General features: G+C 39.1%; 1 protein-coding gene across 1 annotated transcript; it reads left to right on the forward strand.

Annotated features, from left to right (window-relative positions):
* Positions 1 to 42,252: 42,252 nt before the first annotated feature.
* Positions 42,253 to 230,619, forward strand: EDIL3 (EGF like repeats and discoidin domains 3; the record flags this gene model as incomplete). The annotated part of the gene is made up of 10 exons (XM_057426408.1): positions 42,253 to 42,381; positions 67,802 to 67,831; positions 91,649 to 91,777; positions 116,006 to 116,119; positions 143,181 to 143,362; positions 169,463 to 169,618; positions 170,677 to 170,821; positions 176,908 to 177,092; positions 218,272 to 218,427; positions 229,578 to 230,619. Coding segments are annotated over 10 exons (1,376 nt in total), but the record flags the coding sequence as incomplete, so codon positions are not given.
* Between the last annotated feature and the right edge of the window lie 23,064 nt (positions 230,620 to 253,683).

The following is a 253,683-nucleotide window of genomic DNA, read 5'->3' on the forward strand; positions in this document are numbered from 1 at the left end:
AGCATAGGAAAAAAAGAGTATTTTGGACCTAAAGAGTCTGTGGTCTAGTAATACCTATGAAACCTATGAACATACATCCATAGGTAATTTTATTGATGTGCATGCAGTTTACATGTGAATTTTGCTATTTCCAGTGCCAGGGCCTTTGAAACACTGGGGTAAGGTATTCTAGGCTTTCTATTGTGGAATTATAGGGTCCTTACAGCCTCTTTACAAACAGCAGAAGGAAATTGTTTACCTTAGAAGGGGTACAACAGCAGTGAATTTGGATGTGGGTCTTGCACTTTGCTGTAAATTTTCAGGGGTTTTTTTGTTTGTTTTTTGTTTTTTCTTTCCTCCAGCTGTTTGAGTACAGCATGGATTTAAGGAAAGGTTCAGGAAAATTAGGTGAACACAGACCCTCTATCTTCTGCACTTGCATTTGCTTGAGTATGCTTGCATTTTTTTTCCACTTTTTTTCTGGCCAGCTTTTTGTTTGCTTTCTGGCTTTCTTGTGTGGGCTTTATTAATAATGAACTGTGATGCAAAACCCCACTCACATCACAGATTGAAGTACTAAAGTGATTGATGTAAGGTTAATTGGCATATAAGCTTGTATCTGTAGGCGCTAATGTTGGTTAACTACAGGGTAGGTGGTAGAAGATGAATTTTCCTTTATTTACACCTGCAAGGTCCATTGTTTCTTTCTTTAGCCCTGCAGATTAAACTGCTAAGAAATGGTGATGTTGCTTAATTCTCTCACCTGGCCTATTATGTAGTAATTCCTCAGTGAAAACTGGGATTAAAAAGCAAAACAACAATTAACTTGGAAACTTCAGCTCAGGAATTTTACCTGCTGAAATTCAGCACGCTTAATCTGCTAGCTGTTCAGCTAAACATGTAGCCCATATCTGTCTCACTGTGTAGAATTGTCTTCCTGCTAACATGAATTAGTACTTAATGAGGTAACTAATTTTTAAAATTTAAATCATGTGACTGCTATTGTTCTCCTCCAGAGATGGTTCCAAGGCTTGAAGTCAGCAGAAGTCTTTTGATTCAGCTCTGAAAAGACTGGCAGGCTGGGAAAATCTGCTTCTGGTCATGGTAATAAGAATGAAGAGTGGATATTAAGAATCCTGTATACCCCTTGACTGGTGCTTCATGGGGTTCATTGGCTTCAACATATCCCCTTCCATTTAAATAAGCACATAATTTCAAATGTAATTTTGTAAATATTAAATAATAATTATTATCTTCCCCCCACCTTTTTAGCCAAGAACTCACAGAGTACACTTTTCTGTATCCCCACTGTAAATCACACTTCGCGTGTCAGAAAGGGTTCTTAAAATAGTTGTTTAAATAGTTTAGTGAAAACTTTTCTAATGTCTTTTGATTATAAACTGTTACTGACATTTAGCATACTTATAGGGTAGGCTGGCTGATAATGTGATTGATGGATAATTCGGCTGCATATTTTGGCATGGGGATGGGACAGGACATGAAATAAATTATATCTGTAGCCAGTTACTTTCAGAGAACTGGAAAGATAACCATCTATGAGTTGTGTAATATTCTATTCAGTGAATTGGTGCACAGTTGAAAATTATTTGCATGAAATTGCATACATCTTTTTTTTGGAGAGCAGACAAAACCCAATCCCTATAGATCAGTGAGATGTAGGTGTGTCTGGCCAACCGTACCAAAAAAAGAGGTGTTATTTGTTCCTTGGAAGGAAGAAAACCAAGAAGAGGTGTGGATTTGAGGTCTAGATATTTATACGGGCAGGGGAAGTTGTGCAAGACATGGAATCAATTCTGTTCATGTTCCCCTTTCCTTTTCACTTAGGACCCTTCCTGGAGGAGTTAGCTTGAGCCTGTATTGTGATAAAAATTGGTCTAATTTCTTTCTTCTTTCTTTCATAACTCCAAAAGAAGAGCTATACCTGGAAGGAATATATAGCTACAAGGGTTATTGGCAGTTTAGCCCTGGGGGAAAAAACGTGTGGAAGGAAGAGCTAAACTATATAGGAATAGAGGGCACACCTTTCTATAGTGTACTCTGTGAAAAAAAAAAAAAAAAAAAGAAATAAAACTGTCTTTTCCCCCACATGTATTTGATGCAAGAAAATAATGAGAGAATCCTTCTTAGGAGCAGTTCTACCTTGGAAACTGATAGACAAATTTGGCAATAAGAAAAAGACATTTCAAAGAGCAGGAGCGGGGAGACCTGTGTTCAAGCAAATAGAATGGAATAGTACAGAACAGAACAGGATCACAGAAACATAGAATCAGATAGGTTTTAAAAGACCCTGAAGATCATCAGGTCCAGCCATTAATTATTCTTAAGATAGAGCAGGCTAGACTAGACTAGACTAGACCAGACTGAACTAGAACGGAATACACCAGAATAATGCTTAAGTTGTAAGGGATCTATAACAATCATCTCATCCAGCTGTTGCTGCCTTATCAGTAACCTTTATCCCTCTTCCTCCTGTTCTCTGTTCTCACTTTCATATAACTCGGGTGATACTGCTTAGTTAATGCATGATAATAATGCTTCTTTGTCTTGGGTGTAAATACAGTTAAGAACATTAAAAATTTTCTGCAGTAAAGAGAAGCATGGCCACACTGGGGATAAATTCCTTCCTGGGTCTTGAGACGAGTAATATTTGCCATCAGAATGAGAACTAGAAAAACTGCTGTTTGGAAGTCTGAGAATAATTTTAACTATCCTTCTGTTAACTTTAAATTTTCCTTCTGATACAGAATGCCATTACTTTCTTTCAGTGGCTGCGGTGGGAATAGAGTTTTGAAATTCACTTTATTATTTAGAACAGCTTTGAGCCATAAACAAAGATTGTTTTCGTTCTGAACTGCTAAAGTTAATAGGAAATGCCTTCATACAATTACCAGATTAATAATCGAGGATTTTAAGACTACTCAAGACTAGGAATGTAGGCCTTTCAAGTTCTCAAATGTAATCAGTTTAATTAATTAGATGATGCCACCTTGAAGAATGTTAAAATTCATTGAGCATTGGACTGTTCCTGCTCTCTGCTTCAGCTTGCTTCCCTTAAGAAATGTGTTCTCAGATCAGTGCTTCATTCCCAGTAAGCTATGCAATAATACTGAATTTTAGATTACTTTAATGATTTCTAAATATTAGTCAAATGTTAAAGCTTTCAGAAATTGCTAAGTTTGGAAACTGAGGAGACTTTTAATTTGTTCTGTCTCTGGAAGACAGCTTTGTGTTTCCTGTTATTTAGTTTCCTAAATAAGTCTCTTATTCAAGCCTAAAAAGACACTGTCAGAGAAGCTGAAACAGACATAACTCAATGTCCACACACAGAATATAAAATACAAGTTGTGTATAGAGCTTACAGTTATAAGCTGGTATTTTTTTCCTTATTCTCTTTCAACTATGTGAGCATGTGTACTTGCTATTCAGGTAAAGTGGAACTTTTTTATCAATTCAGGGGTTATACCCATCAAATTTACGAAAAGTTTTTCCTGGATAGAAGATGATCAAAAGATTAAGCAGGGTTTAAAGGTTTACCAACAAATACAGGTATGTGCTAAGACGTCAGAATGGATCAGGTTCATTTGTGTTGTGGGCACACATCTTGTTCCTCTGCTGATCATATTGGATGAGGTGGACTCAGACAATCAAATAGATGGAAGTACTTGTTAATCCAGTGTTTTGGTAAACAGTGGCACTTCGGCATGTTTCATTGACACAGATTTTGCTCTGTTTCAAAAAGCAATATGGATAGACTCATTGAAGAAAATCACACAAGGGATTTTCTTCCCGGGTGAAGTCACCTACTCTCACTTGAGAAATCTAATTGTAGATTGCTGGAAACTCTATGAGTATAGCAGTACATGACTGCTGTTCACTGGTTTTGTAAACCCCTTCTGTGAACTGTTAATTCTGATGAGCATTTTGATTTGCCCCAATATGACTGTTATTATACTTTGTTTCCTGCTACCAGAGCAGTAGTGCTCCATCAAGAAGCACTTCTCAGACTGACCTTTGGACCACTGGCTATGCAACTCTGGTTGCCAGCCTGGGAAGATACAAGTTCAGAGCCCAAACCTGTATGAAAGTTGTTTGGCTTTCCCCCTCACCCTCGTTATTTATCTCAGAGAAGAGTTGTGTTTCAAAGTCTGTTTGCCTTGTAATCACAGCAGGGTTGAGCATTATTTATTGCATTCTGTTCAAAACTGGCTCCTGAAATGAATGACTAATTTCCTTGCCGGCTCATCAGTGTTCATCCTTTTAGTATCTTTTCAAGCTTCCTGAATGTGTCTGAAAACATTTCCATGACGACTCTCTGAAATGAGATGATACCATTGTCTTTGCAGAAGTAGGAGACTGAGGTAGGACACTCTGGCTGTCTCATAGTGTTATGGCGTCTGTTTCAGGATTTAAAAAAAATCAGCTCACAGGTCATACATTTATTGCAGTTCTCATCAGTTTTGCTTACAACATCTGGAGCTCACAAAATGAGCAGCACAGGTAGCAACCAGTTACGAGCAGCCTGGGTGAAACAGGAGGTACCCCCGTGGTTTCATTCCACTGTTGTAACCATGAGACCATTTCTGCTTCTCCTGTAATCACCTATGTCAACAATTATGTACCTTACAGTGCTTCCAGTAAATGCTAAACCAGTGGTATCTGCAGTGTCTTTCACTGCACATTCCTGATGTGACCTTTGTGAATAACTTTTGCTGATTAAAACAGAGTTCTTCCTTCAAAACAACAACAAAAAAAAGTTGGTGCTTGTTTGCTGGAATAATACACTATGTGGTTTTGGAGAGGTTTTTGCTTTGCTAAGGAAACCACAACAACCACATTTCAAAGCAAAATTTTGTTTCAGGATACAAATTGAAGATACTTATGCTGTCTTGAAAACTTTCCCATTTTTTTCTGTTGGGAGTCCAAAGTATTCATGAAATTCAATTGTAATTCGCAATGTTCAGCTCAAACTGTTTTTTTATGAGTAACTAATCTATTAGTATAACTGAGCTCACTCAACTATAACACAAACCAGGTCCAGCCTGTGTGCCTTCACTGTGGCTAAACAAACATATTTTTCACTCACTTCGTTTGCATATGTCGTGGTTTAAACCCAGTCAGGCAACTCGTTCCCTCACTCCCCCCCTTCTTTTCCTCCTCCTACTCCCGGAGGGACGGAGAGGAGAATCGAAAAGAATGCAACTCCCACGGGTTGAGATAAGAACAGTTTAGTAACTAAGGTATAACACAAATCACTACTGCTACCACCAGTAATAATAATGATAAATAACAAGGGAATAGAATACATCACCTCAACACCAGCCAACCGATAACTCACCCCCCCCAGCCCGAACAAGCTCTGACCCATACCTCCTCCCACCCTGCAGTCCAAGCCCTTCCGGCTAACTCCCAGTTACATCCTGGGCATGACGTGCTGTGGTATGGAATACCTCTTTGGCTAGCTTGGGTCAGGTGTCCTGTCTCTGCTTCCTCCCGTCTTCCCCTCCTCCCTGGCAGCGCATGAGGCTCACAAAGTCCTTGGCCAAACCAAAACATCACTGCTATCAGCTCTGTTCCCAAGCCAAAAGTCAAAACACTGCACTGTACTAGCTACCAAGGAGAAAAATGACTGCTACTGCTGAACCCAGGACATTATCCACCCCTTATTCCATACCATTCACGTCATGCTCAGATCCCACATTTTCAATATACCATCACTCTTATCTAAGTGCACTCTTATCTTAGTGCATGGACCAGTCCCTATAAGGCTGCGGAGTCCATCTGGTCCATGATGTCAGGTTCCATCTCTTGTAACAGTCTTCCAGAGCAGGAGAGACTGTGTGCAGTGGTCACACTCGTGAATAACCTGGGCAATAGCTTCCATTGCTAAGTCCACCCCTCAATCATGAGTCCATCTCTGTGTTGCATCTCTGCTCTGATGGCCTGAAGTGCCATGGGCCCACCAGGCTCAAAATAATTCACTGTCCCCTTCAGCAGTTTCTGCAGCTTGTTGCTGGGGACTCCATACAGCTGCCTTCCATCTCCGACGCTTCCAAAGCACTGGAGGGGCCCAGTGGACTAGATACTTGCCCATACTGTCCCACACACCCTGCCACTCATGACTGTTCAGCCTTGGGGAAAATCTCCTGGTCCTACTATATCCTCATCTAACCCCAGACAAGACCCAAACCCGACTCTGCTTAAATTTCGGGATCAGACAAAATGGTTGTGGGTAGCACACAGTGTGTACGTGTGCCAACATGCTGATCCCCATCACAATCAGCAGGCAGGTCCCAAGGATACCCAAAGGCCATTCAGAGCCTTCAGAACTCTCAGTTGATGCTGCTGTACTTGTCACTGGGGCTGGTGTAGCTGCTGTGCTTGCCGGCTCTCCCACCGCCAGCTTCTCTTTTCCTGAGTCCAGCTCTTCCTCCTCTGCCTTGCTGGGAAATGCTGCGTGGTCTCCTGCATCCTCCTGGGGCTCGGCGGGCGGCTGCCGGGGGATGCTCTCGGCCGTCTCAGGGCTGGGCTCGGCCGCGGGGCTCGGCTCCTCCGCGGGGCTCGGCTCCTCCGCGTGGCTCGGCTCCTCCGCAGCCTTCTCCCGCTGCTCGGCAGCCGCCTCCTTCCCCTCCTCGACCGCCCCGACCTCCTCCACCGGCAGCCGTCCCCTCGCAGCCTCCGGCCCCGCTCCCGCCGCCGTTCGATCCCCGGGGCCGCTCTCCCGGGCCGCTTCAGCAGCCGCCGGCTCCCGGGGCCGCTCCCCCTCGGCTCCCCGCGGCCTCATGAAGACGGAGGCGAGGACGAGGGCCAGGACGGTGAAGAGCAGCCGGACGGCCAGGTATAAGTCCACGGCCACGTCCGTCCCGCCCTGCTGCTGGAGCCCGCCCGTATTACAAGCCATTGCCATAACGTACAGTGAGACAAGAACCTTAGCCCAAGCCCCACACTTTTAAACACCAACACAGCAAATACCGGCTCTAAGTAATGTACTGCATTCTGAAACTGTGAGATCAAGAGGAACAACTCTGAGAGCCAATAAATCAGCATTGTGACGAGTGACTATTAATCCGGTCAGATCTGTTGTTATCTCAGCCGCTCAAGCCCCACGTTGGGCGGCAAAAGAACTGTCATGGTTTAAACCCAGTCAGACAGCTTGTTCACTCACTCCCCCCCTCGCCGCCTTTCCCTCCCCCTACTCCTGGAGGGATGGAGAATCAAAAGAATGCAACTCCCACAGGTTGAGATAAGAACAGTTTAGTAACTAAGGTATAACAGAAATCACTACTGCTACCACCATTAATAATAATGGTAATGATAATAATAATAATGGTAAAGGAAATAAGGGAAGAGAATACAACACCTCACCACCAGCCAACCGATAGCTCGCCTCCCCAGCCTGACCAAGCTCTGACCCATACCTCCTCCAACCCCGCAGTCCCAGCCCTTCCGGGTAACTCCCAGTTACATCCTGGGCATGACGTGCTGTGGTATGGAATACCTCTTTGGTCAGTTTGGGTCAGGTGTCCTGTCTCTGCTTCCTCCTGGCTTCCCCTCCTCCCTGGCAGAGCATGAGGCTCACAAAGTCCTTGGCCAAACCAAAACATCGTTACCAGCCCTGTTCCTGAGCTGAAAGTCAAAACACAGCATTGCACCAGCTACCAAGAAGGAGAAAAATGACTGCTACTGCTGAACCCAGGACAGCATATATGACTGAAGTATTTCCCATCCTCTATACCATTATAGTAAAAAAGCTGGAAGTCATCAGTCCAGCTGAAATGAGGTTTTACAGTTGTGGATGAGAGATTAAGCTAGCCAAAGATAGCATGATTGCTGGAAGTATATAAACTCTTATCTAACACTTCACCTATATTAGAATCATTGAATCACAGACTGGTTTGGGTGGGAAGGGACCTTAAAGCTCATCCAGTTCCAACACCCTGCCATGGACAGGGACATCTTCTGCTAGACCATGTTGCTCCTGAAAGTATTAGAAGTATTTCTTGAATTGCCACTGCTACCATGATCCAAAAAATCTGTTTTAGAGTCTCTGCAAGAAAAAACTTGAGCATAGATTTTCCTTGTGAAAGTGCAAAATGTAGGGGAAACTGTCACTTCCTTTGTGGAGATAGGAAACAGGAAAACCCAATAAATGTCTTGAAACTTGAGCTGAGATTTCCAATATAGATTTTGTGAGAATCTCTTAAGGTGAAGGAAAAGTGTTCCTTCACAAATGTACTTTCTGAAAACCCAGCAGGCAAGGGCAAAAGCAAGTAATCTGAGGAAAAAGCTATGAAAGCATTTTCTCTCCCTCCAAGGATTTTACTAGTGGCTGTTTCTCTGAATTAGATGTTTAAGGATTCAGTCAGGGGAATGGAGAGATCTTACACTGCACTCAGTATTCTTCTTTTACCCTGCACTGCTGAGGCCAGTTTTTCCCTCGTCATTTTTTTGTCTTTGGTGAGGGAATGTGACCAGGCAGGAGCCTAATGAGCAACATGAGTGACCATGGTTATTAATTCTTTTAAAATCAGGTTGCCTTGCAAACACCGTCTTCATTTGACACTTTAATTTTTCTTCCTGAGCCTTTTTTTCTGTGTAAACAGCAGTTCTGCCCATCCTCCCCCAGGAGGAGTCATAGCAAGAAGGATGGAAGCAGTCTTGGAGATAGCAGGAGGAATGGATTTGAACACTTAGACTTAACAAAACAGGTTTGGGTGGTTCAGTGTTTGATGTCTACTGTGTGGACAACTGTGTAGAAGTTTCAGAATTCATTAGGATATAGACATGGTATACAAGTGGGAAGGGGGACAAGACAGCATTGCAAAGGGCTGCTGACTTTGAAGTGAAGTCTGTTTCATGTCTTCAGAGTTAACAACTGCAAGGTTCAACAACCACTGATATAAGAAACTCTCAGAGAAATTTTTACTTAGGACATTATTTTCCTCTACCCTTAATGATTTTTTCATGATACAGAACTAAGGATATGGCTTTAATGCAGAGATTGCGTACAGTGTCGTGATTCACATAATAACATTTAAAAAAACAAGTGTTTCAAAATAAGTTTTTATTCTTGAAGAGCAAGCAGTGATTAAGCTATCAAGCAAGCAAGATTGTTAGAAGAAAAATGCTTATGACAAGCAGGGAGTTCTCCATGGGCAGTTACAGTTGTGAGCATGCTGATTTGATCACCACATGACAAATACCAAGTTTCTGGAAGTGGTTATCTTCAAGGCTTAAGTGTTTTGGAAGGCAGTCAAGTTACTGCATATGCTGAAAATGTGTGCTGAGTATTCAGAAGTTATTTAGTCAAAGTTAAGTGACAAATAATAAGACCCTTTTTATGGTTTGAAACTTCTAATTTTCCTCAACACTGTCTTGCTTTCAGTTGCTAACATGGGAGGAAAATCTAATTCATGGTCATATGACCCACATTAAATGTGTGTTACCAGGAACAGTTAAAAACCACAGGGATCAGCTGAGCCCAATGTTTTCTAAGCCTTGGTAAATTATAACTTGTGTTTCTAATTTATGTATCCTGAATCTATGTGCTGAAGACATAGGATTTTAGTAGCATTTAGTATTGTTCTTCTGTCTTTCCTTAGTCTGATGGAAAACTTTTCTTGGTTTAATGTGAACAGCTGCTAGCAAATAGTGATGCTTTTGAAACTTTTAACTAGACAGTTCTTAAAATGGAAACTGGATCTGGAAAAAGGATCAGCACAGATAGCAAAAATATAATCTAGTGAAGTGTACAGTCAAATTTTTGCTTTAAACAGACTACAGTTTCTTAAAAAACTGGAAGCAACCATTCATAATGTTTGTACAGATTTCTGTCACGGTAAAATTATAGAATACTAGAATGTTTTAGGTTAGAAGGTGTCCTGCCCATGGTGGGGGGTTGGAACTGGAGGAACTTTGAGGTCCTTTCCAACCCAAACCATTCTATGATTTTATGATTCTAAAATTTATCCCAAAGGGAATGCGGAGTGCTCCCTGGATGGCTGTTTTTTCTCCTGAAGACAGAAATACTGTAAAATTGGCTTACCATCATTTCGTAATTAGTTTTTGAAAGATGTCCTTAACTGTACTAGAACAAGATGATGAGGAGAAAATCGGTGACGGAAAGGTGAATCTGGTATTAATGTAATTCAGAAAAAATGACAGTGTCAGAGAAACTGGGTTTGGGACATTGCTTTTAAAATTACTTTTCTGTGCAACTATGCCTGCGTTCATGATAGTTTTGCTCCTTTTTTCCCGTCCACTGTCTGTGGTCTCTATGTGCTGTTTGACTGCCTTTGGATGTTGCATGTGTGTTTAACTGAGAGCATATTTATATTTGAATTAATATCACAATCCTGAGCCTCTGGGTATATATTTATCCATCTTTAAAAAATGTCTTTAACTGTTGTGATAGCATGTAGAACTTTGGATTAGTTCTTCATTTTGTATAACTATATTTAATGTCATCTTGAAAGAAGCATGGAAGTTTTCAGATTAACCTCAGTAAATGTGATTCCCCCTTCTCCACTGAATTCGAGAACAATGATTCTCAGCAATCATTTTCAGAGTTTCTTTGACCTTCTTAAATCTGTGCTTTAATGACAGTATCAAAGCCACAATGAGACACTTCTAATTGAAAAACCTTCTTCTCTCATTTTTTTTTAAACTGGTGACTACTCGTACAAGAATAGCAAAAATTAACAAGTTACATCTGTGGATTCTTCTGCATTTATCGTGCAAAGTTCTGATGTCCTGGCTGAGGCAAATTTCTTCATTCTTTTAAGGATTAACACTGTCACACAGGTGTAGCTGTGTGGATTCTGCAGTGCATTTGTAATCAAAATGTCTTCTTTTGAGGAAAGGCTCTGAGCTTTTTCATGCCATGCCTCACTATTGTGGTATGCTGAGATACCTTGTTAATATCATGTTGATATGTCAATATATCTCCTTTCTGTTTGGCTAATTGTTTGTTTGTTTGTTTTAAAAGAAGACACTTTAAAGTGAATTAACAGTAATTGTCTATTAGTACAGTAATTTTTTCAAAAGGTATTTTCTCCAAGATACTTGCATGCTTCATGCATATTACAGACAGTCTGTGGAAGACTTTAAAAAAAATAACCCAAGAAGCTATATTTACAGCCAACTTTTCAAAATAAGTACTGCACCAAAACACCAAAGACACAGTATTTATATTTGTGAGTAAGCTACTTTCATAATTAAAGACACTGGTTCTTGAAACTCACTATAGGGAAATTGTTTTGTGAAGAAGGGGAGGATGCAAACCTCAAAGCAAGCTAGCAAAAATTAGAATAAACAGTCCAATTGAACTGTCTAGTGAACAATCCTAAAATCCAGCCTGTAAGTCTGAAGGCTCATCAAAACCTCATTAATTTTAATGAGATTTATAATATGCATTTGAGGAGACAGATTGTAGGGTTGAGGCTCAAATTAATACTGAGTTGTTGTATGACAACTTACTAATAACATTAATCTTCCTTTGGCCTATTCTGACAGTTATTCTGTGAAGAAGACAGGACTTCTTTTTTTGTGAAGAAGACAGTTTGTTTTCATTGGAAGAATTTTTGGCTTGCACCTGACTGTCCATGAAAATGCATTGGATTAACTACTTGGGGCTCATGGAAGTGTTGTTTTTATCTGTCCTCTGTGTGTGTGGTGGCGTGGACATTGGGGTTTCCATCCTGCAGGGCACGAATGTGTTCTGCGCTGCCTTTCTGTCCTTTCTTTCCTTCTCTGCTTATTGACTATGTCTGCATAAATAGCATGCATGTTGAGAAATACATTTTGTTTTTCTCCTTTGGGAAAGCAGTTTTTTTTGCTGCTGAAGAAACAGGTCGTGTGAAGTGATTTTCCTCCTGCTGTTTGGCGTGCTGTTAAATGTTGGCTCAGTCAGCTGGACTTCTCTGCACTGTGCTTCTATGTTTTGTTAAAAGCTAGATGTATGTTTTCAAATAAGAATCAGCATTTATAATTGGGTAGAAGCCTGTGCATTAATTGTGTAATGTAAGTTGTGAAACATGGTGATTGAATGAAGGGTTCTACTTTGATTTTCTGTAAAGTTGGTTCTATTTTTTTTTGCAGAAGGTCAAATTTTGTTTTATAGGAAGTCAGTTTGCCTGATGTGTTTTAATATTGGATGTCTTTGAAAGGCGCTGCATCAGCCATAGTCTTCCAAGAAAAGTAAATGAAAAGGGGTCACTGCAAGTGAAGAGAAAGGGAGGAGGAAGAAAACACATTTCCAAATTATATTCGGCATATTCCTAAATATATGCAAGGAACAGAATTTAATTGACATTATTGCCTCTGGCAGCATTTTCTGGATAATTGATAAGCCCAGAAAGAAAAAATTTGCAAAACCAAAATCAATGCCAAGATGCCCATTGTAACTTCAACATGAAAGCAAATATGGGCCCTTTAAGGACCATCAAAATAACACTTTAGAAGTCAGCATGTGATCAGTTTAGTAATTCTCCCAGTTTTTCCTTTGAGTTTTTATTTTGCCACTTCCAAAGTCTCTGCTTCAAAATGAGAAGTGCTAAACCTGAGTGACTCATCAGTGTGGCTGCTTGGATGAAGTAAGAGATTTGCCCGAGTTGCTGTCTGCAAGCTATAGTTTGTATGTCAGAAAGAACAGCCAATAGTGCAAGCATTACAAGAAGGATGATTACTGTCAATTACTTGATTTTAGTTCAGTTGTGCCGAATTTTTTTCTTTTTTTTTTTTTCTTTTTTTTTTTTTTTAATTGCCAACCCAGGTTTTCCTGGTCATTTATTGTAACTTTAATTATTTAGATATTTTGAGCCGAAGAGAGAAAGCAGGGGTTTCTGCATATACACTGCTTTCTTCTTTCCTCCTTAATGTAGCTTCAGAAACATATTTGCACTCTGCATGTTTCATGTGCCGTCTTAAATTTTAAAAATTGTTATGCAGAAAAATTAATTGCTGGCTTGTTATAGAGTAATTATTAAGAAGCAGGCACCCAGGAAGGTCTCCCTGTTGTGAGTGTTTACTGCTTGCTTGTTACTGTGACTTATTTTGTATACCATTCCCTGAAGCTGTTACTTAATGGGGATGGATGAGCGGTTAGATAAATTATATTGTTTGGGAAGTTGATTGTTTGCTTCACTTCTTGGGCCTTAGCAAGTAGAAGTAAATTTATTTTCCTTTTTATTTATTTATTTTTTTGTCTATTAAAAAAATTGATACCTTTAAGTCTGGGTTGATTTTTTTTCCCCTTTTGCACCTGACTACTGTGATACTGCTGCTTCTTTGTATGTTTAGTTAGTACCAGAATAGTACAGTCCATACATAATCCATTGTACATCACCAGTGTTCTTGGTAAAAACAGAAATTATAATAGAATGATATTCTCCACCTTAAAGTTTTTGAAAAATCATAAATTCTTTCACATCATGATTTAAGTCATTAGGTGCTCTTCGCATTTTGAAAAGTGGAGATCTTTCAATGTACCTTTGGTTTTCTTTAGTTTCTTCATTCTATTTGTGATCATTTTTGTTCTCCAAATCACATAGAAGCTATAAATTTAATTTTATAAAGCAGACTTGGGAGGCTCACTTCATTTCTTGCTTGTACTGAGGTAATTAAAACAATAAAACCTATAAAATTTGGGACACACATGTGGGAGAGCAGTTGATAGCCACAGCATGCTTTCAGTGTCTTGCCTGGTAGAGAACTGAATCATACTGTATTTCAGTTTTGTCAAAGTGGTGTTTGGAAGTTGTCATGTTTCTTTCTTTGATGATTACATTTTCATAGGGTGCAGCTTGAGTATGATATTTTTCATCCAACAGTACCATGTTCCAGTTGGTCTGTAAAAGAAGAGCTATCTTAGAATGTTTGTCTTAAAGGGACAGTTAAGACAGGCTCATGCAAAAACTGGTGTTAGGTTTATATTAACCATGAAAAATATTTCAGTGGTAATATCATGTGTATAACAAAATACAATACAAATGTATGATGATATCCTTGCTTAGAGGTATATACTGGGAAGATGGACTGGGAAGAAAAGAGTACGATATTTCTACTCCAGAATGTCTTTGAGGTAGAACTGTAGTGGGCTAACGTTAAAAGATCTGTCAAATTAGCATTAATGTCCCATATACTGCAGGTATTATGAATTGGCCATTCACAAGCAGTGAGTAACACAGGTTAAATTGTTTCTTTATGCATCCTTGCTTATCTCTTTAAAAAAAAACACAAACAAAAAGCCCCCTCTCAAAACAACAACAACAAAAACCCAACCCCAAAACCAGCTAAGCAAACAAAAAAACTCCAAAGCCAAACCCTATACCCAGTAGGAGCTAATGTGCAAAATTAAGTAAGCAGTTCTACTCCTGTATCCATAAATCACAGTTGGGTGTATTATGTAGAATTTCAAGGACTAGGAGCTCATATGAAGTAGTTTGTATAGCTTAAACATGTAGTTGAAGCTGTACTTTAATCTCACACATCAGGCTTTCACAGCAGTCCTAGAGAGTTACGAATTTTATCATTATTATGATTCATCATACTAATCATACATCATCATAAATTACGGTGATTGTTCATTATTTCAGCTGTAGTTTACATGTTTTTTTGGACTTCACTGGAGATTGAATCACTTACAGAATGTCAGTTGTCACCCCTTACTGTATTAATGGTAAATTACATTTCAGAGCCATTACAGTGATTTGTTTGTACACTGGCTACTCCTTGCAGCATTGGAGTCTTGAGAAAACTTGAAAGTTCCTGTAGCCTAAATCAAAGCCAGATGTTTGCATCCTCGAGGACTGTATTTGAATAGCTTAGACACAAGGCCAACACTTCTACATTCTCAGAAGCCATATAACTATTTAGATACTATTAAAGTACTTAATGTATGTTTTGCAGTTACGCTGTTTCTGATAAAATTTAGAGATTTTAGTAATTCAAAGGGTGTCAGTGAAAATTAGCCCAGCAATTTATTTGTATTTGTAACACTATTAAATAACCCCGTTTTTAATTGCTATAACAGTATGTACCTTTAATTATCAAGTGTGGCATTTATTCAATTAATTTCTCAGCAAGGTGATCCTTTAACTAAAATTTCTTTCCGTCTTCTTTTTTTGATATCATAACTCTGATTTAGTAACATCAATCCAAATTTAGAGTGAGATATTTTGTTTTCCCTCAAACTGAAACGTAGTAATGATAATTTAATGTTTAGCTTAATGGAGGGATACTGTTTTCCAAGTAATTTTCATGTAGGACTCTGCATGGTGGTACACTGAGAAATACCAAATTAAAAAAAGGGAAAGTACGTCACCCGAATGAATGTTATATTTAGCTTTATGTTATGTACTAAATGTCATTCATAGCCATGTGAATACAAGGTCTCAAAACAAGCTCCCATTCCCTACCGGCTTCTGTGTGATAAACTTCTAGTTTGATTTTTTACTTTATTTTCAGTAATCCTCATTGACCTTTTAAAGGAACAGAGATAGCAACATGATCAGATTGTAAAAAGCAAACACTTTGAGATCTATCCCTAATTGTGGGCCAGATAATCCTTTCTGATTTTTGCCATGGACAGGGGGATAATAAGAGCAAAACTATTAACTGGCTGAAAATCTTCTGGCACTCAGTCTGGCTTATCTGATGTTATCTTTTAATGCCTTCTGAATTTGTTCTCCATTTTAATTTCTGTGCACTGGAATTAAAATTTGAGCTAGGACTAGGGATGAAAGAGATGTGTTACTAGTAAAAATTATGGTGTTGGCTCATGACATGAGAAATCTATGGGGATTATCCAAATAGCATTTTTCATAGTTTAATATCCTAGCTGGCAAGTATTCTTGGAGGGAATGAAAAGAATGACTGAGTGCAAGTAAAGCAAGGTGGCAGCATGACTGAGCTGGAACAGGAGGAATAGTCAATGAGGTAGGGACTGGCCGTACAGAACGACTTTTTCCAAAAAGTAGTGAGAACTTCATAATTAAGATAGTTTGAAAAGGAGTTGTCCTTGAATTTATTCTCAGTTGAAAAAAAACCCTATTTCTAACTTAGAATCACAGAAGCACAGAATGGTTTGGAAAGGACCTTAAAGCTTGTCTAGTCCAACCTCATCCAGTTCCAACCACCTGCAACACGCAGGGACACCTTCCACTAGACCAGGTTGCTCCAAGCCCCATCCAGCCTGGCTTTGAACACTTCCAGCACATGTTTACATGCTGTTCAATGATGAACATGATGAACAGTAACTGTGCAATAAGATGTTATTTCCTAACAAATCTGTGTAGCATAGCTTAAGATAACTGACTCCCTCTTTTGTAGGTATTGGGACAGAGTTTAAACAAAATTCTGAGATAATTTTACTCTGCCCTGCTATTTCACATTGTATGTAAAATTTGACAATTTTGGAGTAGTGCTTTAGGTATTAGGAAATGCTCATCTACTGAAGAGGCTGCGTTTCTATCAGGCTGTGGCTTGTAGGTACTCAGCTAAGGAATCACTAACATGTCAACGGTGTATTCCCCAAACTTTTTTTTTTTTTTTTTTTTAGTTTTTAAATACCTTTGGCTATGAAGTGGAAAGTAACAATAGGTTCATAAGTCTGCCATGAATAGTCAGCACTTCTTGAATACAGTAGTAATGGTAATATTTTCTTGCCATTTAACATCCCATGATATTTATCGCTATTGAAAGTCTCACAAGAGTATCATTAGTAATAAACAAGCTTCAAGAGAGTTTCACAAACTCTAGTCGTATTTTTAGTCTCACAAATGAATAATAAAAATATAAGCACTGGGTTCTTAGTGCATTTCATACTTGGAAACTAAAATTATTATGACTTCTCTGAGTTTTTTAATATGCTAATCATGAAATTCCAGGAAAGCCCTGAAGGAGAAAATGTTATTTCACACCTACTACCTCCTGCCTTGACAATGAGAAGTGACAGCATCTCTTTCACTGTAATGTGTTCCTGTCATTGCTGGTGGCGTGGCAGCATGCTGAGCACGACCCATGCGCTGGACTTTCTGAAGGCCAAGCAGACACAGAAATGGTTACTGTATGCAGACTGCTTTGCTGACATTTTTCACAGGACAGTTTGTGCATAATTTTTAACCTGTTTATATGAAATACATGCTTAGGTCACTTTGCATGGCATTAGAGCTTTGAAAGTTAAAGATGGTCTGGAATGCTTTCACAAAAGAGTTTTGTGGGAAAATACCAGAAATTCAAAGCATAAGTTCTTTTTTGGAAATGCAAATGTTGCAAAAAGTTTGGCCAGAAAGCAGGGTCTGTACTTGTTTGATTCAGGCCTGAATCTTGCATAAGGTTAAACTGCATGTTTAACTATATAATTCTAGATCCACTTTGAGGTATTGAAGGTGGAGTGTGAGAGGTGTTGATTTTCAGGGAACATCCTGGTGACAGAATGCCTAACTGCTATGTGGTTTCCATTCAGGCTCATGGGAGTTGAGACTAAAGGAGAAGAGCAGGACACAGGGAGAAGGATGACAAAGCATGTTTGTTCTGAGTAGCTTTGTTCGGGAGCAGAGTGAGATGCTTTAAAATTAGAGGTACTGTAAATCTCTAATACTGCTTACCAATTTGTTATCTCAGTATTATGTTTGGGTTTCTAAAGTGGAGTTCAGAATACAATCCAGTTTGTTTTATTTAAAAAGGAATAAATAAAGCAGGAAACGGGGAAGTAAGAAAAGTAGTATGTACTTGGGTACACGTGTGTACATTCCTGTGTCAAACAGTTGAGGGAGATAATGGCATTAATTGATGGTCTGAATGCCAAAATGATAACTAGTACATTTCTGAAGAATTATGAATTTCAGAACTAAAATTAGTCATTAAGAATTAATAGTGAAAAGTGGTTTAATTTGGAAGTACATAAAATGGAAGCCCTATGTTCCATTTAATTTGGTGTTCAATACCTAAAGTACAAAGCCTGCAAGGTGCTCTGCATAGGGAGGCTACTGTGTCTTTGAAGAATCCCTCTGATGTCCATGGAACAGGTTATACTTGAAGTGAGATAAATCTGAAATTAATAAGATTATTGTAAGGTTTCCCATTCAGAAAATCTAGATGCTAACATGTAAGAATCACTTCGATAGGGCAAACTAACCAGTTTCTGAAGGTGCTGTGCAGACTTAGGGTGATTTGCAGTCTGTGTAGAACTGGTAGCATCTGCGGTTATCACAAGGAAAAGCATCGGTTGCTTGCCTGGTATAGTCAGTCAATCTCCAGGCAGTCTAAATGGTTTTCTTTTCTGTGGCTAGCTGCTAAGGCATTGCCATGGTTTAAGCCCAGTCAGCCACAGAGCTCGCTCACTCATTCCTCCCCTTCCTACCCCCTGCTCCCGCAGGGATGGGGAGGAGAATCAAAAGAATGTAACTCCCACAGGATGAGATAAGAGCAGTCCAGTAACTAAGGTATAACACAAACCACTGCTGCTACCACCAATAATAGTAATGATAAGGGAAAGAACAAGGAAAGAGAATACAATAGCACACCACCCGCCGACCGATACCCAGCCCGACCGAGCAGTGATCTGGCCCTTCCGGGTAACTGCCCTTCAGTTTATACAGTGGGCATGATGTGCTGTGGTACGGAATACCTCTTTGGATAGTTTGGGTCAGGTGTCCTGTCTCTGCTTCCTCCCAGCTTCCCCTCCTCCCTGGCAGAGCATGAGACTCAGAAAGTCCTTGGTCAGAGTAAACACTACTGAGCAACAACTAAAAATGTCAGTGTTATCAGTGGGTGTTCCTAGGCTGAAAGTCAAAACCACAGCACTGCACCAGCTTCTAAGGAGAAAAGTGACTGCTACTGCTGAACCCAGGACAGGCATTCTAAACGCATTGAATTGTTCTTTCTCACAGGATGAACTCCAGGTCTTACCTAGAGCAGGATCTGAAGTAGCATACTTTGAATAACCGTCTGTAATAATATGTGTGTTAGGTTATTGTTTGGTTTGTCGTTTTCTTTTTTTGTTGTTGTTATGGGTTTGTTTTTTTTTTCTGGGGGGGGAGGGGTTGTTTTTCGTTTGGTTTGGTTGTTTTTTTCCCCTTTTAAATTATTTTCTGTAAATTCTTATCAGCTGGTAAAATCTCTCTTTTCTAGTTGGATTGTAGCAGGGCAATAGCCTGTAATATCAAAGTCCACTGGCATTCAGGACGAACATGGTAGACTGACTTTTAGCTCTTCATTCTAACAAGCATTGTATTTCCTCCTTACTCCCCTTAGGAAAACATAAAAGTTAAAACTTTGTACTTGCTAGTTACTGCTACAGAACCATACTCAAGTTCAGCCACTGCCAGCTTAACTTAAAAGATTCAGACTTTTCCCAGAAGGAAATGAGGACACACATAAGAGGTGTTTTTACAATGTCCTGTGATCTTTTTCGGTTCTGGCTAATGAAATCTTTTGGTCCTGCTTTGTCGCAAGAGATGGCCTGCTCAGATTCTCTGCTGTAGTCTGTCATTAAAAGGTAAGTGTTTGGTAGTTTTATTTCTATATTGCATTTATCTGAAAACTGGACCTGTGTGGTAAAAGTGATGGGCAGGCAAAAAACCCCAAAACAAAAAGCAAGCTAATAGAAAATATCCAGGTACTTGTCACATTTGCTTAGAGAGGAAAAATCACAGGTAAATCCCATTAAAATCTATATGTTTCATCATATATAGCTTGGATAACATGGGAAAAGTGCTTAACACACTGCTAGGAGATGAATGTAGAATCAATCAATCACTTCTTCCTTCACCACGATAGTAGCAAGAAAAATTGCAGATAGAATCACAGGCTCGTCAAATAATTTGGGTTGGCATGGACATTTAGAGGTCCCTTCCTTTAGCAATAAGATAGAGACATAGAGGTGGGATCCCACTCCTTATAACTAGACCTTCCCTTTAGGCCTGTTGATAACCTCTGTTTGCATCTTTAGCTGTAGAGGACAGAAGAGCCAAGCCTTCTCCTACAAGAACGGGGTATGATATAATAGGCATCACAGAAACATGGTGGGATGGCTCCTATGACTGGAGTGTTGGAATGGAAGGTTACAGGCTCTTTAGAAAAGACAGGCCTGGCAGGTGGGGAGGGAGAGTTGCTATTTATGTTAGGGGTAGGCTGGAGAGTATGGAACTCTGTCTGGGGACAGGTGAGCAGTTAACAGAGAGTTTGTGGGTCAGGGTTAAATGGAGAGCAGTGATGGGGGACATTATTGTGGGGATCTGTTACAGACCGCCTGATCAAGAGGACTCTGTGGATGAAGCACTCTACAGACATAGAAGCAGCCTCACACTCAAAGGCCCTTGTCCTCATGGGAGACTTCAACCACCCTGATACCTGTTGGAGGGACAGTGCGGCCCAGCACAAACAATCCAGGAGGTTCCTTAATTGTGTGGAAGACAACTTCCTTCTGCAAGTAATAGAGGAGCCAACAAGGAGAGGTGCCGTGCTTGACCTCATGCTCACCAACAGGGAAGGGCTTGTTGGAAACTTAATGAACCAAGGCAGTCTTGGTTGTAGCAATCATGAGATGGTCAAGTTCGAGATCCTCAGGACAGTGAGAAGAGCGTGCAGCAAGCTCACTGCCCTGGACTTCAAGACAGCAGACTTTGGCCTCTTCAGGAACCTGCTTAGTGAGGTTCCATGGGATATAGCCCTAGAGGGCAGAGGGGCTACAAGCTCAGGAATATTGCATCCCAACTAGAAGGAAGTGCAGCAGGAGGGCCAGGAGACCTCCATGGGTGGTTAAGGAGCTGCTGAGGAAAATTTGAAGGAAAAAAGAGGCTTATAAAAGGTCGAAGTAAGGACAGGTGGCCTGGGAAGAGTAGAGAGATGTTATCTGGGAAGCTATGGACCAGGTTAGGAGAGCTAAGGCCCAGTTAGAATTAAACTTGGCTGGGGATGTTAAGGATAACAGGAAGGGATTCTATAGGTATGTAGCAAATAAAAGACAGACTAGGGACAACATAGGTCCCCTCCAGAAGCTATCAGGAGAACTGACAAGGTGCTTTGTGACAGCCAGCATGGCTTCACTAAGGGGAAATCCTGCCTGACCTATTTGGTGGCCTTCTGTGATGGGGCTACAGAACTGATGGACAGGGGTAGAGCAGTTGATATCATCTACCTGAACTTGTGCAAAGTGTTCAGCACTGTCCCACATAACATCCTTGTCTCTAAATTGGAGAGACATCAATTTGATGGATGGACCACTCGGTGGATAAAGAACTGGCTGGATGGCCACAAGCAAACAGTTGTGGTCAATGGCTCAATGTCCAGCTGGGGACCAGTAACGAGTGGTGTCCCTCAGGGATCAGTGTTGGGACCAGTCTTGTTCAACATCTTTGTTGGTGACATGGACAGTGGGATTGAGTGCGCCCTCAGCAAGTTTGCTGATGACACCAAGCTGTGTGGGCTGGTTTATACACTGGAGGGAAGGGATGGGATCCAGAGTGACCTGGACCTGCTGGAGAGATGGGCTGATGCCAGCTCCATGACGTTCAACAAAGTGAAGTGCAGTGTCCTACACCTGGGTCGGGGTAATCCCAGGCATATTTACAGGTTGGGCGGAGAAGTGATTCAGAGCAGCCCTGTGGAGAATGACTTGGGGGTGTTGGTTGATGAGAAAATGAACATGAGCTGGCTTCAGTGTGCACTCACAGCCCAGAAAGCCAACCATATCCTGGGCTGCATCAAAAGGAGTGTGACGAGCAGGTCAAAGGAGGTGATCCTGCCCCTCTACACTGCTCTCTTGAGATCTCACTTGGAGTACTGTGTGCAGTTCTGGTATCCTCAACATAAAAAGGACATGGAACTGTTGGAACAAGTCCAGAGAAGGGCCACAAGGATGAGCAGGGGACTGAAGCACCTCCCATACGAAGACAGGCTGAGAAAGTTTGGGCTGTTCATCCTGAAGAAGAGAAGGCTGTGTGGAGACCTCATAGCAGCCTTCCAGTATCTGAAACGGGCCTACAAGAATGCTTGGGAGAGACTCTTCTCTAGGGACTGTAGTGATAGGACAAGGGGTAATGGGTTCAAACTTAAACAGGGGTAGTTTAGATTGAATATAAGGAAGAAGTTCTTCACTGTGAGGGTGGGGAGGCACTGGAATAGGTTGCCCAGGGAAGTTGTGAATGCTTTATCTCTCGCAGTGTTAAGGCCATGTTGAACAGATCCTTGGGTAGCATGGTTTAGTTTGAGGTGTCCCTGCCTATGGCAGGGGGGTTGGAACTAAATGATCTTAAGTTCCTTTGCAACCCTAACTATTCTATGATTCTATGATTCTATAAGAAGTTCTCTGTTTCCTCTGTTCTTCTGATGAAATAGTCTGATTGTTCAGATGCTGTTATCAGAGGAAAGGGTGGGTTTGACATCTGCAAAATCTACATCACATCATCATAAAACAATTCCAAGCAGCCTCTACTCCTTGATTCTCACTGTAGCCTTGTAAGCCGTGCTTGGTACAGTGTGGAGGATGGTGGGATTTAAAGACCTGGTATCAGAGTCACCTATGGGGAGAGAGTTATGGGCCTTGTAATTTTTTCTTGTTCTCATTTTGTTGGTTTTTTTTTTGCTTTAAGTTGGCCATAGGCAAAGATATGTCTGTTGGTTCGAGACACCAGTTGTAATGATTTGTGTTTTGTTCTGTTTAGATAAATTTGTATTGCAGCAAGAGCAAGATGTCTTACAAAAAGCTAATCAATAAACCTTGTACTTTATCTATTAGATAATATCTTTTTTCTTTAGGACTGGGTATCTGATGTATTTATGAGAAAGTAGATGATTATGGATGTAGTGATAATTTTCCTATTAAAAATAGAAGCAGTATGGTACCCCAGGAAATAAAAGTTCATATAACTTGTATTTCACGCTATATCTGTTTATAGATAAACATTTTCAGCAATTGCTTATGGCTATGATTTTCAACCAGTGATTTTGAAGATTAACACAGAGTTTTTAAGATTAACAGCACTGATAAATGCTGTGCTTTCTGTGTTTGTACTTTCTGTTGTCTATTTTATGATCATGGTTTTTACTCTAATTTACATGCTTATATGTTTTATCTGAAAAGACCTGTTGACTTCATTGCACTTCTGTCACTGAAACCTACCAAGTTTACTTCACTCTTACTTTTATTTATTTACTGTGCGTTTCAAGAAAGTAAGTGCCTGGCTTTGATCTATAGTTATTCAAGATGCTTTCTATTGTGATGCCTTCTAGACGGCTTTCAATAGTTAAGCTTTTTGGACAATGCTATTAGACTTTCTGGGCAGCTGCTGCAAGGAAAATACTCATTGTCTTCCTTTCAGTCACCTACCAGGGTGAATGTATAAGGACACACCAGGTTGCAAAATGCTGAAATTGTTGTTTAAAGTGGCTTGTCTTGAACTATATGCAATATCTTGTTACTTTGAATGCAGCTTTCATAGCCTAAATCACTTTATTTCTGAATAGCAGGAGACTTCAGCAAATACCTTTGTCCAGAGTAATAAATGTCTGACCGCTTTTAGGCTTTTTTGTATAACAGAAATGCAAATGGAGGATGAATATTTTTTTTTTGATTTCTCTAAATTGTGTTACATATATCTTGTATATTTTTAAGCAAGACTAGCAGGAGCTGTTTGCAGCAATTTTTGGCTTATTAACCCAGCAGTCAGGAATACTACTGAGACAGGACTGATATGCCACTACAGGGCTCAGAAGTTTCTAGACACTTCTTAAAATAACAGTTTTAATCTATTTAGCAAGAAAATTGTAGCAGATAAAAAACAAGTTGAAAATCATGAAAGACCATACATAAATTGAAAAGCAAACACTACCGAGTGAATGGAGTTCAAATAAAAATAAATTGGGCTAAATAAGGAAAAACTAATCAGAAACATAACAGGAATAAAGATGTGATTTAAACATTGCTGGATTAATAAATGAGACAGGAGATTAGAGGAAAGGATAGAAGCAGTACTATGAAGAAATAAAATCCTAAGAAATTGCCTTAGAAATGGTTTTGGTCATACAATATAATAAAGCAATGGAGAAAATGATTCAGACACTGCTTCTGTTGACAATATCAAATGGGAGTAATACCATGAAATTAATGGAGTTACCTTGGATTAGCGCAAGAGTGATGCAAACAGCATTTGGATTTAAACGAATTCTGCTGATCTTGTTAGAAGTTGTTGTATAACTGCTCCTGACATAGCGTTCTTGATCACCAGGGTTCTGATCCAGCTTTTTGGAAGAGTTCTGCTTTCAACTTCCTTGGGAGATTTATTAGGCCTTAAACCTGCAGGAGCGCCAAGTGTTATGCAAATAATGCTTTTATCATTCAGGTTGTTCAGCCCTGCTGTGTATTATGTACTCCTCCTTGCCTGTAATCAAGCAGTATAATCAGGAGGAGAGCTACCAGTGCCCTGACTGCAAGGCGTCTGCAAAAACAGCAGCTCTGCCTTCATCTCTAGTGGGGAGAAAACCTAATTTGAAGCAGAGAGAATGTCCCAGCCCCATAGTGGTATCTACTTGTGAATGTAACTGCCTCGTGGCAGGTGGTGAACTGGGTCAGCTTAGTAAAATTCCTATATTTTCAGAAAGTTCATTTTAGGTCAAGATCAAAAAAAGGAAATAGAAGCAGTTAACCTGTTGCAATTCTGGTCCTTGGCATGGCTCCCTAGGTAATGCGGAGGCATGCACAGGGCTAGTAACTGACATCCCTTCCCAGACTTAAATTATTGTCACTTGAGATCAGTAGGAGTCAAGAGCTGTTAAAAAAACAAAACTAAAGAAACCCTCCACCCCCCAAAAAATCCAAACCAAACAAACAAAAATCTGAGCCTGTTCTAGGTGGGAAAAAAAAAAAATAAAGGGGAGAATTAAATTAAAAAGAAAAAAAATTAAAAAATTATCACACAACTACAACAGGCACAAAATAATGGGTGGTTCCTTTAATGAGGCCCACAAGTAGAGGAGAAAAAGGAAGGAATTCCCTAATGAGCCTCCACGTTGAAGTTAATAGCTTCATTTGAGATGAAATACACTGGATCTCAGACTCCGCTCCTATATTCTATTTATCCATCTTTTTTTATGATAGTCCCTTTGTTTGTCAGATGGGACATTAACAATCTATTGTCTACCCACAGTAACTCTTGTATCTTCTGCAGGTGAATTATGAGGCTTCTCTAATCACCTGCTTGTGCTATAACTACTGTTCTTTTTTGTTGGCATAAATTACTGGATTCCAACACCAAACAGTAGAAAATAACATTTGTAAATCAGAGCATGGGACTGCTGCAAAACAAGGTGCATTAAGTCCCCCGGAGTTCTACACCTGTGTACAAAAATGCATCCAGACCACCAAAGTGTACACTTCTCCAATTAAAGCCTTATGCAAAGCTTTATCTGCTGTTTTTCTGTAGGTGTCCTGGCAGAAGAATTTATGTTGAATTGGAAGAGAGTATTTTTAGGTATATTCCATATAATAGAGATGACAGATAAGAAACAGCAGCTGCTCTCATTATAAGGCAAGCTTTACTTCTCAGAAGTATTCCACAAAACATTTTTTGTGTCAGCAACTGTTGATTTGTTGAAACTGGAAGGCTTTGTAGGCGTGTAATAATTCAATTTTGACTAGGAAGTGTTTTGTTATCAGTATCAGAAACTCAGCTGTGTTTCACACCAAGTGTGCGTATTTTTTTTAATAATTTTAATTTTCAGATTAATCTTTTTAAAAAAAAGAATCAGTAGGATCAACCACTTCAATGTCCAACCGCAGAAATTGCCATAAATAATTACTACAGTAAAATCTAATACAGTTGTGAATTGTATATTTGAAAATGTTAAAGCCCCTCAAGCTCTTTCAAATAAAGCTATTTCTGTATGCTGAATGTTTAAAAATCCTTCAGAGATTATAAAAAAACCCCAGAAATAGCATCTATACCCTTAGAATTTAAACAAGTTCTTTCAGTCTGAATTATACTTTTTTACTGTATTACTGGTGCTGTGACAATCCAATAGCTTGAGCAGCTTTCCACAGTTGTATCCTCATGCTTCTTTTTTAAATGCAATACATTTAACCTACTTTTATCTCAGACTTAATTGAGAAGTAAAATCATCATTCTTTCATCTTTTGAACTTGAAGGGCTCTGGGGTTTTGCAGACCCATGTGAATTTTCCGTGATTTTTTTTTCTGTAAGAAACTGTACTCGAAATCCTTTGAGAGAAAAAATATTCATGTCCATGAGTGTTTTCCATTCTGTATTCTTTATTTGTTTTTGTAGATGGTAATGATCTGGAATTTTATTTTGTACACTTCACATATGACATCCTTTTATGTACTTTATATGCATATGTATATGTGTATGTATGCATAATACACATATTGGTGTAGTGCTAGCACCATACAGAACCATATAAAGACCTCATTCTTACTGTAAGAAAATAGTCTTTTATGGCATCCCATGTTTACAAATGGTAGGCGTGTGCAAAGTGGAAATAGATCAGAAGCCACTGATATACATTGACAGCAGTTTATGACTTTAATTGTACCTATTAAACTTTAATCACTTTCCTCCCTTTGTTCCTCTATGCTTGCTGAAAAAAAGCATTAATTTTTTTTTTAAGGATTATTCATTATAAATACATTCATAATATCCAGTATTTTCAGCTCCTTTTCAGTGTTTTTTTTTCTTCCTTTTGTATTTGCTCTCTGCCTAGTCCTGTGCTTTTACTATTATATGCTATACATGCAGATACAGAATGCTGCTAAGAGCCAAAGAACAGCAGTTGCATTTCAAACAGTACATCTTGGACATCCTATACATAATTAAGCATGTTAACATTATGTTGATGCAGTTAATAAAGGAAAGCTGCAGATCAACAACAACAGCAACAACAAAATAATAGCAGGCCAGTTAGGCAAGCCCTACTTTTTATTTTTAACTAGTAGTTAAGCCAGAGTGGGAGACCAGCTTTATTTTTAGGCCCATGTAAGACATGCTGTTGAACCTGGGATATATCTGGGATGTTGAAGGGAAGGTCAATGATTCGGCCTTGAGAGTAAAAGCAATTATAGAGCATTTCAGCTCTCCAGATCAGGTATTTTGTTTGCTTTGCAATGCCAGACAAGAAACTGTTTTTTTATAGGAACATTTATCTATGTTCTGAAGCTGAAACAGATCAGTTATTTAGCTTAATAGTACCATTATTAAAATAACAGTTTAGGTCCTTCTTACAACGTAGTGTGCTAAAAGCATTGCATATCTCAACCACTGCATTTGTATCATTCATCTATACTGTTCTCTGCGAAACTTTTTTTTCATTACCCTTTTTCACTTACTATTCCCAGGTCTTCATTTTAAAATCTTACTCCATACCAATCCACAAACAGCAAGCGCATTCAAACTGCTACCCATCTTTGCTTATGTTTGGTTTACAAATTAAACTAGAAAATAAAAATAAATTAAAAAGCACTGCCGGGAATACAGTTTGTTAGTGCAGTGTGGGCCATACTGAGACAAGGTTTTGACATACAAAACCTGTTTTCTTACTTGGTGTTCCTGTAAACCATCATATAATAAAGTGGCTTTTAGACTGAGAGTCCTTGCAGCATGACTTTGAGTGCTTGGATGACCACAGTGAAAGAAAAGCTGCAGAAAGCTGCAGAGCAGTGAGACTAAGGGGTTGGTTGACGTCAGGGCTACTCTGTACAAGTGAGTAGAGCGTGCATGTGTGTGAAGCAACTGGGGCCATCAGATGATTTCACTAGAATCTAATTTACCATCTTGGCTAAGCCCTTGGTTTAGATGTCTTTGTGTTGCAAGCTGCTGCATGGAACAAGGGCTCTCAGAGGTTCACACTCAGTTCTTGCCTGATACCTTTAGTTAAAATGTGCCTGGTAGGTATGTTGTTTCATCTAATTTTATATAGTATTTGGAGAGAATCTAGGGCTAGAAGAAACCTCTTTCACAGTATGCTGTACAATCTGTATGGGAGACTTTACATGTGCAGAAGTTTCAGATTTTGTTCTGTTTCTGAACAAGTTTAAAGAAATAAGGTAAAAATGGCATCTGTTCACCTTTCCAGAGACTCTTAGCAAAAATTACCTGAAGTGTTTACATCATTCATCCACAGAACTTTCATGTTACTGCCAGCTGCATCATCCAAAATAAAGTCACTTCCTTATTGTAGCTGATAGCTGTAATACCCTTATTATTTCATATCTTGCACAGGAGAGATGCATACCTTCATCTAATTATTATTCTGATCAGTAATTATTATTCTGACCAGTAACATCACCCTCCTGTAAAGTCAGAAAGGAAATGATGAAAACCAGCAATGCTGGTGTATCTCCTCAGATGACGTCTTTTTTGATGGTGATGGAATTTTTGTGGCGATAAATACCTGTGTGGCCAAAAAATGCATGAAATGAATGCAGTAAGGTGAGGTAGTTATAAGAGTAGAAACTTACAGAATGTTCTGCTTTATTCTCTTTAGCTGCAGGGTTTGATATAATAGAGGAGCTCATTGCAGAGTTTGTTGATGTAGGAAGGAATATTTTGTGCTGTCATGTCACTTAAAATGGTCACCAGTGTGCCAGTGGGCTTTGGAAGTGAATCCCTTGATTGCCACCGCAGCCTGCACTCACTTTGCTTCTGCCTGTAGAGGGGTTTTGATGTGCATGAGCTGAAGTTGTTCCTAAGGCTGTTGGACTAGATTGTAGTGAAGTGGAGACAAGTTACTTAGGGGTCTGAACCAATGACTGGTCATCTGAGCACCTTTACGTCATAGAGAGGGAAGAGATCAGAGTTGAAACAGAATCCACAGACCTTGTGTCCTGGGTTCCCGTAGAGACATGAGAGATGCATGCTTTGAAGTACTGATCTGTTCATCTGTTGAGCCAGGCTATTTTCTAATTTAGACATAGCCTATGCTGGCTGCTTCACACAGAGTGCTTCAAATATGCTTTACATTTTGGAATATTATTTGAAAGCAGAAAATATTCCTTCATTTTCAGTATGATGGAGGTGAATGTATTTTTTTATATATGTGTATATTTTTGTGTATATGTGGACACATTTAAGGTTTTTTATGGAATGCGCTTGATACTTGCATGATTTTTCAAATTTTGAAAAGTGAGCTATAAATTTTGTATGTTCCTTATTTTAGATACATAACTTGGGACATTAAGTGCTGCCCATTTCTTCACTAGTGTTGATGCCTCTTGTAAAAAAATGTGACCAAATAATGTATTTCATAGAATCATAGAAACATAGGTTGGATCTGAAGGGACATTAAAGCTCATCCAATTTCAACTCCTTGCTACAGGAAGGGACACTTTCCACTTGGCCAAGTTGCTCAAAGCCCTATCCGACCTGGCTTCCAATATTCAAGAAGTGGGTATCCAAAAATAGAAGTAACTAGTGATTGATGAATACTTTTCAGTGTAAGTAATGAGGAAAAAAGAGTAATAAATATGTTTAGAATTCATACTGTTTCATACTTCATTTTGGTGAAGATAGGAGGATATCATGAAATATGAATAGAGTTTTAGAAGCTACTAATGATGCCTTTTTAATTGCTCAGCTTTCAAATTTGGATTTACTTAGAATGGGAAAAGATCAATTCAACACTGCTGAGATTAATAATTGCCTAGCAACCAGTAAGTGAATATATCCAATACAGGACATACAAAGGGAGAACAAAACTCTTTCATTTCCATAGTTATAAAGTAGGTATGAATATATAAGTATAGAACTAAATATATATGTGTGTTTATCTGTACACATAGACACATATTCTGGTGCTTCCAAATTGCTAATCTGAAAATCTGCGGAACATAGAGAAATGGGAAGGTTAAACTGAGATGTAAAGGGTGATGAAAATTGATAATATTTAATCAAAAGTGATAATTCCATTTCATTTTTTTTTTAACCATCTTGCTCCACTTCAATGAAGTGAAAGGAGAAACTGGAAAGATAACTGTCAAGACCAGTAAGATTATATGTACCTGAATGCTTTCAGTCCATAAGGAGGAGAAGGAAGATGTTACCTGTCTAGATAAGGTCAAAAAGACTTACTTGACTGTTTATTTTAAAGACTACCCTTTGAACTCTGCTCCTGATTTGATATGTGATTATGATTTTCTCTCCATGGAGAGCAGGGGACTGGCAAGAGACAAGCTGCTGTGTTCTGAGTTGTTTCCTAATCAGGACTGTGAGGCATTTCCAGAGCCTTGGGAACCATGAATATTTTGAAGAAAGATCTAGGAGGAGCTAATTATCAAAAACTCAATGTAGGTTGAGTGAAATGAGAAATATGCATCCATGTATGGACCATCTGATGGTCAGGGATATATACAAGTGGAGACTACTAGCAGTTAGTGGAGAAGCCTGCAGGAGCCCAGGTGACTTTTTGAGAGAAATGAGTGAAGTTTTGTCAGGGGATATACAAAACAGTATTTTCTAGCAAGAAATATGAATGTTTTACTTACTGAGAAATTTCTAGTGAATATACCACTGAAAATCTCCTGATCACCTTTGAAAACAAAGGACAAGTCACTGGAAATGATAATGTATTCCTGTCATGACTTGATATCTCTCTGAAAGTTTTAATTGAACAAAACAATCGAGAGACAAGTTTAGCCCAAGTGCCTTGTACAGAAAGGCTCAATTTAAGCCCTTATTATTTCCCTTTTCATAAACCTCTCTCACCCTGTGCATCTGAACAGGTGCAGAAATACAAGTTGATTCACATGTGTTAGCAAGTGGCAAATAATTGTATAAACACAGCTGACGTGAATGACAGCTACAGTCAAATGAGTATGTGCAAGGAATACATAGGTATTTTTTACCAGCTTTGTTGAGCATGCAGAGGGAAAAGATGCTGTGGAAGCTTGTTTTGGCGTGGATTAGGATATCTTCATTAAAGGGGTCTATCGGCTGTCTTTCTTCCAATGATGCAGGAAGCATCCCTGCTGTTAGCTGAGGTTGGGTGCTAGGGCTGGTGCACCTGTACTTTCAGCTGATCAATTTGAGACAGCACATCATCTTTTCCTTTGATGAAACAATGTCTTAAACTGATGGCAGCTTTCCCCAGATCCTTGGGGCAGTGTGTGCATGGAGAATTTTTGACAGGTTGTAAAAATATTCAAAAGTGCATTGCATAAACCATATTCCTCCTTTAATCACTTTTGATCCATTTTTTTACTAATAAAGATTTGAAATGACAGGAATAGTTAATGTTTTTCTCCTGCAGAGCCAGTTGGTATAGAAATGAACTGTCTGCGACTGGTGAAAGAGGGAAGAGTTTACTTTTTAAGCTGTTTCCTGTTCCTGCGTGTATTTCATATTGTGAAACATCAGGTGCTTAAAAAGTCTGTAACACAGGAGGCTGAAGTACAGTGACCTACTGCTCTTTCATGTTCAAATGAATAAAGTAGCTCATACTGTAGACCTTTAGAAAGGGAAGAGATTATAATCTTTTTAAGGCAGAAGGGGATTTATTATGGTAGAAATTAATCTCTCCAGACATTACTTTAGGGCTCTATTCTAACCCGGAAAGTAGTGACACACTTTTATAGCACTGTGCTATTAGACTAAATCCAAAGCTTAAGTCACTACTTCATCTTCACCCAGGATTAATGTTTAGTCCAGTCCCAGAGTGGTATCAGTTCTTTGCTCAGAATAATCTGATTTTCTTTTCGTAATACCATCTCAGGTCTTCAGAAATCAGCTGCTTCATCTCCTCAGATTGCAAGACTGGAAAGAGTTAAATCTAAAGAAATGCTTACACCTAGTTTACATGAGTATGTTGCAGTTGTCCTCTACAAGCACAAGCCACAGCTTGTTTAAGAGCATGCAGTCTCTTGATCCCAGAGGCTTTCAGTCAAAGAAGCAGCTACCTCTATTTTCATGAGATCTCTGATAAAATCATGAGTTTATTATTGTGAGATTTGTGTTCTCCTCTAAATTTTCCCATCCAATTCATATGCAGATATTTAGAGTTGATGGTATCAGTTTATCCATTTTCTAAAACCATTTAAACAGCCTCCCATAAATGTTCTAATTAAAAAGTTAGCTGAGCCTTCTACCTGCATAGTAGGCAAATCAGGCTGGAAAACAACAGAAGGATGTAGATGAATTATTGGTGCCTAGAAACTTAAGTTTCCCTTTCAGATAAGAAGGGATACAAGTTAATTATTCAACTGTCTTTTTACCTTAGGAAAAATAAATTGGCTGCCTCAACATTAAATCTGAAAAACAGCTTATAGTTTTCTTGGAAGAAGTGCAGAGCTCATTTGTTCTCATGTTCCCATTTTGCATCTCTGCACAGGTTTGTCTTCAATATGATTTATGGTTCTGGTTCTCAGTAGTGGTTCAGCTGTGGAGAAATGGTTTTGAACTTTGACACTTTACAGATGATTCTGTAAATCAGAAAACTATTAAAACTCATTTTCTGAAAACTGATTTTAATGTGGAACTGCTACTGGCAGCAAGTACTTTCTCAGTCCTCCTCAGAAGTGTAGTTGCTCTTCTGGGCTTTCAGAACTGAAGTTTATTATTACTGTCCCCATACCAAATTTTTTTGACTGGCTATTTTCAGGGCTGCCTATTCTTTGGTACCAGTTGGGGATTTCTTCTTTGCAACAATTTGTATTCTTATGAAAGGAAATAGCTATTAATTTTATTTCTTTAGAAAGAGCTTTTAAAGTAAGCCATATGTAGCAATAAAGGAAATTGAATAAAAACATAGCTGCTTCTTTAGGCAGAAATAATGGTCTATCACTTCATGTCAATGGTGAAACCAAGTGCTTGAGCTACAAAACACCCACTATGTAGCATACCAGTATAGAGTGTGGCTAGCACCCTGAACTCAAACTTTTGCACCTGTTTACTTGCAGATTTTGTCATGACTTTTGTTTCAGCGGCTCTCAGCGTCTCCTTGGACTCCTGCAGTATCAGTATGTTTACCTCAGTATGAGCTTCTCTAAATTTAACTGCATCAATATGTAATGCATACTAAATGCATTCATATTTATATTTAATGTACATATGTAAAAGAATAAAAAGGGTTGACTTTTTCCATGCACACCTTCTGTTTCATGGAGTATGCTCTATTCTTAAATTACAGAAGAAAATGTGCCCAAACACCTGAATCATCTTTCTTCTACCACTTCTTTCATTCTAGTTCCAAAATCTTGTGACGTGTTTCTGCCTGTCATCATTTCATTGTCTCAACAGATGTTTCTTACAGTAAAACTTCTGCCAGAAATCACAACTGTTACCATTCTAGGTGTTATGAGATAGTTGAGGGAAATTGTGTTCATGTCAGGCTAATGATTTTGTATGTGGGAACTGAAATACTTCTCACATGCCTAATTCAGAGTACCATCCGAAAGCTTTTGGCAGGTATTCCTATTCCAGAAGCTATAATGTTAGAGAGTAAAAATGTTGACGTAAGTAATTCTTTTTTTTTTTCCACTGACGAAAATTAGTGAGCTGCAATTTGATTTGCATATTGTAATGGTTGCTGGCTGGTTTATGTGATTTTACAACAAAGGGTACTTGTAGTAATATTAATGTGTGCACATGGTTGTGGATAGCACTTTCCTGTTTGCAGAGTGCTGTCATATCACAAAAATTGTTTTCATAAACTGTGGATTTCTGTTCTTGACAAGGATTGATGGGCTAACTCTTACCATCATGGTGTGCTGCATTATTTATACACAGCAGTTGAGTTCCTTTTTTCAGGTTGTCCTTTGCTGTCAAGTGAAGTGCTGTCAAGTGCTGTCAAGTACTGCACTCTTCAGTCAAGAAACACGTAACATTTTGTGGGGTTTAAGATCAAAAAGTATGCTATATAGAAGTATAAAGTATGACAAAGAATGGTTTTACAGTTTTTGCCCTCCTTTCCACCATTACCTGCTTGTAGAAAGAAAGAGTAGTTGTACATTCAGTAGTTTGTTGAAAAGGAATGTGGCATAGGAGTGCTTATGTGAAGATACATCATGGAGCATGGTGGATGTACAGAACAGTTCATCTCCAAGTGCTTCTAATAAAAGAGACCCAGGTTCACTGATTGACTTATTCACTATGGACAAAAGCTGCCGTAGTCTTAAAAAAGTGCCTGATTGTTACTAGACTGGTTACTAGACTCACCATTTTTTTTGATTTTTCCTATGTATTTTTTTCAGAGTTTGAAAAAATATGTGGGGTTGCTAATTAAATTTTGAGTATGCAAGTTGTTTTCAATGATGAACAGTGCACTCAAATGGTTATTTGACTTAATAATGCTCTGAAGAAAATAAAGACGTGAGGAGAAATAAAAAAATCCCCCAAATGTAGTATTCTCTAATCACAGAATCATAGAATAGTTAGGGTTGGAAAGGACCTTAAGATCAGCTAGTTCCAAACCCCTTGCCATGGGCAGGTACATCTCACAATAAACCGTATCACCCAAGGCGTCGTCCAACCTGGTCTTGAACACTGCCAGGTATGGAGCATTCACAACTTCCCTGGGCAGCCTATTCCAGTGCCTCACCACCCTTACAGTAAAGAACTTCTTCCTTATATCCCATCTAAACTTCAGCTGTTTAAGTTTTAACCCATTACCTCTTGTCCTGCCACTACAGTCCCTAGAGAAGAGTCCCTCCCCAGCATCCCTATAGGCCCCTTGCAGATACTGGAAGGCTGCTATGAGGTCTCCACACACATTTCTCTTCTCCAGGCTGAACAGCCCCAACTTTCTCAGCCTATCTTCACATGGGAGGTGCTCCAGTCCCCTGATCATCCTTGTGGCCCTTCTCTGGACTTCTTCCAACAGTTCCATGTCCTTTTTGAGGACACCAGAACTGCACACAATAATCCCGGTGAGGTCTCAAGAGAGCAGAGTAGAGGGGCAGGATCACCTCCTTTGACCTGCTGGTCACATTCGTTTTGATGCAGCCCAGGATATGGTTGGCTTTGTGGGCTGTGAGTGCACACTGAAGCTGGCCCATGTTCATTTTCTCATCAATGAACACCCCCAAGTCCTTCTCCGCAGGGCTGCGCTGAATCTCTGCCCAACCTGTAGCTGTGCCTGGGGGTGCAGGTATAAGTCTTTTGTCTGCTCCTCAATACAGTATGGATTGAGATAGTGTGGATTACATTTCTACCTTAACTCTTCCATGTATGATTTCATGAAAAAAGGAGGAAATACATATATATTTTATATGTATACATGTGAAATAATATATATATTATATAGGAAAAGCCTCACACTCGCAGGCCCTTGTTCTCACGGGTGACTTCAACCACACTGACATCTGTTGGGAGGATGGTACGGCCTGGCACAAGCAATCCAGGAGGTTCCTCTATTGTGTAGAAGACAACTTCCTTCTGCAAGTAATAGAGGAGCCAACAAGGAGAGGTGCCATGCTTTACCTCATGCCCACCAACAGGGAAGGGCTCGTTGGAAATGTGACTCTCCAGTGCAGCCTTGGATGCAGCGATCATGAGATGCTCGAATTTGAGATCCTCAGGACAGTGAGAAGAGCATGTAGCAAGCTCACTGCCCTGGACTTCAAAAGAGCAGACTTTGGCCTCTTCAGGAACCTGCTTCGGAAGGTTCCATGGGGTACAGACCTACAGGGCAGAGGGGCCCAAGACTCTTGGTTGATATTCAAGGATCACCTGCTACAAGCTCAGGAGTGTTGCATCCCAACCAGAACGAAGTGCAGCAGGAGGGCCAGCAGACCTCCTTGGATGGATAAGGAGCTCCTGAGGAAAATTCAAATGGAAAAAGAGGCTTATAAAAGGTGGAAGCAAGGACAGGTGGTCTGGGAAGAGTACAGGGATGTTGTCTGGGAAGCTAGGGACCAGGTTAGGAAAGCTAAGGCCCAGTCAGAAATAACCTTAGCTAGAGGTATTAAAGATAACAGGAAGGGATTCTACAAGTACATAGCAAAAAACAGACTAGGGAGAATGTAGGCCCCCTCAGGAAGCTCTCGAGAGAACTGGCTACGCAGGATTTGGAAAAGGCTGAGGTTCTGAATGATTTCTTTGCCTTGGTCTTCACTGGCAAAGGCTCTGACCAAACCACCCATGTCTTGGAAGGAAGATGCAGGGACTGTGAGAACGAAGACCTTGGGTCCACTGTAGGAGAGGAACTCGTTCGAGACCATCTTAAAAATCTGAATGTGCACAAGTCCATGGATCCTGATGAGATCCATTCGCGGGTCCTGAAGGAGCTGGTGAATGAAGTTGCTAAGCCACTGGCCATCATATTTGAGAAATCATGGCAGTCAGGTGAAGTTCCCGATGACTGGAAAAAGGGAAATATAACCCCCATTTTCAAGAAGGGGAAAATGGATGACCCGGGGAATTACAGACCAGTCAGTCTCACCTCTGTGCCTGGCAAAAGCTTGGAGCAGATTCTCCTGGAAGGCATGCAAAGGCACATGAAAATCAACAAGGTGCTTTGTGACAGCCAGCATGGCTTCACTAAGGGGAAATCCTGCCTGACCAATTTGGTGGCCTTCTATGATGGGGCTACTGATGAACAGGGGTAGAGCAGTTGATGTCATCTACCTGGACTTGTGCAAAGCGTTCAACACTGTCCCACATAACATCCTTGTCTCTAAACTGGGGAGACATCAATTTGATGGATGGACCACTCGGTGGATAAAGAACTGGCTGGATGGCCGCACGCAAAGAGTTGTGGTCAATGGCTCGATGTCCGGCTGGAGACCAGTAACGAGTGGTGTCCCTCAGGGATCGGTGTTGGGACCGGTCTTGTTCAACATCTTTGTCGCTGACATGGACAGTGGGATTGAGTGTGCCCTCAGCAAGTTTGCCAATGACACCAAGCTGTGTGGTTCGGTTGATACACTGGAGGGAAGGAATGCCATCCAGAGGGACCTTGACACGCTTGTGAGGTGGGCTGGGCTGATGCCAACCTTATGAAGTTTAACCATGACAAGTGCAAGGTCCTACACCTGGGTCGGAGCAGTCCCAGGCACATCTACAGGTTGGGCAGAGAAGAGATTCAGAGCAGCCCTGCGGAGAAGGACTTGGGGGTGTTGGTTGGTGAGAAAATGAACATGAGCCAGCAGTGTGTGCTCTCAGCCCAGAAAGCCAACCGTATCCTGGGCTGCATCAAAAGGAGTGTGACGAGCAGGTCAAAGGAGGTGATCCTGCCCCTCTACTCTGCTCTCTTGAGACCTCACCGGGATTATTGTGTGCAGTTCTGGTGTCCTCAACATAAAAAGGACATGGAACTGTTGGAAGAAGTCCAGAGAAGGGCCACAAGGATGATCAGGGAACTGGAGCACCTCCCATATGAAGACAGGCTGAGGAAGTTGGAGCTATTCAGCCTGGAGAATGAGAAGGCTGCATGGAGACCTCATAGCAGCCTTCCAGTATCTGAAGGGGGCCTTTAAGGATGCTGGAGAGGGACTCTTCATTAGAGACTGTAGTGATAGGACAAGGGGTAACAGGTTAAAACTTAAACAGGGGAAGTTTAGATTGGATATAAGAGGGTGGGGAGGAAATGTGTTCTTTCAGTGTTGTTGGACGGGTGGGTGATATGATTTAGCATAAGGTGTCCCTGCCCACAGCAGGGTGGTTGGAACTAGCTGATCTTAAGGTCCTTTCCAACCCTAACTATTCTATGATTCTATGATTCTATATATATATAACATAACTTCAAAATCTGAGGTAAATGGAAAGGGGTCATGAGTTCTGCCAGCTGGGGGGAGCAGCATGTGAGTGTACCCTTCGCTGATTCTGTTTCACAGATCCTTTCACCAAACCTCAGTAGCTTGATGGAATGAGATTTTGCTGTCTTGGATTTTCCTGAGAATGAGTAAAGGCAGCAGTATTCGTAGTACCTATTTTATATCCAGTCTTGAGGCATACTTTAATGTTTGGGTAGCCACACAATGAAAAGTGTGGGGTTAATCAAACATAGTAAAGAAGACCACAAATTACTGTTTGTATTTGACATTTTCATTCCTACTGGACCCCTTTCAGAACAATTTAATAAAATTATTATTTTAATTGGCCTTCATTGGTACTTTTTAAATAATGGAGATCCTCTTAGAATGTTTGTTTAATTTATAGAAACTTGTCAAATTGCACAGTTTGTTGCACAAACACAGCCTATCATAAACTACGATGTTGAAAGTCTGCAACAGAGAGGACCATTCTGTAAGAGTTACTGTAAAGGCTTCAGTTCTTTCTCTGGGTTTGTTTTACTGTTCCTTTCACCATGACTCTGAGGTTAAATTCTAAAACTACTGTTGTGTTTAAAAGTTATGTCTTAAGCAGCACAGTATTTTAATGATAACAAATCCCTTAATCAGTTGTGTTAAGACAAAATGCACACATATAAGTTTTTCTTATTAGGAACAGAGCCTTCAAAGTAAAATTCTGTTCATCAGACTCACTAGAATGTGTAACAAATTAGACTTCAGTATTTCAACGTGAATGGCTTATTGAGAGGAGCAAAATATAAATTGAGGGAAATACTGTTGATTCAAAGGTGATTTTTTTTTTTTTGATATGCACAATACCACAGACACTAAGTCATAAGTAAGGGTACTAACATTTTAAGTGAGTTTTACTAGTTTAAGTATGCAAATTTGCACAGCCTGATGTCTAGTCGTAAGCAGAATTATTGCTCGCTTGTGTCTGTGCAGTTGCCTATTTCTCTGACTGCATCATACTTGCCATCATACTAGAGTATTATTTTAACCATTGTTCAAGTTCAAAGTATAGATTTTCCCTCTTTAACCCTCTTTATCATTACATGAATGAAACGGGCTAGGATGTTTTGGGATTTTTTTCTCTGTTGTTGTTTAATGTGTTGTTTTGTGTTTTTTTTTTTTTTGTTTGATTTGGTTTTGTTCGAGCTTTTTGTGGTTTTTTGTTTATTTGTTTTGTATTTGTTTTGGTGTTTGTCCTGGGTTCAGCAGTAGCAGTCATTTTTCTCCTCCTTGGTAGCTGATGCAGTGCTGTGTTTTGACTTTCGGCTCGGGAACAGAGCTGATAACAATGATGTTTTGGTTTGGCCAAGGACTTTGTGAGCCTCATGCTCTGCCAGGGAGGAGGGGAAGCCGGGAGGAAGCAGAGACAGGACACCTGACCCAAACTGACCAAAGAGGTATTCCATACCACAGCACGTCATGCCCAGGATGTGACTGGGAGTTAGCCGGAAGGGCTGGGACTGCGGGGTTGGAGGAGGTGTCAGTCAGAGCTTGGTCAGGCTGGGGAGGCGAGTTATCGGTTGGCTGGTGGTGAGGTGTTGTATTCTCTTCCCTTGTTATTTCCTTTATCATTGTTATTATTGGTGGTAGCAGCAGTGATCTGTGTTATACCTTAGTTACTAAACTGATCTTATCTCAACCTGTGGGAGTTGCATTCTTTTGATTCTCCTCTCCGTCCCTCCAGGAGTAGGGGGAGGGAAAGAAGACGGGGGGGAGTGAGTGAACGAGTTGCCTGACTGGGTTTAAACGATGACAGGGTTTTGCTTGTTTGTTTGTTTTTTTGTTGTGTCCCATTTTCCTCAGAGGTATGCTGTAGTAATTTTATTTCTGAGATGTAATTTTATTTCTGAGATGCCATATAATGACAATTAAAAGTATAAACCAGTGACTGGCAGTAGAATTTGAACCAAAGGGGTGGGTCAAGAGAGCACTTAGTGCAGCTGTTTGCTGAACATGGAAATAAATTACTGCTAGAGGACAGCATCTGCTTTATTAGTGCCAAACTGTAGGTCAGGTCACTTTAATTCAGACTGAAAAAGCCAACATGAGTTTTCAGACAAATGAAAATCACACAGTTAGTTATAGCAGGAGATTTCAGTTTCTATAAACATAATAGAAAACTGGGGATGGTTCCGCTTGTCAGTCAATGGAAAACTTACAAATAAAACCAGTATTTTGCCTTTTTGTTTTGCTTTTTCTTTCTTCTGTTCTGTAATTGAAATCAGAAGAACACTGAATCAGGAAACTGGTAGCAAAAATGTCCCTTTTCATTTTAAAAATACCCATATGGATTTGTGCAAGAAGTGTTCCTACTGCAGACGCTGTGTAATTTATAAAATTAATGTAAAGTATGGGAATGCGGTTGTTAGAGCATTCAGTTAATAGTAGTTGTTCTTTTACAACCAAATGCCTAAGACCCATGAAGTAAGAAATCAAGCATCCTTTGCTACCCCAAAAAGGCAGCAAGCACTGAAAATAAAAAGTCTTTACTTATTTAGATTCATTTAGAAAGACAGATAATGTCGAGTAATTAGATAGGTAGTACCTTGTGTCATTTACTCTTTTCAAATAGCTCAACTTCTCTGTCAGGTGGACAATCTTCAAGACCAAACTGTTTAAACCAAGCATGTGACAATTCTTTGTGTTGTGAAAGCAGCTTAAATCTGAAGAGTAAAATTAAATAAAAATATCCGTTAAATTTCTTAAGTGATTGTTAGATTAGAATTATCACAGCAGCCAGCAATCTGAAGTCTAGCCACCAGAAAAGCATTTAAAACAATTTGAGGTCCATTACTAACACTGTAGTCAAAAATGTATTATAATGTCTGACATAAACAAGTGGATTTCTGTAACTCTTTACACTTACATGGCAAAAGGCTGGCAACTTTTCAATTTAAAAATGATACACACACACAAAAGGTACTTATTTTTTAATATTTACCTACCTGCACGTTTTGCAGATGCAAAAATTGTGCAAAACAAAACGGTACTATGCAAACTAATTTTAGCGTTAAAACCAGTACTGCACAGATCCATCTTATAAAGTAAAGCCTGAGATAAATAAAAATATAGACAAATACATATTTTATTAGCTGAGAGAAAAATATTAAATTGAAGCTGACCAAAGCCTAGGGCATTCTTTAGGATTGCTTCCAGTTTTTCTGCTGGTGACACCATACAATCCTGTATTTCTTTGTGTCTATAGAACTGTCATATGGAGGGGTTCTTTAAAAGCATTAAAACTGAGGAATTGCAAGAGTTGAACAGACACTCTGTTCTCTTTTATATCTCCTCCTGAAGGCTGTTTTGAATAATCCTAGATAGGAAGTCACAATACTGTGTTGTACATGCTGGTAATGTTGGAGGCATGTTCAAGTTCTGACCATACCAAGCAGCCCTGTGGAGCATCTTTCAGAGCTTGCATGTTTCTCCTGTTGATCACCTTGATGCTAATTAACTGAGTAGGGTGAAATCACCGAAGCGCAATTGAAAAATGAGCAAAATCTGCTTGTTCAGGCAGGCTGATCTTACCCACTGTGCCAGTGCTTGCCCTCTATTGTGAGTTTTGAAGCATAGCTAGTTCATAGCATAGTTTTGAAGTGAAGCATGACTCTATTTCTAACTGATTTGTTCTGATTCAGCAATCAAGATGAGTTATGGGAGACTTTCATATACTTCCTTGGAACAGGAAGGAGACTGTCAAGGAGCACTGGAGGGACTGTGGCTACTCAAGTCCTTCAGTCTCCATCCCTGCCATGGAGTTGGTGGGTCACAAGTCATAGTGAAAGCTTCCCTCAGGCACTGTGTGAACATAAAGCAGCTCCAGTTAAACGGTTCCAGATCAAATATTGTTGACTGGGTAAAATAAAATTGCTCAAGAGACTGTAGTGGCTTTACTTTGTACTGTCAAACTTCATCCTGGGATCACACATAATTGGTCTTTGTGTGAATGACATAAAGCCAACACAGAAGCACACTGCTGGCCTGAATGCCATGCTCTATGTTCAGCAGAAATACAGCTGCATGCCAGTGGCTGGTTTGGATCAGATCTATGCCACTTGGTGATTTAAGAGTGTCTTAAGTCTGGAGCACATGGTGATGTAACAACAGCCACAGTTCTCTGCTTACAAACTAGGTGATAAGTCCATAGCCTGAACTGAAACCACCGTTCAATTTTTCAGATCATGGGGAAATACCTTTCAGTGTATATCCTGAATGATTTCAAATGAGAGAAAGCAAAAAATTATTTTTTGTTAGGTTTTACAAGTAAATAGCTGTCAGTGCATCTGAAAGTTTCATATTTTGTGGAGCAAAAGGCTAGTGGAAGATGATTAATTACACAGAGGTTTGCTGTTAAATAAATACAAAATGAAATTAGCCAAAAGGTATCCAAAAGACATAGAGCTAGTCATTCCTTTCTGTTCTTGGTTATCAGCCATTTGCCATACTTGTAGCTTGTGCATAACTTTTTGAGAGTTTCGTAAAGGAATCTCTCTTTCACTCCATAGGAGATGCATGTGACTCCAACCCATGCAAAAATGGTGGCATCTGTCTGTCAGGGCTGAATGATGACTTCTACTCGTGCGAGTGTCCTGAAGGCTTCTCAGACCCCAATTGCTCTAACGTTGTGGAGGTTGGTAAGTGCAAACTTCAAATGCTGAAATAATTGTCTGAGTATCCTGATAGTCTGTGGCAGGCCAACCAGTGACTGTGTCTACAACATTTCGTGTAGTGCTGTGGTCATTGCATTGTTCATTGTTGGTTTCTTAACCTTCTCTCTGCATCATAGATAACTGTGTCATAATTAACAGTTAAACCAGTATCTGGCAAGTGTATTTGCAGAACATAATCACGCAGAAAAGTTAGTGCTGTACTTCACAAAAAGTAAAGATCATAGTTGTGCTTAAAATTACCAACGTTTCTCAAAGATCAATGTAATTGGATATTTCTATATATCTTTCTGCTGATCAATGACCATTTAAACCTTGGTTTCTCATAGTTGTATGCTGAGGTCCAGACTAAAGAGTACTTAAACAAGTGAAATTACAGAAACACTATAGGAGAAACCAGAGTAACACGTAGTAATCACGTGTTTGAATTTTAAAGCAAATATCCAGCTGGAGGTTGCAATTATTCATTATATGAGTACATATAGTGCAAGTCAAATGTAGTGAAGTTTTGTGATGTGCATTTGGCTCAGAGTAAACGTAAATATGAGTGGTAGTTTCAAAAGGTCAGGTCAGGTCAAACCTTCATCTTAAGAAAACTTAAGGGTAAAATCAAAGTGCAGGGGAAAAGCTGATAGAGAGTTCATTGTGTCACAGGCCATCCCACTGTTTTCAATGAAGCAGAAGACCTGCAAGTTGACCAAGCTCTCACATTATCCCAAAGAAGGTATAAAAGTATGTATGGTAGAGCAAAACACTAAGTAGACACTACTGCTGAAATAGGTACATTTTCTATCTCTTACTTGGGAGTTGCAGCAGTTAGATTAGGAATGTAAAAGACACAGAAAAGCACTGACTTAGAGAAGAGATGGCTGTGTCTTTTATTCTGTTCAATCAGGAAAATACACAAAAATTGAAGGTTCTGTGACAGTATCTCTTATCTGAAGGCTCTGTCTGCATTACTTCTGCTGACAGCCAAAGTACTTGAAAGCACTATGACCCTCTGGGTATTTCATATCATACATCCATGTCTGTGATTCATCAGCCTGGGTTACGCTGACAACCTTCAGTCTGTGACAGCTGAGTAGTGCTCACACATGTTGCTTCTGCCAGCTGTACTGCAGGACACCAACTTCAGGCAGAGGGGCAATGCCAGCGGCGTTGCTGCTGCAGATGTCTCATTGAAACTGTCACAGCGTAAATCTGCATGCTATTTGGTTTGTTGATAAATAAGTAAAGGCTACACTGGCATAACCTGAAAGCGCTGTTCTGGGGGCTAAGTATGTTTCTTTGTCATGAGATAAGGTGAGCAGAACTAGTTCAGGAAGTTAAGGTTGGTTTGTTTTCCATTTTCCTTTTCTGAATATGATGCTGCCACTGTTCTGGGAGTGAATGCTATGTCTCTGCAATGCAATTTTAAGGGACTTTGGATTAAATTTTATTTCCCTGATGATAACTTTTCTGCAGACAAATGAACTATTTCCTGTGACAGAATGCCCCACAACGTGACAGACACCAACTGTCTTTGTGCTGTCATTGTTTCCTGGCTGTAAAATGTCAGCGTCTGGTTATTAATTAACATCTGAGTTGTCCAAGAAACTGCTTGTTCCTTTGGTGCAGCCACTCAAGAAGCTGGAAGACACTGCCTCAAGATCCTGTTTTCCATCCCTTTCTCTACCGTTTTTATGCATGGTTGAAGGGTCTGAATGATCTTACATCTATATGCAGCCCCTAAATGAAATAAACTTTATATACATTTCACATTCATTAGTACCTCTGAAATAGTCCAGGTGCCTATGAGACTTGCTGACATTGCTGCTAAGTTGTTTAGCATGAATATTATACAATTAATTGCAATTATAATTGAATATTATGTTATTATTTAATTCTGCATTATGTTAGCTTTGTTATTCAGTGTCCGTGTCCTGGACTCCTTCGTTCTACATCTGTTGCCACTTTTTTAAAAGACCTTTATTTTTAATTGTGTTTTAAAAAACATGTAAACCATACATACCTTATTTTTAAAATTGCAGTAGATTGTTAGTACCCTGAGGAGAGTTCCTTGTGTTGGATAATTTTTGTATGTATGCCATTATCTTTCTGTCGTGATTTAAGTATAGTCAGTAACTCAGACCCACGCAGCCGCTCGCTGACTCCCCCACTTCCTCCCCCCCCCCCCCAACTCCTGGAGAGACGGGGAGGAGAATTGAAAGAATATAACTCCCATGGGTTGAGGTAAGAACAGTCCAGTAACTAAGGTATAACACAAACCCACTACTGCTACCACCAATAATAATAATGGTAAGGGAAAGAACAAGGGGAGAGAATGCAATATGACCCATCAATACCCAGCCCGACTGAGCAGTGAGCTAGCCTTTCTGGGTAGCTCCCAGTTTACATCCTGGGCATGACGTGCTGTGGTATGGAATACCTCTTTGGCTAGTTTGGGTCAGGTGTCCTGTCTCTGCTTCCTCCCGGCTTCCCCTCCTCCCTGGCAGAGCATGAGACTCGGAAAGTCCTTGGTCAGACTAAACATTCGAGCAGTAACTGAAAACATTGATGTTGTCAGCGCTGTTCCCAGGCTGAAAGTCAAAAGCACAGCACTGCACCAGCTATTAAGAAGGAGAGAAATGACTGCTGCTGCTGAACCCAGGACACTTTACCAAATATAAAATCAGAGATCTGTATGTTCTTTTCTGATTCTTACAAAATGAAGAATTGCAGAACTTGTTAAACTTTTAATATATACCAGTCATTAAGGATTATTAGTAAGGTTCATGAGTTAATAACTCTTCTCTTTTGCTAAAAATGGGGTGATAGCTTTACAGACTCCTTTCTTATTCCTTTAGTTTCTTGGCTAATGTTGAGTAGTTTGAAGTTTTTGAAGAGACCAGACAACCTAATTTCTCATGAAATTCAGACTTAAGAAATAAATGTTCTCAAAGTTATGCTTCTGTCTGTGTTCCGGTTTTATAGAATATTGCGTGCTCCTGGATTTTTATGCAGAAGGATGTGACTCAACAGTATGGAAACAGCTTACTAAAATAAAAATGCCAGAAGGAAGCTGATTCTTTAGCTGAAAAGGCAAATTGTTCTTTTATGAGATGATGATTCTGGCATCCTAGGAAATTCAGATTAGAATACTTTGGACTTCTTAAGCAAAAACAATCAGTTTGAAAACCTGGTGGTGTTCCAGTTAATGAAAGTTCTAAATGCAGTGCAGTTCCAGAGTAAAAGAAAGAAAATAAAAAAGTGAATATTGAAACCCAGAGACAGATGGACATTACTGTTTTTTCTTTCCCCTCTAAGTTATTTTCCAGATGTTTTTTTCAAAACATTATATTAAGAAGAACAAAATCTATTATTATTTGGAATTGCGTTTTTCTCCCTTTGTATGTTTCACTTGTATTTAAAATAATTAATTTGGGTGGGGTTTTTTGATACTGTAAAGAGTTTCAGTTCATAAACCCTTTTTCTTCAGTAATAAATATACTTATGCTCAAAAGTAGAAATGTACCCAAATGTTTCTCTGGATGAATTTAATCATCCAGAGAATCATTTAATCATTAACTGGGAAAAGTTGCTATTCATAGCTGAGAAATTTTTCTCTCTGTAATTCTTTGTGATCTGATGCATTTGTATGTTTATTGCCTTTTTATTTAAAATCTCTGTTAAGGTATTTGCTTAAGGGTGCAAGATCTGATTTTTGCTGTTCAGCACTCCATTCCAGATGCAAAAGTCTCTGAAATGTTTAAACAGTGTGGAATAATGTATCTGCTCCACTCTCTTACCATTTTCTCTGTGCAGTTCCAGAATACTAAATAAACTTGTTAAGATTTTAAACTGAAGCAAATATACTTTGTTCTTGAGCATGTTAGAGGCTGAGAACTGTTGGTGGAAGTGGACACAACTCTTAATCCAGAAGAAATGTGCTGGTATACACCACATGAGATGTTGATGTTACTTTTCTCAGCACTGACAGAATATAATTTTACCTGGGTAAGGGGAATAACTATATGGTTTAGCTCTTAATTGTTTTGGTTTATTGTTGATTTAGGTTATTTTTGTTTATTTATTGGTGCTTTTTTCAATATAGATGCAATTACAGGCGCTTCCTAATAAGTTTATGGTTGAAAGTTTTTCCTATTAGGCCACTAAATAAATGCAGGTTTTATTGCAAGGAGTAAAGAAAACAGGGGAATTATCCTAGGTAATCCAATAAAATGGGAATCAGAATTTCAAATACCAAAGTTCATTGTTGAACTTCCATGAAAATTAGCAGTGAAAATAAGGTAAAGAAAAATATCCTATCAGTTCTCAGAGAAATACTTCCATAGGGATGCTGGAGATGCACTGTTCATTAGGGACTGTAGTGATAGGACAAGGGGTAATGGGTTAAAACTTAAACAGGGGAAGTTTAGATTGGATATAAGAAGGAAATTGTTTCCTGTTAGGTGGTGAGGCACTGGAATGTGTTGCCCAGGGAGATTGTGAATGCTCCATCCCTGGCAGCGTTCAAGACCAGGTTGGACGAGGCCTTGGGTGATATGATTTCGCATAAGGTGTCCCTGCCCATGGCAGGGGGGTTGGAACTAGCTGATCTTAAGGTCCTTTCCAACCCTAACTAGTCTATGATTCTATGATTTGATAGCCCTTGGGTGTAAGTTAATGCGATATTGGGGTAATCTGGATAATGAATGAACTGAAATGTTGCTGCTATATCCCAACTCCAGTTGGCTCACAAACAGCCATCTGAAGGGTGTCTCACCATCCTCACCTCATGTCAGGGCAAGGTCAGCTTTTTGTTTGTATCTCTTGCTATTTAGCTGGACATGCCTGAGCTGTACAAGCTCAGGTCAGCTGTTAATAACCAGGCTGAAGGACACTGACTGGTTCCTCTCCTCTTCCTTCATTTACCTGGTGAATTATCTGGGATCATTGTTCTGGGGGGTAGAAAGACCCTACTTGAACCCATAGCTGTTGGATCTTGGCACAACATGGGGAGAATTACAGCCATTCCAGTGTAGCACTAGGTGTTCCTCAGGAGCAGTTTCACACTTCAGCTATTTACTGGCAAGACAAGTTGGCATAATTTTTCTTTTTGATTTGGCCCCAGAATGGATTATAAGAATTCAAGTGAAATGCTGCCTATATGAAGCTAGGAGTTTTTCATGTTGTATTATAGGTATACAGGTTTCTCAATTTAGTGATGATATAAAATGATTAATAATAATTAAGTAATATTTATAATATAATATTAATGATCAAAATGATTAAGGCTTGAGATTCTTTGCTGAATTACAGTTGCAGAATTAATATTTCAGATGTATTACTGGAGCTGAACACCTGCCTGAGAATTGCCATTGTACCATGAGTTAGGACAGTCAATTTATTATTTCCTATATTAAAAAAGAAGATACTAAAATTAATATTTTCAGCTGGTCCTCTCTGGTTATAATACCAGAATAATAATTTGAGGTACAAACTCTCCTGTCATTTATACAATCTTCATTTTGAATTACGCACTGGACTGATTCCACTGTAAACCAGGCAGTTCTGAAGTCTAGAAAAGCATGTACAAAGGGTTTTACTTGGACATGATCTTGACTTTGTCTCTGAAACTAGAAAGGGCGAAGCAGAGTTCAAGCTACATGATTTGGAGAAGCCACACTTCAGCTTCCTAAGTATTTATGATGCTGTTCAGCTTCTGCATCTCTTCATGCATAATTGGTGCAAATATGCATGGTTGCACTCTCCTGCTCTGTGCTTTTGACAAATACCTAATTCAAATATGCATGGATGAATGTAAGGTTTTATTGTTTTTATCAAATATATGGGTACAAGACATGCATATATAATTTTCTTTGTTTATCTCTACATATGTATAAAACTCTAATATCCTATGCTTAACTCCCTTCCTTCTTCCTAACAGACTGATGGAGTGCTCAGAATAGTCTGGAATTTTGCCCCAGAAGCATTTTCTACATAGAGAAGGGGGCACAAATGCTCCGACTTCTGGTCTGCATGGAGATGCTTCACATACTGCATTTAATGGAATCATGGAATCATAGACTCATTGAGTGGTTTGGGTGAAAGGGGCCTTAAAGCTCATCTAATTCCAATCCCCCCACCATGGGCAAGGACAGCTTCCAAAGGATCAGGTTGCTCCAAGCCCCATCCAGCCTGGCCTTGAACATTTAATTTGTGTACATTTCTTTCCTTCCCTCATCATGATGTGGACCCATCAGTGCATCCACAAAAATATACAGTATAACACACAGCAGAGAGATGTGTAACTGTCATCTGGGTAATGCATTTCTTACTCCTTTTTACCCAACAAAAAGAAGTACAAGTTGCAGCTATTTATGCTGTGTAACATCCCTCGCTCAGGAAGATAGTATCAAGAACAATGTCTGTGTTCCAGAAGGGAAGTCCAAGGTACTAGATCTTAGGCAGAGGTTCTTCCCTGTGAGGGTGGTGAGGCCCTGGCACAGGGTGCCCAGAGAAGCTGTGGCTGCCTCATCCCTAGCAGTTCTGAAGGCCAGGTTGGATGGGGCTTTGAGCAGCTTGGTCTAGTGGAAGGTGTCCCTGGCCATGGTAGTGGGGTTGGAACTGGATGAGCTTTAAGGTCCTTTCCAACTGAAAAATTACATGATTCTTTGATTCAAAGAAGGAGTTTACCCTCAACACAAGGTTACTGAACTATGGCTATTGAGCAGAAGAGGGATTGTTAAATGCTTGGAAGTATGCTGGAGTGTTTCATCCCAACTAGAAGGAAGTGCAGCAGGAGGGCCAGGAGGCCTCCATGGGTGGATAAGGAGCTGTTGAGGAAAATTTGAAGGAAAAAAGAGGCTTATAAAGGTTCAAAGCAAGGACAGGTGGCCTGGGAAGAATAGAGATGTTGTCTGGGAAGCTATGGACCAGGTTAGGAGAGCTAAGGCCCAGTTAGAATTAAACTTGGCTGGGGATGTTCAGGATAACAGGAAGGGTTTCCATAGGTATGTAGCAAATAAAAGACAGACTAGGGACAACATAGGCCCCCTCCAGAAGCTATCAGGAGAGCTGACAAGGTGCTTTGTGACAGCCAGCATGGCTTCACTAAGGGGAAATCCTGCTTGACCTATTTGGTGGCCTTCTATGATGGGGCTGCGGAGCTGATGGACAGGGGTAGAGCAGTTGACGTCATCTACCTGGACTTGTGCAAAGCGTTCAACACTGTCCCGCATAACATCCTTGTCTCTAAATTGGAGAGACATCAATTTGATGGATGGACCACTCGGTGGATAAAGAACTGGCTGGATGGCCACAAGCAAACAGTTGTGGTCAATGGCTCAATGTCCAGCTGGGGACCAGTAACGAGTGGTGTCCCTCAGGGATCGGTGTTGGGACCAGTCTTGTTTAACATCTTTGTCGGTGACATGGACAGTGAGATTGAGTGCGCCCTCAGCAAGTTTGCCAATGACACCTAGCTGTGTAGTTGGGTTGATACACTGGAGGGAAGGAATGCCATCCAGAGGGACCTTGACATGCTTGTGAGGTAGGCTGATGCCAACCTTATGAAGTTTAACCATGCCAAGTGCAAGGTCCTACACCTGGGTCGGAGCAATCCCAGGCACAGCTACAGGTTGGGCAGAGAAGAGATTCAGAGCAGCCCTGCGGAGAAGGACTTGGGGGTGTTGGTTGATGAGAAAATAAACATGAGCAAGAAGTGTGTGCTCGCAGCCCAGAAAGCCAACCGTATCCTGGGCTCCATCAAAAGGAGTGTGACGAGCAGGTCGATGGAGGTGATCCTGCCCCTCTACTCTGCTCTTGTGAGACCTCACTTGGAGTACTGTGTGCAGTTCTGGTGTCCTCAACATAAAAAGGACATGGAACTGTTGGAACAAGTCCAGAGAAGGGCCACGAGGATGATCAGGGGACTGGAGTATCTCCCGTATGAAGATAGGCTGTGAAAGTTGGGGCTGTTCAGCTTGGAGAAGAGAAGGCTGTGTGGAGACCTCATAGCAGCCTTCCAGTATCTGAAGGGGGCCTCTAAGGATGCTGGGGAGGGACTCTTCTCTAGGGACTGTAGTGATAGGACAAGGGGTAACAGGTTAAAACTTAAACAGGGGAAGTTTAGATTAGATGTAATGAAGAAGTCCTTTACTGTAAGCATGGTGAGGCACTGGAAATAGGTTGCCCGAAGAAGTGGTAAATGCCCATCCTTGGCAGTGTTCAAGGCCAGGTTGGACAGAGTTACAGCGCTTTGGGCGACATGGTCTAGTGTAAGGTGTTGCTGCTGTTGTGTTGGCAGGGGGGTTGGAACTAAATGATTGTAAGGTCCTTTCCAGCCTTAACTATTCTAAGATTCTGTGATTCTATGAAATACTTGTATTTCTTGCTGTAACTCATAAGGATTGAAGTTGTAAGCAAAATTAGACTATGTTAGCTACTGAACTGGTGTTGTGGCCTCTGACAGCTTGACACATTGTCCCATTTCTTGAGAAATGACAGAAGAGGGACACTTGGTGATTGCACTGGGGAGGCCAAAAAAGGGTCTGCAAAGTTACTGAGTTGCAACATCCAAATACCGTTTGCCATTGAGTGTTTTGCTAGTGAGTGTCACCAGGTTTTTTTACCAAGATGTGGTGAAAGTATCGAGTTTTGACAGTATGTCAGATGGACAAAGAGAAATGTTGATCCCAGAAATGACGTGGCATGAGATGCAATGAAAGGTTAGTGACAAGAAGTTGTGCACCTAAGGAAAAGGTAATACATCATTAAAAATATACCAGAACAGGAGAACTGAGATCTTTTATGTTCAGTTCTTCTCTAACATTATCATAATATATGCATTCATTAAAAAGTGCTTATTTTTTTTATTTTATTCACTTGTTGCAGTGCTTAGAGGTTTTGGAAGGGTGAAATGTTCAGTTCCAAGATGTTTATGCACAAACCAACAAGTTGCGTTTAATTAAGGTGAAAATGAGATTCTCAATGAGAACAAATACTTATATGTGTACAAATATCAGTGTTTTGGGGATCAGTGGAGCAGATACTTGTCTAATTATTAATGTTATTTAAAAAGCATCATAAAACCCAAACCATATCACCTTCAGATATTGAAAACCACTTTTTATGTTTAGTTCACATAAAACCTGTGTTTTTGTGGTAGATGAGTCCTTCTACTACTTTCTGCTGTTGAGATAGTATGAACTAATAACATTCCTACTGTGGCAAAGACAGGTATCATCATTAGTATGGATTATTAACTACATAGATACGCCTGAGCAAAGGTCCTGAGAAGTTGTTACAGCCCTGTTTTTCTCAACGTGTGAGATGGAGGACAGTAAGGCTCGGAAGTAATATGAAGACAGAGACATGCCAACGTGTGTAAGTACAAATGTACTGTAGCTGAGTGAGAGAGAGGTATGTCTTGGTTAGAAATTCTTATTACTTTCATCTCTCTCTTAGTCAGGTCAACTTTTTAATCGTGAGTTACATTATTCATTATGAACAGTCTAATGAGGCTGGAGTTTGGTCTTCTATGATTAATTTTTGCAGATAGGAAAACTGCATTGTCAGTGTCATTCGATTTATTCAAAAATATTACTGAATAGGCTATAATTTATAAGGGGAACTGTAATGGTCATAAAAAGAAAATGTTTAATTTCAGCTTCTGCTTTTGCTGGCATGAAATAAGAAACATCTGCAGAAGTCATAAACTCAGCTGAGCAATACATTAGCCTAAGTCAGCAACAAACTTTGTCCTCACTAGCGGTGTCATTGGGATCAGTCTCAGTTATATTGAAACAACAGACCCTGATCAGTGCAGAATAAACAAAGCAATTATATATCAATTTAAATGCAAGTTGTGTATACTTCCAAATATCAGTATGTTCATCACTTACTCTGTCAGGGTAGAAGAAGAGACCTGAGCAATCCAAAATGAAGTAGATTAATTATGTTTCAAGCATTGCAGCTGAATATATGAATTTCTGAAGACCATGGAATAAAGTTTCATAAATAAGGAATATGAATATTAAACAAGCAGGATATGAGTCCTGATACCATTTAGAATTGGGATGTGTTAAGCATTTCTTTCATGGATCTTACAGTTTAATACAGAAAGAATTAAATTACACAGTTCTTGTCTGGCTTTGCTGAAATCAAACTGATGGTAATACTTTTAGAGAAATATCTGACCCGTGTTTAGAAAAATAAGTATTAAAACTGCAATAATCTGCTTAATCAGAATTTAATTAAATGGTAATTTTTTTTTATAATTCATTTTGCCACTGAATCTAATTTCATACTTTGTAATAAACATCATTGTATCCGTGTTTCTCAGGAGCCATGTGCATTCAAAAATGGTCCATTGTAGCTGTTCTTCTTTGTAGCTGTTGTTCTTTGATTTGTCATCCCTAAATCACAGCCCTATTTGTTGGCTACCATTTGCCTTCCTTTGCAAAGTTTTCTTGTCTTCTTCAGCTCTATAGGGCTGATCGTCCTGTGAAACGTGATGTTACCAAATGCCTTTGGTCCTCCTAAGGAGAAAGCTACCTTTTCTATGCTGAAATCTTTTAGCTTGGTGGAACAGGTACTCCTGGAATCTGCTGGTTTAGTGGGAAAGGAGATAGGACTTGAAGGCATGACTTTAAAAGTTTAGTTTCTTTGTACCTTTATTTTATAGTCTTCACTACTGTATTTGCATAGGAAGGAGACAATTTAGGTTTATAAACACATCATTTTTTTCCTAGAGCATGGAACTCAAACAAAGTGGCCTGTCTGGTGAGAATTAGAGCAGCAAAGAAAGTGTCATTAGTAGAAAACAAGAGTGACACATAATGACAACAGCCTACCTGGTGAGAACAATGAAGGGAGCTTGATTAAATCAAGTAGTCATAGCAGTCTAGCAAAGCAGCTGAGAAGCACAAGAGAAGGGAAAGAAACTTATTCCACAGTTCAAGTGAGACTTCAGGAAAACTGAGTTTTGCTGATTCCTAAATAGCATGTGTGATCTGTAGAACTATATCATCTGTAGGGCTACACATTTACACTATTTGGCAGTTCAGACGGTATTGGAGAACTTGGAGAAGGGTCCTCAGACCCTTTGTCAGGGTCAGATTGGAGTCAGAGAAGCTGAGAATACAGGTGCCGTGCTTCAAGGAATGTAGGAAAATGTGCTAAGCTTACGGGATCGTACAAGAAAATCACAATACGTGATTTGTGTAACTGCACTTATAAAAGAGTGCATTTAGCAGCTGATTTGAGCATTTTCCAAAGAACTGAAGAGCATTCACAGTACTTTTAATTTTGGTGGTTTTTTTTGGTTCTGAGGATTTTTCAGTGTTTGGACCAGAACAGACCATTAAGAAATACAGTGTGACCTCCTATATATCAGGGTGTGTCATCACACCCAAATATTGCTGCATGAAGTCCAAAGAGTCAGGCTAAAGCTTTGCATTTTTCAGGAAGCTTTCAAATGTAATAGGCACAGAAAGAAGAGTGGGGTTTAGATTATGGAATTTGATGAGGTGACAGAAACCCGGCTGATGTAGTTGGCAATCTCTTCGCCAGCAGTAGCTGGAAAATGCCATTGTTTTGATTATGCATATTTCAGGTAATTTTTTTTTCTCACTGTTTACTTGACTGACATTGTGGTACAATATATCGTTAAATCTTTAGCATCAGATTTATTCTCAGTATGTAAATAGTCAGGTGCTCCCCGTGTTTCCATCACCCGAGTAACTGAATTTTCTAAGTCTTATTTCTGATTATTTCCAGTGTTTCTTGTTCTGGTAACATTTCTTTGGTATTTTTGACTCTTTGCTGAAATGTAGGCACAAGGACTGTATACTTTAATCCTAATCTGTTTAAGCAGTGTTATAAGCAATGTTATAAGAAGAATCAAACTAAGATTTTTTTTTAAGTTTTTTTTTATTTCTTTATATCCAGGAGTTTCATTTACTGTAATATTTACTCCTAAAAAATATTGGGTGAAATTATAGAAAATGGACTGTATGACACACAGCAAAATAATTATTTGATCTGTGGGTAAATACAGATTGATGGTGAGAAAGGATGGAGCAAGGAAATATATTAGTCAGGCATGCAATCATGCAGCAGAATCATTGTCATATATGCAACTGCAGTATAGCAAGGTGTACAAGGCATAGCATCAGCAGTGGTCCTGACTTGACAGAGGAGGAGAGTGAGGGTGTGTACATTTAAACAAGGTGTAAGATCGTGTAATTCAGTGTGATGAGCACACAGAATGAAGCTGAATATAGAAATAGTGTTTCTCAAAAATATTCCAGTAATAATGTTGATGAGTGAAAGGGTGAGAAGTATGAAACCCCATAGTGTTTTGAAATACACCAGAACTGATCAGCATTTTGGTGTCAGGGATGAAATGAGGGTTCTGCTTTTTATCCTGGACAACTACAGTAGTTATTTAAAAACAAATACTAGTACTGCCTGTTCTCTAACATAGTGTGCCTTGAACAAAACTGGATGAGAAACAGTTAAGTTCTTCTGAATTATTCTTCAAAACATTTTTGGGAAGTGTGCCCTGAACATGGACTCTGTGAGTCCAGATGTATCCTTGGTTAGCATACCACCAAGTACAACTGGCGTTATGGCAATAGCATTCTTACTGAACAGATAATGGAAAAAGCAACCTATGGTAATTATACGAGTTGGTGGCAACCTATAAAGGTAATTTTATTGAAAAGCAGTAGATAACAGTCTCATACTTGAAAGAGGTGATGCAGACCACAGGACATGTATGGGGTATTCTTTTGAAAGGCTCATGAGAAACTTGTTCATTATCATGTTTTGGAGAGCTGGGAAAAGCTTGATACATGAACAAACTAAACAGTGCCACTAGTATCATAGGTTGGAAACAAAGCCCCAAGCCGCAATGGTAATCCAAATGGTTTGGGATATTCATGGATTATCATGTTTGAAGATGTACACAACACATAGAAAAAAAATGAAACAAGTTTATATCAAGTAAAAGAAAGTAATTAATCTGCAAGATTTCCGTCAGCAGTGTTTTTGAAAAGGAGTTTGGGCTTTAAAGTGAAAAACCCCAATATCCCTATTGCAGTGCAGAAAAAACTGTATGGAAAACAGTGTTCAGTTTACTGTTCAGTTGTTACAGATAACATGGATTTACCATTAGCATGTTTCCTCTTTAATGTTATTAGGAAACAAACAAAGTCTGCAATTCCTTAGTTTTTACCAAGTTGCTCTATCCACCAAAGTGATTGTCACTTTTTAAGTTGCCTGATAAATCAGGTATTAGACTACCTGAAGGAAAAGAAGGCTCCTTAAATTATCTTGAAGAGCACAGAATCTTGTACCAGTATGAAAAATAAAGTCTCTCTCCTGTTACCCCATTGAGCACCTTGATCCACCACAACCACACACATGGGCAACTACTGACCTTCCCCGGGCTTGTGAGGCCACATGGAGTTAAGGTTGAAGATTTTTGCACTATAATGTATTTTGGAAAACAGAACCTCAGGAAGCTCCTCACTCACTGAGGTGTATATTTGTCATGGCAAAATGGTAGCAAAATTTACATGATCACTTTCTACTGGGAAAGCTTGACCTAATTACAGAGGAATTAATTATCCTGAAGGTGTAAACTTAGATTTTGTTCTGGCTAGACTGAACTCCAGTGATTTCAGTGAAATTTCTATCTGCATTGTACAGGTCTGAATTGTCCATTATTGGTGTGTGGAGTCATTTAAAAAATTCTCAAAATACAAGCTAGTACAGTAATAAGAGGCACAGCCAGTGGAAGGTAATGCAGATGTGTATTTGATTGCTTTATTCCACATTTGTAAAATGGATCTCATGTAAAGACCTTTTCGTGGTGCAAAGAATCAATAATATGATACATAAGTGAAGGAAATTCAAATGTTGACTGTACTAGAGATAGCAGCTGGGTGTTTTGATCTATCAGCCTGCAGTAGGAAGGCATGTATGTATGTATATACATATGTGTGTATTTTTTTACATATATAGTGTGTCATTTTATACTTTTAATGCAGAGTCACAGCTAAAATTCACTAGGTTAAAACACAGAATATTTATGAAGCTAAATAATTTGCTCAACATATGAATATTTCATGAACACTATTTTTTTATCTATTTCTTGAATATATCTTGTATTTAGTCATAATAATCTTTGATGTAGAAACTTCTCATAGAATGCAGTACGTAGTAATTAACACAGACTTTAAAATACATGGTTTAATTTCAGATTTAATATACTAAGAAATTTCCTTAAGAGGTTTGTTTTCTGATCAGTGAAGTCATAAAATTCCTAGTGAAAAAAAGGGAGTTGGAGGGGAAAAAAATGAGTTTTGTTTGACAAAATATTGTGGAATTGATTTTGGTCTTTCATGTTATTTCAAGTTTTTTCAATTGAAGTTATTTCGAGTTTACTTTGTTATTTGTTAATTAGGTACTGGTATTAGATAATATTTTGCATCGACATTAATGATGCTGTATGAAGTTGAGCAATTCCCAGTGTATCAAAGCTGCATCTGTTAGCATTATAGGCATTCAGATTGACCATCTTTAAAATGTGATCTTTTTGTTTTTATATGAATATTAACTGGAAAATGCCATGAGGGCCTGTCGTGGTTTAAACCCAGTCAGGTAATTCGTTCGCTCACTTCCCCCCCTTTTCTTGCCCTCCCCCTGCTCTCGGAGGGACGGAGAGGAGAATCGAAAAGAATGCAACTCCCACAGGTTGAGATAAGAACAGTTTAGTAACTAAGGTATAACACAAATCACTACTGCTACCACCAGTGATAATAATGATAAAGGAAATAACAAGGGAAGAGAGTACAACACCTCAGCACCAGCCAACCGATAACTCACCCCCCAAGCCCAACCAAGCACCGACTGATACCTCCTCCAACCCTGCAGACTCCCAGCCCTTCCGGCTAACTCCCAGTTACATCCTGGGCATGACGTGCTGTGGTATGGAATACCTCTTTGGTCAGTTTGGGTCAGGTGTCCTGTCTCTGCTTCCTCCTGGTTTCCCCTCCTCCCTGGCAGAGCATGAGGCTCACAAAGTCCTTGGCCAAACCAAAACATCACTATCAGCTCTGTTCCCAGGCCGAAAGTCAAAACACAGCACTGCATCAGCTACCAAGAAGGGGAAAAATGACTGCTACTGCTGAACCCAGGACATTATCCACCCCTTATTCCATACCATTCACGTCATGCTCAGATCCCACATTTTCAATATACCATCACTCTTATCTCTTATCTAAGTGCATGGACCAGTAGCTATAAAGCTGCTGTGTCCATCTGGTCCATGATGTCAGGTTCCATCTCTTGTAACAGTCTTCCAGAGCAGGAGAGACTGTGTGCAGTGTTCACACTCATGAATAACCTGGGCAATAGTGTCCATTGTTAAGTCCACCCCTCGATCATGAGTCCATCTCTGTGTTGCATCTCTGCTCTGATGGCCTGAAGTGCCATGGGCCCACCAGGCTCAAAATAATTCACTGTCCCCTTCAGCAGTTTCTGCAGCTTGTTGCTGGGGACTCCATACAGCTGCCTTCCATCTCCGACGCTTCCAAAGCACTGGAGGGGCCCAGTGGACTAGATACTTGCCCATACTGTCCCACACACCCTGCCACTCATGACTGTTCAGCCTTGGGGAAAATCTCCTGGTCCTACTATATCCTCATCTAACCCCAGACAAGACCCAAACCCGACTCTGCTTAAATTTCGGGATCAGACAAAATGGTTGTGGGTAGCACACAGTGTGTACGTGTGCCAACATGCTGATCCCCATCACAATCAGCAGGCAGGTCCCAAGGATACCCAAAGGCCATTCAGAGCCTTCAGAACTCTCAGTTGATGCTGCTGTACTTGTCACTGGGGCTGGTGTAGCTGCTGTGCTTGCCGGCTCTCCCACCACCGGCTTCTCTTTTCCTGAGTCCAGCTCTTCCTCCTCTGCCTTGCTGGGAAATGCTGCGTGGTCTCCTGCATCCTCCTGGGGCTCGGCGGGCGGCTGCCGGGGAATGCTCTCGGCCGTCGCGGGGCTGGGCTCGGCCGCGGGGCTCGGCTCCTCCGCGGGGCTCGGCTCCTCCGCGGGGCTCGGCTCCTCCGCCGCCTTCTCCCTCTGCTCCTCTGAGTTACGTATGTGTCTGCCAGTCATTTTCCTAGATCCCCAGAAGTATACATTTAGGGCATTTGAATGTATTTACCCTGAATAGTAGAGATGAAGACTATGGAAGCTGTAGGGATTTTTATCATCACTGTCATTGTAATTAGTCCTTTAATTGTAATGTATTTTAGTAATGGTAGTATGACAGTCAACATGTCATAAAATGCATGTTGGATAGCTATTTAAAGAGATTGCAAGGTGGGAAATACTTAGAGGAAAAAATTGAGTAACTGTAGAAATACATTTCTTTCTCTACCATTTCAAAGCCCTTCTGTTAATAGTTCTTTAAATGCATTGTGATTCACGGAATCACAGCAGGGTTGAGATGTAAAGGGACTTCTGGAAGTCCTGTGCTCCAGCCCCACCTTGTCAAGCAAGGCCACCTAGAGCTGGTTGCCCAGGACCATGTCAAGATGGCTTTTAGGTAGCTCCAGGGAGGGAAACTCCACAACATCTCTGGTCCTGTAAGACAAATATAAAAAACTTAATGTTGTCCAGTGTCTGTAATCCAGAATGGTAAACGCTTTGACAGCCCAAACATAAGTGCCACATCAGCAGATAAGAGTTAAGATTACAGATCTTGTACTCACTAGTTCAGAGCACCATACAACAGTCTGTGCACTCTGCATTTTTGTATCCCTTTTTTTACGAAGAACACAAGGCATTACTGAATCCGAAAGCAAGGATCAAAGTATTGACTTACGTTATTCTGACCTGAACCAAGTAGAAAGCATTTGCAACATCTTAAATGCCGAGGAGAACAGATTATATGTATAATAATACTCATTCTTGTGATGGCCCCTGGTGTGCGATGGAGATGCAAGTGTGCAGAAGTGCTTTAGAGTCCATCAAACATGAAGTGGAGGGGGATAATGCAAGGAGAGGTTTTGCCATCTGTTTCCAGCACAAAAGAGGGGATATCAAAAGGAATGAAGGACAGATTTTCAACACAGTTCGCCAGAGCCCAGCAGCTCTTACTTCTCACAGCAGGAGGTGCTGGTTGGGATTGCTTTTGAAATGCAGCCGCTGGAGAGGGTGCTAAGCATCCTCTGTAAGAAAATGCAGAACTCTTGAGTCAGATGGAGAGCGCACAGAAAATGAGTAAATCTGCCCTTAGGAGCATATGGGAAAGTAGAGCTGAGGTGGGTTTCAGAAAATTTATGTACTTGGTATGTAAAAAAAAAAAATCTTCAAAAACCCTTCACAGCTCAAAATCAATAGGCCTAACTCCTGCACTAATGAAAACTGGGAAGTGTGGAGGAGCACCAGAATGCTGACTGATGGCTGCTGTGAAGATGCTTCTTACGGGGTGAATTTTGAGAGGCTGATAAACTTATGACTTCTAGTGGCTTTATTGATGAAGATAAAAGAAAAATCAATGTACATTATCTTCACTTGCTCATGAGAAAAAGCCTTGACTACTTAAGTTTTAATTTTCTGAAAAATTAAGAGCAGTGTATCAATGAAAAATTAAGGGAAAACTATAGAATTTCTGAGAATAAAGAAATTTCTCACCAGGTGTGTTGTTTTACCTCATATTACAGAGTTCTCTGTGTGCCTTGTTTTGCTGCATGTAGCAAAGTGACGTGTTAGTGTCAGACAGAAAACTGTCTTGTTTTACACCTACATTTAAGCATGTTTCTCTTTTGGCATTTCTGTTCTTCGAAATACAGTTGTCAGCAGAGAACTTTGTGTGTTCAGTCTAGGTCACAGTAATTTGCTCACACTGTGCCAGGTTTAAAGTAAAGCTTCCTTGTCACTTGTATTTTAGGGCAGAACAGATGTGTTCAGTTTGAAATGATCGAGGTTCAATATGGCCCCTGCAGATACCATTAGATAAATTCATTTTTTCCAGAGCAGTGTTTGACTGAAGCTGGAGATTATTGACATTTTTTCACAATTGATGTCATACGTATTTTTCAACATACATTTTTCAATATTGAACAATAATGGATTCAGATATATTTAGATTTTTTTTCCAGTTATACTGAAGTTAAATATAAAGCCAATATTAGTTACAAAGGTAATAGGATCTTCTTTTACTTCTACCTAGTCAAAGAAGTTAAAAGTGAATACTGGTAAGTCAGCCATTGCTTAAGCCTGTATTCCAGTCTGCAGAATTTACCTGGACAATGAAAATACCTTTTTATTAATTTAGAAATACATGCTTTGCCTTTCTTGCACCAGGACTCATGTCTTTTTTTTTTTTTCTATACTTGGATTCATGCCATGTAGCTTTATAGTGGGGTATTTCCTGTTCTGAAGTTACTAAAAAATTGTTAAAAATGCATACCACAGTAAAGCAATGTGTCTCCCTGCATGGGACTCCTCTTAATGCCACAGCCTTCATCTTAGCTGCCATCTGGTCCTTTGAATTCTCCTCTTGGCATATTGTACAATTTGTAGCTCAAATTTTCCATGATGAAGGTTGTGTTGCATGAAAATTCTCTTAGTAAAGCAGTGTGCTGGCCCTCAGTCATGCTGAAAAGAGTAGTGTAAACTTGGATTTAAAAAAAAAAGAAAAAGAAATTCTTCTGCAGGGATCAAACAAGGTGTTTGAACTGAGAAGTGAATGCCCCTTGCCCTATGCATATTTTTCTTAAAATGTTGCAGAGTATTTTCTAAGAAACAGTGACTATTGAATACTTTTCATTTTGTCTTCATGCAATCTAAAGACTTTTCATCTGATGATAAAAAAGTTGCCTGTTTATTGGTTTATAGAGCTTCATTCCCCAGAAGGGTTAGCAGAACAACCTTTGCAACTGGCATAGTAGAATATTTACCAAAACCCACAAATTTGGGTATTTGGGAAACCTGCAGGATACATGTTTATATTTGAAATTTTAGGGTTTGAAAGTTGTTAGGTTTTCCTGTGTGTTCATTCAACTTCCTACTATGTATTTCAGAAAGGCAAGCAGGTCAGTCTGGGTGTAATTTGGTGGCAGCAGAGTAGGTGAGACCCCACAGGTTAGTCTGGGGTAAGAAAATGCACAATGGCATTGCAGAAAATTAATTAATTGAAGTTAGTATCTGCTGTTACTGGACTATTTAGAGCTGCGGTTTATTTGTCTTAATTATTGTTTTCTGTTCTGTTTTCAGCAGGTTTTGTTGTCTTTTGAATCTTTCCTCATGTTGGATATTGGATATTGCTAAGAAGCATTTTAGTAATTTTAGCTTCTTATTTCTGGCAGAAAAGCTGGTGAAGCTCAGAACCTGTTCAGCCTTATCTCAGTCCCACTTTGTTTCAGCCTGAATTTTTGTACCTTAGAGAAAGCCTTCCTATCTCCACCCTTGCACAGAGAGCAAGTGCCAGGATTTTCCCAGCTTTGAGCAAACTGTTCTTCAAAAGCAGGTCAAACTGCCCACTCAGTCAGCCTCCAGCATCTGCAAGTTGAGATGAAACACATTTTCAGCCCATAATACAAAGGAATGGTATACCTGGCATGGCACCCAGGTACCTTTGATTTGTCCTGGATTGAGTACTGGCTACACATCTGCAGTGGGAGACCTAATCCAGCCTCCTGTCCAGCTTCAAAACCAGCACTACGATATTAGTCACTTAGCTGTTTGAGGGCACTTGGTTTGGTACAAAAAAGCTCTAGGATATTTTCTGATTACATTCTCTGCTCTTTTGGAACATACACATCTTTTCAAAACTGCATATGGCAGCATGTGTGCGTGTGCAAGTAAAACTGTGTGATGTTTCAAGTCATGACAGACTACTCCTGGTTTCAGACTTACAGCTTAAAGTACTCTGTGCCTTTGGAAGCACTTGAAACCTTGGCAAGAACAGCAGCAGACTAAAAACTGAATAATTGTTTTAAAACTAAATCTTTTTACACTGTTTTTTCTTAAGAAGAACATCCTGCCAAATGCTAGGCTCGATGGGCACTCCACTGACTGCCTTGTTCTAGAGAGTTGTAAATGTGAAGGCAGTAACCACAAAAGTAATTATCTAATCTTGTCTTTTGCAAAATGTGTAATTTTACCTAAATAAGTCTTTTATTTCATATTTAAACACGTTGTCATTCAGCACCAGTTCTGATACTTAGGGAGAAAAAAAAGGAAGACTAGTGAGAATGAATTAAATTAATTAGCTACATTTATTGGCATTTCTAACACTGTCATTTTAAGACACTAGCATTCTGGACTTTGATAATACATGAAATTTTGCTCTGATACCAATTTTTGATTAGATTTTTTTTTCTTAAAATAAAATAATGAAAGGAAGAAAAAGTAAGTTTTTCATAGTCTTTACGTGTTTAAGTGGATATAAACCTATGAGGAGTGGCGCAGGCTATTTCTAGGGTTTCTTAATTAATGGCTTTGGTTTCTATTTAACATCTGTCATCCAAGCAGAGTTTTTTATCAGTTCATAGTGAGTTATCTCTGACATGCACTAGTGAGTTGCCTGGTGTCTTTCTTCTTTTTTTGTTTTTCATGTTTTTTTAATTTATTTTTCCTGTACTGGCTGCAAACACAACTTTAGCTGAGGCTAGAAGGAGGCTCTGCTATTCTCAGGGGCCTGTAAATGGTGAGGGATGTGCTGGTATCCCAGTACTACAGTTAAAATTAAACACACTAACAGAACAACCTGACCTAACTGTAGAACTGCAAGATAAAAATCTCTAACTGACCCTGATAGACGTATCTTTGACCAACTGGCATAAAAAGTGCGTTTTCCAGATTCAGCAGATTCATGAAAACAACCTGTTTTTTTTAGGGTTTGTTCCTTCTTTTTATAGCTAGGGACAATAATAGTTTATACCAGTTGTTGCAGCCGGTTGAGTTGGTTAATTGTTAGAAGTTGGTGACAAACTGTTAATCAGCTGAGCTGTGGCTTGGAGGTGTCTTTTAGCACATTTAACCTGACACAATGGGATAGGGCAAAGCTGAATGCAAGGAGGGGGGCTTTGGTGGAAACAAGGCTTGATTCAGCCTGCTGCTTAGTGGTGGGTTACCTCATCAGACATGGCAATACTGCGTAAAGGGCCATGCTGAGAACCAGAGATAGAGCCAGTTTATTGAGAAATAAACTGAATTCTGTAGAATGGGTAGCAGGTGAGAAGACAAACGTTCTAAAGATGTATTTTCAATTAAAGTTCTATAGCATTAAAATCACATTCTTAATGACTGATGCTGAGTTTTTGGGAAGTCAGTCTTTGTATCATGCAGGTCCTCTGAGATTTCATGCTGAGCAGAATATAATTTATTTTTGACCTTACATTCAGAAAAATGTTATCTGCTCTTGTATCCTACTGTTTGCAAGTGGTTCATTCGGATGATTTTGTAGAGCTCTTACATAGCTTTTTCATTAGAGATAACGCCATATATTCAAGTTTATTCCATATAAAAGAGTCTTACATTTTATTTGAATATTAAAGAAAATGTCTTTCACATTAATATGAAAGTAACACATGCTTTAATATAAACACAAACCTAATGTTCCACTGAATCTGCCTCCCTCAAGTTACCTATGCTTCAAAGGTCAGATTTTTCCCAGACCTTTTAAGGCTTCTACCATTGTAACAGAAATGATCAGAGGTCAGGCATAGGTATTCATATGCTATCCAAGCATTGCCTTACATTCTTTCTCTTAAGCTGATATATGTTGGACAATATGTATCCTGGAATATGGTTCCCAAAACTACCCATGTCTTGGTTTTTTTTTTCACCACTAATGTCACACAGCATTATTCACCCCCAGGGAAAACATGATTAAGTTTTCTCAAGTGAACATCAGATATACTCTAAGAAGATAAAAACTAATGTTTGGGCTGCCATATGTCTTATATTTTGTCAATTATACATTAAAAGGGGTAGAAAAACATTTTGAAAATGGTTTAAAGCTGCAGAGTAGATTACAGTTTAAGGTCATGCAGTACTGTTAATCACATCATGATTCAGGGATGTTCATGACTGTTTGGGAGGCTTTTTTGTCAAATACCTGGCTCCTCTGTGCAAGTCTCACCACTCTGGAATCAGAATGAGAAAGTCAGGCTGATGCTAAACCACCACTCAGTGTAGTGAGTCACCAGCTTGTGCTAGCTCAGTTGGGAAAGGCAGTTTCAGTTTGTACCCTCTTGACCCCTCTGAAATAAATAAAGAGTGAATTACAGATAATTGCTATGGAGATGAGTCACTGTATAAATAGCTTTTTTAAATAACTTCAAGTTTAAATCACTGCTGATGGAGAAAAATTGTGTAAGAAATTTTTGGTGTGCATTTGCTTAATAAGTGGAAAGCAGAGTGCTGACACTGCATTTGAGCCACTATGATAAAGCAAAAATAGTTTATACTTTGTGTATTCAGTTGCTTAGGGAAGGCTTTATTTTTAAACATGGTTTATCAAGCTACGGTGGATGAAAGCAGACCTGGTACATATAGCAAGAGATTAAGTTAACTTCATTTAAAAAAAAATGCATAAAGTACAAACAAATTTATAATTTCATTTTCAAATATATTTTTAATATGAATATTTAATTTCTGCCCAGGGTTAAGAAATAGATTATTGACAAGTAGAACTAGGTCTTTTGCATTTTACAAAAGCATTACTCACTAACTCAGACAAAAAATTAATGCAGTCTATTTCTGAAAGAGCCTAAATCAACAATTGAATAGTCAAAATTAATTAGATAAACATAAAACTAACATTATTGACATAGCTGTCTTGCAACTTGAATGATTTGTTTCAGCGGAGCTTCAGCTGTCCTCTTTTATTTAGATGTGTCCCTAAGTGCAGAGTGGTCCCACTGGAACAATCATCACCAGAGTGATGACACAACCCAGTTGTAAATTGCTGATGCTAGTATTCACTCCAATAATTAAGATTATTATTCAAATTGCAGTCAAAAAAAAAACCCAACCCCGTTCCTTGAATGAATATTCTTTGTATATTTGGACAATTTTGATAAACCAATCTCAATGTACAGTCAGTAGTACTTTAATTATCTGTTGCTCAAGCAGCAAGCAGCATTTGAGCTTGGCAGTTAATAGAGATTTGGGGCATTTGTAAAATTTAATGACTTCTAACTAACTTTCATGTTCTGTTCCGTTGGCATAGTTCTCTCTGTTACTGGTACTTTGAGAAACTACAGCATGCCTGATTTACTTCTGATACTGTTCTTAAGATTTAAATAGTTTCTTTTTTGTGGAATTAGCTGTCATGTTATTGAACTAATGATGGATCTGATTAGTCAAATTTAAAAACAATAGGATGGCTTTTTCCCTTCTTTCCTTCATTGCCTTGAAATTCTCTACTGTTTCAAACACATTTTACTTAAATCTGGTAATTGTACAGTAAAAGAACATGTTATTGTAAACTAAAAGCTTGATGTGATCTCTGTGTATATTCACCTCAAAATTGATCAATCTAGGTTCATAATACACATCTAGACACTAAATGAAGAGTTACAAAAGAGAAGATTTAGCCTGTTAAGTACCTTGTTTAGGCCATTTTAGATAATTCATTTAATAATGTAGCCTTCTTAAGTGTTTATCTGAACACAAAGTTATATAAATAAAAATTACCCATTTGCCTCAGGAAACTTTAGTTAGACGCAAGATGCTTGACTGATACTTCAAATAGTAATTCATTATTTTCTATTGATTGGATCTGACAGCCCCCAAAACACCACCATACTACTCTGCAATTAGGAATAACTGATGTGTCTATGTTAACTGTCACATACAGTTGCATATAGAATATTGTACTGAATTAATCAATGTCTGTACATGGTCTTAAATGCAGTTTGTGTCTGACAAACTTTCACTAAAAAGAGGAAGACCATCCTTTTGCGTCCCTAATTTCTCCCAGCATAATACATGGAGTGATAGTTAAGGCAAAGAAGTCAACTCACCAAGCACTGATCTTTGAGAAAATATTTGAAATCTGTATCCATGCCAAGCACAGACTCTGAAGCCATCGCTGCTTAACAGCCATGGCAAACGTGAAGTTACCGTGTTTGCTGTGGCTGTTAGGACTGTTGTTTGTATGGAACTGATTCTACAAGAAATCAAACAGCAGCTTCAATTTCAGCTGGTGGAAAAGACTCCTGAAAAGAGAAAAAGTAAAAGTATGGATACATGTATTTAATATTTTAAGAGAGTCTCTACATCACATTTGTGGAGAGTCCTCTACGACTTCTAAGTGCTTTCACAGTATCCAGGTGAGAAACACTTCATAGCTGCGTTTTCTGTCATTGAAAACTTCGCAAGACTGTGAGAAGACCATTTTTATGATGCATGTGTATATAAAACGTACTGACTGGAAGGAGAAAAAGAACTAAATCACTAATGTACCTTTAAAATACAGTTTTACTGTGCATACATCTGTTTCTTTCTTTTGAATGTACAAATAATAGTGTACAGTGAGAGGTGCTTTCTGATGTTAGCTAAAGGTGATTTAATGGTTATCCGTCACCAAAAGAGAAAGGTTATAGGATAAAGATTTTTATTGCTTTCCTCAGACAATAAATATCTGGAATAGAAAGTCCAGTGGGCAACTGCCCCCACCCTAATCCTACCCAAAACCAAACCCCCAAACTGCATTTTCTCCTTTACTACTTAATTTCAGGATCATTCATTCATTACTGCCAGCACCAAGTTGTGAAGAAACTGAAGGAAACAGAAGGGGTGGAGGATGGAGAGAGGGGAAAAAAGAAAAGAAAATATGCACTGTGACTCTCGTTAATTGCTAATCAGCAGCTGGCTTAGTTGTGTCATCAGACAGCAGCTTTCATTAGTTAACCAAATAGCTGGGTCCAGCATTTGATTTTTTAGGAGGCTTTACCTTTAGAGCAGCTCCTGTGTAGTACTGCAACAATTCTGGCTATGAATTTGACTGCAGGGAAGTTGTCTGAAACTCCTCTGTTGGCCGTTGTTATTGTCTTATTGGCCCTATCCTACTAGTTAAATTAGAGGGGGAGGTTAAGAGTGTAATGTTACAAATGCAAGTGTAATGAAATGTAAGTGAAAATCCTAACTCATTTTGTCTTCGTTCTCCACTAAGGTGAAGCATATCTTACTCAAGTTCATCAAATGATAATGAAGTTTTTCATGATGTCTTATTGCTTGTGTAGTAAGAGAATGTAAATAACAATGACTGTATACATTTCTTCATCTGTATTTTTCTCTCTCTCCTTTATCTTCCCTTCCCTTTTCCTATCCCTACCTTCACCCTGTCCCCACCACCTTTTTGCACAGCCTCCATTGAAGAGGAACCAACTTCAGCAGGTATAAATACTTTATGATTGCATATGCATCATGGTAACTGTTTCTTGAGAACTACCCTTTTTAAAGCTCATTTTAACCAGGTTTATTTTGTGTATAACACACACTAAATATCTATTTCAGTGATGGGTTCTTTTCTCTTCTGTCTGCTTCTCTTCCTATTGTCTTTTCTTCCTTCAATTTGGAGTCAGTAGCAATTATAGTAGTATCCACCAGTAGTTAAAAATCTTCTTTGCCACATTTTCCATCCTTTTTGCTTCTTGCTTCATTAAGCTGGCACACCAGGGTTCACACAACAAACTAGGACAGAACCAAAAAGAAGCTCGGAATGTGTTTGTGCTAGTTCTTTACCTGTCTTTATGCTAGTGAAGCTCAACCATCTGCATGACCCACAGAACTAGTGTCCATAAAGGCTGTGCAGCCTCAGAACAGCAGTGAAGGAAAAGAAGGGCAGCAGGTGCAGAAGCATCCTCCTCAAAGAAAACATTCTGCAAATTATGGCATGGATATCTGCTCAGTGACCTTCTATTTCCATTGACAAGACTGCCAAGTAGTGAGAATGGTTAGCAACACAGTCATAAAAATTAGTTTAGGAGCTTCCCAGGAGACATAAACATGTAGTGTTTATTCTATTGCAAAGATTAACTATTTCTAATTAATTGGCAATCCATTATCTTAGGAGTATTTAAGAAAAAGAAGACAATGTACTAAAGAAGAATGGCACTAAACGGCTTAACATATTTGAAATGGCATTGAGTTGTATAAACTCAGTGAGCTAAAACAGTAGATAAATAGGGAGTAACTTTATAATGGCTTGTTAAAAGAAGTAAAGGCCTCCAGAGGACAAGAGAAGAAAAAGCAGGGAAAGTGAACAAAGAAAGGAAGATAGCAAGGAAGGACTGAACACTGTTTATAGCACCAACCTACAGCTTGCAAGCAATATAAATTTTTAGGGTACAGTGGAGAATAATAAATTAAAGGATGGAGAACGAAGCCAAATGTAAGGGAGAGAGAATGGCTAAGACTGTCACTGAACAGAGAAAGAAGCAAAAGGGAGCTTTTAACACAAAGACTGTAGTAGAATAGGCAGAAAGCATGACTGAGATGAGAAAAAACACTGTGAAACAGTGAAAGGAAGAGTTTGGGAAAGAACTGTAGAATACTAACACACCTTTTGAGGAATATATATTTAATTATTAATCATTAGCCTTCAACTATCCGTTTCTTGAGAGATCTGTCAGTCTTTAAATTTTCATGGAAAATAGCTTAAAAGAAGCCTATTGCAGCTGTTCAACAGAAATGTCAGTTGCAAAAGGAATTTTTTTTTACATAGGAAAGTAAAAAGGCACCCCTTTTTCCTTTTATGGAATTGGTCTAAGTATACAAATTATGTAGAGATTAGAGGCATATATGAATACATTGCCGTAATGTTCAAGACAATCTTGCTGTGGTTGTACATTGTAAAACCATCATTCCTGTCGCAACCAGTGAAGTATCTCATGAAGATGTGGCCTTCCTCTTTGCATTTTGAATGTCATTGCCATTTTTGTGAAAGCTTATAACTGTGAGCTGACCAAGCTAACCAGATACATCAGCTGAAAATTTATAAAAGGAGGGAAGTGGAATTTATAAACTAACCACATGGGCTTCCCTACAGATTTCTGTTACCAGCTGAAATTTCAGCAGTTTTACAAAAGCCTACAGCTTCTATATTCAGTTCCTCAGAAGCCGTTGCCTTTTGGAGTGCCAGATGACATTGTTTGTTTGCTCTTCTATTCATTTAAATGTATTGGGTTTAGTCACTTCTGACTGCTTTGTTTGACTCTGCTCTAGTGTCACTACTTTACTTCTCAGCATAATTCTTGTGTTCAGCAAAGTTCAACCAGTAGTTTATGATGAATGTCTTTTGAGCTTTGCTTCATCACAGAATATTCCTAAATGTTCACCCTTTCCTTGAATTCACCTACTATCAATGACATATTTTAACAGCAGTATTTTTTAAAATACTTTCCCCCAATACATGAACAGATATATTTCAAACTCAAGTAATTTACTTATTTGTGGTTGTTTGAATGAGCTGCACCTCATTTCATTACTTTTTCTGACATGGATTTTAGTGTTTCAGGGTTTGTTGATGTTATAAAAATTTAGCCTTGGCCATGATCTGATTTAATCATTTTATTACAATTGATTAATATCAAGAGGCAATAAGCAAGCAGCGCCATAAATAAGCTCCGCCAACACCGGGGTTTTGGAGTACAGTCTCTTATACTTCTCGGTCCAGGGTTTCAGTTCCTGGTTCTGAGTTTCAGCCAATCCTGTTGTCGTCTTTGCCAGAAACTTGATGTGGCTCCTTTTCATTTGTTTCTGTCCCGTTGCTGGGGTCTTCTCTCCAGGTAAAGAAACATAGTGAAACTTCTCGGTAATACATTAACAGAAAGATGTTTATCACAAGCTTAACCACAATCTTAGACCCGTATATTTAACAGGATGTGTCTCCTTCGTTACCTACCCCCCTTAAAGCATTCAAGCAGCTAAACAAAGCTAAAAGCGTTCCTTGTTGTTTTAATAGTCTAAATGATTAAAGAGGGGACTAGCTTATTCCCATGTTTCTTCTTCTTTCCCATCATTACATTGACAGCAACATTTATTATAATCAAGGTCATTTTTATACATTCCACACATGGTGCACCGGTCACAGATGCATTGGTAACAACGATTTCTAAGTTCTTGACACGAATCATTCTCATATTCTTTACATTGGTATCTGAAATTGTGCCACAATTATTTATGCAGTGTAACTTTCTGTGTGGAAGCTCTTAATGGAACAACTGGTGATATTTTCATCTTAGGTATTCCATGAAAGGATGCTGTTTGCATTAGGAATATACATTTGGGAGTTCAACTGATACAGCAATGCAGATAGATAGATATTGCCACACAGACAAAGCAGCAGCTAGAAGTACAAAAACATACAGCACCAGAATATTTTTGTTCTTTGATTTGTACAGATGAACAAATGCCTTTGACATAAATGGTACATGGTAGATTTAGAATACGAGACCAAACAAGTATTTGTAAATATTTGTGAGGATAAATCTCAAATGCTCAGAAATTATGGTACAAGGAAACATGACTAAATACCCACAAAAGCAAGTGAATTAATGTAACTGTAATACTTTCTGTTATTTAATCTGTTTTTGGGACGTTGATACTTCACGTGATTAGATTCTTTGGGAATTAGTTTTGAAACAATTATTTTCTTGGGAACAGTTTTGATTAATCTAAAGCTTTTTGCAGGAATTAATTTGACGAAACATCTTCAGGCACATAACTTTTTTTTTTTTTTCTTTTTTTTTCTTTTTTTTTTTCCTATTAAAATGGAACTTTCCACCTTTGGGAAAACAATTCTAGCCTCTGCCTTAAGCAGCAAACTTTGGATCTTCTGCGGGGTATTAATAGCGCATAACCTAGCTCTACAGTTGCATGAAATGTGACTGTGATCAAAATGATCTGCATGGAAGTACAGACACCATTTCTTAGAAATTCCATAAAATGAAACAGTAATTCTCTGCACATAGCTTATTTTATGTCTTCCTCAGCAAAGCAGTGAAGTACCTAGTTAGTATTTGAATAGTCTGAGCATAATACATCTGTTTTTTTCAGTACATCTATTGTCTTCATGAGCATGTGTTTAAGCACATTTGTTAGATTGGAGCTTAAATTAGCTGCAGTGAAAGTGCAGCCCAGAAGCACAATATAAATATTAACAGTAAAGTGCCGTACCTTGCTCCTGGAGGAGTCGAAATCAAAACCAGATTGTTGCATTAAGAGTGCAAAAAAAAAGTTTTGGATTTAGTGATGAAGGGCATGCATGTAAAAATGAAGTTATTTTTATAGTCTTTGTTATAAAGATACTAATGCTCTAGCCCTTCCAGAGGAAAATCTTTTAATAAAGTGCAGTTGTTCTTTACCCAACATTAATTTATATTTTAAAATTTAACAGTGATACCGTCTTTTCAGATGCTTTATAATTTATACTTCCTATTGATTTTGCCGTAAGATGTGACCAGATGTTGTTTTGAGAGTTGCAGGTTAGTGCATTCTTATGGGATTGTTTCAATGCAACTGTTCTCTCAGCTTGTACTGATATTCACAAAGCTGTGGGTTCTGCTTAAAACAGATACTTCTTCCTCAGAGTGGAAGGACAGTCACACCATTTGAGAGATGCAGAGGTGCTGAGAAATAGATAGAAACTGCATCCAAAGTCCCGTGCAGTTAAATAGAGCCTTTCACAGTAATTTCAGTGGGATGTGCCTTGTATAGGCAGAAAGCAAGTTCTATCAGCTACCAGATTTTGCTCTTTTCCAAAAAAAGCAGCAGACTTCCTCCAGTTTGTGACATTTATCTTAGTGGAGGATAAATAACCTCCTTATTCTAGTGCTTATCTGGTAGTGTTGGGGAGGAGGTGTGCACACGCTTTCAGATGCGAGGCCCAAAAGACAAATCTTAGCATACAAAATCATTAGAAGTACATCATGATTGTCTTCTAAACACTTTGAGATAAGAAACTGCATTTAGTGTAACAGTTGTGGAGTGGGAATGAGAAGATTAATTGGAGGGCAATGTAGTAATTTTCCAAATAATACGTATCAAACAATATAAGGTAGAATCATAGAATAATACTTAGGGTTGGAAAGGACTTTAAGATCATCTAGTTCCAACCCCCTTGCCATGGGCAGGGACACCTCACACTTAAACATGTCACCCAAGGCTCTGTCCGACCTGGCCTTGAGCACTGCCAGGGATGGAGCATTCACAACTTCCCTAGGAAACCCATTCCAGTGCCTCACCACCCTCACAGTAAAGAATTTCTTCCTTATATTCAATCTAAACTTCCTCCATTTAAGTTTTAACCCATTACCCCTTGTCCTGTCACTATGGTCCCTAACAAAGAGTCCCTCTCCAGCATCCCTATAGCCCCATTCAGATACTGGAAAGCTGCTATGAGGTCTCCACACACATTTCTCCAGGCTGAACAGTCCCAACTTTCTCAGCCTATCTTCATAGGGGAGGTGCTCCAGTCCCCTGCTCATCCTTGTGGCCCTTCTCTGGACTTGTTCCTCCAGTTCCATGTCCTTTTTATGTTGAGGACTCCAGAACTGCACACAATACTCCAGGTGAAGTCTCACAGGAGCAGAGTAGAAGGGCAGGATCACCTCGTTCGACCTGCTGGTCACGCTTGTTTTGATGCAGCCCAGGATATGGTTGGCTTTCTGGGCTGCAAGCATGCATTGAAGCTGGCTCATGTTCATTTTCTCATCACCCAACACCCCCAAGTCCTTCTCTGCAGGGCTGCTCTGAATCTCTTCTCTGCCCAACCTGTAGATGTGCCTGGGATTGCTCCGACCCAGGTGTAGGACCTTGCACTTTGCTTTGTTGAATGTCATATCAGCCCACCTCACAAGCGTGTCAAGGTCCCTCTGGATGGCATTCCTTCCCTCCAGTGTATCAACTGAACCACACAGCTTGGTGTCATCAGCAAACTTGCTGAGGGCGCACTCAATCCCACTGTCCATGTCAGCAACAAAGGTGTTAAACAAGACCGTTCCCAACATCGATCCCTGAGGGACACCACTCGTTACTGGTCTCCAGCCGGACATTGAGCCATTGGCCACAACTCTTTGTGTACAACCATCCAACCAGTTCTTTATCCACCGAGTGGTCCACCTATCAAATTGATGTCTTTTCAATTTAGAGACAAGGATGTCATGCAGGACAGTGTCAGATGCTTTGCACAAGTCCAGGTAGGTGACGTCAACTGCTCTACCCCTGTCCATCAGTTCCATAGCCCCATCATAGAAGGCCACCAAATAGGTCAGGCAGTATTTCCCCTTAGTGAAGCCATTCTGGCTGTCACCAAGCACCTTGTTGTTTTTCATGTGCCTTAGCATGCCTTCCAGGAGAATCTGCTCCAAGCTTTTGCCAGGCACAGAGGTGAGACTGACTGGTCTGTAATTCCCCGGGTCATCCATTTTCCCCTTCTTGACAATGGGGGTTATATTTCCCTTTTTCCAATCATCGGGAACTTCACCTGACTGCCATGATTTTTCAAATATGATGGCCAGTGGCTTAGCAACTTAATTTGCCAGCTTCTTCAGAACCCGCATATGTATTTCATCAGGTCCCATTGACCTGTGTGCGTTCAGGTTCTTAAGATGGTCTCAAACCAGATCCTCTCCTACAGTGGACCCAAGGTCTTCGTTCTCACAGTCCCTGCGTCTTCCTTCCAAGACTTGGGTGGTTTGGTCAGAGCCTTTGCCAGGCTCTTTGAAGGCCGAGGCAAAGAAGTCATTCAGAACCTCAGCCTTCTCCAAATCCTGTGTAGCCAGTTCTTCTGATATCTTCCAGAGAGGGCCCATATTGTCCCTCGTCTGTCTTTTATTTGCAATGTACCTATAGGATCCCTTCCTGTTATCTTTAACATCCCTAGCCAATAGGTAGAATAATAGGTAGAATAAACTGCAGCTGATACATTAATTTTATGAAGGTCATAAACGCAATTTGAATTTTTTATGAACATTATAAACTTCTAATTGACCTGTGATCAGGATCAAAACTAGAATTTCTTTTTCTATTCAACTGGTAAAACAATACTATTTCCCATGCTCTGCTCTTTGAGATAAAGTCTAGCTTCTCTACCAGTGCCTTCTGTGAGTAACCTCAGAAGTAAAGTTACTAAAATTTTGCTCTTACCATTATAACCACTAGGTTGAGGATGAATTATCGTGAAATAGTAAATGCACTTTGAATATTTCTCTATAGAAATGATATTACATGGGGGTTCCTTCATTTTCAGAACCCTTTAGTGGAATGAATTGTAATTATAACTCATTAATCATATTTCATACAGGACAAGGCATGCTTATTTTTTGCATGCTTTTTATCTGGAGTTAAACCAAGGAGTTTTTCAAATGGTCCTTAAAGTTTCGATAAGGAAGCTACTTCTGCATAAGCATTGATCTAGATCTCTTTTTCCATTCCAGTTAAATACATATGATTTTATGCTGTCATAGACATCTAAACACTCACTTTTGAGCCATTTCTGCCTATCCATTTATTTTGAGTTTCCGATCAGTCAAGTGGTTTTACCAGAAGCTCAAGCAACCTGTTAAAGCAAGCTAGGAAAATCTCTGGACAACTGTCTTGAAGACTTGTTTCCATGTTTCTTACCCCATCTACACATGTGGTGTGAGTCTTCTGAAGCCGATTATGGAACTAGGAGGAAGTTGCTTAGTTGCAAATTGGTTTAAAGTTTGATCTGTCAACTTCTTGTTGGATGTCCTGCTTTTTGAATCTTAGGATCTTCAGAAATGTTTCCCCATGATTTTATGTACTCCATCTGCTTTCCTCAAGAAGTCTGGAACAATTTCTAAAGATATCAGAGAATAATTCTTCTGAGACATGATGAGACAGAGTACAGCATAATGTGTCACTTTGTTCATTACCTTTACACTGTGAGTTTGACAGAAATAATAAATACCTGCCCTTTGATATCATCGTTAACTGAAGCCATTTCTTGCCTTTGTCACTGGTGGGGTTTTTTTAAGCCTAGTATTTTAGGTAACTGGCATTTGTGTCTTCGTATTCCATCTGTATAAAATACAGACTTTCAGGAAAATAAAAGCTCTTTTACAGTTTGAATTTAATATTGTTTTAATGAAATTTAGTTGTTGAAGAGACTCAATATACAGGAATTTCTTCTTCAAAGACATTAGTGAAAAGTAATCCGTACAACAACCTTGTGGCACAGTCTGTACATGTACAGGCAGCTGCATTGTCTTACTGAGATTAATATTTACATAGGAATTATCCTTATATACTAACTGTATTATGTTTGCCTTAAGAATACTTAACTGATTGTAGATATGAAATTGGATTTCTCAAAGTGTATCTCTTCCTGAAAATAATGCCCTATTGGCCTTCTACAGATTGAAAAAAGTGAAATTGTAACTGCTTTGATGAGTATCAGAAAGGAAAAAAAAAAATCTACCTAGTTTATTGAAATTAAACTTTCCAAAGCATTCATGAGATATTTAATCTGCTTACTCTGTCAACCTCAGAACCTGAAAGCTGCATTGAGTCCAGTCTCAAAGTCTTCAATTTGTTGCCTGCTGTACAGCAGCATCCAAAGTGGTGCAGTTTTGTGACAGGATGCTCTCAGCTATCTTTTGGGGCACAATAATTTTGCTGTGGTACACAAAGCTATTCTGTTTCACATATTTCTAAGAGGAAAAGTGTCTTTCCATATTATTCTAAGGGAAAGGATTTGCCATTGCCCCAGGGTTTATAACAGTGATTGACTGTCTTGCTTAACTTGGTTTATGCATCTGTAACAATTCCTTTTCATTTTCTTCTTGAAATGTATATTCTGTTTTTCAATTCCTGAAGCTAACTTGTTAATTGCTTTCCCATATATTCCAAGCAAAGTATAGACAATATCAGAACATTATATAAAGGTTATATTGAACTATTCTGGTGGAAATTAGGATTATGCAATAAAAATACATGTATATGCTGTTTGGCACTGAAGGCTATCGCAGTAGGCTGTCATATTTAAAAGCAGAACTCTTGCTTGGGTCAAAGATTAAAGGAAGTGGAAATTAATTAGTATCTTCAGTCTATCCTTTAGTGAATGTTTGTCCATATATCATAAAAATAACTAATTTTGGCAAAATCACTCACTTCAGGATTAGACAAAAAGGGTGCTAGGAGGTTGAGACTAGCCTGCAGTGCTGGAAACTGAGAAACTCATACGTGTGCATTTTTCCATAGTCTGCATTGTTTTAGAGAGTGATTTTTGCCCTCAGTATGCAAAATTCACCCCAGACTACAGATACAAGGGCCTACAGTGATGCCGGAGAGGGACTCTTCATCAGGGACTGTAGTGGTAAGACAAGGGGCAATGGGTTCAAACTTAAACAGGGGAGATTTAGGTCAGATATAAGGAAGAAATTCTTTACTATGAGGGCGGTGAAGCACTAGAATGGGTTGCCCAGGGAGTTGTGAATGCTCCATCCCTGGCGGTGTTCAAGGCCAGGTTGAATGGGGCTTGAAGCAACCTGGTCTAGTGGAAGGTGTCCCTGCCTGTTTTGCGGGACTTGGAACTAGATGACCTCGAAGTCCTTTCCAACCCAAACCATTCTCTGACTCTGTACTGTCCCCTAAGCTAGCTGTTGCTTTACATCACACACATTTTCTTTTGGCTGCTTATCACCTCTCACTTGAACTTTGAGACAGAAGTTTTCCAGCCAGGCATCTGCCTCAGGCTGAACTGAGCTCAAACTCTTTCACTGTTTCTTAGAAAGAGGTTAAGAAAAAAAGGTGTGTTGCTCCCCCTTTTGATTCTCAAAGCTGTGCTACTGAGAAACCTTTCTGCTCCAGTACTTTGGAGCTGGGACATGCAATTTCACAGTGTAGTTTCAGAGGTTGCTGTTATTACTGCCATGGAAAAGTCCACAGAGTCACCCAAGGAAGTAGGCTTAGTTCACGCTCAATTAGCAGAGGCAACTCCTAACTTAACAGAGTTGAGAAGTCTACTACAGGGAAACCAGCAGTGCATACCACTGAATAGCAACCATAGCAACTATAAATGCAACTACCAGCGCATTTCTGTAGCAAGAAGATCAGGGAGCAGAACAGATGTTGCTCTGGAAGGGAAACACAACACCTTTGTCTCAGGCTGCAGCATTATGAGCACGATATTGGTACCAGGTGTGTATCTAGGGTAGCTTTACTTGAGTGCTTTTCTGTCTGAGAAGGCCAAGAGGCTTTGCAGGTGGCTAGACCTTTCTTGAACAGATACAAAAAGAAGAACTAGGAGTTAAGACAGGGTTATGTGAGTAAAACAGTCAATTATTATTATTATAGAATCACAGAATGATTTGGATTGGAAGGAAACTTAAAACTCATACAGTTCCAATCCCGTGCCATGGGCAGAAACATCTTCCACTAGACCGGGTTGCTCCAAGCTCCTTCCAGCCTGGGCTTGAACACTGCCAGGGCCTCACTGCCCTCACAAGGAAGAACTTCTGCTTAAGATCTCATCTCAGTCTCCTCTCTTCCAGTTACATTGCTTCATCCTCTGAAGATGGAGCAAGAACAAACAAGATGAAGAAGAACAAGCTTCTTGTTCTTGTTGCTCCAAGGATCTTGGTCAACTCTTGCTCTTTGAGATCTCCGTGTTTCCAAGAAGTAGTGCAGAGGCATAGGAGAAAGTATGGCAAAAGGATAAGCGTGGTAGAGAACAGATGACAAAATTCTCTTCTATTAGAGCAGACAGAATTTTGTCTGAGGAGTGATGAAACTGAGTTGAAAGATTGCTGAGGGAGAAGGTAGTTGACAGGCAAAGAAATGAGATTAATGAATTGCACATTGGCACAGAATAGGTGGGTCTACACATGCATACAGAGGGAAAGGCTGCAGTGAGAATCACCTGCGTTGGGTTGGCTGCTGTTGGAAGAGTTGTTTCCTTCACGCAGGCCATTTGTTTCTGATTCCTTCTTCCAGCCTACTCATGTTTTCCTTTCTGCTTGTGCTAGCAACTGTACAGATACGTGCTGGTCTGCATCAGGTGGCTGTTACAGCTGGAAGTAGCCTCTTCCCTGATGCAGTTTCCCTGATAGTTTGTGTTCATTTGGTTCTGCTTCATGAGTGGCAAGTGTGCTGTCAGTGGGATGGGGAAGTTCGTGGAAACAGGTAGCGAAAGCTAAAGCCGTCACGTTTGGCGAGACACTGTAATTAAACTGAATTATAGCAGTCAAAGATTCTCATACAGGTATTACATGTGTGGAAAGGGGTGAAATTCACCAAATACTAATGAAAGCAAAACAAGCAGGTGTAGTGGTTAGCTGAGGATTTGGAAGCAGCTTAACAAGCCTGAAGAAAAGGATTCTGTTCAAAAAGGGGGTTATCACAAAGAGGGTTATTTTGTTCTCATTTTGGTTTTAAACTGTCTTATAAACATCTTTAAAGCATTGGATTGACTGTAAAAGCATAAAAGTACAGAGGAAGAAATTTTACTCATTTTCTGTTCAGTGCAGATTTAAGTGGGTTTTAGTTACACCTTCATTTGGGATGCTAAAAAAGTATTTAAAAATGACCTATTTGCAGAGTGGCTAGTGCATGATGGCAAAGTTAAGGACTATAAAGTAAGTGTGCTCTTAAACATGCTGAGTAGATTTACATGGACAGTGAATCAGACCCTTCCATGATAGACATTCTAACCCAAATAATATTTGTTAGGGCAGGGTTTTCGGGGAGTGGTACACATTATGATGCCATTTCTTGCATAGATGTGAATTTGACATTCTCACTGGTGGCAGTTGTGCATTTGGCACTACGTTTTGACAAGACTGTCTGGACAATAGTTTTCTTGGACAGCAGTCTTTTTTGACAGTATGGGCAGATGTAATCTCATTCTGCTTGCCACATCAGAATCCAACCTAGGTTGATCTTTGCAGTCAAATAAAAGAAACACAAACCTGTAGAAGACAAGTCATCCCAGAAAATTAGATGTTTAAAGCAAAGACAGCAGTTATTCTCTACTTAATACAAAAACAGTGCACATGGTTAATGTCACTTAGGAAGAAACTCTGAGTTTATGTAAATTGCTATTTCTGTTTATGCAGGAAGGACCCAGAAGTGGATCTCAAAATTTTGTAGCCCAGTATCGTGCTGTGTATGCATATGAGTATGCATATGTTTATGATTTTTCCCTGAGGTTTTTAGGAGCTTGACTTTAATAAAGCTGATGATTTGTTATGTTTATAATTTGTTTATATATGTTTATAATCTTCATACTCATCCTTTCAGGATACACATTTAGCACATTAAATGTTTTGGGCTTCAAAGATCTTGAGCCTACAAAAAGCTACGTCCATGTATTAACTGTACTGATGCAAGTTTCTGAGATTAGGCTGCATGTAATTATATTTATAAATATATAAATAAGAGTGGCTTAATGAGGTTTCCTGAAATATAATGATCTTTGAGGTGGAAGTTGTACACTTTTGGTGCTGACTACCTCAACACAACATTTGTAGATTCTGAGCAAAATTAAGCAATGTGAATCTTGAAAGTACCCTGTCCCATTGATATGATTGTAGTGCTACAGTGCCATGTTGGAAGAAGGGTGCCATAAAAGTCTTACTTTGAGAATATAGTAAAAGGAATAGATAAATAAACAATAGAGAAATTAATCAGGTTGCGAAGGAATGGAAAGGTGTAAGTATTGCAAGCTCATACCGTGCGGTGTCCAGTCCTAGGGTTGTTGAGAGCAACGAGCAAGAGACGGAAGATAAGCAAAAAAGAATATTTTAAGATTAAAACCAAGAAAAAATTTCCTGTATGTTATTGTTATTGCTCCCCATGTTGCAGTGTTTAACAGCAGGATAAATGGGGAATATCCCTTTCTAATAACTTTGTTGGAATGACTGTATAGCATAATCTCTTAATTTCACAAATTGGTTGACATGCTAAACAGCCAAGGAAAACCTTTAATGATAGATTCAATCATATGCCTTGTACAATTGTTTTTCTAGTAACTTTTCTTATGACTTCATATCTCTTGTTCTTAAATAAACATATTTCTTTTATCCATAGCTCTTGTTTCAAAAAGCAAGGAAATGAACAAAAATCTACTCTGATTACCATCTTGCAGAACAAAAAAAGGTGTTAATTTTTACAACCAGAATTCTTGTTCTACCTTTTCAGTAATTCATGTTCTATTATGTCAGGCATTTAAAGAATGTGCATATGTGCCTAAGCTTAAACAGGTTGGATAGCTGCTAAAGCAAGTAAGGAGAAATTGCCAAGGAAGGCTCTGTGGCACGTGGTGAAGCAACACAGAGCATGGCTGAACTGAGACAATATGATAATTCTGTTAAATTCAGGTTCCTGTGTGACCCATTTTATAATCAGGGGAAGATGTGATGCTGAGGATTGTTTTCTTATATAGGTACACAGATTGCAGGGAGACTATAACAAGGAAAGGTTTGTATATACAGGTCGCATATTTTATTGAACTGGCTGATCAATGATTTCATCAATGATTTTCATCAACTGACAGGCAGTCAGACAAGTGAGTGCTTAATGTCTGAAACAGCAGTATTTTATCCATCAACATCATCAATGTGCATACCATTACACTGCAGTGGATTTGAGTGCATCAAAGCTCAGGAAGTGTTAAAACTGACATGTAATGGAATTATCTGCTAATGGAATTAAGTGTCCTGGAGGACCAAGAGCAGGGTTTAAAATAGAGCTAAGGTAGGTTGTTTTCATCCATCTGGTTTTTCTTACTATCAGTCTGTCTCATCAGCTTCTGATCTGATGCCCAGTTCCATCCAAATGAGTTTCTTCCGGCATCACACTGTTTACTATTCTTCTTCCTAGTAACAAATAGAAAAGCCTGCTATCCCAAACTGTCTTGTCTCTGGCTTCAGTCAGTACTATTTGCCAGTAACAGATCAGTTAGCTGGACTTTCTGAGTAGATGTATCATTGAGGTGTTGAGAAGATCTTTCAGTCTACCCTAGCTTGAATGGGGAAAAAATGTTGAGAAGGAAGATTTGACATTTATATTTTAATAAACAGCCACAGATAGCCTGCCATTAATGTTGACCAAAACTAAGCAGCCCTCCTTAAAATGTATCATTGAAGTAACATTACTGATAAAATCACAGTGTAGTTCTTATCATAAAGGGAACATAAATTGTTTTAGGGGCATAGAAATATCAAGCAAAGTCTTTACTGAGTTTACTCAGCAATGTGAGGATTTCTGCATGTATGCAGCAACTTCTAAGACTCTTTCTTGAAATAGCAACACTTAATTCACATCAGCTCATTCATCGTTGCTCTTACAGATTGACTTTCCGTAAGCTGATGGCCATTTGCAAGAAGCAAGACCTACCTTTTTCTTTTGTTTTAGAAATCTAGTAGATTCTTTTTTGTTGTATATTGTTTTGAACCCTAACATCAGTTTAACTGATTTAACCATCAATTAAAATGCATTTTAATTTTTTCTCACGTAAGTCTTTTAGCTAAATGTTATTTTACCTCAGAGCATGAATATCAACTATTAAGCTTAAAGAATGACATGTAGTGTGCATCTATTTTCTGCTGTGTTGCATAATCTTAATTTTACAATTATAGTATTTCAAAATATTCTTCTGGAAACAGCTTTTTTTTTCCCCCTTTTTTTTTTTTTCCACTTATATAAAACTGTTGACTTCAGTACTACTCCTTATGGGTAAATATCATGTGACTTCAAAATTCTGGCAAAAAACATTTACATAAAATCCACAGTACTGTACAGTAATAAACTGCAAAATGAAAACTATCATTGTGGCTGGAAATCAGTAAAATTGTGGAAGCTCTCACAGTCCAGTCCAGAAGTGCATAATTATTACTTATTCAAGATACAACTTCCACTGGCTGTCATGGGGAGCTGTGGTTGTAAGATAACTGTTCTGTTAAAAATAACATGCTCCTTTGAATGTCTAATTGTCTATTAAAAAAAAAAAGTGAAAATAGATTGTACTTTTATATACCTCAGAAGTTATTTGAAAATACTTGGAATTCCAGAAGTTTTATTGAAATGGCTAGCTACAATGAACAAGCCATAACTCAAGAAAAAAAGATGTCTGTATAAGGGTTTATATATTCAATTGGCCTGCAGTACCATATTTGAACATTTACTTGCAAAGCACAAATTAACACTTGGCAGCAATTTTACAAGTCTTTGTTACAGTTATTCATGAATTTCGTTACCTGGAAGCTTTCCATAGTATTTTGTCATGTTAAAACTGCAGAGCAGTACTTATTTATTAATATATACTAATGGAAAGAATGACACTATTTCAATAACAGATTCTTAATCTTTCCATAGTGACCTGGAATTTCTCAATTTTCTTTTTTAATCCAGTGCCCTAGACAAGAAAACTGTTCTATTATTTTTTTTCTGCAGAACAGAAATACTGGGCATTTTTTGAAACAAAATGCAGTCTGTGGTCCTGTCGGTTTAGTGTTCTGCTTTAGCCTCCCTTAAGTAGAGACAGGGACAGAAGGTATCATGTAGCATATTTGTCATTAAGTCTTGTTTCTGTCTAAATTTCTGGTAGCAAAATACAAGCAGTATGTTATAATTTCATAATAAATTCAAATAATTTGCTTCAAAGTGTTTAAGTCATGTAACTAGCGATAGACTAAGTGAAATTTCACATTACATTAGTGAAGTAGTGGGCTTGTTTTCATAGCGTATGCTATTGGTCTTATTCCCTGTCATTCAGAAACTAACTGCAACATCCACATTTTTCAGCCAGACAACCTTCTTTGTGCCTGACTCCATTCTGTCAACAGATGACTAATATTACAGATTCCCTTTCAGGAATCATATCAAGCTACCGATTAGACAAGTTTGGAAAAAGAATATTGACATGCACACAGGTCATCTATCCAGACATGAGGGGGAGTTAATTATGTCTAATTCACACCCTCAAGTTTAGATAGATATGGCCATCATTATGCCTGTGCACAGATCTGTGGATCTCGCAAACCAGAGGAAAGCTGGATGTGTCTGATGACCTACCCGTAACACAGCTTTATGGTAGACAATAGAAAAAAAGTATGTAGCTCCAGAGGAAGTCTGCCAAGACATTCCCCAAAGGGGTATAGTTGTGGCATCAGCAGTACTGCATCTTATGCCCCAGCCCTTCAGGCTGTGCTGAAGTCAGAATTTACCTGTGCAATGAACTGTACTTAACACCTGCATTGTGTATAATAGTACAAAAAGGAGTTCTAAGTTAAAGCATTATTTATTAGAAAAGACTGATCTCCAGTATTGCTGTGTAGGACTTACTTAATTACCATTACCCACCAAAATATGTCAGTATTTTCATCCATGTACAACTAACTCCATGTTAATCACATCAATCAAGGGCAATTAATTTGTATTTGTGCTATAGATGTAGCTGGTGCAAAGGCAGCAGATATCCAGTGACTACTATGTATCTTAAAGAGCGTATAACTGCAAAACAGGTTGTGATTTTAAATTTGTGTGGTTTGTAGTTTGTGTTTTTCTGAGTTGTCAAGAGAACAGTATGAGGCAGGAATTGGGTATGAGGAAGAAACAGAATGATGATCTAGGTACAAAAGGAGTAAGAGTTGGAGATAGTGACAGGATCTAGAACTCAAAAGGATTTAGGATAGGGTACATGAAATCTGAAGAGTTTGATGACATCTGGAAAAGTACAGTGAGGAAAGGTTATATTTCCTCTGTTCTGCATTAAAAAGGGAAATAAATGACTGGAGTGTTAAGTCTTGGTTATTTCCCTTAATTTCTACTTTGTACAACTTTATAGCTTTTTGGTCAATAGGTATACTTCACATTTAGTTATTCTCTTTCATCACTTTTTAATAATATTTTGTGTCCTAAGGATACCCACCCTCTGAGATTCTCTTCTGCTGTTTCCATGTCATTAATGCAATACTAAGTAGTTAGGACCTGACTCATACAAATATGAGTAGCACAAGTTTAGGCTGTTGCATTTTTTTTGTTTCCCACTGGAATGCTCAGCAAGAAGACTAACTGGATTTTAATCTATTTGCTGTTATAATTAAAGTTCACATAATCTTTTCAGGTTTTTTTTTTTCCATTTTCCAGTTATTAGTTGAACACAGTGAAAAAGGATGAGAGGTTCTGAACACTGGCAGTGAAACATGAAAGCTGTCATCTTTACATACGATGACAGGAGCTGCGATAATAAAAATAGAAATTCCAGTTGGCAGTGATATTCGACATTAGGCACCAAATTATGTATAGTTTCCTTATTGATGGGTATATTCTACTTAAGCAACAGACCAATGCAGTTAAAACAGAAATGGATTTGTTTCAGCTCTGTAGAGAATGGATTTGGATAGTTTATTTTAATACGGACTCTGTAAACATCAGTTTTGTCGGAACTGCACTTTTGAACTGAATCTTTTGAACATCCCAGTCTATAATAATTCCCTTAATATTTTAACATACAAAATTCTCCAAGCCCTTGTAGTTATTCAGCAAAATTTTTACAAAATGCAAAATTCTCTGTGTTCACAGATCTTTTTCTGTTTGATGTGAACTGGAATCAACTGAAAAAAAAGAGATTTGGAAATATTTCTGACATAAGTTGGAAAATTAACCTAGATTTTACAATGATACAGAGTAGATCACAAAAAAAAGGGGTATAGCAAGCAAGTCTCCACACTTGGGTCAGCAAGAATGAGGGAAGTCAATAACAGAAACATTGTCGTATAGGAGAAAAAGAATTATGCCAATGCCTGAGATAAAATTAGAGGAAGAGAAGTAAAAGGCCCTGAACCTGGATTTTCTGTAGTAAAAGCAGGTGTTTGAAAGGTTGTGCAGAGATGCAGAACAGGTCTTACATTAATTTGATATGGTAGGTTTATGAGATAACCAGTGGGCTATATTCAGATATATCCTGTGGGCTTGATTCAGAATCATATGTGTAAGTGGCAAAGGATATGAAGAGCTGCGTAACAGCATTGAAAATGAAGAAAGAAAATACTCAAGCTTGGAAGCTGAGGAGTATGAGGAGCAATAATGAGAGAGAGCTTGGGGGAAATGTCCTGTAGTACATTGAACAGTTTCTCCAGCTTTTGGAGCATTTTGAGATCTCACCCTGTGAGGGTCATCACTACATTGCCTATTACATTGGCCATGCCTCAAATTTGAGTATAATCTGTCATTCACAGTTAAGGGGAAGCTTAAGACTGTGTATTAAGGAAAGGCACTCTATAGTCATCAAGTTTAAATAACACCTACTCAGAAAATACCTTAGTTCCTTAGTTAGAAAGAGGTTGGGAGATGGCTGGAGAAACAGTTTACATTTCTTTTCTGTAAAAGAAATCCATGGAATAGAATTAGATGGAAATGTACAGAAATAACCTTAAGCATTTTGCAGTCAAGGGGTGAATCTATCTTTTGCTGCATCCAGCTGGAGACACCTTGATCATTATCATCAGCATGCTCCATTTGCTGCATTAAAAACAAGGTAAATATTTAATCACTGAAATTAAGTCTGGATCAGTGCCATTAGTTTATAATGAAATAAAGTTAGATAGAGTCTAATACAGTACTAATTTACTTATGAGCCAGGCTGAACAGATTTATTAATTTTTTTAAAGCTGATATTTTGAGAATGTTAATGAGAAGGAGGTGTAACTAATTATTTTTACTACTTTTGCTCATTAACTGGAATAATATATAACAATTGGTTACTATTATCAATATTCCACATAAACTATGAATTATGTTCTTCAGTGCCTATTCTTCATTTAAACTATTCAAATAAATACAAAGGTGGAGGTATAATAAGTATTTGTTGTTACAAAATTCATTTGTATCCTAACAGCAAAATGTTATCAACAGTGGCAAATTAAAAAGGGAATTTATATGAAATTTATTGGTCTGTGGGTGCTGTTGTGGTTTGGTTTGTGGTTTTTTTTTCTCTCTTCTACAAATATTCAAGTATGCTGGGCAAGTAAGAATTTCTTCTTGCGCTTTGGAAGACTTGAAGGATGAGGTAGTTCAAAATACATTGTTTGACTTCTGTGGGTATTGGTTAAACTAAATGACTCCTTTATTTATTTTGAGCCTTATCATGATGCGCCATTATAATGGGGTTTGAACCCTAAAATGTTAAAAAATTATTCCCTGGGAGGGTGCTGAGGCCCTGGCACAGGTTGCCCAGAGAAGCTGTGGCTGCCTCATCCCTGGCAGGGTTCAAGGCCAGATTGGATGGGGCTTGGAGCAACCTGGTCTAGTGGAAGGTGGCGCTGCCCGTGGCAGGGGTTGGAACTGAGTGAACTTTAAGGTCCCTTCCAACCCAAACCAGTCTGGAATTTTAGGATTCTTTTATGCAGATTTTGAATACAGAGTGACATTTAATGGAGGGTGGAAAATATGAGTAAGAAAGAGCAAAAGCAGAACTACATTGCATTCATTCTTTACTGAAAATGCTTCATACTTAAGTACAGAATGAACATATTGACTAGCCGACACCATTTTCATTGTTACAGCCCCTTGTGGCAAAAGGTCGATAGCACATATGCTGTAATAGCTATCTTCAGATGTCCTCAAACAGTGCAATGAAAAACAGGCAGCTGAGAAGTAGCTGTAGTTTCAAGTATTGAACAAATATGCTTTGTCCAAATTTCATTTGGACCCAACTACATCAAAAGTGTTCTTGGAAAATGGTAGTTTTCTTCTAAATACAGGTGAAATCTACAAAATACTTGAGTTCAACCTTAACCACAAAGGTGGTGCATAGCTCAAAGTAGGTGTACTAGTGAGATCTGACTCCCTACGCTGCATTGCTGTAATGGGTATGTCATACTTGTGTGCTTGAACCTATAGTTAGGCCAAGATATGAGTATGCATTTTGGTATGATTTAATGATACCCATAACTCAGCAAATGCAGGATCGTTTCTGTCAGGTTGTTAAAATGGTTTCTGAAGTATCCCACACAGACACACAGATAGGGACATTCAAAACCAGCCTCTCTGACAGGTGAGCCCTACACAATCATATTAAATTAATAGCTAAAGTAGTAAATGTGAGGAACATCAGAGACCCTCAGAAGCTTTTGTCATATTCCTGCCCTTTTTGTACAATAAACCAGCTTTCTGTCAGAACCTGTAGGGGCATTCCTGCTGGATTTGAATGCTCGTTTGTGTGTCTCTATGGAAGACAGTCTCTTTCAAATAGAATTATATTTTACTTTAGATTTTTGTATGTCAAACTTTGAAAACTATAAGCTCACCTCCTTCATCATAGGAAGCTTATACATTCTGCTAGCTCCAGCAGCAAGGAGATTAATTCATCTCTTCCTGTAAAGTTGAAAGAAGTCATATGTGCCACTGTCTTCTTCTACACATATTCATTTCAAAATATAAAAGCTCTTGCTAAATGAGCTCTGTCACACCTTATTTTGAAGACCTTGCTTTGACAAAGGACATGTCAAAAGTATTATGTATTATCGAAACATGGGTGGAGGGAGGACTTCAAACTCCTGATGTCGAAACTGTGTGAGGGATCTCTGATGAAGTTTCCAACATACCAGAGAGGAAAAACGCCGTATGCGACTGACATTCATGTAGAGCCAAGAGGTACTTAAGAAAAGCTAGTGATGTGAAGGCAAGCACCTAGCGATTATTTTACTTTTACAATTAAATATAAAATAATTTTATACTTTTTATTAGTTTGCTGTTAACTCCAGTCTTTATTTTGATGGGATTTGGAGCTTACTGTGTCATCAGAGTATTATTATCTGTTTAGTCCTACTTCAGTAATACTCCACAAAATAAATGAAGCAGTCAACTTTGTAGCTAACAGTATCTTCATCTTGATGTATTTCAAGGTCAATATCTAATTCAGAATTTTTCATTAAAATTACATTATTTCTGCATGAAGAGAAGATGGATAGAGAGATAGATACCATCAAAAGTGCTAACATTCATATTGCACTGTCTCTGATTTTATGTTTAGCAAATGTGATTATTTGGCGTGTGTCACTCCAGTGGAGTACATTTTTCTTTTTTTCCTCGCTTAACATTTTTCATATTCCTCATTTAATCTTGTCTTATTATGAAATTATGGGCTTTGATTTTTGGTCATCTTCTTTCAGCAGAGAAGCAAGCATACTTTTGAGTCTGAGGAATCAGACTTTGAGGAAGATGTGACTGTTGTAGAGTTCGTGTTTAACTACATCATTTTTAACTGCCTCATATTTTTTAATGTCTTTCCCAACAAAGCATCTGCAGATTTTATATTTGGAAAAAAAAAAAAACCCACGCTCTTTGGTGGAGGCTTGAGAAATAGGTTGGGGGTTTTGGGGTGGGTTTTTTGTTTTTTTTTTTTGTGGGGGTGGGTTTGTTTTTTTTGTGTGTTTGTTGTTTTTTGTTTGTTTGGTTGGTTTGGTTTGGTTTTTTTTTATTTTGATGCATCCTGAACACTTAGAGGGGACAGTAATTAGTGCCGTACCTCACATGTACAGATACAAACACATGCAGAAATTACATTCTTATTGATGAAATAATGCTTTCTTTGCTTTCCAGGCTTTTCTTGCTATAGGCAAACTAATGTTTCTTGGAAATATTTAATTACAACTTCAGTATTTCACTATACAAGATTTTATTTTTACGAAGTTTAACTTGACTTCACTTATCAAAAAAGTAAACAAATAACAGGGTTCTGCCTTGAGCCCCTTTGCAACTCTACTGAGGATGCTTTTTTTTGATCTGTCCATCTATGAAGTCTCCAAGATCTCTAGTAAAAGCACTTAAACAAATTAAAACCTGCTGTGCTTTAAGTTAATCTTCAATATGTTTTTCAAAACCAGCATAGGATTACAATTGAATAATAGATTGACATGTTTTGGACTATACTGATTATATTGGCTAATATGACTGTAACTGCACAAAGAAGAACTCAAAAGAGCAGCAAAAGGAATAGATCTATTACTGGGAATGCACAATTAATCTTGTTGATGTTATTTTATATGAGCATGGATAAAAATGCCTGGAAAGTGTGCCATTGAATTCTACTGCTCATTAATATTGATCAAGTGTTGCTGTTCTCTTTGTGTTGGAAGCCATTTAAAGATTACCTACAAAAGTATTACAGTGCTATTGATTTAGAAAACCAAATCCCTGAAAAAACATTGTTTTTTGAAAACTGGTTGACAAGTTTGGATTTTTATTTTTTTGGTAAAGAAGGATGGTTTTGAACTTGCTGCTATAGATCCGAGTAATCGAGAATATTAATCAGATTGTCAGGAGATTAATTATCCAGCATTCAATGCAATGTTATTTAAATATGCCTATGGAAGTTAGTTGGGGCTTTTCATTGTCTGGCAAGAGCGCCAAATTTTATATACTATTTTTTTATTCTTAAATGTTATGACAGCAGGATTAGGGCCCAAATCCTTCAAGACACTGTATAGTTTGAATTAGGGATCAGATAGACTCAGTAAAAAAAGGAAAAAAAAGGAACCACATGCTTGATGGTTCATGCAGTTTAAATATCCTGAAGATGTGCGAACTCAGAGTATGGTCCTCTGGAGAACTAGGAGAAACAAGGCATGATAATACAGGCTTTTTAAAGTTTCAATCATTCATTCTTTTAGAATGCAGATTAGTCTAACTGATGTCCTTTTTTAGGAAATTAATGCTAACTAATGAAAATTAGATGGTTGTTGTTAGTAGCTTCAGCGCATTTATTTAGGATGTTTCATTGCTTCATTCAATCTTCCTGATTTTTTAATTTTTCACTAATTGCATTTAGAATAAGCTGCTGTATATTCACGTCTTTTATTTATTGCATCCATTGAGACATATCCTACATTTAATAATGTACAGAAGCATAACTTTTGTGGGATTATGTCCTGAAATAGACTGACATAAGTTTTAATAGAAATGTGCACATGGGTAGTTTCTCAAATTGCTATAACCACCGGGGCAATTATAACTAGGGAATGTGTTCTGACATCCTTGTCATTCTGTTAATTTTTATCTTTTTCGAATTAATATTTTCTTAGAGAGTGCAGCTTTCACTAATATGATGTTCTGAATGCTGTTGCTCTGAGCATCTGTCAAAGCTTGGGTTTGTAGTTGAAAACAAACTAGTAGGCAGAGCCTCAGAAACATTAACCTTATAGCTATTTTAAGTTGAAATCATTCAATTCCCAGTGCTGATTTTCTATAAATTATGCTGTGGAAAGAAGTTATTTTCTGTTCGGTTTTTTTGTTTGTTTGTGGTGTTCGGGCGTTGTTGTGTTTTTTTTTTTAATTCAGTTTTAAATGAGTGAATAATTATCACATTGCACTTCAATAAGCGAATAATACTTTTCTGTGTACATGGCAGAAGTTGCAAATAACATACTTTATGCTGAATTCATGAATCTTTTCACACACAAACTTGCACATGAGGCTTACCAGTCAGTGATCATCTGTTCTTTAAAGTGAGACTGAAAAAGAAAAATCATAAAAATATACATGCCACTAAATGAATAAACTTTAGATCTCAATTCAAAAACTGCTGTTACTTAAAGGTATGTATGGTCATTTCAAACCTATCAAATTAGATCTTCCTGCTGAAATTTTTGGTATCCTAGCACACAGTTAGTTAAAAAAAAAAATTTAAAAAAATGTAAGAAGACCTTTTTTGAAGTCAGCTTGAAGTGAGTATGTTAAAAGGCACTCGATGGAAATGGAATAGTTAGTTTAGTAGCTGCTAACTGCTGGCCCAGATAAAAAAGCTTTTGTTCATAATGTCACCCAAACACATAGCAAAGATCTCCTCAGACTACTAACTTGACATGTAGTGATTATTGAGGCATATTGTAGATGTCACACTGTACATGATAGGCACATTTTATTAATACATTATTTCCTCAGTGGTATAGAAGTTAGAATGCTTGTTATTTTTAATAGGAGAGCAAGATTTAGCTTCTCTATCTCCTGTCTTCTCTTGTATTAAAAAATAATATTATGATTAATGAGTAGTGACATGCTTCATATTTTTTCTTGTTCACAAAAAATCCTTGCTTGCAAGCTGTCCAAAATAAGTGAATGGTGTTTCTTAGCAGGTTGATAGAATATGGGATTTTACATCAGGGATTTTATTTCTTTAATGAAAGTATGCAAATTATGGAAATTATTATGGTTGTTATTATATGTATATACTTCTCTTTTTTTCAGGACCCTGCCTTCCTAATCCATGTCATAATGGTGGGATCTGTGAAGTTAGTGAAGCGTACCGAGGTGACACATTCAAAGGATATGTCTGTAAATGTCCACAGGGATTTAATGGGATTCACTGCCAGCACAGTAAGTTCCACACAGTAACTTTCATTGTATTTATAAATAGCAGCCTTTTTATTGCTTGCAGTGTTGAGGGTTGGTATTGGATCTGTTTTTTAAAAGAATATTAGTCTTTGGCCTTTGTATTACGTGTGGTGTTTTATATTATGAGTGAGATAATACTTACTTAAATTTCCCCTGCTTAAGCTTTAACCTGTTACTCCTTGTCCTATCACCACAGTCCCTAATGAAGAGTCCCTCCTCAGCATCCTTAGAGGCCCCCTTCAGATACTGGAAGGCTGCTATGAGGTCTTCACGCAGCCTTCTCTTCTCCAGGCTGAACAGCCCCAACATTCTCAGCCTATCTTCATATGGGAGGTACTCCAGCCCCTGATCATTCTTGCGGCCCTCCCCTGGAATTGTTCCAACAGTTCCATGTCCTTTTTATATTGAGGACACCAGAACTTCACACAATACTCCAAGTGAGGTCTCACAAGAGCATAGTAGAGGGGCAGGATCACCTCCTTTGACCTGCTGGTCACGCTCCTTTTGATGCAGCCCAGGATACAGTTGGCTTTCTGGGCTGCGAGCACACACTGCTGGCTCATGTTCATTTTCTCATCAACCAACACCCCCAAGTCCTTCTCTGCAGGGCTGCTCTGAATCTCTTCTCTGCCCAGCCTGTATCTGTGCCTGGGACTGCTCTGACCCAGGTGTAGGACCTTACACTTGGCATGGTTAAACTTCATGAGGTTGGCATCAGCCCACCTCACAAGCACGTCAAGGTCCCTCTGGACGGCATCCCTTCCCTCCAGCATACCAACCGAACCACACAGCTTGGTGTCATCGGCAAACTTGCTGAGGGCGCACTCAATCCCACTGTCCATGTCACCAACAACGATGTTGAACAAGACCAGTCCCAACACTGATCCCTGAGGGACGCTGCTCGTTACTGGTCTCCAGCCGGACATTGAGCCATTGACCACAACTCTTCGTGTGCGGCCATTCACCAAGTGGTCCACCTATCAAATTGATGTCTCTCCAATTTAGAGACAAGGATGTTGTGAGGGACAGTGTCACATGCTTTGCACAAGTACAGGTAGGTGACGTCAAATGCTCTACCCTTGTCACCAAGCACCTTGTTGTTCTTCATGTGCCTTAGCATGCCTTCCAGGAGAATCTGCTCCAAGATTTTGCCTGACTGGTCTGTAATTCCCCGGGTCATCCATTTTCCCCTTCTTGAAAATGGGGGTTGTATTTTCCTTTTTCCAGCCATGAGAAACTTCACCTGACTGCCATGATTTTTCAAATATGATGGACAGTGGCGTAGCAACTTCATTTGCCAGCTCCTTCAGGATCCGTGGATGATCTGCTTTATCTATTTGCACTTAAATAGAAGCTGGTTTGGTTTTTGGTTTGGTTGGTTTGGTGTTTTTTTATGTGCAACTCATTTAGGAAAAGTGCTTGCCTAAAGAGAAACTCGTGGCAAATTTTGTGTTTTGTGCAATAAAGCACACAGTATGTTTCTTAAAATCTCATGTTATTGTTGCATTTGGAAGCCAACTGTTACTGAGTTAGAAGGTTAAAGACTCAGTCATGGATCCAGTTCCATTTGCACATAAAACGTAAATCCACTCATTCAAATCAGAGTGGGTAAGCACTGAATCCAATCTGCCTTAATTATGTGCTCCGTTTATATGCTTGTCTATAATTTGAAGTGTCAGGAGCCAACGCAGTCCTGCTCAAATAACTACTTATATTCGTTATGTCCTTTATATACTGATTGGAAAGTGTCTTGAAACACCTTAAAATATGGATGTTCAGTTTCATTAACTGTTACCATACTCTTTCACTCAATTGCATAGATAACCTAGGCAGCTCCACTAACTTACTCTAGTTAAATTATGTCTACCCCTTCCACTAGGCACATGGAAAAGTTGCATATTTTCCACTCTTTTGGCTTCTCTTCCATCTAGCCCTGATTCTGGGGATGGCCATCCAGTGGAGCTGACTGCCAGCAACAGTCATACTGACTTCCTTTTGTTTTAATGGTCATATTTCATTCGAACACTCAGTAAAGAGAGGGGACTGAGTTCATGGTGCAATCCTGAAGGCAGAGGGTAGTTGTTGCCAGCCTTTAAGTAGTTCAAAAGTCTCAAGACTAAGAGAGTAGGCAAGATTATGATCCTGCTAATCAGCACAGTGTATTTATATCAAATTCAGAAGAAAGTAGAGCTTTCACACGGGTGATTCAGATTCACTGTGGGGAGACTAGAACCCAAAAAGACAGCTAAAGTGATTTAAGAAAAGTTTATGTGAACAGTTACTTTTCTGGGGGAGAATGAAATTCTGTTCTTTTCAGATAATCTGATTTAAGATGTGATAATAAATCATATACGATGAGTGTTCAGAAGATCTCTAAGAATGTCAGCTATGAGAAGCAGCAGATGAGGTCTCTGCATTCAGGAAGAAGTATGGGACTTCCAGCGGTGAACTTAATAAAACTCTTTTATATGATAGCACAAAGTTCCTTTGATACAAATTCCTCTGTTGCATAAAGTTTAGCAATTCAATTCTGAGCTCACTATAAACTGAGTAAAAAGTCTGTCAAAGTAGTTCCCTCATAAAAAAGGTAAATTAAAATTACCTCATTTCAAGACACATATCTTTATCTAAACTGCTTAGATTTCCAAAAATCTTATTATACTTCTTTTGTACAGGGTTTTTTATCTTGAGGTTCTTTTCATGTCTGATATTCTGTTCCTGAATCAATTAAGCAAGGTGATTGATTTTGCAGTCAGGGTACATTCCCAAAGCTGGTATTCTGTCATATGCATCAGCAGACATCCTGTCAGTATTTCTAATACTCCTTGACCTTTTACCCATATAAGTAATTAAAATTATAAATGAGATCATTAGTGATTTCACTGATTGTGTATTTATTGCAAAACTGATCTTAATTTTCAAATCTATAAAGATTGTGATTTCCCAGTGGCAAAAAAGGAAATTAAATTTCCCATTTCAGTGTTATCGAACCAGATGTCTGGAAAAGAAAGTCTACCACACGTAGAAACCTGGGCAGATTTTTGTGGTGATACCCAAGATCAGTATGTTCTTTAAATGCTCCTCTGTCACAAAAAAGCATCCACATACCTGCTTGATACGGATATAAGGACAGTGACTTTTAACTGTGGATCTGCAACTGGAAAGGCCAGTGGCCATGCATTTCTGACCAGTTGACATGATGCATGGTACACAGCTTCAGCTCTACCAACAAATTCAAATCCTAGTGACTTTTCTAGCTACTGGGAAGAAGTACTTGTGAGGAAAGTGTAGACCATCCTGTGGCACGGATTTTGTGTGTTAAAATGAGGGAGTGCTCTTGCTAAACCATTCCTCGCTGTAGTTTGGTGGTAGAGCATTCCAGAAACCATTCCCCACAGGTGGTTCTCATGCAGCTATGTTGTTTTGGAGGCCAGAACCAATTTTATCTCACACAGATGCAGTTTGTTCCAAGCCAGCAATCCCCATAGCTGAGTGGGCAAATTTAGTGTAGTGGGGTACATACAGTTGCACCATAGCAAATGTTAATCCCATGCTGATAGTCAGAATCTTTCCTTAGTTTCTCTTTAGGGGACCAATATCTATTTGAGGAGCTCTAAATCTAACCCAGGTTATTACTTTTTATTTTGATGGGGGTTAGTTTTCCTTTAAATTAGCTGTCTAATTTAATAGTTTTAGCAAATTATACTAGCAATAAGTTCTGTAGTAGTAATGAAGTAGTAATGAGCTACATAGTACAACAGCAAATCACACATGCAAGTAAGTACTAAGTGAGGCTGAAAAATAGTGACAGCAATTTTGGGACTATTGGAAGTAGGGGATTGTTTTCCCTAAAATCCAAACAAATATCTTAGTTAAAGCAGTAGGTGTCTGAGCTAAGACGACATGAAGCCCAGAGAGGAAACACGTTAAATGTCAAGTAATAGGCCAACACTGGATACTCCTCAGAAGGGGTCGTCGCCTTCGCCATGAAAACACCAAGCATAACTTGCCCCCCACTTGAAGATTTTATTTCATTCGTAATAGCCAGAGATGGGCTTAGAATCCCAGGTAGGATGCGTAATATCCTCTCTGATTTTGTTTCACTCTTGTTAACATTTGCTTATACAGTCTTGTTTATTCTTTTCATTCATAGACATTTCCAGTAGCATTTTTTTTTTCTTGGATTACTGACTGTAACAGTTTCCTGATGAAGTTTCATAGTCTCATTATGCTTTATATTGAAAAAAATCATTTTTCAATTTCAAACCTGCTGTCTTCCAGCATCTTTAACTATTTCTTTCTTTGTGTATTCTGTGTCCAGAAGAAGAGCAGCTTTTGAGTGCCTTCAGTATGCCACTTATTATTTTGCATACATTTGTCATGCTCTGTCTTATTTTTCCTGTGCAAACAGTTTTAAAATTGTTTCCTTTGCAGTTTTGCATGAGAGTCTTTCCAGGACTTCTAGACAGTTTCTCAGTGGCCTTCTCAAAATCTTTGTTGTTCTGTGATAACAGCTTACTGCGACAGTGACCTATATGGAAGACAAAGCTGCACCATTTCTTTGGTAGAAGATCCTTACCAGTGCTTTCTATATACTTTATGCAGCATTTTGTTTGAAGGTTCTTTTTGATTTTTCCTGTTTTAACCAGAACTGGATGTTGAGCTAAGACTTTTATTAAGCTGTCTTCTTTTCTTCCAAAAGATGTCATAGTGGAAGCAAATAGATCTGTCCAACTGCTTTAAGGTTTTATGGGGATATTGAACAGAGGAGTGGACTTCTTGTGACCTGTACACTGACTGAACTATACAGTGGATGGTACTTTTAAGAAGGCATGTGTTTCTGTAGTATCAAAGTCACTCAAGTTGTCAATAGACATACATTATAAACATCTTTTGTAGGAGAGTAAATTCTGTTCCTCTAATTACTGTCTTTCTTACGGATTAGTATTATTTTACTGTGGGAAGAAATTGCTATTCCAAAAATGCATGGATTGCTGTTTGATTGTGAAAGAAATTAGATTTGTTGATGTTCTGCATTGAAAAGATAACATATGGAGATGTGTTGCTCAACATGCAAATTCCTTTTTATATTTGAATGAGTAATGAATACTGAGTGAAAAAGTTATCTCTTCTAGTTCAATAATAGTTATCCCATTGCAATGACATCACACATTCTCTCTTTTATAATGTAAATATTGTAATGTGTGTTTTCAGTGGGTTTCCTCAGAGTGAGACGGTTTATATTTCGGAATACATTACACAAAGCTACTAGCAAACAGTCTTGCAAATTTTACATTTATGAATGAAAACACTTTTACAAAAAAAACAAACACAAATACTGCCTTTCAGAGGTTCAACAAGTAGACTGGTTTTTTGAAAGCAACATGTAAATGGTCTTACATGGCTTTGTGAAAGGAGAATGTGGATGAATATATGGATTATACTGTTAAAGTAATTTTGGAACAGATAAATATTGCAAGAAAATGATGAGTAGATTCAGGACTTACAGGAGTTTCTTCTGTAACAGACAGGGAAATAAACACTATGATTCATCTATGTCATACTTAGATAAGTTAAAACAGATAAACAGGATATTTCAAGTATATACATGATATCACAGTAATCATTCAAACTTTAGTTTACATCAGTAGAAAGTTTTCTTGGATAAGAACAGAAGCAGTAAATTAAGCATCTCTTGATTTGTTACACTCATTCTTTGTCACTTAATACTGCATTATTCCATGCAGAATCTACTGTATAAATATTTTTTATTTTCTTCAAGATCATGTGTTCAAACAAACAAAAACTGCTATCTAGAACCTCAATGTCATTTTATTCTTTTGTTTTTTCCTTTTGCAGGTTTCATACTTACCTTTCATACTTACAGAAAAGTATGTGTTCATTTCAGTTCTGTAATGAAAAGCGGTACAGGATTGTTTTCTTCACTGGAAATTTTGTGACATTAAGTGCTATTCTTCCCTTCCGTTTCAGAACTTGAGAAAATAAGCATTTCTTACTGCTTTGTGTTCTCTATTTCATTTTCCAAATTCAATATTCTCATTTTGGCAGCTTTCCGGAAGTGTGATGACTGTGCATTTTCTTTTTGTTCAGTCTTAGCTTACTCTGTGGGAATGGTCTCAATGCTATTGTAGCAATGATTTAGCAGAAAAAGGCTCTGCAAAGGAAAAGAGACTTTAAATTGAGTAACAGTAATGGAAAAAACTAAACTCACCTTGCTTGATAGTGTGGTCTTTTAAATAGTGTTACTGGTTCTGACTGTTTTCTGTTATCATAAAATTTTACCTTCACGTTTGTCAGTTGGACAAGCAGTGAACTTTATGAATAAGCCTGCTTTTCGTCTCTTTATATAACTTCATTTTTCCAATTGTCAGAGAATGCTTTTTATTGAGAGCAATATCGTTAGCTTTATGTAGTCATAAGCCTTTTCCTTAAATCTTTGAACAAGAGTTTCTTTGACATAGTCTTGTGATGCTAAGTGGCTTAATATTGAGGTGTTTCCAAATTATTACTTACACAATGTAACTTCAAGAAAGTGCATCAAGCAGAAACTCTTTAAGACAGTGTGTAACCAGATTATTGCATCAGTATGGAATTATTATTGTTGAATGTGTTGATACTTGCAGCTCTGGCCTGATAGATGATGTAGACTGTAGAATCATAGAATCATAGAATGGTTTGGGTTGGAAGGGACCTTAACGCTCATCCAGTTCCAACCCTCCTGACATGGGCAGGGACACCTTCCACTAGACCAGGTTGGTCCAAGCCCTTCCAACCTGGCCTTGAACACTGCGAGGGATGGGGCAGCCACAGCTTCTCTGGGCAACCTGTGCCATCTTCATTGTAAAATATTTCTAATTAATATCTAATCTAAATCTACCCTTTTTCAGTTTAAAACTATTGCCCTTTGTCCTGTCACTACAGGCCCTTGTAAAAACTCTCTCTCCATAGGTCTTACAAGCCCCCTTTTTACATTGAAAGGCTGCTCTAAGGTCTGCCAATAGCCTTCTCTTTTCCAGGCTTTTTTCCATGGGAGAAGCGTTCCAGCCCTCTGACTGCTATCATAGCTGTGCTGTGGAGGAGAATCCACTTTAACATGTTCATGTACTCCAGGTGGGGTCTCGCGAAAGTGGAGGGAGAGAATCTCCTTCCTTGACCTGCTGGCTATGTTTCTTTTTATGCAGCAAAGGATATGTCTGGCTTTGTGGTCTGTCATCACACATTCTGGCTCTTGTCCAATTTTTCATCCACTATTAATTCCCAGTTCTTCTCTGCAGGGCTTTTCTCAATCCATTTATGCACCAATCTGTATTGTTATTGGAGATTGCCCAAACCCAGGTGCATTACTTTGCACTTGGCCTTGGTGAATGTCATGCAATTCACATTGGCCCACTCTTCAGCCTTTCAAGATCCCTCTGGATGGTGTCTCTTCCCTCAAGCATGTCAACTACACCGCTCAGCTTGGCTTCATAGAATCCTAAATCATTTAGTTTCATGTTGTGGCGGCCCAAATGCAGGACCTGGCACTTTGCCTTGTTGAACCTCATACCACTGGCCACAGCCCATCCATGCAGCCTGTCCTGCTTCTTCTGCAGAGCCTTTCTGCCCTCAATAGATTAACACTCCTGCTTAATTTGGTCTCATCTGAAAACTGAGGATGCCCTCGATCTCCACATCCAGATCATTAATAAAGATATTAAACAAAACTGGACCTAATACTGAGCCCTGGAGAAACTACTTGTGTACCGACACCAACTGGGTTTAACTCTGTTCCCCACCACTGTTTGGGCCTGGCCATCCAGCCAATTTTTTACACAGTGGAAGGTATACCATGCAAGAGCCATGAGTAGCCAGTTTCTCCAGGAGAAACTGCAAACTTGCTGAAGGTGCACTCAGTCTCACACAAGAGAACAGTCAATGAACCACTGTAGAATTATGGTCAGCTAGAGGGAGAACACAGGAAAACTGGAGCTGAACTAAGCATCTGTTCTTTGTTCCTTCTCCCCGCTTTTTGTGCTCATTTGGGTAGGCTCAGCAATTGTGAAGGTTTAGGATCAGCACAGCCACACCACAGTTTTAAAGAAATTATTGCTTTTAGTCTTTGATGCATTCACAGATTCATTACAGATACACCAGCACATTTCTGTGAGGAAGATAATGAAGATAAATGAAGTCTTTATATGAAATCTCATTATTTAATGAGACAAAACTTATCATTACAATTTGTCACACAGTGGCAAATTCTGATCTGTCAGGAGGCACCTGTTAGAAAAAAAAATGGGCTTCTTAATTTATTTTTTTTTAATTTTTATTGTTCTGCTGCCATAGAAACCACTGTGCTCGACCATCTGTGTGTAGGTGTGTCAAGGATGCAGAATTAAAATACTGTGTTTGGTTTAGGAACCCGTGCTGGCACATGACTGTGCAGTTCCGTATTATTACAGAGAATATTAGTATTTCCATTGTTCATTGAACAAGTTGAATATTGCATGACTGACTTCAATCTTTGGAACATGAACATTTCACATGGCAATTTTTCTAAAAATTAAAAAAAAATTAGTAATCAGGTGGGGTTTTTTATATTGCAGAGCCAGTGAACAATCTGAAGAAGTCAAAGAACATTTTAAAGGGAAGATCCAAAGCCATATTCAATAGTGTAGCAACTCTTTTGAAATTATTAGTATTTATTCATGTGTATACACTTACAAGATCAGTGGATTTATTTGTAAGTAAGCAATATGCTGAGAGAGAGAAGGAAGACATAGCATCAGACTCATCACTTACACGTGCAAACCTTAAGAAGGCAGTATTTGGATTGAAGCTCAACATAATGAGATAATAGTCTAATAGTGTGTATACCAGTCTGCATTACAAATGTATTCCCTTTGTATTCATAAAATATCTCAAGCAAAACTCACAGTGCTGTCACATTTGCATATGAATATGCAGGATATTCTTCTCACTTGCATTTATTCTGATGTGTTAAATAACATACCATTATTTATGTTGGGCATCTGGATGAGTGTTTTAGTTTGAAGCAGAATAGCATTTTTTTAAAAAATCTCTTGATCATCACTACTTACTGTTCTTTGCTTCATGCGACAGCAGTCTCAGAGAACAAGAACCGGATCCCTTTGAGATAAAAAATAATCTAAAATATATTTATCTGGTAGTTAAAATTCCCTGTGTACACACTGGGCATTCCATCTACCCACCAGCCTAGAACAGAGAAAACATCCCTGAGTGTTGTCCCTCAGGGACTGGTGTTGGGACCAGTCTTGTTCAACATCTTTGTCAGTGACATGGACAGTGGTATTGAGTGCGCCCTCAGCAAGTCTGCAGATGACACCAAGCTGTGTGGTTCAGTTGTGTCGTGGTTTAAACCCAGTCAGGTAACTCTTTCACTCACTCCCCGCCTTCTTTCCCTATCCCTACTCCTGGAGGGACGAAGAAGAGACTCAAAAGAATGCAACTCCCACAAGTTGAGATGAGAACTAAGGTATAACACAAATCGCTACTGCTACCACCAATAATAGCAATGATAAAGGAAATAACAAGGGAAGAGAATACAACACCTCAGCACCAGCCGACCGGTAACTTGCCACCTCAGCCCGACCAAGCACTGACTGATACCTCCTCCAACCCTGCAGTCCCCCAGCCCTTCCGGCTAACTCCCAGTTACATCCTGGGCATGACGTACTGTGGTATGGAATACCTCTTTGGTCAGTTTGGGTCAAGTGTCCTGTCTCTGCTTCCTCCCAGCTTTCCCTCCTCGCTGGCAGAGCATGAGACTCACAAAGTCCTTGGCCAAACCAAAACATCATTGTTATCAGCTCTGTTCCCAGGCTGAAAGTCAAAACACAGCACTGCACCAGCTACCAAGAAGGGGAAAAATGACTGCTACTGCTGAACCCAGGACAGGTTGATACACTGGAGGGAAGGAATGCCATCCAGAGGGACCTGGACATGCTTATGAGGTGGGCTGATGCCAACCTTATGAAGTTTAACCATGGCAAGTATAAGGCCCTACACCAGGCACAGCTACAGGTTGGGCAGAGAAGACATTCAGAGCAGCCCTGTGGAGGACTTGGGGGTGTTGGTTGATGAGAAAATGAACATGAGCCAGCTTCAGTGTGTGCTCGCAGCCCAGAAATCCAGCTGTATCCTGGGCTGCATCAAAGGGAGCGTGACCAGAGGTTGAAGGAGGTGATCCTGCCCGTCTACTATAACCTGGTTTGTCCTATGTTTTTCTCCAAGTACACTGAAAACAATGAATAGATCTTGGTTATCTTCTTTTTCTTGACTTACTAATGTCTGACATAGGAGGCACGTGGTTTTCTAAAGTCTTATGATCTGTCCTGAATTCTGTTTAATCCTCTAGTATGATTACCTGATATTGCCAAAGTGTCCATCTTTCCTGAGAATATATCCCCATCAGACTTCAGTCTGAATGATCTTTCAGACCCAGCTGGTGTGAAAGTGTACAAACTAAACCACAAGAAAGGATTTTTAGTGGGATCAAGTCACCTCATGTAGCGAGGACTAGGTCCTGAGAAGTAGAGAGGCAGGAGCATCCAGAGGGATATATTTCCAGCAGATGAGATATAATTCTGAAAGTGATAAACCCCCTTCAATAACTACTGTTAATAAAGGCATACATACTCTTAAGGCTTTCTAGAGGAGCTTACTAGTTCTTACTGCGGTACTTTTTTTGCCCAGGTGCACATAGTTTCAGTAGTTGTTTATCATCTCAGAAGGACTTCTGCTGGGATCTGTGCTTGGCCATGAATAAGCAAAAATGATAGCATTCAGAAATTGCTCCTTTACAACAAAGCATTAGCAGTGAATTGTTCCGCGGTCCGGATCTGTACACATTACCCCATAAAAGAGAATTTAAATAGCTATTCACCTGCAAATAATAGACAGGGTTTGTAATATTGTCAGATTTCATTTTATCCTCTACGCAAGTCAGCAAAGCATCTGGTTCTGAAAATGTATTCTATGTGATCTTTTTGTGTATCTAGCAGAGCTGTTTATGCATGTAGTCCTTACTCTCATGTAGTTCATAGAGCTTATTTAGAATCAATATTCTCTTCCATACCAGTACTTTTCATTTCTAGAAAGAAATCAGTATGCTCTTTTCTTATCCTTTCCATTTTCTTTGTCAGCCATACTTAATATTTAAGGAACCTTCAGAATAATATTGCAGGAAATATACCCCAAATTTAGGAAAAAAGTGAAAGGTGAAAAGAACCTTTGCCTGAATGTAAAATTCAGAGTTTACAGTATTTATTTCTGACTTCATTATTTCAGAACTCTAACAGAAACTCCTGCCATTTCTCAGCAAATATAGAGATCTTTCACAGGCATTGTGCCACCCAGGGCCCTGAGTTATGATACAGATAATATGTATAGACTAGAAGGCAATTCCTAAACTTCTAAACATAGGTGTGGAAAATGGATAAACCTATTTGGATCATCAAGCAAAGGTGACATTGCATGGGCCAGCTGCCATAAATAGAAGTTCCCATTCTGAGGTGTTTTTAGCGCAGGGCATATACATCTGAGTCATGAAGAGCAACCAAAGTATATGCATCTGAGATAACAGAGCTGTCAGTGAGATGGAGACAGAAGTCACTGCAAGAAGTATTTCCCCTCCTATGCTAGACAGTTGTTGGTGATGTGGGGAAATTACTTCATACACATTTTGCATCTTTTACAGGGAAGGAGGTGTGATTTTCCTTTTATTCTTTGCAGAGGAGACCAGGAGATTACCATAGTCCAAATGATAAAATGATTCATAAATGGTTAGCAAATGAGTATTTGCCACAGATAATACATACTATATAAGTGGCATATATGCCATATGCATATGTTACAGAATGGTTTAGGTTGGAATGATCTGAAGGTGCTTTCTAACCCTAACTATTCTATGATTCTGTGATTTTTGAAGGTCCCTTCCAACACCAACCATCCTGTGATTCTTTGCCTCCCAAATGCTGAGTAGAGGGAAGGATCAACCCCTCTACCTGATGGCAATGCTCTGACTAATGCAGCCCAGGAGACTGTTGGTCTTCTTTGCCATGAGGGTGTATGGCTGTCTCACAGACCCCCAGGCCTTTGTCTGCCAAGCTGCTTTCCTGCTGGGCAGCCTTCTCCAGTGTACGGGTGCCTGCTAGTGTTCCTCCCCAGAGGGAAGACTTTGCACTTCACCTGGTTGAACTTCATGAGGTTTATGCTCATCCCATTTCTCCAGCCTGTTGAGGTCCCTCTGGGTGGCAGCACAACCCTCTGTCGTCAGCCACTCCTCCTAGTTTTCTGTCAGCAGCAAATTTGCTGAGGGTGTTCTCTGTCTTGATCCTGTCTAGGTCATTAATGAACACATTGGATAGTGTTGACCCGTGTATTGATGCCTGGGATATCACAGTATCACAGCATCACAGTATGCTAGAGATAGGAAGGGACCTCCAAAGATCATCTAGTCCAATCCCCCTGCCGGAGCAGGAACACTTAGATAACGTTACACAGGAATGTGTCCAGGCGGGTTTTGAATGTCTCCAGGGAAGGAGACTCCACAACCTCCCTGGGCAGCCTGTTCCAGTGTTCCGTCACCCTCACTGAGAAGAAGTTTCTTCTCAAGTTTAAGTGGAACCTCTTGTGTTCCAGTTTGTACCCATTACCCCTTGTCCTATCATTGTTTGCCACTGAGTAGAGCCTGGCTCCATCCTCATGACACTCCCCCTTTATATATTTATAGACACTAATAAGGTCACCCCTCAGTCTCCTCTTCTCCAAACTATAGAGACCCAGCTCCCTGAGTCTTTCCTCATAAGGGAGATGCTCCACTCCCTTAATCATCTTCGTTGCCCTGCGCTGGACTCTCTCCAGCAGCTCCCTGTCCTTCTTGAACTGAGGGGCCCAGAACTGGATACAATATTCAAGATGGGGTCTCACCAGGGCAGAGTAGCGGGGAAGGAGGACCTCTCTCGACCTACTAACCACCCCCTTCTAATACACCCCAGGATGCCATTGGCCTTCTTAGCCACAAGGGCACAGTGTTGGCTCATGGTCATCCTGTCATCCACTAGGACCCCCAGGTCCCTCTCCCCTACACTGCTAACAGGTCGTTTCCCAACCTATACTGGAACCTGGGGTTGTTCCTGCCCAGATGCAGGACTCTACACTTTCCCTTGTTATATTTCATCAAGTTATTCCCTGCCCAACTCTCCAGCCTGTCCAGGTCTCGCTGGATGGCAGCACAGCCTTCTGGCGTGTCAGCCACTCCTCCCAGCTTAGTGTCATCAGCAAACTTGCTGATAGTACACTCAATTCCCTCATCTAAATCGTTGATGAATATATTAAATAATACCGGTCCCAGTACTGACCCTTGAGGCACTCCACTAGTTACAGGCCTCCAACTAGACTCAGCCCCATAGACTACAACTCTCTGGCTTCTCTCCTTCAGCCAGTTCGCAGTCCACCTCACTACCTGATCATCCAGTCCACACTCCCTCAATTTAGCCATGAGGATGCTGTGGGAGACTGTGTCAAATGCTTTGCTGAAGTCAAGGTAGACCACATCCACCGCTCTGCCATCATCCATCCACCGTGTTATTTCCTCATAAAAGGCTAAGAGATTGGTCAAGCATGATTTCCCCTTGGTGAAGCCATGTTGACTGCCCCTCATAACCCTCTTATCCTTGATACGCCTTCAGATGGCACCAAGGATAAGGTGTTCCATCACTTTCCCAGGGATGGAGGTGAGGCTGACCGGTCTATAGTTACCCGGGTCCTCCTTCTTGCCCTTTTTGAAGACTGGAGTGACATTTGCTTTCCTCCAGTCCTCCGGCACCTCTCCCGTTTCCCAAGACTTGGTAAAGATGATGGAGAGTGGTCTAGCAATGACTTCCGCCAGTTCCCTCAGCACCCGCGGGTGCATCCCATCTGGACCCATGGATTTATGGATGTCCAGATTGCTCAACTGGTCTCTAACCCATTCCTCATCAACTAAGGCAAACCGCTCTGTTGACCTGACTTCATCTAAGGTCTCAGGGGTACAGGGCTCTTCAGGACTGCCTGCAGCAGAGTAGACAGAGAGAAAGAAGGCATTCAGTAACTCTGCCATGTCTGTATCTTCTGTCACCAGGGCACCCATCCCGTTCATCAGTGGCCCTACATTGCCTCTGGTGTTAGTTTTGTCTGTCATGTATTTGAAAAAGCTCTTTTTGCTGTCCTTGACCCTTCTCGCCAGGTTTAATTCTAAGGATGCCTTAGTCCTTCTAGCTGCCTTCCTACATCCTCTAGCAGCAGCCTTATATTCCTCCCAAGTGGCCAGCCCCTCCTTCCATGACCTGTAAACTCTCCTCTTCCACTTGAGCATACCCAGCAATTCCCTATTTAGCCACGCGGGTCTCTTGACCCTCTTCCTTGACTTCCTACGTGTCGGGATGCTCTGATCTTGAGCACAGAAAAATGCCACCAGTGATATGCCTCCCACTAGACTTCATACCACTGATCACCATCTTCTGGGTCCAACTCTTCAGGCTGTTTCAATTCACCTCACTGCCCACCTATCTTAAGTGATTTATAAATGTTTTCTTAATCTGTTAAATGTCTCTGTAAGTTAAATGTAAGAAATTGTGGTACTTCACAGCCACAAGAGTGGAGAAAAGGTTAGAGAACTCTGCCAGAAGATCTAACCCATTCTCCTCTTTCCAGTGCTAGATTATTTCTGTGATTTAATCTAAAAAGAAGATTCACAACCAGTAAAATATATTTATGAGCAACTAGAAGTATGTATCTGAGAGGTATTAGCAAAGAGTAAAATTTACCTTTATGCAGCACAATTATGTGGACTTACGCACCATAAGTGCACTGAAGTCCCATGGACCACTGTTTATGAGGGCTTAAATGAGATGTATATAGATTGGCCATAAAAGAATACACTTCATGCCGTATATCAAATACAGACGTGAACAAATATAACCGTCTGGTTTTAGTCATTTTAGAACATCCATTGTCATATCCTCCATGACTTGTCCGTCTAATAACATTTTTCAAAACACAATGCCATAAGTGTACTCATGTGAAAATGATATATCGCTATGCTCATGCTGTTCTGAAATGCATAAACAACTGTATTTTGAAAGAATACAATTATTTTGGCATACCTGAAGGGAAATACACTAATTTACTGATCTGGGTTCAGACTTGCTTTGAAAATAAATGGACTCCTTGCCATGAGCCCACCTCAGTATTTTAACAAATAATCCAGTTAGCAGTTACACTCTAATGCCGAATAATTTAAGTTTACTCATGTAGTTGAGATTTTTGGAGCATTGTTGGTAATAAAAAATGATTCATGTTGATTCACTTTTTAATTAGATTTTTTTCTCAACTACAGTTAAAATGATTGGTCAAATGCTTCTTTTATAAATAGCCAATTATTTTATTAAGGTTCATTGGAAATTCGAGGAATTGTTGCCCTGAAGACAGGGCAAAGTTACAGTGTAAACTTAAATTGTAAGTGTACTCAATGGGACAGAGGTTTTCATCCCCAGTGTTCATCAAAAGTATTTAAAAATGGAAAATCTGTTTCAATTTGTATAAAAAACTTTAAAGTACCAACTCTTTTAAAACTAGTAAGAAGGGTCCTGAGAATGTCATTCCAAAATTCTATTAAATTTAAATTACCTCAGATGAACAAGCATTATACATGCATTTAAACAGGTAAAAAGAAGATCGGAAAATACTGACATAGTCCAGTATTAGAAGTATGACTCCACAGAGAAAATGATACTTTTTAGTGACTACAACTAAAAGATACAAATTTTTCAAGAAAGAAAGTGGGCATCTATGCAGACTCCAATTTCATTGTACTATCAGAGCAATAGCCTGTTTTCTCATTTATTTTATGGGAGCTATTAAAGCAGAAATAGGGATATAAAGGTAAGCTCAAAAAAGTATGAAAATAAAGATGCAAATATTGCTGTGAATGTAACAAGATGTGTTATTACTATGGCAAAGATTCCTGTAGAGCCCTAACTTATCTAGAATTCGCTCAAAGTGCTTTGAAGTAAACAGGCACCTTTATACTCTGTCTAGAAGCTCCCACTAGATTTTTGTGACATGAGTTCTGTGATGTCACCATTCTTTTTTGTAGTTTCCAGTAGATTCAAAAGAAAACATTGAAAGAAACTTTTCGTGTGTAAAAATACAGAAATAATTCATATGTGCTGTGCATTTTCTGTTTTCAGGAAACTAACTTTGAAAAAAGCAATCAAATAACTGAATTTTAAGAGATGTCTCCCCTGTGCTCAAATTCCATTGAATATATCCAGTTGAGATTTAATAATCATAGAATCATAGAATTGTTAGGGTTGGAAAGGACCTTAAGATCATCTAGTTCCAACGCCCCTGCCATGGGCAGGGACACCTTAGGCTAAATCATATCACCCAAGGCCTCGTCCAGCCTGGCCTTGAACACTGCCAGGGTTGGAGCATTCACAACCTCCCTGGGCAACCTATTCCAGAGCCTCACCATCCTAACAGGAAAGAATTTCCTTCTTATATCCAACCTAAACTTCCCCTATTTAAGTTTTAACCCATTACCCCTTGTCCTATCACTACAGTCCCTAATGAAGAGTCCCTCCCCAGCATCCCTATAGGCCCCCTTCAAATACTGGAAGGCTGTTATGAGGTCTCCACTCAGCCTTCTCCAGGCTGAACAGCCCCAACTTTCTCAGCCTATCTTCATACGGGAGGTGCTCCAGTACCCTGATCATCCTTGTGGCCCTTCTCTGGACTTGTTCCAACAGTTCCATGTCCTTTCTATGTTGAGGACACCAGAACTGCACACAATACTCCAAGTGAGGTCTCACGAGAGCAGAGTAGAGGGGCAGGATCACCTCCTTCGACCTGCTGGTCATGCTCCTTTTGATGCAGCCCAGGATACGGTTGGCTTTCTGGGCTGGAAGCTCACACTGAAGCCTGCTCATGTTCATTTTCTCATCAACCAACACCCCCAAGTCCTTCTCCTCAGGGCTACTCTGAATCTCTTCTCTGCCCAACCTGTAGCTGTGCCTGGGATTGCCCCAACCCAGGTGTAGGACCTTGCACTTGGCATGGTTAAACCTCATGAGGTTGGCATCAGCCCACCTCACAAGTGTGTCAAGGTCCCTCTGAATGGCATTCCTTCCCTCCAGGGTATCAACCCAACTACACAGCTTGGTGTCATCAGCAAACTTGCTGGGGGCACACTCAATCCCACTGTCCATGTCAGCAACAAAGATGTTAAACAAGACCGGTCCCAACACCAATCCCTGAGGGACACCACTCGTTACTGGTCTCCAGCCGGACATTGAGCCATTGACTACAAGTCTTTGTGTTCGGCCATCCAGCCATTTCTTTATCCACAGAGTTGTCCATCCATCAAATTGATGTCTCCCCAGTTTAGAGACAAGGATGTCGTGTGGGACAGTGTCGAATGCTTTGCACAAGCCCAGATAGATGACATCAACTGCTCTACCCCTGTCCATCAGCTCCGCAGCCCCATCATAGAAGGCCACCAAATTGGTCAGGCAGGATTTCCCCTTAGTGAAGCCATGCTGGCTGTCACCAAGCACCTTGTTGTTTTTCATGTGCCTTAGCATGCCTTCCAGGAGAATCTGCTCCAAGATTTTGCCAGGCACAGAGGTGAGACTGACTTGTCTGTAATTCCCCAGGTGATATATAATATGCAACAAATTTACTTCATGGGAATATGCTTCAGTTCTTTTAAGATGTTTCACACCACGGTCTTGCCACTAATGTATTAGTGCTTGTATTAGTGCTTGTATTTTTATAGTCCTGGTTAAACAAAGGGACAGTTACAGCTGATGTTACAGCTTATTTTTTGTTCACATTAACTACAGCCAAAATCTGATTCAGAAACAGGTATGAAACTTTCTTAAACCTACAATTAACCTATAGCTACTTATCTCTTTTGTATTTTTTAAACCAAAATTGAAGGTGACCTACCTGTGCTTGCAAACATTTGGGTGATGCTTATTAATTTTGTTTAAATACAATTTAATTTATTAATATATTTATTTTAGCTTTTTAGAAAAAAAGTTACTTTGTCTTCATCTAGGAGACATTTACAATTTAGATTTGTTTTACTAAAACACAGAAATATGAGAAAGAACAGTTTAATGACTCTTTGTTTTCCACCCAATATTTTACCAGTCTCCTACTCTTAAAGGAGAGGTGTGCTTCTAAATTTGAATTGCTGTAATCCTTCAAATTTTATCATTTAAGTGAGTAGGTCAGTGTTTCAATAGCCATATTAAATTCAATTGAGTCTGCTGAGTCAGATTCTTTACCAAATAAAGCTGGTATAATTTTATTCTTTTCAGTGGAGCCTTACGATTTAATGTCTCATTAAAAAAATATCGTACTTGAGCAAATTGGTACAAATCTATAATAACAAAAAAGAGTACCTAATCTGATTTTCATGGTATTTGTTAGGAAAGTAATAAAAGTATGTATATCTGAAAGCTTATGTTTAAACAATAACAAGATATTGCAAACTTTTGCAAGCAAAATCGTACACTCTGTGGTATTACTCATACAGTACTTATTCATGTAATTTAATCTTTCAGGATCAATACAGAATAAAGGGAAAAAATATGGAGAATGCAGTTAAAAAACTATAAAAACTATCAAACAACTTCAAGAAAATCCTAGACTTAAGGTCCAGCTAAAACATAAATATTCCATACTACATGTTTCTTTATCATACCGATTTCCAAATATAAAGGTGTTAGAACATGGTTTTAGTTATCAGCAACTTTTATTCTGAAGAAGAACTGGGTAGGAAAGTTCCTAAGTTTTCTAGTTTTCTTAAAAAATAAAAATAAAGTTGGGGGGCGGAGGGGTGTCATGTTTATAGAATTGGGAATTGTTCTTTATCCAGTGTATAGCTTTGGGTCTTAATGGAAGCCACTATGATGCTTAGGTTATAACCAATTGATCTTCAGCTCCTGTCTGTTTTCTATATACTGAATTGGCTTTCTTAGGGAGAGAAAAAAAAAACACATTAGCAATATTAGTAAGGCATAACAGGTTTCTGTCTAAATCAGTGTTCCTAATAAAGGCCAAGCAGTCTTCCATAATGAACTCTTGAACCTATAGGCCAGCTATTCTATCAAGACAGAAGACTGGTTAAAAACATGACTTAGAGTTGAGATGAGATGAGCATGCCAAGTGTAATCAGAAAGCCAAAATGTGTATCAAATCAAAGGATAAGGAAAGAATGTGCTTGTCAGCAGGAGAGAACTTCAGGAAGCCTGTAATGCAAAAGATAGTTCTGGATCAGAAACAAGGGTTCAGGTGGCAGGAACCAGGAATTTGAGCTATGTAATGAACAAGTAAGCAGGGAACAGGAACAAGATAATGGTGTGCATTTGCAGCCAAAACACAAGCTGCATTGGCAAAAACAACTGATTGAGCTTACGAGTTCCTTCATCACAGAAAGTCAGGTTTACAAGTAGTAGCTGGCTGAAGAACTCAAATTACTGGAATTTTTAATTTTTTTTATTATAACAGTTAAATAATTTATATAGCCATTTAATCTGGGGTGATTTTTCAGGAAAACAGATGTGACTCTATTTAGGTAAAGTCCAAAATGAGGATTATGTGTATTTGATTATATTGTATTTGCAAGGACAGTACTAGTTTTCATTCGTGTTTGTTAAATACTTGAAGGATTTAAATATATATATAAATAATTCAACAAAAAAGGAAAAAGCCCTCATGATGGATTCTCCAACTCGCTATGTAATACAGCAAAGTTCTGTTTTACTTGCCCAGTTTCTGACACCATACTTCTGTTCCATGGTGCACAATGACTGTGCTTCAAACAGAAGTGTGCTTAATAGCTTTATAGTTCTGTTTTGATTTTAGGAGGCAGGAAATGTAAATTTAATCATCTTCAGTATAAAAAGAAACCTTCACATAGCCTTTCTTTATTAATCAACTGTCTTAGACTTTCAAGCTATTAGTATTCAAGGACAATCTATTTTTAGAAAATGGTCAGTGTTTCCTTGTTCCTGAACCACTATTCATTTGATAATCCATCTTCAGTAGAGAAATACTGGGGGATTGGGCACGGACAGTAGTGGGTTTTCAGGGCTTAGGGGTTTTTATATGGATTTGGGGGTTTTTTAGCCAATCTGGAAACTGTGTAGAAAGTGTCTGGCACTTCAAACTCTTCAGAAGTCCATTTCACTTAGTATCTAAGTCTTACTAGGTTCCTCTGTGAGTAACTCTGAATTCTCTGTTAGTATCCAGGTATCTGCATTTTAGCCACTACAATGCATAATACTGTTAATGTGAATTACACTTCAAAATCTGACCTGGCACAAAACATAAGTTTACCTGAAAAATCATGAGTAACCTACAGTGATTGTATTAGTTTATTTATTTTAAAAGCATGTCCTTGCCACATAAGTAGGTTGATTGCATAGTCAGTGAAGAATTTTTATCTGGCAACATACAGAGAGGTTTTCTTTAGGAGTCTTTATTGTCTTTAGGAGCAGCTACTCCAGAAAATGTAATTTTAAAATTCTATTTGAAGTTATTTCTAATCATGATGATACAACAAAGTTTAAAAGGAAATATATGTGTTTGAGAAGAAAGAAACACACCAGCTGGTGTAAAGTTTAGTATCGTAATTGGAATGTCTCGGAATTTGTATAAAATCTGACCACAATTTGCAGGAACTACTTTTAATTAAGTCTTCTACATCTGCACGTTTAACCAAATGAAATAATGAATAATAAATTAAATAATTCTGTAGAACTTATGCTTTTTTCTTTAACACATTTCAGTTCATTATCTTTCCAACTAAACATCTGTTCTAGTATCAAATAGGATGCCACAATAAGCTAGTATTTCTTCATTCATCAAATATGACATGTTTGAACTGCTGGGACTAAAGGTTCTCAAATTACTGGAAAAAAAATCACTGTGGGATCCAAGTTACAAAGATAATAATAAAGAACTTACATCTTTCCTGCATTGATCATAGATAATTGCTCTATACATAGGATTGCTTTAAAGGTGTCTGGTACTTAAGGTTCAGTCTGTTTTCGACATCGTCGCATAGACAACATGTAATATTCTGGAAAGCTGTGCATTTTTTCCTACATATTTTGATAGGAACAACAAATTAGAAAAAATTAAATATGTTGAGAAAATAGCTTTACATAGAAAAGCTTTTAGGAGGATAAATTACTACCTTTATTTCACCAAGTAAGAGATAGTTCATATATTCACTTAATGCTTTTTAGATCACAGTGACCTTGATATTTTTTCCGCACAAACGTGTTAGCCTGTATTAAAATAATGAATAACCTGGTTAAAACGTAAGTTTAATGGGCTTTGCTTAAAAAGGCAAATAGAGAGCTGAAGAATCTTGTTAAATTTTGTAAATACATATAAAGAATTTAATTTAGAATTGAGCAGGCCTGTTCTTTGGTCGCTTCCCTTAGCAGGTTTTATTTCTTGTACACTAAGCTATTACTTCTCTTCTTTCTCTTTAATAGGCAGAAATTCAGCTAAACCTGTGAATATTTATTTGTCCAGTATGTGGTATTATTATAGGCAACAAATAGTACAACATGAAGGATTAAAAAGAAGCTCAGAGATCAGTAACTATAACTAATTTCAGTATAAAAATCTATTTTTTTTTCTGCTTCAGAGAACTGAAACTAGCTTCCACATTTAGCTGAAGATCTGTCGTTGCGTTTCTGTTCACAGCAGTGGGAAGATTTTCACAATCATTGGAGGCTTGAGGGTAAAAGGCACTTCCGGAGGCCATCTGGTCCAATCCCCTCCTGCTCAAGCAGGGCCACCTAGAGCTGGTTGCCCAGGACAGTATTCAAAATGGTGTTTGAGTATCTCCAAGGATGGAGACTCAGCAGACATCCTGGGCACATTGTCCCGTCAAGTAGTCGAGCACATTGCTGAGTTTCCTCCTAGCCCTCCTCTTTAGGTTAAACAGTGCCAGCTCTCTCAGGCTTTCTTCATAGGCAAGGTGCTCCAGTCTCTATCTAAGTGGCCTCTTAATGAACTGTCTCCAGGATGTCCTGGTCTCTCTCATACTGGAGACCCTAGAAACGGATTCAACACTCTTGGTGTAGCCTTGCAAGTGCTGAGCAGACGGGACGGATGAAAATCCCTCGACCTTATGGCAAGGCTCTGCCTAATGCAGCCCAGGAGGCTGTTGGTCTTCTTTGCCATGAGGATGCTTGCTCTCCCATGGTCAACTTGCTGTCCTCCAGGACCCCCAAGCCCTTGTCTGCCAAGCTGCTTTCCTGCTGGGCAGCCTTCTCTAGTGTACGGGTGCCTGCTAGTGTTCCTTCCCAGAGGGAGGACTTAACACCTTGTTAAACTTTGTGAGGTTTATGCTCATCCCATTTCTCCAGCCTGTTGAGGTCCCTCTGGGTGGCAGCACAACCGTCTGTCATGTCAGCCACTCCTCCTTGTTTTCTGTCAGCAGCAAACTTGCTGAGGATGCATACTGCTCCACTGTCCAGACCATTAATGAAGAATGTTGAACAGGGTCAGAGCAGTATTGGCTCCAGTGGTACAGTGATAGTGGCATCCCACTAGACTTCAGACCACATACTATCTTCTGGGACCAGCCATTCAACCAGTTTTCAGCCTACCTCATATACATTGCGCATATAGTTTAAAAGCTACACAGCTCTTCAGTTCTGCAGAGACGACTTGGAGGTGCAAACTTCCCTGGAGACATCACAAAATCAATCAGATCTAGGCAAGTCGTGTATTAAAACAGTGATTTTTTGTACATAGATTCCTAGTAAATGTGAAAATCCAAATTAAAAGTACAAAGGTTACATACTCAGCTACCAGAAATAAAGCATCTCTGTTGGCAGTTGAATTGTGCTTCTGCACCAGCCTTATTGCATCAGGTTTAGATATTTATGAAGCATTTCCTTTACATTGTATATGACAGCACAAAACAGGTTGGTATTTTGGGGACAGAAGCAGATTCAGCAGAAAAGTGAGGAGTATTATTTCAATTCATAGGACATTTTGCCTACTAGTGGATGCAATTAGTTCATCTCTGTCTTCTCATTTGAACTTACTTCTGTGCTAGGCACATGTGCTTTATCAGGAACTGTATCCAGAATGAATATGCACTTAAGCAAAACTGAGTGAAGACAAATTGTAGTACAAGCTAAAGACTACTTTTCCGTTTGCTGTTTACAGTGCCTAATGCAACAGGACTTCAGTTCTTAATGAAGCTAGTGTGGGCCACTGTTTTTTTGAATATTTAACTGTGTGCATTCATGCAGCCCTTTGAGAATGATGCATACAATCCATATTGTTTCTGCTCCATACAGAGTAAATATAAATGCAGAAATAGAGAATTTTAATTAGGAGATATTGTTATCCTTCACTTGCCTATTTAAGATGACTGAAAAATACTATATTGCATTTGAGAAAAATAATCTGATATTAAAGGTTGCCATGCTGAAAAACGCTGGGGAGTATTATTCTCCCAGCATTTGAAATAAGAGTACCTGAAAAGGGGAATGCAAATGAAATTAACCACCTTTTCTATCTTCTGAATTTAATAAAATCTGCAGTCTTCAGAATCAAGCTATTAGTTTCAGTTTGCCTGATAGCTCATGCATAGAAAGGAAGTTTTTTGGACAGTTAAACAATCTTGTCAGTTAGATGTTTCATGAATTAAGATGAACTGAGAGACCTTCTTAGCTGGCATCTGTTGATAAAGAAGTAGCCACATTTGTTGAAGTTGCAAGGATCACTGATGAGTACTTTGTAAGAACTAGTTGAATTTGTTTCTTTAAGGCCAAATAGTGACTTGTGGCCCTGATGTTTTCTAGGCATTACTGTGAAAATCCCTGAGCAAAACTTTAAATGCTGTTGCATGATAGGACATAGTAAAAGTTTAGCAGGCATATGAAACTATCTGCATTTATGAGATTGCTGTTTTTCCCTAAAGAACGCTCTGTCTAATCACATGGTTTACAGAGCAAGTTTGTTTCTAATGTCAGTTGCATAATACATTGTAGTTTAGTGCTTTAAAAACATGTGATTATTGCTTTTACAATTTCTCTTTGCTAATTCTGGCAGTATCTTGTGTGGTTTTTGCAGACATAAATGAATGTGAGGCCAAACCTTGCAAGAATGGTGGAATTTGTACAGATCTCGTTGCCAACTATTCCTGTGAATGTCCAGGCGAATTTATGGGAAGAAACTGCCAACAGAGTAAGTACTGCATGTTTTTATATATTTCTTTTTTTTTTAATAAAAATAAATACTTGTTTTCCAGAAACAACTATAGCATACTATGGAGATACTTGTCTAGTCTACAAATATGTAATGCTCAAAATAGCCATTTTATTCTTTTCAAGGTGGAGGAAATTTATAAGACCAAATCTGTCATGCAAAACATCTGCATGAAAAATTTGCAAAATGCAAAATTATTATCTAAGAGTCAAACAAGAAAGAGTAAATAGTGTAAAGTAGAAAAATACAATAAACAATTTGAGGTAAGGGTTCATCTGCCTAAGCATCCCTCCTTGAAGAGTAATTATTCACAGATATCAACAAGTGGAAGAGCAGGGCAAAAATAGATGTTACTTTCTCAATCAACTTTCAGGGGCTATACTTCTAGCCTCTGAAAGCAGGACCACTGGTTTGGAGAATTTGTTAGTGGAGTTCATCCAGGGTCTGCCCTGGGAACAGTCTCCCATGATTTTACCAAATGCATTATAAAGACCTAATTTCTAAAGTTGTTGCTAATAAAGGAGTTCTTCATTTATGAAAGACTAGGAAATCTTGAAGACCAAAATAGCAAAAGTAGAATAAACTGCTATGGTATGAAATGCAGTGTGCGTTAACAGTTAATAACAGATGCTGGAGGCTGATATATTTGCAGTGCTGCAGAGAAGAAAGCCTGTGTGTTTTAGCCAAAGGATGCTGAAGAATAATGGTCTTGTGGAAAAAGCTAAAATAAAAATATAAAAATAAAATAATATACAATATCTATAAATTATGTAATATAATTATATATTTATGTAATATAAAGTGAATGTCTATTTAATATAATAAAATACTAAAATATAATGCTAAAATATAGTAAGAAAAATTATAAAAAACTAATGAAAGTCCTAAGCTATGTTACAGTATGTGATATGGTGCCTTAAGGAGAAAACAGAAAGTATTTGTGTATTAACATTTGCACTATTAGATACTGCATTCACAATAGTGTGCAATAGTACCTGAAATACTGGAGTCACCCACATTCAAGAATGGGAATTTCTGGTTCTAAGAAGATCTGCTATGTGTAGGAGAAAAAAAATGTAAAGAATGTTGCAAGTTGAATACTAAATAAATGAAACCATGGCAAAGCTGAAGAGTATGATTCTTTTTTTTGTGTTCACATTGTGAGTGCATGGGGCAGAATGCAGAAGAAAACAATATGGACCAATGACTACAAATGACAGAATGGGATTTTTTTGAAGTAGCCTCAGTAAATTACTAGATTTGATATGCAACAAGCAAAAGATTTGAGCATCCAACATAATGTGTATATAAGTATAGAGAGAAGTAAAAGTTTAATATTTGCTTTGAGAAATTTTACAGGCTATATGGCAGCCTGAAATAAGTTGTAAAACATGAACATCTATTATTCTGTAAAAGTTGCTGGTGAATTACTTGGTGTATTTCCTTATAATGTGCAATTGGACTGCCATTCGAAATTCTACCAGGAATCTCATCCATTTCCTCAGAGTTCATCCCTTCTGTTTTTTTGGCTACATCATGAACACTGCTCATATTATAGATCACATAAAACCAATTTCCCCTTTAGCTAGAAATGGGATAGTCAAAGCTATTACTTGAACTAATCATTGCATATTCTGGTTCAGAAATGGAATATTACGTCATATTTCTTTCTATTTTATAGACATATATGTATAATTGTGTATAAAAATAATCTTTGTGTGTGAAGTTGCATATATTATGTATTATATTGGATTTTATGTGTATATATATTTTATTTATATAAAAATTTATGCATATATAAATAAATATATATGTGTACATATATTTTTCATACCTATATATGTAAAAGATAAAATAGATATTTCCAGTATATTGAAATAGTGAAAGAACTCTACTTGTGTCAGTAAAGCATTACTGAATTGCAAACTATGATATCTACAGTCTGTGTTTCTGGGTCAGACTTTATACATTTACACTGGTAAGCCAATCATGTAGACACATGATCTTTCTGGAGGCGCTTCTGTAGATTAATACTGACAGCTGTGACCCAGGGCTCCATCAACTAGAGAAGAACAGTAAGTTATTTGAAAGGATAATTCTGTTGAGTGTTAAAGAATTTTTATAAATATGATCAGGCTCTGTAACACAATCAAATTGTTTTGGTGTAGAGATCAAGGACAGTGAGTTTAAAACTTTAAAAAATGATTTAGCTTTGCAGTAACTATTCATTAGCTGCAAAGTGTGTACAGTCTGAGAGCGCTGGGCTTGTTCAGCCTGGAGAAGGGAAGGGAAGGGAAGGCTCAAGGGAGACCTTAGAGCAGCTACCCCTTAGAGAAGGGCCTGTAGGGACAGAACAAGGGGGAATGGCTTTAACCTGACAGAGGGGAGACTGAGATGAGCTCTTAGGCAGAAGTTCTTCCCTGTGAGGGTGGTGAGGCCCTGGCAGAGGTTGCCCAGAGAAGCTGTGGCTGCCCCATCCCTGGCAGTGCTCAAGGCCAGGTTGGACGGGGCTTGGAGCAACCTGGTCTAGTGGAAGGTGTCCTTGCATGTGGCAGGGATTGGAACCAGATGAGCTTTACAGTCCCTTCCAACCCAAACCAGTCTGTGATTCTGTAGTGTGGTAAATGAGGGAGACATGGCAACATGGCACTGGAGTGTGGTGGTAAAAAGCTTCTATTCTGTACTTCCTCTGGATAGCAATGTGAATATAGACACCTATGGTTTGAAGACTTAGGAGAAAAGTAATATATTACTTAAATCAATAATTACAGAATGCTGCACGAGGTGGATATTTGAATACTTTTTTTCTACTGTTTTTTATACTCATGTTATTCAGGCATATGAATTCAAGCATATGAAGATTTATTGTTAAATAATAAATAATTAAGGGTGGCAATAATGTGTGTCTGATTACTGCCTGCAAGCATTGAACTACCCCTGTTAAGGAAAGTCAATAAATTCTTCTAGTACTATGGCACAGTTCACAAACTTTTAGCATTCGTTTACTTTTGAGCTAACTTTAACACAGTGAGCATTAAAATAATAAATTTTCTTTTTATACACCATGGTAATTCTGCACTATACCAGTTTCTATAGCTGGGCTTGTAAGTATCTTCTTTTTTTCGTGAGAGTTTTAGTTATTTCATCATACCTAATTATGTAATTACAAGTAGTAATTACATATTCTAATTACACCATTAGTTTTACATATATTTACAGTAATCATATAATTACTATTATGCTAATTATGTAAATTAGTGATTGCTATCTCAGAATTACCTCACAAAACTGAAAGATTGCTAATCCACATCACAGAATATATGAAATAGTCTAGATCAAGAATAAAAAAAAAGGCAAAAATACACCATACAGTCTGTTCTTCTGCCAATTAAGCTTTTCCAGGATGTATTTTCTAACATTATATCTAATTTGGTATATCCCAAATACCTGTACTTTGTAATAATGACTTTTTGTGTTACTTACGAGATTGAAGTAGTTTACGTCAGCCTTTTTTTTCCTAATGCACCATCTAAGTTTTTTCTCTCTTTTTAATTCCACCGCAGTTAATCTCCTAAGTAATTCCCTTAAATTTTATCTCATGTGCAGTACTTTCTGGGTGTGATTTGTATTACACCCACGTCCTGCAAGACTTGTGGGACACCCACCCAAAATCCTCCTGACTAGTCCCAAGACCCTCTGCTAATAACTAGTGCAGCTGAAGTGAGGGGGAAAGGCTCGTCTAGAACTGAGTACTAAAATAGCACTAAAATGCTTAATGGGCTTGGAACTGTATTTGTACCACCTTGACAATCTTCTGAATCTCCTTCTGGCATGGATGAGGTATGGAAATGCTTTTAAGGTCTCAGCCATGAGAAAATTATCAGAAGACACTGAGATGATTTCCTTAGCCAGCCAATGTGCTTCACATCCTAATAATGCTTCTGCTTCTTTGGGCTTTCCTTGTGTTTTGTTTACATTCCCTTCTCATTTTGAAGCATTGGCCTGACCTCTTAGTTTTCTTCTGGAAATGCTTTAATTAAATCTTCTTTTTTTCATATTAGCTACTGCTATTTCTAGCTGTTCAGGCATAAATGATATGTAAATCAGCTGCTTCTCACTTCTGGAAAGCACAGGTTGAGCAAAGTCAGAGTGATGTGGAGCCCAAGCGCTCAGTTGTTACAGAATAAGCTCATGAATCTGTTCAGAGATACTTCACTGAGCATCTGGTATTTACAAAGTTTGTCTGCAGATGTTTAGTAAACACATAATGGAAAGAGAGCACCTTTCCCCATCCTCTGAAAGCAAAACCTAAGTTGTATTATTTCCATATTACTTTCCAGTTTTCTTAAGGCCCCAGCATTTCCTTGATGCAGCTGCAGCACCTTCTGTTCTTGCACTCTCTTAGCCTATTTCTTGTTTCTGTGCTGAATTCAAGCTATCAGTTATGATTACCTCCATTACAGCTTTCCTTAGTGTCGGAGTCTCTATAAATAAGTACTGCTTCCCACACAGATTCTCCTGGGGTTGAAGGTTTTACTTTCTGGATCACAAAATTCTCCTCCAGGCACCAGGGAGCCACTTACATAGTGTCAGACTGTTTGCATTATTCAGTACAAATCTGTATTGTTAAAATCTCCCATGAGCAACTTGGATTGTGAATTGCAGTAATTTCTGAATAGTTCCACAGGTAATTTTTGATTGCTATTTGTTTGGTTTTATCTTTATCTAGAAGATGGTGCTATGCAGTGGTCACGTTATAATTTCACCAGTGTGCATTTCCGAGCTGTATTTTGCTGATTGCCAAGAGTTGCTGCCATTAAAGCATATGGCAGATTTTCTTATGCTCTTTCTTTAAAGCTACAGATCAGATTAATCACTGTAAATATTTTTACATATGCTATGGTCCCTTCGCCTCCTTTTCTGTATATTCAGCAAGCCCATATGTAGGAGGACTGATTTCAGAGCAAATGCACCAATGCAATTTGTCTAGCATGTCAGAAATCCTGATAAGCAGTGCACTTTCACAGTATTTTCATTTGTTTCCTGTGGTTGATACTTTAGTTCTGTAATGTGTTTGTACCGCACTTGGTCGCCTTCTGCATTCCTCTCTGTGGAACTCAAAGTGGCAATTTTTTATTTAAATGAAAACACCTCTTCTTTCAGTGTCATTTTTGCTTAAAAATTACCTAGCGATCTGACAGATCTAGGCTTAAAAGAGACTTTCAAGACTTCTGCTTACATGCAGCCTTATACTCCCAGGCTAGATGGCGTCATTCCAAAGCATCCTGATGCACTGTGATTTTAGAGATTTCTTTCAAAATTGTTCCCAAGAATACACGACACCTGCAAGTTTAATGATTTGTAGCACAGGAGAAATAACTAGTCTCACAGTTTGTTTTTTTTTTTGAGACTGTACTGCTTTTTTTGGTGTCTTCTGTATTTCCCTTTAAAGTGTGTTTTCAAGGCAGTGCCCTTAATCATTGCGACTTTTAACAGCCTCCTGGGACTTCAAGAGGCTGACAAAAAAGCTGGAGAGGGACTTTTGACAAGGGCATTTAGTAGCAGGACAAGGGGGAATGGCTTTAAACTGGCAGAGGGGAGACTGAGATGAGCTCTTAGGCAGAAGTTCTTCCCTGTGAGGGTGCTGAGGCCCTGGCACAGGTTGCCCAGAGAAGCTGTGGCTGCCCCATCCCTGGCAGTGCTCAAGGCCAGGTTGGATGGGGCTTGGAGTGGAAGGTGTCGCTGCCCATGGCAGGGTTTGGAAGTGGATGAACTTTAAGGTTCCTTCCAACCCAAACCATTTTGTGATTTTATGACTTTCTGGCTTCAGATGCTTGTCCTTTGAACTCTTCTGTTTGATGGTCATTGTCTTCAGTCTTGGGTATCTATCTTTCTCAAATCCAACTCTTGCCAGCCCTGGCTTAGGAGGATTCAGGGCTCAGAAAGCCTCCATTCTTAGGTTCAGAAAAACGCTATCCAAAAGAAACATCACAGGATGAGGTCATAAAAACTGCCCAGGAAAAACAAACAAACAAAACAAAAAAAAAAAAACCACAATTTATGAAACAGTTAAAAGCTATGGGGAAGCTTTACTTCTAACTAAAATTTGTCTTCTGTGAAGTCTGCGTTTTAAAAATATGAATAGGAATCAGAACTTAACCATTTTCTTAAGTTAATAAACATGGTAACAGTCTTTCTTGTGAATTCAGTGCCCTGTAAAAATGAACCTCTTAAACACTGGACTGTTGTTAAATGGTAAACATGATCCTGTTAGAATCATACCTCATTTCCAGATTACCTGCTGGGGAACTTAGGTTTGAAAGCATGAGATTTTTTTATGCACCTCTAGTTAGCAGCAAGTCGTGGCTTAAATCTTGTAGTGCGCCACTGTTAAACACTTTACTTGACAGGAATCAATATGGACTTAAGTTCCTAGAGTACTGATTACTGTTAAGATCTCATTGAGTGAGATTTAGGAGAACTTTCTTTACAGCTTAAAATATCAGTTTGACTAATTCCGTGAATAATCAATATGAAGTGTGGTTGCAAGCATATTCTTGATTGTTTTGAAAGTCTGGCAGGTTTATGACCTAAAATACTGGTGTTATATAAAATGTAGCAAAATTTTGCGAAAACTGGCCAAACATGCAAAATTTTCTTCTGCATTCTTGAAATTGCTCCATAATTCACAGTGTCAATAATTGATATTTTCCAACCTTTCATATTTAGTCAGTTGATTCATGTTTTCAGCTTTCGTTAGGGAAAAAAATGAACTACAGAATTACTTGTAATTTCTAGAAATACAGACTACTGTAGGTAAGGGTACTATAGCCGTGTGCAAAAGTGGAAGATACACATTAACTGGTACAAAAATAATTTATTTCTTTATGTTAGATTTTCTGTTCCATTTTCATTCATGTTGCCAGTATGTACTGGGAAGTCTGTTACGGCACATGCTAAACCTGAGGGATTTCTAGATGTCCTGTAAATTATAAACATCACCTGAATCAAGACAGGTTGCTTGTTGCTCTCTTTCCAATTTATTAAATAAGTAAGCTCTTATAGGCCTTGAAGCCTTCAAATTCCAGAAATTTCCCAGCAGATTTTCTATTTTTGTCAGTGAATTGGGACCTTACCCCTGTTTTTCACTTCATCACACTGTAGAGTAACAATTCCTTGAAAACACATAAACCAGCCCAGTTGCTGCTTGGAGGAACCCTGCTTCGGCTTTTCTTTACCTGTCTTGCTGCTTTTGTGGCTGCTCATTCTTGCTGCCATTTTACCCATGTACCTCATTGTCTCAGCAAAATCTGACCCAGGAAATGAAAAAGGTAATTAATGAACCATATCAGTTCTTTGATCTGGTGAACTTTACAGCTGCACAAATACTGGGCTGGTACAGAGGAATGGCAGGGGATAAAGCCTGGCCATGAAATCAAGACCTAACACCAGTTCAGAATGTTGATCAAGAGAGGAGAAACTGTTTTTTTTAATTCATGTTTAAGGCAGCCAAGATAAGAACTTATTTTAATTTTTATACACCTCTTGGTTTGTTTTGCTTTTTCAAAGATCATAAAATTTAAGAGCTAGAATCCTCAAATCATTTGCCAAGGATACATTGAATAAATATTCAGTAAATATATATAGTCCTGTTTGTCATTATTTAGATAACAAGTTCAGGACTTGCATGGGAAAAAAAAAATGAGATTTCATAGGTATGTGTGTGTATGTATATTGTATATATATATGCGTGTATATATATATGCACATATATATATACGCACACACACAAATATTACCCTTAGAGAAATAATTTCAGTTCCTAATCTACTTAGGGTAGATTGATATCACAAATCATTCATATGATGTCCTTTCTGATTTAGGGAATAGTGTGTGGTTAAATCTCAATCAAAAGGAAGAATGGAAAAAAATACTTTGGCTAAAAACAATATATCAATTTAATGTAAAGTTAACGGTAACACTTGATTTATGACCTCCATGGATTACAGAAATATCTTGAAACAAAAGCATACTACAAACTTATTTTGAAAATGCAACAGGGAATACTTTTACATGTTAAATACAACTTTAATCCATGTAATTTAATTCAGTCTTGATAATTTGTTCTTTTTTGAATATACTGTAAAAATAAAACCAGAAATTATTAAAGATGTTCTATGAATTCTGAAAGACAGGCTAAATGTATCAATAGCGAGAGTGGTGCATTATATGCATTTTTAACATTACTTCAGCTAACCATGGATGGAACACAATTTCTACTTTTGCACTGGGCAAATCCATCTTGAATCTCTTGCTAAAAGCATTGAGGTTTGCTGAGGCTACACTGTTCTGAGAATATTGTCCGGCTAACATTTCTGTGTAGTGTGTTGTTTTAATAGCACAAAGAGGGAGAAAATGTTATAGAAATAACAGAACACATAGTTAACACTGAAATGTTTTCCAGGCATTTCAATGACCTAGTGAGAAATATTAATCAAACTAACATTTCTCATATTGCGTCTTTAAAGAACAAAAGCACACTCTGGCCCTTCTGCTGCAGACCTTCTTTTTCCAGATATACCATGTAAGATGCAAAAGTGTGCAAAATTAGGCTAAACAGAGCAGAATTGTAGTTCCTCCTTTCAATACAGTAGGAAAATGAGACATCTCTCAGTGTTTGATGTTAAAATGAAGTCATGAGCCCTGTGCCTTTGGGTACATTTTAATCTTGCTGCAGTTGTACTGTACAGCAATGTCTCCCTTTGAAAATTAATTTCTCAGTATCTTACTTTGATTAGGCAGTAGAGGATAGAATCTATACTCAGACACCTGACAGAAATTCATTGTAAAATAGTCAGGTAAGTCCTTAGGACCCAACAGGCATATTTTACACATTTAATCACCTTCTTACTAAAAGTCAAGTCATACTGTGCTATAGCGGCTTTTGCGTTGTGTCAATACTTAGAGCATGAACTCAACCTATATTCATAGAATCATAGAATGGTTAGGGTTGTAAAGGACCTTAAGACCATCTAGTTCCAACCCCCCTGCTGTAGGCAGGGACACCTCACAGTAGACCACACCACCCAAAGCCCTGTCCAGCCTGGCCTTGAACACCACCAGGGATGGAGCATTTACCACTTATTTGGGCAACTTATGCCAGTGCCTCACCACCCTCACAGTAAAGAACTTCTTCCTTAAACCTAAACTAGCCCTAACCCGTGTACGTTTAAACTCATTACCCCTTCTCCTATCACTACAGTCCCTGATGAAGAGTCCCTCTCTCCAATATCCTTGTAGGTCCCCTTCAGATACTGGAAGGCTGTTATGAGGTCTCCATGCAGCCTTCTCTTCTCCAGGCTGAACAGCACCAACTTCCTCAGCCTGTCTTCATACAGGAGGTGCTTCAGTCCCTTGATCATCCTCATGGCCCTCCTCTGGACTTGTTCCAACAGTTCCATGTCCTTTCTATGTTGAGGACACCAGAACTGCACAGAGTACTCCAAGTGAGGTCTCACGAGAGCAGAGTAGAGGGGCAGGATCACCTCCTTTGACCTGCTGGTCACTCTTCTTTTGATGCAGCCCAGGGTATGGTTGGCTTTCTGGGCTGCGAGCGCACACTGAAGCCAGCTCATGTTCATTTTCTCATCAGCCAACACCCCCAAGTCCTTCTCTGTAGTGCTGCTCAGAATCTCTTCTCTGCTCAACCTGAAGCTGTGCCTGGGATTGGCCTTACCCAGGTGTAGGACCTTGTACTTTGCTTTGTAGAACTTCATGGGGTTTGCATGGTCCCACCTCTCAAATGTGTCCAGGTCCCTCTGGATAGCATCCCTTCCCTCCAGCGCATCAACATACCACATAGCTAGGTGTCATCAGCAAACTTGTTCAATCCCATTTGATTTGATCCATGTGTCCAACAAAGATGTTGAACAGGATTGGTCCCAACACCAACCCCTGAATGACTCCACGCGTCTCCAGCTGGACCTTGAGCCATTGGCTGCAGCTCTCTGTGTGAGGGAGCGATATGACATTCAGAAAAAGTAGAGGACAAAAAGTACTTATAAATGTGATCTACTGTTCCTGTGTTGGAAGAACTTTTTTGTGCATTTGTATGTATGGCGAAGCCTACAATCCGTGTTTCAGCATTTTTAAGCCTTAGAAGAAAAATTACAGCATACTGTTGCTCTGAAAGTAGCCTCTACAGTTCCTAAGTTCCTGGTCTGGTCAATAATGCCCATTGTTATTTTACAACCTTGCAAAAATGGAAAATAATTCGCAGGTAAATAATTGGTACTGTAAAGTAATTAAAAGCCAGTAAAAGCAAGCTGAAAACAAATCACCAGTTATTGAGACCAGAAAAAACCCTAAAAGTAGGGAAAAACACCTTCAATAAAATGATCATAAATCTAATGATTATAAATCTATGAAAAGGACAATTTACAGCTCCAGTAGGCTCAATAAAGTTCCCAATAGCCAAGTCACAGGGCCATATTTATGTTTCACATACTAGTTCAATTGGCAAATGCTTTATTTCAGGTCTTAGTATGTTTAAGATACAGAATTTATTTCAAAATAGATTAAACATGGAGGGTGTCTTGCCATCTGAGTCAGACTGGTCTAGTCTGCTGCTACCCTTTGGTGAATACGGAAATGAGCAATGAGAGGAAAATCATCTTTAGAGCCTCACAAACTCCTCATAATGAAACTTCCTTGAGGTCTGCAGTAGTTAACAAACCAGGAAAGCAGAATTACAGTGAAGTGTGGGATAAACCTTACAGAAGTTGGAGATTTGAAAGTTGATTCATATTTTGAAGATTCATTTGGACTTGGAATTCGAGCCAAGCTGTGAAAATCCAATAAACTAAAGAGAGGATAGAACAAAACGTGATAACATGAGCCCTAAATGAACTTAAATCTCCAGGATCAGCACAGCTCTCACCTGCAGTTTTCAGAAGGAGAAGGAAATAGCGTATGTTTAGTGATTAACTTCCCACTGGGGCAAGATCCACAGCTCCTGCTGCTTTGGGCAGACGGAGAGTCCAGCAAATTCATGTCCCAGGCAATGGTGCAATAATGATGTGTAAGACAGGTAGGGGGGCAGTGAGTGATGCTAGTAGGTTACATCTATTTTAGTCCCTGAACAACACCATGCTCATTTGTTGCTTTCCATTAAGTGATCTTACAAGAAATTCTGAATATCTCAAGCATCTGATTGTTGTGCTAGGAGAAGCAGCATGTTGTTCGTCATAGCCTAACCTGCTTTCTAGCCTCTTCAGAGTTCAGCATGGGACTGTCATTCACTGCCTGTCGGCCAGAGGCAAATGACATGCCTGTATGGATGCCAGGAAAGGCTGATGGAATTACTCTTAATTCAAGCCCTTTTTCTTTGTATCATAGTTTGCATTGGAAGGGACTTTAAAGCTCACCCAGTTCCAATCCCCTTCCATGGGCAGGGACACCTTCCACTAGACCAAGTTGCTCAAAGTCCTCTCCAATCAGTGACTGTTTTCTGGTATTAATGCTAAATTTAATTTGGCCAGCTCTTGGTTTGGTGCAGTTACTTAGAAATGTAATTTGCAGAAACATATTATACTAAACTTCCACCCTTTAAAACTGATGGGCAGATTAATATCCAGCAATATCCAGATTACTGATCCAGCAAAACCAATTTCTAGAGCTCACCCATAAATACGATTTTCCTCTGCTGCCAAATCTGTAACATTGATGGTAGCACTGCATGCTTTCAGTTAAGATCTGTTTCAGTGTGTAGTTTTTAATATTGTATCTATTGTTATTCTAATAATAGCAAATTCCATTTATGCTCCTGTTGCTGAAACCTAATTTAATGATTACTGTGTTCCTATTTTTATGCAATTCAGTTTTACATATCCATGTTTTGAAATTTCATCCTGGGCACAGCATGAAAAGTAACCATGTTGTAATTCATTAAATCAAAGTTAGACAAAAGCAAATATTAATAAGAGGAATATTCTCTGGTATTCTTACAAGTCTGAAAGCAAATTTTAATCCTAGCATCCACTGTGTGCAAATAAGATTCTTTCTTTTTCGTCAGTGTTTCTAAAACATGTCTTTTCTCATCTGGATAGCAGTAACACAACTGTACAGGAAGCTGAATATGGATTTTTCTGTGATTACTGAAACCTCTTCCTCTTCTTTTTCTTACTTCCTGGTCATTCCACCTTTTTATTTCATAATGCCTTTAACTTTTCCAACAGATGTGAATTTGAGTGAGTGACACCTTAACAGACTTTAGAAGTGGGGTTTGATTCAGTTTGGAAAGCCTAATTGTTAGTCATCATCTGGCCTAGTGTCATTTGTGTTACCTTTGCCATGCTGCAAAGAGCAATAAGGTGACCCCAAGGAGTTCACCAAGATTGGTTACTGGCTAGGGAGTTGGATAAGTTAGCCAACATGAAAAGCTGAGGAAAACTGTAAATTTTGTGAACAGCAAAAAATGCATCAGGCCACAGTGGCCATGTGTAAGGGATGTAATGCAGAAGAGTGTTTTCTCTTGGGAAAGAAGAGATACCACCCTGCTGCTCTGTGACCAACAAAAGGGCCTGAGTTAAAACAGATTTCTGGTCTCTGATGTAATTGGCATTTTTCATGCAATTTTCATGCAAGTCTGCAAGTAACTGCAATTAAGTTAGCAGATCAGCATCTCACATTGCAAAATTATGGTCTGTGTTAGTCCAAAAGGATTTGAAGTCAAATTTTACATAGGGAGGCTTAGACAAGATAAGCATTAAGAAGTTTCCAGGGTTGTGTGAGCTTTCTGTACCGGTACTGAGGACATGGGACAAAGAGATAATTGGGGATTTTAATAGATGTGTAAATTTTTATAACATAATGTTAAAGTTTTTTTCAGAAGTCATTATGGATAAATAAAATCATAGTTTAGTTCTGTTGGTACTTTATTGAATCAAAAGAATCAAAGAAAGACCTTCACTGTGGTAATTGCACTGTAATTCTGACATGTGCAACTTTATTTGGAATTTCTTAATACATCAGCATAGTGGGGTCTCCTGGCTCTTACTCGGCTATCAGAGCCTAATGCATCAAGATGAATTTGTAAACACAGTTGTGCTTATTCATTATTCCTGACAGATAACTCCCCATTTGCCTTTTGTTCTAACATTTTGTGAATAGTTCTCTTTACATAGTTGAAAGTGACAGTTACTACATCAATCTATTTTTTTCCAATATCTAGGAATTTGGTAAATAAGGTGAGAAGATTTTATCCACAATAAATTCAAATGTTTATGTGTCATTTATCAAAGGAAAAATGCTAAAAGATTTGCATTTTGGTCAGCTGATGGTGTTCTCTAATACCTTCCATATCTTATATAAAGCGCTGGAATGAAAAAGTCACAGCTAATAGCATCATTGACCATGTTTATGGAGGAGGAATTTCAGGAAAGGGGATATTGTTTCTCAGTGTGCCATTTTAGAAATACAACCCTCTTCTTGGTAATCCACTAAAAAACTTTTTTTCTTTATAATATTAAATTGCCAGATAATTAGGTTTCCTACAGAATACTGAGTAAAGAGCCTATAAATGGTATTAAAGGAGATGAGTTCTAAACCCTAGGTTTTTAAAGTCTAGTTTGTTCTTAATTGAACAGCTATACTTAATATGTATGCAGTGTGTTTTCCCGGGGAGTTGTTTTTAAATAGACTACATGAATAATGTCATGGATTCTTAGCTAAATTTCACTGTCATTTCATTGGTTATTTCTTAAGAACATAAAACCCCATCAATTTAGTTCAGAGAGTTCAGCTGTCAGGTTGGCTAAGCATCATGTCTCTGTGGCAATGACAAACATCATTTAAGAAGAGAATGTAGGCTTGGGCAGTTCCTATCATTTGTTCTGCTCATATCTCCTCCAAGTCTACGTGTGCATGCACATTTTTTTTTCTTCATGCATGCATTTGTGTACATTGGTGTTCATCTGTCACCTTTTTGATCATTCTTTCAGTTTTCTATGTCCTTCTGGAGCTGCTAATAGAGCGGTATTTGATCAAGAGAGCTTAGTAGCTTCAAAATGGACAGTTTCCCCATTCATACTTTCCTCCAGGTCACTGATAAGTAAAACTTACTCCAGCAATGATCCTTGGGGGATACCACTGCTGACATTTCATCCTGAAAAGCCTCGTCCTGTTTGTTAATTAGACTTCTCTGTATAGCATGTTACATATATAGTTTATATATAGAGAGAGTTATATTAGCTTGTCTGTAGCAGGGCCTTTTACCTACTGCCTGGCAAGAGCCTTTCACATGGACCCTTATTAAATGCTTTCTGAAAAATCCAAGTTGCAGTTTTGACTATATTTCCTTTATCCCTACGTGTATTGTCACCATTAAAGAACCCAGCAAGATGAAGCAGGACTGCCATTTTCAGAAGTCATGTTGGTGTCTTCCCAGCAGGTTATCTTTATCCAGGTACTTGGTGATCTTAATTATAGACTTAGCAGCTTACAAGATGTTGAAGTAGACTCCTCTTCCTGTAGTTCCCACAGTGCACCCTACAGCTGCTTTTTATAGATGGGAGAAGAGCACTGATCTGTAATCCCTAAATATAGCTTTTTCATCTAGATACAGTTCTTAAAAATACTACGTCATGAAATCACATTACCACTGGAAAAAAGAAGTCATTATTAGGTGCTGAAAGAACTCTAAAATCCTTTTGCTTCCATTTTTTAAATACTCAGACTATCTAAGAGTTGCCTAACTTTATTTTCAGTTTGTGTTCTCATCATGGAGCTTGTAGAGCATGTAAAGGCCAAAGTGAGTTTTACAACCATACTATAAAAGTATGAAGGACAGGATTTGGTAATGGAAGTACAAGATAGTCACTTAGCAGTAATGGCTCTGTTGGGAAGTAGAACATAACAGCCAATTTCTTTATATTTGATTACTTCTGCTTACACACATGAACTGCGTTGACCACTGTGATAACAGAATAATGTACTGCCATTGGCTGAAATGCTACATCAGCATATAAAAAGCATTTAATCTCTTCCGACATATCAGCAAATATGTAGCAGTTCTTCCCATTACTGTCTGAAAAGCTGTCTTCTGTTTCACGTCATTTTCATGTCACTTCCTAGAGACTTGAAGCTTCACAAAACATCGTTTGAAAAGTTTGCTTCTCTGAAAATGTCCGCGTGCTCATTAGCCGCTACTGATGCAAATCGGTAAAGATGTTGCTTTTGGCATACCGTATTTTATGTGAAGGCATGAAACAAGATTAATCGTATGCTTCACCTCAGTGCTGTAGTACCGCACTGTCTGCTAACATACTCAGAATCATGCTTCAGAAATCAGAGCAGTAATAATTAAAATGCTAACAGGTCAAGAAAATCCATTTTGTTTTGGTTTAAATCTGTGAGGAAAACATGGAGATAAATGCCTTCTGATTTCAGGACTGAATGGCTCTATAAGCTTACCAGGGCTGGGTAAGAATGTTCTATTCCCTTGTGTAGTTAATTAGGAGTCAGCTTGAAGTTATAAAACCTGTGACTCTTATCTTTTATGTATACAAAATAATCACTGGCATTATGTGTTCTGCAAGTCTACTGAAGTGCAAAATAAAATAGGGGTTTGTAAATTCTACTTTGTTGTTTTATTTTGGGTTGCAATGGACTCGAAAGAGGAACACATGATCTATTACCTTGTCTCAGTGGAAGGGCTGATTAAATTCCTTCAGTGGGAATGAAAACATTGATTTGGTCTTGCCAGGAGGATTAGTCTTCAGCACAACAATTAAGAGGAGTTGCTACAACTGAGTTACTCAGTATCACTCAGATCAGAACATTGGACCTATACCATCTCTTTTAGTCAATGATGATATTAATATTGGAAATCTGCAGAGTTATAAAATGCAAAAAGTCAGTGTTCCATACACAGATCTTGCACACATTAGAATTCGTTCAAGTGAAGATCTGCCTCTGTGTGACAGCAACTGTAGAGGACTTAGGCTTTGCTTGTATTTAGAAGTGATGTTTTAAGAGATGATGTTAAGAAGCAAGAGCTGCCAGTCGGGCAAAAAAAAAAAATGTAAGAAACTCAAAAGCATATAAGATAGCAGTAAAAATGTGCCTGAGAAAAAAAAAAAAAAGAGTAGGCCGATACAGTCAAAAATTTAGTTTTTAAGCAATTTCAATAAATACGTCTTATAACGATAAATACTGCCATTTCTAGGAACAGCTGCTGAAAAGGACAAAAAAAAAAGAACAACACACCAAACGACAAGGACAGAAAGACTGTCTTCAGGCAGCAAAATGAGATTTGCCATGTGAAGAACACATCGTTTCCTCCTGTCAAATGATCATTCTCATCATCAGGCTGGCTTGCAGGCATGCTAATTACATTCATGTTGTAAGCCCACTGATTTTCATTGTAGACATGCTAGGAAAATGCAGTTTGTCTAGTGCAAATAATAGTAATGATAATAGTGCAACTATTATCTCGTCTTTCCAGTTTTGTTTCCAAGAGAAGGTTTGGGTTTGTTGTTTGTTATTTCTTTTTAAAGTTGTTTATTGGAACAGGCAGATACTGAGAAAAAACAATATCGTTAAGCAATTATGTACATATGACATAAGTGGGCATCAAATTAACCATAATTAGTTAGCACTGTAAAAACAAAAAAATAAAAGTAGCGTCAGCATGTGTTTCCTGTAACTAGTGCAAAAGATCAGGCAGAGCTTCAGTAGTCAGTAGTCCAGAATCCAGGTATTACATCTCTCTTGGCAGGATTTGACAAAACTTATAAAGGGAGGGCTTAGGCTTTGCTTGCATTTAAAAGTGGTATTTTAAAAGGTGACATAAGAAGCAATACTTGCCAGTGGAGGAAGAAAGCCTATCATGAGCTCAAGAGCCAGTGAGATGGCAGTAAGAATGTGCTTGACAAAAAAAAAAAAAAAAAAAATGAGGCCATGTGCTCAAAAAATAGGTGTATAGAAATACATCTACTGTGTCTGTGTCAATTGCCAGTGCTGTTGGACTACTGAAGCCAAACAAAGGGACAACTAATCGCATAATGAGCCAGGATATGTCGTTGCCAGTACATTTGTATGAAATGTTCTTCTTACGAAGCCTCCCAAGAAGAAAAAAAATGATAATGAACAATTTGTTGTAACAATAGTAGTATTTAATGTAGCTCTGTATAAGGCTGGATAAAGTGAAGTACTTCAGGGATAAATCCTCAAACATTGTAAATGGCTAACACTCCAAAGTCAACAGAACAATGTCAGATTATTCCTAATCAGAAAGGGCTTGTCTGTGCTGGTTTGATGCTGGGATTTACCAGTTTGTGAGCATTGATCTGAGAAGAACCTGGGGTTGGGACCACTTGGAACAAGAGCAAGGCTGGAATCAGAGCAAAGAACCACAGAAAGGTTGAGCTTCTCAGGGTACTTTGGAGGTCATCTAGTCCAGCCTCCCTGCTGAAGCCTTTTGCCCAGGACTACTATATCCAGTCAGGTTTTAGCGTCTTCATAGATGGACCTCCACAAACTCACTAGAACACCTGTTTTGACCCCTGGGATTCATCACCACTGACCTTAGGTGTCATACAGACAGAATGAGGAATTGGTTAGTATTTGTATAGCAAATAGCCTTCTGAGGTTTTCTGTGGGTATATCACTTCAGAATTCCAATTCCGAAGTCACATTCAACCTTTTTCTGATCATTTTTTTCAACAGAAAAAAATCAAAGTCTGGAAAGTTGTTCATTAGCTGTTATGCTCTTTTCTTCCTTGGCATCTGTTTTTAAAAGAGTTTTTTTCCATAAAACCCAAGAATGCTAGCTATCTAGTAAATCTAGCTTTGCAGGAAAGTATGCCGTCATGTATTTTTAAAGTAATGTCTTTTCAGTGTTTTTAAAACTCATCAGATTAACTAAATTTAGTCCTTAAACCTTCTCAGTAAATTGAAGGTAGTGACCTAGACTTGTTCCTTGGTCAGTAGGTGCAGAAAAGATGATTATATTTGTGTTAAACACTTTCTTAACAGATAATGGAATAATGGAAATTGTGGTTTGGAGTTGCCTGTTTCTTCCCACAGATGACACAAGGAGCCTAAGCAGCTAGTGCAGGGTAGATGGGTAGCTTTTTGATAGCTGAAGCTTGGTCATATGGATTGCATCCCTATGCTTACTTTGTTTGGTTAGCTACTTATTAATATAAACACTTTGGAGTAATGTCCTTTTTTTCTGATGAAAAGAGATACTGATAAGGAAAAATATGGAGGTACATATAAAAAATATATGTACAGATTATGTACACATAAAAAATGTACGTTTAGATTATGTACAGATTGATGTTTAAGATGCACCATGGAGTCACAAATATGTAATTTTACTACGCTGCTATTATAATGAAAGACTTCTTTTACTGCACACAGAGAAAAATAACTTTCTGAATCTTCATTATGATTTTTTTTCCACCCTAATTGAAGTCCATGACCTTTAAATTCATTCGATGTTTTTAATAGGGCTTTGAGCCCTGATGTTTAAGCTGCTTTACATGAATATAACGTTATACCTGCATCACATAGCTTCCAGAACAAGATCTAAATGCCAATATCTGAATTTCCAGTTATTAAAAAGTTAGATTTATTATGAAACAAGATGGAAACAGCTCAAAGACCATAAGAACTGCTGTTTCTGTGTAGTCAGATTTAGATAACATCTGCATGAATCCTCTTCACCTGGCAAACGATCATTCTCACTGTCAGGCTGGCTTGCAGGCATGCTAATTACGCTGATGTTCTAATCCACTAATTTCCATTTTAAATCGACTAGGAAAATGCAGTTTGTCTTTCTGTGTAACTATGTCTTGTCTTTCCAGTTTTACTTTCAAGAAAAAGTTTAGGTTTGTTTTGTTGTTGTTGGGTTTTTGTTTTTTTTTTTTAAAGTTGATTTTTGGGACTGATTTTGAGAAGCAGTCACTAAGCATATAGGTACATGTGTCATGAGCTGCCTTCAAATTAGGGTTGCAAAAATTTGTAAATAAGTGAAATTTGCTATTTAATTCATTACCTCTGAAATTAGCAAGACTGTGAATGTATATATGCTTTATATACCTCTTACTCCAGTTGAGAAGCAGAATATGAACTTTCTCAGTACTGCACTGGTATGGCTATTCTTGAGCTTGGATTTTCTTTTCCTGTGAGTGCTGACAGCTCCTGGAAATTGTAATATTACCATTTTAAGATATACTCATCCACTCTGTGTTAAAATTGATAGTTTTTCTAGTACTATTGCTCCATGACATAAAAAAAAAAAAACCAAGTCATTTGGAATTAATTCAGGGAAAAGAGAGGGTACACTACAGTATAATGCATTTGCCACATAGATAAAGTTTTTGTGTTGCATAATCCATAAACAAAACAAAACAAAAAACAATCAACCAACCAGACAAACAAAAAAACAAACCTGCATGTCAGTAAAGGCAGATGAATATAAATATAAAACCAAGGAACTCTGAAAGTTGTAGGTATCCTGAGTTCAGGCTGAACTCCCTTAGAACACTGTTTCATTAGCAAATTTCCTAACACAGCTAGAAAGCTGCTGAGTTTTCTTCCATTCTTCGACTAAGTATTTCCATCAATACCTAAGGAAGGGAGAATTGCACAGATTTCACAAGGTTCAGCAGCAGCAGATAAAAAAAGATTATTTTTAAATGCGAGTTCCTAATTTTCATTTTCACATGCCTAAGTTAAGCTTAAAGTAAAGGAGGTAATTAATAGATCCACAAGTACACAAATTTCTTCCACACACAGCTGCTCAAGTCCAGATCCACCAGAAAATCTTGGGATTGGTAAATAGGACTTGGAATCACATACCTTTTCATGTCATTGCAAATTAAGATAATGGATTACTATTATGCGGTAATAGGGGCTCTGGTGTCTGTGTCTGCTATTCCATAAGTGTGTAACTATGACCACATAGCTAGTAGCACAACTCGAAAGCTCCTATGAATTTACCTTCTATAACATGAATGTAGGTTAATTCTTGTTAGAAGTTTTTTTAATGTTACTCCATAATTTCAGTTTCGTCAAGTTTAATTTTAGTAGTGTTTAAGTGTCTATGAGTTATGTAAAACTGATTAATGTCAGTACCTAAATATGGTAGAAATGTTATTTTTCACAGTGCCAACTTGAAATTTTTTTACATAGAGATTAATATATTACTATGAGAGCTCAGCAAAGGAGAGAAACTTAACTCCTTACTGCAACTTAATTTTGGTTTTAATTTGTAATTGCTGTTTGAAAACAAAATAATATAAGGGTGATGTGTATGAGTCAATTGCTGTATGCAGTTACTTGAATAGTGGTATAAACTCAGGAAGCATTTTGGTTCCTGACAATGGGGCTTTTTCTTCCTGAAATCACCAGGGAGTGGTAGTAGTTTTACGCTGTGGCTGTAAATTGGCCATATGGGTTATGTGTCATGGTCGAGGTTCAGCTGATCATTTTCCTGGGTTCTGCATTCTCAGCTAGCTTTTAGGATGTGTGTTCACTTAGTCAAATAACCCCTATGTCAAGGATGGCTGTGTTTTTTCACATTGTGCTGCCATGTGCTTAGTGTAAATTGTGGCTATTTGTCATCCCCAGGTAGAAAGGAATAGAAGAGGAGATAGATACACTAAAGGCTGTTTTAAGAAGAGGACTTTGTTGTTCATATTCATAGAATCAGGACAAGAAATAAAAGGAATAAGAAAGATTCAAGTGGGACTTCAGTCAAACACTATCAACAAATGTTTATTGTTGAATGCTCACTAGTGGAGCTTTTTTTGGAAAAAAAAAAGGCATTTAGCAAACATCTGTCAGAAATGGCGTAGCTGTAATGGGATGTGACATGTCTTGGGGCAGAGTCTTTTCCAGATCATTTGAAGCCATGTATTTTTCTGATAGGGATCCACAAACAGCTTATCTTCATTCTGGAAGTCCTCTTGACGGGCCAGTTCCATTAAAGGCATTTGGACCATGTTGTGGGATGCTGTCAATAACATTAATGTTATAGAGTTCAGCGCAGACATAGGAGCAACAATCACCATGGAGCAATACTAAAAAAAAGTGACTAAGTGACTTTTCTGATGACATCTTTGCAGATGCAAGATTTGAGATATACCCTTCTTTTTGAACGTAACAATAACCATGCTAGGTTTGATGACAGTCCAATAGTCCTGCCTTGGACAGTGGTCTGAAATGAATGCTTAATGAATGAGTGTAAGACAAGGGACAAGCAATAAGTAATGGTTCTTCCACTGTATTTTCCTTCCAGCTTCCATCAGTTTTCAGTTTAGGGAGTTCCTAAATCAGAAGATGTTATCTTCTTTTAATTGTACTCCTGTTGTATAGCTCCCCTCTTCAACTGTGCCGTATGTTGCAGTTCCCCAGGTGTTCGTTAATCCTTGTGCTTTTTGTCAGGAATTTACAATCCTATCCATTCTATTCAAAGAGCATAATGGAGAAACTGTCAAACTAGAACTAAGCAAATTAGTTTGAATAACATCCCTGCATTTCAGATGCAGCACTATATGAAAAAAGACATAATCTGCTTTCATTGTTTGAGTCGTCATCTTCATATGCTCCTGCACTATCCTGGAAGTCTTAAGTTTTTGCAGACTTGCTCAGTGTAAAAAAGTGCCTCTGGCTGTTCTTTAGAGGGATGTGAATCCCACTCTTTGGATTGCAGGCCAGCGTGGGAAAATGCTTATAGTCAAAGAGCCAAAGCATCTGTGTGAAGGAACAAGAAAAATAAATAGGGGGCTGAAGCCTATATTGCGTGGTAGGAGTTTATGCATGTATCAGCATTAATTACTGCAATGTCAGTAGTTATCTGTAATTCCCATTGCACTAAAACCATGATAGGGTCTACTGACACTTCTAGTAGGAAGAGAAGCTGTATCTCGCAGCCATTTCTCTGTAAAAGGCACTTTACAGAGTATGTATAAGGAAGAGAGGATTTTAGCATTATTGTGTCATGGCTATGAAAAAAACAAGCTTTACAAGGACACTGCTTCATACATTACATATGGACAGGCACTATAATAGCAGACTGCTAAATGATTGTCTGTATCCATCTAACCAACTCCAATAAAAACAAATCCATTGTTACCTGAAGAGAGCTATCCTTGACAGAACAAACAGGGCAAGGATGTGTGGGTGGCAGGAAGAACAAGATGAAGAGGAGGCTGAAGCCTAGATTACATGGTGGACAGCAGCATTAATTACTGCAGTATCAGAGGTCATCCGTAATCCCATTGTCAGTTTTGTGCTCAGCACAATTACCGTGCTATGCTAAGCGCAGCCAGAGTAATCTCATTCCAGAAAATGAGGCACTTGGAGAAAGACAGGATTGCAGATGTCTAAAGCAGATTTGTTTCCGCATGCCTTCAATTTTGCATCTGTTTGTTTGGATGATATTAGGTAGAGACAAATGAACGGAGAAAATGAAAGCTATATATTCATGCTGCAAAGGCATGTTTCATCGCCAATAACAAGAAATCTTTCTTTCTTTTGTTTCAGAGGCATAATCCTCACATTTTCAATTTTTAAACCATTTGGAGGTTTGTTTAATTTGTGGACTGACATCAGTATAAAAGTCCAAATTAAATGTACTCAAGTAACATGTTTACCCAGTGCTTTCTGCTTATTATCTCCTACAGTAGTAATTCTTTATCTTAAATAGTTTGTCTTGCCCCTGTTAAGAGAGGGAATTAGTGACATATTTCCCCATTCTAATTTACCTCTGAAGAGATACCAGTGTAAAAGACATGGCTGACTAAAACCTTCTGTTTCCTTTTGCACAAATATTTTTGTTCAGGAGGGATTTATTGTAAAATACAAGGGTGGAAGCACAGAACTGATCTTTGCCTGCGGGGTTACTTGGTCCCCATACTGTTGGTCTACAAGTGAAATCTGGACTAATGATCATTTGCTTTATGGTGCAAAATAGTACATAACTTGCCACATCTAGTTAAATTTGAGATTGTAAAAGAAGCCTTCAAGGTAGTTTTACAAACATGCCATCTTCATGTGAGTTGGTGGGGATTCTTTGGAGAACTGAAAAATTATAAATGTATCATTCACTTTGTGTTGTTGACTTTTCCCATCCTTCACAGGATCCATTCACAATCATGTAGTTATTGGTACACCTTTATGTTCTGTTGTCTTCAAGGACAATGGGGCATTGTGGACAAAGGCTTATGTTTGGTGAGAACAAAAGAAGCATCATTACTTTGGTACATACCAATTGTCACTGTAGGATTAAAACCAATACTGCTTGAGTTATTATTTTGCTATAATGACACTAAAATAACAGCTCCAGGTGACAAAATCTTCCTTGTCAAGGATCTCTATTATCAACGTGTCAGCCAGCTTTTTAATTGCTGGGTTTTGGTTATTTTTTTCAAGTTTCTAGCATCAAGCCTATTGTCATACCCCGATGTGTCAGCATTATTAATAAAACCAGTTTTCTATTTAATGACTGATGTTGACCACACTGAATTGTACAGCATCACTGTAGTGATATTACTACTCCCTTGGAGACTGCAGTTTCCGAAGCTGTCATGATTTTTGTGAAATGAACTGTGGATTTAATAGAGGCAGATGTATAACAGCAAAATATAATACAGCTTGTACTTGTTCTGCAAAATATGGATCTCAGTTTTACTTCAAAGACAATCTCTAAAAGCTGCAATTACTTCTTTCCTTCATTGTTAGTAGCCTATGGCCTATCACAGCTCTTAAGCACTAAAAGAAACAATTGATATTTTAACTTGAAGGAAAGTATTGTTTGTGTCTCAAATTGAGTATCTTGGGAAGAGGCTAGTCTGTAGCCAGTACTTTACTGATGCAAGATGTTTAATGGATCCAGAGGTGGGTTATTCAGCTGAGAGTTTTCACGCGAACTAAATTTCTTGAGAATTCAGAGAGTAATAGCCCCATTAGAGCTTTCGTAAGGAGAAAACATGACTCACAAAGCTATTGGAGTATTTGGAATTAGCATATGGCTAAGACAGGCCCATTTGCTCTGTGGTATTTGAATATCCAAAAATGTTTTCAACAACTGATTAAAGAAAGGATATTGAAAGGTTTTCTTGTCAAATAGTATCTGATTAAAAATAAAGAACTAAAGGATGGGTAAACATGCAGTCCTAACAGTGGAAGGAGCTTACTCAAAGAGTCGTGGCAAAACTTCTGCTGAAGTCCTGGGTGTTCGATAAATAAGAAAGAAAGCAAAATAGTGTGATCATTTAGGAAATGTACTTAGCATTATTAAAATGGACTGAGGAGTTTGAATCCTGAAATACAGATTGACCTGGCTGTGAAACAGAAGGTTGAAATTTGTGTGGTCAAGTTCAAAGTAAAACTACTCAAAAAAAAACAAAACAAACCCCTCATGGTGCATGTGGAGGTATATTAAGTCTCTGGAAGAGATGGCCCTGGGTGAGCTTCCTCAAGGCCCATCTGCCAGGGCTGTGCTTAGGGAATTGCTCAATTCATCTGCCCTGATGTGGTCAGAGTACATTCCCAGTTCCATGGTTTGGACCTTCAAAGAGGCTTTGAGCAGGATTAAACTTTTGCTTAATTTAAGTTTCCCATTTTATGAGAATGAGCTGATGCCCTTCAGTGAGGTGAAAAAGGTGATACTCTAAAGACAGATCTTATCAGTGTGTGCATATATATATAGGTTGTAAGGTTAATATTGCTTAGAAATTATTATCCAATGTAATATTTCACATGCATCTCGTGTTGTTCTGTTTGAACTGAACATGGGAGTGGCAAATCTTGTGTTTAACTTGCACTGAAAAACTGACAAACATGACAAACCAAAACTGGAACTGCAGTTCATATAAGCTTATGCAATGAAGTACCTGTTCCCTGAAGGTAGAGGTTTGCTTTGGATTTCAGGAATAATCCTGGTAAAGCTGAGGAAGGTAAACACTTCTGACTGTATACAGTTATAGCTGACAAATTAGAGTTAAGTGCTGTACTTGGTAATCTGACTGCCTTCAATTTAGAAAGGAAAATTCACCTGTCTTTTGTAAGGAATGCACACATATTTCAAATACTGTTTAATGCATCTCAAGCATGAGAACTAGCATGCCTTAAAATCAAAATTTCCCAGAAAGTTCTGGGCCTTAAACAGAAGCTGCCAAATCTGGGATGTCTATAGGAGATGAAGGATTATGACGTCAAATTCATGTTCTTCTTTTGAAAATTACCTGCTAAAGGAAATACCATTATTCTGGACCCCACTCAAAACTGGCCCTGATACATGCTGGGGCCCTGTCCTCATGCACTTGTTTTTCCTGTTCAGTCACTGAATAAAGCTAGCACAGCTGACAGGGTCCTGACCCTCATGCTCCTTGCTGTGAGGAGACAGAATACAGGTTCATGCTCCGTGTCAGTATTAAAGCATCTGTCAAGCCTCCATCCCACCTTTTTAACTCCTCTTGGAAGCCTTCTTCTGTTTTCTCACATTTCTATTTTTAAATCATTATTAATTCAGGATAGCTGTAAGTGGGTGGTTGATTTCACGGTAATCTGGAATCAGTCTTATATGTACATCTGTGTGTTTGCAAGTTACACATACATATAAACACACGTGTGCACTTTTTTTTCTGTTGTGAAAAGACAAAGATATTTAAGTAAGTAAATGTAAAAAACTCTTGAAAGTGCACCATTTCCCTAAAAAAGTAGAATAGTTTACCTCTGACTTGCAAGCACTTTATACACAAAAGGAATTTATTGTGATTAGTTGAAAAGATCAGAAACAGAGCTATCATTTGAGCAGGTCTTTCATTTTTTAAGTAGTGCTTGATAGCACAATGAAAAACAGTACTTTTACAACATACATGGGGCTTTTGAACACATCCTGTATTGAGCCTGCCTATGCTGGTGACAAAGAATTTGTTTTCTTCTGGTGCTGCTACACACCTGGCACAGCAGCAGGAGAGAGATGCATTTTATTGTATTTTGTGCAGCATGAACAGAGTCAAGTTCTGAATGTCAAGTGCTGAATGCACTGACATTATAGTTGGCTGATACATAACACAGAAATGTAGTACTAAACTTTATATTCTAGCCCAGATTCCTGGACTGTTAAAAATGTGGATGAAATCATTGTATGGTGCAAGTCAGTCGTTAATTCAGCGGGGCCAAGATTTCATTTACACGTATCCTGGAAGTAAGCCATTTTTTTGCCTTTAAGAAGGAGCATGTTCAGAACTGCACTTGTGTGGGTGTTTTGTTTATCTTTCCAGAGCACACCCACGTGCTTGTCCTCCCATAATCAGCTTAAAACTGCAATTTAGCTTTTGTCTCCATTATCAGTGACGCGCAGTACTTGAGGATTGTATTGTCAGTGATTCCCAGCATCATCTGCCTACCTCAGCTTCTGCTAAGAGCAGCAAGTTGCGCTGGTCACTTTTTCTTCTCTGTACCTTCATATTAATGAGGAATTTGACTCATGCCTTGATGACTTATGCCCACATGGGGTAAGGATTTTGTAGCAGTACCACTTCAGAGTTCATTCTTGGGTGCTGCTTGAGGTGAAGCACTGCCATGCTTCTGAGAAAATCAGAAGTGTAAGTATTCTGTTGAGATTTGCTGAAGTGCAGTTGACCCACAAAGCAGAAGATCTTTAATTACAGACTTTTAAATTTGCTTCTAGGAGTTATTTCCGTACTTGAATTTAAGGATCATTTTGTCATTGTATCTATGCAATCCAAACTCACAACTCTTCAGAGAGAGCAAACTCAAAGAAATTGAAAGCTAAATCAATTTCATTAATTTTGAAATAGGAATAGTTATTTGCAAGCAGTATTTTTGTACATTTGTACTCAAGTACACCTGCTACTTGAGTTTTTAAATCTCTTCTAATAAAGTATTTGACATGACAGTTTGGGTCTGTTTGTATGCTGTTTGCAATTACAGCCACTTGGGACTCAGAAGAGTTGATAATTTCAGTTGGATTCATTTATTTCCTTGTTTCCATTCACAGGATGCTCTGGCCCACTAGGAATAGAAGGAGGAATTGTGTCAAACCAACAAATTACTGCATCATCCACTCATCGGGCTCTTTTCGGACTCCAGAAGTGGTACCCATACTATGCACGGCTTAATAAGAAGGGTCTTGTGAATGCTTGGACTGCTGCAGAAAATGACAGATGGCCATGGATTCAGGTAACAGATGGAGCTGAGGAGGAAAAAAATCCCCTTGATTCAGTTGCCAGAGTCACTTAAGAAACTGATGAAGACAAGTGGTAAACTAACAGCTAGCTTCTTATTCACTGTAAAAAACGAGGCCCAGACTAAAAGGCACTATTAGTTGCAAAACAGTAATAATCTTGACTTCACAAATGCACAAATCTTTATATCTAAAAGACGTGTTCATATGTTCCATTGTGGCTCTAAACTATGGAAGCAAACTTAGAAAAAGCTGCTTTCCACATTATGTTACATTGCTTATTATTTCCTTAGTAGCATTTTGCAGCAATATCTCTTGGTAGGGATACTTTGACACATTCGGCTTTCCTTGGGCATTATTCTAGAGTGCTTTAATGTGGTTTTGGCTGTAACAGAGCTCAGAGGAATAATTTGTTGTCTCTGCAGACCTGCTCTGGGCACACAGGTTAAGCGTTGTGTGCATCATGCTGTAAGTAACAAGAACTGTTTTCATTAAAGTTGAAATAGCTATTAGTTCAGCTTCATCCATGGGGCTGAAAATATGTGGGTTTTTTCCCACTCAAGGATGTTATGGCTAGAATGATTTAAATGGCAGTGCTTCTGTTCTGGACTGGATTTCTCTGCACCTAGCAAGTGACTTCAGTTAAAGTCCTGAAGCAGTGAATATGAAATCCTGTGCCTTTATTAAAATGATGATAATGATTTATCTAGTGATTGTTGCAGCTTTTTATGTTTATGGTGTTTTCCTCTCATGTTATGTGAATTGGGCTAAGCTTTGGCATTTTCAGATGTTAGATGCTTAGAATCATAGAATAGTTAGGGTTGGAAAGGACCTTAAGATCATCTACTTCCAAACCCCCTGCCATGGGCAAGACACCTCACACTAAACCATGTCACAAAAGGCTCTGTCCAACCTGGTCTTGAACACTGCCAGAGATGCAGGATTCACAGCTCCCTTGGGCTACCCATTCCAGTGCCTCGCCACTGTCGCAGTAAAGAACTTCCTCCTTATAGCCCATCTAAACTTCCCCTGTTTAAGTTTTAACCCGTTACCCCTTGTCCTATCACTACAGTCCCTAAGGAAGAGTCCCTTCCCATCATCTTTATAAGCCCCCTTCAGACACTAGAAGGCTGCTATGAGGTCTCCATGCAGCCTTCTCTTCTCCAGGCTGAACAGCCCCAACTTTCTCAGCCTGTCTTCATACGGGAGGTGCTCCAGCCCCCTGATCATCTCATGGCCCTCCTCTGGACTTGTTCCAACAGTTCCATGTCCTTTTTATGCTGAGGACACCAGAAATGCACACAATACTCCAAGTGAGGTCTCACAAGAGCAGAGGGGCAGGATGACCTCCTTCGACCTGCTGGTCATGCTCCTTTTGATGCAGCCCAGGATACAGTTGGCTTTCTGGGCTGCAAGCGCACACTGAAGCCAGCTCATGTTCAATTTCTCATCAACCAACACCCCCACGTCCTTCTCTGCAGGGCTGCTCTGAATCTCTTCTCTGCCCAACCTGTGGTTGTGCCTGGGATTGCCCCAACCCAGGTGTAGGACCTTGCGCTTGGCATGGTTAAACTTCATAAGGTTGGCATCAGCCCACCTTACAAGCGTGTCAAGGTCCCTCTGCATGGCATTGTTTTCCCACATAGTTTGTCATTGTAGTCAACATCTTTTGCCAGTATGGTCAGTAAGTGAAGAGCGTGCTTCCCTCCCGCCACAGGAGTAGGAAAAGATGGTACCTGAGCATATTGTCTATGAGGTCTAAGCTGAACTGTCCATATGTCCCTCAGGTGTGTCTTCTTGAAGTTACCTTTGTGTACATGGCATCATTTTTTGCTCATACTCAAGTTTTTTGTACTGAATACTGTTTGTAAGCTTTCTAAGCAGTTCCCAGACATACGGGCAGAAAGCATGCAGGATTACTTGTTCATTTTTCTTTTTTGGAGAGCAGGCACAAACCACTGCTTGATGAAGTTCTCTGAAACTGGTGTGGTGAAAGTGCTGAATTTTGTCAGTTCTGAAAAATTAAACTGGTATGACTTTTTGTTATTCACTGCAGAGTGAAAACACGAAGGCCCTCTAACATATCTTAGGTCAGTTTTCTTCCATAAAGACCAGAAGGGTTAGGAATTCTCCAAAATTTATACAGTGGAAAAAGAATGAGAAAGAATAATGCTAAGGGACTTCCACAGAATTATTTTCACAAAAGGAGGAAGCTAATGTAACATTAATGGGTAATGAAAAAGTCAGTGTTGCAATAGCTTTTGGGCTGCTTTAGGGTGTGGGCATTATTAGATAAGCTGCAGAAAAAATTCAAAATCATTTAGCATTGGCCCCCTAGACATGTCTTTACTAGGAGGTGAACTAGGATGAGGATAGCTAATGGTATGTTGCTTCCATGTTTGTACTTGGCACCATGGAGGCAGCTATCAGGCGGCTGTGCAGGTTCTCCCCAGACCAGAGCAGTGTTTGCCTTGGACTTGGCTCCTTACCTGGAAAGCAAGTTGGAGAAAATGTGTCCACAAATTTCAGCCCATGGCACTAGGTTTGAACACTTTGTTCTTTTTTGGAGTTAACGACCTAATCTAGGAAGTGCCATTCCCATGCAGGTTATTCTGTAGTTTTGACAGCTATAATATGTAAGGACTTTCTAGAAGCTGATTAATTGATATGATTAATTTGTATTGAGCGCATAGCAGTCCTTTCTTTTCCTTCTAATTTTTCTTTTAAAATAAACTGGACTATAATGTTCACAAAACTTGCTGAGTTTATTTTCTTTTTTTAGTTCACAGCAAAAATAAAAAATACTTGTCATAATTTAAAACCAGAAATTTAAATCTTGAGAGGATTTTTATTTTTTTCTTTTTAATTTTCTGAAGTCTTTTCTTCCTAAAAAAATCTGGGAGCAGAAAAGCTAGAATTTTTCAGGGAGATGATACTTTTAGAGAAAAAAGCACTTTTTAGCACTCTGCAGAAGCCCTGTTTTGATTTGGCAAGTATATAGACCTCCACAGACTCACACTTTCTGCATTGCGTAGTAGTACCTTACATCAGAGAGCTGTCTTGTTCTTCAAGCATGAAATACACTCTAAGAGACAGACAGTGCCTGACCTTTGTATGGGGGAACAGTTTCTGTTGGGAGAAGAGGAGAAGCAGAAATCCCATATCTTATTTTTGAACAGCTTCTGTAATGGCCAGGGAGATAGTTCAGAAGCATTCACAGAGTTACAAAAAGTCACTCTGATCTGTGCTAGGTTCCAGGCTACATTCCTTCTGGTCTTTTGGGAGAAATGTTCCCTCTAGCAATAGCCTAGCCTGAGTTTTTACTTTATCATATCACCAGCCTGTTCCTAGATCCTAACTTGAGGATTGTGTATGGGACCTTTTCCATGTTGGTCTGAGTGATGAAGCCACGGGTCCAAAAGATGGGTCCTGAAAAATGGTGTGAAGGTTTGGCAAAGATTAAGTGGAAAGTTCCAAAACCAGAATCTCCATTTTTAGGACATGGAAATTAACATTTAGCACAGTCAACCTGAAGCAGCAGCTTGTTGCCCTCTTACAATTTCTAATATGAGATAAATTCTAAAGGAAGCTGTGTATAATGGGCAAAGTCCCACAAAGTATAATTATGTACAGGTCTGTAGCTATTTTTGACTTGTTCCATCATTATCAATTTTCTTTGTCATCTAATTTCTTTACTTATATGCATCTTGGCAAATGAAAGTTTTGAGTGCTTTGCTTATAACTCACTTGCAATGAATGCAGAGTTTTTTCTTTAATCTTTCAGGTGTCTGACACATCTGAACTAATTAGTATTCAATTTCATTTTCCCACAGTCACTCAGTGAACTGAAAATTGAAATTGCCATTTTAAATTTACACTCTCAGCATGTAATTAGTAATGGCAGTACAATGCTTGTAATTGCCTTGTGATTTAAAGGGTCAGTGACCATGTTTTTGAAAGCAAATTAACGTCAGAGTAAGTCGTATCTGCCTTTTAAAGTTCTGCTGACCTCTGTTTCTCCTCAGGCTGGCTGTGAAAAATTAGCACCTATGTGTACTGTTTACCACTTTATCGGTGACACTAAATTTTCATGTTTCCAAACAGGAGAAAAAAATCCCACACTTTATTTTTCGTAATTGTTCCTGAGATTTAACTAAAATGCTTGTTGCTCGATATAATCCCTTTGCTTTGTTCTGGTAACAGGTCTTTTTTGTCAAACCTCTTTTTTTAAGAGAGGACTGGTTTCTCTTTTCCCTTTTGTCATTTTTCATTTATGGGTATATAACAACATATTTATGGTGGAAATGTGCTTTTTCTCTTTATTCTGATTTCACTTCATCTCTGCTCCTTCCTTGTGCTTATGTATTTTTTTTCTATTCATATATATTTTGTCAAGATAATATGGATTAGAATAGACATGGCCAAGGGTAGGATTGATGTTTCTATTATCTCTCCACCATATCTGAAGTCACAGTAACTGAGAATCAGTAGCACAAACTGAACTGCTGGCAGGAGCAGGACCTTCTAAATGTTACTTCTCTCTAGTGATTTCTAACCTAGGTTAGCCATGCCTATACCCTTACGTTTCTTCTTCGCCCCCAGTTTCACCACCCAGACCTAAAATTTAACTTATTTTCCTCCTACTCATGACTAGTTTCCCTTTTGCTTCCATAATATATTATCCTCTTTTATATCACTGCAATTACTATTCCTGTGATACACAAAGACTGCAGACATGGTAAATATGCCAAAAATCATAAACTGAAACGTCATGGAGGACACTATAACATATCATGTGTAAGAACACAAGATAGATAGAAAAATTTGTTATAACTAGCAATGCAAGGACAGGCATACAGTAACAAAGTCCTAAATCAAGTCATGCATTTAAGATGTGTAGTAATTTTGGAGAAAGGATGCATATTTAGGAGCTATGTTGAGGGATGAGAGAGCAAGGTGGGTGAATATTGTCCCATAAAATAATAGTCTTGCTTCTTTATTCTTTTGAGTAGGTATGATCTTTTTGTTCTACAAATAATACCAGAGCAGTGGTTTCTGGGTCAACAGACAAACATTCCTAAATGTTAGTTTGCATCAAACCAGTAACACAAACTACCTACATTGCAAAGCCTGAAGTGGAGGAGTTCATAGCAGAGTTTCAGTGTCTCCTACACCGCATTGCAGGAGAGGCTGGGCTAGGATGGGTGATCAATGTACCAGACAGTCCTAAGAATAGTCACCTCAGAGCTAGATGATAGATGGGATTGTGAAGAGGATCCCTACTTGATGATGCAAAAATTTTAATGGCCTGCCAGTGACTGCTACTGCTTTGCGGTCCTTTGGACATGGGAAATGTTTTTACAAGGTTAGTCTTAATCAACAGCCACCAAGAGTATAAATTACATCTGGAAAATGTTAAGAAAATGAACTAATTACTGCGAATCTGGGAGCTGTGACTGAGCACCTGAACTGTTGCTAGAAACAGTTGTATGGAAATGTAAGTCATTAAACAGAAAAATAAAAAAGCTATTTTGCTATCGCTCATTAAAATAGCAGCAAACATTTCTCCAGAGGCATCAGTATGGTTACCGATTGTTTTTTAAATAAAATACGCAAATATTTAATTTTACTATTGTGAGAAGGAGTAGGATTCATTTACAAAACAGCTGGACTGCTCAGTTCAGTGTCACAATCAAAAAATGGGACATAAATTTGATTCAGGTTGAGTAGTTAGCTTTTTCCACCTAGTTTTTCTTGCATACAAATACGTCCACAATGTTTAGTTTGGGTTTTTTTCCTCTTCAAATAATTAATCCCTTTCCAGGTCTATTTCATGTATTTTATTCTTTTGGGGGAGTCAATTTCTGAATGTTAAATGTGATTTCAAAATGGAAAATCTAGAAGTCTTATTTAGACTATATGAAAAGAGCATTCTAATTCTAGCATTTGTTCCCTAACTGGCTTTCCTGAAACTACAAGCTTCAGTTCAGATGAAGGTCCATATTTTGAGATAGAACAGTTTGATGCTGCTCTCAATCCATTCTCCACCCAGCCTGTAGTTCATGCTTGGGATTGCTCTGACCTACTAAGTACAATTAGAGCAAAAAAAGTATAATTCTTTTAAAGCTTGTTCCCAGAGAAGGAATCAGAGTGATTAATTAGGGACCAATATATTAGGCATCCCATGAAATGAATGGACATCTCCATTGCCTTAGAGGATGTGCACAGACTCGGCATGCTGCGTGATGACAACATTCATCCAGAGAAAACAGTGCATGAGGGTCTTCCTTAAGCATTCACTAAAAATTTACCTGAGAAATAAATAGATTATCAGTGTGTTCTTAGATACGATGTTTACATTAATATAGTTGAAATACAGTGGATTTGTACAGCACAGTGATGAGGATACTTGTTTGAGAATATCTCAGTTCTAGTTTCTATTCCAGAAGGCATGTTGGTAATATATTTAGTGATTAGTGAGAATGCCGGGGTTTTGTTGGCGTTTTTTCGTTTGTTTTGGGGTTTTTTTGTTTTGTTTTTTTTTTTTCCTTTTTTTTTTAATATCTAAATATATTGGAATAATGTTTCGGGGGGGGGGGGGGGGTAGAATGTTTTTATTTGTGACTTAATTTTTTTTTTTTACACAAGTGTCTCCCATACCACCTGTGGTTTCAGTCCCACCTCTGGCATTTCAGCCTCACATGTTGGGGGTTTGCAGTCCCTTATATTGCTGTAGTTAATTGTGTATCTGTGAATGTCACAAATCTAATCATAATCACTGTGAACACAAAAAATGCTCTTACAGTAAAAATCTGTAAGTTCCATCATTCTTACCCTCAAGCAGGAATCAATAATGTATTGGGTAGTGTTGTTTTGTTTTCTCCAAAAAAAAAAAGGCAAGGAAAAAATCAACAGATTCTACATCCTAATTCCAAAGAGCAAGTATACACCAGGTGATAACTATTTGCTAATAAAATGATAAAACCCAAAATACACAGAGGTCTTGCAGAACATTCATTCAGACATCTGTTAATGAGAGCTCTAAGCAAACTACCATCTGTCAAACCATTCATTTTGTCAAAGTTCATTTCCTCATTCATGGGTACTGTTGTATCAGCTTCCAAAAATACCTGTCATCATAGATTAAATGTTTAGTATTACTTAATATAGCTCTCAGTTTAGTATAAAATGGCCAAATGAACCTTATAAAATACAGTCTCAGAGTCATCAGGTAAGGTGACTCGAACCATATAAGAAGACTTAATTTGCTAAATACTGAAAAAACTATTAAATCTCTGTTTTTTGCTTCTGTTTTTTTTTTTTTTTTGGTCAATACTCCAAAATTTTACTTAATGTCATAGGAGGATTTCCCTGGGGGATATTTATGACGTACCTGAAAGCCCTCGGCAGGGGAGAACAGAAACTAATAATGAAAGTGCAGCTGAATTCTCTCAAAACAATCCCACATAGGACCTCTGAACTACAGGAATTAGGAGAGATCTTCAGCTAGTCAAAAACTGCCATAACTTCATTGACTTCAGTGGGCTCACTGCCAATGTTAGCTAGCTGCAGATCTCTCTCAGCACCTATGCATTTAATTTACAGGATAAAAACAATTTATGTACTGAAAATGGACAAGAAAACAGAAGGACTGGGAGCCTATTTCTGAGTGTAATCATCCATATAGGCCCTCATGTCCCATATCTAGGTGTCTATTTGATTTCGTCTTCTATCTCCTAGGTTCATTTTTGTACACCCAAACACCCATACACAGACATCTGTCACACAACTTCTGATTGAGGTTCAGATATACAAAAGCAGTCAGTTCAGAGTTAACATCCCCATGGCAACTGAAACTTGATGATGTTATGAACACTATCCATAACACGCTCTGTCAGGTTGTCTGCCAGCCTTAACTCATTATTTCATGTAATATGGCTGAATAACTGAAGTAACAGTACTTTTAAACACCCTGTTTTGTGCATTTGTAACACCTTCCATTTTGACTTAATGTTTTTTTCCACATTTGCCATCCTGATATTAAAAGTAATAGAACCAGCAAGTGGTGACAGAATTAAGCAAATCTGTGCCTGTCTGGTTTCTCATGTCCGTAGTAAGATGCATGCACAGATGCCCCAGCAGTCCTGTGGTGTGTCACCAACTGCAATGCAGTGGTGTGTGTGCATCACAGTTCTGTGGAAATTACAGCCTGGAGAAGAGAAAGCTCTAGGGAGACCTTAGAGCAGCTCTCAGTGGCTAAAGGGGCTACAAGAAAACTGGAGAGGGGCTTTGTACAAGGGCCTGTAGGGACAGGACAAGGGGAGTAGCTTTAACATAACAGAGAGGAGATTGAGATGAGCTCTTAGGCAGAAGTTCTTCCCTGTGAGGGTGCTGAGGCTCTGGCACAGGTTGCCCAGGGAAGCTGTGGCTGCCCCATCCCTGGCAGTGTTCAAGGTCAGGTTGGACGGGGCTCGGAGCAGCCTGGTCTAGTGGAAGGTGTCTCTGCCCATGGCAGGGAGTTGGAACTGGATGAACTTTCATGTCCCTTCCAGTTCAAAATACTCTGTGATTCTATGGTAAATGATACTGTGCTGAGGTGTGATAACCAAACAAGTTGTATTGTATGTTCCAAACACTCACTTTCAAAACCAGTAAAGAAAATAAGCCTCACTTACTCTTCTGCTAGGCTTGGCTTTTAGAAAAAGCTGTTTCAAGTTACTTCATTACATCCTAATACATTGGTTTTTTTTTCTGTGGTACAGAGGCATTTATATACCTTTACTTCTGTGCTGATGGCCCCAGAGCAGTTATGTATATGATGAGTTCGTATGTGTGTAGGTAGGTCAGAGAAATGCAGAGCAATCTGCAGGGTAAAAAGAGAGTACAGCTATAGCTGGGGAGAAGCAAGCATGTGGTCCCTTGCTGCACCTTTGTATTTCTCTGTGATTTTACAGCTGGTGGGAAAAATTACTGGTTTGTACATGTTGAAAGTATGGGAAGTCACCAGTACCATGATACTGCAGTGGAAAGCAAGGGCTAAAGTAAATCCGTAGTCCTTGACTACCCTTGGAAATGATGATGCGTGCCTTGTCATCTCAAAAACCTTTTAATGTCAGTGGAACATCAATTCTTTGGATTGAAAAATGGGAGTGTATTTTACCTTGCACTCTTATAACCTTCTTATTCTATGAGCAGTTAAAATAGAGACATTGTTCAAGTCTTGAATCTTTCAATGAGAATTTTCAGATTTTGGGTTTTTCTCTGTGTATTGAAATACTGTCCTGGGTTCAGCAGTAGCAGTCATGTTTCTCCTTTGTGTTAGCTGGTGCAGTGCTGTGTTTTGACTTCCAGCCTGGGAACAGTGCTGGTGATACTGATGTTTTCGGTTATTGCTAAGTGATGTTTACCCTGACCAAGGACTTTGTGAGGCTCATGCTCTGCCAGGGAGGAGGGGAAGCTGTGAGGAAGCAGAGACGGGGCGCCTGACCCAGGCTAGCCAAAGAGGTATTCCATACCACAGCACGTCATGCCCGGGGTGGGGGGTAACTGGGAGTTACCCGGAAGGACAGGGGCTTCCAGGTGGGACTCGTTTCTTGGCCGGTGGTATCGTATTCTCTTCCCTTGTTATTTTCACTTATCATTGTTGTAGTTAGTAGTAGCGGTGGTGATTTGTGTTGTACATTGGTTGCTGAACTGTTCTTGTCTCAACCCGTAGGAGTTGCACCCTTTCGATCCTCCTCCCCATTCCTCCGGGAGCGGGGAAGGGGAGAGCCCCGGGGGGGATGGGGAGGGGCAGCCTCGATTGCTATCAGCCCAGCACTACTTACTGGGAGTGAGTAAACAAGCTGTCTGGCTAGGGTTTAAACCACAAAAGTTCTTTTGGCTCTCAACATGGGGCACGAGGGGTTGAGATAACGACAGATCTGTCCGAATTAATAGTCACTTGTCACAATGCTGATTTATTGGCCCTCAAGGTTGTTCCTCTTGATCTCACAGTTTCAGTATATCGTATCTTACTTCCATTCGGTATTTGCTGTATTAGTGTTTTTCACGTGTGGGGCATGGGCTAAGGTTTTTGTCTCATTGTACTTTATGGTAATGACTTGTAATACAATAGAATCATTGATCATGAAACTGATCTGGCTTATGTTCCCAGTGTGGTCACCACCTTTATACTTTGGGAGGTATATGATGGAGGTGCTTAGCAATTACACATCTTTTTTCTCCTTCTCAGGTGCTCAACCTGTGAAGGAGACATCCTTTTACCCTCCCAGTCGTCCCCCCAGACCATTTACATTTTGAGAGTTTTGAATTTTTTGAATGGCCTTTTAATGCTGTTGAGACTTGTTTGCTGATGGTGATGGGAATCACCATGCTAGCACGCATACAGAGTGTGTTTTGCCCACGACTGATTTCAAGAGTTAAGAATGGTCAGGTTTGGGTCTTGTCTGGGGTCAAACGACGATGTAGGAGGACCAAGAGATTTTCCCTGAGGCTGGACAGCCATGAGTGGCAGGGTGTGTGGGACAGTATGGGCAAGTATCCAGGTCAGTGGGCCCCTCCAGTACTTTGGAATTTCACCACCGAACAACTGCAAAATCCAGAAGAATTAGTAAAACACTTAAATGAGGTGTGTGGTCATTCTGGCCATACCAGAGATGGACAAATCACGGCAACGTGCTGGGGCTTGGCCTATGCTTACAGGGCCTGGTTCAACACTATCCAGCACCTTCAAAAGCAAAAGAATGTCGGTGGATCTGAGGACAAAGCAACAGTCAGCGCAGCAACTCCAGCTCCAAGCACAGCAGCTGCACCACCCCCAGCGACAAGTACAGTCGCTACTCAAACTTTAGCTGCAATGAACAGAGCAGCTACCCCAATGGCAAGTATAGCAGCTGCTCAAACTTCGACTGCAACAGACAGCGTGGTTACCCCAGCTCCAAGCACAGCAGCTACACCACCCCCAGCAACAAGTACAGTCACTACTCAAACCACAGTGATAATCACTGCAGCCAAACCAGAGGACCAATTCATACCAATATCGGTTGCCCCTGTACACAAGAGAACAAGCAAAAAAGAGGCAAGAAGGGTGAAGCAAGATGAAGAACCAATGAATTCACCACCCGGTCTAGAATCTGATCAGGAGTCATCATCATATGATGAAGAAGAAGAAGAAGAGGTAACTTCTCAACCTCGGACCTCAACAGAATGTGCAAAAAGATTTTACCTATCAACCAGGGAAGCACATCTTCACCTGGTTGCTCCGATGCTGGGACAATGGGGCCAATGGTCACGAACTAGAAGGTACAGAAGCCAAGCAGCTGGGATCACTTGCTAGAGAAGGGGGAATTGACAAAGCAATTGCAAGAGAGAAAAAGTCCCTCAGCCTTTGGAGGCGGCTCTTGGCAGCTGTGCAAGAAAGGTTTCCATACAAGGATGATGTTATGAGTCGTTCGGTCAAGTGGACTACTATAGACAAAGGCATCCAGTCTCTGAGGGAATCAGCCATTGTAGAGATGATCTATCACATCAAGCCGAATAATGGGGATATACCCATAGATCCAGATGAAGTTGAAGGTACACGACCCATGTGGTGAAAACTTACACGGAATGCACCATCATCATATGCCCATTCATTGGCAACAGTAACCTGGAATGACATAGTACCACTAACAGTGGATGAAATGGTTCATAAACTCCGAGAGTTCGAAGACAATCTCACCCCTTCCATCATTTCAACTGTGGAAAAACTGTCCCAGGACCTCAAACAACTGAGGGACGATCTATCTGATTTATCCAGCTCCTCACGTGTACCAACACAGGTCTCAGCTATTAACAAAAGGCGTCCTATTGTTCCAGAGAGGAGATACAGGAGGTATACGCCACGGGGTACCCTATGGTTTTACCTGCTGGATCACGGAGAAGACATGACAAAGTGGGATGGAAAACCTACTTCAGCTTTGGAGGAACGGGTGAGTGAACTGAAGAGGGGAGCAAGGGCCAAGACTGATCGTCCCATGAGAGCTACGGCTTCAGTCTCTGGTGAGCAGTTTCCCAGATGGAATGGAAGAGCTGATTTTACTCCAGCTCCTGTGATAATGAAGAATAATCCCTTTCACCACGACTTAAGTGTCCAACGCTGTGATGACCACTAGAGGGGCCCTGCCTCCAGCCAGGTGGAGGTAGGGGACAATCGGATTTACTGGACTGTGTGGATCAGATGGCCTGGCACATCAGTCCCACAGAAGTATAAGGCTCTAGTAGATACCGGTGCACAGTGTACCCTGATGCCATCAAGATGTCAAGGGGTGGAACCCATCTGTATTTCTGGAGTGACAGGAAGATCCCAAGAGTTGACTGTGCTGGAGGCTGAAATCAGCCTGACTGGGAGGGAATGGCAAAAGCACCCTATTGTGACTGGTCCAGAGGCTCCATGCATCCTCGGCATAGACTACCTCAAGAGAGGATACTTCAAAGACCCAAAAGGGTACTGGTGGGCTTTTGGTATTCCTGCTTTGGAGACTGAGGAAATTGAGCAGCTGTCCACCTTGCCTGGTCTCTCAGAGGATCCTTCTCTTGTGGGGTTGCTGAAAGTCAAAGAACAGCAAGTGCCAATTGCGACCACAACAGTGCACCGGCAGCAATATCGCACCAACCGAGACTCCCTGATTCCCATCCATCAGCTGATCCGTAGACTGGAGAGTCAGGGGGTGATCAGCAGGACCCTCTCACACTTTAATAGCCCCATATGGCCAGTGCGAAAGTCTAATGGAGAATGTAGACTAACAGTAGGCTATCATGGCCTGAATGAAGTCACACCACCATTGAGTGCTGCCGTACCGGACATGCTAGAACTTCAGTATGAACTGGAGTCAAAGGCAGCCAAGTGGTATGCCACGATTGATATTGCCAATGCATTTTTCTCCATTCCTTTGGCAGCAGAATGCAGGCCACAGTTTGCTTTTACTTGGAGGGGTGTCCAGTTCACTTGGAACCGACTGCCCCAGGGGTGGAAACACAGCCCTACCATTTGCCATGGACTGATCCAGACGGCACTGGAACAGGGGCAAGCTCCAGAACACCTGCAATACATTGATGACATTATTGTGTGGGGCGATACAGCGGAAGAAGTCTTTGAGAAAGGGAGGAAAATAATCCAAATCCTGCTGAAAGCCGGTTTTGCCATAAAACGGAGTAAGGTCAAGGGACCTGCACAGGAGATTCAATTTTTGGGAATAAAATGGCAAGATGGACGTAGACAGATCCCCACAGATGTGATCAACAAGATAACAGCAATGTCTCCACCAACTAATAAGAAAGAAACGCAAGCTTTCTTGGGTGCAGTGGGGTTCTGGAGAATGCACATCCCAAATTACAGTTCAATTGTAAGCCCTCTCTATCATGTGACCCGGAAGAAGAATGATTTTAAATGGGGCCCTGAGCAGCAACAAGCCTTTGAGCAAATTAAACGCGAGATAGTTCACGCAGTAGCCCTTGGACCAGTCCGGACCGGGGCAGATGTAAAAAATGTACTGTACACTGCAGCTGGGCTGGATGTTCAAAGGCAGGGTCTCCTCTACACATCATGCAACTGATGCTACATGGAGTAAATGGGCTGCACTAATTACACAACGAACTCGAATAGGAAATCTCAGTCGTCCAGGCATTCTAGAAGTCATCATGGACTGGCCAGAGGGCAAAGATTTCGGAATGTCACCAGAGGAGGAGGTGATGCGTGCTGAAGAGGCCCCACCATATAATAAACTGTCAGAAAGTGAAAAGCAGTATGCCTTGTTTACTGATGGCTCTTGCCGTATTGTGGGAAAGCATCGGAGATGGAAGGCAGCTGTATGGAGTCCTGGACGACAAGTTGCAGAAACTGCTGAAGGAGAGGGTGAATCGAGTCAGTTTGCTGAGGTGAAAGCCATCCAGCTGGCCCTGGACATTGCTGAACGAGAAAAGTGGCCAGTACTTTACCTCTATACTGACTCATGGATGGTGGCAAATACCCTGTGGGGGTGGTTGAAGCAATGGAAGCAGAGCAACTGGCAACGCAGAGGTAAACCCATCTGGGCTGCTGCACTGTGGAAAGATATTGCTGCCCGGGTGCAGAACCTGGTGGTGAAGGTACGTCATGTAGATGCCCATGTACCCAAGAGTCGGGCCACTGAGGAACACCAGAACAACCAACAAGTGGATAAAGCTGCTAAGATTGAAGTGGCTCAGATGGACTTAGATTGGCAACATAAATGTGAATTATTTTTGTCCTGGTGGGCCCATGACACTTCAGGCCATCGGGGCAGAGATGCAACATACAGATGGGCTCGTGATCGAGGGGTGGACTTAACAATGGACACTATTGCCCAGGTTATTCATGAGTGTGAAACATGTGCTGCAATTAAACAAGCCAAGCGGTTAAAGCCTCTTTGGTACGGAGGACGACGGCTGAAGTACAAATATGGGGAAGCCTGGCAGATTGACTATATCACACTGCTGACATCCCGCCAAAGCAAGTGCCATGTGCTTACCATGGTGGAAGCAACCACCGGGTGGCTGGAAACATACGCTGTGCCCCATGCCACTGCCCGGAACACCATCCTGGGCCTTGAGAAACAGATTTTGTGGCGACATGGCACCCCAGAGAGAATTGAGTCAGACAATGGGACTTATTTCCGGAATAACCTTATAGATATTTGGGCCAAAGAGCATGGCATTGAGTGGGTATATCACATACCGTACCATGCACCAGCCTCTGGGAAAATCAAACAGTATGATGGGCTGTTAAAAACTACACTGAGAGTAATGGGTGGTGAGACTTTCAAGCATTGGGATACACACTTACCAAAGGCCACCTGGTTGGTCAACACCAGAGGATCTGCCAACAGGGCTGGCCCAGCCCAGTCAGAACTTTTACATATTGTAGAGGGGGACAAAGTTCCTGTGGTGCACATGAAGAATTTTCTGGGGAAGGCAGTATGGGTTATTCCTGCTTCAGGTAAAGGCAAACCCACTCGTGGGATTGCTTTTGCTCAGGGACCTGGATATACTTGGTGGGTAATGCGGGAAGATGGGGAAGTCCGATGTATACCTCAAGGGGATTTGATTTTAGGGGAAAACAGCCAATGAACTCTACTGTATGCTGTTGCCTGCTGTGTAATGCTTTTATAGCCCATCAACTAGATGTCTCCAGGTCACCAGCGACCAGCCCTGACTTCCCTCCAACCATCATCCCAACAGAGAATGAACTTTGATAGAACCGGATGAGTTCCACAGTAAAGGAATGACCAGCATCAGCAGGCAATGATCCAATACTGCACACAGCCTTTCCTGCCCTGAAAGATTGTTACAAGAGATGTAACCTGACATCATGGACGAAATGGACTCGGCAGAATTATAGGGATTGGTCCATGCACTAAGAAAATGATTTTTTTTCTCTTGGTCTGTGTGTATATGGATGTATATATGTGGGAGAGCGATGGTGTATTGAAAATGTGGGATCTGAGCATGACGTGAATGGTATGGAATAAGGGGTGGATAATGTCCTGGGTTCAGCAGTAGCAGTCATGTTTCTCCTTCGTGGTAGCTGGTGCAGTGCTGGGTTTTGACTTCTAGCCTGGGGACAGTGCTGGTGATACCGATGTTTTCGGTTATTGCTAAGTGGTGTTTACCCTGACCAAGGACTTTGTGAGGCTTATGCTCTGCCAGGGAGGAGGGGAAGCCGGGAGGAAGCAGAGACAGAGCGCCTGACCGGGGCTAGCCAGGGAGGTATTCCATACCACAGCACGTCATGCCCGGGGTGGGGGGTAACTGGGAGTTACCCGGAAGGACAGGGGCTTCCAGGTGGGACTCGTTTCTTGGCCGTTGGTATCATATTCTCTTCCTTTGTTATTTTCTCTTATCATTGTTGTAATTGGTAGTAGCGGTGGTAATTTGTGTTGTACATTGGTTGCTGGACTGTTCTTGTCTCAACCCGTAGGAGTTGCACTCTTTCCATCCTCCTCCCAGTTCCTCCGGGAGCGGGGAAGGGGAGAGCCCGGGGGGGGGGGGGGGGTGGGGGTGGAGGGAGTGGGGTGGGCATGGGGAGGATGGCCTCGATTGCTCTCAGCCCAGCACCACTAACTGGGAGTGAGTGAACAAGCTGTCTGGCTAGGGTTTAAACCACGACAAATACCAAGCAGTTTTTAACATTTTAAGTCTAATTTACTGCCTTTTTCTGTAGGAGGAAAAAGTATTTTGAATAAAAGTGCAAACATAGTTAAAATGACTGTCTCACTGAAAGGTGACTTCTTGTGTTTATTCATCAACTTTGTGTATTGAGTCTTAATTAGAAGAGATAATGAGAAATATACTGATCGTGATACCGAGATTGGAGGCAGCCTGGGCTGCAGTGATCATGCACTTGTGGAGTCTGCAGTCTTGAGGGAGGTGAGACAAGCAAAGAGTACAGTCAGGACCCTGAATTTTAGGAAAGCCAACTTTCAGCTCTTTCAGGAATTAGTAGGACCCCCTGGGAACCCTCTGTCATGGACAAGGGAGCAAAACAGCTGGCAGTTCTGTAAGGACACTTTCTACAGAGCTATCAGTCCCCAGGTTTAAGAAATCAAGACCTGCTGGTCAAACTAAAGGGCAAGAAGGAAACGCACAGGCAGTAGAAGCGGGGACAGGTGTATACTGGGAAGAGTGTAAGAACACAGCCCAGTTGTGCAGAGGCGGTGTCAGGAAGGCCAAGGTGGAGCTGGAGCTGAACTGGAAAAGGGATGCAAAGAATAACAAGAAGGGCTTCTACAGCTATGTCAAAGAGGAGGACCAAAGTAAGTGTGCTTCCCCCCCACCCCCAACGTGCAAGGTGCAAGACTGGTAAACAGGTAACAACAGACAAGGACAAGACTGAGGCACCTGAAGACTTTTTTGGCTCAGTCTTCACTGGCAGGGTCTCTCCACATACCTCTCAAGTGGGTGAACTGTAAAGCGGGAACTGGAGGAGCAAAGTCCCTCCCACTGTAAGTGAAGATCATGTTCGTGACCATTTCAGGAACCTGAACGTACATAAGTATGTGGGACCTGATGAGATCTATCCCAGAGTCCTGAGGGAAGTGGCTGATTCCATCACGAGTAACAGCTGGCATGAGTTAGTTGTTTAGTATTCATAAGATAAAGTTCTTACCCGGTAGGTGTCCTTATGGGGAAGAAGACAGTTTCAGCCCACGGGCTGATCCCAGAAGTTATGATGGAGTCTTCCCCACTTTCCCTTTCCTAATTTCACATATTTATAGAATATAATTCAGGTTAGTAACTCCTTGTAACCCTCCCACCGTGTATGGAGTGGTCAGTTAATTTCCATAAGGTTACGTCATTATCATTGAAAGTACGCAGTGTTGTCATGCTGACACTGTAGGAGGCCCTTGGATCTCTCCAGACTTTTCATAGTAACATAGGTTTCAACTTTTAACTCTGTGCCTATGGAGCTGGAGTGGCTGTAGTCATACGCACTTTGTTACTGATGTGTATAAAATCGTCTGGCTTTGCTTTTGCAAATACAAATCTAGTTTCCTTATTTGGCAACTGCTGTGAGTTTTATCAGGACCTGGTGCCTTCAGGTTCCCACTCCTGCAAATCAGTGCAAGAGAGTCTGTTCCACCCTCCCGTCAGTTTTTCTTAGCATGCGCCAACGTTCCAGGATTGCCTGGAAAACTATCACTGGGTATATTCTATGTGTGCCAACCACATCCCATCCTGGGAGCAGCAGCTGCATTTTACCCAAAGGTCTCCTCAGTGTTATAATATAACCTTGGGGGTTGGAGAGAAGTGGTCTCTAATTTCCCCTATTTTCCTACTCAGTTCAGCCAACATTCAGGTAACTTCTTAAGGTTCAGGAAAGATTAATCATTTGAGCCAAATCATTTTTTGCTGTCATAGCAACGGAGAGTAAAGAAACCATTTGAATAGCACAGTCTTTTCAGCAGTCACAAAGCCATCTGTCTCCCATATGCTTAATAAGCTACCTCTTTATTTCACTTGTGTCCATCTAAAACCCTGGCCTCTCTCCCTGCACAACCAGTCTCATAGCAACTGACAGATTATTCTCAAAGATGGCAATATGTGGGAAGGATTGTTTTCAAATACTCCTATTTTCTTGGTTTGTCTTTCTTACGCGAAGTTTGTAACAATATAGACGGTCTAACAGTTGCCTGAGGTATGAGCAGCATCACCAGTCAGAAGTCCTAGTTAGAGCTGGAATTTCAGTGTGCCTTGGGTCCTTTATAAACTGACAGCTAAAAAGGCTCTGCATTAACTAGTCGATGTATTTGCAGATACATGGAAAAGCAGCAGAATGGTATGGTCAGCATAAAGCCATCTATGGGTGGCAGGTTCACTGGAAAAGAAAGTTTTAAATAGGTGTATGATGACTAGGACTGTCTTGACCAAGGAAGAAAGAGAGTAAAGATGTCTATTTTATGATATGTGTTATGAAAGTTGAAATACTGCTTTGTGAGTTACTGGCTGTGTTAGCATGAGGAGTAGTTACTCACCAGGAGTCTGCAAGCACAGATCTGTTGCGTCACTTGTTCCTCATGTACTCTTTGCAAAAGATCCAGACCTTGTTTGACAGTGGGATATGCAGCATCTCCCAGTGCTGATGTAGCCAGGATTACATAGGAAAGGAAGTCTGCCCATTGCAGAGCCCATGTCAACCATGTATAGTAGAACCACTCATTAGAATCTTCCTCTTCCTTTACAGCAGTAATAACTACAAGTTCTGTAGATAAGCTGCATAAAAAGGGTAGTGAACTGTGGTAAAGGAGTGCTGTCAGCATGGATTATTACTGTTTGTTAGCACCATTCTCACTGGGTTTGTTCTGGTGGAGGAACTCATTAGGTTTAGTTTCCCAGTGTGTTAAGCTGAGAATGTGCAATGGTCGGAAAAACTCCAGTAGGGATCTCACAGTGTCAGAGAAGTCTGATCTTCTGCATGTTCCCTACTATTGTAGATTTTACTTTTGCTCCCATCTTTCAATGGATGGGCTTAATTATAGGTTCAGCTTTAATATTTAAAAATAATAAAGACAATTTCTTCATCTGGGCAACAGATTTGTAATTTTCTATCACATCCCCTTCTTCCTTGACATTTCTTCATCTGAGAAGATACACAGGACCTAGACAAAGCCCAGTGAAGTCATAATGGGAATTTTACCAAGTTGGTCTTGTTGGGCTTGTGAGTGGTCATATTTATCATCACAGTGCTTTAAAAACAGAGTTTTATCAGAGTGCTTTAAAAACAAATGGAAAGGGTACAATAGGAAGTTCCTCTGATATTTGCAATGGGCATATTAAGAATTTTCCCTGAGTATATTTTCATGATGATTTTAATCTTGTACCTTTTGAATTTGCTTCTTTTCCCTAAAGAAGAGGATTTTCATGTAGGATTAAAAAAAAAGTGAATTTCTGGTTTTGTGGCTTGAGTCTAGCATCCTATCCTCTAACCTCTACAAGCTATTGATCATAGCTATTTTATATATAGACATACATACAGATATTTTCTCTGACATTTTTCTTTAGGCATTGATACTTTAAGAAATATTCTAGACATAAGAAGTTCTTTCTGGGAAACATTAGCATGCTTAAGACAGGAAAAGTGTTCACAAATTCAGAGTGTATGAAGGAATTAATAAGAGCAATGAAAAACTGCAGCATTCCTTGGCTAAGCTTAAATTGCAGGTAGATAATGCTTATTTAATCAATACTTTGTATATTAGTTAAAAGTTTACAGGGGAATACTTTGTAAATTAGTTAAAAGTTTACAGGGATACAAACCTCTGAACAATGTGAGATTGATTAAGGGCCTCTTCTTGAGATGACAGTCTACACATGCCAGTATTTGAATAATTCATATCATCCAGTTAATGGCAATCATAGCAAGTACCTTTGGGACTAAAATAATGACTTAAGAAGAAGAAATAGATTAAGCAAATTTTTAGTTTGTCTAATTATGTAAATTCTCTGAGGCATGCATTGAAAGTTCTCAACAAAAGCCAAATGAAGGGAGCACTTCTTTTGTACCATTTGTAACATATGTTCCTCCATAGTAGCATTGCATGGACCAAACAGTATCCTCATTTATGTTTGCTATGCAAGTAGGGTTTAACCTATATTCTGATATTTTCAGAGAAAGGCAAATTAAGTTAGTGGGCCAGTTTGTGTCTCTGATTCAGCATGCCTAACTTGAAGCGTATAAATAATCTTCTTGAAGATACGAAGATGAAGAGTGGCTTTTAGATGGTTGGCTGGGGCTAAGATGTTAGTATAGGCAAGACCTGAGAGGTATTTGTTGTTACCGTGAGGTATGCTAAACTGGCAAGGTACTCTGGAAACAACAGTACTGGGAGGATGTTTGCAGAGGATTTAATAGCAAAGTTGTGAAAAGACTTTGATGGATCTGCATCCATGTAAGTGAAAAAGAAAAAAAAAAGGGCTTGGAATCAGAAATAACCGAGTATTTAATTAGTTTGTCTGCAAGGTATAATGCTACAATCTTATCGGAAATAATTATTTGTAAAGTGACATGTAGCAAATGACCATGTTAGTTCTCCTAGACTATTACAATTATGAGATAAAACATACTGGCTTTTCTCCATGTAATAAGCCCTCTTCTAGAACGGCAGCAAGAGCTGGAATGCTGCCATGGATAAATCACTGCATTACCTAGTCTGAATGCTAGTTAAAACACATATCACTGCTACTATCCTGACTGCATTAATGCCCTCAACTAAATCTGAAGAAGCTTTGCTGACAGTGCTGATTAGGAAAGTAACAGAAAGCCACTGACACGCTAGATATACAAGAACCGTGCAACAGGAAAGATAATAGTAACTGACCTGCTCCGACCTTCCTACACCTAATCAATGCTGAGTCCTGCTCTGCTCTTGGTGTGACATCAAGGTGAAACAGCAGTGTTCAGTCATGTTCAGGGCGTCTGGTGCTTGAAGACAGAAAAGGAAACATGGGAGGGAGTTTTCAGATTCTCTGAATTTCCCAGTATTGAGGGAACTGTGTAAGGTTACTCTTTTCCTGACTTCATTACAAACATTTCCAATGGCAAGTGTCGCTATTTTTCATCATAAGCACCCAATCTAGATCTATTAGAACTATGATGTGAAAAAGAAAAAGATAGAAAAATTCAAATTTCAGTCTTTTAAAACCTTATAAAATCAGCAGAGAAGGGTTGCTGTAATAAATTTTTGAATGTCAGTATAACCTTGATCTCTTATTCAACCCTATTTTTATATGAGTAATAGTGACTGTTAGTAAAAATATATATACACTAGAATATATGGGAAAAATATATATATATGCTAGAATATATGGGAAATAATTTCTAGCAATGCTATTGTATCTCAGAACTGAAACAGGTAAACACCATAGTTCTCCATAAACTACATTTCTGTTTTTAATGAAGGCTCATATAAAACTTCATTTATCGTCTCCAGGACCCAGTGTTTCATAAAGGCTTTAATCCGAGCATTTCCTGGAAGCTTGCTCTTAACGTATGTTTCAGACAAATCTGTTGTGTATGAAATGTTGGTAGTGTTATGGCTAATAGGGCAATAACAAATGATGGGATTATGGTTATGTATTCTGGGCAGGATCATCATATACAGTGTCTTCTTCAAGTCACTCCATCTTCTGATCTGCCTTCTCCTCTCCTGAAGGTAATAATGTAGATGAGACAGATGCATCTGATTCTTTTATCTGTTTTGTCAAGTACCTAGCTCCTACATACTGAATAAACTAATATTTGATCACAAATTGAAGAGGAATATGAACTTCTCGCACTGGTGCTGTCCCCAGTCTCTGCTATTCTGTTACTTTGACATACTCTGATTGTGCATTTAGTCTTTTTCTGGAGTTATAGCAGCTGTTAAGCATGCTGGTAAGTTTGTTTTGTTGAACCCTTTGGACTGCATATGGAAAACAAGTTTGAAGCGCTTCCCTCCAGCGTTATGGTCCTACATGTACTCACACCTAGAAGTGCAGCTGCAAAAACACCATGTATATGGTTCTGGACTAGTTCCGAATTGTCTTTGAAAATGATGCACTGTACAATATATAGAAACTCATAAAATTACCTTGTTCATATTACCATTTTCTCTTGGGAAAATACTCAGTTTTCTTTTTTTTTTTTTTCCTTTCTGATATGGGTTTTTTCAATTTCCAGTAAAATCTTGACTGGCTACATCTTTGTCAGTGTAGACAACTGAATGATTTAGGATCGTAAAATAGATTTGTGTGAGTCATTGCAGTGAAAAACATTAGCACACCAGTGAAAATTGTTTCATAGATGATAACTCGTACAGAATCAGTGCTGAAAGCAGGAAACATGGCATACTGGTTACTTCTTCCCCTCCTTTTGAAAGAGGACATGACCTTGCTTGGGATGATAGAAGTGTTCTAATCATGGAGTCAGGATGATAGTGATGGTTGAAAGGAACAAGGTTAAAATAAATTTCAAGGACTGCTGGTAACTTTTTAAACTGACAGGGTTGATTTTATTCCCTAGTTCTTGGACATATATCACACTAGAGGAAGTATACCTCAAGCGATTTACTTTTTAGGTGGTTTTGGCTATATGATATAGTATAGAAGGCACCAAGTGACTGGTGGTACATGAATTCAGATTTCAAGAGGTATTGTACCTAATCCCCTGGCTCTGTCTATTGAGTTGACTGCCATGCCTGTGCTCTAGCTGAGCTGTTCACACTATCATAGCATCATAGAAGTGCAGGCTAGTTTGGGTTGGAAGGGACCTTAAAGCTGAACCGGTTCCAATACCCTGCAATGGATAGGGACACTTTCTGCCACACCAAGTTGCTCCAAGCCCTGTCCAACCTGGCCTATCAGCATGATGACTTTGCATCATCCACTGTATTTTGTAGACATAATCTATTTCTTGTAGAAATCATGTTTAAAAGAGTTGATGTCAGACTACTGGCTTTCCTTTACATGCAGTTTTACCTGACTGCTCCAATGTATGTAATTTATTCCCGCCCCAGAAAGCTTCCTCACTGAAATGCAAAACCTCTTTGAGGCAAATTCCATTACTGGTAGGTGTTAAAGGACACCTTACCTGAGTTTCATAATGCCTTGTGCCATGAGGATGAACAACAAAGGCATCTTTGGATCTGCTTCACAGCTGAATCCCTGATAGATGTTGTGTGAATTAAGTCTTGTGGAAGCTGCTGGACCCAGGAACCCTCTCTGAGCTGGGGGTGGAATGCAGCTCTGTGGACAGTGACTGAGCATCAGTTCTGAATCTGTTACTCTCAAAATAATCTTAAATTTAAATAGGGCTGGTAGAACTGATTGGTCTGTTATTACCTTTTTTTTTTTTTTTTTTTGTGAGTAATTTCCTCAAATTTATATGCAAGTATCTCTTCTTACAAGTTCTTTATCATGCATTAGTATTTAAATTACAGAGGTAAATCCCTCAAAATACTATTGATCTTCTATTATCTTTGATTTTTCCCAGTTATTCTAGGTAATGGTAAGGGGTCCTTTATAACTGAATACGCTTTCACCTTCAGTTAAAAGATGTGTTAAACTCCTGCTCTTATCCTGGTGACTTTCACCTCTTTGTTTTAAAACATAGTCACCAATATAATTAGAATTTAGTCTGAACATTATGTCCTATGTCTGAATCCACAAAGAAGAGCTTCCATAGCTGTTTTTCTTTACAATTGCTGCAGAAAAATACCTTTGAAAGTGCTTTTAGTGCTAACAGAGCTAGTTCACATTTCACATGGGGAACTTTGCTTCCTACTGAAGTACATTAAGAAAGCAGGTTTCGGCACCTGTGTTGTTATAGTCATTGCACAGTTGTAATATTTTGAGATTTGATAAGCTCTGACTTGAAAATTTTAGAACACATAAAAGAGCTCAGACATAAAGTGCCAATTATTTCCATATGCACTGAAAGAAGCTACCACAGGCATGATGTTAGCCATATTTTGTACATAAGGAAGCTGCAGGGATTTGAAAAGTGCAGGGTTTTTCCTCCCCTTCATTAGGATTTGCCTGGAAACATTGACAGAGTATGTAGACCTAATTTCAAAACACAGTGTCCTCTATTTTCTGTGTTACATCAGGCTCAGTAGTGCTTAAAGCCAAAGCTCAGTTTGCAACTCAGAGTATGGATACTGATCAGGAAAACCTCTAAAAGGAAAGATTCTGTCTATTAAAACAGAGAAGTAAATGGAATTGCACAGATGTCCAGATAAGCCTATAGAGCAGGATGGTACATAGCAGGAAAAAAGGCAGGGTTCTTACCTCCTGAAACTCACAGAACACTGTTTAAACAGTATCCGTATTAAATATTTTACTCTCATTGAGAGATTAATTTTGGGTGGGTCTTTTGTCATTCTTTTACTTCTTGAAGTGCAGTGATTGATTTGTTGTGCGTTAAGAGATGGGGGCCTGGACATGGGAAACACCCAGTGTGGGAATATAATAAAAAGGAAACACAGAAAAAAAAGCCAACAAACATAAAAACCCTCACATAAACTCTGATCCAAAAAAAACTTGCTAAGGTTATTATCTGGATAAAAGAAAATTTGGGAATGAAACTGGAAGAATATTAGGTGCATACATAACTGGATCCAAGAAATTTTATCTGGTATTGCATTATATCTGCCTTTTCCCAAACAGTGAAATGTGAAGATACAATTAGTCAGTATGTGCAAAAGGCAAATAATCAATGGCTGGTTTCTGTTTGGGTATGGTTTCTAATTTGGTTCAGAGATGGCATTCACTTCTTTAGTAACCATTTCATAAGTATAGGAAAAATTGTTTTACTTGCCTGTTTATTAAAATTCTTGAATTCTTTTTAGAGACTGGAACCTGCATAACAAACTTCTAGAAATCTTTATGTCTAACTGCTTATTCTATGTTAACTACATTTTTAAATGTAGTTAGGGGGCTGATAGTAGTCTCTGGAGCTGTTATCTTACAAATATAATATGTTGTGGTTTTTTTTTTCTCCGGGATGGGGGAAAAGGTTTCCCAAGACTGTGAAAAGGCCTGAATTTCTTCTAATATGTACCTATGCAAATTCCTGATGTGAGTCCCTTTTCACCATTGCAATTGCAAATTTTCTTGAGTTTTCCTGGAATATTTGAGAAAGATCATGTAAAAAAAAAAAAAAAATTGAGTTTTTGTAGTCAGCTTCTGCTCTCTTAATGGGTCCAAAACTCTAAAATACCCTTTGTTATGTTAAAGATGTATGAGTGTTTATCCATTTCTTACAGGGAGAACTGTGGTAAAACTATACTGAAATTTCTTTTGCCTCAAGAGGAAAAATATCATAAGCCCAAATATTTCAGATAAGTAGCAGAGAAATAGCTAGACTCTCTCAAAAGAACAGTAAAATTCTTTCTTCCACTTTCCCATGTGTACACAGGAAGATATTGAAACACTTAATAGAGGCTAGATTACATTATCAAGTGAAAGAAAATCTTGAGACTACACCATAAAGAATAAAGAGATTTAAGTATTTAGACAGCAGAGACCTGATGTGTCTCTTACTCCCCATACTCCTGTACTGGGACTGTTGTCCTGAATAATGGGGATTGCAGTGGGTCAGAGCCACTAACTGGAGAGCGGAGGCAAGTTTCATTTGAAGGAGGCAAGTGCTAATGTATTTTAATGCATTATTTACATTGTCATCACACTGTTGCATTTCCTTTTTAGGAAGGAAATATACAGCAGTAATCCCATATACCAGTAATATGCTATTTCCCAGTAATACACCAGTAATATTCTATATATTAGTAATATAGATGTGTGTGTGTGTGTACATGTACATGTGGAGACATAAGCATAGTACAGGCTTTTGGTTCAGGGATTTTTTTCATTTATTTATGTGCATAGGTACGTTAAATGTATGAAAGACAAAAAGAATTATTGCAAGTAAAAAGATAGTAAATTAAGTGCTACAGCTACATTTTTTTCTTTCTGTTAAATAAATAAAATAAAGGAATCAAAGAATCAAGAATCAGAATTGTGACCCTCAAGTGGTTAATGATAACATTGTACTGTTATTTCAGATAAACCTGCAGAAGAAGATGCGAGTCACTGGAGTTATAACTCAAGGTGCCAAGAGGATAGGAAGTCCAGAATATGTAAAATCTTACAAAATTGCATACAGTAATGATGGGAAGTCGTGGGCAATGTACAAAGTAAAAGGCACAAATGACGATATGGTAAGATTAAGGCATTTTTATGTGAAAATGTGCTGTGTTTTGGTTGCCTTAAGAGGTATCTCTAGAAGATGAGCATAATTGCCTGACACTGTGATATAGGTTGCCTTGTTATTATTTTTGTCTGAAAAAAAAAAACAATCAATAAATTTGCGCATTCTGTCTGCTAAGAATTTCTTGCACTTTAATTGATGGTTGTATAAATACTACGTCCCAAGGCTAGAATAATCCTGTTTATTACATTTAACTGATTTTCGTTTTAATTAGTTTACCAGCAATTATTCATTCTTCCATTTTCAATTTATTTTTATTACATTGGAATGTTAGTGTTAACCCTTAGAATCACAGAACTCATTCATCAATGCTAATTTCTGTACGGCGCAAACAGTATTATTCAGTGGGAAGCATGCACTTGCAGTTTGTAGTTACCACTTATTTTTTTATGGAGTTGTGCATACAAAGCAGCAAAAATCCCTTTACTGTGTAACTTAGGATAGAGCTAAGGCCTTTGCAGCATTAAACATAGTAACTCTATTAGAAAATTGAAATGCTGTATGAAAAGGTATTTAATGAAAGAAGAAAACAAAGTTACAGGCATATCTGGTTAGTGAGGAGTGAACAGAAGAATGCTTATAGGTTTCATTCAGCTCCCCATGCTATCAGTGGGAGGGTTGCAATGTGCTTCAGTGGGAGTTGGATCAGGTTCTTGAATCAGAGGGAGAAAAATAAATGTGAATCAGTGCAAATAATTGCAGGCTAAATTGAATTGGGATTATTTAATACACTAATTAGAAAAGAATACATAATTTAGTTGCATTAGTAGCTTCAGTTTCTAGGGGTGACAAGATAGAGGTCCCGTTTCGGAGCACGTGGCAAGCACGTGCTAATGCAAACTGATGTCAGCATGTATTGCTTATACACTTGCATGTTGGGCACTAGAAATGATAAAGCTGACTCTGGGAAAAACTTGCAGGGGAACATGCAGAAGAACAACCCTGGTATTTCTGAGATACGGAAATGAACTGAACCTCCAGTTTTATGTATATATTGTTTTGTCATAGGTGTTCCATGGCAATGTGGACAACAACACCCCATATGCCAACTCCTTCACCCCTCCTATCAAGTCACAGTACATACGGCTGTATCCTCAGGTGTGCAGAAGGCACTGCACATTGAGAATGGAACTTCTGGGCTGTGAGCTGTCAGGTGGGTGTTCTGCAACCACTGCCCCTCAGCAGTCAACCACCAACAGCACTGAAGTCTAAACCATGTGCATTTTATTCACAGAATCATAGAATCTCAGAATAGTTTGGGTTGGAAGGGGCCTTAAAGATCATCCAGTTCAACCCCTGCCATGGGAATACAGGCTGAGAGAGCTGGACTTTTTCAGCCTGGAGAAGAGAAGGCTTTGGGGAGACCTTACAGCAGCTGCCAGTGCCTAAAGGGGCTACAAGAAACCTGGAGAGGGGCTTTGGACAAGGGCCTGTAGGGACAGGACAAGGGGGAATGACTTTAACCTCACAGAGGGGAGACTGAGATGAACTCTTAGGCAGAAGTTCTTCCCTGTGAGGGTGGTGAGGCCCTGGCACAGGTTGCCCAGAGAAGCTGTGGCTACCCCATCCCTAGCAGTGCTCAAGGCCAGGTTGGATGGGGCTTGGAGCAACCTGGTATTCTTGGTGAAATGAAGTTTTATTTCTAGCAACTTAGCCAGTTGCTTATCTCTTCTTATGGGAATTATTTAAGCAGCAGCACACCTAAGTGATGGAAGTGCAGTAGCTGCATGCAGAAGGGCAGTAACAGCAGTAAGGTAATATAGTAGCAACCTAATAACACTTAGTAAATCTTTCTGCATGCATTAGCCTCCACTTTTCCAGCAACCTGGAAAAGGACATTTATAGCAGTTTTAGTATCAACAGCTATTATAGAATTAGAATCGACTAGGTTGGAAAAGACCTTTAAGATCATTAAGTCCAACCATTATCCCGTGTCTCTGACGGCTTCATGTATGTGGTATGTGAATACTTCCAGAGATGGTGACTCCACTGCTGCCCTCTGGCAGACTGTTCCAATGCCTGACCACCCTTTGGGGAAGAAATTGTCCCTTATCTCCAGTCTAAACCTCCCCTGGCACAGCTTAAGGCCTTTTCCTCTTGTCCTCTCACTTGTTCTTGGGAGAAGAGACCAGCCACCTTCTGGCTTCAGCCTCTTTTCAGTTGTAGAGAGCAATCAGGACCGTAACGTTCTATACTAAGCAAACTAAGAGACAAAGATTCTCTGATTTGCATTTACACTAAGGACAGGCTAAACTAAGCACTGGAAAGAGTTTCTGAGAGCCAAAGCTGTGTGTGCAGTGCTGTACAGCAGAGGCACGGCAGAAGGAGGCATCAAAGTTGATGTAATTCCTTCTGTTTGTGGTGTAAGCCCGCCGAGACGCTGTGTGACATCCTTGGAGGTACAAGGGTTCTTTCACTGCCCTTGAGGACCACTCAGAGTGCAGTAAGGTGTTTTTTTGCTATGCTACTTTAGCCAAGATTTCAGTTTAGATTTGTTTTGTGGGTTTCTAGCAGAAGCATCTCATGGCAAAAAGTAAATGAACAAGTGGAATCAATACAAACCCTCTTAAGGTTTGTAGTAGCAGAAGTTATAGCTCATAGATATAAAGCCTGACCTCTAGCCACTCTCTGCAAGAACCATGTTCCCTTACAAATTCAGCAGAGCATGTAAATTTTTTATCTTTTTCAAGAGATCAGCCCTTTACCAATGGGAGTGCTCCACTGAATTCATTTAAGAATGATTTTTATGTGGCTGCCTGCTTACCGTACAAACAATAGTCATCCAGTTCAGGAATGATATATCAGAGCAGCTGGAGTTAAATAATTTTCAGTCCTCTAGTGGCATCAAAACCAGATTCAGAAATGAAAAGTTAATGCATTAATCTCACTGTAGCCCTTTTCCAATATAGATAGGTTTGAAAGTAAATGGAAAACTCTGTCTAGCTGCTTTAGTCTATTAGATTTTTTTTTTATATCTTCCATTTCTAGAACTACAATTTAGAGTAAGTCCTTGCCAGAATGACCAGGAATTGTTTTGCTCAAGGAACTGTGAAAGCTACTGAAGTCAATACATTTCAGTGGTCTCCTAACAGTTTCAAGGTCATTGTTTCTTTGAACTGCAGGCAGCCAAGCCTCAGCAGAACAATTTCGTAAGAGTACAGTTATACATAACAGACTAATTCACTCTAATTCCAGGTGATCTGTCTTAGACAGAAAAATACTTTGAGATGCCTGACTTTTCTAAAAAGTCCTGGTGCTAGGAAAAAAACCTCAGTATTGAAGGGAGGGAGACTGCCTCACAGCACCAGATGATTAAAAAGTAATTATTTCTTAGGGCAGACTTCAGCAAGATGTTCAATATAATCTGCTCGAGGCTTATGAATAGGTTTACTTACCAGGACCCATGGTCAGATATTACCAAAAACCATGATCAGTGTTTGTGAAGTTTGACATTGGTGAGTTAGGCATTAATTTTCATGGACTTTTGTTCCTGCCTTGTGTTTTGCACATCTGTGTTGTAAACTCCCTTCCCTTCATAAGACATTGATGTGGGGGAAGAAGCAGATCACAGCTACTGTTTATTAGAATGCCTTTATTCATTATGCTGGTATTACTAGTAACATCAAGCTGCTGTATCTGAAGACAGATGACTGTTCGCACAACATAGTCACTTACTCATGCAGTTCACTCATGCAATGAAACAGCTACACAGAGGAGGCTCTGCCTTTCTGCATTCAAGTCTATGCCATACATTGTTGATTCTCCCATATATTGGTGGCTGTGCAGCAATTCAGCAAATCCTTGATATTCTGAGTTTATCAAGCCTTGCAGAGGAATGCTGGTCCCCAGGTCTTAACCATCCATTTGAAAATCAACGTCTTCTGAGCATGTAATTTTCCTCTTTTTGGCAAGTTACTATTTTTCGATCCTAACAGTACCTTTAGCTACTATTCACACAAACTCACACACAAAGGGACTAGTAACATCTGCATTTCATACTAGATTCCCCTTACCTTGTCCTTCTTAGCACTATCTAATCTGGAAAGAAATCCAGTGTTCATTAACAGAAAAAGAAATGAAATCTCTGAATTTTCATGGAAGAAAAATAACACAGTATTAGCCAAAACAAAATCACCTTTCCCCTCAAATAATTTACCTGTGCTGCTTTTGCCAATACTGCACAAATCCTGGCGCCAGACAAGATGCATGTAGACTTTTGCATGGAGATCTTTTTGTGGTTTTGGATATTTAATATTTCTATTGAGGGTTTGAGTTTTCTTGAAAGGAGACGCAAGAGTAAAATATTGTGCTCTCAGAAGAGTGAACAAAGAATAGCCTTCACGTCGATTCTTTCAGGCTAATCCACTCTCATCCTCATTGTTTCACTGTTCATGTTTCATTGAGCTAGACCAAATAAGGATTAACTATACCTAGACAGGTTAAAACATGCAGAAGTGCCAGATATCATTTATCAGAGATATTTGAAAGTATCTCAAATATTTTGACCTAAGATGCTCCACTGACCATAGCTGTATGTCCACATCAGTTCTCACTAACTTTAATAGGTTGTAAAAATGGAAAGGGAGATTGAATCCCTTTGCAGGGACATTACAAAGCAAATTTAAAGAAGATACAGTGCAGTGAAGAGATGTCCTGTGGAGTCAGAAGCATTATTATAGACACGCTTTTGTGAGGGATGACTAGCTACAGACACAAAGTTTTGTACTAGTTTGATGTTTCTATCCTTTGCTGTATAGGTAACAGCTCGCCTATCAAAGTAAGTTGTCATTACTTTATGTCATTGCAGCAGGGTGCTGTAGGAGCTGGGAAGCAACTGGGTCTGCTGTTGCTCTCTGAGACACAGCACAAACACATTGCTTGGCCACCATTTTCCTCTCTTCTGATTCTCATTGTTCTTCTTACTTTCTCCTGTTACCTTTAACAACTGTCTTCCTTTTCCCTTTGGGGCAGGGGAGAAGGAAAGCAAGTGTAAAATCCCATTAATGCATGCATGCATACACAGACACACTTGCAGAGACATCTGTTGTTTCATAAATCAATAATAATACTCAGAAAAGATAGAATTATTTTTGATGGATTGAACCAGCACTGAAAAACAGTTTTGACAACCCATGTTTTTGTGTCAGAAACCTGCTTCAGGTTCCTCAGATGAAACATTCCTGCTGACAGGCCTCGTGATCCTGAATTAATACTTCAGAATTGAACAATAAGTCCATTTTTAAAGCAACAGATGAGTCTTCCACATTTGTGCTATCAAGTGTTCCCTCATACTCTTGGGAAAATTGTTCTCTTGTTGAACTAGGTAGTTCTTTCTACAGACAAGGCTGTGCAATTTTCATTTGTGCACTGAGAATCAGTTCTGAGACAATAATTTTTCAAAAGTGAATTCTGGTGGTTTTTCTTATTTTTCAATTTAGTATGAAACACATCAGTATTTCAAATTTTAAATGCAGTACTTACTACATTAAAGACCATATTATCTTCTCTAATAATACACATGCTCTCACTGTCAGACTCCCCACAAAGAGCCTAGTCTCACCTTCTTGATTTGAATACATAAGTCTACTTAATCGTGTGCATTAAACCTACAGAAATAAACAGAAAGTAGAATCTGACCAAAAGGGTTTTGCTAATAATAGTAAAGAAAGTAAAAAAAACCTCACGTCTTTAAATCTGATAAACATACTGTGGAGGAAATGAAGTTTTATGAAATGGGGAACCATCTTTGATGCCTAGCTCAAATAAAGTGAAAAACAGAGTGAAAACTTTGAAGGTGTTTTAAATGGTCACACAATGCTCCTAGTTTGTCAAGAGGCACCAGCAGAGTAGGTCATGGTCGCAACAGGAAAACCTTCATGACTTATCTGTGTGCTTTAAGAAACACAGCAGGTTACTCAGCAAATGACTGATAGGAACCAGCTCTGCATATGAGTATCAGGTGGAAAGCCTCTGTCTTCCTAATGATACATGAAGTCAAGGTTGTGTGTATTCACAGTAATGACGCACTCTCTGCAAAACCAGGTATGTTAGGTCCTGAGCACACCTCACTCAGTTAGTTAGAATATGTCAAAATATTATGGGCAATTTAACTGAGTTATGTCAGCTGCTAAACCGAGTAGGATCTCTGAATTTGTGAAGTGAAAACTCTGGGACAGCTGCACGTATACAGGTTTTTGACAGCTGGGACAGGAAGGAAATGAAAAAACAGCTTCTTTTTATATTCTCATCTCCGTCTTTTACCTTTTCCTCAATAACCAAACATTACTCCACCTAGCTCTACATCCACCTTTCTTAACCTCTTAGCAGCCCTCTGGCTCTCAGCCACTTGGCTTGACTTTAATTTTCCTATCTTTTTTAATATTAAAACTATGCAGCTCATCTGCCTTCCTTGCCTTCCAGCACTGTTGTTATAGTCCTGCTATCAAAGGGTGTCTCTCCTGTTGACAGCTTGCTTCTTCCCTCTTCTGGGTCCAAAAACCTTCTCGTTTCCCCGTGTACAATAGCGAAGCAGAGGAGCATAGAGCCACTTACTATTCCTTCCTCCCCGCCCCTGCCCCGGATGCCCAACATGCTGCAATCAAAGTAACTCAGTCACTTGGGACATCTATGTGATTTAAGCAAATAAGCCATTAACTCTATTTCTTCTAAGCAATTATCTCCTACTATTCTCCCTCCTTTACAGTTGCCTTTCTGTAGTCTTCCACTCCCTTAGTGGGTGCTGGGGCTTTCTAAATTTTTGGCTAGATGTCAAGCAATTGAAAAGTATAGAAGAGCTTAGTGCTTGTTAACACTGTACTTCAGCAATGGCTTTAAGAAAAAATGTTTCCTCAGTAGGCAAACAGATAGTTGATGTGACATGGCATAAAAGCATGAAAAAATAAAACTGAATAGGGGAAATGATAGCAAGCTGCTGGACAGGAAAATAAAGCCCAGACAAGAAGAGACAAAAGTCATCTTATCTGTTTGTTTGCCTTCATACATTTATGCCAGGATGAAATACGTTGAATTCTCTATCTTGTTTTTGATTCTCCCAAGCTACTGTCGAAATAAAGTGCCTTGAATTAGCTATTTTTCATTTGTTTTTTTGCAAGTTCCTCCAACAATAGTCTTGATTAAAGCCTTTTTCAAGAATTGCTAGTTTTCTTTTCCATAACCGAAAAACTATACCACTTGCAGAGATAGGTAGGTAGTGTCACAAATATTATTTTGCTCTTCCAGGTTGCTCTGAACCGCTGGGGATGAAATCAGGACATATACAGGACTACCAAATTAGCGCTTCCAGTGTTTTCCGTACACTCAACATGGACATGTTCACTTGGGAGCCCAGGAAAGCACGGCTGGACAAGCAAGGCAAAGTTAATGCCTGGACCTCTGGCCACAATGACCAGTCACAGTGGTTGCAGGTAACGTTTCACATACATTTGCCCAAATGTTTATCTTCTTTGCATTTCAGGTATAGAAATGGTTGACTGGTTTTAAGATTATATTCATACTCTTCAGTTTCTGAGTATAACCATCCTTATTCTGCCGTACATAGAAGATAAATCTATAAAAGCTCACACAGGTCTTTGTGTCTTTGGTACCACAGTTGCAGAAACCCTTGCCCAAGGAAACCTTCACCGCCACTAACCAAACCTTATGGTTAAACCAAACCCAGCAGCCATGAATTTTCCTTTGTTAATGAGCACAAATAGTAGTTGCAGATCTGTTTCACTGACTTTTTCTATTTTGTTGAGGTGTTCATGTTTTTTTATCCCTTATGACCTCCCAAGGAGCCCTAGAAAAGCATATTTACTTCTTCTTGGTGCATATTAGCAAATCTGGCTCATAGAAATTGTCTTCGTCTACTTGAGACTGGTCAAAATCACCTTCCAACACCTCTCTGAAGCTAGCAAGACTGATTCAGCACATGAATTCATTACAAAGCTGTGCAGAGGGCTTGTTTTCAGCCTGGGAGTGATTTATATAAGTCAGTAGGACACTAGTGTGAAAGATCGCAATAAGTCGTCAGTATCAAAGCCTGTTTGACCAGTCGCTGACACATTTACAGTTTTTTAACTGTTGAAAATAGCAGTGTTTTGAGTCAGCTGCCAGTTTGCAGTACAGTTCTCAGTGGGAAGCCTCAATAGCACTAGATGTGGCTACTAACAACCTGTAATCTTTTCACATATAAATTATGACATATCAGCTTTCTACCTACAGTTGCTAAGCAATTTAGCAATACCATTACTATCTTTTCTCTAAGTTTACACACGTACAGAATGGAAGAAGCAATTGGCTTGTCTATTTAACTTTTGAATAACTGAAGATCCTGGGATTTGCTGAATATTTTTAAAGCACCTTGTTAAAAGAACAGTTAATAAGGAGAAGAGGAAAATTTTATTGCTGTGTTTTACGGTGGAGAAGCAGATGAAAATGTTTCTCCACATAGAAGAGAGGCAGTTGTATAATGTTTAGTATAAGGTGAGACATCCCTGCCTATGGCAGAGGGGGTGAAACTAGATTATCTTAAGGTCCTTTCCAACTTTAACAATTCTATGATTCTGTGATTTACCCCATCAGTGATACCAGGAAACAAAGGATGTGCAGACACTCCACAGGGATGTCCTGTTGCAGTGTTATTCCTCCTGTGGGTGACAGTCAATTTTCACTTAGCAAAAGATGGCAAGGGACTGAAGACTTGATTCTTATATTGTAAAATTTTCCATTCTGTTCCAAATCTTGCTATGTTTGAACCCCTCTGAACCCGCCAGTCTAATCTGTCCACTTGCACAGTCTCTGCAAGTCCTTGAAGTGGCAGGCGTACTTGCTTGTATCTGGTCAAAAGAAAGCTGTGAAGAAAAATTTCTCTTTTAGTTCATTTGTCATATGGCTATGGTGTGAGTTCAGTAACTTCACAGGAATATGACTAGTTTACCCTTTCCTGAATGTCATTATATTTAATATTTCTCCAGAGGACTATCATAACATTTGTTGTTTGAAATAAAAACAAAACAAAACAGGAGGCATTAAAAACACTAGTGTTTTCAGCACTTAAGTTGATCCTTCTGCTATAGGTTGGTTACTCTGAATTCAGTCTGTGAGTAGAGATGGGCTCACATACTTCAAGTCTAGGTAGCAATTCTGTAAGAAAGATATGCTTGTTGTTTAAATTTGTTCATTCATTTTTGTTCTCTTTGCTGTTAGTTCTCTGTTTTTTTCCTTAAAATGCAGATTATTGCATTGTAATCTTTTAACATACTGACTGCAATGTTATCATCATGCTGCTTTCATAGAGTTTAGTCAAAACACATTTGTAATAAAAAGCATGTGAAAGCAAACTTATCTGTTTGCCCTTCTCTCTCAGCAATTATATTTTACAAGGAATTATCCCAATAGCAATTCCACAGTATCCCAAGTAAGACATAGGTTTCTGGATTTTGCTAAAGTAGCTGGCCTACCAGTATGATGCTTCACAGTATTAGTTTTCCATGTCTTTTGAAGTTTCAGTTCACATGCCTTATTTGGCTCATCTTTTACATTTTTCACTGGAGATCCAATACAGGGTAGAAGTCTACTGATGCCTTTAAAATTTATTGTTGTAATATGTGGTATGTGGATGACTTGAACAGGTCTGTTCTTACGGTTATTTTGGGGGATCTTTGCCCAAATGCCATTGCTATCAACTGTTTCTTTCCTTAAAAGCTTGTGGGCTGACATGCATTGCAGAGTGCCTGCTGTAGTAAAGGTTGCTGACAGGTGATGTTTCCATCATGCATAAATGCTTCTTGATACTTTTGGGCAGCTCACAGCACTTTTGGATGAACCCTAGAGATAAATTCTCTGTCATGAGCTGGGTTTTTTTTATTTGGTTTTCTCTCAAAAAGGAAAATTCTGAATCTTCATTGTATTTTAAAATGCATCCATTAACAAGTGTGCTCTTTGTTTTAAAGAGTTCTGGAGTGGTACATCCATAATTTTGCTCCAGAGGCAGGAATATGAAGTGTTATGTGGCATTTTGGGGGTTCAAGAAGTATACTGAGCTTATTGGTGCTGCAGTTGTTGAGAATCTGTTGTGATCTAGAATTTAATCACTTATGAACTCCAGTTTCCCCACACAGCACTACTCCTTTACACCAAACACCATCATTAGAAATGGAAGAAAATATTTTGGTGATGTGGAGAAGTTAATGAGCTTAATTTCTCCAGCCAGGTATAATCCAGGCCTGAATTCCCCCACATGCTTGCTCAAGAGCACTCTTGCCGCTCCTTAGTGATGATGCTGCAGAAGCTATCTCAGTTGCCTGGCCTAAATTATACTACAGGAGCTTCCATTAACTTAATTAACCTGTTTGGTTAGTGTCTCTGTACTTGTCTCAGTTGAAATCTGTGCATCTTTGTGATACAGAACAACATAACTGTTCACGTTTGGTATCAAATCTAAGGCAAGTAATCAGTTCCAGTAACCCTGTCTACACCTGATGACTTTCTTTAGGGCCTCCCTTTTTTCTGAAGATACTTCTGTGAAATGATCTGAATAAAATTACAAATTTGAGGGAGATAGGAAGGAAAATTTAAAAAAAAAAAAAAAAAAAAGGTAATGCTTTGCTTCACATAATTATATATAAACTTCGCATAAATTAGGTAAGATATAGTATTTCCAGTTAATTAGTGAGAAAAGAAATATAAGCCTAAAATTCACTTCCCTTCAAGGCAGTCCTTTTCTGTCATTACTGTTATTTGCTGGTGAGCTTCATTTGCTACCTTGAACCAGTTCACAGGTTTTCCCCAGGATCTTGCTGAACAAGTGAGCAGTTTGCTTTGCCAGTTTGGGAGTGCTTCTGTTCCTTGTGAGCACAGTTCAGGACTGTAATTCCAGCCAGTTCCCCCCTCCCTATTTCTTCAGTTATTTGACATTAAAGAAAGTGTTAAGGAACGGCTTGGTGACTGCTCTTGTAAATAAGTTATCGCTATTCTGTAGCTCATTTTCCTAGCTAAGGCTGTCATTCAAAAGAATTCACATTTGCCTCAAAATCCAATCCTACTCAACTACTAATCTTCTGCAGTTACAAATTATGAAATGTGGACAGCAGCTTAAGCTCCCTTTTCTCTCTTTGCATTTAGTTAAGTTTTGGTGTTTTAAAATGTTTCCCTATTACTGCGGGATCACTGCACATCAATTTGATCTGTCATCATATTGATTTTCCACTGTGTCTCATTGCCAAATAAAGACAAAAACACCATCTATGTTAATGCCTTTGCCCATTGGTCGTTTGCCTGGTGCTTCAGCAGGTATTTTCTCTGATGCTTTTTCCCTAACTGCCATCTTCTGCAAGATTAGTTGGAGCTAAGGAATCTCATTTTGGTGTTTCCAAATAGCTGGAACTTTCTTCTTCCTCAACAATCTTTTTTGGCATAAATTGTTTTTCAATAAAGTTAGAATAAGTCCTAACTTTACAACCGTACATGGGTATTGGTAGTATTTTACCAAGCTGGGTATTTTGAAGGACTGTTTCTCTACAGGTCACAGTTGGATAAGGAGTATCCCAATCTTGGAAGCCTACTGAGGTTCCTTTATATCTCCATATTGCTTTCAAGTCAAGAGCAGTACTGCAGTAGCTTTATGTTTCTACTTTCACCTGAAACTTTAAAACCATGTATTCCCTGCAAAAATTACTTTCATCTGGTTGCTTAGCTTGTATTTTGCTGCAAAGCTAGTGGAAGTTTCTGCAGCTTGATGTGAATGAAGGGTAAACCTGATGCAGTTTATCCACAGTTATTTTATATAACTGCCATTAAGGTCAGTTGAGTTGTCATCCTTCTCTTAAATAGTAGAGTGGAGCAATAAGCAATGTCTTTTTCTGTTTCTCTTGCTGATTGTATGTGATGGAATCAGCTAAGCACTATTAGGGAAAAAAAAAACCAACACAATTACTGATAAAGACAACAGATTGTTTGAAGATTGGCAAAGCAGTTGTTGTACATGTACCTACACATTTTTAGAATGTGATGACTGCCAGTAGTTGGGTGATTTCCTGCCAACCTAATCTCCAGTACTAGAAAATGTAACAGATTTTTCATTAACACTCTTAGAAAAGAATGGTCTCAGTACTGCAATTATTCTTTCAGTTTAATACATGACCGTATTTTTCACATCACAAAATCTTTTGTTTGAAAACAAAAGCAAAATTGTGTTCCAAATAATCATTCACCTTTTGTTGTATATATGCAAAACCATCCTTATTTAAAGAGTCTCATGACATCACAGGATCTACTCGTATTGATTTTCTAGCTATTATTTGCAGTGTTTAAGCTCCTAAGCGATCAAATTAAAGAGTTCTTATTTAAAGGCTGACCCTGACCCAGCTTCTATTCAGTTTTTCTTATGGAGTACAGAAAGTAGACTGTGCTACATTTCTCCAGTATTTGCAAAACTTGACAGTGGTGCATGTTGTGCTTTGTAGCACCAGCACAAGTTATCTGAAGTTGTCTAAATACTAAGATAAATAAAAATTAAGACAGAAGGTGACCATGCCTAATGCTATGTCAGCTCCAGCAGCCTCACGGAAAGCACGGCTAACATGAGCCTGGAGAGGCAACCCAGACCTTTTTTGCATTTCACCAAGTTATTGGCTGTATAACCTGCTGCAAATGGACTAAACTACAGAAATTTTTAATTTTATGGGTTCTATACATAAAATTTATATATGCAGTTTATAGATATCTTTAAATATCTACTTCTAATTAGTTGCTTAGGCTCCTTCTGTAGTCAATGGGAATGTGACAAGTGCTATCAGGGAATAAGATTAGCTTAAACTGGGTAATGCATTTTTGAAAGATGAAAGTTATGTGGGGTGAATCTGTCTCCTTTTTAATATGGGAAGAAAACATTATTTTTCATCTCATATTGGTCAGCTTGTTTTATTGGTGGTTGTTTCATTCATTCATTCATTCATTATGTTACTAAAAAAAAGGGATGTTGTTTCCTGTCTCTCATGTGGTATTTACTGATTACCTATTATTATTGCACCTACTGTTTCTCCCCTTTTTTTGTTGTATTTACCTGTTTATTTGCAATGAATTCCACAGAGGGTTACAAGATGGCAAATCAGTATACTGTAGCGTTTTCTAAATGTTGAAAACAGTCATAAGGAGAAAACTGTGTGGATTGTTTAAATATCTTTTGAACCGTGTCTTTGGCAAAGCAGGCATTAATACTAATACTGGTTAAGGTAGCTAAGTAAGTGGTTTCTGTCTGGCTACCAGCTTAAATATTCTCCTTTTCTTGTGGTTCTTGGCAAAGCAGCTGTCATTTTTGCTTGAAGGACTTAACTTAGACAATCATCTTTGGCATCTTCTTGGTCTTATGGTTACCTTGATGAGCAGCTTCACAGGGTGTGTTCACACAGTCTGATAGTTCACAGGCTGCAGCAACATAACAAGGCGGGTTGTGACTAAATTGTTAATATGGATCTTTCCTTTCCCATACTTTGCCATAAGCTCACTATAGATAAATTTTGCTATAAAAAGCAGCCAGTGGTAGAATAAAGTAGTAATGGACAAATAGTTTTGAGGAATTTAGTTAAAGAAAGACAAAAGCAGATAAAGAGAGATGCTCACTTCTAAATGGTACACTGTTGAATTGACCTACTTTGCACTGCTTAGGCAAGAATTCTAAGCAGGTCACTTTACTGTGATTTCTTTGCTGGCTTCTAAAACATAGGTTTAAGTTTGCAATTATGTGGCCAGTATTTGCTTTTAAGATGGCTCAACAAGAGCAGAAAACTTTTTTTTCTTCCCTCCCTTCCATCTTCCTTCCTTCTTTCCGTCCTTCCTTCCTTCTTTCCGTCTTCCTCCCTCTTCCTCCCTCCCTCCCTTCCTTCCATCTTCCTTCCTTCCATCTTCCATCCACCCTCCCTCCCTCCCTTCCTTCCTTCCATCTTCCTTCCTTCCATCTTCTGTCCTCCCTCCCTCCCTTCCTTCCTTCCTTTCTTTTTTTCAGAGAAAAAACAACCAAACTCTAAGCTCTCCATTCCCCAATGCTTTTTGAACACTGCTAACAAACACATAGCTTACAGAAATGGTATTAAGAGTTAGATTTTGATTTCCTACTCACAGGTACCTGCCAGCAAATACTCGATGGCCATTCCAGAGATCACTCTCTAACCCAGTTTTTCCTCCAAATCATTTCACGTTAAATGTATTATTCACATTAACAATGTTACTAAATTGTGCATTTCAGCATTGCACTTCCTAAATTGGTTTTGACTTTGCAAAGCTTTCTTCTGTAATTAATTTTATGGAATTATTTATACTAGTAATTGAATTTAAGCCTTGGAATTAAATGAGGCAGCATAAAATCTTGGTTTATTTTGCCTTTTCAATGCTCTGTTTAGATGGTATTTTATTATTTAGGTAGTGAAGTCTGGAGCCTCTTGATTTTACTCTGACCAAATATAAAGAGATTGTTAGAAGGGCAGGCAAGAATACAGAAGCTCTTTGTTGCAGGACGTCCAATAAAAATGTCTATGATCACACCTTCATAAAAAGGTACAAAGGGAAGAGTCCATTTGAACTGTAAATTGGCTATAGTTAAGATTTTCTAAGAGAAAAATATTTCATTGCATGAAGTCTGACTTTGTTCAGTGAATTATATTCCCTACTCTCTCTTTTGAGTCTTCAGTAAAAAATGAGGGGTTAACTCAGTGTCTCAGAGCCTATCTTTGGAACATAAAAAACTCATTATCAGTAATAAAAATTACTTGAGAAGTTTCCATAAGCAGTTGAATCGTGTCTAGATCTAAAGCATTCCAAGAGAGCACTGTAAGTTTCCTTACTGATTGTTAGTTTTGATCTGTGTATCACTCCCCAGCACATGGAAGTTAAATTGACCCATTTCTTATTACAATAACAGTTTCTGATCTTATTTAAAACATCTGGGAGTGTAGGCGAAATTCCCTGGTTGTTCTGAATCCTGATGTACTTAGATTTCAGTCTGAAGTATTTTTTGTTACTGTGTATTTAGGGTGGAAATTTTGCTCTGACTTCATGCCAACAGCAGCACCTTCTAAAAATGGCATACACTAAATTTTAATGGAAAGATGTTATTTTTCATCTATTTAAATTCCTGCCTGTTTTATCTCACTGTCCTTTCCACTGATTTGAAATAATGATCTGTCCCTATTTGTGAAAACCATCATTTCCTTGCCCTTTCCTAAAATAACAAAATTGGCATGAAACTTTCTGGGTAGGAATACAGAGAGAAACGTGCAAATGTGTTTCCTATTCATGCCTTCTTCTTCCATGGCAGTGTTTCAAAATAGCATTCACTTACTCCTTATAAAGCTGTTCCTTTTTTCATATCTACATGTGAATTAGTTTTAAATTTAAGCACAAGTGGACACAGTTGTCATCCCACAATGCTTTCAGTTGCGACAAGACAAAAGGATGTGAAAGGAAATACAGACGACAGAGCAAAATGAAGTGACCTGGACAAGGTCAAGTGTCTTTGAGAAAGAAAAAATACCTGCTATAGAAACAGATGAGACAAAGACAGTACAGGATGAAAGAGTAGACTGGAACTGAGTCTAGTCCTGGTTTCTGATAGCTTGATGCATTTAACTGGACTGTGCTGTTTTTATTAGCCCTGTGGTTTTGTTCCTAGATATTACTACTTGACTAAGCATAACTCACAAATTTTCTTCATGTATCTGTCAGGATCTTTTAAGTAAAATGTACTAAGGTCTAAGAAAGCTATTTTTCACTGAATAGCCCTTTCAATTTTGCATTCATGCCATTTTAGTCTTTATGCCACTTTAACAATGGAGTGAAGCTGTATTAAGAGATTCTGGTCGATTTCAGAACATGCTTGTTCAAAGTCTGCTATTCATAGAATCACAGAACAGTTATGGTTGGAAAGGACCTTAAGATCAGCTAGTTCCAACCCCCTGCCATGGGCAGGGACACCTAACACTAAACCATGTCATTCAAGGCTCTGTCCAACCTGGCCTTTAACACTGCCAGAGACGGATCATTCACAGCTTCCCTGGGGAACCCATTCTGGTGCCTCACCACCCTCCCAGTAAAGAACTTCCTTATATCCAATCTAAACTTCCCCTGTTTAAGTTTTAACCCGTTACCCCTTGTCCTGTCACTGCAGTCCCTAATGAAGAGTCCCTCCCCAGCATCCTTAAAGGCCCCCTTCAGATACTGGAAGGCTGCTATGAGGTCTCCATGCAGCCTTCTCTTCTCCAGGCTGAACAGCCCCAACTTTCTCAGCCTGTCTTCATACGGGAGGTGCTCCAGCCCCCTGATAATCCTTGTGGCCCTCCTCTGGACTTGTTCCAACAGTTCCATGTCCTTTTTATGTTGAGGACACCAGAACTGCACACAATACTCCACGTGAGGTCTCACGAGAGCAGAGTAGAGGGGCAGGATCACCTCCTTCGTCCTGCTGGTCATGCTCCTTTTGATGCAGTCCAGGATACAGTTGTCTTTCTGGGCTGCGAGTGCACACTGAAGCCAGCTCATGTTCAATTTCTCATCAGCCAACACCCCCAAGTCCTTCTCCTCAGGGCTACTCTGAATCTCTTCTCTGCCCAACCTGTAGCTGTGCCTGGGATTGCTCCGACCCAGGTGTAGGACCTTGCACTTGGCATGGTTAAACTTCATCAGGTTGACATCAGCCCACCTCACAAGTGTGTCAAGGTCCCTCTGGATGGCATTCCTTCCCTCCAGCGTACCAAACAAACCACACAGCTTGGTGTCATTGGCAAACTTGCTGAGGGCACACTCAATCCCACTGTCCATGTCAGCAACAAAGATGTTGAACAAGACCGGTCCCAACACCGATCCCTGAGGGACACCACTCGTTACTGGTCTCCAGCCGGACATGGATCCATGGACCACAACTCTTTGCGTGCAGCCATCCAGCCAGTTCTTTATCCACTGAGTGGTCCACCTATCAAATTGATGTCTCTCCAATTTAGAGACAAGGATGTCGTGTGGGACAGTGTCGAACCCTTTACACAAGTCCAGGTAGATGACATCAACTGCTCTACCCCTGTCCATCAGTTCCGTAGCCCTATCATAGAAGGCCACCAAATTGGTCAGGCAGGATTTTGCCTTAGTGAAGCTGTGCTGTCTGTCACTAAGCACCTTGTTGTTTTTCATGTGCCTTAGCATGCCTTCCAGGAGAATCTGCTCCAAGATTTTGCCAGGCACTGAGGTGAGGCTGACTGGTCTGTAATTCCCTGGGTCATCCATTTTCCCCTTCTTGAAAATGAGGGTTATATTTTCATATTTTGTTCCCTGCATAAAGTGGACAGAAGCAGACTGGTTCCTGCCTTGGCAAATGCTGAACAGAGAAACGGTTGTGGGGTTTTTTTTAAGTAGATAATGAAATTGAGACACAAACACAAAGAAGTAGTCGTGTCAAAGGAACCTCAAATTAATCTAAATTAGAAGGCAACACACTACCTTGCAGCCTTCTCCAGAGGAAGGGGAAGCATGCTTAACCAGTCTGGCACTTACCCAGCAATAAGCAGAAAAATTTAACAGTCCTATCTCAGCGTGTTAAAGCATCACATAAAGTAGACAGGGACATTTCTCTTGCTGTTTCTGAATCTTAGCCTATTCATGGTTCCATCATGTATTTTTCCCTAATAACATCCTGCTCTGTTGGTCTCAGCAGAACACAGTCTTAGTTTTTGTTTTCCATGTTAACTCGTGTGTCTAGGTAGCAATGTATTGTGCAAGACCATCTTTCCACTCTGCTTAATATCATTCATCCTGCTTGATCCTCAAGTAACTCAAGAACAGTTTCCCTGTCAAAAACATGACATAGAAGAAGAAGCGTAGCAGAGAAAATGAGTGAGGAGAGGAGAGGAAAGGAAAGGAAATGGGAAAGGGAAAGGGAAAGGGAAAAGGGAAGGAGAAAAGAAGGGAGGGAGAGAGGGAGGGAGAGGGAAGGAGGAAAGGAAAGGAAGAAAAGGAAGAAAGGAGAAGAGAAAAAAAAGGGAAGAAAAGAGAAGAGAAGAAAAGGAAAAGAGAAGAGAAAGAAAAGAAAAAAGAAGGGAAGGGAAGGGAAGGGAAGGGAAGGGAAGGGAAGGGAAGGGAAGGGAAGGGAAGGGAAGGGAAGGGAAGGGAAGGAAGGGAAGGGAAGGAAGGGAAGGGAAGGAAGGGAAGGGAAGGGAAGGGAAGGGAAGGGAAGGGAAGGGAAGGGAAGGAAGGGAAGGGAAGGGAAGGGAAGGGAAGGGAGAAAAAAGGAAAGGAAAGGAAAGGAAAGGAAAGGAAAGGAAAGGAAAGGAAAGGAAAGGAAAGGAAAGGAAAGGAAAGGAAAGGAAAGGAAAGGAAAGGAAAGGAAAGGAAAGGAAAGGAAAGGAAAGGAAAGGAAAGGAAAGGAAAGGAAAGGAAAGGAAAGGAAAGGAAAGAAAAGGAAAGTAAAGGAAAGTAAATGAAAAAAAGAAAAAAGAAAAGAAGAAAAAGAAAAAAGAAAGAAAAGAAAAGAAAAGAAAGAGAAGAGAAAAGAAAAGAAAAGAAAAGAAAAGAAAAGAAAAGAAAAGAAAAGAAAAGAAAAGAAAAGAAAAGAAAAGAAAAGAAAAGAAAAGAAATCAAAATCTCAAGGCTCAAAATTGCCTAGAGACTTATAGTGCAGGCTGTCCTTGCAATTTCTTGACTGAGTTTTGGTTTGTGTCTTGGCGTATGTCTACTCACAGGAGCTCAGACTTACTCAACAGGTGTAAAGATAGAAATTGAAGCACATTTTCTTAGAGCCATGGTTTTTAATCTGTAACTCATCTTTGACATCAGGACAGAGCTGGAAAGATACCTGAGTTGACAGTGTGTGTACCCACATTTGATATTTTTTTCTAAGGTAAGTCAGATAATAAATTATTTTAAAGGAATGCATGCTTTAAAAGTTAGTCCTTGGGATTACAAGAACTTCCTACCTAATTATGTCCTATACGTAACGAAGTCTTAATTGCTTTGTGTTGTTGATCTCCTTAGAAGCCTCATGTTTAATTAACCACAAGATATATTAATCCTATTTCAACTCAGACTTTCTTTGTTGTATAATTAAGAAGAAAAATCTTTTCACAATTAGATGTTATATCTATATATAACTAGTAAAAGTTGAAACACCTCTGTAAAAAAAGCGCTGATCTACTATTTCCAATGGTAGAAGTAAAAATATTTAGACCCATCTTAATGGGTCATCTTTATTAAGAGATAATGAGAATTATAACACACTAGCTAACTTACATGGCAATGTTGAGACTATATATAGTGATCAGATGATTTTGAAAAGAAGCGGAGATGTCTCCATACTCAATAAGGGCCTTAGAGCACAGAAGTCACATAATTGGGAGCACCACAGAAGAAAGCCCTGTTGTGTTCAGTGCCTGTCACTGACACTAAGCCTGTGAAGGTGCTTCACCAACTTCAACAGCACCTTTGAAATATCATGGTTTCCATCCTTATATAAATGTGTTGCGCTCCACTATGTGTAAAATGAGTGAACCTCAGCATGAAAGCATGTGGGCATTGCAACAATGCTGGATCACACATTAAGAGAATGTGAAACAAGTCCAAATGAGCTAATGGGAGCCATAGCCTGGCCATCAGTAGAGAGGTGCCTGGTGACTAGCAAATGATACATCCAGTTTGCTCCTTAAAATAGCTTGCCTTTTTTCTGCCTGCATATCTAGCTCCACTGGGATGACTACTTTACTCAAAAAATCCTCAGCACTGGTGAGGCCACACCTCAAGTCCAATTTCTTCACTGTGAAAGGGTGGTCAGGCATTGGAGCAGGCTGCCCAGGGCACTGGTGGAGTCACCATCCCTGGAACTGTTCACACACTGTGCAGATGAGGCCCTCAGTGACATGGTTTAGTGGTGGAGTTGGCAGTACTGGGCAGTGGTTGGACTTGATGATCTTAAAAGTCTTTCCAACCCAGTTAATTCCATATTCTGTGATTCTGAAGTTAACCTCAGAGCTGCTTTAAAAGAGCTGCTAGTTTCGTTAATAGTGGTTGACCATTTTTTCACAGCATTTGCCACCAAACTGTTTATTCTTTTCACGTTCCCCAAAAGCACACCTGTATAAATTGCACGACCACAGTAAGATTTGGTTTGTGCTCCAAAATACATCAGGGGAGTTGGTTTTTTTTGAGAGGAGCTTAGAAGTCTTGTTTTTCAAGATTCAGAGCAATAACTCATAGTCCTAGAAATTCTTTTGATATTAAAAATTAAATCTCTTGTTTTATGATAATTTAAGAGTTATTTTGGGATTTTTATCAGAGAGTTTTAACATGGTTCCCTTTATTTTCTTTATTCTGCAATCTACTATGTCTAAGTTTGTGTTCCTAAGGCAATCTGGCTATATGTATACAAGAAAAAAGATTTTTTTTAAAAATTCTAGGATAATTTTTCATGTAAAATATACACCATAAATAAAACATAAGAGAATGAAGGGTCTTCTGAGAATTTTGCATGTCTGAGTTACTTTATATCTCTGCAGAAGCATGTGGGAAGGATGCAGTCTTACTCCTTTTTTGACTAAGCTTTTTTTTTAGATTTTGTAATTGCAATACACTCTTCTGGTAAAATGTCATCAAATGTTTTCTGATTTTAGCTCTAATGAAACAATAATGGTGCCCGCTAACAGAGCAAGAGGTGATGACTAGCAAAGGACCGCAATGTTGTATTTTTGACCCTGTGAAAAGTCAAACTTCAAGTGGAATAATAACATTCTAAGGAAAAAAATGGACCAATTGAAAATAAATGTTGGCATGTTGAGTAACATATAGCTCCATGCCTTAAAGAAGTCTGTCATCTATTATGGAAGCTCACTTGGAAGGTGGAAATTGTGGCTGAGCAATTTATATTGCAGTCCTCCCACATTGCATGAGCCTTTCTACTTCATTTTGACTAAAATAAGAACTAAATTGTAGGAATTAGATTTTATTTCTTACATTAAAAAATATAAGCATGTTTAATGCACAAAAAATAAATGAAAACATTAAAATTAATTATTCAAATATAATCTGTTCCTCAGTTTTACAGAGGACTGTAAATCTCATTTTAGCATTGCACTTCAGCCATTTAGGCAACATGGCCTTTAAAACCGGAATAGAGACTCTATGAGGAGCTTTCTAGACAATTTGATTATCTGTCATTTTCCATTGTATCATTATTTCACAGATTAAAGGGAAATTCATGAAGAGAAACTCAGTACTGTGATTCAAAAAATAGATCACTGAACTTCACTTATTTTGGTTATCACATAGCAGGGATAAAAACAAAGGCAGGCAGTTCTGTTATTTGGTTATGTTATAGTTTAACTCACCAACTTTAGGACCAGATTGCTGTAAAAGCTAATTGGAAGGATTTTTAGAGCTCAGGAACTGCCATTGACTAACTTATTACAGTAATGTTATTTCATATTATTTTTTCACAGGAAGTTTAATATCCAAGGTAAACAGTGTCTACTTGAAGCAGAAGTAAAAAAAGCCAGCTAGTGTATATTCAGATATGGGTGGCACCATGCTGATCTTCTCTCATTGATGTAAATATAAGAATTGATGCTGTGATGATTCAAAAATAAGTATCAGAAGTCTAATCCAGAGTAAAGTCAGTGTAGATGCTCATATGTATTTCTAAATGGTTTTGCCAAAGTACATAGGATAATGACTGGGAGTAATCAGTGTTGTGCACAGCAATCCTTGCCATACAACCCTACCTTAAATTGCTCCTTTTCAGTGCAGTAGTCATTGTCCATACCATCCTGTAAATGATTCCTAGTTCCATTGTCTCAAGTATTTGACAGATATTTACCAATTCAGTCTTGGGTTGTAATTTTTTTATTTTTTTTTTTTACTTTAAACAAAGTTCTCTGTATGTAATATAACAAAAATAGAGAATAGTTGGCTAAAGCAGGTTGGGAATGCAATGTGCAGTATTTTTCACATTATAAGAATTAAGTGGGGTCATTAGGATTAGCAGGTGGCAGGTTGATATATAAATAAAAGGAAACATATCCACATTAAGAGCTAGCATTGAGCTCACTCTAGTAGTGGTGGTCTGTACGACTAACCACCTATAAACTCTACAAACTGAGGATTTAGGAATTTCATGCTTTCTGTACCCCTTTTTCTTCTCTGTACTGCCCTTAAGTGGATATTAAGATACTACCTGTTGTGCCTGGATAACAGAAGTATGTGTGACAAGAAGTAGAGAGGGTCAACAGTGAGAGACAGGTTTTAGGAGGTGGTTTCACAAAGTGCATAAAAGTCCAGAGAAACTTTGACAAATTATTTTGTGCCTGTGTGACATTGATTTGATTTCAAGGGGAGATTGGACATGAATTTGTCCAGTTTTTACTGGAAGAAATAAATGGACAAAGCATGAGGCTAAAGAGATTCCTATATCTGAAAATTAATGGAGACTGCAGATGTATTAGATCAGATGTATTTCGCCTTTTGTATCTACTTTTGGATGCCAAATGCAGAGCCCTTGGTTTGCACCAATGTAGCCTGTCCTCTCCTGTCAGCTTTCTACAGAGACATTTACCATACAAGTGAAGGTACCACAGTCAAGGAAAGTAAACAAGAAGGCTGATACAGCATATTTATTTATTTTTTTATCTCCCCCAATTTCCATGTAATTCTATTGTTAGGAGAACTGCTTTCAAAAATTCCTGTTTTATTTAGCTGGAAGTGAATGCTCAGTGCTTCACATCAAACATGTGGGCACATATTTCTGTAGTCTGGCAATCAAAATAGTTTTGTCCACTGAGGTGGCATTATCTGATTGACAAGGAATAATGTCAAAATATTAATTTATAGATGCTGCTCTAATTTTATAGAACCTGAAGGTTTATTTCTGCTGAATCATATCCTGCAGCTGTTAATTCCGTTTACAATAGGACTTTTCCTGTTTTATAACCCTGTAAAAAGATAATTTCAGCATAATTTCTTACTGTGCAGGGTGTTATCTGTATTTTTCCTAAATCTGTTTAGCCAAATCTAAGCAATTCACTGGCACTCCATCTCTGTAGTCTCTCTTCAAGAGAGGTGCCTGTCTGTGAGATTCAAATGAATGGCACTCTGGAGGAGGCTCTTGTCTCCATTAAGTCTCCATTAAGTCTCCATTCACTCTGTTAAGTTACTATAGCTAGCTTTTGTTAGGAGACTACCTTTCACCAAACCAAAAATAAGTTAGTCAATATTAAGTCTACCCCAACTTGTAAAAGTATTTTTACTTTAAATCATTTTAATATAATTATCCAACCGATTGTATTTCAACATTATGAGGGTAATAACCTGAAATATATTCCTACACAGTAATTTCAATGCTAAGAATAGCATTGAACCAGCATGCTGTCCCCTGAAGTTAACACGTGGCATTTCAAGTTAGTCTTCAGGAAAGGGAGAAAATCTTGGGTGTATCAATCAGGGCAACTTGGTTGTGTGGACAGGTTGAAGCAGCTCTGCTGGTTTCATCCATATCACCAAACTGAAAAGGTCCCTCAGGCACCATCAGGTGGACAAGGCTGTATTAGAAAAAGGGTAATAAGTGCCTCATGTCTGCTAACAAGCTTCCTTATATCTTACAAATCCTCTATGTGTATGTCTTCCTTTTTGATTTGTATTTCGCATTGTATAGCTGAAACACCTTCACCATAGAATTACTTACCTACATAAGCAGTTAAGAAAGTAGCAGGAGAAGAACACATTTTAAGTTATTATTAGCAGTATTTCTAAACTCTTTAATTACCAGTATGTGTGATAGTGTCCAGTAATCTTCACAGTATTTTTTCTAAGTAAAATTGCACAGAGGAATTTACACTTCATAAAGGAATAAAAAAAGCTATTCTCTAAAGGGACAAAAAGTGGTTTTCCACAAAAGAATTTTGAAGTATTGCTAATGGTCAATGAAATTCTAAAGGTACTGACAGTACCACTGATTTTTAGAAATTACAGTATTTTTCTGGCCTGCTTAAATAAATGATTGGAGAGTAGGCAAGATGCTGATAGCAAGCTACAAACAAAAAGCTTAATTTACTGCAATGTTCACACGTTTGTGGCCCACTGATAAGTGATCAAGGCAAAGAACATAATTTGCTGTGTCATAGAATCCTAGAATGGTTTGAGGAAAAAAATAGTGATGTAAAATCGATTACTCAAGACAGCATAACTTTCTTAGTCTCAAAACCATCATTAAATGCACCTGCTTGAATAATACTTGTAAAATGTCATGTCAGAACACACTATACGAATAACATCTAGCAATGACTGAGCTTTCTTTCATTTTTGTTTCCGTATATGTGCTCACAGATCTCATCAGAAACGATCTCCAAGTGCTCTCCAGAGTATTTTAGGCAGCTCTGATTTTCTGAGAGCACCTGAGTCTGAAGAGGCTACTGGCTAGAAATACAGATTCATGCAGAATGACCTGGGGAGGTGCTTTGCAGACTGAAGTCTTTTCCTCATTCTGCTCGCAACCCCTGTGCAAGAAAAATGCTTGTCTATTTCTCTGGCTAGAGAATTAACCGGGTCTGAATTTCCATTCAGAATCTCCAAGTGACTGTGGTTGCTGCTGGGTTCCTCTGAGAATTAGGAACATGTTGAAAGACCTGATGAGCTGTTCTTTATTAGCTGCATCACAATGGGTGAAGTGGTGGCAAAGTAGATCTAAAACCTTACTTGATGTTCACATTCATTGATCTGATGCAGCACATTTAGTTTGGATGAGACAATGCAGTCATGTTCTGGTCATACTGCCAGAATGAAAATTAAATCAGAATTACCCACCACAGGGTGGGAAAAACATTGCCACTTATAGTGTCTATATTTCTTCTCAAATTCATGCAGAGATTTTGCTCAATCGCCGTAATTTACCCCTTTCCACTTCTTTCTACCATGCCAAAATCGTAAGATTTAGCAGGTAGATAAGGGTATCCTGAGGTGCATACTGATTTCATAATGTAAGTATGTCTCTTCCAAGACAAAACAGGGCAGAATCTTTTAAATGTTTCACCAATGAAAAGTAACACAGGTGCCAGATTCATATTAGAAGTTAAGTCAGTCATACTACAGAAAAATCTCACATGGCCTACATACCTTGAAAAAGAATTCATGTTAAGATAACCAGGCTGCTTTGAAACAGCAGCAGCCCTAGCTATGTTGCCAGCATCCCACTGTAATTTTCTTGTGGATGCTTCATCTTTTTAAATGAAACAAAGTTTTGCATTTACACGTCTTTACCACTTGTCCTCTTGCCTCCTGTCCTCTCACCTCCTGTCCTCTCATCCATCTCATTCATACTGACATTTAAGTGAAGGCTCTTAACTGTGTTTGTGAAAGCCTGCGTGAGTGGCCATAGTGTTGGCTGTCTGCCTCCTCCTCTCCCTGTGCCTCTACATGTGGATGGCTATGGCATACAGAGGCCACCACCTTTGGGCATCTTTTCCAGATAGGTATCTGGTGTCCTGTGGCATCGTTCTTCTACCACAGCAGTTCCAAGTCCTTCTTCTCCTTCCATGATGAATCGTGACAATCACAGACACCTACTGATTGAAAACAGGGGGCAGATATTTCACTTTAATAAAGAGCTGCTGTATTGTTTGGGGCAGGTGTGATGCAGGTAGTTTGAAAGCAGTATCCAAGCCACCGATGGCAGCAGTCATTTATTACTAATTGGTATTTATCACTGCAGCTAGCCAAGCAGTCTGCAAGGTTTTGGCTCTTTTTGGCTCTTTTTGCATTTATACAGTCATAAAGCAACCAGATGCCAAGATTTCAAACCAAGCCATGCTGCATACACTGTAAATATTCAACATTGATATGCATCTAATGCTTATATTGTCAAAAGAGGAGCAAAATTATGAAACTAGAAAAGTCTGAGCATTCAATACCTCAACACAGATAACTTGAGGAAAAAGATTTGACTCTGAGACAATCTGTTTAATATCAGGGAAACCAATTACAACATGTTACATCATCGCAGATTTTTACTGCATCTAAGTTTATTACCTTAACGTTATATGCATATATGTATTTAGTCTACATTTATGTTAACATATTTCTAATCTGTACTAAAGTGCAAGTGGATGCTGTAATAATCAGATCTCTCCAGGGCAGTTTATGGTGGTGAACATGTTACAAGTAACACATTGTAAGCATTAAGTCAAAAATAGCAAATACCACTTTTTAAATACCTTCCTTTAAGAAGTTGTCGTGGTTTAAGCCCAGGCTGTAAGTCAACCACACAGCTCTTTCACTCACTCCCCCCCTTTTTTTCCCACCCCCTGCTCCCGGAGGGTCAGGGAGGAGAATCTAAAGAATGTAACTCCCATGGGTTGAGATCAGAACAGTCCAGTAACTAAGGTATAACACAAACCACTACTGCTGCCACCAATAATAATAATAATAAGGGAAATAACAAGGGAAGAGAATACAATACCACCTGTCGATACCCAGCTTGACCAAGCAGTGAACCAGCCCTTCTGGGTAACTCTCAGTTACATCCTGGGCATGATGTTCTGTGGTATGGAATAGCTCTTTGGCTAGTTTGGGTCAGGTGTCCTGTCTCTGCTTCCTCCTGGCTACCTCTCCTCCATGGCAGAGCATGAGACTCAGAAAGTCCTTGGCCAGACCAAACATTTGAGCAGTAACTAAAAACTTTGGTGTTATCAGCACTGTTCCCAGGCCAAAAGTCAAAAGCACAGCACTGCACCAGCTACTAAGAAGGAGAAAAAAATGACTGCTACTGCTGAACCCAGGACAGAAGTGTACTGCTGGTTTTATTAGTCAGTAGGGAAAAAAATAGTTTAATTTTTAATATAATTAAGCATATTGCAGTATGCACAAGGGCAAGTAAGTTTTTACATTGCTACCTTTCATTGGTAAAGCTGTTTTGGAAATGAATTATGAAGCAGATAGTCTGAGGAGCATACTCCTAGTTGAGCGGCTGTGGGAGCTAAACCTTTATTTTGTTCCTGTCACTGGTGCTAGAACTGCTGCAACAGCTCCCAGCTTTCTATCAAGACTACAGCAGTGGAACAGGAGACATGCAAGGCTAATCTGTGTGCTTTTGAGAACTGAGAGTAAGGCACAGCATATTCCCCTTTGGAGCCCATGAAAACTACAGTAATTTAAGATCATGCCTGCAAAAGGCAGAAGAAGGTTCGTGTTCCTTGCATGAGCTTGCAAATAAGACAAACTTGAGCATAGTTTATATACATACAGTTTTGAAATGCTGGTATTTTTAATTTCCAATAGAAGAAAGAATGAGTCCTTAGAACGGTCTGTCAACACATCAGATATAGTTGGACTGTGTACATAGCTATGAATGTTGTTTGCGTGCATGCAGGGACACCCTCAGAACAATTGGGGTATAATTTGGTAGAGGTAAAATTATCAGCTTTTAGAGAGAGAAAAATGTTTGTCATATCCCTACATACTAATTTGGTATTCTGTTTATAAAAGGCTTAGATCTTCCAGGAATTTCTGCAGATAAAAATACATATTACAGAGCCCTGCGTTAGGTAGTAGATAAAAATTCTGGGAAGCCCCATCTCATTTTAGTTCAGCCCTTTCTCCTCAAAGAGCCTAGTTCCATATTTCTCCAGGATTCTTATATTTCATCTGTTTTATAGAAATAAGCCTAACTTCTCTGGTATGCAGCACAATAAAGTATGAACAGTATAGAATCACAGAATTGTTTAGATTGGAAAAGACCTTTAACATCATCAGGTCCAACCATGAACAAATGAAATACAGTGTTTGAGGTGCAGTACACTTCTTACTGTTATAGTGGTAAATTTAAGACACACATGATGTGAATTGTGTGTAACAATGCGCTTGTTAACAAGTGAATTGCATTTTCAAAGCCCAGTAAAATTTTATTAAGACTTTTGTCTTATTTTGAACTAAACATTTTTTGTTGATTTTCAGAGAAGTCAAAATGCATGTAGAATGGTGCAGAAGGCAGTGATAAATGAAAGATATTCCTACACTACTCAAAAAATATTTGAAGCAGCACAGATGTGTATACTAAATAATATTATTTGCATGCATCAGTGAGACTGTAGCTGAGACAATGTCTGCAGAGAAAATAGATGTTCCTTATGTGGCCAACTGATATATTTGCTATCATTAACAGGAATATCACATTCTTAATTTTGTCAGTACCCCCTACTTCCAGAGAATATTGAAGTATTCCTGGTTGTAGCTAATGGGCCAGCACAGGACTAAGTGTATCCTGTTGCTCTTAGATTTGCTCTAAAGGACTTCCACATGCCAAAAATGAAAATAATCGAGAAAATAGGAAAATTGAGCTGCACTTACAGGCGATTGTTGGTTTCTAATAATGTTGGACCAAAATCTAGTAGGACAGTTTGAACTGCCAGGTGCTGTTACTGTGGGTCCTCACGGAATGTTCTCCAAAAGGTGATTTCCACATTGAAGTTATAAGGCTCAGTTGTTTATCCCAGCATTGGAAAATACTGGCACATGAGAAAGGTTTTTGCCTGTCCAAAGTATTCCTGTGTGATTTCATGTTTTGTTTAGACCAAGCACCAGCAGGTATTTATACCTTCTAAATGCAACTGCATTGTTTTCTGATAGTGTACGGCTATGGCATCCAGAGCCTATGAAATGAAACATTAAATGTAGACTAAATAAAAATAATTTAAGTATGTGGTTTTAATATTGCTCATGGCTTTGGTGAAAGGTATTGGGGACTTAATATCACCCAATATCCATGTCATTGGCATGATCATGAAAATGAAATTTCCTCAGGTGATGGGTATGAGCTTTATGCCTCAACTGCCCCATATACAACAGCCACAGAATCCCTGAATTTTATTCCCATTTTTTCATTAGATCACCTACATTATCTCTCTCGGGTTTTGACTTCAAGAAATTAACTTTCTCTACTTGCTTTCAGCAATTATTTTTAAATGTGCTGCTTCTTCCACTTTATACCTGATCACATTTGAACTTATCATAAATAAATTTATATATCTGTATACATACAGGTAGATACAAAAGTGCCTATATCTGTCTCCTTGGCAGAGGAACACATAGTGCTATGGTAAGGGTTAGTCTCAGAAGACAAATAATTCATAATTTTGATGGAAAACTGAATTAAGGACTATGTCTGGGTGTATGCTTGTGTAAACCAAATAGCAACTTCACAGATACGAAATATAAAAAACATTAAGCAAAAATGCAGTACATTTTGAATGTATATAGACGTGTATGTAGGGATATATATGTGTTTGTGGATGTAAATATGTATATATAAAAATATTTCTATGAAGGAAGAATATATTTTGACTACAAAGGACTTCCAGCATACAAAAGAGAACTTGCTAAATGTATTCAACCAAACTTGTTAAAGAATTGCTGTATTCAAAACTGAGGTCATCTTTTCAAACATTGTGCAAGAATTTCTCCCAGAGTTTTCAGCTGGCCCTGCATGAGTCGTTCGTGTAACGTCAGGAATGAATCGCATCCTTTGCTACCACATGTCTGTGATGTTCTGCCATGCTCTGCTGAGCCCCCACCAGCAACACAGTCTCTGCAGGGTGCTTCTCCCACCTACTGTCCAGAGTTGGCTTCATTTTACAACATTTCAAATCAAAGCTCTTTCAAAATCCTGCTGGTGTAACAACTCAGGCTTCTGAGCAGTCAAAATGCAGCCAGGCTTCTGCTTGCAGATAATTTCACTACCATCTCTGTCAATGAGCCTTTCAGGAACTATTGTGAAGTCCCAAGAAAATGGAAGAGGTCATGTGAGGTTTTTTTGTTTGCTTTCTAAATGGCCATTGCCCATTTCAAACATACGTTATTTGGACAAACCAAATAAAGCTGCTTTTCTTTAAGGTTGTCTTTTACAGTTGAATGTGTAATCAAAAATAGAAGTAAAGAATGCAGAGAGGATAATTTTAAAAAGCTATGCTGTGCTCTGACTTAGCCTTTGACCTTTATACTCTTGTGCACCAGCATAATTGCAAACATATATATCAAGTATCTCTTTCAAGCCAAAGTTCAAAATGTGCTGTCATCATAAGATCATCATCTCAACCTCAGAAATACATATCTGAATATAGCAGATACAGTCAGGGTTCATGCAACCTGACTGCATTTGTAATTCTGGAAATGCAACAATATATTGCTATTTTGTTGTTGTTATTTTAGGAATAACTTGCTTCACCCATACTGCTACAAGCAAAATGAACAAACTACCCACTCTGTATTCAGAAAAAAAAATACTTTTTATACTAGATACTTTACCTTTTTTGGTGGTTTTTTTCAGTCTTCCCTGTTGCTCTTATTTAGGATAGATTATGGACCATTTACCATGGAGAGTCACAAAGTACTTTTAATCAGGGTAACCCCTAAGTGTCTATAGAATCATTTAGGTTGGAAAAGACCTTTAAGATTATGGAGCCCAACAGTTAACCCAGCACTGCCAAGCCCACTACTAAACCATGTCTCTAAGGGCTTCATCTACACAGTGTGTGAACGCTTCCAGGGAAGGTGGTTCCACCACTGCCCTGGGCAGCCTGTTCCAGTGCCTGACCACTCTTTCAGGGAAGAATTTGTTCCTAATATCCAATCTGAACCTCCCCTGGTGCAGCTTGAGGCTGTTTCCTCTTGTCCTGTCACTCATTCCTTGGGAGAAGAGGCTGACACCCACCTCCTGTTTCCACCCTCCTTTCAGGTAGTTGTTGAGAGTGGTAAGGTCCCATCTGAGCCTTCTCTTCTGCAGACTGAACACCCCCAGTTCCCTCAGCCATTCCCCATCACACTTCTGCTCCAGGCCCTTCACCAGCTCCCTTGCCCTTCTCTGGGCCCACTCCAGCACCTCAATGTCTCTCTTGTAGTGAGGGGCCCAGACTGAACAGAGTATCTGGGGTACGGCCTCACCAGTGAACCCCTTTGCCTTCTTTTTGGCAAGGTCCTTCTAAAATCAAAAGTATGTACAGGAAAAGCATCATTTTCCTCACGCGTGGCTTTGTAGTTTAAAAGGACTGAAATGTCTCATTTCAGTAGTCTTGGAGATGAGCTCTAGTTCTGGGGTGAGACTTCTGCCCTGTGGTATAAGAAGGTCAAGTTCCCTGTGCTAGTAATAAACTTGTGAACTTGAGATCTACAGTGCCTGTAGCCAAGGTTTTCATTGAAGCTAACAGAGATAAGCGCATTAGTACACATGGAAGAGGTTAATCAGGCCCTTTTTTGTGTGTTTTGGGGGCTAACACAAAGACTACTGTTTAATCCCAACTGAAATGTAGTTCAGTGCTTGCTCTGAGCAGAATATTCTCACCCAGTTCCACAAAGTCTTTAAATCTGGTTGGTTTAGCGTGACATTTGGGAGAAAGATGATAGTTATATCTGCTGTGGGTATAACCTGAGGAGTGTCCTTTTAGCCAGCTTGGCAAAATATTTCTACAGAGACTTGCTGGGAATCAGCAGTGAGGAAAAATACTTAAGATGCCATTGCTCTAAAACTTACGAACTTTCAATTAATGCCCGTGTTTTTTAAAATACAGTTTTCTGTGAGAAAAATGAATATTTTCACTATCGGTTACTATGGCAAATTTGAAAATCATAGTCTTTCACTGAGTCATCTGATACAAGCACAATAATATGTTGCTCTGTTGCAAGTCAGTACAAAAATTATTGCTGATTTGCATTATCGTAATAGAGGTATATATTCTGCTGCCTACAGAGCAAATTGTTAGGAAATAGTCTGCTCTGTGGAGCTGCAATGCGCGAGAAACATCTACTTAGAGTGGAGAAAATCTGTAAACTACAAACCAGTAATTTTTTACTTGAATTCTTGATAGAAAGCTACTTAGCAAACAGTCTGCTGCAGAAATAATCCAAAGATCTTTTGTTTCTGTCTGCCAGCCAGTATAATGCTTTGCTTTCTAGTAGAAGTTAATATGCAAAAAGACATATTTTTCTACAGTTTTTTGTGGTAGATGCCATTGATAGATTTTCAAGTTTATTTTTCTGATTTATACACTTAAAATTAATTTTTCACTAACAAAGTATGAAAGTGGATGTGTCACATGCCTGAAGTTGACTGAAAAATTCCAGTTTTGCCAGGCCTTCCACAAAGGTGCAGATTCTTTGACAGTAAATGCTGTGTTTTAATTAGGCTTATACCCACCTGACAGAGCAAGGGCTGCAAGAACCATTTAAAAGATTAATCTTTGAGAAGAGAATATTGGAACACAAGGGAAAAAACAGGAAAAGCAAGAAGAATCTGTTGGACCTACAAGGAAAGTACATCCCTCTCCAAGCTGAAAATATGTCCTTTTCAGATTTCTTAATGCTGTGATTTCACAGACTTCTCCGTTGGTGCTCAAAACTCGAGAGTTTTGACTTCATTAATAATTTATCATCTCCTATTTTTCTGCTGTTTCATGGGAGACCAGACTTCACCCCTGTGGTATGTGTACAGCTCTTTGTAGCTGTAACAGATGTTGGTGTGGGTTGTACGGGTATGTGCTAATGTAGAATTTGCAAATATTCTGATTCAGATATTACTTTCTTTGGGATCCAGCCTTGTTTACTGTAGAAAATAGGTATGGTTTTGAGAGGACTGTGTGCTTTTCCAGCCTTATCTATACGTTTCTCTTTTACTGTCTCTGGTTCAAAAAAGGGTTGTTTTCTTCTTTTTCAAAAATGTTAGTTGCAGTTAGTTATGGCCAAGGGAAGTCTAGGGAATGTTGGCACTCTTCATATATTGAAAAATAACTCAAACATTTTTACTAACCTACTCAGTGTGAACATGACACTTGCTTTCATCTAACCCTTCCAATGTGTTTAGCATAGAAAGCAACAATCATAGAATCACAGTCTGGTTTGGGTTGGAAGGGACCTTAAAGCTCATCCAGTTCCCTCTGCCTTGAACTCTGCCAGGGATGGGGCAGCCAAAGCTTCTTTGGACAGCCTATGCCAGGGCCTCACCACCCTCACAGGGAAGAACTTCTGCCTAATGTGTCATCTCAATCTCCCCTCTTTAAGCTTGAAGACATTCCATCTTGTCCTGTCCCTACACACCATTGTTAGAAGTCCCTCTTTAGCTTTCTTGTCAGACCCTTTTAGGTATTGGAATGCTACTTGGAACAAGCACCATATTTGAAACATATGTGTAGTTATTTATACTGGAAATTACGGTAATGTCATTTAATACTTTTAATGTGTCTGCAACATGATTTTTGAGTGTCATCTCAAAGATACAGCCAATAACAACCATTGAGTTTGTTCTGTTTCCAGAGGGCTTAAGAGACATTGTCTGTAAGAACCTACGCTAACTTGTGTTTAAGTTATAAAAATCATGCACACATGATTTGTTTGTTGTTTTCTTCAGTGGAGGTACTGTAGAGCATAATGAAGAATGAATTGGAAGTGAGTGAAAGAGAAGGCTTAAAAAGACCAAGCAGGCTCAGAAAAAATCTGCATGCCCCCTGCCAGAAAGTCCAATTCATCCAGGTTGACCCTTGTATTGTGTAAGATTTTGTTACTGTCTGACCTCTGTGGGATGCCATAAGAAGGGCTTTTTCTGCTGATCCCTTTCTATAACCCTGGAAGTGTTTGTCCAGTGTTCTTTTTGGGGAGCCATCAGTTTTGAAATTGTTTCCAGCTTCAGTCAAGTAGATCCTAGCATTCTTAGCCTTATAAAAATGCTTTTTAGACACATTACAGGCTGAGATGGATATATTTATGTAACAACTTTCTGCATTATGTTCTTTTCATGTTCTCACGTGGGTTAGGGTGCAAAAGAAAGAATGTTTTAATTTTAAAAGTCCAAAGAAAAATACTAAAATAATAAGATATTTCGTGGCTAATTTGAGTTGTAGGTGCCAGTCACATACTGTCAATCATTTTCCTAAGTAATGTTGGCTATTGAAGCATAAGGACAGTCACTTGATTCCAAAATAGATATAACTTCATCTACCAAGCTCCATGTTCATGACCGCACATCTCGTGTCATTTTATTTTCAAGCAGAAAAGTATGCATAAGTGCAGGAAGTATTTTGTCTGCATTGGTGTACCCTGTTGCCTAGTTGCCTGTGCACCAAAGCTTTAGTACTCCTTTGATTAATTATTTAACAGTACAAAGGATGGAATAGCTCCAATACTTTAAAATTGAAAATATTTAGCAATTGAGATGCTCTTTTCATTTTTATTAAAATATTTGGAAAACATTCTGAGTGAAAATACAGCATTTTAATTTTTGCTATTAAATTAAATTTAAACCATTTTGGAGTTCCTATTTTTACTTTTATACCTGTTCTTATGCAAATGAAACAACTTTATTGATAATTTTGAAATTCTTCAGTAGAATTTCATACCCTTATTGAAATGGTCAAATTTTATGAAAACTATCATTCACATTTCAGAGACAAATTTTTTATCACTTTTTGGGCAGCACTCCAGAATTGATGAAGACTGGGAGGCCTCCTATAATCCTAGGGTGAAATTGGTGTGCTCAGCTCACTCCCTGGAATGTCTGTACACCAATGCGCGCAGCATGGGAAATAAGCAGGAGGAGTTGGAAACCTGTGTTAAGTCAGGAGACTATGATCTGGTGGCAATTACAGAGACGTGGTGGGACAGCTCACATGACTGGAATATAGTCATGGAGGGCTATGTCCTTTTCAGGAAAGACAGGCCAGCCAGGAGGGGTGGTGGGGTTGCTCTTTATGTGCGGGAGCAACTACAATGCACCGAGTTCTGTCCAGGGACAGATGACGAGCGAGTTGAGAGTCTGTGGGTGAGAACTAAGGGGCAGGCTGGCAGGGGGGACACTGTTGTGGGTGTCTGTTACAGGCCACCAGGTCAGGGTGAGGAAGTTGACGAGGCCTTCTACAGGCAGCTGAGAGCGGCCTCACAGTCACAGGCCATGGTCGTCGTGGGAGATTTTAACTTCCCTGATGTTTGCTGGAAGGACCACTCGGCAACCCAGCCACAGTCCAGGAGGTTCCTCCAGTGTATGGATGATAACTTCCTCCTGCAAATGGTGGATGAGCCAACCAGGAGAGGAGCGCTGCTGGATCTCATCCTCACTAACAAGGAGGGTCTGGTCGAAGCAGTAAGGGTTGAGGGCTGCCTTGGTTGCAGTGACCACGAGATGGTGGAATTCAGGATCTTGTGTGGTAGGACCAGTAGAATAGCAAGTAGAATTGCAACCCTGGACTTTAGCAGGGCAAACTTTGGCCTTTTCAAGCAATTGCTAGGGGAAATCCCATGGGCAAGGCTGCTTGAAGGTAAAGGGGCCCAAGATAGTTGGTTGGCATTCAAGGATTGCTTTTTCCGAGCTCAAGATCAGAGCATCCCGACACGTAGGAAGTCAAGGAAGAGGGCCAGGAGACCTGCGTGGCTAAATAGGGAATTGCTGGGTATGCTCAAGTGGAAGAGGAGAGTTTACAGGTCATGGAAGGAGGGGCTGGCCACTTGGGAGGAATATAAGGCTGCTGCTAGAGGATGTAGGAAGGCAGCTAGGATGACTAAGGCCTCCTTAGAATTAAACCTGGCGAGAAGGGTCAAGGACAGCAAAAAGAGCTTTTTCAAATACATGGCAGACAAAACTAACACCAGAGGCAATGTAGGCCCACTGATGAAGGGGATGGGTGCCCTGGTGACAGAAGATACAGACATGGCAGAGTTACTGAATGCCTTCTTTGTCTCTGTCTACTCTGCTGCAGGCAGTCCTGAAGAGCCCTGTACCCCTGAGACCTTAGATGAAGTCAGGTCAACGGAGCGGTTTGCCTTAGTCGATGAGGAATGGGTTAGAGACCAGTTGAGCAATCTGGACATCCATAAATCCATGGGTCCAGATGGGATGCACCCGCGGGTGCTGAGGGAACTGGCGGAAGTCATTGCTAGACCACTCTCCATCATCTTTACCAAGTCTTGGGAAGCGGGAGAGGTGCCTGAGGACTGGAGGAAAGCAAATGTCACTCCAGTCTTCAAAAAGGGCAAGAAGGAGGACCCGGGTAACTATAGACCGGTCAGCCTCACTTCCATCCCTGGGAAAGTGATGGAACACCTTATCCTTGGTGCCATCTTAAGGCATATCAAGGATAAGAGGGTTATGAGGGGCAGTCAACATGGCTTCACCAGGGGAAAATCATGCTTGACCCATCTCTTAGCCTTTTACGAGGAAATAGCACAGTGGATGGATGATGGCAGAGCGGTGGATGTGGTCTACCTTGACTTCAGCAAAGCATTTGACACAGTCTCCCACAGCATCCTCACAGATAAATTGAGGAAGTGTGGACTGGATGATCAGGTAGTGAGATTTATTGCGAACTGGCTGAAGGAGAGAAGTCAGAGAGTTGTAGTCTATGGGGCTGAGTCTAGTTGGAGGCCTGTAACTAGTGGAGTGCCTCAAGGGTCAGTACTGGGACCGGTATTATTTAATATATTCATCAATGATTTAGATGAGGGAATTGAGTGTACTACCAGCAAGTTTGCTGATGACACTAAGCTGGGAGGAGTGGCTGACACGCCAGAAGGCTGTGCTGCCATCCAGCGAGATCTGGACAGGCTGGAGAGTTGGGTAGGGAATAACTTGATGAAATATAACAAGGGAAAGTGTAGAGTCCTGCATCTAGGCAGGAACGACCCCAGGTTCCAGTATAGGTTGGGGAACGACCTGTTAGAGAGCAGTGTAGGGGAGAGGGACCTGGGGGTCCTAGTGGACGACAGGATGACCATGAGCCAACACTGTGCCCTTGTGGCCAAGAAGGACAATGGCATCCTAGGGTGTATTAGAAGGGGGGTGGTCAGTAGGTCGAGAGAGGTTCTCCTTCCCCTCTACTCTGCCCTGGTGAGACCCCATCTGGAATATTGTATCCAGTTCTGGGCCCCTCAGTTCAAGAAGGACAGGGAGCTGCTGGAGAGAGTCCAGCGCAGGGCAACGAAGATGATTAAGGGAGTGGAGCATCTCCCTTATGAGGAAAGACTGAGGGAGCTGGGTCTCTATAGTTTAGAGAAGAGGAGACTGAGGGGTGACCTTATTAGTGTATATAAATATATAAAGGGGGAGTGTCACGAGGATGGAGCCAGGCTCTGCTCAGTGGCAAACAATGATAGGACAAGGGGTAATGGGTACAAACTGGAACACAAGAGGTTCCACTTAAACTTGAGAAGAAACTTCTTGTCAGTGAGGGTGACAGAACACTGGAACAGGCTGCCCAGGGAGGTTGTGGAGTCTCCTTCCCTTGAGACATTCAAAACCCGCCTGGACGCATTCCTGTGTAACATTATCTAGGTGTTCCTGCTCCGGCAGGGGGATTGGACTAGATGATCTTTTGAGGTCCCTTCCAATCTCTAGCATACTGTGATGCTGTGAATATGAAAGCTCTGGTTGCAGATCAGCTTTACTTACTACTTAATTTAATATACTGCAGTTTGAATTCCAGTTTATATATATACTGCATCTGTGAATAATATACTGCATCTGTGAATTCCAGTTTAAAATCTGGGTTTAAATTCTGTGGAAGTTTATTTAATCCCAGTTACTTGTTAAAAATTCCTATGATATTTCCCAGTCAATCAGGCTTTGAGGAACTTTTATCATGAAAGCTCTAGGATGGAATATACTGTAAAAATGGTAAAAGTAAGTCAATAGTTACTTTTATCTGGAATGTGGAAGTCCATTCTCATGAACCTTCTTTTCCATACCCAGATCAGAAACTGAACCTGGGCAAGGCACAGCTAATGGCCAAGATACTGATCAGCTATTTCACGAGGATACTTCTTCATCTTCTATCTCTCAGGATTTTATTTTATTTTTAATTTCTGGCAGTACAAAGTGAATTGCTTTTGGTTTTTAACTTTGGAGAAACAGGAAAATATTTTCCCATTTAAATCCAGGCTTGGTCAACAATTTTAGCAAAGTGTTAATCCCTTCAATAAGTCATGCCTTGTGCTTTCCTCACACTCCGCAGTAGGTGCAGAGAGCCGATAATCATTACAGGGTGTTTTGAAAGCCAAGAAAATAACGTCTGTGTCAGATCAAAGGCAGAACTGAGTCCCAGGGTTGGATGTGTCCTGCCAGTAGCCTAGTCTTATTTTGACCATATTTATGAAGCTCTATAGTAGGTGCACCATGGTATCCTTTTGACTAATAACAGATAATCTATCTCATGTCCTGGAGGATGAAGATTAATAGACCTTTTGATTGTATTCAAGCCAGTACATTATGAGATTATTGCCTTAGAAGTGCCAAGCCATTTAGGCTAAAGGAAAAAGAAACCTGATTTCGTCTGTAAACCTGTAAAAATACTTCTCTAGCTAAAAAAGCCAAAGCCAATTCCTACACTGTAGTGCACCAATTTTTTATACTTGTGCTCATTATTAACAGTGTATCACTGGAAACAAAAGCCTGTCCTATGAAATAATTTAAGAAAAAAAAAAAAAAGAACAAAAAAAACTTTTTTTTTTTTCAAAGTCTGATAGCACAGTTTTGACATTTTTAGTTTACTGCAGTGTATTTATATGAAATAGGTTATGCATAATAATCCTTGCTGACAGATGGGCAAAGTCGTTCTTAAAAAGAATGGCTGAAAGATGCTGTCTGCATTGCATTTCCTGTGAAAATAAGAGTCATGCCCTTAGAACCTTTAAATACAAGGAGAAACTTAGAGACTAAAGTGCACTTATCTTCTTGACAGATTTAACTTTGCTAACAGGCAGGTTTGGGTTAGTATTTTAATGAGTTCGGTAGTTATATAAATTATTAGTCATTTCACAGTGTGTGTAAGTGTGCAAGGTAAGTGTGCAAGCTAATCTTCAGTTTACTTGTTTATCTTGTTGACCTATAGCCAGATATATACTCAGATATATACTCAAATTACTGGGACATTTTTATGTAGTGTTATATCACTTGAGAAAAAATGACCAGGTAAATAATGAACTCACATAGTACCACCATTATTTTTCATTTTAAAAATAAAATGAGCTGATCATGCATAGGTGAGTTCATTTATGATCCCAACATTTTTACAAAGATACTTACTGGTCCTCCAATAAAAGGTGTCACATCATCTTCCCTACTGAAAACCAAGCAGAAGTTGTAGTAATTCATTTGCAGGAAAGGATTTTGCTTTCCCAGGCATTGCATCACCAGCCCTTGATTTCTGCTTAAAAGCTTAATGCAGTGAAAATCCAAGACAAATGAAACCTGAGATACCTAGAACTTCCTCACTTGAGTACAAAAGCTTACACTGCTTTCAAGTGCTGATATAACATGTTAAATACCTCACTATTCACGTTTCTGGTTATCAAGTGTCAGTCTGAAACTTACAGTTAAATATACCACATTTCCCTGCTTACATTCCAAGCTGTTTCCTATCTCCATTTGCCAGTATTTTGCTGCTATCCACTCCAGCACCTGAGATTCCCTGTAATGGGCTTTAACAAAAAACTAAACAACATATAGCAGGCCAGAGCCCACAGCACTCACAAGCAAGAAATATTACTGATAAAATTGCTAAACAACTTGCGATTTGTTTTAGTTAAATAAGAAGAGGCAACGGACTTCCTTTCTTGCTGTTCTTGCAATCTAAGGAGGGTGGAGCATGCCCATCTAGCATCTCAGCATGATCTGTTCCTTAATCACAGATTAGAAGAAAGACAAGCAGAAATACAAATGGTTGATAATTTTATTTTCTTTTTCTTTTTTTACTTTGGTAATTGTTCTTTCTGTGTTTTATTTTTACCTTCAGTCATAGTCAAAAAAAAAGCTTTTGATCAAAAGATATCAGCTTCATTGTTGTTAGTGCAGCAATAACTAATTTAAATTATATATTCCAGAAATTACACTCCTGAAAACTATTCCTTACTATAATCCAGCAATTTTTGCTTTTAAGGCCATGTACCATTATGTAAAGAACTGAATGTAATTTTTTTTTTTTTTTATTTTTGTCCGATTTCTTTATCTATTCCTAGCCTTAACTAGTTGCTGGGATCAGCAGATTGTACTGCACAGTCACTGCTTGCGGTACTTTTCTGCTGAAGACCTTGACAGAAAGGTAGCATAATATGTTGCCAGTGGGTTGTATAATGAACTATTCATGATCATATTCTTTTTCTTTTTTCTTTTTTTTTTTTTTTTTCTAATGGTGAAGTATTGTTTTGTCCTTGGCTTTCCTACAAGAACTGCAATTAGTGGATATGGCACGGAATGATATTATTAACGCTGAAAGTGTACTAATGCAGCCCAAAAGCTTCTTGTAACTCCACCAAATGCCTAAGCCTGCTTAAACACTGCTAAATTAGTCTCTTGCCATCATCAAGGACTGATAAGCTTTGAATATATCATAGTGGATAGAACGACTACTGCTGTTTTATTAACGATTTCTTGACTTTTGGTGACCAGTGTAATCAGCTATATTACATCTGAGAAAATCCCCTAATCACATTAATGGTAATAACACTCTTGTACACAGACATGAAATATTCAGTGTTAGGAGAAAAGGTCATAAATTTAATCATCACTGATGTTATCATTTTGAAATACTGAAGTTTCTTACATCAGACTACACTCAGACCTGGATGTATCAACTACTGCCATTTACCATGTGGACTTAAATAGTCTGTGGTAAGTCGTGGAAGTTAGCAACACCCACAGATACCATTCCATTTTGCAGGATCAGTATGAAAACAGTATTACCTTGTGTGTGCTGTAGACAGAGTTTACTAGTGTGCCAATATAACCACAGAACATCAACTGCCTTGAGTTCCCATAGGAAATGGCTAGCAACTCCCTTTGGCACTTTTAAAAATCCAGATCCTGAGGCTAAAACTTGCGTTTTCACTTTTTCTTTTTTTCTTTTTTTCTCCATTTTAGGTTTGAGATATCAATAAAATAAGATTAGTCATGGTTTAGTAAAGTGTGGCTGTAAAAAGTTTCTTCAGAAGAAACAGATGCTGCTCTTAAAATGGCTATGCAGTTGATCATATACAGCTGTTTTATCTGAAATTTCTACTAAAATGCTGAAAAACATTCTGTATTCATTCAGGTGCTTTTTTCTACTTTCCCTGTAATATCTATATAACAGTGATTGCTAAGCGCATAAATACATTACTAAAGGATTCACACAGCCTGGACTGTTTGCAAAGTATCTGCTATCTAAGAGGTTGCTTATAGAATTCAAGTGACCTGTCAGCTTGCCTGTGACTTTCACTTCCAAGCTTTCAGAATAATGGCCTAAGGTGTATTTTTGATGGTCTGTGGAGATTTCAAGTGACAGACCTTACAGCCTATTTTCTCACTTTTAAATTATACTGAGGGCATGTTACAGTATATGGTACACTTTCTAACTTGTTTCTTTCGTGTAGTTTCTGCAGTCATAAAGTGGTTCAGAGGGAATGTGCTCTTTAAGAAGAGGTAAATAAAATTAAATGAAGTAAGAGTTGTATTCATCTTAGCATAGATGACTACAGACATTAAAAATACAAATAATTGTAGAATCATAGAATTGTTTGAGTTAGAAGGGACTTCATCCAGTTCCAACCATTGACACGGGCAGGGTCACCTTCCACTAGACCAGGTTGCTCCAAGCCCCATCCAACCTGGCCTTGAGAACTGGCAGGGATGGGGCAGCCACAGCTTCTCTGGGCAACCTGTGCCAGGGCCTCAGCACCCTCACAGAGAATTTCTTCCTAAGATTTAACCTAAGTCTCCCCTTTTTAAGTTGGAATCTATTACCCCTTTTCCTGTCACTACAGTCCCTGATGAAAAGTCCCTCTCTGGCATCCTTATTGAAGGATGATAATGCTGAAGGTCGAAGCCAGACTTACAAAGATGAAGAGAATGGCACTCCAATCTCATTTCACCTGAAAAAAATCCATCTGTATGTCTTGAGAAATTTAATTTCTAACATATTCTAGCTAAACAGACCCAATTACATGTAAGTACACTTTGTTACATTACCTTATGTTACGTTTTGATACGTTTTGTTATTTTTTCTTATTTTATTTAGAAGTTATGGAAGTCCTTTATAGTGGAATATTGAACAAAATGCTCCGAAATTCTTCTTCCTGTCAAATTATTATGTCTTCTCCTAGAGCATTTCCTTTTGTCTCATAAGTGATTTTCTCACTGTATTTTTTTCAGGTTTTATTAAGAAGTATTTGCCCTAATCATGTATATTTAAGTGACTATACTAAAATCAGTCTGCTCTGTATGATGCCGCAGTGGTAACTATATTTTTCTACCAAGAGTGTAATAGTTGGTTGGTTGTTTTTTTTTCCTTCAAAGCTTTTAGATGCAATTAGGCATGATAGATTATAACTTGCGTTGTTTTTTGTTTGGGTTCTTTAAATATGAGCCTTTTGAAAACAGCCTGAAGTGCTAAGCTTCATAGTTCACAAACAAAACTGCTGCTGAAATGTTGTTAGAAACATCTACATGTTGCACATTTGTGGCAAGTGTGCCGTACCGTCACCCATTCTCCATCTATATCCGGTGTTTGGCCATGGAGGAGAATGCAAAGCACCTACATCTCATGCAGTAAGAAAAGGAGAGGCGCAATTCTGCCTTTATGCTGCAGACAGAGCAAGCCTGACTCTCCTTTTCTCAGTCTTGAGTGCAGAGAGCAGCTGAATGTGTCAGTTTAACCTGGGAAAATCAAGGGAGACATGAGGTCTTAAGTGAAGAGTAAATAACCTGCTCAAGACAGCTTAGGTGCATTAGACTTTCTAATGGGATACAGGTGCCAACCACGAGTCTCTAACATTACTGAGTCTCTAACATTACCTTGAGTCTCTAACATTACCTTAAGCATCCCAAAATATCTGAGACCTCCTTGCAAGACCAGCACATGTAACAGGCATATCTGCACCTTGCTGAAGTAGCAGATGAAGACCATGAAAGCCTTCTTTTTTGATCTCTTAAGGGTAAGTGCTGCCCCCATCTTGGCAGTGCTTCCCTCTTACACTCACGTGTGGTGGATCCAGGTTTCTTTCTTTCTGGTCCCTGGTGGTTTTAGCCCAAAGGGCTTTTTGCCACATAGAGCAGGAATACCCAGAAATTTGACAGTGTTACCTGGCAACAAGTGATAAAAAACAGTCCACAAAAAGCACAGGTTAAATAAAAACAAATCTGGCAGAAAAAATATATCTCTGAAATTACAAGAAAAAATGGGCATAGGATTAGCTATAGTCAAGCAGAAGCATAGTATCTGTATAAGGAAGGGACTAAATTACACATTTTAATTAATTATTAAAAATCATTATTGTACTAAACTTAACCGTTAGCACTCCTGAAGTCTTCCACCCCATCTCTCTGCTTTGCATCTTTAAAACGAAATCAAGATTGTATGTCCTGAGATGAGGAAGTGCACAACTGAAGGTTGAATGAGCCATCTTACAATTATCTTGTGAAATAGGATCTGGTGCTCCCCAGATTCTCAGGGTTCTTTTTTCTCCTTTAACTAAAACAGTGTAGTTATTTTTAGACTTGACTTTTCATGTTTTGGTATGGACATGAATAGAGTATCCTCACAGAGCATGAAATAGATTCCTTTCAGATTAAATAAAGCCAAAAGACGTACTTCAAAAATTTGTCCAGACTAGCTGGAATTAAAGACCCTGCAGCACCCTCTGTGTAGAAATCCTGTTCTCCAAATCAGCTGCTTTGCTTTACAGATCTGTGCCCTTGCACTGTGCTGCTTGTTAGTACAAACACACTCTACCACCTCTTATTGCCTTCTCAGTCTCCAATTCTTTGGGCAGTGTGGCTGGCTTTTGCTATGTATCAGAGGATCACAGAATGGGTGAGGTTATAAAGGACCCCTGGGTGTCATCATCAAGCAAGGCCACCTAAAGCTGGTTGCCCTGTATGAACATCCATATCCATCTCCTGTTCATGTCTGAGAGCCTGGAGAATTCCGCAGTTTGTGCCTTTTTGAGGCTTGTCTTCTTGTAAGCCAGAGTCGCGATGTGTGTTTCTGTTGCAAGAGAGACTACTTGAGCTGTGTGGTCACTCAGCTTCCACATGCGATCCTATGAAAGCTACCCATTCCCTCTCTGAAGTCCTATTCACAGGTGGCTTTTTATTCGTGTACTGTCCCAACTCTCTAATAGTCCCAGGAAATGCCTGGAACTTTATTTGTTTCCACCAAGTACGTAGAAAAGGGAAAAGGAGTGGGAAAGGGATATTTGCAAAGTTATGGTTGATATTTCATGGCACATCTACTCTGCTTTTACTGAGCTTTCTGATATAACAGTGTCCTGCTTTCAGTTGGTACAGTGCTGTGTTTTGGCTTTTGTCTGAGAATAATGCTGATAACACAGAGATGTTTTAGTTGTTGCTCAGAAATGCTTACCCTGATCAAGGGCTGTTCAGTCATGCTTTGCCATTGAGGAGAGGCACAAGAAGCCAGGAGGGAACAGAGGCAGGATAGCTCATCGGAACTAGCCAAAGAGGTATTCCATACCACAGCACATCATGCCCTGTATATAAACTGTGGGGAGCTACCCAGAGAGGACTGATAACTGCTGAGGGGCAGGCTGGGTATCATTCAGTGGGTGATGAGCAATGGTATTGAGCATCACTTGTCTTTCTTGGGGTTTAATCATCTCTCTCTTTTTGTTGTTTCTATTTTCATCTTCATTATTGTAGTTGTCGTTGTTTTGTTGTTATTGTTATTATCATATTTAATTTCAATTAACTGTTCTTCAGCCATGGGTTTTACCTTTACCAGTTCTCCTCCCCATCCCACCAGGTGTGGGGATATGTGAGTGAGCAGATGCGTGGTCCTTAGTTGCTGGCTGGGGTTAAACGATGACCAAGTCAGTAGGTTGTGGTAGGCAATGCATCATCATGAGTCCAGAAGCAGTATGGCTGTGCTCATGCACAGTGAATGCAAATGCAGATCCAAACTGGTTTATGGGCAGCTAACCCAAATGTCTAGAAGTGTCTCATGCCTAGGTTCCCGCTCCTGGAAGAAATGAATGCTGCGAGATAGAAGGTCTCAGTACATGGCAGTTCTCAAGGAGTGCTGGTGGCTATATGAATAGTCATGGTGGCCATATCTGCATAATCAGATCTTGAGAGCTGAGGTTTATTAGCTCTGTGCTGTTGAGAGCAGGGACAGAGCATGAATGTGACTTTTCTGCTGATCAGGAAGACCTACTCACTCCACATTTAACTGCACACTGACACATAAATTCATGCTGCGCATCCATGAAGTGGTTCATTAAAAATATTTCATACTCACGTGGGTTTGCCCTTGTGATTTTTCTTAAATTAATTCTCCTCCAAATCACACTGAATCGTCTTTAACATCTGAAGCAAGGTGGGAAAAGGGAGTCACTATAGCCTGAGAGAGTTCTTTCAGACACAAGATGTTAAACTGCTTTTTGATCAGCTGCTTGTAGAAATGTACATTAAACTGTAAACCATGGCTCTTCTTGTAACCAGCTAATGATCCTATCAGTTGCAGGCTAATTGCCTTTACCTTGTTTTAAATTCTGCTGCATTGAAAAAAACAAAGTCACATTCTGATCCTGTTAATCACATTCATCTTTGAAGAGTATGTAGTGGTTGTGTGTTAATTCAACTTCTCTCCCTGGTAATTTGTTTGATTGGCTGTTATTGCAGTCTATATTAACTGAATAAATGTGTTCTGTGTTCTGATGGGAAGTTATGAGTTTCTTGTCAGCTATTTTAATGCAGATGCTTTGCCTAGAAATTGGTGTAAATTCTTCTCACCTTCATGTTCTCAAGTACTTTCAGTAGGAAGAATGAAAAGGAAGGGTGTTAACCCTTTGTTGAAGGTAATAAAGCAACAAAGGGAAAGCTCTATATTGCTAGATTAAGCAATTTTTATGGCCTGAAGGCTTCTGATCAGCTTATGAATGAATAAGTAAATAAGATACTAAAGTATGAGAGGGGGATGCTGGTGCTGTACCCTTTTACTCTTTTTCTTCATCTCCAGCAATACATATTGTTTCTGTTGTCAAGACCTAGAACAGAATCTGTTTACTCATCATTCCTCTTTTTTTCTTTTCTTTAATATAATGCACACAAACGCACCCCCATATTCTACATAGTGCTATGTGAGTCTTTCAGAAAAAGACTGAACATATGCCAAATTACCTTTCAGCTTCCCACATCATTTTTCTTAACAAGAGTATAAGACCACTGGATATGTCCTATAAACACAAAACAGGTGCTTATAGGATAAATATAAAATAAACATGTTACTAGGACATTTTTATTAACATCGGATCTATGTGATAATAAAGATTCATTGTGATTTTTACCTTTGAAATCCCCTGACTTAATGAGATTTTTTTTCTCCGTGTTCTGAATTTCAATACTTTTGAGTGTCATGGTCATGTAAAATATTTGTGAAATCCTTTTAGATTACTTGCAACATTTTAAAAATAAACAACTGATTTTTGGAGGCATTTTTTCAAGTAAACAGGAGAGACATTGACTTTGAATATAAGAATTGTTCTCTGCTAAAAAAGAGGTTACCCTGTAAAATGCTAATGTCAGAATTACTTATAAAGAGAATCTGAAGTTGACTCTGAAATGTTTAGTTCAAATGCTGCCTGAAAGTGTGGAGCAATTAGTGATTCCTTACCAGATCAGCCTTTTTGAAAAACAGACTATTCATTTAGACTCCAAAATGTTTGGAAGCAAGGTCTGGAGACCTGGTGTTTATTAATTCATGAAAGAAAGACTTACACTAATCAGCAGCTTGCATTTCCCAGAGGCACATTAGGCTATGGAAGGAAGTCGCTTTGCACTCCTTACAGGAGAAAGAAGTCCCTTCAAGCAGTCGATGAGAGCATCCAAATCAGACTGCTGTGCTGAATAATCGTTGATTGAGTCCCACAGTCTCTTTCCATTGACCAAAACTGAAAACAAAAAGAGTTTTGCCTCCCAAGGATACTCCCTCACACATCAGGATGCTGCTCCTAGCAATGCTGCTGCTATCAGATGGCTATAAATCAGTTCATTATGGTAGAACCAATGACATCTTCCACTTACTGTCACAGTGTCGCAGTATTAAAGCTTTAGTAAAAAGTATTATAATCCTTTTCTTAAAGGGATTTGCTGCTCATTATTTGCTATCTGTCTTCAAATGTTGGGGGAGGGCTCTCTGTATCGCTTGGCTGACTGCACTAAGAATTCATTTTCCCTCTTCCTATTAACGTACGCTTACAATTTTCTGTTTTCTTTTTTATACAATCCAAACTGTAGTGTCTGTCTTTCTAAGGCACTGTCTTGGACTAGCTGACTTCTTATACTTGTGTATTTTTCATTCTCTTCTCATGACTAAGTTTTTATGCTTTGTATCACATCTGTTCTTCTGTCTTGACCCATATTTCAGTCAAAATCTAGTTTGCTCAGGTGGCCTCAGCTTTGCAACACTGGATCTTCAGCATTTGATAAGTGAGAGATTCTATATTTCTTCACCTTCTCCTTTCAATTTCTTGCAGTAAAAACATCACTGATCTTCTCATGGAGTTCAGCACTCCCGTCATTTTACTGTAATATTTTTACTATTAGTTTCTCTTGTCTCATTTAACAGACAATATTAAAAATGTCTACTGCTTCACAGCTATTTATTGTTTGAAGTAAATGTACCTTTTTGTCTTCCTTTTTTTTTTTTTTCACTGGCTTGGCACATTGCTGGAGAGCACAGGAGCACAGAATGAAACCTCAATTTTACCTTCACATTTCAAGAAAATGTCAATTTTAATAGGGAATTCAGCTCCTCCATTCTTCCTCTAAAAATACATTATTAGGTCAATTTAATTATATTATTGTATTCTGATCATTTTAATCCAACGCATCTGGCCCAAATCTTTTATATTCAGTGTCAGGTTCTGGTTCAAAAGAACTGATCTCAGATGTGCTGACCCACGTGAAAGCCACTTGAAAGCTCAGGTTTTGTTAGGCTTTAAGATTCCTGCCTTGCTTTTTTAAAAGTCTTGTGCTAAGATTATAAAAATAAAAAAGAAAATCAAGAAATGTAAAAGTTAGAGCTTTAGAGGTAGAAAAAGAAATAAAAGCTTGAAAAGAGAAGAAAAGTTCAGCAGGAAAAGAAGTGTGATAGATGTTTTGAATGACTTGGTAAAGCACAGGCTCTGTTATTGCGAAGGAAATGGAAAGGTGCTTGGGGAAGCAGCCTCTGACATACTGTATTCTGATTATTAAGAGCACATGGGAACACTTTTTGGTTGCAGATTATTTGCACTGGAGGCTGCTGTTTTGTTGGGGTAGTGTATGGCACCTCACACCCACACCTCATACCATAGATAATGGTACAAGGTTATCCCTGTTGTGCCATTAGGTGGTATAAACCATTAGTAACAAACAGAAAAGTAATGTAAATTGACTAGAGCTTGAAGAAGGGCATGATTCCAAAACAGTGCAAAGTCACCTTTTGGATTTGGTCCTCTTTCACCATGAACTAAGGGGCGTCAAAAAATTTGTGACATGCTGCACCATTTTGCTTTGGTTTGATGTGAGGTCAGACTGCAAACAGAAACTGAAACTAATTACATTCTTCTGGTTTATTTCTGTCTTGTTCTGTTCAGGTTGACCTGCTTGCCCCTACAAAAATCACTGGCATAATTACCCAAGGAGCTAAAGATTTTGGTCACATCCAATTTGTGGGGTCCTACAAGCTTGCTTACAGTAATGACGGGGAGCACTGGATCGTATACCAAGATGACAAACAAAAGAAGGATAAGGTAAAACAAATAAAAGATTGATATTTCAGTTGCATTACTGCAGAGGTCTACATCTGTAGTAACGCCAGTGCTGTAAGACTGTAGATTATTGCATGCTGCCTGCTTCATAGGGTTCCAGATGTGTAGAATCGAACAGATAAAAGTCGAGGTGAATGAAAGAGTCATATAACACAATGACATTCACAGTGCTGTTATATCATAACTATGAATGCAGTGCACCTGATTTTACACTATTAAATATGGGACATAAAATTTTACAGTTCTCCATTTATTGGAATTGCTTCTTTAACTCTAGAGGAGAAGGTATATAAATAACAGTTTATTTGTATATTCAAAAACTGTGTCTCTGTGTATATTTTGATAAGTATGCATTATTTTCTGTAGTTTTCTGCAAAACACATCTTTAGGATACCTCATTACCTAGCCATTTTGGCTTCATTTTTAAGTGGAAATTAATCATTGGGGTTCAAATACCCAATGGAAAGATTATTGTTTTATTACACTATTAAATGAATACAAAATATAAAGAGTTTCTCAACTTTCTTTGCAAATGTTTAATGAGAGGCATAGAGAAAGTATAGGTTTGCTAATTGATTTACCTGCAAGCATTTAACTTTTCTCTTGTCATTTAGGATATTATTTGTTTCCTTTAAACCGTGTTACACTTTTATACACCTGAATTCATATCATCTCTTTAGAAAGAGATTACAGCATATGCATTGCTTAAGGGAAATATTAAGCAAGCTGACAAAATGTGAATTATTTATTAAATGTCTTAGTGGGATTTTGTCTGATTGAAACAAAAGATACATTAATAAAAATAACAGATGGCTGATATGTCTGATGCTGCATGTCTCAAACACGGTATTTTTAACAGGGTGATGAATGTTCCCACTTGTCCTTATTTTTCTTAAAGTAAACAAAAATTCTTCAGTAAAATTTCATACCCTCCATATAGGTCAGGTGTTTTTTTTCTTTCTAAGTAATAAGAAAGCTTTTGATATGTATTGATCTGTGTTGTGTGAGTACAGGTAGATCTATTGATGAAGGGTTAGGCAGCTGCATCTCTTAAATTTTGATGATTTTAAGTGATTGATCAGATGTACACCCATTATTTTTAGGGAAAAGTGTTCTAAATTATTGGATTAAATATGTACATAGCTGGATGTGTGTGTCTGCATAGAAGTGTTATGTTTGTAAGATTGTTATCCAAAGATGATGCTGTAAAGTCCCAGTCTTAAAAGCCAAATGGCAGTTTACTGAGGTTTTATCTTGCTCTGAGATTTTTGCCCACCAAACTCTAAAGTACTTTAGATAGGGAAAACAGTATCAGTTGCTTTAGCCATCCAACTGAGAAGGTCCTGACACCAGTGGTTATAGATGTGTCTTGTATAACTGGTTGTCACATAAAAATTGGAAACAACTCACCTTTTGTAGATGTACCATAAATGCATTCAATACAAAAGACAGATATTCACTTCAGTACTTTGCACACATCCCATTGTAAGTCCCTGGCATTTAAAAACAGAAGCAAAAGATCTGCTGTGAAATGAATGTTTTCTTCAAGCCAAACGTGTATTAGCAACCTGTTTCATTCAAGTTACTAAAATAGAGAACATGCATTCAAGACTTTGGTGAGGAACACAGTAGCAGTCACAAGCAGATCTAAAATAAAATGCACTCTGACTTAACAGCACTCTTATAAATGGCAATGGCAAATGTTATAAACAGTCTACGCTTGTTTATAACGTTTGCCAAGGCGATTAAATTCTTCTCACTTTCATTATCAGCTGGATTGTTAATTGCTATATACATATTCTATGAGAAACAATGGAAAACTCTTAATCATTGTCTTATTAAAACATTTCACATGCCATATTAATTAACAACCCTAAGAATAAAATAGTTGCATATTTTTATGATTCTTTAAAAAATCAAGAGCAGTTAAAAGTAGAATGTGATCAAATACACTTAGCTGGAAATAAGAAGTAACAACTTGTGAATTTAAATATATACAAAATAAACAAGATACTTAATACAAGGCTAGATCTCAGCCTTTGATAAACATTAGTCCAAACTGTACTATGACACAGTTCTGGAAATGTCAAAGTCTTACAGCAGGATCTGACGTTCCAGAAATGCTAGCTGTCTGCCAGTGAACTTGGCAAAACTTTATAGGAGGTAGGGCTAGAAAGGATCTCGAGACAGCATCTAGACACATTTTTTGTTGTCCTTTGTAGAGACTATGTTCCTCTCTTTCCATCCCCTCTGAGGTATCCTCAGCAGGAAATGAGATCGAACAAGCCCCAGGTCCCATCCTGACACCCTAGGAGTAGGCTCAGCAGTTCATTTTCAGAACTAAAGCTTAATTCACTCACCTTTCACCTCATACAATGATCATACCCTGCACCATTCTCCATCAGATTATTATTTAACGGCTGGTGATGAAAAGTCTACACTCCCATGTTTAAATATCATTAAAAGTGGAAAGATTGCTTGTCGCCATCCCAGCAACACACCTGCCTGTCCTCACAGGCAAAAAGAAGTGTTATCTTAATCTTTTCAGTTTGTTTGTTTGAAGTATGTTAAGCAATTTCTTCTTGGAAAAAGAAAAAAAAAACAACAAAACCATTATCTGTTCTTTCAGTCTTTCTTCAAAGTGTATGTTTTCTCAACCTCAGATCAGTCTTCTGTGTTCTTCTTGGATGAGCCCTTCCTGAAGTGTGGTTTCCAAAACTTGCTGTAGTGTTGCAGTCTTTAGCACAGAACTAGTGCCTGTTCCATTATTCTCCATATTCTACCTGTGACATTGGTTATGACTTCCTAAGGTTTGGCTTGCTACTCATTAAATTGCACCATTGATCTCATTTTGTCAAGACCACTCTGAACTTTGATACTTCCTTTCAAAATGGGAAAAGCTTAGCCACATCTTCACTTCTAACAAGCAAATCTATTTCCATCATCCATTTTATTACTGTGAATACACAAATTGCACTCACCCAGTAAAAGCTTACAGTTTGACACCAAACCCTTCATCACTGCTCCAGCTAGGCGTGTGTTGATCCAGTGTATTCTGGTGGCAGTTGTCCACACTGGATATGTATAGAACTAGAAATACTGGCTACACTCTGGCCTGTGCAGTGGGACAAAAATATATGTGGAAAATAAAAACAGCCTAAGAAAAGCCACGATGTATCTTACCCATAGGGAGCAGAATTACAATAGCATCGCTGGTCCTGTCTGATAGTAACAACTTTGCACAGGATCCACAACAATTTCCTTAGCTTAAGTTACCATACAAGATTTGGCCCAAAATTCAAGAACACTGTACAAAAAAATAATGTGTTTTCACAGCAAAGTGAAACTTTGTTTCTTCTGTCTGTATCAGGAGATACAGAAGGGAGATGAAACACACACACTGGCAACTATCAACAGCAGCAAGCATAAATTATTCATAATTTACCCTCATTCATTCTATTTATTAACTGAACATCTTGATTTCTTCTGCAAATTATAGAATACCATAGATTCCTTATTTCCTCTGCAGGTGATTTAGTCATCCTATACGCATCCTGTGATCCTTGTGCAGTCATCCAGTAAGTTAGGAAAAGGATTGTTCCAAAAAGTTTAAGGAAAAGGAAGACAGGATAAAAGAAAAATAACTAAAGTCAGAAGAAAATATGCCATTTTACATTCTGGAAAAGCAAAGATAAAAAGAACGTCTCAGGCGCAGAAATCATGGACATATTGAGAGGCTGGTAATAGTGATTTGCAGATGAATATTGTGACTTTATAAAGTTTGATGTAAGAGCTGAAAGCTCTGTTCTGTTTGATGCCTCCATCTCACTATTCAGCAGTTTACAGAGCGAGTCCTAATGTATCAGCCGATCTCAGTGAACTCCTGAAGCTATTCCTGTCTGCCCTTTCATCATTTGTGAAATTACTTCACTGAGGAAAAGATACTGGTATCTTTTGTTCACAAGTGCACTATGTGCAGCCTGTATCTTTGATCAATCTGCAACAAAATAGTCATTTCAAACAGAAGGAAATATGGTGCTGTTTTCTTCTTTGCACCATTGCAAATGGAGAAGCTGTTCCAAGAAGAGTGGCTCCTGCAGCTCCTGTTTGGCTTCTGCTATTTTAACTGTTCCAAGAAGAGTGGCTCCTGCAGCTCGTGTTTGGCTTCTGCTATTTTAACAGCCGTCATTTGAATTCATATCTGTGATGAACTTCTATGAATGCAGATGAATAGGCAGAAGGAGGGGAGGGAAATGTGTCTTTTAAATGTCTCTTTCATTTTAAGTAGTTTGAATAAGCTGCCTGAAATATATGAAAGCTTTTTCTCTTGCCTTCTAGAACCAAAATAAATTCCATTGCTGACTGTCAAGTAGGAAGGAAGTATATTTTAGAAAAAGGACCAGAGCTAATAGCTATCTTGTTTTTCTCAACTAGAGGTCAGTAGCTCACTATGCCTCTAAGCTAAGGACATACAAACCAAATCTGACCTTTTTTTTTCTTTTTAATCAGTTTCCACATGTTTTATAAATTGCATGGCCTGCTGTAGGTCAAATGGCATTTTACAGGCCATTTTTAAAAATAAGAGGAGAACATTTGGAAGCAGCCTAAAGAATTCCAGCAGTCTGCAGCACTGTCAGTCACTATTAGCCATCAGCAGTGCAATTAATTGTAGATAGACAATGTCCTGTATGCAAATGGACACTGGATTTGTGCACAAAATTATGAACTAGTTGTAAGTTATATGCTTTGCATACATAGTTAATTGCCACAGCAACAGAAGACAGGAACCTACTTAAAAATGAAAGGTTAGATCATATCAGGTTAAAAATATTTCTTCTAGATTTGCTAATGGTTTTTCTGTGCGGTGTTTAATTATTACATTGGCTCGTTTACATTGATAGATTCAGCTCCTGCATATACTCCACATACTTTGCACAGCTAAAGACCTTTCTTTAGCAATGTTATTTAAATTATTATAATTTAATGCTATTACTTAAAATAATATTTGTAATCTGACAGTTTTCTGCACTGGTTTAAATTACAAGTGACTTCTATTACTTTCAACTGAGTTAACATGATCTGTGTGAGATTAAGATCTAGATATACTCATTCCAGGTTGTGCCTCCAGCACATATATCCCTTCCGCTTTTACCACACTAAGAGCTGAAGGAAGACAACATGTTCATATTAACAGTCTTTGGCTTGAATTTCCAGAAGTACCTCTGGAGGGAAGTTGGTCTTCAGAATATTTGTCTTTTTGCTTGGCTTTGAATCTCTATCATAAAGCACCTACAAACTATGTACAGTAGGGTAAAATCCTATTTTAGTAGCATCAGTAGACAGATCAAGAGTTAAAAATAACAAGAATGTGATAGTAAGTTTCACAAGTTTAAAAGATTTATGTGCCTGGTGTCTATTCTGAACTTGAAGAAATAATAAAGTTCATGTAATATAAATACTTATTCATGTATTACAGAAACGGAAAAGGCAGTCCTTCTCCTGGCACAGGACTCTTTTCCACAGCTAACAATTATATGCCAACCAACTGCTGTCGTCAGCCAGTCAGGCAAAAAGTGTTTGATGAAGAAGAAAGGAAGATGACCAAGATCAAGAGTAGAAAATTCACACCCAGAGACTTTATGTGTTCTAACTGAAAAGAAAGAAAAAATATCTTTTTTTCTAAATCACTCCAAAAGCATATGTGCACACATATGTTATGTACATTAAAAACACCTCCACAGTCTTTTGTAATGGAAAGCATCTTCCAAAAGAATGCAGGATGCCTGTAAATAGTAGCTCTATTTCTGGTGAGAAACCATGACATCTTTCACTGTCTTTTAGCTAGTTTTGTTCACTTGTAACTCTTCATGGTGAAAAGTTTACTCCATCAAGAGCCAAAAACTTGTAAACAGGCTGTTCAAATCTGCAGATTACCTCTCTTTGCTTAAGCAAGTCTTCTTCAGTGAATAGTCATAAAGAAATAAAATGTTTCCAAGATAAAGGAATATGGCCGTCAAGTAATAATTTTTCATGCAGCTTCTTTCTAGATTTGAAATTAATTTTAGATTTTAAATTATATGTCAAAACAGTGAGATGTTCTGCATTGAAACAAACTCCAAACAGAAGACAGGTATAACTGTTTCTAGGTATAGCGCTAATATAAGCAGGATTAGCTGCTCTGTGAAGTCACATGCTCAAAATATTCTGCTCAGAATAAAAATTATGGTTAAGGTACAGTAGACAACATAATGACTTCACCATCTAAAGTTTGACTATTAAAAGTCTCAGCTCTCAGGCATTATCATAAATATCAGGAATCAATAATGCTATGGCTGATGCAGATTTTTTATGTAGTTAAAGTTTCTGTGAGACATGAAATCCAGAAAGATTCTCTGTAGAGAATCAGACTCCCTGAATTTTTGTCCTTGTGCATATCCAGTGACGCGGCACCACAAACAATCTTACTGCAACTGCCAATTAATGAGTCCTGTGGATGTGCCTTAAAGTCTGATTTCCAGCTCTGTGTTTGGAGCAAAGCAAACAGCAGTGGTAATAAATTATTCTTCAGATGTTTCTCATAACTTACTATGTTCTAAAACATACAGTAGTTTTCTTTTTAAAATATAAATCACCTTACATTGCCATTACTTGAATTTGCTGCATATGCCATGAAACAGTCCTGTTTAAAAATCTTAGTGAATGCTTGAAGCATGACATCAAAATTGCTTGTTGGACACAATTATAAAGAAGACTTTTTTATATTTTGAAACACACTTTTGGCAGGGAATACCAGTGCATATTTTCCAGGTTTTTATTCTCTTTTGCATGAACTGATCATAAAATAAGTTATCACATTTAAAAGCAGAACAGCATGAATTTTTCTACTGTTTTTTCTTTTAATAGCAGCTTGTCGTGGTTTAAACCCAGTCAGACAGCTTGTTCACTCACTACCCCCCCCCCTTGCCCTCCCCCTACTCCCAGAGGGACAGAGAGGAGAATCGAAAAGAATGCAACTGCCACAGGTTGAGATACGAACAGTTTAGTAACTAAGGTATAACACAAATCACTACTGCTACCACCAATAATAATAATGATAAAGGAAATAACAAGGGAAGAGAATACAACATCTCACCACCAGCCAACCAATAACTCGCCCCCCACAGCCCAACCAAGCACCGACCCATACTTCCTCCAACCCCGCAGTCTACCAGCCCTTCCGGCTAACTCCCCATTACATCCTGGGCATGACGTGCTGTGGTATGGAATACCTCTTTGGTCAGTTTGGGTCAGGTGTCCTGTCTCTGCTTCCTCCCAGCTTCCTCTCCTCCCTGGCAGAGCATGAGGCTCACAAAGTCCTTGACCAAACCAAAACATCATTGTTATCAGCTCTGTTCCCGAGCTGAAAGTCAAAACACAGCATTGCACCAGCTACCAAGAAGGAGAAACATGACTGCTACTGCTGAACCCAGGACACAGCTGTAAGAGCCTAAAGATACAGAGGAGCAGTACATATGTGTGTTAGGCATGCATGTGTAAACTTGCTGAATCTGCTGGGTAAATGTTTTAGCAAGTTACACCTTTTGATTGCAGACATACGTAAATAGATATAACCACAGTATGAAGCTACATGTAGCAGATGACTAGAGAAGATACCTAGAGAAGAAAGATACGTAAGTCTGTTGTTCTTCCCTAGTGTAGTTCCCCAGGGTCTTGCTTTCTTCTGGGGGTTGGAACTAGATGATCTTAAGGTCCTTTCCAGCCCTAACTATTCTGTGATTCTATGATTCTCTAATAGTCCCTGTTGATTTTACTTGTAACACTTCTTTAACAGTAGTTACAGGCTGTGGAATGGAAGCTTTCCAATACCTGCAAGAAACCTGGAGAGGGGTCTTGGGCAAGGGTCTGTAGGGACAGAACAAGGGGAAATGGCTTTAACCTGACAGAGGAGAGACTGAGATGAGCTCTTAGGCAGAAGTTCTTCCATGTGAGGGTGGTGAGGCCCTGGCACAGGTTGCCCAGAGAAGCTGTGGCTGCCCCTCCCTGGCAGTGCTCAAGGCCAGGTTGGACGAGGCTTGGAGCAACTTGGTTTAGTGGAAGGTGTCCCTGCCTGTGGCAGCGGGTTGGAACTGGATGAGCTTTAAGGTCCTTTCCAATCCAAACCAGGCTGTGATTCTAAGAAGCTGTGCCGCAGTTCATTTCTGTGTTATATGGGGCACTGTGGCCTTTAAGGTGGCTCTGAACAAACCTGCTATCATTCCTTGTCCCCTCCTGGCAATACTGCTCACTATTGATTTTCTCCATGCTACTTACAATTTGCCACGTCTCTGTCCTTCCAAGATGAAGAGACTTAGTCTGTTTAATAATGTTCAAAGGACGTTCTTCCATGCTTGTGGCTATCTTGCTGCTTCACTCTGTATATCTGCTGTTTGAGATAAGGCATGACCAGATCTGCACCCACCCAGAACTCAAAATGAAGAAATGCACTGGCATTATGCACTGACATGTTAACAACTTACACTCTGCTGTTTATCCCTTGACCACTAATCAGCTCGGGGTTTACTGTCATTATGCTTTTTTTCATCTGAAAAATTACATAGAACTCCAACATCATCTTCTTGAATGCTAATAAATCATAACAGTGCTCAGAGGTGCTGATTACTGAAACAAACTCCTCAGAAACAAGTGTGAGGCGTGATCATTTATGGCAGGAGGGTACCATCTCTTCAAGGTGTTTTAATTGCTTAGGTGTTTCATTTAGTATTGACTGTTTGGGCTTAAAGCAGCATTTAATTAAAGAAAAATTACTTTCAGCTACAGAAATAGCTCTTTTGTAGTGGTAAGTCAGACGTACAGCTTTCGTCCTTTGTCCTCTCTGCTCTTTCCAAGTTTCTTGACTCCAACTTAGGCTACAGAACCAAAGAGTGACAAAAATGTATTTTTCCCCATAAGAAACTTGCCATGGATTCACAGCAAAATTTGCTCTTAGAATGTTGTATTTCATGCAGGTCACATTTGTGGGTGCTGACAAAGCTTCCCTTACTTTCTCGTAACTTTATTTCCCCAAACCCCTTTTTCTGATCTAACACATTTAGTTAATTTCCTAAAACTGGATCTTGAATTTTGAGGGAAGGTAGATTTCTGGTTTGCCTGAATTAACCTCTGAAGGAGATGAGTTTTACTTCAAGTGTGAATGAAATCATGTAGGAATTAGAAATAAAATTTAAGTCTTATTTTCCTGCTGTAAGTAAATGGCATAATCCTACCTTCTTCAGCTGTGTTTGGTGGTTTGCATCACATAACTTTATCTATTTCACGTAGCTGTGTGCAGATACATGTACTGGGGCTATATAATGATTCTTCTGGTAAACAATGTTTCTTATTCTAAACCTGCATTTAAATGTTATCTTTGAAATACATCTTAGTAGGGAAAATAAAATAGGGATGAAGAGAATTTTCCAGTAGTTTTGCAGCAAGAATTGTCTGCAGTTCTGCATTGCTTATCATCTTGCTTGGTATAAAATAAAAGTAAAAATCAACAGATATATTGCAGGCATGTGCAAGGAATCAAATGAAAATATCCCTTTCCCAACTGCATATTGTACCTTGGGGGATGCCACTCTGTAATTTTAATAATGAGTTTACTGCCTTTTATTGTATGCTATATTACCACAGATGAAACCCAAATTCAGGCACAATCATCTTAGCCCAAGCTCCAGCTGATTTATGTAATAAACACTGTACTTGGGCAACAAACATGTTTTCCTGTGGTAAATACATTTTTTCCTTAGGCTCATAACACTTGTTTCTGTGGTCAGCCTGTCTGCAATTTTCTCTGTCTTAACTCCTGGGTGCTTCAGTGCTCCAGCCTCTGTGTTAGCGTGATGCCTGACAAGAAGGAAAATTTATCACTTGTTGAAAAGCATCACTTGCAGAGGATACATGCTTTGTTCAAGATGCCAAATTGATTGCACTTGAAGAAGCTCTCAAAATTTAAAGAAATTGTGCAGCATAGAGACCAAAAAGCCACGATTTTCAAAAAGCCATCAAATTCAGTTTTTACAAGTAAGAAATGAATTAGCTGACATTTGAAGAGAATGAAAATTTCCCGTAACAGCCTGAAAATATCCAAGGGAATAATCTGAGCATTTTGCCAAAAGGGGTTGATGTGGCCTTTGAGTGGAGAAAAATCTGGTGTTGTTTTAACACAGGCAGAAGTTCAGGATCTTAGTTATCTATTGGCTAACACCTACTAGTGGAAATAAGATCGTAACATGCACTATACTGTGCTAGGGATTTTTAATTTGGTTACAAACCAGTGCCCTTAATTCATATGCTTACTTTTGTTTGACAGAAGAAGATTGCATCCTTGAGAATCACTAACTTTACAAGGCCTTCTACAGTTGCATCCAAGCTGCATTCATAAATGATACAAAAAAATACACGTAACTTTAATTATTAATGTTATTTTGTTGGGAACAATAACAGGATCTCCTGGGATTAATTCAACATGATGCAAATGCCAAGTAAAAAGACATTTGATTTTTTAAATATTAATGATTTTGATGTAACTTTTAGAGTGGAGCCCTGGGTGTTGGTAGAACAGCAGATAAAGCTTTGAGCCAGAGGCTAAACCTGTACCAGGACTGAGCATGCCACACTCATACCTAGCTCTGAGGTCCCTAGCATGCAATGAAATCCCGAGGCCTTGGGAAAGGCAAGTGCTTTTAGCAGCATCAGTTGTGTGCCCAAATAGTCAGGGGATGTAGTTATAGGACAAGGGGTAATGCCTTTAAACATAAAATGGGATATTTAGGTTAGATATAAGGAAGAAGTTCTTTAGTGTGAGAGTGAGGCACTGGCACGGGTTGCCCAAGGAAGCTGTGGCTGCCTCATCCCTGGCAGTGCTCAAGGCCAGAGTTGATGGGGACTGGAGCAACCTGGTCTAGTGGAAGGTGTCCCTGCCATGGCAGGAGGTTGGAACTGGATGAGCTTTAAGGTCCCTTCCAACCCAAACTGTTCAATGATTCTGTGATCAAAATTTGGTGTGGAGAGGTGCCTGGGAACATCAGGTGTGTACCACATTTATTCCTTAAGCCACACAGTCTTTAATCTTCTTTTTTCTTGTCTTTCAGGTGTTCCAGGGAAATTTTGACAACGACACACACCGTAAGAACGTCATCGACCCTCCAATCTATGCCCGGCACATCCGCATCCTTCCGTGGTCATGGTACGGCAGGATCACCCTGCGGTCAGAGCTGCTGGGCTGCACAGCGGAGGACTGAGGCAGACCTCCGCGTCTCTCGGTGTAGCTCAAGTCCCTTCGCAGAAGGAACTCTGCAAAGCCTGTAGGATGCTGAGTGGGTTTTTCATGAACAAGTGCTCATTTTATGGTAGGCCGCTAACTGTCTTTCGCAAGGAGGTCTAAGCCTGCTCTTTAAATGATCCAATCCAATTTTGTCCTTGAAATACGTCAGTGTTGTCCCTTCTGCTGTGGAATTATCTTTCTAGTTCTCCTTTGAGTTGTTCTGACTAGTTGAAGCGTGTTAAGGAAAAACAGCAGCATCTTTTTTACAAGGGGAGAGAAATAGCATGACAAAGCTCATTTGCAGCTTTAGAAGCATTGGGCTGAGCTCTCCATAAATCATACTGTCATCTTACTTGCAAAAAGTGATACTGCAGCTTTTAGCAATAAGTTTACTTGGGGATGACTGCATTATAGTAATTGTGCCTATCAAACACTGTCAGTATTTATGACATATATTTGGAAGGTATTCTGTGGTACTGTAAAACATAGTACCTGTGATGTATTACAAGCTACCTTTCATCACTTGCATCTGAACAGAGTCTATGTACCTAAAGGATTTTCCTAACTAACCCCCTGTTTCGTCTCTGTTTTGCATGCTATAGACATGACCTCCATCTTTTCTGTTTTGTAACACCACTGATATTATTTTTCCTTGAAAGAGGTGAACTGTTTGCATATGGAAAAAATAATCTGCTTATCAGTATATTATGAATTTAACAAATTTGCCAAAGTTTATTAATTCTGCTTGAGATGCATTTTTTGAAGGAGGCTGAAATGAGACACCAGAGTACTAGTGGTATCTCATCTGAAGTACCCACATAGGTAAAGGCACACAGAACACCAGAAATCCCGAGCCTGTTTCCTGACTTGCCCAGCACACAATGATAGACAGACCTGCTTGCCCAATTACTTTTTTCAGAAACCTCCTCAGTTTCTGTGAGGAGGTGAACATGAAGGAAGCAGGTGCTAAAAGACACAGAGGTGGAATAACACTCTTACTGCCAGGAAGGCCTCTCTGAGGGTTCTTATGGAGGTGCCCACAGCCTTCCTCCTAGGCATGAAGGCAAGAGGTGCCGTAGGAGTTCATCAAAGCTGGGCACTCGTCACTCTTCACTCCTAACTACATCTCTTAATACATCTGCCAGTGAGCCACAAAAGGGTTAATTTTTCCCACGTCTCATCTACAGAAATGCTTTATACATGCTATGTGTTTGGCTACGTGTTTATGCTAGCCAGCTTAAGAAGTAGGTTTTAGGAGTAAAAGTGGAGCAGTAAGGAGGACATTCCCCCACACGTCTCAGTTTCCCCTGATGATGGCAATAACACTATGCACCTTTGCAGAGCACTCCAAGTTCCTTTTAAGTAAAGTGCTCTGTGACTATGTTAGAGTAGCGCCCAAGTCTAAAAAAATCCCAGGACAAGGAATGAGGAGACACTTTATCTGTTACCTGAAATAACAGCATTTGGGATTACTGCCACCCTTTTGATTTCATAACATGCTGATGTAGGGAGAAAGAGAGAGAGAAATATACAGCTGCATGTTTTACTGAATGTTGCTGAACTTATTCTTTGTTACTTTTCCATTCTCACCAAAATACTGAAGCATGAACCTGGACACTGCTTCCCAGGCAAACAACTAGTTGGTCCCCAGTCTGCAAAGGGCAGAATTTACTTTGGAAACAAAATGGTTTGGATTTCAAAAACATGCATTTAATTGCACATTCTCCACCACAGGCAAAATATATTATCCATTGAACTGTGAAAGACTCTAGAATAGCAGCCAGGAATTTTACATACAAGAATTGGGGATATATTGGTGGCGGTTTTCTGATAGTGCCACTTAAACTGTCACATTTTAAGAAACAGAACACCCTGCCTCTATAAAATGATTTAATCCTTAAACTGTATTTATACAAGTATTTATTTTATAAGGCTTAGACATTTAAAGACTTATAAAGAAGAGTCATGTAAAGGTAAAAGTATGTGTAAGAAATGTCGAGGTCCTGTGCAACACTGCAAAGTTTGTTCTTTATTTTTTACTTTGTGCTGCTTAACAAAAGCCACTAGACTGTTACTGTCTTGTCTGTAACCGTGTTAACAGCATTCATTAATGATGTATATATGGAGTGGTCTTCAAGCATAGTGAGCGATCTTAAAGAGAAAGTCAATCATGATGGTACTTCTAAAGAGAAAAAAAAAAGAAATGAATAATGGAGGACAAGTGTATTCCTAAATCACCTTACTGCCCAAGTTTTGCACTTTAGGCTCTACAAAAGAAAAGATAAATAACAAACAAAATTAAATTTAAAAAAAAGTAATATATCTTCAGGGCACACACAATATTTAAAGAGGTCAAAAAAAATTTTCCTGTTACGGAAGAACAACTGACTCTGAATTTAATTACAGATATGAAGAATAGCATGTAGCGATTTCATTAGTCAACTGTACCCCAGAAAATGGAAGGCCATTTCAGAAAATTAGGCTCCCTAGCTTACCAATGTTTTGATGTTCTGAAATATTTGTTCTTTGTTCTTGAGTGATTTTTATCATGTAACATCCATTTTGGTTTTGAATTAATCTTTGTTGGTTTAGTAATTTAATTGTTTTTCATTCATCTGCATATAAAAATAGCGATGTCATGATACCTAACATAGTAATTTTAGTTTTTATTAATTTAGTGTTGAGTGTTTTCATTATTATATCCTGTGTCAACTTTCATCTGCCATCAGTCTTCACAACCTGCAGAGAAAGCTCCATACATTGTGATAGCACTGATAATTTATAGAATAATCACACATGTGATGCCCCTATAATGTCAACCAGCATAGTGGGGCTCTTTCTAAATGAAATTATTCCTTAGCTTTCAAGAAGCTAAGGAATAATTTCCAAGAAGCTTTCATTAAATGGCATTGTGCAGCCCTAACAGCAAAGTTTGCTCCCAGTGTCAGCAGTATAAGTCTGAAATAACTCTTGATTTCTGTGGAGTACTTCAAACTTAACAAAACAGATGAAAATCAGATTATGGTCTAGAATGAAAATCTTTTCCCTTTAATTTTATTTTCTTTGTCCTGACATCTGGGACAAGTTATAAGCTAACACAACTGTACTCTGCCAGTGAAAGCAACTGGCATCCCAAAACCAGAATAAGTGCAGGACAGGATATGTCCCTTTAGGAGGGGGTAGAGAAACACTGAAATGATCCTTGACTTCTGTATTAATTGTAACAATGGCATTGAACAAGACTGAAAATGTTCTCCTTATTAAATTTCACCTTGAACCATTTAAGTATTTGTAGGCAAAATTCACCTTTCTGTAGCTCTGTAATGTGCTATGTTTATAGGTTGGAAAATAAAGCACTGGCACAAGGTGTCATTTTATCTGTGTTCTGTTAAGGGCTTATCACGTTAAACTGGCTCTGGTTTTGAGGTTGACTTTCTCTTTTGGAATGGCTGCATACAAATTAGTGTGAGGTTTCAAGACTAAGGATACTAAATGAGTGTATCTTTGCTGTACAACAAATATGATCTGTAGTATTCAGTGCTGACTTCTGATGTGTCAGTAAGTACAGAAGTATCTGAGACACCCTTGCAGCCCTTCAAGCTGTGTTATATTCAAATGGGTTTGTGTATACTTAAATCATGTAGAATGATGTAAAACCAGTATGACCTTGTCTAGTCTTCAAACTTAACAATAAAACTTTTGAAAAATGAGGTAATTCTTGAAGCACTTGTATTTCAGTACCTTAAAGGTGACACCACTTAGCCTCACTGGCAGCAAATGAGGAGCAGACATATGATGTGGCATTTTCAGGGATGCATTCACGGCATCTTTGTGGTAGGTAAGTTTGTTTCTGGCAGTGTCAAGTTTCTGAGCTCCCTTCAGTGTGTCCTCTTCCTTCTTTCAGATAAAAAACGCAAAGGTTTGAATGAGTCTGAAAATATTTTTTTCTATCTTGGTGCTGTCTGTCTGAGCACCGGAAATGTAAACTGATGCTTTCATTTCCTTTAAGTCAAATTTCTTGGGATGTTTATCAATCTTTATCCTCTCTTCTCCAGTCCTGCATAGGCAAATTAATTTCCAAGAAGATAAACAGCAGCTGCAGTGCAAACCGCTTATAAGGCTTCCAGCAGAGATGCCAAAGCAGGGCCAGTGCATGCTCACTCCCTTGCATCTGCTTGATTTGCTGTAGAGACCACTCCCCAAAATTTCTTAGTTTCATTAATTGCCTCATTTCAATTTCCAAAGAAGCCTGGAGGTTAAAGTAGTGCATGGAAAAGCTGTAGATCCCCTCTCTAAGCAATGAGAGTTTAAAAAATCTTTATGTAGTTATGAGAGATGGAGCTTCAGATTTTTACTCCTTACTGACCCAGAATAATGATTTCATATCCCATTTCAGCTTTCGTCCTTTCACCAAAAATTGTCTTTAGAGATAAAAAGCATCCGATGATGATGGGTACCTTTGCCAAATACACAATGTGAACACAAACAGCATATTGTCACAGAATTGGCTTGGTTCAAGTTGCAATTTTTTCTGGTTACATATCTCTACCAGTCTTAAAAATGAGAATACAATGGTGTGCACAAAAAGGGGATTACTTTTGCTGGATGATAGCAGAATGCTAGTGCTTTAGTCATTAATTTCTGAAAATATGCATCTTGAATCTTTCTGACTTTTAATTAAAAATTGCAACTCTTTCGTGAAACACGGGGCCTGCTCCTGAAAGAATGGAAAGTGATTTTTCCTCTCATTCTTCATTATATAGGTACCCAGGAATTCTAATGAAGACAATGAGAGAAATAATGAGTAATTCTCTTCAGAATAGCAACTATTTATCATTGTCCATCCTCCCATACATGTTTCTAATGAGCTCAGTGGATTAACATGCATATCAACACTACATCCTTATGAAATAAGTAGTCTCTGATATTTCTATGACACCTACTTTGTACCTTAGATTGAAATAACAGGAGGTTAATCTCTTCACTGAATGATCACTATGTGACCAGTGATAAATAAGTGACCTGTGGTCACTTAGCTTCATAAAATGAAATTGGAAAAAATATAAGATAATTCTACTGAGGCAAACTTATTTTCTAAATTTGCATCATTTTCTTAAGAGAGAATTACACTTTAGGATGCAAAAGACTGCTTTAAATTAAGAATATAAAGCATGAGGTAAACATATGAGGAATGTGTTGAATAGCTTTATAACTCCATGTATTACAGATTATCTTTCAATGATACATCAGTATCAGCATTTGGGGAGCTGTAAATATATACGTGTAAATGCATATGAACATAAGAACATGGAAACATCTTGCTCTCACAATTTAGCTATCTAAGGGGGCAGCAAAATTTATTTTACCAGTATACATTAGGAAGAATACCAGTTGTGTTTTGTTGTAGTGTATATCAATTTAGAAGGAGGCTCCACATATATGGGAATGTATGGTAAGCACAGGTAATCTAGTGAAATACATGTGGGGCGCAAGAAACAGAGAGAACAGTCATAACACGGTCTGTTCATCACCATAATTTTTCTGATGCTGCTTTCTTGCTGGTTTACAAGTTAACGCATTTTGGTTATTTGAGGTTGCACATCAGATGGTAGGTCAGTAAGCACATTGCTAATAGCCACGACGAGATGAAGGATGTCAGCCCTCAAAAGATGGTAGGAAAGGTCACTAGTCATTTGCATCAGACTGGAAAATCAAAAGCAGACTAAATAAACATCTTGAAATATATTGGTTTTCTGGGATGCTGTGAGAGGTCAGCAGGTGCCATACAGAAATGTATTGCCTTGACCACAAGAAATACAATTAAGTACACAGAGTGTTGGGCATAAAATATACATGCAATCCACTGATGCAGGATAAAAGGCCCCATAAAAAGTGATACAGCATGTTCTCATGAAATTATCAGACACTGTGATGTGGATGCTATGGACCAATGCACTACAGACTTTTGTACTAAGTCTGGCTGGGATGGATTTACCTGGCAATGGGCCATTGCTTGGAAACTGCAAAGGCATCTGTCTGCTTGTGGGAAGTGGTGACTGACTGCCTTTGCATCACTTCATGGCTTTGGTTTGGTTTTTATTCTCTCTCTTTCCTTCACTCATTAAACTGTTTTTATCTCAGCCCACTAGCTTTTCACTTTTGATCTTTCTATTCTGTACCCTGTCCTGGTGAAATACTGAGCTAGCAGCCGTGTGGGGCTTAGCTGGTGTTTGCCATCACCACAACACAATTTTAAATGAAAAACATAAATCATGTCTGGGATCTAGAATTATTCATTGAATTGTACAGAAAAAAAATAGATTTTCTGAATCTTCATTCTTCACATTTTACTTCTGTTCTATTTTTCTCTGGAATGCCATTGCCTTTACAATATTTCATTTGGAGAAATTCCTTAATTATATGGGACTCATTACTATAGCAGTTTCACAGCTTCATTAGAAGAGGCACTGATGCAGAATTTTTAAATAAGCAATTAAAGCATGCATTGCTGATGTGAATATCATGTGCACATATTTTAAGTACGTATACATATACATACCATAACACCATAGAATCATAGAATCATCTAGGCTGGAAAAAACCTTCAAGATCATCAAGTCCGACCTTTACCCCAGCACTGCCAAGTCCACCATTAAACCATGTCACAAAGTGCCTTGCCTACACAGTGTGTGAACACTCCCAGGGACGGTGACTCCACCACTGCCCTGGGCAGCCTGTTCCAATTCCTGACCACCCTTCTGGGGAAGAAATTGTTCCTAATATCCAGTATAAACCTCCTCTTGTGCAGCTTGAAGCCGTTTTCTCCTGTCATATCCCTTGTTCACTGGGAGCAGAGACCAACACCTACTGGAATAGAGAGCAAAGAGGAAGCCGAAGGGTGATCGTTCCCCTTGCTGTCACAGTAGCTGCCATTCTCTATAGAACTACCCAAATAAATCCAGCGTGCATCAGGAGACTGATTGGTAAGCCTAAAAGTTAATTCCATTTCGAGTGAACCTTTTGGTGTGGGTAATACCAGTGGCAGTTTGAGTATATTACCCCTTCTCTCACTAATTTCTTCCATTTCTTGCAGAAAAGATTGAAGAAATTAGGATTTGTTTTATAGGGAACCATATATGTTAGAGGTCCTTTTTCTGTTTCCAGGAGTTGTGGGTGTTGTATAATTTTGGGGACAATTTTGTGTTATGTACATAGAGAATCATAAACCAGTCTGGGTTGGAAAGGATCTTCAAATATAATCTAGTCCAACCCTCTTTCAATGGGCAGGGACACCTTCCACTAGATCAGGTTGTTCAAAGCCCCATCCAACCTGGCCTTGGAAACTTCCAATGTTGGAGCATCCACAGCTTCTCTGGGCAAACCGTTCCTGTGTCTCACCACCCTCAGGGGAAAGGATGTCATCCTTATGTCCAATCTAAATCTACCCTGTTTTAGTCATTGCCCCTTGTCCTATCACTACATACCCTCTGTAGACAGTCCATCTCCAACTTTCTTGTAGACACCCTCTATATGTTGCAACACTGCAATAAGGTCTTCCTGGATCCATCTCTTCTCCAGGCTGAACAGCCCCAATTCCTTCAGCCTTTATTCATGTAGGATGTTCCAGCCACCTGAAAATGGAGGATCCACTCCAACAGGTCCATGTCTTTCTCATACCGGGGACCCTAGATCTGGACACAGTACTCCAGCTGGGATATCATGAGATCTGTGTAGAGGGGTGAATCCCCTCCCTCAACCTGCTACTCACGCTCTGGGGATGCCACCCACATGAAGGGGGGTTCTGGGCTCAAGCACACACTGAAGCTGGGTCATGGGGAGCTTCTGTCACCCAACATACCCAACTCCTTCTCCTCAGGGCTGCTCCATCCAGTCTGCCCCAGTCTGTGTTTGTGCTGGGGATTGCCCCAAGCCATGTGAAGCAACCTTGCACTTGGTCTTGTTGAACTCCATGATGTTTGCATGGTCCCACCTCTCTGGCCTGTCCAGATCTCTCTGGATCCCATCCCTTCCTTCCAGCATGTCAACCAAACCACACAGCTTGGTGAGATCAGCAAACTTGCCGAGGGCCCACTCAATCCCACTGTCCAAGTCACTGATGAAAACATTAAACTGGTCCCTTGAGTAACACCACTAGTTACTGGTTTCTCTACATCCCGGTCTGTATAATTTTTCCTGAACTTCGAAAATCCCGAAACTGAAATACACTGTGCTACTTTCTCCTTTAGGCTCAATTTGGCACTGAGTACACTTCATTGCAGGGATGTGCCCCATGAAAATGCCTATCTTTCCCTAGCATACACAGATTGGATACATGTATACCTGCACAGTAGAACCTTTTTCTCTTTTAGTGTTTCAGATTCCCTATTCTTGCACCACTGATGTAGGAAATAAGTGAGCAGCACCAGGTCTAGACTCCCAAGGCTGAAAAATGCAGATCTATGAACTGAAGATGAGAGCTGTCTCACAAATACTGCATTAAGACCCTGCCTATGTAGGGGACAAAGTGTGGCTGTGCGCGGCTCAAGACCTGTGTATTCAGCAGTGTGATTAGTCTTTTTTTTGTTACTTTTTTCACTCTAATATTTTAGAACTAGCATTTCAAGGATGTTAATGAAGTTCATCAAACTTCACTAGCTGTTCATAATAAGTATGCTGATTTGCTCTTATTTTAGATGGGGATGCAGGGAGAGTGGTTGATTTGTGGGTATTTTATTTAGGTTCCTGGTTTGTTTAATTATCTTGGCTTTGAGGCTTAGACAGAAATGGACTTTCCTTCAAATGCGAACAGGCAGCATTACTTGAAAGTCAGAAGCACTTCTTTGTTTTAAAGCCCTTTTCTGAGTGATTTGCAAGTATTTCATTTAAAAAGCCATCACTGACCAATGATCAGAATAAGTAAAAAGGTTTTATTGTTCACAAAGATATTCAGTTTTCAGATAGGAGACAACGTGGCTTCCAGAAGAATCTGAGCCAATATTTATGTAATATACATATATAGCACTTGCATCGGCTGCTCCACTTTTCCATTTCTTTCCAGTTTCTGAGCTGTAATAGAAAGTGTTGTTCAGCTGTGGGAATGAAAGCATCTATTCACATATGGCTTTTCACTGGGAACATTTAACTGTAACGGTCACATTCCTCAAATATTTCTGGGAGTCTAAAGCCAGACTTCCAAACCAGAGCAGCTCCGGAGCTAGGTGTGATGTGGGGAAGGGAAATTTGCCCAGTCGCAGTGCAACTGCTGAGCTGACTGAATGGCATGCACAGTTTACATCTGTAAACACAGAGTGGGTAACAGGAATGGCTCAGTAAACATGTCCCAGTTAATCCCTTCATGATATAAAAGACTGCACTTCAGCTAAAACAGTTTCGATATTTTTAAACATTTAGCAATCTTCTCCCCAGCCTTTACCACAAACATTCCTATGGCCTGCAAAAAAATGCATTTGTGGTTAATTTCTTTTCCAATGGATTATAGTCTATTCAGATTAATGTCTGCAATGCATTTTTAGTGCCTGAACGAACTAATATGTTCCCAAAGTCAGATGAAATCAATGATGAGATGTATGGTACTGGTCTACCATACTCATCATACCAGATGGCAGAGCTGCTTGAGACACCATTGATGTCAACAGCCCAGTCAATAGTGTTTTCTGATGGGTGCCATGCTCTTTTCAGGCAGCCAGGCAACAGCTCAGCATTATGAGGGCTCAAATGACCAGTGCTTAGCTCCTACCTGGTATCTCTCATGAATGATTGTGAAATTGCATTGCACTGTCTTGGGAGGAATTTCCACTGGTACAGTTTGTTAGTAAATCACTGAGGAGTGCATCACAGCTGGGGTTTTGGGGTTTGTTTGGTTTTTTTTCCCATTTGCTTTGAGCCCTCTGTATATATTGGCAATCCTTTTGGTCACATTCACTGCAAAGCAGTGTTTTGACTGAAGAACATGCAAAGGCTCATTAGCATTCATTTACTATCTCAAGACATCCTGGACTGATTCTTCTGGCCAGTGCAGCACAATTTTGAACCAGGGAATGTATAGCTTGGTCTGTGCTGGGGAGAGGCACTTCTATGAACAACCCTTTTTTCATTCATTATTCTCCCCAAATAAGGCTCCTCCCCTCTAGCTCTACAGTGGAAGTATTGATGGGACCAGCCCTGATCCTGGTGGATTTTACACAGAACCTTGTGTTCACAGTTTAGCATTGGAAAAGGCAAGGTTTCAACTGCGCTTCCTCAGCTGCATGGCAGGAATTGAGCTTTCATCAGTAGGATTCCCGGCATAGTTTTGGAGGCCACGTACACAATGTTGATAAAGTCATGCTGAACATGACTCCAGCTCCCACTTCACCTCAGAGTCCCTGTCCCTTCCCATAGCATTGGCTTACCCTTTTCCCCCCAATCTGGAGCACACACAAACTGTAATAAATGTGGAGAAGGGGGAGAATTGGGCCCAGTCCCTGAATGCAGCTGTTCAAACATAGAGGCTTTATGGACTACGAGCATCACTGCCAGAAACAGCACAGAATCAGCACCTCCTGTTCAAAAACATTGCTCAAAGTCATTGCAGAATAGAATTTGGCTTTATAGTTTTTTATCAAAATTATTTGGACTGAATATTAGTTATAGAGGGACTGGAGGGTGAAATGGTCAATCTTCATCTGAACTCAGCCCCCCAGCTCATCTATGACTCTCCAGTTCTTCCAGTCTCTAAGATATCTTATTTAGCATGGTGTGGCTCTGAGCAGTTGAGGTACCATTAATTAAATTCATTAATATTAATTCTGTAACCAACCTGGTTGAAAGACTAATTCATATGACACAATTCTAGCTAAAATTATTTCAAATGTCACTGTTGTCTTAGTACACATCTTCAGTGTTTCATAGGGGCTTATTCTTCGTGTATTCATCTTGAGACAATCTGCATGCAGTGGAATCAGTTACTTTGAGAATAGGAAAGATCATAACCATGAATAAAAATCCTCAGCCTTTGTTAAACTGAAGTTAAAGGTTAGAGGTAGAGGGAGGCGGAAAAGAAAAGCAGTGCCTCAAAATGCAGGCCAGAATTTGAGATATATTTGCACAAGCATCTATGCTGTCCTCAGATGTAACACGAGCAGTACAGCACCACACATGTGCAAGCACATTTGGTCAACTTTAATCATGGGTAGGTGCACAGATTTGAACGGGACTGTAATATGCAGAAGCAGAAGCAGCTGCATGACTGGCATCTTTGCCTACGTCTTCACCACAACCTTTTAATATTCATATTACATTAAAGTCTCTTAACTGATTATGCAGGATCTCAGCCTGCTATGTGATCCTGTTACCTTCAGGCATAATTGCAAATGAGACAAGAAATCTCAGCTGTACTGTTTCTTATAATGGCATTCATTCTGAGTCCGGTGTTAATTATTCCTTGCAGCTGACATTGAACACAAAGACCAAAGTGTTAATTTTCAGTAGAATAAAAAATCAGTACATACTAATATGCTCCATGTTCCTTTGCTTATTTACCTAGAAAAGCACTATTTTGTTTTTCTCTGTGAATACTTCAAAGCGAGGCACTACATAAAAAGTGAAAACAAAATACACAAAGTAAAACTCCAGATTTGTTTGCAAGCCAAAGAGGATTTGCTACAAGCTGTGTTCAGAGAATACAGTAACAGAGCAGAAACTTTGCTGATTTTCTTTCTGTGACCCTACGGCTTTGATGATGCCCTTACCCGCGCAGCACAACCCTGTCATTGCCACCATGAAGCACAGCACATGTAGGTGTGTGACTGACTTAAAAGCCAGCAGGGAGGATGGAGACACCCTCATGAACCCCATCCTACCCCTCCCCAACAGCTGTAGCAGAGGGAAGAGGGAAATCTGCCCTAGGGGTAGCTGACTCCCCCTTCTCACTGGAAGGTCTGCAAGTGGAACACCCTAGAGACACTGGGGAGACCCAAAATAAGGGTTTACTTCAAAATAAGTCTTCTGCTGTCAGCAGAGTTGTGATCCAGCCCATCAGATGAGGAAGACAGACACGGGAGATATTCCTCCAGTGCACTTGGAACCTGCCTTGCTCTCATATGCATATATGAGTGAAGAGGGCAATTCGTCATAAATTCTGCAGCATCATAAAATCCCAGACTTGTTTGGGTTAGAAAGAAGTCTCGGTCTTGAGATCTTGCAAATACACACAAATGCTTATAGCATATTAATAACCATGACAGTACCATATTTAATCAGCTAGGGAGATATTAATGAGTGATAAGCAAATCATAGAATCACAGCCTGGTTTGTGTTGGAAGGGACCTTAAAGCTCATCCAGTTCCAAACCCCTGCCACAGGCAGGGATGCCTTCCACTAGACCAGGTTGCTTCAAGCCCTGTCCAACCTGGTCTTGAACACTGCCAGGGATGGGGCAGCCACAGCTTCTCTGGGCAACCTGTGCCAGGGCTTCACCACCCTCACAGGGAAGAATTCTTTTCTAATAACCAAATGTGTAATTTGCAATTTATAGGTGTCCGTTATGGTTGGACTTCGCTATCAAAGACAACAATACTCAGCCTTTCTCTACTGGTATATTACTTAGCTCAGGATTTTTGCCAGACTTAGGAGTCCCTCAAAGTCATAGGTTCTTTTTTTCCACCATCATCTGCAATGACATCAGCTTTGTGTTCTTCCCTTGATACAGTGGTTTATTTGTCCTGTTCGGTTTTCTATTCAGTTCCAATAGCTAGCATAGGATTCGTGTGCTGTCGCATAATCAGTATGAAGTGAAGTGCTTTAATGTATTGTGGTCCCTAAAAAGTATTTGTTGATCTTATTACAAGTAAGTGGGAAGTGAGGAAGTGGAATTACTGGGTATTCACCATCACCATCTTTTCCTGAGAATATTGCCTAGCACTGATGCATCATTCAAATGTATTAATAAAAAAACTAAATGTGGATAAAAATCATATCTTCCATTTACTTTCAGTTATGCAGTTTTAAATTCATAAACTCTAACATTTGCCACTCAAATATTATGCAGACAGCTGACACTGTGTATTCAGAGGATGGCTCTTACAGTTTTGTGGAATGACATTTGAGGATAAGGCTTACTCAGTCGCTTTTATTGAAGTCATTCCTTTTCTTCCATCTTTCTGTAGCCCTATTTTGAGAGAGAGGGGAAATTATTGTGATAAATGTAGCAAACAATTACCATCAGGAGAGAGGTTATATGCCTTATCCTCACAGCCTGAAGGAAGGCAATGAATGATGAACACCTTGGCCTTTCTGTAGTTAAATATATAATCCAGGCAGTATTTTGTTCTATATAACATCTGTGAAATGCAGTTTGCAAAATTATGCTCATTATTTAAAAAATAAAATTAAACAAATAGCCTATACATAATCAAAAGCTCTCAAAAGCTAAGGTCTTCTCATGCTTCATTTCTATTGGTTTGACTTCTGGAACTATTAATAGTAGGAAACTCAGAGAAAAAACTTTTTAAAATTCAAATTATTTCCCCTTCTAATCATAATTCTTGATTGCATACATTTTCAGAGCTGTCTAAGTCTGGATATTTCACCTACAAGTATTGGAGCTTGTTTTGCAAAAAGTATCTGAAATACTGGGATGATGATAAAGATGTGGTGTTTTTTTTTTTTTCTACAAGCTGGCTCCATGGATTCATCATTCTGTGGAAACTATGTCATTACCCTCTAAAATGAGCAATCCTGGCTAAATTTATTTCCATCTGACCAGTAAGATCATGACCAGGTAAATACTGAGCAACTTGGATCCATATTCTTGTCTATTTGGTAACTGTGATTCAAACTAGCATCTCCAGCTCAAAGCTTGCTTCAGTGTAGTAATAGAATCACAGAATCACAGATTGGTTTGGGTTGGAAGGGACCTTAAAGTTCATCCAGTTCCAAACCCCTGCTGTGGGCAGGGACTCCTTCCATTAGACCAGGGTGCTCCAAGCCCAATCTAATCTGGCCTGGAACACTTCCAGTTTTTCTTGTGCTGTGGTAAGCCATTATACTTCTGCTTGAATTTGGAATATCTATAATGGCTTAAAACAGTATGATACGCTCTTTCAGGAAGTTACCATAAAGACCACATATCTTGTTCTTGCAGGAAGTGGTTTCCCATCTTAATTTGTTTGGGCTGCTCTCCTTAATGTCCTTCAAGACATAACAAACAGAAATAACTAGGGCTTGCAATCTCTGTAAGAACAAAGTTTAAAAAGTAGCTAATGTCTATTTATTTGATTTATATGTCCTTGGCTTCTTAGATTTAACACAAAGGAAGTCTCACAAGACTCCTGTATCTAAGCTATGTTTCAACATGAAATCTTTTCCTTCTGTTTCAAATATGTTTTAATACAAGCAAATGCTATCCTGTTTCGCTAAACTCAATCTCTGCCTAGATATTGATGTAGTGTATATTTTATGGGGTTTTTTTTGACTATTTACTTTCTTTTCACAGTTCATTGTTCTGGAGTCACAAGGATCAAACCTCCTAAGAAGAGAAGCTTAACCCAGAAATTGTCAGCACACATTAACCTTCATTATTTCAACTCATATACACTTTTATATTTTTTTTTTAATGAAATATTGAAGCATTCCCACATGGCCAGCTGAAAACTTTTCCATTCAAAATGTAGAAAATTTCTAGCATCATTTGCTTAACGTTTTCACGCACATTTGCACTTCCACAAATACACGCATGAACTCAGGGGGAGGTGAGTCAGAAACACATCTGTTATAAAATGAACAATTTGCAAAGGCTGTGGAACTCTCAGACAAATAGGCATTTATTAAGTAAACACAACTGTAGGCCGGTCACTAAGAAAACGTTCCCAGCACCGAGAATGATTAGACTATGTGGGCATGACAAGTACCAGGTAGAGAGAGAGATCAGTGTGTATAACCAAAAATGAAGTCTTTATCAGCCACAGTACTGATCTGTTGGTCTGGGTTTGGGGAGAATACAAATATCACTTCAAGAGGAAGACCAAAGCTCAGTTCACACAGGGCAGGCAGCATCTTTGCTCTGTCAAGGGCAGATGTGCAGCAGTCTTGGGCTTGCAGAAAGATGCATGTGATCAAGCAGAAAATTAATTTACATAGCAGGTGTAATTATTGATGAAAGGCCACTAACTTGGTTTACTTCAAAGGGGTTTCATTCAAATGCACCCTGGGTGACTGCCCTCCACATGTCATCCCTTCAAGTACACAAAATGGGGAGCATTTTCACAAAGCACATTGTAGTGTCAGGTTTTCCAAAGCACAAGCCAGGCTGCCACTATGCTTAACTTGAACTGCTAGTAATTAGAGTGACCCAGAATTTCTCAGAACTTCTACATCTTAAGAAACACAGCTTTACCTCTGTTGACCTTCTCTGCAGCTGCCAGACTGAACAAGCACTATGGGACTAAAAGCATAAATTAACTTAGTGACTCCTTTAACACAATATTGATTGAGGAAGTGCTATAATGGACAACTGCTTCCTAAAATCCTCTATTCCATCCAAGTCATTGCACAAATGTATAAAAGACTTTTAACTTGGTGGAGTTTTAAAAGTGATTTAACTAATGTAATAGAAACTTACACCAAGCTAATTCAAACACTTGCAACATAGCATGAAAAAGAGTGTTTTAAGAAAGGGTGGAGAATTGTATTTCATGTTATTGTGACATTTTCTTTCTTCCCTTTTTCTTTTCTAAGAAGGCAGAAGTATATTCTTTCATTAAGTACAAAAGCAAACTTCATCAGGGAAAGAGAGTGAGTAGGATGCATAGTCAGAAGGACAATCAAAACAGATACCCATTTATTGAATATCACAATTGTCTGAAAGATCTCAGGATTCTAAATTTGAGAGAAGTTTAGATGATAGACACATGTGACCATTAAACTGGTTTGGAGTTTTTTTAATAGTATTAAGCATGCAAAGGTTTAATTGCACACTCTGGCCAACTTACCTGCTTTAGACAATGTATTTCCACCTTCAGACTTTTCGTAATTATCAGAAGTTTTTTAAATGCATAGCTTCCATTCACTTAAGCCTATACACACAGTGTTGTCCAAATACAGTTACATACAAATGGTGAGACTATAAATCTTCTTTAAACAGGTTGCATAAAAGCTGAGCAGCTCAAGGTCAGTCCCTGCAAACCAAGCACATTTTTTTTACAAGACCTTCCTTCAGAAATATCCATATTAACACCTAGATTCATCACCCCTGCCTTTTGACATGCCTTGGGTTAGCAAAGCCTTCAAAGCAGCAGACTCTGGGAGGAAAATTGTTGGGCTCCTGACAGCACTGTCATGCTGAACTCGGTGACAAACCACTGCCAAAGTACAATGGACTTCTCCAGCACAGGAAGAAAGAAGTGACCTTCATGCATAATGCAGGATCCTGACATACATCTAATGCCTGTGTGGCTGCAAGTTTCCAGCTACGTGCGGAGTTCTTAAAATATCAGCTGCAGGAACTTCTGTCAGCTCGAAAGAAATACGATATTGTAATCGAGTTACTGTGAAAGCTGTGGGAGGCTGGGGCTGGTGTGTACCTGTCAATATCCCATGGTGGCACTGCAGAGCTGCTGGCATCGGGTTAGTGAAAACAGACCTTCTTCGAGTGTTTTGAAAGTATCGATTTTGATATTCCCTTAACTTGGATCAGTTTTACACCGGGTCAGGCTTCAATTGCATTTACTTTGATATTATGCTGATATGAGCCAGGAAACCTTCTGATATTCTCTTTTTCTTGACAAGAACAACTAGACGGAAAATATCTGTGCGGACAGCAGAGGGAAGAATAAAGACAGGGTTTTGTTTGCTTGTTTTTATTTTAGTGAGATTGCATTTCTGATTTGGAAAATTGGTTCTTTTTTGCTTGATCCTTCCTAAGTAATTCTATGGGTAATTGCTAAATATGCTTATCTTGAAATCATTACAGTATTAGGGTTCACTCCTCTATGTACTATACAGCACCCAAAGGCAATGAGCTAACAATGCATACTATGCACTACTTAACTCTTTGACAGACAAATAGTGTAGTACAACTCGGAAGAGACTCCTAGAAGAGATAGAATTCAAGAGAACCTTGTAATTGTCAATATAATCGTCTTGTAAATGAATATATTACGCTTTTAAAGATATTTTGGGGGAGATAAGTATGTATTTAAAACTACAGGCAGCTAGAAGAAGAGAAAAATAAAAGTAAAGGGGACAAGGGGAATGCTGGAATTCCAATATAGTAGGATTTTCAACAGCAGTAATGACATGCATTTATTTGCATCCATGCGTTTTCCACTAAAATTAGACTAGAGATAACCAGGGAGTCTACAACATGAGGGTAAAAGATGTGGCTCTCCATTCATTTCCTTAGTTTTCATCTCATTTGCGTCTTTATATTCCTTCTCATATGCTGCTCACCAAAGGGAGCACCTGTTTTTTTTCAGTATTTTTCCTGCATGGTGGGCAAGATACAAAAATGCCAGTATGTGTGCTTAGCCTAAGCAGTAAAAAGATAAAGGGTCCTGCATGCACAAATCAGTTGGAATCACAAATTGTAGTTACTTCAATTTGATACAGGTATTTTAATAAGTTATTTTGTGGAAAATTCTTTTTTTTTTTTTCCTGACATAGATTTAATCAAAATGCAAAGACTGCTTCCCTTATACAGTTCATAGTTCATGCCAAGCACTACTCCTGTTGTCAATACATAGTTTTCATTTATTCACATTTAAAGACTATATTTAAACTGGTTACCTTTAAAATCTCGACTACTGGCTCTCTGAGACCATAACTCCTTTGTGGGATAAGGAAGGGCATTACTGTCCTCCCCTGGCAGAAGGATTTCCAGAGCTGGTATCACAAGAACAGCATGGGGACCAGGAAGTATATTTCCTCCTGTCCATGAAACCTCCCAGCACACTCCTGTACAGTGGATGGCAGAACAAGAAGAATCAAAGAAATAGGGCAGTTCTACAAATAGCATTAGGTCTCTGCTGCTGCTGACAGTGAACCATCTCCCTTGCCACTTGCTCAGCTGCTTAAATCTATGTTATGCTGCAGACTTTATTAGTAGCTTCTCTAGCAGGTCAGCACAAGATCTGGCTTAAAGCTCTATTATCCTGTTGCAGCGTGAAATTGAAAAGGCTGCTGGCCATGGTTATTTTCTACAACTTGAACATGTGGGTGAAAGAAATTTAAGAAACAGCACTGACCACTCCTCAGATGATGAGAAATAGCTGTACTTCAATAAGATTATTCTGGGTGTTCAGATCCCTTTCTAATTACTGGCAATAAGGACAGAATTAAAAATTAGATTAACAAAACTGCTAACATAAGAAATTTGAGATTAAAGAAGTGAACATTGAATCAAAAGGATAATGATCCCACAAGCAGCACAATGCTGCTCTGCAGTGTGGGGAGGCTAGGTTTTTATGTCAATCATACAATGCTAGAAATGATTCACCATCTTTTTTTGGTAATTCCTTCTTTAATTAGGATTAAATTTACATATCATACATGCATGTAAATCATCTGTCTATTCATCTGTCTGATTATCCATCCAGTTCAAACCTCTTCTTCATTGTTATTCCCAGCTGTCCCTAAGGGTAGCGTTGAAGCAGAACATCACCAAGTAAATCAATATATTTTAAGACTGAGCTTTCATGCAAGTGACACTAATTAACATGAAATAAGAAAACTGTATCTTCAAGCCACGTGACCAAATATACTGTAATATTTTATGTTTTGTCATCCTTTGAGTGCCTCTGCTGGCTTCAGTAGGTGGGTTGTTTTTTCATCAGTGTTCCCACCAACTGAGATTAAACTGTCTCTGTCTGAGTGAAACTATAAACTGCAGCAATGGATAATCACTCCTTTCCAACAGAAGCAGTCACAGGGGCATTTTAAAACTTTTAGAAATTGTCACTTTCCAACTGTGGTGGCTTCCTGTTTTACTCATGAAGTAAACCAGCAAAGTGTACCTGCTCTGTTTTCACATGTAATCCTACGAGATTAGAATTTTGTTAGAAGTAGGTGTTTATTTTTTCTTTATTGTCGGAGTCAAAGACAAGACTCAGATACTGCAAAGGAGAGGGTAGTCTTCACTAATGGCACTGTGATAATTGCTGTCAAAATCATGTTCCTGACAGCCAGAAGTAGCTTCAGAAGGAAAATCAATGTGAATACAGGCCTACTGATAAATTGCTGCTAAGGCAAATGGTTTCCCTTCTTTGGACAGTATCAGATAGAAGCCAATGGAAGGGCTTTGCAATGCTCTTTATCACAGCAACACAGCAACATTTGCTACATGAAGATAGCAAAAGAAGACAAATAAATGTGTAGAAGCTGGTAATGGAACACAATGGTTTTGTGAAATTTGGAATGCCCTAAGAGATGTTTGACAATAGATGAACATCCTATATTCCTGGAAGCAGGAGGGGAGAAGAGGTGTGCAAAAGAGCAGCTGCAGCTTTGAACCTCACTGTGCCCTAGCAAATCAAAACCATGGCACTACATCCAACTACTATACTAGAAAATGTCCCTTGTGTCTATGGGTCTCATAGTCTTGATGAGGCTGAGAAGCAAATAATTACCCTACCAAATAATTACCCTGTCTCTAAGAATCACCTTGCCCATGTACAGTCCCTTCAGAGTTAATCACACAAAGACATGTCTTAGCAGCCATCAGTTTTGCAAACCTCACCCCACTTCTACCTGTTATGAGCAGGAAGATGCCCTTCGTTGTGCAAAGACATAGGACAAGAAATGGTGGAAAACAACAGTCTGAAGGTTATACATGCAAAAGGCAAGAACACAGACCTTGTTATTGTGTCGTTTTACAGACCATGAATATGACAGAAGTTTGTGGGTCCAATCCATCTTAGCAAGCCACCTATCTATGCACTGGTCTTAACAGCAAACTGTCACATTAAAAATATTCTGCTGTTGTAAATAATCTCCTTATAATTGTAAAGCAAAACAAAACCTAAAGGGATCTTGATGAACATCAGGAACACGCAGCGAATTACTCAGCAGTGAGTATATTGTCAATACACAGATGGCATCTATCACTGCCCTCTCTCTGCCAGCAACAGACAAAGCAGAGACAGAAGCACAGCTACCAAAACATCCCAAATATAATGTGTGTGTGTGTACAAGTGCATCTTTAGGATTTCATATGACCTCTGCATTCAGTATTCTGGGGATCTGATCCATGCAGATCGCTTCACAGCTGCAGTCTTCTCCATTGCCATCTCACCAGCCTGCAGAAGTAACATATTACACTGCTTGTCTGATGACTTCTGCCATACATGTCACCTAGTCACCCTTCCTTAGCTTTAGCTCTTGACAGAGGATTAGTCTTCCATGGTATCATTCACCAACAGGACAGGAAGAAGAACAGAATGAGCTGTACTTTTGCTTAGAAAAGCTGATATCCCTAATATAGTAGTATGAAAAATACATACCAGAGATGTTTGCATACGCTTCTGACTCACAAATCCAACCATAAACTGCTATTTTATGGGGTTTATGCCAGGGGAACTGACAACAAATGTTAATTCAGGTTCATTTATAAATTTTATAAATCTGGGTTTGTATTTTTATTTCAGGCAATTAATTCAATTATTATATGAAACTGAAATTACTGTTAATGTTTTCAATATCCCAGCAGAAACTTTCCAACTTCTTAAGACATAGCTGTTTATCATGGCACTTTTTAATGATCTTCTGGTAATTTTCATGCTTTTCCCAATTGACCTGAACTAATTTTTCAGGTGAAATTTCATATGAAATGCTTCTAAATGCACTAAAACCTTTACATACAATCATGTTAAACACTTTTTTGCATTATTTCAGACAACACCAAGCTGTTTGGTGCGGTTGACATGCTGGAAGGAAGGGATGGGATCCGTAAGGACCTGGACAGGCTGGAGAGATGGGTCCATGTGAACCTCATGAAGTTCAACAAGACCAAGTGCAAGGTCCTGCCCCTGGGTCAGGGTAGTCCTCAGCACAAACAGGCTGGGGCAGACTGGAAGGAACACCCCTGAGGGAAAAAGACCTGGGGGTGTTGGGTGAGGAGAAGCTCCCCATGACCCAGCTTCAGTGTGTGCTGGAGCCCAAACCCACCCTGTGTTCTGGGCTGCATCCCCAGAGTGTGAGCAGCAGGTAGAGGGAGGGGATTCTCCCCTTCTACTGTGCTCTGGCAAGACCCCCTGCAGTCCTGCATCCAGCTCTGGGGCAACAACACAAGAGGGACGTGGAGCTGTTGGAGAGAGTCCAGAGGAGGCCACAGAGATGCTGTGAGGGCTGGAGCAGCTCTGCTCTGGAGACAGGCTGAGAGAGCTGGGCTGGTTCAGCCTGGGGAAGAGAAGGATCCTTAAGGGGAGACCTTAGAGCAGCTGCCAGTGCCTGAGGGGCTACAAGAAACCTGGAGAGGGGTTTGGACAAGGGCCTGTAGGGACAGGACAAGGGGGAATGGCTTTAACCTGACAGAGGGGAGACTGAGATGAGCTCTTAGGCAGAAGTTCTTCCCTGTGAGGGTGGTGAGGCCCTGGCCCAGAGAAGCTGTGGCTGCCCCATCCCTGGCAGTGTTCAAGGCCAGGCTGGACGGGGCTTGGAGCAGCCTGGTCTAGCGGAAGGTGTCCCTGCCCATGGCCGGGGGTTGGAACTGGATGAGCTTTGAGGTCCCTTCCAACCCAAACAGTTCTATAATTCTGTGATTCTATGATTATTGAATTCTGTGTTTCCTAAAGCAAAGACTTTCTCCCACTTGCTCACCCCTTTTCCATCTATGACTAATCTTCCACTTCCAGCTAGAGAATAAAAAAAATTTCCCTATAAATTTTAAAACCAGCAACAAAATAAAAAAAATAAAGTCAAGTACAAGTAGGTAATTTCTTTTTATTTTAGAGTGAATACATGACACAATTTTCCTTTAATGTCATGTAGCTCTCTCACAGTGCAACCCCTTAGTTGTACACTCTCTTCCTGGCTTGCTTATACTGCAGCTGCATATATGGTTATCTCATTTGCCTTTTATTCTTGCAATAATGTGCAATAACAGCAGGGAAACCTGATGCTCCACATAAACCTTCTGGTTTGCAACCCAGGCTAGAGTTCATTTTACTGTGTGCTCCACATGACTATTAGCTTCCACATGCTTTAACACACACAAACCACTTAAGAGATGTTGCATTGCAGAAGAGAGTGTTAAATAACCACATTTCTCACATACCTTAAAAGCCTCAGAATGTTACAGTTAGTCATGATCCCCCCCAAGCGGAATGAATATCGCTGAAGCCCTCCTAACTCTCCTTATAAGTCACAAGTTACATTTAATATGTCAGTGCTTGTAGTCTGGTCTTCAGCAAACATAACATGGTGTAGTGGTGATTTATATTACCTGAATAGCCAGTTACAAGTAGTGACTTTAGGTGATTTCAGTTTCCTACTGCACAAAGTGTTATATTGAAGGATCTTTATGCTCTTCATCCTCACAAGTATCCGAAATTGATTCCTTGAATAAAATTGGGGGTGTAGGGCTGTACTACTCAAAAGAATTTTTTCTTGTGGAAGAAAATGCTGAAGGAGAAGACTCAGAGTACCATAAGCACCTCTGGTGAAGGGCTGCTTCTCTGCTGCAGGTTTTCATGGCACTAACAACTATCGTTAGATTTCAAAATCAGACAAACCATAAAACTGACTTCCTGAATAGTGCGTAAGGCGCTATATAACCTTTCAAAGGAAAAAGTAACTGGCATCTTCGTGACTTAGTGTTTTATACCTAGGCTGGCCAGGGCTCAAGGCAGTGTTCAGAAGGCAACAAATCTGCCCCAAGGGAGAAATGAACTAAAGGTCATAACAGATATGCCTTATATTTTATGCCTATACTTCTTTGAGTTTTATCCTCATTATCCAAGTGATTACTTTTATCTATGTCCCCAGATAAAAACAAAGGAGAATTTCTCATAGTTATTTTACTGAGGTGTTTTTCTAAGCATTTCCAGAGAGTGTTTTACTGAATACAGTAAACACCAACACAACAGAAAGTGACAAGTGTTTTCTAGATTGTCATATGCAAGTTGGAGTTCCTCGGCTCCCTGGAGGTAATTTATAACTAACAGTGTCTTACTAAAATGTGTGTGAAATTCTCATGAACTTATCATGAATGTGTAAATGCTCTATTGAAAACATCCTGAAAGATACCACATAAATAAATCTTAAAAATTGCAAAGGGAATAATTGTATGTGGCACACAGCTCAGATGGCCAGCATTTTAAAACCTATTACTTTTCATATTAGTAGTCGCTGGGGCTAGAGCATTCAGCTGTGAAGAGTGCTCTGTACTTGCAGTGACACAAGGTCATTGTAAAGAAATAATTTCCTCTGGTGCTTAGCTGGAGCATCTTTCTTCAAATGACTCTGTGGCTACAGGTAACTGTGTCCTTATCACCAGAAAAAAAAACAAACAAAAAAAACAAAACCCAAAACACTCTGGGTGCAGACTCCTGTATCTTCGCACAGCACTGAATGTCAAGAGTTTAAACTTTTCAAGAAGTGCACATTTCTGAATTTGCATTCTTCAAAAACCATTTACAAATATTCAGTATAATGTATTTATCAGTGCATATGAAATACTTCAGCAGATATAAAGAAATTGCCTATTATGTACCAATTTACTAGTTCATTTCACATTAGTCCATGATTTATACCACATAGCTTCAATAGGATGACAGAATAGAAGGAACAAAATTATGAGATTGAAGCTTTAAGATCTATTATGAAGTGGGCCAAAATAACAGTATTTAAAAGATGACTTTTTAAAAATCTTCCAATCCCTATGCAAAGAAAATTGAAAGATAAAAGGAAATATAATTGTAACCTTTCTTTCTAACTTGGTT

This window comes from Pezoporus wallicus, unplaced genomic scaffold, assembly GCF_028554395.1.
Source record: "Pezoporus wallicus isolate ANWC-B61680 ecotype Strahan unplaced genomic scaffold, APGP_CSIRO_Pwel_v1 contig_4485, whole genome shotgun sequence".
NCBI classification, from domain to species: Eukaryota; Metazoa; Chordata; class Aves; order Psittaciformes; family Psittacidae; genus Pezoporus; species Pezoporus wallicus.